The 288,358-nt window shown below is 35.0% G+C and overlaps 4 protein-coding genes and 2 pseudogenes across 9 annotated transcripts; 3 read left to right on the forward strand and 3 right to left on the reverse strand.

The window, feature by feature from the left end:
* Positions 1-64,674: 64,674 nt before the first annotated feature.
* On the reverse strand, positions 64,675-68,878 carry LOC149548105 (cullin-associated NEDD8-dissociated protein 1-like). The gene is made up of 5 exons (XM_089792126.1): positions 68,744-68,878; positions 67,980-68,054; positions 65,571-65,685; positions 65,210-65,361; positions 64,675-65,083 (listed from the first exon to the last, which is right to left on the reverse strand). The coding sequence occupies exons 1-5, from the start codon at positions 68,824-68,826 to the stop codon at positions 64,897-64,899; spliced, it is 612 nt and encodes a 203-aa protein (XP_089648252.1). The 5' UTR covers positions 68,827-68,878; the 3' UTR covers positions 64,675-64,896.
* Positions 68,879-71,825: 2,947 nt separating this feature from the next.
* LOC149548106 (uncharacterized) lies at positions 71,826-174,517 on the reverse strand. 4 transcript variants are annotated; one of them, XM_089792127.1, is made up of 11 exons: positions 174,435-174,517; positions 162,215-162,300; positions 92,013-92,135; positions 90,404-90,482; positions 77,542-77,578; positions 77,201-77,412; positions 77,061-77,097; positions 76,797-76,904; positions 76,474-76,527; positions 76,232-76,301; positions 76,074-76,132 (listed from the first exon to the last, which is right to left on the reverse strand). In XM_089792127.1, exons 6-11 carry the CDS (start codon positions 77,399-77,401, stop codon positions 76,081-76,083), a joined length of 522 nt encoding a protein of 173 aa, XP_089648253.1. In that variant the 5' UTR covers positions 77,402-77,412; positions 77,542-77,578; positions 90,404-90,482; positions 92,013-92,135; positions 162,215-162,300; positions 174,435-174,517; the 3' UTR covers positions 76,074-76,080. The 4 variants fall into 4 exon arrangements, with proteins under 4 accessions (XP_089648255.1, XP_089648256.1, XP_089648253.1 ...); XM_089792129.1 differs by lacking the exons at positions 76,474-76,527; positions 76,797-76,904; positions 77,061-77,097; ... (1 more) ...; positions 77,542-77,578; positions 90,404-90,482 and adding exons at positions 71,826-71,985; positions 75,040-75,144; positions 75,242-75,305; positions 75,420-75,560; positions 75,668-75,764 and having other exon boundaries at positions 75,857-76,132; XM_089792130.1 differs by lacking the exons at positions 76,474-76,527; positions 76,797-76,904; positions 77,061-77,097; ... (1 more) ...; positions 77,542-77,578; positions 90,404-90,482 and adding exons at positions 72,878-73,166; positions 75,040-75,144; positions 75,242-75,305; positions 75,420-75,560; positions 75,668-75,764 and having other exon boundaries at positions 75,857-76,132.
* LOC149548107 (uncharacterized) lies at positions 83,219-86,604 on the forward strand (annotated as a pseudogene).
* Positions 93,908-104,184, forward strand: LOC149548108 (alanine--glyoxylate aminotransferase 2 homolog 1, mitochondrial-like; annotated as a pseudogene).
* On the forward strand, positions 132,967-157,140 carry LOC149548109 (putative inactive ATP-dependent zinc metalloprotease FTSHI 2, chloroplastic). Its single transcript, XM_089794227.1, has 4 exons — positions 132,967-133,023; positions 155,056-155,253; positions 155,377-155,550; positions 157,072-157,140. The coding sequence occupies exons 1-4, from the start codon at positions 132,967-132,969 to the stop codon at positions 157,138-157,140; spliced, it is 498 nt and encodes a 165-aa protein (XP_089650353.1).
* Positions 174,518-174,856: 339 nt separating the features above from the next.
* Positions 174,857-213,817, reverse strand: LOC149548110 (heavy metal-associated isoprenylated plant protein 21-like). Of its 3 annotated transcripts, XM_089792134.1 has the most exons (8): positions 213,496-213,813; positions 212,990-213,318; positions 212,539-212,686; positions 212,389-212,453; positions 211,535-211,610; positions 211,294-211,455; positions 175,094-175,204; positions 174,857-174,880 (listed from the first exon to the last, which is right to left on the reverse strand). In XM_089792134.1, the coding sequence occupies exons 3-6, from the start codon at positions 212,621-212,623 to the stop codon at positions 211,400-211,402; spliced, it is 282 nt and encodes a 93-aa protein (XP_089648260.1). In that variant the 5' UTR covers positions 212,624-212,686; positions 212,990-213,318; positions 213,496-213,813; the 3' UTR covers positions 174,857-174,880; positions 175,094-175,204; positions 211,294-211,399. The 3 variants fall into 3 exon arrangements, with proteins under 3 accessions (XP_089648260.1, XP_089648259.1, XP_089648257.1); XM_089792133.1 differs by lacking the exons at positions 174,857-174,880; positions 175,094-175,204 and having other exon boundaries at positions 207,657-211,455; XM_089792131.1 differs by lacking the exons at positions 174,857-174,880; positions 175,094-175,204 and having other exon boundaries at positions 211,400-211,455; positions 212,539-212,782; positions 213,496-213,817.
* Positions 213,818-288,358: the final 74,541 nt, after the last annotated feature.

Below are 288,358 nucleotides of genomic sequence, written 5' to 3' on the forward strand. Positions count from 1 at the left end.
TCTTAAAGAGAGGATACAAAAATATTTGCATTTTATTTCATTGTAAATAGATTGTTTTACTTTCAAGTTGTATGGTTTCTTTCATCAATATTTTGATGATGCATTCATTAAACCTCATGAGGTGTTTAGTTGTGAAGGGCTGGATGAAATGAATGACATCTTAATTGAATCCATTCCTCTAGCATCTTCATCTACATATATCCAAACAAAACCTTTATGATTAATTTTTATGATGAATTCCTTTGTGTTAGATTGTTTGCAATGTTGAGACCATAAGACCAGTCCTATATTCTAAGCCTCTTATGATCCTCAAATAATATCCTCCTTAATAACCTCTTATTACTTTTAAGGATTTTCCTCAAAATAATAAGCCTCTTATAGTTTTTAAGGGAAAGCATAGTTACACTTTAGTCACTCATACTTATCAAACATGAAATAATCCTCAATCTACTATCTCAGTTGTTCCTACATTGTTACCCTCTTCTCAACTAGTGCTCCCTCAAGCACCCCATTTTCCTAGTTCTTTAGGGAAGGAGTATGATCTAGTTGATCAATTGCACACTACTCTGACCAAGGTCTCCTTGTGGGAAATTCTTCAAACATCTCCCACTTATCATGAAGCTTTACACAAGGCTTTGTCTACTATTCTTATGCCACTAAATAATGAAGACAACACCAGTTCCTTCTTGTGTGCATGTTATATCCAATCCTTCTTAAATCATTTTCACTAAAGATGATCTACCTCTTAAAGAAATTGAAAATTAGTATGATGCTCTCATGGTTGTTATTTTCATTAATGTAATCTTAGTCATAGAACTTTGATCAACAATGGACTAGGGTTGAATATGTGTAGCTTAGACATATTGAAATCTATCAAAGATGAAATGTTCACTATTAAGCCTAATAACATCCCTATTCATACTTTTGATAATATTACTAATAAGAATTTGGGAATCATAACTTTACCTATAAAAGTTGGTCTAGTTATCTTAGGCACTCCAATCATGTGATGTTTGGACCTCTTAATTACAACCTTCTTTAGAAAGAACATGGTTACATAACATGCATGTTATTCCCTCTACTCTTCATCAGAAAGTTAAATTCATTTAAAACAATATGATGTATACTATTCATGCAGATTTAAAGTAGAAAATATTGTTTTGACCCTTCTTTTAGGAGAGTTGAGTAATAAATTTTTCATCACTCATCTAAGAAAATTATGATGTAGTGACCTATGAAGATTCATTAACTCATTCTGATAAGGCTGATTTTTATGGTCCTCGATATCATGTACTCACTAAACATGGATTTTATGGTCAAGGAAATAAAAATTTGAACAAGAAATACAAATTCCCATAACAACTAATCATTGTGAACATAGTTATGGTTTGGGATTCAATACTTATAAGAAACCTTATTTCTTTCTAAATGTGAATCACATCTGTAGTGATTATTTGAAGCTAACAAACTGTAAATTATCACATTTGATAATAAATCATCTTTGGATATCTTTTCCCATGTTGGTGCTTTCATAGAATTATTAGGGCCATATGATGACTTGCCTTATTTTCATCATAATATGAGAGAACCATATTATGCATTTGCATCATTATTATGCTTAATAGTTTGGTCTTTCTTTATCATATGTGCTTGCATTTTTCCTTTTTGGGTATTGTTTATATTTCATCAAATGTGATGTAAAGATGTTAAGCACATATTCATTTTTATCAAACTAATTCATGTTTTTTCCTTTAAATTTCTATGTCATTAATCATGCAATAAAATTGATCATAGAAAGAGAGAGAAAATATGTAAATCCATCATACATATAACATCATAAAACTATTTTGATATACATAGTAGGCACTATATAAAATGCAGTCAACAATAAAATGGTGCATCATGCATCATCTATAGGATGGTGAGACCCATATCTATATTATTTGTAGTGGGATGATGGAGCTTCTCTATGGGTAGTTGCTCCTATAGGTGCTTTTCTATGATCAACTGTGAGACCTATTGCTCGTAGCTCATGCTCTTGCTGCTTTAGCCTCTACATTATCAACTATAGCTCCATTTCTATGTACATGAAGATATCCTGATGTCTACTTAGATATCATGTCCTCTCATAGAAGACTCAAGAATTGGAAGGAATCAGTAATACAACCATGTTTATCAAGACATCCTGCATGAAGAATCTCCACTCCTACATGTTGGTTGCATGTAACATTCGTAACATATGTCATATACAATATTCATAACTTTGGAGCAATATCTTGGAGGTGTACTATGGATGGTGGGTGATTAAACTCTCCTCACTCTATTTGTCTAGTTTGGGGTGGGGGCATCTTAGTCCAGTAATATATCACTCAAGATTGTAGTGGTCAAGTTGCTACAAGAGATCATGGGGCATCATCCACTATTGCACCTATTGCTAGCATGTCCTCTCCAACCTTTCTATACATTATATTCCTTTTCATTTGCATCATCATCCCTTCATTATTCTCTAAAGTATGGAATCAAAACTCCATTTGGATAGGCATCTAGGAACAATGATCTAATGCCATGTACATTGATATATCACAAGTAGTCCCTAGAAACTCCTACATCCTTAACTATAGGAGGGACCTAATTAGTATTATTTGGGATCTTAATGTCTATCAACTCTATCTTATCAATAGTAGGCCAAGGTCTTGTCCCAAGGCTCTCTATGTACCTCTTCATGTGTGTATATTGGGGTACCTATATTGGGGGAGCCTACTAAATACCAAACTATCACATCACTCTGCCATAATAGTAGGGCACCACTATATAGTCGTATCCACCCTCTAGTAGCCTTTGTCTTTGCATCCATTTTAATTATACTATTGAGTCTTTCCATACTATCATGTCACCATAAGGCCTCCATATCACATCTATAACTAGTAGTTAGTCAAACCTAACCCTCTAGTATAACACATCATCAAACTTCCATATATAGCTTGGCATGTCATAATATGCTATACTCACTATGATCTAGTTCTTTGTGCTTCCAACAACATATCTTTAACAATCTTAAGATAATGTACAAATAAAGTATAGAATACTTTCCAAAAAAATTCAAAGCACAAATATTCATGAAATTTACTAATTAATTTAATTTAGGTAATTCTAAGCAACAAATGCAAACATATTCAAAATTTTCCCAACACAAAAAGAAAGTTACAGAGAGGATGTGTATACGTAAGATTATCAGTACAATATTTGATGTAGTGGCTCCTAAAAATATTCTTGTTACACAGACACTGTAAATGCATGTTAATGGGTATCAACAATTGGTCTTGAGAAGATTTACGTTTCACTCAAACTTATTCATCTCCCTAAAGGGTTAAGGAAACTCCTCCTAAACCTCCAAAAATCATTATCACAGTGAACTATATACCCAGACCTAAGTTGAATTTCTTCTAATAGGTGACTTCCTGAGTCTCTTCAAAATTTCTCACAACTTGATCTGAATTAGGAATTTAGATTACAATACCTAGTGTAGAATGATATTGTGACTAAATTGAAAGCAATTAAAATACAACAGTAGATGTTTATGAAAGCCAAAAATTCATCCCTTCATTTTGAAAATAAGAGTTTATACAAGTTTGATGAATCCCAAGGGTCACCATTATCCCTTGGAAATGAAAATGAAAAGTCCACAAGATAATTAATTAAAAAATAAACTCTAACAACTATAAAAAAAACTACAAAAATCTATACTAAAAATTATGTCTACTTGTAGAAGTCATACCTTTCTACTCATAGCTCAAAATCATGAACTGTCAAAATTTATGGAAAGATCTTCCAAATTTCTACATTCAATGTTTGAAATATTAAGCGTAGTTGAAGCCCAAAAATTCCCTGAAGGCCTTCGAAAATGCAAAATACTAGAACGTAGAAAATACCAAAAAAATAAATTTTGGATTTTCCTCATTTTTTTATGAAAATATCCTCAGCATCTTCCTGGACTATTTTTTTACCATTCCTTCCTCCTTGAGAGAAAATGGGCCCCATTTCATCCATATTTTGCGTTAGATATGGAAAATGAAGCTAGATGTGTTCATGTGTAACCCATTTTCCCCGTTGAACAAATTGTCCTACTTTCACCACATGGTACAAATAGATTTTATGATTCCTCAAATTCTTCATGAAAAACTCCACAATTTGATCACTTTGAAGTAGGTTAACCACTTCTAGACGCAACTCTATATGACTGATTTCTTCAGCAACATTTGCAATATCTAGTAAAGGAGGAAATTCTAGCTTCAACAGTTCTACATTGAAGACTGGGTGAACACCAAAAAATGTAGGTAACTTGAGTTCAAATGCATTTTCAACAACTTTCTTTATAATCTTTTAGGGACCATAGCGAAGGGGACAAAACTTCCTATGAGGGCCTTGTAAGCTTTCCTTTTGGAAATGCAACCATACCTTATCCCCAACCTAAAAATTATGAGGAGTTTGATGCTCATCATGCCTCTATTTATACTTCTTAGTGGTCTGCTCCAAAATTTCATGAACTTGCTGCTATAAATAATGAATTTGATCAATGAACTTCATTGCTTTGTCCTTCTCCTTATCCAAGAATGGTACCAAGAAAGGTTGCATAACAAGACTGTAAACATTTATTGGTGCTAAGGGTTGATATCCAAGACAAACTTCAAATGGGCTATGGCCATTTGAACTATGAATTGCCCCATTGTAGCTATGTTGTACATAGGGAAGGCTCTCATCCCATGTATGAGGATGTTTGGAGTGATACATATGCAAAATTTGAATAATTATTTGATTAAAAACCTCTGTTTGACCATTTATTTGAGGATGGAAAGCAGTAGACTTAGTTTTGGGTCTATCATTTCCCATAATGAAGACCAAAATTTACTAAGAAACTAATTATCCCTATATGAAATAATGCTTTTTGTTAGCCCAAAATGAACCCAAACATGCTCAAAAAAGAGTGTTACAGTTTCTTCTGCAGAGATCACCTTTCTACAAGCCAACAAGATTATCATTTTTGAAAATATATCAACTACAAAATATACACAATCATGCCCATGTTTAGTGGTAGGAAGACCATACATAAAATCCACTGAAATTGAATGCCAAGGTTTATTTGGGATAGGAAGTGGTAAATATATACCCAGCTTATGATTTGCAAGCTTTGCAATGGCACATGTTGTACATGCTTGAATATATTCTATCACATCATTTTTCATTTTTGGCTAGTAAAAATATCTTTGTAGTATAGCAATAGTCTTACCTATTCCAAAATGACCAACAACCTTACTATAGTGAGCTTCCCAAATTAACTTCTTACATTCTTCCTCAGGAACACAAATATGGCCAAAATGGCAAAGCATTCCATCTTGTAAGTAATTATAATCACCTAAAAATAGTCACCTAGACTATTAGCCCCTATTCTCAGCATTTTGGCTAAATTAATTAATCATTTGCCTATACCAAATTGCTAAAAATCAATTAATTTAATTATAACCTATAGTTTGACTATATTATCCTACATTCATTATTTGATTAAAATAACATGTGCCCTTTTAATTAAATAAAAGACCCCAAAGATCTAACCCACTCAATGTGCACACATAAAATCCTTTTTCTATTTAAAAATTAAAAGAAAAGGCTTTTTGTCTCACATGAACAGTCAAATCTTCTTTTATTGGTTGACTTCCTCTTGCACATGGACCATACCAAAGTCAACCTACACCCTTGATCATTCATCCCCTGATCTTGATCTCCATTGTTCGTACACTTTTAAAAGAGAGATCTCTCCCTTTCTCAAAGGATCCATCTTCTCGAGTATTGTTATGTTGTAGGTTTCTTGATTGATTTCTTTAGATCTTGTGGAGAACTTCTACTTCTTGTCTAAATTCTCTCATCCATGGCATACTAGTTTAGATTCATTTTGCATGATAGCTTAGTTCATCTTATAGCAGCTCAAATCACATAGTTTAACTAGCTTGGATTTTGTAACTCTCATTTTCTTAATCTAGCTTCATTTGTGCACCTCATGCTAGTTTATGTCATATTTTCATTGCATTACTTGAGAATTTTTTGTGGAAACTTGCATTCTTTCTCTTGTCTTAAGAAACTCCCATTGCATGGTTACCTAGCAATGGTTGTGTCTCAAAGGCTTAGCTAAGAGCTATCTACATTGCTCAAAACATGCCTTTGCACTCCATGGATATGTAGCTCTAAGCTAGCATTCAAGAATTCCAATCCATGGGATCACTTGAATAGAAGGGTTTAGAGTGTGACATATTTATAGTGTACATTTTTGGTGCCCACCATAGGGAAGAATACTCTAGTTTTTCTCCTAATCTACATGCATTTCCTTCATTTTCTATTCTCTCTTCGTTCTTTCATTTTTTTGCAGTCATAGATCTCAAGCAATATTTCTTAGTATCGTACAATATTTTTTATTACTATTGGGTGATACTTTTCTAGTAAAAGTATTGCATGCCCATATTGAACTATATTGCCCCATTATACTGATTTGTATCACATGGCTATAGGGAAAACTATTGTACAGTTAAAAAGTGTCATATGGGTATACTGAAAAGTATCATATGATACTCTTCTAGCATTAAGTGTCTCCTAGCCTAAAACTGCTTGTTGTTTGGGTGCTTTGATCAGGTTTTTAGATGCTATTGTCTACCTATTGAGTTTTATAGGTCCATTATAGTCTGATAGAGGTCTATTTGCATACTTTAATATTATTTTTGACTAACTTGTGCTGGACTAATGATTGTGCTTATAGGTTGTTTCCTTAAAATGCTTGCATACACTAACAATTGTTTGCAAGGTTGCTTAAAGCATAAAAACCAAATACGTGATTGTATTTCTTTTATTCCATTTGTAGCATTTTACTAGTTGTTTTGATTCCTTAGGCACTTAAAACTTGTAATTGGGATCCCTTTGTGATAAGAAAGTATGCTCTTCCCCTTGTGGTGAATTAGAAATCTTGACCCACCTTTGGATTTTGAAAGCAAGGGAATTAATCGAACTTCTTGGCATGTTTCGGGAAAATGATTGATATAGGAGATTATAATCTTCACACTCATGGTGAATCATAAATCTTGACTCTCAAAAGTGGATCCAATCTATTTAGTTTATAAACCTTTAGAGGGTCTACACTTGAGCAATCGAGAGGAATGATCCAAGTGGGGACAAGCAAACTCGACTATTCCAACCCACTATAAACTCAAGGTTATCAAGGACACAAAACCTTAGTAGATGTAATACTTGTCTTCACTTAGTATGATTACTTGTAGGATTGGGACCATGTGGAAAATGCTAAGCAAGAATGCATAAGGTGCTCTTGTAGCCACAAGGTCCATTACTTGTTGCAAGGAAAAGTGTCCCATAATTGGGTACAAGAGTAGTATTACAAACAAAAGCCCTTTTTAAACATTCTAAGTTAGTAACTACCTTATTTTGTTGCTCAATTTGTTGGTGCAAGGATCAATCCTAGTGGATTACCTAGATCACTCCAAGATTTTACACTAACCATTTGTGTTCCCTTGGTTATGACATTTTCATGACAAAGCTAATATCTCTTATGGACAACCACTTGGTGTGAGGTGAAGGAGTACTAAGTGTGGGCCAAGTTGTTGAGTAATGAACCTTGACCCTTAGGTAAATCTTCTTGGCAAGTCTTTTCAAATGTGTTGACCTATGTAAACATTCTCACAAACAAACAACTCATTAGCATTTGTAGAAATTGGTTCTAATATCACAAGTGCATATTGGAAAGGTTTCTTTGACCCTTGTCCAATAATTTGAGACATGAAAAATACCTCTACTATTTTCAAACCATGTTGTTCTTGATATAAATTGAGTCCTATACTACCTACACAACATTCTAATCTGAAAACAAGTCAACTGTTAAACCAAAACACAAATTTGTTGGTTAAAATTGCACTTTTTCACAATTCACTAGCATTATATCATACTACTTCTAGAGAAATATCACACAACCTTATTTGTCCAAAATTGTCTTGCCTAGTTACTTAAAGTTCTATTGTATGGTCATATTCAACTCTGTCGTTTGCCTTAAGATAAAGTATCACCTAAAAAAAAAGTGTCACCTGGTTATTGTGAAGTTTGTCATACGATACAATTTGTTGTCCTAATATTGCCTATCTCTTTGAAAAGTATTGTTGCTTTATCCTTATTGAATCTAGTCACAAATATTAGTGTTAGGTATTTTTCTAAGTCAAAAAGATGGGTTAAATTTGCCAAATGTAAGTTTCAAAACATCACGGATGATGACTTGTCAAAATCTGGTTATCATTCTATGCTAACTATTTGCTATCAAGCTTCTTTCTCACTCTATTAGCTCAAGTCATTAGTTCTATAAATTATTGAGCACCCTTCACAAGCCATCTATCTTACTTTGACAAGTGATTATTCTTGATTATATGAGCTTCAAATCTGAAACACTTTTCTTGTCCTACTAAAAGAAGACATGTCCTTACATGCCAGTCACAATTAGGTTCCAAGTCAATAAAGGTAGTCATCCCTCTTTCACCTTCACACAATTGGAAACTCCACCTAGGCGCCCTCACGGACAACCTTGTGTGGAAGATCTTGAATCTAATCAAACACAAACAACCAACATCCAACATAATCCCCTCTATAGCTTTGAAAACCCATTTGGTACACCCTTTGACACACCTATAAGTGAAGAGAAAACATCTAGATTACAATACATCCTGAGGAGATCAAACACCACTTAGAAGAACAAGCATGAGAAAATGAAAGACTCAAAGAGACCATACACACTAGAGAAAAAACTTATCAACAAGCAGAGTCTAATGCTCATGCACGCAATTAGGAAAATGAGAGAGGCTACAATAGAAACCCATTTGAACACATTCCCCTCAGTGGTAATGATGGACACAACATAGCTCCTAGGACTCCTAGAGTCAACACAGGAGCATGACCATCACCACCTAAACTTTCATAATCACATCATCAAATTGATGAAGAGATCACTAGTGAAGAAATGATGAGATTCCAACAAGATGAGGTTGCCCAAAAGTTAATGCTTAACATTTTGGAACAAAATGGGGACCAATATTTCCAATATATGACAACAAAGGGATGGAAACTCCCTCAAGATTTTGATGTGCAAAGGACAATAAAAAAATGAGAATGCATTGAGGCTGAAATTTTGAGAGAAGAAACACAAGAGCTTAAAAAACAACTTGCACAACTACAAGTCTCCAAAGAGAAACCTAAAAAATCCTTTGTTGAATCAATATGTGCTCTTCCTTTTGATAGTAGTCTTTACATGCTTTCATTTCCTAGGGATATAGAGGTTCCCAAATATGACAAATATGATGGAAATGGTGATCCTTATGATCATGTGAGGCACTTCTACACTATTAGCATAGACTTTATGCATGAAGACACTTACCTCAAGAGGTTATTTCCTAGGAGTTTAAGAGGACAAGCCATGGAATGATTTACAAAACTGACACCTCCTCTCAAAAAATTTGATGAAATTGCACAACATTTCATTCAACAATATTCCTATAACATTCAACATCCTATTACTATGTTTGATTTGTGCAACATCAAACAAAAACTGGGAGAACCCTTTGCAACATGTCTTGATCGATGGAGATCTCTATATTCAAGATACCCTCGATAAGTTCCTAAGATTGAGAAGATTGACATCTTTTTCAATAAACTTATACTAGAACTCTACTATGACCTTAGAAAACAACTTTTCACATCCTTCAATGCCATAGTTGAAAGTGCATACCACATTGAAGATGTTGCTATCTAAAAAGGTGACATTATCTTGAATAAAGACAAAAAATGGCAATGGAAATGGAAAAGCCTTGGAATAAAAACAAATACGTTGTTAATGATGGAGTAGTGGATGATCCTAAGACCAAGGAGTCTACGTTTAACCATTCCAATTCTATTTACACTACAAAACAACAAGAGACTTCAAAGTCTCAAACACTTGACAAAAATAATAACTTTTCCAAGAAAAGACGTATTTGCACACCTATGGTCGAACCTTATGAAGTGGTCTTGAAGAACCTATTGGAAAAAAAATTGGTCACACTTCCAGATAATTCATGACCCTATGACCCACCCATCAAACCCCCTTGGTTAAGAGAGGACCATATCTATATAGTTATCATAGAAGCAAAGGCTACAACACTGTACACTACTTTAAACTCAAAGGTGTCATTCAAGATCTCATAGATGCTGGCAAAATTGTCACAGATGGCCTAGTCAAAAATTTTGATCAAAAAGCTTTCAAACAACCATTATTAGAGTATGAAAAAGGTGAATCTTCCAAGGTTAACAAGAAAAACCATGACGCAAAGATCAACTATACATACACCGACATTGACAATGTTATAAACATGATAGAACCAGTTGAATATCTTTCCATGATGGGTCCTAAATTTGACAAGGAACCCAATTATGTTACAAACAATGAAAAGTCTAAGGTTTTCCTAAAAATATGGAATGTTCAACAACAACATAGGGACACTCAACCTAAGGTAGTTCTTAGAGTGGAAAAATCTTCCTCCTCACATGGGGAACCACTTAATTCTATCACTAGGGGGCAATCAAAAGTCATTCTTAAAGTTACCCATGATCCTAAAAATGCTTCATCATCTAAACATGCACCTACCTTAGCTATCTCTAATTATGACCTTGTCAGTCAATTGCAATGAACCCCATCCCAAATATCTATCTTTGGATTGTTAGAGTTATCTCCTTTACACAAGGATCTTCTCGAAAAAGCTTTACGCTTCACCAATGTCCCCATGGGTATTGATGCAGAATGGTTCCAAGCTATGGTGAATTGCATCTCCTCACCTCATTGCCTCACATTTTCTAAAGAAGATGATAGATCTCTTAGTCATCCTCATAATCTCTCCCTCCACATAGAGGTCCAAATATTTTGTACTCACATTTTTCAAGTCTTGATAGACAATGGTGTAGTGTTAAACATTATCTCTTTCAACATTATCCAACAACTAGGTATGTCAGAATTTTCTATTCACCCTAAGCAAAAGATCACTATCAAAGCTTAAGATGAGGTTGAAAGGCCTTCCAAAGGTCTAATTATGCTTCCAATTTGTGTTGGTCTTATTTTTAAAAATGTGGTATTCCAAGTCCTAGATATTCCACTTGCATAATTTTTTTTGCTAGGAAAACCTTGGATTCATGATATGCAAGCAGTACTGTCTACATACCACCAATGTATAAAGTTCCCTTTCAATGGTATTGATATAGTTGTCCTTAGAGAAAACTCAATTTCAATCAACACACTATTTGCTACTGATACACTGGTCCCTCACAATCACTCTTCTCATGAGCTAAAACCATCTTTTATAGAGTGTGAAAAAAATTTGAAAATGATGAGACTAGGTATGGGTGAATACACTCTAGATTCAATTGCTAGTCTACTATATTCCCCTAGATCTTACAAGAAACCTTCTACCAAATTAAAGTCTTTTTCTTCTACAATGACTATTTTTGGCACTTTTGTTCAATCCTCAAATCCCTTAGAAGTAGAAAAAGAAGACCAATCGATTAGGGATTGGATATATAGGGAAGGGGAAGATATGGAGGAAGTCACTGTCACTACCTCTTTATTTTCTAAGTGCTATGGAAAAGGATTTCTACAAAAAATGGGATATCAGGGCCATGGGTCCTTAACTGGTAATAAGAAAGCTCTCATAGAACCCTTAAGTCAAATTGAGGGTCGCAAACATAGAGATACTACTGGTTTAGAAGATGAAATACCCAAATTTGACAAAAGAGCCCCCATGTTTAGTGAATTAGAGGATGATGATCCATCCTTTGTTGCTACCACTCTACAAGATGAGGATTTCATCCCTCTCACTTCTCTCCTTTAGGGAGAATAATTAATAATTACTCACAATGATTTTAAGGATTCCACATCTCAACAACATAATGAATTTGATCATGAGGATGCAATGAAATGAAGGATAAGAGAAAATATTGCTCGTTTGATCACTAGGAATCATAGTACAGACCTTGGCAAATATGAATGGGAAACTCTTTCTAATGCATCTTGTGAATTATGGGTGGATGTCATTCACACCTATGCTACCCAACCAAATGTAGTTGAAGAGTAGTCTAGGGTCTGACAAGTTTGGTTTGCAAACTACTTTAGTAGACCATGATGATGCCTTTAGGTCTATTGCTGATCTAGATTCCTTTGGAACGTTCATTATATGCTTGACTTCTCATTTCACTAGAGATAACTCTTTCTATATCAACAATCTGGAAGCCTCCACATCTCTTTTATTGATTCACCCTAATCTCATAGATTGGTTGACTCAACATAAAAAACCTAAAATACCATCTTTCTAGAATGACTATGAGATCACTTGCTACCTCAATGCTATCAAACTCATGATCTCTGCCACTAGCGAACCCACAGTCAACATGATAGAAATAGATATCAAGTACCTCAGTCATAAATCAAAAGAAAAAATAAGCATTTAGATGGAGAAAACCACTTTGTGGTGGTGTCTGAACCACAAAAAATTTAAAAATAAAGACATATCTAAGGGTGAAAACCTCTTTGAGGCACCCGAAGATGAGGTACTTGGTAGTGTTCCAAGCTATTTCCAAAATAGATCTTCAGTTCTTGTTGAACTCATGGAACCTATCAACTTGGGTACATAATAATCTACTAAAATTATTCATGTTGCTCAGTCCCTATCAATTGAAGAAATGGAGAACTTTACTAAGTTCTTTCAAGGAAAGAAAATCAATTTTTCTTGGACTTACTCAGATATGCATGGTCTTGACACTGATTTCATTATGCATCATTTATCTATTTCTCCTAGTGTCAAACCTGTTAAATAGAAGTTGAGAACAATGCATCCACATGTGGCTTTGTTAGTCAAGGCAGAACTAGAAAAAATCCTTAGTGCAAACTTCATCAGAGCCATTGATTATGTAGAGTGGATTTGTAATATTGTACCTATGTCTAAATATGACAAGTCTATTTCAGTATGTACTAATTTTAGAGATCTAAACAAAGCATGCCCTAAGGATGATTTTCCACAACCCAACATAGACATGATAGTGGACATGACTGTAGGTTATGAAATGTACTCCTTAATGGATGCCTTCTTTGGGTACAACCAAATCAAGATTGCTCCAACCAATCAAGAAAAAATAGCCTTTACATGTGCATGGGGTACCTTTTTCTAGAATGTCATGCCCTTTGGGCTAAAGAATGCCGACACTACCTATCAATGAGTTATGACCACTATCTTCCATGACATAATGCACAAAAACATGAAAGACTATGTCCATGACACATTGGCCAAATCTAAGAAAAGAAACAAACATCTTGATGACCTTTGTTTGATATTAGACCATATGGAACAATTCTACCTTAGGCTAAATCCAAAAAAATGTACCTTTGGTGTCACATCTGATAAATTTCTCAGCTATATCATTTGAACAAAAGGCATTGAGGTTGACCCTAAAAAAGTGCAAGTCATCATGGAAATGCCTCCTCCCAAAAATATCAGTCAACTTAGAAGTCTTTAGGGATGTCTACAATCAGTTAGGAGGTTCATATATTAGTTGGCTGATAAAGCTCAATCTTTTAATAAAACTTGCATAAAGGCTCTACTTGTATCTAGAATGAGGATTATCAACAAAGCCTAGATTGGCTAAAAGGTTATTTGGCTAAACCTCCAGTATTAATGCCACCCATACTAGGAAAACCTTTGATATTGTATATCTTAGCTACAAATTCCTCTCTAAGACCACTCTTAGCACAAAATGATGAAAATGGAAAAGAGTGTGCTATCTACTACATTAGTCATACTTTGGTGACTTATGAGATGAACTATAGAAACATTGAGAAGGCTTTCCTTGTAGTGGTTTTTTCCTCCCAAAAAATTAGACACTACATGTTGGCTCACACAGTCCACCTCATTGACAAGATTGATCACCTAAAATTCCTACTGAACAAAGTTACACTTATCAACTGTTTGGCTAAATGGATGATGATTCTTTCTGAATTTGATATTTAGTACATTGAACACAAAGATATCAAGGGGCAAGCCATTATTGATCAATTGGCTGGCTTTCCATTAGAAGATACAATCCCTATGCAAATTGAGTTTCTAGATGTTGCTATCATATATATCACTAAAAGAACTTGCAAAATGTTCTTTGATGGTTTTTATACCCAAAATGGGGACAATGTAGGCATTCTATTTGCCACACCTCATGGCTACACAATCCTAAAATCTTATAAACTCCTATTTCCTTGCACTAACAATATTGTAGAGTATGAAGCTTTAACAAATGGGATCAAAATGGCTTTAGAATGGAGACTCACAGAACTGCATATCTATGGAAATTTCTAACTTCTTATAAACCAAGTCAACAATGAGTATTAAACCAAAGATGAAAAGTTGGTCCCCTACAAAAATTTGATTGACGCTCTATGGAACTATTTCACATTTGTGATATTTCAATAGATTCTTAGAGCATAAAAAAAGGCTAAAGATGTTATGGCCACCCTAGCATCTATTCTTCAATTACAAGAACATGTATCACATTTTAAGTTTCAGGTGGAAGAATTATGTCACCCCTCTTATGACTCCTCTAATAACCATATGATCTGCACCATTGTTGGTCACAATTTATCTCCCTATTCTAACATTTTTCCTACCTGTGTGATCAAATTATTCCTAAAAATCTCATGAGCAACAAAAAAATGCCAACTCCTTCTCAATTCCTCACTACATCTTGGGCTCTAGTGACTTGTATAGAAAGGGCCTAGACAAAATGCTTCTTAGGTGTCCAGAGCTAGAAGTGTTCAAAAAGATATTAGCTGAAGTCTACGAAAATATTTGTCGAGCACACTCCAGTGGCCTTGCACTTTCTCAGAAACTGCTTAGGGTGGGATATTATTGGTCAACCATGAAGGTTGACGTTGTCTGATACACTAAATCTTGTAAGAAATGTTAGCTTCATGGAAACTTGATTCATGCTCCTGGATGAGAGCTCATACCTTTTGTTACATATTGGCCATTTTAGCAATAGGCCTTTGACTTGGTAGGAAAGATTCATCCAAGTTTGTCTAGTGGTCACAAGTTTATCATCACAAGAACTAAATACTTTACAAAATGGGTTGAAGCTATACCTTTATCTATTGCTACAGGCAAACATGTTGCCCTGTTTATAGTCAACCACATTATCTGTCGCTATACCATCCCATCCTCCATCATCACTAATAATGGAGGAAAATTTAAAAATATGGATCTAAAACATCTATGTAAGAAATTCAAAATCAAACAACATTGGTCCTTATTCTACTATCCCCAAGGGAATGGCCAAGCCGAGGCCTCTAATAAAACATTTCTCAAAATCTTGCATAGAATGGTTAACAAATTAGGAAGAGATTGGCATATACAAATCAATTTGACACTATGGGCCCACAAAACCAACATAAAAACTCCTATAGGGACACACCCTTTTCTTTAGTCTATGGTTCTGAGGTTGTCTTACCCTTAGAGGTTGAGATTTCCTCATTGTGAGTCTCCCTACATGGGTTGATAACTGATGAAGACCATATGTCCATGAGGATGCAAGAGCCAGAAACCATTGATGAGTGCTACAAGGTTGTTTTTGACCATATGAGGGATTATCAAAAGCGAATGAATGTCTACTACATAAACAAAGAAAGTTCATCCCCATGAGTTCTAAGTGGGTGAGCTTGTGCTTAGAGAAAATCCCAAAAATTAGTAGAATGGAGAGCAGAAAGGGAAATTTGAGCCTAATTGGTTGGGTTCTAACATTATTGCAACAACATTTGGATTTGGTGTGTATCCACTTTCTACTTTGGAAAGGGAAAAACTTGTGGAGCCTATCAATGTGCTAAATCTGAAAAAGTTCTATGCTTAAAGGCTCACAACTCAACTACTTGTATTCCTAAAAAGCAGAAAGTGCCCTAAAAAATGATCATCTTAATGAAAACCTAGCAATAGGCGCTTTGATGTATCACCAAAAAAATAAAAAAATGATTTTTTTTTTTGAAAAAAGTACTATAAAAAATTTGCCAAGTGGTGAAAACTTGGAAAAAGGCGCTACTTGAGACCCTCACACCTATGTCTATCAGTCTCATTTATTCATTCTGCAACAAATTTCATAGCTTCAAACTGTCTCTTGTCCTCATCTTGGGGGCATGATTTCTTAGCCAATTGAGGTCTCCTTATGCATTAGGGTTCTTTGGCATCTCAAAAAATAGTATTTCTCAACACTACCCCACCTTGACATCGAGTATTTCTCAACACTTTTTAGATACTTTACCTATAGTCTAGGATGTTGCGATACTTCTCACTATCAGATTCAAGTCTTGAAGAAATGGCCATGTGACATACACACACGCACTTCAACATTAAACCTTCTGAGCTATGATAAACTTTATCTTTCTTTGTGTGTTGTTTGTGATAATTTCATTATTGAGTGTTCCCTCCCTAATAGTCTTTCAAGGATTTCATGGACTAGTAGAGAGTATTCTTCTTGTGGGTATACCTTTTTAGTCTAAGGTGTTGAGAGCATTCACACTTTTTCTACTTGACACTTTGGGCCTACAATGTATCATCCTTGTTTGTTTTTGCAAGACTGCACACATGACACTTATGCCTTGATATAGGTGTTATCTTGCTATATTAAACCTAGGGAATCTAATTGCATATCCATCTTGACTTACATGTCTTTGATGCTTAGGTTGGATTCTAACATACGCATCTGATATAGATCATATTCACATTCTCATAGTTACACTAGTGTTGATTGTATGATCTTACGATGTCCCTAATAAATGCTCAATGATGAAATTAGAGTCTAAATGTTTTGCGTCCCTTGCAAGTAAACCAATTTTTATATTAGTTTACATCATAGGATCATCTTAGCTTAGTCTTGCATTTTTTGCATATGCTGAGAGCTCTCTCTTAATCTTTTCTTGGACATATCAGCTAACTGCTTTCACATCTATTTTACTTTCTTCTCAATCATGTCTTTTTACTTTTTTGATCTTTCACTTTGCCTCTTTGCTATCCTGTCATCACAAGGGGTTAATCCAAAAATCACATCTGATCTATCCAAGTATTACATTTTCAAAACATGGGTCTACATCATACATATAAGAACTAAAACTACACATGAGAGAAATCTATGAGCATATCAACATAAAATTAAGTATTCATGAGCATAAAACTGAAACATTGCATGGAAACAAACATTCATGAAATGAGGCAAGTACAAAAGACTATCATTCAAATCTAGTATCTCATATATACATAGATATATATACCATAGTACATATACAAATGTGAGATCCAAAATCTAGATGCATGTCCTAAAATACATATGATACAATTGTCGTAAAACATTAGCCTAGACCTAAGACTAGCTTCCCCCCTCATGAGTAGCCTGTGCCTGGAGGGGAGCCACTAGTGCCCTCAATGATGGTTAATCTCATCTACCAACCCTCTTTGAGTACATGGGAACTTGCCAGTCCACTAGAACTACAATAATGTATACTCCATGGTAGTAAGACGCTTTGGCCATTACTCGCTCTACCTCCCGTTGGGCCTCTACTAAATCATCCCTTAGTGATCTCTCTTTCTTGTCAACCTCTATCCATGCATCCACTGGAGTCATCCTCAACCCTTGTAACTCTGCCTCTAGGGCTCAGATCCTGGCATCTCGATGATAATCCCCTCCATCTCCTTTGGCAGGTTGCTCCTACTGTGCCCCCACCTGCTCCACACTCTTGCATCTCAGTGGATTCTCCTCCTTCCCCTCCTCCTCTCTCATGGCCTAGGCCTATATCCATCTCCTCCCCCTAGCTTAGGAACTACTCCCAACCTCCATGCATCTACCACTTTTACCTCTACCCCCATTTGTGTCATCATCTCCTTTGTCTCCCCTTGTCTATGACCATAGGTGGAGCACCCAACTGTGTAAACCTCAGAAAAGGATGCCTCTGCATCTCATATAAGTAAACTAGATCTACTCCTACATCCACCACCTCCAAATGGTAGTCCCAAGTTTTACACATCAAAGATGTTGTCTCTCATAAGGAAACATGATAATCAAGCATGGATAGCCAACCTTGTGCCTCCTCTCCATGGAATCAGGCAAAAGTCACAGTCTCCACTGAGACCCCCTACCACTGAGAAAACTGATTCCATACTCAGCTAATCACAAAATGCTCCACTACATCTGAATATCTCCCAAATAGTGGTCAATTGTAATGCATATACTCCAACTCTTAGGCGTTAGACCATTTATGACATTGGTAGTATGTCGAACCATCTATGACATTGGCAGTAAACTCACCAAACAAAGGAGGTAAGCTCATCCAAGATCCATCGATGATAGGTCACATCTCCACTGTGACTCTATGGTATGAACCATGTATACCTGAATATAAAAGGCTCACTATGCTCTCGTGGCTACACCCATGGTCGAATCACTGCAATGTGCACCCAAGCTCATATCTAGGCCAACACTAATGCACAGGCCCAAGTCTTCCCATCATGATATACTATCTTGTGCAATTGATGGTACATATCTACCAAGATTTCTGGTCCCCTTGCCATCCTCTAGGGTTGTCCAATTAGATCTACCACTAGTCTGCCCCATCATAGAGGGATGCTCTTCTGGGCCTTGTTAGTAACCAAAGCCTGAGCAACCAACGAGCACAAGTGACATGACAATGGGTACTCATCCCTGTACTCATCTATGAGCCTCTCCCATCTCAAATGGCAGTCTAAGATGTTAACATCTTGAAATATCTGCTGAATATCTAGTCTCACCTCTATTGGGGTCTGATCATAATACACTTGTGACATGAAAAAGCCTCACATTAGTATACCTCGCATGGATATCAGATGCTTAAACACAAATGCATAACCAAAATGTAAAACTCCTTGGATCTCCATAGCATGGTACCTAAATGATGTGATATACATCCTCTAGTGTGATGGTGGCCTCTCTAGTAGGCAAGTGAAAAGTGTTGTGCTCGCTATGCCATCGCTTGGCTAGAGCAGTCAACTACCTGTGGTATGCCTGTATATGGGGCATACATGTCATCCACTTCAGCCCCATACTTGATATGGTGGCTCTCTCATCATTAGTCAAATTTTGTAGGACGCACAACCCCACCACTTTGGGGGCTCTAATATGCAGTGCATAATTTTTTTTTGCAACACCAAGCAAAAAAAACATCAAAATCATAAAGACAATACTCAAACATGCAAAAAAAGATCAAACATAGACTGTACGACACTTTTTTCTATAGGTAGACTACACTTTTTGCTGATTAAGTATTTTACAATACTTTTCTAAATACCTAGGCGATACTTTTTTCATAGACAACATTTTACACTAGGTGGGATGACATTTGGGTATGTCTGGGATGATATAGTTTGTAAAGCAAGGCGATACATTTGCTATAACAAAAATATTGTATGATATTTCTTAAAGTACCCATGTGATACTTTTAAAGCATCATATGATATTTCTTGTTTAGAGCCCTAAAATGTACTAAAAATTTAATAAATTCTTTCAAAAATGACAAAATGTTGGTAACTTACTGGGGCTTTATACTCAAGTGGCCAATTGTGCAACCAGTTGCACTTGAAATGATGTTTATGCGTCAGAATGCTTGCTAAAGCCATTTTTCTCTCTCAAAGTCACTCTAAGCTTTCCAAATTCATAAAAGATAAAATGAGTTGAAAATGACACTTGGACCCCTTATATAACCCTTCAACCTCATTTTGATTCATTTTTCAAACTCAGAATCTCACAAAAATTGCACCCCTAGCTAATTTTGACATCTTGGATCCATTTTTGAGATGAAAATTGAAACCTAAATTCATCTTGATAGTCAAAATCACATTTCAAAATTTTGCTTTCTTCTATGCAGTTAGCTGACCTTTTGAGGTCTAATCTTCAAATCTTTGCTGGGGCATCTTCATTTCTCCATGTCTTCACCATTTCCACACTTCATATCTAATTCACTTCACATTTTTCATGTCTAAATCATCTTTCTTCTTGATTTTATCTTTTTAATCCTTTTTGGTCAACTATAGTCAAATTGGGGCATCCTATCATTTGTGATCTTTTAATGTTCGCTCTTGATCTATCTACTTTTCTTGGTGTTAGCACTCTTCTTGAGTTCTGATATTGTCTCTTTCCTAGTGTTTAGTATTATCACTATCAGGCTATACATTCAAGATTTGCTATCTCTTTTTGCATTTTGTCCTTCAGGATCATATCTATCTATCTATTGCTGCCTACTTAGTAGGCTTCTATATTCTTTGATGAGATGTGTTCCCAGATTAATCACACATTTTTCAAAGAGGTGAAAATGTAATTACCTAAAAATAGTCACCTAGACTATTAGCCCCCTTCTTGGCATATTGGCTAAATTAATCAATCATTTTCCTAGACTGAATTGCTAAAAATCAATTAATTTGATTATAACCTATAGTTTGACTATATTATCCTAAATTCATTATTTAATCAAAAGAACATGTACCCTTTTAATTAAATAAATGACCCCAAAGTTTTAACCCACTCGATGTGCACACATAAAGTCATTTTTCTATTTACAAATTAAAAGAAAAGGATTTTTATCTCACATGCAAAGTCAACTCTTCTTTTATTGGTTGACTTTCTCTTGCACATGGATCATACCAAAGTCAACCTATATCCTTGATCATTCATCCCTTGATCTTGATCTCCACCATCCATGCACCTTTAAAAGAAAGAGCTCTTCCTTTCTCAAAGGATCCATCTTCTTGAGTATTGTTATGCTACAGGTTTCTTGATCGATTTCTTTAGAACTTGTGGAGAGCTTCTACTTCTTGTCTAAATTCTCTCATCCATGGCATACTAGTTTAGATTTATTTTGCATGATAGATTAGTTCATCTTATAATAGCTCAAATCACATAGTTTAACGAGCTTGGATTTTATAACTCTCATTTGCTTAATCTAGTTACATTTGTGCACCTCATGCTAGTTTATCCCATATTTGCATTACATTACTTGAGAAGTTCTTGTGGAAACTTGCATTCTTGCTCTTGTCTTAAGAACCTCTCATTGCATGGTTTACTAGAAAGGGTTGTGTCTCAAAGTGATGTAGGAGCATCCTGGGTTTGCTTGCAATCCTACATGTTTGGAGGGATTTTGGCTTAAAGTTGTGGAGCTCGAAAGATAGTGCTGTTCAACATGGTCTAGGAACTCAGCATGGTCTAGAAACTAGGCATGGTTTGTGGAACTTGGCATGGTCTAGGAACTCGGCATGGTTTTTGAAACTCGACATGGTCATTGGTTGCTTGGTATTGTCTTTGGAACTTGACATGATCTTTGGAACTCAACAATGCTTAGGAATTTACTGGTGCTCAGCTTGGTTTTGCTAACACTCGATTTGGTCTTGGTTTTGTTGGTGCCGAGTTGTTTATGAGTTGACTTTTGGCATTTAATTATGGATGGGTATTTAAGTTAGTGCCTTGACCTATATTTAGTGTAAGGGATTTAATTTAGTATGTAATGAGTTGGGTCAACTTGTGGCTTAGTTGGGTATAAGTAAAGAGTTCTGTAGAGTCTTTAAGCAATTTTTATTCATTCTAGCTTAGAGAAGGGGATGAAGTGTAGATGAAAATTTTGAAGAGCTATGGTTGTGGCTTAGGAACCAAGGATTGCTTGGTGGACCTAAGGGTACAAGTGTGAAATTCCTCTTGGTGTTCTTATCTAGTTGTGGATCTGGACTAATTGAAATTGGAACATGGTAATTGGATCTTGTGTGATCTTGTAGAACTGGTATTGTAATTGTTGTTTGTATTTAGCCCTAATCTGAAAGGCCTTACAGCCAAGCATATTGCATGTGATTAGTTATTTTATGAATAAGGAGTTGTGATTTGGTATCAGATCTTGCATTATTGTTTATTATTGTTGTGTTTCCACTGTGTGGTTATATACTGGGGGTTTGGACATCTCCTTTGGAGATTCTCCTACCTTGCACTACATTAGGTGGTATTAGAGTGAAGGTTGTTCCTAAGTGTGTGGATAGATGACCAAAGCTGAGGTAGTTTGCACCAAGTTTTGTAGAGAAGGTTGATCTTGTGGAGCTGATTGATCTTCTAAATTGGTGAATCTATTGCTTAGGGTTTGCAAATATTTTGGAAGATACCTCTGAGAAGATTGGACCCTAGGGCAATTTTTGATCTTAGTGATTTTGTAGAAGAATAGATCTCAAGAATGATTAGAGCAAATTTTAGATTTGAGATTGCATTGATGAAGCATGACACGATTGCTAAAATTGTAAGTGTTTTAGGTGGTGTACCTAGGCATGTGGGTACTAAAGGTAGTTATGAGGAAGCTATTGAAGACTTTGAAGTTATTGGATCTAGTGGTGAGGACATAACTAATCATGTGGAGAACCTATTGGAACTAGGGCTGGTCAGTTTGCTAGACCTGGATCTTAGTTGAAGTTGAAGCATAAGATGGGGGTTTCTAATTTCCCAAGTGCTTTGACTCTTGATGATCTGATTGATTGGATTGGTAAATTGAAAGACTACATTGAGCTTGAGGATATTGAGGATCCACTTAGAGTGAGGTTGGCACAAACTAAGCTAAAAGGACATGCTGCTCTTTGGTGGAAAGAACTACAAAGAGACAGAGAGGAGGAAGGTGAAATGAAGATCTCTAGATGGAGATTGATCGTGACTAATTTGAAGGCTAAGTTCATTCCTATTGATTATGAACTTGAGTTGTTTAAAAGCTTGCAGAATCTGAAATAGAAAGATTTTTCCGTGAAAGGTTATACTGAGGATTTCTACAAGTTGACTATTAGGTCTGGCCATAGAGAATTGTCAAAGAAAAAGGTATCTCGATACATTAATGGTTTCAGATTCAATATTCAGAATGATCTTGGTATGTTGTATATTTATTTAGTGGAGGATGATTATCAATATGCTTTGAAGGAAGAGGATAAGTTAAAGAGGAAAAGTCAAGATAATGCTAGAGGGAAGGAGAAGTAGGATAGCTTGGCACAAGCTAAACTGAGTGCTAAAGGTGAACTAAAACTTGTTGATTAGAAAAGGAGGACAGGTAAAGGTGAGTTTAGAGGTAATTATTTTGGATCTGGAAAAGAAGGGCATATATATTTTGAATGTTCACTTAGTAGGACAACTATTTTTGTGAATGAGGTTGTATTTAAAGATAGTCAACCTAAGAAAGGAGAGAGTTTGTTAGCTTGATGAGTACTAGTTGGTGAGAGAACATTGGATTCTTGTTAGAGGACTAATTTTTTCAAAACTTGTTGTAAGTCTGGTGGTAAAGTCTACAAAGTGATTGTGGATGGTGGTAGTACTGATAACCTTGTTGCTGAGGAGATGGTTTAGAAACTTGATTTGAAGAGAGTGAGACATCCTTATCCTTATAGGATTGGTTAGTTTCAAGGTGAGCATGCTTTGGAAGTGAGGGAGTAATGTCTTGTTGATTTCTAGATTGGGCAATATAAGAATCAAGTGTTGTGTTATATTGTGGACATGAACAGTTGTTATGTGTTTCTTGGTAGACCTTAGTAGTATGATTGCAAAGCTATGCATGATTGTGTCAAGAATGTGTTTACTATAGAGAAAGGTGGTAGGAAGTTTTCCCTAATTCCTTTATAGAATAAAGATCTTAGTAGGAGGAACCTGAGTATTGGCAACCAAGTTGAGTTGGCAGATTCTGAGAAGGTTGGAGATCAATATGGAAGGTAGACATGTAGCACACTAAAGATGGATGTAAAGAAGTAGAAGAAGAATAAAGGAAAGAGTGTACAAGTTGAGGACTTGGAGGATATGTATGTGAAGAACCAATTTGGTATTTATGTGTTGAATCCCAGAAGATGTTCTTCTAGCTACTGAGAACATCTTTTCAAACCTAGGGTGTCTGATGTAGGAGCATCCTAGGCTTGCTTACAATCCTGCATGTTTGGAGGGATTTTGGCTTAAAGTTGTGGAGCTCGATAGATACTGTTCTCAACATGGTCTGGGAACTCGACATAGTCTATGGAACTTGATATGGTCTAGGAACTCGGCATGGTCTTTGAAACTCAACATGGTCTTTGGTTGCTTGGCATGGTCTCTGGAACTCAACATGGTCTCTAGAACTTGGAAATTCTTGGGAATTTACTAGTCCTAGGCGTGGTCTTTTTGACACTTGGTTTGATCTTGGTTTTGTTGGTGCCAAGTTATCTATGAGCCAGCTTTTGGAATTTAATTACATATGGGTATTTAAGTTTGTGTTGTAGCCAACTTGTGGCTCGACATATATTTAATGTAAGAGATTTAATTTAGTTTGTAATGAGCTAGGGTGACTTGTGGCTTAGTTGGGTATAAGGAAAGGGTTTTGTAGAGTCTTTAGGCAGTTGCTATTCATTCCATCTTAGAGAAGGAGATGAAGTGTAGATGCAATTTTTGAAGAGCTAGGGCTGTGGCTTAGGAACTAGAGGATTGCTTGAGTAGACTTGAGGGTGCAAGTGTGAAATTGCTCTTAGTGTTCTTATCTAGTTGTGGATCTGGACTAGTTGGAATTGGTGTGTGGAATCTTGTAAAACTGGTATTGTAATTATTGTTTGTATTTGGCCCTAACCCGGAAGGTCTTACAACTGGGCATATTACATGCGATCAATTATTTTATAAATAAAGAGTTGTTATTTGGTATCTGATCTTGTATTATTGTTGCTTGTTGTTGTATTTCTACTATGTGGTTATTTGTTGGGGGTTTGGAAATCTCCTTTGTGGATTCTTCTACCTTGCATTGTGTCACAAAGGCTCAGCTGAGAGCTATCTACATTTCTCAAAACACACCTTTGCACTCCATGGATAGGGAGCTCTAAGTAGACATTCAAGAATTCCAATCCATGGGATCACTTGAATAAAAGGGTTTGGAGTGTGACACATTTATAGTGTACAATAATAATCATTCCCATGTTTACCTTCCACAAGATGAGTTTTAAACTTTAGAAAATTCATTATCATGTCCATACAAGTGGGCCCAATTTTCTATTTGGTGACCACATGATTCTAATACCGTACTTATTCCTGTAATTGGAGTACTACTCAAACAATTCGCTACCTTATTGGTGCTTCCATTCTTATGATGAATGTTGAGATGAAATTGTTGAAGATAAGCTAACCATCTCTGATGCCTATCATTTTGTAATTTGCCTTGTGTTTGCAAAAATTGAAGGGGTTTGTGATATGTCTGGATGATAGTCTCCTTTCCCAATATATAATATTTCCATTACAAGTGTAATCTTGAACAATATCATATTATACTTTATCATAAGTGGGATATCTATGCAATGTGTCAGAAAAAGTATCAGTGCTATGGTAGGCAATTGGATGTCCGTGTTGCATGAGGATTGCTCCCAAGGCATATTCTGATGCATCAATTTGTATTTTAAAAGACTATTATAAATCAGGAAGAGATAAAATTGGTACATAACAAAACCTTTGTTTTAACTTCTCAAATTCTTGTTGTTGAGCACTTGTCCACTTGAATTTTTCTTTCATACCTCCTCGTGATGACTATTCAAAGGCCAAGAAAAATGTAAAAATCCAAATACAAATCTGTGATAAAAGTTAGCTAACCACAAGAAGCTATGCAACTCTATAAATCCCTTGGAGCAGGCTAATCTTTAATTGCCTAGATCTTTTCAAGATCAACATGAACACCCTTACTGTCAATAACATATCCCAAGTACTTAATACTTTGCATACCAAAATAACATTTTTCTTTATTTGCATAGAGTCCATGGTCTTGTAATGTAGAAAATATCTATTCCACATGTCGCAGATGTTCTTCCCAAGTTTTACTAAAAATTAGAATATCATCCAGATATACAACTACAAATGAGTTAGTGAATGGCCTAAGAACATCATTCATCATCCTCATAAATGTGGCTGAGGCATTTGTGAAATCAAAAGGCATCACCAACCATTCAAATAGTCTTTCTTTTGATTTAAAATCAGTCTTCCATATATCTGTTTGATCAATTGGTACTTGATGGTACCCAGATTTCAAGTCAATTTTAGTGAAGAATTTTGCCCCTCTAAGTTGGTCTAAGAGATCATCTATATGACGATTGGGTATCTATTTTATATAATGATCTTATTCAATGATCTATAATCAATACGAAGCCTCAATTTACCATCCTTTTTCTTTGACAGAACAATTGGGCTACTGCAAGGAGATGCACTTGGGCGGATATGTCCATTCTGAATTAATTCTTGTATCTTCCTTTTTATCTCATCATTTTATAGAACTAACCTCCTATATACTAGCTCATTAGGCAATGGTGTTCCTGGTATCAAATCAATAGAGTGTCTAACTTGGCAATGTGAGGGTAGTACCCCTATTGGTAACTTAAACACATTCTGATATTTTGTTAAAATTTGATCCATTGATCTTTGTTGTTTTGTTGTGATAGAGTACACCATGGAATGGGAATTAAGTACATTTTCTTTTGTTCCTCAGGATGGATCATTACATCGAGAGGCATTCTATATAATGTCAGCACAAGTGCCCAGCACGGGACTATTCCAAGATTCCTTGTCAATAAAAAAGAAAAGGTAGGAGTTACAAACTTCTAAATTAAATATTAAATTATTAAATCATAAAATTAAAAAATACTCCCGAAATAATAGCTGGCCCAAATAATAGGATGCCAAATGGAGGCTGAAATAATAGGCCCAAAAAAATAGGGTCCAAAAAAGTAGGATCCAAAAAAATAGGGCCCGAAAAATATGCCCCTAAATAATAGGGCCCCAAAAAATGGGGGCAGAACAATTTCAATATGTTTTATTTTTTTGTTAAATATAATATTGCATGCAGATTCATGCTTTTTTTTTTGTGGGGAGTGGGGGAATTTGAAATAAATTCATGGAATGTGAAGAGACGTCTATTGGGGGAGATGAGGAGTCTCTCACAAAGTATAAAACAAAGGCTCCTCATTTCATTTTCATTTTATGTTTTTGCATGAAGGAAGAGGTGAAGATTATTGGAGGATTAGATTGAAGTTTTTGAACAAGAATATATTGAAGTTTTGGAGTAATTTTTTTGCTAGTGAGATTTCTATTTTCTATTTAGATTTAGATGTAAACGTAAATTCAGATTCAAAATTAGTTATAATATTCTACTTTGATTCAGATTTCAATTTCAATTAGTTCCATTTAGATTTCTAGAATTATATTCAAAATTGTTTATGCTTACATTTAATAGTTTAGTCTTGCATGCTTGATTTAGATTTAGATTTGTATTGAAAATCTTTTGAGCTATATATTTTATAATACTTTTCATTTGCATATTTTAAAAGTGCATGTTTTAAATTAGTTTTAGATTTGCATGTTTCGTATTAGTTTTAGATTTGCATATTTCAAAATAATTTTAGTTTGCGTGTTTTAGATTTGAATGTTTTATAATAGTTTTACATTTACATGTTTCAAAGTATAATTTTATCATTTATGTGGATGACAATGTCACCATATCAATAAAATTTATATTTTATTGAAGTTAATGATTTATTTAAAGTACATGAATCATATATTCAGTATATATTTTATCATTATTAGATTGTAAAATATAGAAAAATTCTTCAAATAATAGCTGGCCAAAATCATATGAAGCGAAATGGATGCTAAAATAATAGGGCCTGACAAAAGGGGCCAAAAATAGGACCCAAAAAAATAAGACCAAAAAAATAGGGCTGAAATAATTTCATTAAATTTTTAAATATAAAATATTTTCTTTTTATTAAATTTATTTTTGCATGCACATTCATGCTTATTTTTTGTGGGGAGTGGGGGAATTTGAAACAAATTCGTGGAATGTCAAAAGACATCTATTGGGGGATATGAGGAGTCTCTCATAGGTTATAAAACAAATGCTCCACATTTCATATTCATTTTGTGTTTTTACAGGGAGGAAGAGGTGGAGATTATTGGAGTGGATTAGAGTTTTTGAAGAGTAGATTAAAGTTTTGGAGTAATTTTTTGCATGTGAGATTTCTATTTTTAATTTAGTTTTGCATTTAGATTTAGATTTAGTTATGTATTTAGATTTAAATGTAGATTTAATTTCAAAATTAGTTATAGTTTAGCCTTGCATGGTTAATTTCGATTTAGAATTCAAATTGAATCAAAATCTATTTGATTTAGATATTTAATAATACATTTCATTTGCACATTTTTAATGTGCATGTTTCAATTTAGAATAATATTTGCATGTTTCATATTAGTTTTAGATTTTCATATTTCAAAATGCTTTTGGTTTTTATGTTTTAGATTTGTATGTTTCATAATAGTTTTATATTTGCATTTTTCAAAATATTTATGTTTTTCATGTTTCATAATTAATTTTTATCATTAATGTGGATGGCAAGGTCATATTATCAATAAAATTTATATTTTATTAAATTTAATGATTAATTTAAAATAAAAAAATCATATACTTAGTTTATATTTTATCATTATTTAATTAGATTAATTATGTGTCTTATTTAAATATTTTTCACAGTATATAATTTTTTTTATTAATGTTTATGTTTGTAATGTTTGAAGAGTGGAAGACAATGCCACCATATTTCAAGCATTACAATCTAACTATTTCATTTGAAATAGTTTTGATTTTTATTTATGTTATTTTAAAAATTATTCATTTGAAAGAATTTGTGTTAATTATGAATACCTTTTTATTCTAATAATTTCTATATGTTGATGTTTGTTTATAAGTTTGCAGGTTACTATTTCATTTATGGATGCCTCAAACAAAGAATCAAACATTATTTGATACTAGCTCGACTACTTCAATAACCTCAAATGATTTCTTTGAGACCAAGTTTGACAAATGCCTACAAATAATTAAAGAGATGTGCACAGCTATAATTAAAGTTGCGAAGAATGCAATATTTACAATTGACTATGTTGGGGAAATAGAAGTAATGCATATGAAAGATGCATAAAATTTCTTATGTGACACATCTACAAAAGTGGATGGGTTCCCCTCAATGATGAAAGAAGTCTTTCATGATCATTGTTCAAACAAAGGTCACAAAAGAATCCTAATCATTGAAGAATGTGACATGTATTTATGCCATTACAAAGATTTTTATTTTTTGTATATGGTTCATTCTTGTCTCCAATTTTAGAAATTTACTTCTAATTAGTTGTATTGGTAGTTTTGTTTCTCCATCATTCTATGTAACTTTCACAAAGAAGAGAACAAGAAAAAATAAATTTATTATTGTACAAAATATTTCTTTAATGGATGTGGCTACTAAATATGTTAATTAAGAAAGAAAATCATAAGTCTAAATAGACGTCCTTAATGATAAGTATATTTATTGATTACAATTCTTAATCATTGCAATAAAAATTGCATTAGCATTATTAAAAATTCAACAATATATAATGTTCTCACATTATCATGGAGAAATAATTTCCATAAAATTGATTCTTATATATTATTTCACACTTTTTACATCATCTAAATAGTTGTGTTGGGACTTATAATTTCCCTTTCATGAATTTAAAGGTTTGCACTATTTGAGTCATTTGTATAACATACATCCTAAATTTGACCATAGTTGTACTCCAAATACTCCAACACTAGACCTAAATCTCACACTTCCCTTAACCATGTCCCTTATTTTAGTGTAACATTTAACCACTTACTAACCTTAACCATAACATTGAGTTTCATATAAATGAAATTGTAAATCTTGGACCATAACTCTAACTCTTACTCTATATATGACTATACTAAGCATTTAGTAAATTATATACCTTAACCTAACCCTATATGTACTAGAAACTAGAAATAATATTATATTTTTTATAAGTGGAAATATATATATATATATATATATATATATATATATATATATATATATATATATATATATAGATAGATAGATAGATAGATAGATAGATAGATAGATAGATAGATAGAGAGAGAGAGAGAGAGGAGTTATATCTAGACAGTAGGGAGAGAGAGAGGGGGGGAGAGAGATTAGGAGGTGTATCTAGAGAGCAGGGAGAGAGAGTGAGAGTGAGAGAGAGATTAGGAGGTGTATCTGGAGAGCATAGAGGGAGAGAGAGATTAGGAGGTATATCTAGAGAGCAAGATGAGAGAGATAAGAGGGTGTATCTAGATATTACAGAGAGGAATTAGGGGACATATCTAGAGACTAGAGACAAAGAGAGATTAGAGGGTGTATTTAGACAAGGGGAGATATTACTAAGCATAGTTAGAGAGTAGGGAGAGAGAGAGGGAGGGAGGGAGAGAGAGATAGAGAGATAGAGATAGAGAGAGGATGGGAGAGGTAGGGATTACATTATTAAAAAGATTAATAACTTGTATCACAATAGCACTAATCATGGGCACTATAATAGAACTAACCCACATAAAAATTTAACCTAACAACTACCCTAACACTAAGATAAACTGTAATAATAGCACTAACATCAACTATAATATGATTAATAACCTAGAAATAACCTTAACTGCAATAATAACACAAATCCTAACTCTAACTCTAATTCTAACTCTAACTCTAACTCTAACTCTAACTCTAACCCTAACCCTAACCCTAACCCTGACACTAAGTCTAACTCTAATTCTACCCTTGACCCTAACCTTAACTCTTTATAACCCTAACTCTATACCTAATTCTAACCCTAACCCTAAGCCTTACTATAACCCTAATCCTAACTATTATTCTAACTCTAATGCTAATTCTAACCCTAAACCTAACCCTAATTTTAACCCATATTCAAACTCTAACCCTAACTCTAACTCCAACTCTATCTCTAACCCTAACCATACCCCTAATTTTAACCCTAACTATAACTATAACTCTAACTCTAATTGTAGCCCTAACCCTAACACTAACCCTAACCCCAACCCTAACCCTAACCCTAACCCTACCCCTCATCCTAACCCTAACACTATATATAATGCTAATCCTAACCCTAACACTATATGTAACTCTAACCCTAACACTAATTCTAATCCTAACCCCAACCCTAATTCTAACCCTAAATCTAACCCTAACTCTAACCCTAAATCTAACCCTAACTCCAACTCTATCTCCAATTTTAATTGTAACCCTAACTTGATCTCTAACTCTAACTCTAATTCTAACCCTAACCCTAACCTTAGCCTTAATTCTAGCCTTAATTCTAACACTAACACTAATGCTAACACTAGCATTAATTATAACCCTAACCCTAATGCCAACCCTAACTCTAACTGTAACCCTTGTGCTAACCCTAACCCTAATTCTGACCCTAACTCTATCTCTAACCCTTCTTCTAACTCTAATTCTAACTCTAACTCTAGCTCAAACCCTATCTCTAAATCTAACCCTAACCCTAATCCTAATTCTAATCCTAGCTTTATTTGTAACTTTAATTCTAGCCCTTACACTAATTCTTACCCTTACCCTAACCCTAACTCTAACTCAATCTCTAACCCTAATTCTAACCCTAACCCTAATCCTAACTCTAACTCTAACTGTAGCTCTAATTTTACCCCTCACCCTAACCTATATATCCCTAATTGTAATCCTAAATCTAACCCTAATCCCAATTCTAGCCCTAACCCTAACCTAATTTTAACCTTAACTATAACTCTAATCCTAACTCTAATTCTAACAATAACTCTAATTCTCACCCTAACCCTAACCCTAACCCTAACCCTAACCCTAACCCTAACACTAATTCTAACCCTAACTCTAACTCTAACTCTAATGCTCATTCTAATCCTAACCCTAATTCTAACCCTAAATCTATCTCTATCTCTTACCCTAACTCTAACTTTATCTCTAATTCTAATCCTAACTATACCTCTAACTCTAACTCTAATTGTACCCTTAACCCTAACATTAACCCTAACCCTAACTCTAACTCTAAACCTACCCCTAATCCTAACCTTAACAATATATATAACTCTAACTCCAACCCTAACCCTAATTAAATCCTAACCCCAAGCCTAACTATAACCCTAACCCTAAATCTAACTAGGTAACTCTAACTCTAACCCTAACTCCAACTCTATCTCTAACTTTAACTCTAACTTGAACTGGGACTCTAACTCTAATTCTAACCCTAACCCTAATCTTGTCCCCAATTCTAACCCTAAATCTAACTCTAACTGTAACTCTTATACTAACACTAACACTATCACTACCTCTAATTTTAACTCTAACTCTAATTGTAACCCTAACCCTAATGCTAACCATAACCCTAACACTAACCCTAACCCTAACCCTAACTCTAACCCTAATTCTAACCCTAATCTTATTTCTAACCCTAAATATAACCCTAACCCTAACTCTAACTCTAACTCTAACCCTAAATGTTTTTATAACCCTAACCCTAACTATATTTGTAACCCTAATTCTAACCCTCACCCTAATTCTTACCCTTACCCTAACCCTAACTCTAACTCTAATCCTAACTATATCTGTAACCCTAATTCTAACCCTAACCCTAATCCTAATTCTAACTCTAATTCTAAACCTAACCCTAACTCTAACCCTAACCCTAAGTATAGCCCTCACCCTGAATCTAGCTCTAATTGTAACCTTAACCCTAACAATAACCCTAAATCTAATCCTAACTCTAATTCAAACCCTATGCCTCACCCTAATTTTAATCGTAACTCTAACTCTAACTCTAACCCTAACCTTTACACTATCCCTAACCTTAATTCTAACCTTAATCTTGACCTTAACTCTAACTCTAACCCTAACGCTAACACTAACACTAAACTCAACCATAAACATAACTCTACCCCTTACTCTAACCCTAAATCTAACTCTACCATAATTGGACTCTAACCATAACCCTAACTCTAACTTTAATCCTATCTCAAACCTTAACCCTAACCATAACTCTAACCTTAACCTTGACTCAAACCCTAACCTTAACCCTAACCCTAACCCTATCCCCACTATAACCCTAACCATAACCATAATGATAACTCTAACCCTAACCTTAACCATGAGTATTACTCTAAGCCTAACCTTGACCATAAACATAACTCTACTCTTAACTCTAACCCTAATTCTAACTCTACCATAATTGGACTCTAACCCTAACTATAAGCATAACTCTAACCCTAACCTTAACCATGAGCATAACTCTAACTCTAGATCTGACTCTACCATAATTAGACTCTAACCCTAACCCTAACCTTAATTTTAATCCTGACTCAAACCCTAACCCTAACTCTGACCTTAACCTTGATTCAAACCCTAACCCTAACCTTAATCCTAGCCTTACTATAACCCTAACCCCAATCATAACTATAATCATAACTCTAATCCTAATCCTGAACTATTGAAAGCTTGCTATCGATGCAAACTAGGGGATCCACCAGTGAATCTGCATCTCGCCCTGGATCGGGCTCTACATCTGCATCTGTATCTCCCACGGTTCATCAGGAACAACTAGAATTGCACTCGAACAGAATCTCTGCATCATCTCTCCTGTTGCAACTATAGTAGTTCTCTAGACGATGCATTTTTCATGCAGAAGTGCTTCAAAATTCCCAGTAGGGGGATCGGGGATAAGCATGTTTTGTATATGGACAATGCACCATGTTAACCATGACCATAACTCTAACCCTAACCTTAACCATAAACATAACTCTAATATGAACCTTAACCATAACTCTAGAAATAACCAAAACCATAAATCTATCCCTAACCTTAACCATAGCTCAAACCCTAACCCTAATGCTAACCCTAACCCTAATTCTATCCCTAAGGTTAACATTAAATGTAATGGTAACTTTGTCCCTAACCATATATCTACCTATGACTATAACATTTTACATTACAATATCCCAAAAATAAAATATTTTTTAAATCTAAATTAAACTCCTTATATTAAATTAAAAAAATATTTGACTCAAACCCTAACCCTATCCCCACTATAACCCTAATTATAACCATAATGATAACTCTAACCCTAACCTTAACCATGAGCATTACTCTAACCCTAACCTTAACCATAAACATAACTCTACCCCTAACTCTAACCCTAATTCTAACTTTACCATAATAGGACTCTAATCCTATCCTTAACCCTAACTATAAGCATAACTCTAACCCTAGCCTTAACCATGAGCATAACTCTAACTCTAGATTTGACTCTATCATAATTGGACACTAACCCTAACCCTAAGCTTAATTTTGATCCTAACTCAAACCCTAACCCTAACTCTAACCTTAACCTTGATTCAATCCTTAACCCTAACCCTAACCCTAGCCTTACTATAACCCTAACCCTAATCCTAACTATAACCATAACCATAACTCTAACCCTAACCTTAACCATGACCATAACTCTAACCCTAACCTTAACCATAAACATAACTCTAATCCGAACCTTAACCATAACTCTAATGATAACCATAACCATAATTCTATCCTTGACCTTAACCATAGCTCAAACCTTAACCCTAACTCCAACCCTAACCTTAATGCTAACCCTAACCCTAATTCTATCCCTAAGGTTAACATTAACTGTAATGGTAACTTTGTCCCTAACCATATATCTACGTATGACTATAACATTTTACATTACAATATCCCAAAAAAATAATTTTTTTTTATCTAAATTAAATTCGTTATATTAAATTTTAAAAAATATTTGACTCAAACCCTAACCCTAACCCTATCCCCACTATAACCCTAACCTTAACCATAATGATAACTCTAACCCTAACCTTAACCATGAGCATTACTCTAACCCTAACCTTAACCTTAACCATAAACATAACTCTACCCCTAACTCTAACCCTAATTCTAACTCTACCATAATTGGACTCTAACCTTATCACTAACCCTAACTATAAGCATAACTCTAACCCTAGCCTTAACCATGAGCATAACTCTAACTTTGGATCTGACTCTACCATAATTGGACTCTAACCCTAACCCTAACCTTAATTTTGATCCTAACTCAAACCCTAACCCTAACTCTAACCTTAACCTTGACTCAAACCTTAACCCTAACCCTAACCTTAGCCTTACTATAACCCTAACACTAACCCTAATCATAACCATAACCATAACTCTAACCCTAACCTTAACCATGACCATAACTCTAACCCTAACCTTAACCATAAACATAACTCTAATCTGAACCTTAACCATAACTCTAACAATAACCATAACCATAACTCTATCCCTAACCTTAACCATAGCTCAAACCCTAACCCTAATTCCAACCCCAACCCTAATGCTAACCCTAACCCTAATTCTATCCCTAAGGTTAACATCAACTATAATGGTAACTTTGTCCCTAACCATATATCTATGTATGACTATAACATTTTACATTACAATATCCCAAAAATAATTTTAAAAAAAAAATCTATATTAAACTCCTTATATTAAATTTTAAAATTTTTTTTGAAGCATAATTTTAGAGTAAATTCATACAACTCTAATTAAAAATAAATTAACAATTTTATAATAACCTTATCAAAATAAAAAATAAAAAGTAAATATTTTTCCTATTGCGTCGCGACTGCCACTAGCTTATATATACCTCTATATATATTACGCTGAGAGTAATCATTCTCAAGGCGCCTATTTTTATTTTCATAAATCCCAACTTCGATTAAAATAACTTTGGGATTAAATAAAAATAGGCACCTCGAGAACGATTACTCTCGACGTAATATATATAGAGGTATATATAAGCTAGTTACTAACACAAATGTACCATTTTGGGCTATTAACCTTCTACATTATTTTGCACTAATCAAAGATGCATAATGTGCAGGACTAACCTTTGAATCCAATGCTTTTTTCCACCTGATTTGATTGTCACACTTTGTGGCCTTGACTCATACATTTCATGACGTTGATATATGTATGACTATCCCAACAGAATATCACACACATCAATAGGAGCACCATCATAGATCACATCATCTTTGAATGGTTTTATGGAATATGAAAGATGACATTGCTTGTTTACTTGAATATCTTTCCCTTGGCTCACCCACCCGATAGAATATGGTTGTGGGTGTGATGTTTTCTTCAGATTCAATCTCTTTATAGTCTAAGAAGATATCAAATTCTTTTGACTACCACTATCAACAATAAAATGCAAAGCTTTTCCTCCTACCCACATTTGCAAATGGAATAATCTTTCTTCATCATCATGAGAAAATACCTTTGTAGTGGCCATGTTGGCATATGGGTCAGCCTCAATGATTTGTTCATCCTCCTTTTATTTTCCAAAATCTGTCACCTTGGGTTTAATAGCTTCTTTGTGAGTTTCCATCATTAAATTTTTCATAGTTCTACAATCTTTAGTGTTATGAGAGGGACTTCTATGGACTTCACACCACATACCTGATTCTTGCCTTGTTTTCTTTAACCCCCATGTCTTCTTTGTTGGTGAATTTGGAGATGGTTCCTTGGCTATTTGTTTTCCCATTGGCTTATTACCTTCACCTTTCCATTTGTTGTTCATTAGATTTTCCCCCCTCCCTTTTTGTTTGAACTTTTCCTTAATTTTTGATGCATATATGAAAGCACTAGACAATGTTGCTATATTTAAGAAATCCATTTCAGTCTGAATGTATCTATGAAGACCACTCTTATAATTAAAACCTTGATTTTTTTTGAGTCTTTGATGCCAAGCTTTGCAAAGAGAGCATGAAATATGTTGGTGTACTCCTAAATTGATTGGTGTTTCTTTCGTCGAAGTAATTTCCATTGAATATATTTTTGTTTATAGGTATCCTCAGGGTAATATTATTATTGTATATGCTCTACAAATTCTTCCTATGTGGGTTTTCCATCAAATAACATAGAAAATTCATGTCCATCCTGAGCTTCTTGGGTTTCTCCAGTTGTAAGGTGTCCCTCTCATGCCAACTTCACATGATTCTTAGCTTTGACGAGGGCAAAGGTTATCTTTTCAATATTTGAGAAATTATTATCACAAAAGTACAAATTTTCCTTGAAAAGTTGGAATATCAAAATTTACTTGCACCTTGAATGGGGTTCGCCTGCTAAATTTTGAATTGCTTGGACTAGCTAGTAACTCTCATTTTTCAAGCATTCGTAAAAATTGTTGCATCATTTCTTCACATTGTTTATTTAATGCCTCTTCTACCAGTGTTTTGAAGGATTCACCCATCCCCTCTGATGGTTGTTTTTCCATCTACGACCGTGTGCATCTCAAAGGAAGATAATATGAGAGATCTCTCATAGCCAATCCCAACCTTCAATAAGTTGGCCACATATGATGGGAGATACATGAGTGAACAAGCTCTGATACCATTGATCTGAATTAGGAATTTAGATTACAATACTTGGTGTAGAACTTGCGATATTGTGACTATATTGAAAGCAATTAAAATGCAACAGTAGATGTTTGTGCAAGCCAAAAAGTCATACCTTCATTTCAAAAAAAAAGATTTTATACAAGTTTGATGGATCCTAGGGGTCACCATTATCCCTTGGAAATGAAAACGAAAAGTCCACAAGCTAATTAATTACAAAATAAACTCTAACAACTATAAAAATAACTACAAAAATATATATTAAAAATTATATCTACTTGTAGAAGTCATAACTTTCTACTCGTATCTCAAAATCATGAACCGTCAAAATTTATGGAAAGATATTCTAAAGTTCAATGATCAAAGATGTAAATGCAACTATGATTTCTTGGCCTTGTTGAAGCCCAGAAATCCCTCGGAGGCCTCCAAAAATGCAAAATACTAAAACATAAAAATACCAAAAAAATAAATTCTAAAATTTCCCCATTTTTTCTTATGAAAATATCCTCAACATCTTCTTGGACTATAAGAAGGCTTTTTTAGCATTTCTAGAGGAATTTGCCAAGGCGATCCAATCTCCCCTTTTTTAGTCATCATCATGGTGGAAGCCTTTGATAGAGCAATAAAAAAAGCCCAAGATGAAGGTAAGATTAAAGGTATCAATGTAGCAAAAAACACCACAAATGTGAATGTTGAGAAATCAATTTTTTTTTCCTCAACACCAACTGAAATGGAAGATTGCATTTGCAATTGCATGGGATAGAGTAACAAATCCTTTTCATGCAAATATTTAGGAATATACTTGGAAAAAGGGACAAGGAAAACTAAAACTTGGAGCAACATTTTGGACAGAGTCGATAAACAAATAGAAAGTTGAAAGGAAAATGGTTAACTAAGGCTGGAAGAGTGAAAAATGAAAGTTATCCTTTTAGCTATTCCAACGTATCAATTGTCATGTCTCCCATTACCCAAAAACATCAATAAAAAATTTGAAGGGAAACTCCTAATTTGTTTTGGAGTGGAACTAAGGATAAAATGAAATCTGCATTAATTAAATGGCAAAAGATCTGTAGACCAAAAGAATCAGGTGGTTTAGGAATTAAAAATTTTAATTGGCAGAATGAAGCCTTAGGAGAAAAACTAGTTTGGTGAATGTATCAAGAGAGTGACAACAAATGGGCAAAAATATTAAAAAATAAATACTTGAATACTGAAGATCCATCCTCATTATTGAGAACCAGGAATCCACCCAAAGGATCGGGGGCATGGAACTTTATGATCAAGTGTTGATCCTTGATCAGTAAATATGTAACTTGGGATATAGGGAAAGGGAAGAAGCCATATTTTGGGCAGACTCCTGGGATGGGTTTCTAGCTATAGATAGTTTCAACATTTCCCCTAACATCAAAAACACTTTAGTAAATTTATGGTGTAAATAAGTAGCTAATTATAAATAATTGACGAGTGTGAATGGGGAGGATATATGGTCATGGAAATCTCTAGAAGGCACAAGCCTGACTTGTAAAGAAAAAGAGGCCTTAGATCAAATTCTTAAAAAGAGAAAGGTTAATCATAAAGATAGAGAAGATGACTCATATGAGGAGCCTCAAAAGAAGGGCAATACAGGGTAAAGAAAGGATATAACATTATAATCAACTCTCAAAGATGGGAAACGATCAATATACCTATTAAACTATGTTGGGATCAAGCCTGCTTTCTAAAGGCAAGTACCTTTTTATGGGAAGCTTCACAAAAATGTATCCTAACAACTAATAGATTTTGAAAGATGGGTTTTGAAGGCCCTTCAAGATGTAGCTTATGCAAAGAAAATGAGGAAAAAATTGATCACCTTTTTTTCAATGCCCCTATGCGAAATAATGTTGGTATTGGATTCATCCAAAGCTAAGTTGGACCTCTCCTATAGCTGGGGACTTGGGCAATCATCTAAATGGATGGCCAAACAGTAATAACTCCAAGATTTATAATAAATTATGGAACATATCTCCATCTATTCTAATGTGGGAGATTTGGAAAGAATGAAAAAGGTGGATATTAAGTGATACTAAGCTTAGTATTACCTCACTCCTTAATAAAGTAGAAGTAAGCATAACATAAGTCATGAATAGTCATCTAAGAAGATCATCAAAAGAAGAAGAAACCTTTTATGAATGAGATGCCTTAATGAAAAAGAATTGGGTCAACCTTATCAATCCTCCATTAGTCTATCATAAGAAAAACTAGAAAGAAAGAGAAGTATGCAGATGGGAACCACCACCATTTGGGTGGATGAAATTAACTTTGATGGAGCATCTAGAGGTAACCTAGGTATGGCAAACATAAGATTATTATACATTCTTATTCTAGAAATTGGATCATTAAGAGAGCCAAACTATTAGGAATTACAACCAATAATATGGCAGAACTAGAAGCTTTACAGGAAGGACTAAAGTTGAGCTTTCAATTTGGAATAAGGAGAATAATCATAGAAGGGGATTCAAAAATTATTTTAAATGCTCTAAGAAATAGAAAAACTCCTAATTGGATTATGAACTCAAATCTAGAGAATGTTCTTAGCATCATTTTAAATGCTTTAAGAAATAGAAAAACTCTTAGTTGGATTGTGGACTCAAAGCTAGAGAATGTTCTTAGCATCATTGACAAATTTGAAGAAACTAGAATATAACACATCTATCAGGAAGGAGACATAGAAGCAGATCTTCTAGCAAAAAAAGTTGTAGAAGGAGAGGACTTCATCACTCAAGCTTCAGATAATCATATTTGATATTTCCCTGACTCTAGATTTTAATTATATTTAAAACGTTAGAATATGGTCATCAGTTTATAAAACTATTTGGGTTATATATACAATGCATCATCTGGTTTATTCATAGCCTATAAGATTAATGTGGTTTTGTTTTCCCCTTTCATAAGTTATAAGCATTTTCGAGATCATTTAAACTTTAACAAAGCACAATAATATAACATAACAAATCAAATTAATAAGTAAGATCACAATATAGATACAGACTTACAATTATGAACTAGACACTTAACAAAAGTCATGATTTTTAATGATGAGCAGTAGGTGGCATATGGTATTATGTTCTTCCAAATCTTTCTAGGGTCTCTGATTTAAAGATTTTATATACAACTTTGGGTTTATTTCTGTCATTTTCATCAGAGCTTGTTAGGTTTTGTTTGAGGGGGAGAATGGATTCTACCACCTGTCTGTATCATGCAATGGAGGTTCATGTCAGCCATTTTTGTCCCCCATTCAGCCCATTACTAATATCCAATCTAAGAGACCTTCTATAGGCTAGGTTCTTTGCAGAGGGTTAACATCACTAAAGTTGGCGGCTAACATTTCATGTTGGCTCAATTTCTTCATTGACTAAGATGGCTTAGTTTGTTCTTGGCCAGGTTGACTCATGTTGCGGTGATCAACGAATCTCGTGTTTTCGCAAGCTATCTGCCCATTTTCCCAATTGTGCGAGATGCTACCATGCAGTGCCATTCTGGTGTTTCTTCATATGCCAGTGTCTTCACAAGTCTCTAAAGCCCATAATTGTGTGAGATGTTGCCACATGTCTCCATTTTGGTGCCTCCTCACGCTACATTGTTTCTTCAATGCTTTGAAGCTTGGAATTGTGCCATATTGCCATGCATCACCCTTCTGACATTTCCTCACTCCATAGTGCTTCCATGAGGCTTCGAGACCTGGAATCGCACCACATGGTGGGGTCTTCACCTTTCGTGCTATCCACTTCCTTTGTTCGGAGGAGTCTCCTCATGATATCTCAATCATCCACTGGAAATAAAGCTCATCTATGTCGATGACTATATTCTAATCCTTCATTGGGAGATTCTTGATACATATGGGTCGTCTATTTCGAGGGGAGGATCTTTATTAATGAATAACATTTATTTTTGGGGAAATCAAATCCCCCTTTGTGGTCAACCCTACACATAAATAGGTAAGCAATCAATAGGTAAATAGAGTGGGAGAAAAAGAGTAATATTAAAACAGTTGAGAATTGAAAGAATAATGATAAAATCATTATATTTAAAATAGTGAAACTTTAAGTATACTTTCTTCTCGATAAGGTCTTTAGATTATAAGTGGTGAGGATAATATCTGAGATCATATAATATAATTTAGTACGAAGTATAGATCTAATATAAGGATAAAATAATTAATTCAAGTTAATTAGACCCTTTTGATTTTAGAAAATGTAGAACACAGGTCTGAGCTTAGTTTATATAAAATATCAACCTTTAAGTAATCAAATCTTAAATTAATTTAATATGGGCTAGGCTCTTAAACATCAAGTTTAAAACTAATCCTACATTCAAAATGTTAAAAAAGGAGAAGAAAAATCAGAAACAAATTATTTATTGGTAGAAAGTACTAACATGTAAAAAACAAGTGTTGAGTGGTTTTTGGTTGCAAAGAACCAGTAAGAAATACTTCATCAACAAAGCATAAACTATAATAGAGATTTAAGAGGATGATCATGACTTTGATCAAATACATTGGTGGATTTTTAAAAAACAATTCCACAAAAGATGAAAAGGAAGATGCTCTTCCAAAATATAATTGTATCAGAGAATTAGTTATTGAATCAGAAATAAAGGAGTAATTTAGCATAGAAAGGTTACATGATAATCAAACTCTAAAACTGGGGAATGCCTCTTTTATTTATGTACTTTGTAGAGGACTAAGGTCTTGGGCAAGACTGGAGGTTTTCTTCTCCGTTCTTTCCTACTAGTGCCCATTTGAATGGAGACATGTGTAATTTTATCTTTATTGATATAGTATATAAAGCTTCAACTATTTATTGATAGAAAAAAAAAGTTCTAAAGCTATCAATTATTGAATTAAATATCCAAAAATTGAGAAAATCCTATTAAATGAGATAAATATTCAATTATCATCTCCAAAATTTTAATATTGATAAAAATAATTTAAAAATAGATTTTTTGTGAAAAATTGAGTTCAAATCTAAATATGAAATCAAAAAATAAATATATGAGCTAATTTGACTATGCATAAATCAAGTAGGAAAATTAAGTCAACCATTGCATCATTGTTATAAAAAGAGAACCAATTAACTAGTTAAATGGCTTAATTGTCTTATCACTCCAAATGGGGAAAGTGAATTGTGCTTCCACCTCCTAAGATATCTTATCAACAAGAGCTGTATGGATTGAGCTCAACTTGAAATCATCCTTGGGACCTATAAAACAAGGCCTCTTACCTCTTCTTTCTTATGTACAATTGAAGAGTAAGGAGATCATGTTGAATTCGCTCTAATGATGCATCACATTTGAGAAGAATTGAGTATTGCTTATTGTTTATTGTGTCTTTTCTACATTATTTTGTATATTGAATCATGATTCATATAGATTAATTTATCATCTTATTTGTATAAATTTAAAAAAAAAATAGATTAATTGGCATTCATTTAAAATCATTAATTCTATCTAACGTTGTCTGCAGTCACTGATAGCTTTAAAAATCTGAGAGCATTCATACTCGCATTATATAAGAAGCAATAGATCACTTTATTGGGTTTTTCATAGTTATGTATCCAATTATCTTTTCTGTCTAATTTGAAATCTAATGATATATTGAAGTGTTGTGTTGCAGCTACAGATAACCAATTTTTACACACACAGACACCTGATGAGGAAATTAGGCACCTAAAATTTAATATTATAATAAACTATTTTTCAAGAATTTAAACACTGAACAAAATGTCTAGAGAGCTTGTGACATGCAAAATATGCATGCACAAGCTTTTGACATTTAAAACGATCCATTATAAATAAAATCTGTGATCAAAATTTTAAGATAGTGATTGAATTGTGTAGATTGAGGGTAAAGTTGCAATTGTTTTTGATATTTTAGGAGATTGGGAAGGCTTGTGAAGACTCTAGGACCTCTTACTTAAGTTAGCTACATATTTTTATTGAGTTATTTAAGTCATGAAAACATCCATAGTTCAAGCAAGTCTCTTTGAAAAAATAGCAAGTCAATACCCTTAATGGATAAGTTAGTGATTGACTCACTAGTGCCAAACTTCGGATTTATTGAAGCTTAAAGTAATTAATTAAGTGATATAATCAAATCAAACAAAAAATCTAGAGCATTTCAAGTTAAAATATCCATGAAGACCCAAAATCTCATCAAATGAGTGAGTGTCAATATAAATTAATAGTATATGTACTCAAAGTTCAAATTCCAATGCTGTTGAAATTTGAATGTATGCATATGTTTCTTTTATCCCTTTTTAAGCATATAAGAACTTATCATTACTAATTAGAGATTCGATAACTTATAGCTAAATTTTCTTTAAAATGATGACCAAGACATAACTCTAGTACTAGCTAGAAGACCATAGCCTTGAAAAAGATACCATTAATCCATCTCAAGATCTTTTGTAGTTAAGATCCACACATCCATATACCTAAAAGAGATTACCCATATTATCCAAAGAGTTGGGTTTTATTGTGCTTTTTATTCTTTCATAATTTCCTTTCCTTTAGCTTTTTAACTTTCCATCATTCTCCCATGAACATTTGTCAAATTGCAAGGAATGGGACTTGCTAATAGGTTGGGGGTTTAGGATAGCCTATGAAAATAAAACAATTCTAATGTGTTGGTTGGAAAGAAAAATCTTTATAATTTATAACCAACAACTCCATACAACTATTCATTCTAGCAATCTTCAAGAAGCATTAATATGTAAGAATGCATAGCATTTTAGGAAAACATTATCTCAAGTGCAAAAATAACCTTCACTCTAATTAGATTAAAAATACACAACTTGATATGATTGGTAAAAACTAAAAACTCTAAGAAAATAATCAAATTTTCCATCACAAGATAATGAAAAATAATTACATTGTTGATCCATGGAAAATACCATTTCCCATTAATAAATATGCATCGAATTAGCAAAGTGAGACACTATAACCTAGGAAAAGAGGGAAAAACAAAAAAGATCCAAAATTGAAACTGCTATTAAACCAAGATACCTAAAATAAATTTAAAATAGAAAACTAAATCACTTACTGAATATGTAACAAGCAAATAGGGAGAAAGTGGAACTACACCCCTACTAGGAATCTAGCTAGCTAGACATCTACCAAACTATAAACAACTCGAAATATGTTTTAAAAAAAGTTGTCTCTTAGCTAATTTTTCATGTCTAAAGGATTAAAACCTCACTCGATGTGGTTCTATAGAATGAAAACTCGTACTCATCATAAGAAAAAACAAAGTTAGAAATAATAGTTTCACTTCCTAAGCACAAATATTGTAAAATCTATACTTAGGGTCATTGTCCTTGGTCATGTGTAATCTATAAGGATATTTTACTACAAGGACAACCATATTCAAACTAAAAGAACATCAAAATGTAAAGGAGAAAGGAAAGTTACAACCTTGATCCAATCAATTTCTAGCTACAGGTTAATGCTCATGCGATGTTATATGGGGTGAACACTTATTAGGTAATTATTTAGAACACCATATAAGTTATTTCTTATTTGTGAGATTCAACTTTGTAAGAAAATATCTTGGAGCCAAGCAAACCTCCATTACATCTTCAATGTGCAAAAGCTTAAAAAATGACTATTCATTCATTAAATTCAAGATCAATAATTTAGGGTGATTTTTTTAAATTTTTATTTTCCATATTTGTGAAGTTTTAAAAATTGTGTCTATCCAATCATAAATATTCATTCCAAGTCACATGGTATGTACATTGTCATCTACTATATGCATTAGTCTTCAAAAAAATCGGTAGCTAAATTTATTTTTGTCAATAGAGTAATTATTTTATAGCTATCGAGATCTAATGGAGATGAGGGATTGGAGGTCAATGATGATTCATCTTCTCATAGGATTACTTTTGTGTAACACCTACATCCCTTACAACCTCCTCTCTCCTAGATTTCACCTCAGACATCAAAACATTCTAAGGAAATATTATTTTATATGCATTTCCTTGATGATATGTCTCCTAATATAATATTTAGTAAGGATGAAACTCTAGACAATGAGAATCCTTCTTATGAAGCCTCTATTCGTCAAGTCAATATAGGTAACGATGAAGATGCACATCTTCTTACAAGGATCCCCACTAATTTCTCTATCCATCTTCCCTTTGGACCTTTAAGTAATAATAACACAAAAATATCCAAGGAAGTCTACAATCAAATCCCTTCTCTATCACATTTGCAAACTATTGAAGATAATAGCTTCAATCATATTAATGATAATCAATAGCATGATCTATACATGCATGTATACATATTATCAACGTATAGATTTAGACACATGCATACATACATAATGATATGACTTGGAATAATATTGATCTTATTGAAATAGATCATCATTTGTATCATATCATAATACCTATAGAATCTTAGTATATTATCAATCTTCAAGTGCATTTTCTATCTATGAATTTGCTATTTCATATTCTTCGGATTTTGATCAAGCAATTGTCAAATACTTAACTAAATGAATTAGATCAAAGTGTGATTATACTTTATATTAGATTGACAATATGATATGTATTGATTGAGTGCAAACAAATAGTAATTCCGATTAGTATGTGGGCTTGTTTATCTAGTAAACAAATAGTTATAAAGGAAGAGGCATGTTATGAATGAACATTGCTCCACTTTGTGGAGACACGTCCATTCATGGATATGATTCTCCACTTGATTATATGTACTCAAACCTAACAGGCAAAAGAGCATCAAATTCAATATATTATCTTCCCTTTGGAGTTTAATAAATACAAATATTAGATTTACAGTTGCAAAATAATATTCAGTATCTATCAATATTGAATAGTCATCTACATACACATTTTACAAAGACCAAATTCTGATTACATCTTGTAAAATAGAATTCAAAGATTAGTAATAATCTAATTCTAAAAATGACATTCATAGTTCTTAAAGGATATAAACTTAATCATCATTAACATGGTATCAGAGCCAGGTTAAGAAAGATCTGATTTAATTTGAGACTTTTAGATTGTTCAAAACTCTAGAAATATGAATATTTTTTAGATGAATTCTTATCAGAGCAAAGTCTAGGAGAGATTTAAAGTTGTCATGAAGTTATATGTTTGATTATAATTGATACTCCCAATCAAAGGTTGGAAAGAGGATTATAAAAATTCTTGTGATCGATTGAAGAATTATGTTAGCTGTGAATTGCAAGCAACAATTTGAAGAAATACGACACATGTTGGTTATAAATTGAATTCTCTAAATGAGCACATCTTGGAGTATTATAATATTCAGTTTTATACTAGAAGTATTGACAATTGTTATAGGAATGCAACAAAGATTAGCCATAAAAACATATCTCAAGTAAAAACAAAATGATATTTACAATGGAGATAGGTAATCTTTGTTGAATGAATTCTATGATTAACACTGGTCAAATGACTTCTAGGTAATCTATTATAGTGGTTGTGCAATATAAAGTTTATCAATAGAGCTTTTTGTTTGCTAGCCCAATAGGCATCAAGAATACATAGACTCCAAAGAAAATTGAATGAGACAATAAAAGACAAATCAAGAAGAGGTCAGTATTGGACACAATAATAAATAATGAACAAGTAACTATTAGGTTTGTCAGGTGTTTTTATTAAAACAAAACTTGGTGATGTTATCAACATTAATCATCATATGCCACCTCAACATAGTTCAGAAGATTTGAGTTGAAATGATCACATGGAACCACTTATGTGTTTTGCAAATAAAATATAATTTTTTGGGTGATAGTTACTTCAGGTCTTATCGTATTCTTCAAAATAGATTTGCTCTATGAAATTTTGGGAGTCCAAGTGTTGTAATACAAGTCTACTCAAATTGTTATTGAAGATGGGATAGTTATGAGATAGCTAGACATTTTTTAGATGATGATTAAAACAATATTTGTTTGTATGGGAGAATAGTTTGTAATGGAAAGAAAGATGAAAATATGCATGGGTACCAATCATCACAGGATATATACTTAGCAAAGAGACATGTTGATCTCTTTCCTATTGAAAACAATGACAAAAATATATAACTCCTTGCTGGTGCTCAGAAAATTTGACTAGTTGTACATGAATTCATAACCAATCCATTGTAATAGTAATAAATGGAAGAATAGCAATCTTGAACCAACCATGTCATGTTATGTGTCCTTGCACCATAGGAATGGAAATTTTCCTATGGAAGGAACAAGGATACAATGGCCATCATAACATTCACCATGTGAAATAAAGATACACAATATTTATAAGTTTTGAGGTGATGGTATCAACTATCAATAGCTCTTACACTACAACATATAGGGGAGGTTAAAGATACTTATAAAGACAATTGTTGAGTCAATTATCTTAATTTGAGATAGAAAAAAGTTGTTTATTGTCGTAAACAATGTCTTTAATTATAGTCGCTTTAAGATGATATAAAACAAAGGTATTGATTGTCTCTTAAGACGATTTGCCTTTTATTTCTTTAATTGTCATCTTTAATTATTGTCTCTTAGAGACAATTTTACTGTTTTCTTTGTCAACAATAATTTTCTTTAATTGCAGCTATTGTCTTAAGAAAAACTTTATATTTTATAAATATCACCTGTTATCTGTAGAGACATTATGAACAAATATGTAAAAAATAAACAATTTACTTTCAATATAATTTTTAAATATTTGATGTTTCAAAATATCAATAATAGAATATTCACTATAGTTATTCCCTATATTTTATTCTACCAAACCACTTAACAAAATCATCTAAAACTAACTTGAATAAAAAAATTATATATATTGCATTTAATATCAATGTTGTCTTACAAGATAATATGGGAGTTTATCCACAAGAAAGACAATGTACCATGAACATGAATATTATTGAATAAAAGCTCCTAGATTTGATAACGTACTTTTGAGAAGAAAACTATGAGTGCTTCATTTTTTATTTGTTGAAGTTGTAGTGCTTTTATTATGCCATATCCAAAAAGACCACTTGTAGATGTAGTAATCCATAATTTTTTAAAATCGAACAAGATGCATATCACATTCTTCAGAAGCCTGGAAGTTAAAAAATAGTGTAAGAATATAATATAACTTAACCAAATGATGTTGTTCATAAGTGCACTACTCCATCGATATAATTAAGAAATTATAAACAACATTACAACAGATTAATAGATAACAAATTGTAAAGAACATTACAATAGGTAATAGAATTAACAAATTATAAAGAACAATACAACAAATAACTCGACATGAACCAATTAAAATAGTTATTGATAAAGAAGATAAAAATTGAAGCATGTTCATTCATTGTATGTGAATTAATAATAATTGTCTCTAGAAAATGTTAAGTCATGAATAAAATGTGATCTCTACAACTTTACTACAATAGAAAGTACATAATATATCACAAACATTTGCTAAAATTCATGGAGTTCAGGTGAAGTTAGTGACAACAAAAAGAACATTATATGATATTGAGAACAAGAACTTTGTTAGAATTAAAATAACAATTAAACACAAAACAAAAGAGAATGTACTCATCACTTGTAGGCAATAAATATAGAATTTGAACCATGCAAATCGAAAAACACTTGAAATTTGTTTAAATGTGTATTAGATTGAAATTAATTTCTCGTAATTTATTTTTAAATCCTTTAACTTTAACCAATAATATCTAGCAATTGATATTGACGTGAATGTTGCACATATTGAAGCGGTTGAGTTGGGGAGTTTTTTTTTATACAAACACTTTTCGATTCAGAACAATTTCAATTTTTATAACAAATAATGCCCGAGGTCTCAAAAATTGTTACAACTAGCAAGGAAAATGTTAAATCTTGGGAAAATAGCCCTATACAAGATTTTCTTTGTTCATATTTGGGCAATAGATCAAGAAAAAAAACTTCAATGGAGGTTGAACAATATCAGCTGGTTGAATTCCCATGCAGGATCTTCCAAGTATGTACTTCAGTGGACCTCTTCACAGATACTAACCTTGGATTTCCATTCTTTATGTCTGCCACATACCAATTAAGAAAAGACCTCAAGTTTTTACAAGAAGGCTTGTAATTTTAGACATAGAAAGAAATTGATTGTCCTTTCCTTCATAAGTGACAATTAGATTGGTTGGGTCATCCAAGGCTCTTTCTACATGCTTTCTAGTAGGGAATAAGGAGAAGACTTGAGTGGCATCAATGTGATTAGTTCATCTTGAATCATTCAATGTATCAGCACTAGAACCAACATCCTCTTGTGTCATCACTTCAAAAACCATAACCCCTCAGTAGACTTGAAACCATCAATAACAAAGGTAGAGAAGCAAGCATCAAAGCGTGCATTTTCTCGGGATTGAGACCTGGTAAAAAAAGAGCTCAGTGCCTGGCTGGTCTAGTTACTCTTTATGAGTTGATTAATAAAGAGGTCGATAACTATGATAGCCTACCTGAGAGATCATGGTTGGCGTTCAAGATGGCATTAATTAGATTTTGATCCATATTCATCGAAGCCAATCAAGATCTTCCTTTCTCCACGTGTAGGCCACCTCCTCCCTACCTCTATAGTGGCCCCTATTCTAGCTATAATGGGATGGGTGGTAGGCCCCTACCTCTAGACTACCCCCCACCACCCCCCCTTAGAGTAGTTATGTAGAGGTAGGGAGTAAAGTTGCAGAGGCCCCCTACCGAGGCAACCCTACTCAATTTTAGTCTTGGTAGGGTTCATCAGGGGCATGTTACATATCGAATCTGATCTTCCCAATCTCCTCTCACCCCAGCCCAATGCACCCATTCCCCCCCCCAACTCTCCTGTAATTGCAGTCGGGGACTCGATACTATAGCTACCAATCGAGTCCACCCCCAAACATGGTAAAAAATGAGCTTAGTGCCCATTTCTATTTATGCGTCTATGTTCCCTTCTGGATGCATGCCTTTAGAATAGTAGGGGGTAACTGGCTGGTCTAGTTACTCTTTATGAATTGATTAATCAAGAGGTAGATAACTTTGATATCCTAACCAAGAGATCATGGTTGGCATTTAGTTGGTGGAGTTAGTTACGTTTTCCTCCATGTTCATTGAAGCCAATTGAGATGTTTTTTTCTCCATGTATAGGCCGGCCTCACCCTCCCTCTATAGTGGCCCCTACTCTAGATATAATGGGGTGGAGGGTAGGTCCCAATCTCCTTCCACCCCAACCCAACACCACACCTTCCTCCCATGTTTGCAGTTGGGGACCCAACACTATAGATACCAATCAAGTTCTAGAGCGTCCCCCTCACTCTTACCCTTACCCTTAAAATAGTAGGGGTAGGGTCTCCCATTACAATCGTCCTCAAAAAAGTTTGCAAGGTCTTCAAACAAGTTGGTCATGAAGTTGGGTTAGGAGTTACTTACATAGATTGTCCAAAGAAGCCATTTTTTGTGTGTAAGTAGCCTGGACATACCACTATGACATGCCCAAACCAAATAGTAGCAAAATATGAGATTGCACTTTCCCCCCACAAATACATACTGGATTTCTTTAATTTTTTATATAAATGAAAAATCAAATATCATTTAGATAGATCAAGCAAATTTATGTGATTTCTACCCAACTAGACTATGCAATCAAGTTTCATAGCAGACTTGTAACATGTTTCATCCTATGAATAGTAAATCTATATATACATCAGGACCAAAAGGAACTACCAACTGCAATGATAGTGATTTAGGGCTTACAGTACTCTTGATGGTCCTCAATCGAGATGGTTGGAATGGATCAACATTGAGACTGATGTATGAAATGGATATCAATCTTCAAAAAGTTCTTTTGCTAATGCCTTATAACTTTGGTCTCATTTACCAGATAGACATGTGATCAAATTAAAAAATAGGGGAATCTATTCTAATACATTAAAAAGGTTCAAAAGTGTTGGGAATTTATTTCATTCCAATACATCCAGATCTTTTGATCAGCTATGGTAATGATCACTTTTTGATAGCGGGTGCTTGCTTGGCAAAGTTGGCATGCACAAGAAGTGAACTTCGTGTATTTTTCTCCAACATTGGCACTAAATCATGATCTCGAAGGAGGATACACAATATCATCAACAAAGTGTATGGGAATTCATTGGTCATGTGCCTCTAACAAATGATAAAGAAATTAAGTAAATGACTGTAGAGAAGAAGAAACATGAGCTTCTTAATAAATTTGCAAGTGATGTCTTTTGGAAGAACATTTTGAAAATAAGAAAATGCCTAATATTCAGTGATAATATGGCATACCAAAACATCCTAGGCTTGATCGATTTTACCACATTAACATACCTTTTGTCTGGTTTTCCATGCTTGAACATTCTTTCACATTCATATTAGGTGAGAAAGTTCTTAATGGTGGTTTTAGATCAATGTACTAATTTGACACGGTCTTCGGTTCTTATCAAATTTGCATGTATGTGGCCAACAATTCAAATTTCATGGATTAGTTAGTACATTCATACATACATTGGGCAATGAAAGCATTGGGTGGTATTCTTATGGGTAGTTTAATCATTTATGACAGGCTAAAAGAATGTGAGACATGTATAAGTAACAGTTGGAAATTTTATTTTGGAGAGTGAATGTAAATACTCATAGGAAGGAAAAATAGATGTACGAGTAAGAGTTATGATTATGATGAGGTGGATGGTGATTTAAAAACCAATGAACTTACTTCTGGTGGATCTAAAAAACCCAGAAGAGGGTGGTGATATGTTATACCAGCAACCAAATTGTTGAAATATATAATCATCAATATTGATTCCTCAGTCAGTCCATGTTGTTTAAAATTGCTTCCTAGGCTTAGGCTTCTAAGTGAGTAATTTTTTCCCATTATAAAATGATGGAGAAACATTCAGAGATGACTATGTATCACTGGGTAAAAATACCAGGCACTAGGAATTATCTGATGTCCAATAAACTATTACATGATCACTTTCTCTTATACTGAGATCACAAAAATTATCTAATGATGTAATTAAGATAAAAATTAGAAAATTGTCAAGTTGGGTATTATAGTCTTTAGAAAGATAAAACATGTAATTAGATGATATTAAAATGAAGAAGTGTAACCAATGCATTCGAGGTGGAAATCAATTTTTCGACGTGGTTTTGTGTAACCACTCGATAAAGGAAGAGAATAGGTTGGTTACATATAGTTTTATGCAGTCTTTTAAAAGGGAGAGACAAGAAATCGATCTGGTAGTTATGGATGAGAAATCTATCTCTCAACTATACAGATTAATACAGAGTAATAGGACTCGTCGAGTCAACCTCGGACTTTGCGAGTCCGAGGCAAAGTCCACCTTTCCAAGGCAGACTGCCTCTGGACTTGAACTCTGTCGAGTCCTGGCAGAGTCCAGTCGGACTCGGCGAGTCCCGATGCCAGGACTCTCGCCGGCGGGTGAGATGGAAAAGACCAAAAAAACATAAAAATGCTTTGTTTAATAGGACTTTTTTGGTTTGTATAACATTTTATTGACCTAAAAAGGTCATTCCACCATTTTCTTGTGCTCACAAGAGAGAGGAAAGAGTTAGAGAAGAATATTGGAGTTTTGAGAGAGAAATCAACAAACCGGTTTGCTCTCCCGTATTGATTGCTAATGGTTTGTGCATCTTTCTAGCTTGCATTAAAGCATTGAGAGGAGCTTAAGGGAGCATTTGAAGGAGGTTTCTACAAACTTGCATTTCCATTGCTTGTGCAAATTTGAAGAGGTAAGCTACAAGTTGTTGCATTTTTTTGTATTGTTTTATACTATGTTTTAAACTTTTACATTCGTAATTTTTTAGTATTTTTACTTCTCATTTTGTTTAAATTTGTTTGGTCTCTACTCTCTACTACTAGTCTACTATTTTTTTACTTCTCATTTTGTTTACATTCATATTGCAGCAGGCTGGCAACAAACAGTAACTTATTAAAAATTGATATAATGTCTCAACAACAAGGTGAGGGAAGTGGAAATAGGCTTCCATTTAACCCTAATGTAGACCCAAGTGCAATAGCAAGGGATAGGGCTTGGAAAGCACAAAAAGGGAGTTGTTACATGTTGGCATTGTGGTGTGGTATATAATGGAGGAATAAATAGATTGAAGTATCACCTAGCACATATACCAAGACGTGATGCTAAAAAATGCAAAGATGTACCCCAAGATGTTATGTGAGACATGCAAACTCTTCTAGAGGAAAAAATGGAGCAAAAGGAATTGTAAAAGAAGCAACATGAAGAAATGACACAACTAGCCGGAGCCCAACAGAGGTCTTCTAGTTTTCGCTCTCCATTATCCCCTACTCCACCTACGGATACCACTGCTTCTACAAGTGTGAGCATTGGGCCTCGCATTTGTAAAGAAAAATCGACACTTGATTCTACGTTTTCTCCACGCATGGCTCTAGGTTCACAACCATTGCTTGAGGGCATGGGTTGGAACAAGGATAAACATGATAATGCAAAATTGGCACTTGGGGTCTTCTTCATCTACAACAACATTTCATTCAATGCAGCAAGGTAATTATTTATGTAAATTTAAATTTAAGTCTTCTCTTGCTTTCAAAGTTACAAGTTTCAACTTTCACCTTTCAACTTTCAATAATATGTTTATTTTGTTTATTTTTATTTGTATTTTGTTTTCAAATTTATTTATAATATACTAATTTGTTTAACTTTAAATTTTATTTTGTTTGTTTTAGGTCCCCTTATTGGCAAATTGGAATCGGTGTTGTTGCTGTTTGTGGTCTGGGGTTCAAAGTCCCTAGTGCTGAAGAGCTAGGAGGCCCTATTTTGAACCAACGGGTGGCTAATGTACAAGTTGAAATCACGAAGCAACGTGAGGTGTGGAAGAAAAAAGGTTGCACCATCATGACTGATGGTTGGACTGATAGAAGGAGTAGAACACTCCTCAACTTTCTTGTTTCTTCATCAGGTAAACTGTAATTGTACTTAGAGTCTTAGACATTAAAAATTTAGAAGTAGAAATTGTACTTAAGTGATTAAGTTTATAAATTTTGAATTTATAAATTATGATTCATCATTAATCATTATACTAATTTGTTTCTTTTTCTTCAGGTGCCACGATTTTTTTGAAATCCATTGACGCCTCAGGAAAAACAAAGAGTGTTGAATATCTTTGTAGGATAATGGATGAAGTGATAAAGGATGTGGGTGAGGAGAATGTGGTGCAAATAGTTACTGATAATGCAGCAAATTATGTTGCTGCAAGAAAGTTTCTTATGGAGAGACACCCTCACCTATTTTGGACCCCTTGTGCTGCTCATTGCATTGACCTCATGTTAAAGGATCTTGGTAAACTACCTTGGATCAAAACAGTTATAGAGCGAGGAAAGAGTATATGCAAATTCATATATAATCATACATGGGTCCTCAAACTCATGAGGAAACACAATGAGCAAAGGGAGTTGTCTCGTCCAAGGGTCACTAGATTTGCAACCAACTTTCTCACATTGAAATCCTTGCTTGATTCAAAGGGAGGTTTGAGACGCATGTTTGTCAGTGAGGAGTGGCTTGCATCATCATATGCAAAGACCATTGCAGGGATTGCTGCAGTTGACCATATTTTTGACGAGCCTTCTTTTTGGACACCGATTGCTGATATTGTGACGGTAATTTTCCTTTTTGTCCTCATTTTGTCATGTCCCCTATTCAAATAATTAAAAAAAAAAAAAACTTTGCTAAGGCAGGCAGGCTCCAAAAAGGTGAAGTCGGAAAAAAGGGGCTAATCTTTGGAAACCAATGGACTAATAAATAAAAATTATTATTAAATTATATTTTATTAACCCCTCTTGGACGTGAGTTAGGGTTATGCCCTCTTTAAAAGGGGTTTGGAGGCATTTTGGACTCATTCCAGAACTTGATTTTTGCTAATTTTCTTGTTGTTCTTCAGAGGCTGCCAAACCTGTGGAGGAGACCCAAGAACGGGAGTTTGCAAGTTTCTAGGAAGGCTAAGGACGGGAGTTTGAAGCCATTCCATGTGCATGCTCATACAGAGTTTGCCTTTGTGCTGAATAGTGCCAATTTGTGAGTTTTCGAGGTTGTTTTTGGTTTGAGTTTGGTGTTTTCAGTTGAGTGTTTCATATCAGTTTGGGTTGCTGCTGTATTTCAGACTTTAAGATGTTAAAATAGAGCTGGATATATGTATTGGGTCATGATTAAACTTCTGAGATAGTTTATGAGTGTTTTTGTGGTGTTTCCAGGCATTGTGTGTTAATTTCGGGAGCCCGATTGAGCATAGTTTTGTCCTACATTTGTGAGCTGTTGTGTAAAGGCTATACAAATCTGGAAATGTCATTTTGTAAACTGTTATGCTGCTGAAATTTCTGTAAAAATGTCCATTCTCAGATTTATTAGTAATTTGTGAAGTTGTGAAGTTTTTTGGCACTAATTTGGACATACCCGATTTGGGTTTTATTGGAAAATTGGCTGATCTTTGTAATATTGGTTGTTTGATTTTAAAGATCTGATTTGAGGCTGGAAATACCATGTAAAATCAGTAAAGGGACATTTCAGTGGTATCAGAGCCGTGATCTTGCCAGCGTGAGGGTTTGTAGAAGTTGCATGTCAGTTTTAATAACTACCCAGATCTTGCATGTCAGTTTTGACAACTACCCAGATCTTGCATGTCATATTTTATGGTTGCATGTTGCTTCTAATTAGTTGCATGTCAAAATTTATGATCGCATGCAACTAAGTGAAAGAGAAAAAAGATATTTGCAGCGAGAAAAGAATAAAGAAATTTTGATCAAACCCCCAGTTGAAAGCAAAAGTACAAAATCCAAGGAAGGAAAAAGTATGGCTGATCCAGATGAGATGGCAAAGAAATTCTTCCAAGACATCCAAAATACTCAGAAGCAAACAGTGGATGGTTTGGCGGAAACTAGAGAGGCTTTGCGAATATTGACAGAAAAATTACAAGGAGTTGCATCTATTAATGAGAAAGGGAGCACTTCAGAGGAGCCAAGAAATGGGAGATCCACACCATCTAAATCAACCAAAACTATTTTCTTGCCTGCAAATGAGCCACCAGTACCAAATCCAACCATTAATCCAGTGGAAGAGGTTACAGGTAACTTGATTACATTAAGAGCTACTTATAATGGCTTAGATGATGACTTTCGTAGTTCAGTTCCTTTTAGAGAATATGTGGATATAATGAACACTTTGATGCCCAAGAAAGAGAACAGGAGGGAGCATGACACAAGTGGAAGAGAGCTCAAAAATAAAATAAGCAAGTTTACAGCACCTACTTTTGATGGAACAAATAAAATTTCAACTAGAGCATAGCTACAAAAATTACAAACTTTCTTCACACTTAACCCCATGAAAGAGAGTGATGCTGTTCAATTTGCAAGTCTACACTTGGAAGATGCAGCCTATGATTGGTGGTATCATGGAATGACTACTCAAGGTCACGATCAGGTAACTACATTTGAAGATTTCAGTCAAAGAGTGATAGATAGATTTGACCTCAAGGATGATGAAGAGTACTTTAAAGAATTGTCAAAGTTGAAGCAAACCAAATCAGTTAATGAGTATATAGAAGAATTTCAAAAAGTGGCTGTTATGGTACTTGATATGAGTGAAAAGAGGATCGTTTATCTTTTTCTTGATGGTTTAGAAGATTCTGTTAAGGGTTTGGTTAAGGCTTTCTCACCCTCAACCTTACAGGAAGCTATCAAAAGAAGCTTGCAACTTGAAACTTGCGTGCCTATGAAATCAATCACTAATCAAAAACCCCCAAATTTTTGGCAACATAAGGAAAATTTTCAGAAAAAGACTTTCCCAACACTACCACCAAAAGATGTGACAAATGTGGCAAAAAAGAAGGTAGATGAAGAGACTAGGAGTGAATTACGAAGGAAAAAGCTTTGTTTTACTTGTAGAGAACCATGGGTTCTAGGACACAGATGTTTGGGGAAAGGTCAAGTGCACTATATTGAAGTTGCTTCAGAATCTGATTCAGATGAGCATGAGGAATTTCATGATACTAAGGAGGAGGTAGAAGAAGAGAAAGGAAAAGAAATCAGCAAGGATGGCACTTTAGCAGCATTATCAGGAGTCCCAAGATACCATCCCTTCCGAATTCGAGGGGTACTAGCAGGGAAAAGGTTGACTGTTCTTCTTGATAGTGGGGCAACTCACAATTTTATTGGTGAGGGATTTGTCATGAAAAGAGGGCTTAAAGTAGAAGATTTTGAGGGATTCAATGTTACTGTAGCTGATGGATTCACTATGCCTTGCACACGGGTGGTGAAACAACTCAAGATGACCTTAGGAGATTATGAGTTATGTGATGACTTCTATGTGGTTGGTATTGGGGAGACAGATCTTGTATTGGGTGTTCAATGGTTGCACTCTATCGGAGGCTATTACATGAACCATCAAACTATGGAGTTTAAATTTCATTCCAATGGGAAAGAAGTCATAGTGAGAGGGTTATCGAATGGAGCACCTAAGGCGGTCTCTGCAAAGAGGATGGAGAGGACTTTTCGAAGAGGACAAGTAACATGGGCGGCAGGAGTCATAATCCAACCAACAAGCTCTCCAAAGAATCAAGGTAATTTCCATTTTGAAATTCAAAATATTCTTGATAAGCATAGTAGAGTTTTCAATGATTTGCCTCCAAGATTACCACCAGATAGAGGTTTTGAGCATGTTATAGAGTTAGAACAGGGTGCCAAACCAGTTATAACAACCCCATACCGCCATCCAAGAGGTTATAAGGAAGAAATTGAAAAAACTATTAAAGAACTCCTGGACATCGGATTCATAAGGCCTAGCTCTAGTCCATTTGCATCATCTGTGGTACTTGTCAAGAAAAAGGATGGTACAATGAGAATGTGTATAGACTACAGGGATCTAAACAAGAAGACCATAAAAATTAGGTATCCCATACCACGCATAGATGAACTCATTGATGAGTTACATGGTGCTGTATACTTCTCAAAAATTGACTTAAGATCAGGCTACCATCAAATCCAAATGAGGAGTGAAGATGTGGAAAAGACTGCTTTCAGATGTCACTATGGGCACTTTGAATTTCTTGTTATGCCATTCGGACTCACTAATGCACCTGCAACATTTCAATCTTGTATGAATAAGGTATTCAGTCAGCATCTTCGAAAATTTGTTTTGGTATTTTTCGATGATATCTTGATATACAGTAAAACATGGGAAGAGCATCTAAAGCACATAGACACTGTTTTGGGAATCTTGGAGCAGCAATCCTTCTATGCTAAGCCATCTAAATGTGAGTTTGGTTTGACAGAGATCCTATATTTGGGACATATTATAAGCTCTAAAGGAGTATAGGTTGATCAACAAAAAATTCAAGCAATTTTGGATTGGCCTCCACCCACTAATCTTACACAGTTGAGAGGTTTCTTCGGGTTGTGTAGCTACTATAGGAGATTTGCCAAGGGATTTTCTCAGCTTGCTGCCCCCTTGACTGATTTGACAAAGAAAGGAGCTTTTGTTTGGACAGAAGAGGCACAAAAAACATTTGATAAGCTTAAGGAGGTAGTGAGTTCATGCCCTGTGCTTGCAATTCCAGATTTCTCTTTACCTTTTGTTGTTGAATGTGATGCTTCTGGAGAAGGTATAGGGGCTGTCCTAACTCAAAGGGGACATCCAATAGCATTTGAGAGTAGAAAATTAAATCAATCAGAGAAAGGTTACTCCATCTATGATAAGGAAATGTTGGCAATCATGCATGCACTTCATAAGTTTAGACAATATTTGGTATGTGAGAGATTCATTGTAAAGACAGACCATAATAGCCTCAGGTTCTTCTTGAAACAAAGGGATTTGAATGATCGTCAACAAAAATGGGTAAGCAAATTGCAAGCTTATGATTTTGATATTGAATACATGAAAGGAAAGAATAATGTGGTTGTTGATGCTCTCTCAAGAAAGCCCACTTTGTGTTCCTTATCATCTATCTCTGCTGATTGGAAAGACTCCATAATTTTAGAGTATGCTTAAGATTCATTTGCCACCAAGATTTTGGATAATTTAGTGGACGATAACAGGTACAAGGTTGTTGATGAATTGATTTATTACAAGAACAGGATCTTCTTAGTGCCAGGGTCAAAAACTAAGGAGAGGATATTGAGGGCCTTTCATGACACACCTTTGGCTGGTCATCAGGGATACTTCAAGACATACAGGCAAATTCGAGAGCGGTTTTCATGGAAGAGTATGAAGGAGGATGTCCTTAAACACATTAAGGAATGTATGGTATGCCAACAAAGCAAGAGTGAGAAAAATTTTCCTGCAGGGTTGTTGCAGCCACTTCCTATACCCGAACAAAAATGGAAAAGTATTTCCATGGATTTCATCACTGGGTTGCCCAAGGTTCAAGGTAAGGATTGCATATATGTGGTGGTAGATAGACTAACTAAGTATGCACATTTCTTTCCTATCACATCTGATTTCAAGGCATCACAAGTGGCCGAATTGTTCTTCAAGGAAATTTTTAGATTACATGGTTTTCCTAGAAACATTGTTAGTGACCGGGACAGTAGATTCCTCAGCTCTTTTTGGAAGGAGCTCTTTCATTTGGCAGGAACTGAACTCACTCCCAGTACTAGCTATCACCCTCAAACAGATGGCCAAACAGAGATAGTTAATAAATGGATAGAGGGATATTTGAGGAACTATGTTTCCAATCAACAACATGCTTGGGTGAAATGGTTACACCTAGGGGAGTATTGTTACAATACATCTCATCACATGTCTATTGGTATGCCTCCTTTTCGTGCTCTTTATGGTTATGATGCCCTTTCCTTTGTTGATCTAATACTTTCTGATAGCAGAGTAGCCACAGCAAGTGATTTCATCAAGCAAAGCCAAGACATAATAAGGTCCCTCAAGGATAATCTACAACATGCACAGAACCAACAAAAGATATATGCTGACAGGAAAAGGATTGAAATATCTTTTGAGGTGGGAGATTTGGTATTTCTTAGGTTGCAGCCATATAAGCAAAGCACCTTGAAGAGGAGTGGGGCAGAGAAACTCAAGCCAAGGTTCTATGGGCCTTATAAAATCATCAAGAAGGTAGGAGAGGTAGCTTATGAATTGGGGCTCCCACCAAATAGCAAAATACATAATATTTTTCATGTATCTTGCTTAAAGAAGGTTCTAGGCCAGCAAACCATAGTATCTACAGAATTACCACCTCTTGATGATGAAGGGAAATTAGTTTTGATACCAGAAGAGATTTTGGATACAAGAGAGAAAAGGTTGAGAAATAGGAGCGTCATAGAGCATTTGGTCAAATGGAAAGGATTACCACTAGAGGATGCAACTTGGGAAGGAGCACATATTCTTGAGAATTCCAACCTTCATTGCTTGAGGACAAGCAATATTTGGGAGGGGAGGACTTGTCATGTCCCCTATTCAAATAATTAAAAAAAAAAAAAACTTTGCTAAGGCAGGCAGGCTCCAAAAAGGTGAAGTCGGAAAAAAGGGGCTAATCTTTGGAAACCAATGGACTAATAAATAAAAATTATTATTAAATTATATTTTATTAACCCCTCTTGGACGTGAGTTAGGGTTATGCCCTCTTTAAAAGGGGTTTGGAGGCATTTTGGACTCATTCCAGAACTTGATTTTTGCTAATTTTCTTCTTGTTCTTCAGAGGCTGCCAAACTTGTCGAGAAGGAGACCCAAGAACGGGAGTTTGCAAGTTTCCAGGAAGGCTAAGGACGGGAGTTTGAAGCCATTCCATGTGCATGCTCATACAGAGTTTTCCTTTGTGCTGAATAGTGCCGATTTGTGGGTTTTCGGGGTTGTTTTTGGTTTGAGTTTGGTGTTTTCAGTTGAGTGTTTCATATCAGTTTGGGTTGCTGCTGTATTTCAGACTTTAAGATGTTAAAATAGAGCTGAATATATGTATTGGGTCATGATTAAACTTCTGAGATAGTTTATGAGTGTTTTTGTGGTGTTTCCGGGCATTGTGTGTTAATTTCGGGAGCCCGATTGAGCATAGTTTTGTCCTACATTTGTGAGCTGTTGTGTAAAGGCTATACAAATCTGGAAATGTCATTTTGTAGGCTGTTATGTTGCTGAAATTTCTGTAAAAATGTCCATTCTCAGATTTATTAGTAATTTGTGAAGTTGTGAAGTTTTTTGGCACTAATTTGGACATACCCGATTTGGGTTTTATTGGGAAATTGGCTGATCTTTGTAATATTGGTTGTTTGATTTTAAAGATTTGATTTGAGGCTGGAAATACCATGTAAAATCAGTAAAGGGACATTTCACATTTCAACTTTATTTTGTTTATGAAATTATGTTATAAATTATTTTTCATTTTTTAAAGAAAAAACTTAAAGTTGATTATTTCTTTTCCAACTTTCATAATGATTGCAGTTTGTAAAGCCGCTTATTGTTCTCCTACGAACTGCTGATGGAGAGAAGCCCTCAATGGGCTACCATTTATGAGGGCATGGATAGGGTGAAGGAGGCCATTCACTCTTTTTTTGTAGGGAATCGATATAGGTATGGGCTTATATGGGATGTCATTGATATACGATGGCACAATCTACTTCACAGGCCTATACATGCAGCAGCCTACTTCCTTAATCCAGCATACCAATTCAACCCACATTTCAAGGCTGATGATGAGGTGTGGAGTGGCCTCTACGATGTTGTAGAGAGAATGTCACCTGATTCAGTAGTTAGCACAAATATAGTTCGTGACATTGAGCTATTTAAGAAAGCTCAAGGGGACTTATTGAGCTATGTTAAGAAAGCTACATGCCAGAATTAGAAAAAAATAGACTCGTCTTTGGAGTTGAATCTACTTCCAGTTATAACGAGCAAGCTTCTATCAGATAACGGAAGCCAAGAATTGGGGACTTCAAGGCAACCATTCTGGGACTGTTAGGAACATATGGATATGAGCAGACAATTCTGGTATTGAACTGAAATCTTTTCCTCAAAATTTTCTTTATATCATTGTTGCACTATATTGCAATGGTCTAACCAGTAGGCAGCATTAGAGAATGATGATTTGGCTTGTATTGATTAATAATGGTAGTGGTAGAAGTAAAGACATGTCAGTTGCAAGTTATAAGACTTTTTATGAGTTCCATATGATGGATGGTTGGTCAAAATACACATAGTTCTCTTCTTTAAATAGTTAGAATGGGGTTTAAAAAAGAATAAATTTAAGAAAGAATTTATTAACTACAAACTAATGCATGCATCAAAATGACAAACTTTCTGATAATGAAATCTGATTTTGCAGCTTTGACATGTCAGCTCGCCAAGTCGCCTCACCAAGTCAGCTCGCCCACATGTCCCACCAAGTCCCCAAGTCCGCTCGCCAAGCCGACAATTCAAGTGCGCTCACCAAGTCGACTCTTTAAGTTTGCTCACCAAGTCCATCCCCTAGGTGAACTCTTCAGGTCAGCTCACCAAGTCACTCCCACCCAGTCACCTCAATGAGTTGACTCTTTCAGTTAGCTCACCAAGTCATGTCACCAAGTCGACTGTTCGAGTACGCTCACAAAATTGACTCTTTAAGTTAGCTCATCAAGTCACCCCACCAAAGCGCCTCATCAAGGTCAGTCTTTAAGTCAGCTTGCCAAGTCGCCGCACCAAGTGGACTCGCTAAGTTGGCTTGCCAACTTGCCCCACCAAGTCGACTGTTCAAGTATGCTCGCCAAGTTGACTTTTTGAGTTCGGTCATCAAGTCACCCCACCAAAGTGCCTCATCAAGGTCAATCTTTAGGTCTGCTCATCGAGCTTGCTCACCAAGGCAACTCACCATGTCGCGTCTCTAAGTGGCCTTGCTAAGTCAACTTGCCAACTTGCCCCACCAAGTTGCCACTTTAAGTCCACTCACCATGTTAGATCGTCAGGCCGGCTCCCCAAGTCAGCTCTCCAAGCTGACAATTGAAGTATGCTCACCAAGTCGACTCTCTAAGTTTTCTCACCAAGTCCGCCCCCTAGGCCAACTCTCCAGGTCAGCTCACCAAGTCACCCCCACTTGCCCTGCCAACTCATCACTTTAAGTCGACTCGCCATGTTAGCTTGCCAAGCCGACTCCCCTAGTCAGCTCGCCAAGCTGACAATTCAAGTACGCTCACCAAGTTGACTCTTTATGTTCGCTCACCAAGTCCGCCCCCTAAGTCAGCTCACCAAGTCACCCCCACCCAATCACCTCAACGAGTCGACTCTTTAAGTCAGCTCACCAAGTCGGCTCACCCAGTGGTTTTACCACCTTGCCTCGACAAGTTGGCTCATTATGTGTGCTTGCCAAGTTGCCCCACTGAGTTGCTTCTCTAAGCCCACTCACCATGTCAGCTCACCAAGTCGATTGTTCAAGTACGCTCGCTAGGTGGGCTCGCAAAGTCACCCCACCAAGTCATGTCAACAAGTCGATTGTTCAAGTACGCTCGCCAAGTTGACTCTGAGTTCGCTCATCAAGTCACCTCGCTGAGTCGCCTCAACAAGTTGACTCCTTAAGTCTGCTCACCAAGTTAGCTCTCCAAGTCGTCTCACCAAGTCGACTCACCATCTCGTCTCACCAAGTGGGGCTCTCTACGTAGGCTCACTAATCTGCCCCACCAAGTCACCTCTTTAAGGCCATTGACAATGTCGGCTTGCTAGGTCTATTCCCAAAGTCGACTCACCGAGTCAACTGTTCAAGTATGCTCACCAAGTTGACTCTTTAAGTCCGCTCGCCATGTCGGCTCGCCGAGTCAGCTCACCAAATCACCCCTCCAAGTCGCTTGAAGCAAAGAAAAATTTGCTGTATTGTGCAAGTCTAAATAATGCTATCAGGAAAAATAATGAAGTGTTCTCCCCTTAGATTACTTCCCATTTAACAAACCAAGGAAAATGCAATAGATATATTTATCAACAAAGAAATAACATCAACGAGAGTAACCATGCCATCTCTTAGCATTCTTAGTATTGCCATTGGCACATAAAGAACTGGGCTACACTTCACAATGCCAAAACCTTGAGCAGAATTCACTGTGGGAAGAAGCAAGTTATGTTTCCTTAGCAGGTGTTAGCTAGCAATCATTTCATATAACATCTTATAAAAGAATTCCTAAAGCTAAACACATTTGGAAATGAGATAACAACTGATATATATCATTTCAAACTCAATTTATTCCTATTTGTGCATAACATTAGCAGGTTAGTGTTATGCCAAGAGAATGGAATTTATGTATCCTCTTGACTCTAACAAAGACAAAGGGCCATTCTTGTCACTCTTTAGAGGTAAACCATAAACTCTGAAGAGATAGTAAGCCAAAATTATTGGGCACACAAAGGTCAAAAAACATGGCAACTGTATAGGACAAATAGAGTCAACTTTTATGAAAATGATAAATATCTCCCAGCAACAATTGAGAAAGGTTCAAAGCACATGCCTCCTCATACAACTTTAATAGCATTTTTGGACAAGATGTTATCACAGCAGACAAACACTTAGCTGCTGCCCTCTGAACCTTCCAGCTGATATCCTCATCATCGCTATATTCATTAGCACTCTCTCTACATCAACAGAATAGTATTCACATGTTGGTCATAAAATTCATAATTACATGAAAATAAAAAACACCATTGTGCAAAAATTAAATTTTCTCAAGCAAATAATTCTCTTAAGCAATTTTAACATACTCATCCTCCTCTCCATTACTCTCTTCTGTATCTTCTTCCATATTATCAGTGTAGTTTGGATCATAGCTTATGTAGTCCAGAGCAAGTTCCAAAATCGTATCACAATAAACAGCCACATCTCTGGCACAACATAGGACAAAACTCTCCAATGCCTGCAAATTGCATCTTTAAGGTGATTATTTACAGATTTTTGAATAATCAGGGTTTTCTATTTGAAGAATGAAATCTAAAGATGCATTTCACAAAACATACATATACTTTCAATATAGATGATATGAACTTTTAAAACGGAACCACTAATGTTAACAAATAGTGTGAGATGAAAATACATAATTTCTCTACAACCAAACTCTTTTAACACCTGCAAGCTATATTCTCTTAGCTCCTCATCAGCTTCAGATGCACTTTTACAATAGTTAATAAGCAGGGGAACAGTTTCATTTAGATGCGGTCCAAACCTGTACCCAACAGCTCGACTGCAAGGGGAAAGGACATATATTAGAATAAGACTATAGCTTATATAGCTAAAGGCCATTGATGATACATTGATGAACACGTGGACTACAAGATTAAAAAATGGAAACAAAATATAGAATCGCATTTTTAAGTAACATAAAATTTCACAAATATTATATATTGTTTTTATATTTTCTATATCAGTTACAATATTCAATTATTTTTCAAAAGGCCTTCACTTTTTTAGCTTCTAAAACCATTTTTCCCACAAGAACCAACCATTAACTACCCAACACGGCAATATATTATTAGTAAGTAGGAGATATATTCCACAGCAAGTCAAATTATGATATTGCTATGCGGATTCAACTTTGTAGATTTTAAGTCAAACTCATTGACCCATGTTTCATGAGTAATAGTTCACAAGGACTCATCTCTCATGAGAATGAATGGAACACTTAGCACTCATTGCAATTAGATGATGCTCATAGGTGGTGGATAAGCTAAGATTATAATTTATTAATTATAAACTAACACTATGGATCATAAACAAACAAAAGACTAGTAGACTGAAAATGTGTTCTTAGCAACAATAGTTGTCTATTCATTTAATGTGACAAGAATGTATTCAGAGCCATGCATGAGAATCTCAAAAGAAGTTCAGCCTTCACTGTTTGACTGTCATGGCTATACTAGAATAATTGTGGTACAAGGGGTGAATTGATAAATCTGTCCCTACAATTGGGACTGACAATAGCAACAAATAAATAAGCAATATTTGAGAGAGATTTAAACAACATAGATCACTTGGAAGGCTCTTAAGGTTGGTGCTAGATGACAAAATCAGAGGTTTGAAAAGCATAGTTGAATTACTAGTCACAATGGGAAATAGAGGCTTGCTGCCTACCACTTGGAGAGATAATGTGGATCCAGAACTGTAACATTTCTCGTTCCTATACATGTGATTCGAGATATAACAATGCCTTAATATTGACTATGAAACTCAGTCTTTGCTTCTTTATAGTTAGTTCTGCAATTTATATTGCCAAAGCATTGATGAGAAATATCATTCAGTGTGAATCTGTAATCTGCTCAAGTAATCTGGTTCCAGATGTTTGGTGTAACAGGATCACAATGTACTAGTCATTTGAGTTCTTAGTTTTCAATATTGGAATCAAATTAAAAAAACAAATTACAGTGTCATTCAAACTTACCATATCTGAAGGGATATAGTGGCTGAAAGTGCATATTAGATTCGTGGCACTGAATATGATGGCTGGAAATTGCATATCAAACCCATGCAGGATAATATCAGTCTTTCTGTTGCAGATCATACTTCATATCATACCTTAAAGTGGTCATTTACTAGTCCCAAAGTGGTCTACAGAAGCCTACAATAGCTAGCTAACATCTGGATGTGATACATGTTGATTATATGGCATTAAAACCTATGGATTGAATTGCTACAGTTTGATTTGTGACTGATAATAGGTCTGTAATCTCTCTTTTCAGTCTTAGCAGTAAACAATAAACTCATATTTTGCCATATCATTTAGCTGTACATGTTTTGATTCATTGCATAGTCATTTCCTTTAATCATTTGTAATGTGTTACCATAAACAAGCATCAAAGTGAACTCAGCCAAAGTCAGATCAGAATTGCCGAACTCAGAAACATCACCATTCCTGGGAGTCCAAAACATACATCAAACCAAACAAAATGGAAAAATTGGATCGGGTTTGGGTGGGGATCTTTCACAATTACTTATTGATGCTTAATCTATCTTGTGGTCTTGAGGATTTGCAAAACCTCGTGGAAATCAAACTATCATGTTTGAATTAGATAAGAATCGGTGTATAAAATAACAGCAATAAAGAATATAATAGAAAGTAACTCGTATGCAAGTATTCTTCTATTAATCTCCATATAAATTTGTTAAGAAGATGCAGCAGTAATGGTCTTCCCTTGTCAAGTATGCCAATCGCGAGATGGATGGACTACGGGTTCTGCTTAGAGGCTCATTCCATGCCCTTGGCCTTGGTTGAGGAAGAATATCTCTGATCCTCTTAACAAGGAACATAAGATTAATAATTATTTATCTGATTTGCATCAGACATCATATTTGGGATCAATTTGAAAATGTTTCAAATGTATTCAAATTGACAATTCTAATTATATGTATATGTTACAAGAAAACTTGATGAATATTGAATTTGGCTGATAGGGAATCCAATGTTCGTAAAATTTGGCAGATATAACCCATCAAAAAGTACTATAACGTAGAAGCTAAATATGATTGTAGTCTATCCCCTACCATTTTTGAGTTCTTAGAAGAGTACCATTTTCATATTCAAGATGTGTAGAAAGGTAGCTCCAAATGCATTCACACCTGTACAAAAGACCAATAAAATATGCAAAGCCCTTAATATCCATACACAAAAAAACAAAAAAGAACAGTGGCTATGCTTTTAGAGACCCAACATATAAACTAATCACCAAACATCTCTCATCAACAACTATTAGATTATCTTTAACTTGCTTCTAGATTTTGATTGCATGAGGAGATTCTACATTTTGGATCACATTTATGTATCTCCTTCCTCTCTTGAACATATTAATAATATATCAATTGATTCAATGGGAATGTCAAAAAAATAGATATACAAACAAAAGTGAACCCATTTAGTTGTTGGCATTAGCAAATGTTGCATTTGTCTTATACCCAGAATTTGCTAGATGTTGGATATGATAATTCGGAATTAGATTTTGTTGAGCAAGAAAAATGAAAATGAAAATTTGATTCAATTCCGATTCCAATTGACAATTTCAATTCCACCTCTTGAATGGGACTAACATATCCTCATTTTGAACCAAAATGAAAATTCAAAACTTATTCCATTTTCAGAAAATTCAAAACTTATTCCATTTTCAGAAAATTCAAAACTTATTCCATTTTCAGTATGACACATCTAAATTGAGAACTAATTTTTTTTCAAATTTGTTCCTACCAATTAGATTAATTTGATTTAAACCTCATTATCAACAGAATTAGAACCAAGCATATTCTATCATGCTTACCTTGACATTGATGATATCCCCTGCAGCAAAAACATTAGTCTGCCCCTCCACACGCAAAGAGATATCCACCTTGACAAATCCATGTTCGCCTACAGCGCCCGCAAATGTTGAATCCTTGAACCAAGATGTGCCCAGTCTCTTGCCAATGCATACAAAGTGGGAATCTGCATTGATGATCTTCCCGCTGCTTGAGTAAAGCTTGTTGTGGTCTCAAAAATGCTGTTCAAATCAATGCGTCCGTTGAGGTGCACTTCCACTCTCTTAGACTTGAGCCACGAGAGAGCCTTTCTTGATGCCTTTTCCCCCACAAATTCAAGAAGCCTGGAGCCAGCATGGATGAGGACCACTTTCTTCTCTGAAAAATCTACTGCTATCTCTCCTGCCAGTTCCACTCCAGTTGGCCCCCCTCCAATTACCAGGACTGTTTTTGAATCCTTAATCTTCTTATTGTCTGCAAGAAAGATATATTCAAATTAGGCAATTGCTGCTTTTCTTTGTAACAGCAAGATCTTAATGAAAATTTAAATAAACTTAATATAAAAAAACCACATTCAAATCCACAATTCTCATTACCCACGATTTCTCATGAATGAAAACCCCCAATTTATAAATTCTAAACCCCAAATCCAGATCATATTTGTCCATGAGATGTTTTGATTTAGAATGAGTACAAAACAGAATTCAAGAAAAGATACAATGACTATAGGATGAGCCATTCAAGCTCAAGACAGATGGTTTTAGAGTCATAAATAAGGAAGATATTTTATGTAAACATAAGCGGCTGGAAAAGACAAGAAAGAGGCAGGCTGGATGATCAACTGCTAATTATTTTTTCACAGTATAAAAAGAGATCAATAAAACCATCCATTTCATGCCTTCATCTGTACACAATGTCTTTCTCGTTTATTTCTACTCGCACACCCATTTCATTTCATATGATCATCTAAAAATTGTGTCACTCTAAGCTCTCAGCTGTTTCCTCTTGATTGAACATCTCATAATTGCTGAATGAGAGCTTTGGGATAAGCTATAGGCATCCATCAAAGCATAAAGGATTTTGTCAAATGGTGTAGATGAAGTAGTAGCATTTGCCTTGGGAGACATGCTTGCAAAAAGGAAGCATAGATAAGTCATGTGAACTATTTGACAGGATGCCCGAACGTAATGTGGTCATCAAAAGCCGTGGTTGCTGGATATGCACAAAATAGATATATTGAGAGAATATATTTGTTTAAGTTGCAACTGCCCTGGTAGACATGCATGCAAAATGTGGAATCATAGGTAAGGCGTTTGAACTGTTTTATTGATTGCCTCCATGAAATGTCATCTAATGGCAAGCCAATATTGCAGGATATGCATATTGATTTGTTGAATATATCTAGATGATGTAGTGACATTCTTGTTATTGCAACCAATGCCACATATGTATAAAACTGGGGTTCCAACTCTTCTTGAGGTTGTAAATTATGTTGAACATAGTGTCAAGCCATAATAGTTTTCTATCTGCCAAAATTAGAAAGAGAATCATACAAACTTGTGCGAGCTCTTTGTATTTTCTTTGATATGATATTCAGGAAAAGGATGAGAAACAAAACTCTAAATAAGCAGGCAAGCTCTACATGTGAGCGCTCTACAACCCACAGGTAAATCTACTCTAATAAAAGAGGCAAGCTATATTTTGTGTTTTGAGTTATCTGTTCTTTATATTATGCCATTTCTGCTATAAAATCAACATTAGACAGCATGTCTTTTATGAATATGTCTGAATGAAAAGTAAAACTACATGTCTTTTAATCTATTTAGTTTTCAACAACTTAATCTTAATCCCTTAATTATATTAAAAGGGGACATTAGAGAATCTGTTTTTTAGAATATTAAATGGAAACTTATTCTCTCTAAATGTGAACAGGCATTGGAGCATGGGAGAGGGGCGAACCCATCAAGTTATATGGTGGAAGAAATCTGGCAGGAACTTGCAAAAGCAAAATACTTAGAATGGGAGTCTGCTTCATCCATTTGTTTGAAGAAGAAGCAAGAGCTGAGGTAGATGTGAAATAGTTTGATTTGGTTCCCCATAACATGTTTTTAGTTAAGTTCAGGCATTTGAAAAACGTGCAAACACATTCTTCTTAGCTAATGAGATCTCTCCCTCTTACAGGCTATGTACACTAAGGCACCTTGACGATATTTAACTGATATTCTGCATATAGGTGTAATGATTACTGACTTTTAGCTTGTATACAGCTTATCTGTGATATAAATTGACTTTGCAATTGCAGGGTAATTTGTGAAAGAGCATTGCAGCAAGAACATGAGAGCACCATTATATGTAGCAGTCAATCTAATGGGAGCCTGAAAAACAGGAATGATGGTGATTCAGAATCAATTAATTTGGAAGGAGAATTCATAACTCGTCAAGATTCATCAAATTTAGATTTAGCAAAAGTTTACAAGGAACATTGTGAAATCCTTTCTGATGTATTTAACAAAGCAGCAGAGGCAGACATCCCTTTGGGAAAAGGATGAGAAACAAAACTCTAAATAAGCAGGCAAGCTCTCCATGTGCTCTACACCCCATAGGTAAATCTACTCTAACAAATTGAGAAGACTGGGAATTCATTTGGGGATTCACCTTATCATGCATACTAATAAGTGAAAGCATATGATAACGATTCAATTAATGAGTACTGAAGAAAACTGTGTTTCCAATAGACTCCCTAAAAAATGTAGTTAGGCCACCACGAAACAAACCTTGTACCTGGAAAATTATGCACCAATGAAACAATCAAACAATATCTTGTATAATGAAGGATACCACGTGAAGCATTTATATTGCATCTCTACAACTACATACCAAATAGTAACAACAATTTAACACCTTACCCTTTCATTTCTAAGAGTTTGCAGTGCACAGTCCAGAGGCCCAGCATATCTCTGCTGATGCTTTTTCAGTTGCCTGTTGTCATTCTCCTAAACTTGCAATCTACACTGCAAAACAGCAAATAGTCAATGGTATGGAGTCTAGAGTTCAATTTATATACATACAATAGATACAAAGTCTAGTTCTTGTTACCTTTATCAACTCTGCTGGGCACAGTACAAAACTTATTAATGCTCCACCAAAAGCCGTACAAGGAACAACAATCTGAAGTTTGGGCTTGCCACTGCCAGGATCTCCTCCCTTTCCAAAGAACCACCATGCCAAATATGATCACATCAGGACCGCAGACATAAACTACGCACTACAAAGAGGAAAAAGTACATCAAACAGTCGCCAATATGCCTATGAAGATATATCAATATGCCTACTTATCCAGGTATATCATTTTCTTACGGATAAAGGACAATCTACTGAAAAAAGAAAAGACCACTTTTTACAAATTCACACAAGTATAAACCCATTCATTGTGGGAAAGTAGAAAGCAAATCTAAAGTACTAGTGATGCAAACAAAAGTATCTAGCATCCAATCAGGCAATTCACCTTGAACATCTGTCCAAGTTGCTCAACGCACTCCACAACAAGTTCTTGGTGTGCTAAAACTTTTCTACTCTTCATAATTCTTACAATTGACACATCAATTGCATAACGTCTATCTTTATCCACATCCTCAATCACCTTTTTGTCCTCATCCACTCGTGGGAGTGGAATCTGCAATAAGGTAGAAACCAATTCCCATGTGATCTCCACATGCATTAGTTTTTGTTAAAAACAGACACATTGTGATGTGAATATCAGGATTTAACTGTGTGATTTTGAGTCAAACTCGATGACTCATGTTTCATGAGTAGTGATTCAACATGAATCCATCTCTCATGAGAATAAATGGAACACTTAGCACTCATTGGATCTAGGTGATGCTCACAGGGGTGAAGCACCGGGACTTCCCGGGAGGTCACCCATCCCAGTACTACTCCAGCCTTAGCACGCTTAACTATGGAGTTTCCTCCACAGTTAAACCCAAAGCTTGCTAAGTGTTCCATTTATTCTCATGAGAGATGGATTCATGTTGAATCACTACTCATGAAACATGAGTCATCGAGTTTGACTCAAAATCACACAGTTAAATCCTAATATTCACATCACAATTTGACTAGCTGTGGAAATCATCTCCTTATCAACAGACACATTCTTCTTAGCTAAAGAATTTCCACTGGTGTAGTAAGTTATATAGATCTGTTGACATAAAATATGAATAACATGTGCACATTGCATTTGTCTCAAAGATTGTAGATTCAGACCTGGTCCTCTACAAAAAGACGTGGTGGAGTGCACCAGGACCCATGGTGTAATGCACTCATAGAACTTGAATGACTCAATCCTGACACTGAACTTGTCATTGACATTTGTGGACTTTGTGCTCCTCCCATATTTTGCTGCTCTTGCTCCCTCATTGCAACAATGTAATCATATGTGCTGATACCCTATTATTGGCATTTCAACCAAAGGAAATAAGCATAAAATACATTCATCATATAACAGAAGGAATACCAAAAAGTTGAATACAGAAAATATCAATATTTCAAATCAAACTTTTGACAAGATTATCAACCTTTCTTATGAGTAAAACATGGAAGAAGAAAAGTTTTTCAAGAGGAAGTATTGCAATCATAGACAAAATAGTGCATGAACCCTATAAAATGACCCAATTGAAAAGCTGAACACTATGTGATAAAAGGATTGTTTTACATAACTCATTATCACTTCAATGGGAAATATTATAATTCTTATTTGCGCATAAATTTGAAAATGAGAGGAAAAATATGCAAAGATTGTTGCACAACTCACCAAGAGAACAACAAATGGTCCCAATGAGAAACTACTACCCAGCTTAGATACAATCTCCACATCAAAGTGACTCCGATTAAGGAAACATTGCACTATTACAAAGAGTCCAATTGACCACTAAAGTATAAGCTGCAATCCAAGCCCAAGATGTACAACCCATGTACCTGTCAATAATGAGAGCCAAATGGGCTAAATGATTGCTTTCTATAAGCTAGAATAAAATTTTAGACCTTAAGCATCAATTTTTTGTCTAGTGATGGCGCCCAACTCCAACAAAATGTGAACCGTGCACGCGAAAAATAACAAACAAGAAATGTTTTTGGTTTTTACATCTAAGCTTCGTGTTGATCGAAATTTCAACCAACACATTTTGCCCTATATGTGTTGGTCGAAATTTCGACCAACACGGGGCTTCGATGTAAAAAAAATAAAATTTGTCTTCTACATTCCGACCAACTTAAACTTTTTTAGTTGATGGTCGAAAATTTTGGTAGAAAAATGAGGTCAAATGTAGTAATTAGCTCACTCACAAGCAAGCATGTGCCCTCGTCAACAATCCTGTCAGCATTCTTCCCCAAAGATGGAGATGAATCTTTGATCAACCATTTCTATTAGAATGATATTGTAGTATTTACCCATAATGGTCATTTAAGTCACCTAATGCATAGTTCAGAATATCATTATTGACAACTATTGCTAAGGGCAAAAAAAAATGGGTAAATATATAAAGGGAACAAAATGATCAAATATCAAATATTGTAGGTAGCAACACATAAATCCCATATCACATTTGCATTGTATGTTATGGGCAGTAGTAGTTGTGGATCATTTTAGACCTATGACATGCAAAGTGTCCATTTTATGTTAATTTGAGCTTCACTTGGTTTCAAGAATACTATAATATTCTCTACTTAACAAGGCCAACCACGTGAAGGTGGAAATTCATCTGGCCTCACCCCCCTCCCCCTAACATCAATCTAAAGTACCCATTATCATCTAATTACATACTTCATTCATTCATTCATCCATTTATGAACTATAACATTCAATCAATACAATCACATAACATTCATTAATATGATATAAAATTCATTAATACACAATACTAATCAAAACTTCATTAACACATAACAATATTCATTAACATAAAATAAAAATTTGTATTAATACGCATCATTCATACATAAATACTTAAAACAAAGTTCTTTCATTATCCAACAAGGTTTATCAAAGAAGATTTTTAAAACATCATTTCTTTTTTTTGTTTTTCTCAACTCTCTTAAGAAAAGCGCTCATAGGAGCATCCATATCTGCATCATTCTCTTCTTTTGGCACGTGTAATGTCAAATTACAATGGCTCCTTCTCTTTGGAGGAGCAAGGGTTGCTGCACTAAAGGGGGCTTTGTTGCAAGAACAAGTGAATAGGATAAATTGGCACTCTTTTTCTTTTTCTAACTGTTACAAGTTTGTAATTAAGTACAAGTACAACATAAAATGCATTTTTCTTACTTGACAATGCCACATCATGTACATTAACATTTTGATCTGCCACCGCGTCAACATGTTGAACACTTGGAACATGGTTTACTCCTTCAGCATGATGTTCAACATGCTCTGAAATATTCAAAAAAAGGATACACGTCAAATTCCAATTGAAGATGTTAAATTGTATTCATAATTGCATAATTAATTTCCAATAGCAAATTAATACCTCCACCACTATAATGCACATCATGGCCTTCGTCACGAGTAGGTTCTGTGGTAGGATATGAAGGCTACAGTAAAATGTTATGCACATTGTTATGTAGTCAATTTACGTTTAAAACTAATACCAAAAAAGAATCTTCTCAACTATTTAATTTCATTTACTTTTCATCTAACCAATTTACCTGTGAGATATCATTTGGTGCACTGGATTCTTGGGCAAGGCTTACAGATTCTTCACGTAGGCATGCAACCACAACTTTATAGCCTTCCTTCAAGGCAATTTTTCTATCTTCATCTTTGACCTCCACATTGAAATCTGTGCCCTGTGTTTTTTACTTGATAACGTCAGTTTTCCATGTATGGTTTCATTAAACAAAACTGTTTGCAACATTATATTTTAAAAAAATAAAAAATTCATTGCTCTACTTACAAGTCGAGACTGGAGATTCATATAGCCTCCAGAGCCAAGTTTGTGTTGGCCAACCTTTTCAACTCTCGCTTTTGTAGCCACGGATGTGTCTTGCAATCTATGAACAATTTCAAACATCTTAGATTATATATTTACAAATATCAATAATTAGTGCATGATTACAATGTACTTAATACTATAATGACATACCTCTTTTTGCTCGGTGCTACTTCTTATCTCTATCTTCACATAGCCTTTTCTCCTTTGCATCTTCTATTATTTCATTCCACTCCATCGGTGGAATCATAGAAGGACAGTTGTACTTTGGGTTATCCTTAAGAGCCCTTCTATATTGATCCCTCGCAGTCTTTATATGCTTTGTTGCTCTTTTCAGAAGTAGGCCAGTGTCAAAAATGTTTTTCCCAAATTTCTCCTCAATAGATGCAATCAGCTGATTCTTTTAATTCCACAGCTTGCAAATCCCACCTTTTTAAAAACAAATAGATTGTTAGATCAATAACTTTAATATATTACAATAAATAGAAGAAAAGAAAAATTATGTAGCAATGATATGAAACTGCGTACCTTCTACGTATGGTGGGTCCAAATAGTCTCAATGTCATATGAAAAAGATGTTCAAAGAAAGCATTATTACCTACAAAAACATAAAGGATTTATCAGTCCAAAATGAGTAATGTAAAAGTAAACTAAATTTACACTTTAAATAATATCAATTTTAAAGCACCTAGAAGCTTTCGTTCTTTTAATGGAAACATAATTTTCTTATTTAGCAACAATGTCCCTTCATACGAACCAGTACTAATCACCTGCTCTAGGAAATGGATCAGCTTCAATAGTACTGCTCTCTGTTGGTCTATCAACTAAAACATCATAACAATTAAATGACAATTTTAGTACTGCTCTCTGTTGGTCTACCTCCCTGCCTATGTCCATGTCTCTATGTGTGGGTATATATATATATGTATGTATGTATGTATGTATGCGTGGTGTATGTATGCATGTGTTTGTGTGTATGCAGGCTTCTGTAGACATCATTTAAGCACTAATATGCTATTTCGTTGTTCATCAACTTGTAGAAAGACATTACAAAATATAGCACATTACAAAATATAGCAAAACAAGGTTTTACCAGTTCTAGTGGGCATAGACGATGATGTTTGCATGGTCCTTGTTGCCGACAATGCAACAGACAATAGTGGACTGCCAACCAAAAGAGGAGTCCGCACTTCATCATGAGCTAAAGAATAGAATATTGTTAGCAAAGACATTTGCAATGGATAAAGATCAAATAGGATACTAGTGAGAAACGTCCACAAAAAAAAGGTAAGTGTTATAATGTTGATCAAAACAAACAAAGTGTTAATTACACAAGGTACTGCGCAACAACCCTAACCATGTTCACCATGTGATGTCGCAACTGGCACATATGTCTATACAAGAACACATAAAATTAGAGATCATGATCCATAAGATACTATAAAATATTAATATCTATTGAACTTCTATTACTGCTTTAGTCGAATTACTGCTTACCTTCAAAGATTGGATTCTACGGTCCAATTCTATTCTCGGTGCCTCTTTCTCCTCACTTCTGTCACCCTTGATGATAATGTTAACAAGTTCATCAATGTATCTTTGCGTAATTTGTTGGGTGATGAATACAGGGTCAGTACTAAGGCCAATGTCATGTAGATATGATGCTCGTATTTCAGATTGCATTTGATCAACGATCATTGTAGCTTTTTCTTATCATTTGTGACATCAAATATTCATATACTTTCATCAAAATAACTCCAAAGCCATAAAGAAAAGAACATAATAATATGACATTTGTTTCTATATTAACATTAAAATTTACAATAATTAATGTTTACCTCTATTGAAGGTGTCTAAGATGGTGCATCCATATCCCTTGTGAAAAAAATTAGTAAGTCTTACAAATCAGCAGCGAAATTAAAGTAATAGACTTACCAAAAAAATATTAATAATAAAGTAGATTGAATATGTAAATCATTTGTTTTAAGTTAAAAATTTAGTGTAACTAATGTTTATATCTAAAAAAAATTTGACATGTTCTACTTAATGTTTATATGTGCACATATGGTTTGGAAAGAAATATTTGGTCATACAACACCCCATCATAGTTGACATTGATCCTACCTGGACATTTCATTGATCATCATGATCTTCATCCATGTCATCATCATCATCACCATTATCGTGCTTGTCACTTTGATCGTTGTTGTCACCACCACCATCTTCATCACCATCATCATCCTCTTGATCACTATCATCATCATGACCATCATCGCCATGATCATCACCATCTTCATCACCATGATCATGATCGTCATCAGCATCATCATCATCATTATCACCATTATTGTTAGCATGACCAAAATCATCACTATCTTCTTCTTCATTACTGGAAAACTGTCATTCCTGATAATCATTTACTTCCTCTTGTGCTTCTTCAATATCTTCTTCTTCGATCACATTATACTTTACCGGCCTTCCTCTTGGGTCATGTCTAACAACAAATGACCAACTTGGTTTGTGTGGAACATCAAAGTAAAACACTTGCTCGTATTGGCTTGGAAGAACATAGGGCTCATCTCCGACTGGCTTAAATGACCTTGTATTAATCATAGTAAATCTACTATCATGTTCAATAACAACCCTATCGAAATCATTTCGATTCAGTCGTAACCTAAACCATTTGACGACAAATAGAACTATTTTGAATGAATTAAAGTCGCACTCAAGTATATCATCCAAAATGTCATAGTATCGATTTTTAGATTAATGAGGATGTATGTCAGTTCTAGATGAAATATTGGTTACTGTGAAGACAACACTTATCTCAGAATCACACCATTTTTTTATTTCATCTAACTTTTTTGTGCGGAATTTATAGCCATGGTAGTACATAGCTTTGTGGTGTTTGACCTGCAATTATTCAAACATGTCAAGAATCTTCTCATTGATCTGTGAGTTGATATTAAACTTATGTCTCATGATTAGTAATCTTATGCATACCTTTGTATCTCTTAAGTCATATATTAGATCAAGTAACATTGGCGTAACATTGGGATCTCCATTACGATGAGCTTCTTTAACCAACGATGCAACACCATTCCATGTTAATGAGCAACCATTTTCTTGAGACTGTTTAATCCATACTGTCATCCAATCAAGATTGTTTGCAATATACAAGTGTAGTGCATCCCACTCACGACCAACTATAAAGAAAACAATTACACCAGCTAGAAACAACTTATATATATTGATGATGGATAAAAATTGTTAAATTACAAAAAAAAACTTATAATTACCTCTTACCCTCCTCAATCTACCTTTCCCCGTCAAGTACTCCCCTTTGAATTTGTCATTACAGTTGGGATCCCAAATGCGATCTACATGGATACCTGCTGCAAACTTTGGAAGATATTCACTGATATATACCATGGTCTGGTATATCATATATCCCTCTATCATAGAACCCTCATGACGTGCTCTTTGTCGAACCAAGCCCTTCATAAATTTCAAGTGTCTCTCAACCATCCACATTGATCTAGCTTGTACAGGTCCACACAATTCAATCTTCTCAACTTGATGTATGAGGTAGTGTTCTTGAGCATTGAAAAACATTGGAGGTGAACACTTTTACATTTCACACATAAGCTGTGGAATTTTTCTCTTCCAATATTTTATATCTTTTTTATCAATTTCTTTAGATGATAACCACCTAAAAGAGATTCAACACGCAAAAACACATAAAGGAGATTTCAAATAAAATTATACAATAGATTTAAGATAAAAAGCTACAAATCTAAAAAAAAACTCTTCTAACCTCATGTATTTTCCAAGATCATATATAACTTGTTTAATACTGTTGTAAAACTGTTGTGGAAGGGATAGAGGTAGGACGAACTGCAATCATTAAAATATGATCATTTCAATATATTATTAAATAATGCAATTGGTACTACATTAAATCTTACAAATATTCTGTAATAGAAAACATGACTTACCTTGAGGAAGGTATGCCAATCATGTGTTTTCAACCTTGACCCAAAATCACCTTTCTTTAATAGAAGAGTGCGTATATTTGCAGCAAATCTTGTTGGAAATTTCATTTTTTTTGACTTTTTTTAATGCATCACTTTGTTGCTCCGTTAATAACCAAGGAAGGGCACTTATATTTATGCAGTCTCCATTCCTATTTGATTCAATGAAAACTTTTAGTGCATGATTGGATTCATGAATGTTAGTACAAATTTTAGCAATTTGTTCTCTATCACGCCTTCCATCCAACATTTTCCATAGTGTCTCTGTTACATTCTTTCCAATATGCATAGCATCAAACAAATGCGCGATTGGGAGATCCTTGTAGTATGATAACCTACTAAATTGAGTAGGATAACTTTTCATTCCTCTAGGAAGTTGGTCATTGATGACTTGACGACCTTCACGAGCATCAATTACAACATTAGTAAATATAAGACAATATCAAAATACAAATTGTAAGCTTCAGACGACAAATTGGACATTACCTTGACGATTTAGTCGATCATATTCCAACTTCCATAAATGAAGTGTCATTCTTCGTGGCCTTGATGATATCTCTTCTTTCCCATTGAAAAGATGTTTTTCGGCAATTCGATACCTATGATTATTGTGGAGAAAGTGTCTAACCTCATCAAACACCTGCTTTCCTAAACTTCTCGAATGACGACATTTCATCTTCGGACCACAAACTAGACATGCAAATTTTCCCTTTGTTTGAAGACCTAAAAGATCATGTACAATTATTATGCACAACTTAAGCATTCGATAGTAATGTGTAAGCACTATAATAGACCAAAAATATGTGATCTTAACAATATAATATACTGCAAAAATGAGTTAGCCCAGGGGCATCATGTATTGTCCATACAAGCATTGCATGGAATTGAAATTGTCGATGTCCTATCGGTCTAGAGATGTCATACATAGTGATGCCATTCCATAACTTTAACAACTCGTCAATTAGGGGCTCAATATACACGTTCATATCTTTAATTTGGTATTTACCTAGCAATTGAATGAACATAAACATTACGTAATTATTATAACCATTTTCATGCACTATTTATAAATTAATTTAGATAACTATAAAATAAAAAAATACCTGGCACAATCATTGACAACATTATGTGCTCCCTCTTTATGGACATTCAAGGAGGAATGTTATTGTTAATAACAAAAATAGGCCATACTGAGTAAACAGATCTCATATCTCCATATGGATTGACACCGTCCGCCGCCAATGAAAGTTTCAGATTACGAGGTTCTTTAAAGTGTGACCATGTTTCTTCTATCTCTTTAAATGTAGAAACATCGGCAGGCATTCGCATAATGTCATCCTGACTTCTATTGCGTGCATGGTAATCCATAAATTGTGCCAAGCTAGCGCACTTGAATAACTGTTCAAAACGTGGAATAATGGGAATGTACCGAAGAACCTTGTGAGGCACTTTTTCTATTATTTGATCTGACTGATATCTACTAACATGACAATTAGGGCATTCTGTTGCAAATTCATGTTGTTTATAATATAGAATGTGATCATTAGGACATGCATGTATTGTTTGATACTTCATTCCAATCTGATCCATAATGTTAGATAATATTCGGTATGAACGAGGCAAAATGTTTGATGGTGGTAACAAAAACTCACTAATCAACCTACAACAACAAATATGCATTGTTAATATAATGAATAGTAATTGTATGCTAACATTGAAGATGACAAAAATGACATACCTTAGCATACGTGACATTGCTACATTGGATATACTATTCATAACCTTTAAGTTCACCAACAACACTATAGCCGACAGTAGAGTTTTTTGAGAGCCTTCGTATAAGGGCTCATGTGCCTTCTCAAGTAAAGGTATATCAAGACCATCTTCATCATTATTATCAGATTCGCCAGTACCATCATTGTGAGCCTCTTCATCGCCTACCCCAATACCATCTTCTTCAATCATGTCCTCTGGCACATTATCATCTTCTTCCATGGGAGTGTTATCCTCAGCTTGGATATTCACACCTCCATGTTCCTCCAGTAGGAAATCCACAATCAGCAATGGATGAAAATCGTGGCCCCCTTCAACATGACCATAGTGCCTACAATGACTCTGGGCTGTTGTGATTAGAATTCTTCGATTCTTTAAGCCCTTACACTTTTTGGAAGGACAATAACATTTATCAGGTTTTCATCAGAACTGAGCCCACAATGCAGCCATTGTCTCATTATTTTGTTCTAGGTTCATATTGTCAGGCGTGGTCTTTCTTCATAGGAAAATATACCTGCAAATAAATTGGACCGAACATAAATTTTGCCTTATAGTTGCCATTAATGTTGTTCGGTAACATCAAACTCATTCTGCTTCCTTCTAAAGATACATACAGCTATCTGAATTTAAAAATAGCCACAATTAAAAACCTACTGATTAAAACTAACTAGATAAATTTAAGACTCAACTTTTCAACTTATTTACAGTTCATATGAATATCAGGATTTAACTATGTAATTTTAGATGTAGTCAAAAAGTCCCTAGATCTGGAATCTTTAGAGCCAAGGAACAAATTCATTTCTAGAGCACCTCGTTTGAATCAATACAATGTTAATTTTAAAAAGAAGTGTAGAATCTAATGCTATAATAAAAGGGTATGTGAATTTCACTGTTGAATTGAGAAGTAAGTCTATTGTGCTTCGATTTTTAGGAGTTATGGGAACCCAGTTATTAAATCCATATTATATTGAGGCTGCCTATGATGATGAGGCTGAGACAGAAGAGCTAAAGCTCATAAAGAAGAATAGGAACCTGAAATAGTGAGAGGAGGAACCAACTTCAGCATCTTGGCTGTACTTTGAAGACCACACAAGGGACAAGTTCCATACTCTCACAAAGTTCGCAAAGTCTTGCTGGGACAAGGCATCACTGTTCTTAAAGACAATGGGGCCACACATAGCTTTCTTTATTAAGGATTGGTGTCTAAGAGGGGCCTTGCATATTTTGTAAGCCCACAATAATTATGTTTCAATACTAAGCTTTTTTCAGAATATGGTGGTAGCTGTCAGTTTTTACATATATGAAATGTGTAACTTTGATTTTACAGATATTACTATCTGAGGGCATCAGGTTGGGGATGTCCTAATCATTTTACAAGCTAGGCACAATGGGAAGGGGACTTTTCATTCTCATCCCCATTAGTAAAATAATATTGCAATTTTAGTTATAAATTTATAATGGTCAACTAAGTTGTTACGATAGACTTCAGGAATATTCTTTATGCTTTTAATTGTCATCTTTTCTTAGTTTTCAATCTTATCCTTTTGGAGAACACAGAGTTGATAGAAATGCTTTTATTACAATTTCCTTCCACAAGCATTTTCTAGTAATTTTTAAATTTTCAAATCCTCCATACAATATACTACTATAGTTATGCATCTCTTGCTTGTGTGTTGCTCTATGGAGAGAGATTTAATTTTGAGCAACCATGAACAGTAAAGTGATAACACTTTTACAGAAAATAGAAATAATATCCAAGCCACTTACCTTGGGATTGTACTCAGCATTCCTAGCCTGAAGAGCTATAGCCTTGAGATCCAATTTGCAATCCAAATTTACAGTTGACACAATGTTTCTGTGTATTTGTCCATTGAAGGCACGTGCATCCAGCAAGAAAGATACAATTAAATTTTGAAAGAAACACAAGGAAGGGTATCTTTGAAATTAGAGCATTCCATTGAGGAAGAAGCAAGAAGTAATGCAGCATTCACATCTCCTCAGGAAAATTCAAAAGCATTATTTGATTTGCAAGAAGCTAGAAACTAAGTTGAGTCTGAGGCTAAAGTTCTTCAAACTAAACTTGAGATGTTAGAAAGTTAGAATGTTGGCCTCAAATATAAAATTCATGTGCTTAACAAAGAACTGGGTATAATAATTAATGAAAGGGATATTAGTAAGAAATCTGCCCAGGCTGCTAGCAAGCAGCAAATAGAAACAGTTAAGAAAGTTACCAAGTTAGAGGCCGAGTGTCAGAGGCTAAGAGGTCTGCTTAAAAAATGATTACCAGGGCCTACTACACTGGCTCAAATGAAACTTGAAGTAGATACTGCTGGAAGGGAGTCTGGGGATATCAAATTGAGGAAGTCACTTAGTAAGGGTGCTGGTTCACCACGTTCTTCAGTAGAGACATTAAATGATAGACACAAAGAGCATTCTCAAAAAGCAACTAAATACCATACAGGAAAAGTGCCGGCAATAGAAGAAGAGAACAAGATGCTAAAAGATGCTCTCTCAAAGCAAAACGGTGAGCTTAAGGCTTCTAGAGTCATGTGTGCTAGAACAGCTGCCAAACTCTCCACTGTTAAACAACAGTTGGAATCTTTGAGGCGAAGGCAAGGAAAACCTGCACTTGAGTTGCATTTGGAAGGATCAAGAAATGAAAGCACAAGCAATCCACCAAGCTTGTCTTCCATTTCTGAGGACAGGAATGATGGTGACCCTAGTGCAGAGTCATGGGCTTCAACACTGATTGCAGAGTTGGATCATATCAAAGTAGAAAAGGTCATTGGCAAAGCTAAGAAGCTCAGTGATGTGTCCAAGGTAGATTTGATGGATGATTTCCTTGAGATGGAGAGATTGGCTTCCATGGATTCAACTGGATTGGATCAGGCAGAAGTAGGAAATTTAGATGAAATAACTGACAAGAATGTTTCAGGAAGTTTTGATATTTCATCTAATCAAGAAGATAGAGCTTTCTTAGAAGAAGCTCTTGCACAAAAAGAATCAAAGCTTCAAACTGTCAATCAAGAATGCTCTGAGTTGTTAAAAAAAATGAACCATTTACAAGAAAATCTAATTGTTCTGCAAGCTAGAAACACTTGGAATGAATCTGCCCTAGTTAGTCTCAAAGAAAAGCATGATATGATCCTTGCTATTGATGTTGAGGGTGCAGACCTGCACAAAATACTAGATGAGGTCAAATATGTCATGGCAATAGATACTGAAAGTACTAGAGATTCTCAGACACATATCTGGTCTTCTGTGAAAGCTAACTTCACTTCTCATTCTGATACTGGGATTAGATTTAGTTCTATTGATGTAGAGTTTGCAATTGCTATTGTCAGTGTCGTCAATTTCTTACAATCTATAGCCCAAGACCCTGAAAAGACTCAAAAATTTAAATTATTAGATACTGATAAACTAGTTTTTAGAATTCAGGAGTTTTCTCAATTAGTGGATTACTTTTTGTAGTGCAAAGAAAACATTACAGAGTTAATTGTTGAACTGATATCTTTGTTATCTCAATTTAGGAAAATGTTTGCTCTTGGTTTCAGTGAAATCTTCCAAAATGAAGCCACAAATTTTGGCAACCAATTGCCCAACCTGATGCAGTCTAGTTTTCTTCGTAATTCTATTAGTACAGATAAATTCACAAGACAAGAAAGTGCTCAGGATCTTTCAAGAGAAGAAAAGCCTAATAGCCTACGCTTTCAACTAGCTGCTGGCAATTTATACATAATTAGGAAGCTTAACAGCATTCAAGTAGAAAAAACATCTTTGGAATCTGAGTTGAAGGCCCAAGTAAGCAGAATTGGAGAGTTAGAAGAGGAGCTTATGTGCTTCAAGAGTGAGAATGCAAATCTAGAAACAATCTTGGCCGCAACCAAAGAGGATCTTGGACACACACAGTATCAAATTATTGAGTTAAAAGAGGAGCTCATACGTCTCAAGAGTGAGGATACTAATCTGGAAGGAGTCTTCACTATAACAAAAGAGAAGCTTGATCACACCAAGCATCAAGTTACAGAGTTGGAGGAACAACTTATGCATTTGAAGAGTGACAATGCTAATCTAAAAGGTAGTCCTAGCTGCAACTAAAGAGAAACTTGAACACACAGAAAGTCAACTTACTAAATCGGAACAAATGCTGGCAAACTTGCAAATGCAGCTTGAATCTACTAAGGAATCAAAGCAGTTATTAGAGAATGAACTAGCAGCCATGATTTCACATAAATCAGATATTAAATCTCAATTCAAGGCAACAGAAACTGAGATGAAAGGGTTGTCTGAAAAAGTGGATGCTTTGGAGCTAGAGCTTCAGGAGAGGCGCATGCAATGCAAAGATACCATTACCAAGTGCGAGGTTTTAGAGAAGCAATTACAAAGGTTTGTGAAATGCTTCAATCTTGTTTCAAATATATTAGATTGATGTATATTTTAATTTCCTAAGATATGTTGAGTTCTATCTGATTTTTTTTATAACTTCTTCAGCATGCATGTATTCAGTTTCAGACCTAGGGTTTCTGAACTAATGTGAAGATGTTTAATTGGATACCAGCAAGGAACAATTTTTTGAGTATTCCTAAAGTTTTGTATCAGAGGAATAAATTAGAAAGAGACTGGTATTAACCAGCCTGCTTGGAACCCCTCGTATTTAATCAATGTTCTTTTCTTATTTGCTAAATATACAAATCAAAAGTATGCATATATTACTAATTTGTGCTTGCTTTCTATTTATTCTCCACGCTGACCAATGTAAAGTTCATGGTTGAAGTACACTGACGTTTTCTATTTTATCATCACAATGAGATTTAAACTATAAGATTTAGCATGAAGATCTGCTTGGCATGAAGCCATGTTTTCCTATCTTGTTTATGTAGAAGCAGATTCCACGATAATAAATGTCCAAGAATGTATCATGAATAATTGACATGACTTAAATACAGGTAAGTCTACTAGATCTTCACAATCCATGTTAAATGCTGATTTGTTTCTGGGATAAATTGTGTGACAGTTTTTAGCATCAACGTTTTGGATCATACTACATGATCCATCATCTGGATACGGGAGAGTAACGTTGATAGATCGCGTAGGATGATCCAAAACATTGATGCTAAAAACTGTCACAAAATCGATCCAAGAAACAAATTAACATTTGAGTATAGTTGCCTCGAAATGAGGCAGAACTATCCAAAAGGGACTATATACACTGAGAAAAATATGGTAGTTTTGTGATATGGATATCTAATACAAACAACTTTCTCTCCTTTTAATATAGAGAGATAGATCTATAAGAGAAACCACACGCTTCAATTGAGCATGAAGGATTCCACACACTTAAATTAACCTGAAGGATTTGGATGTTGGTGATTTCATTTAGTTCATGGTTATCTTGGAGATTAAAAATTAAAAATCATTTATAGACAAGTGAAGAAATGAGCACGTATATGCATATTGATTTGAATAGAGACCTTTTTGCCTCACGAAGAGGTTCCTGATCCTTCATCCTTTTTTTTTGCTTAAGAATGTTTTTGGTTAGAGTAAATTAGATGTGCAAATGCATTTTTAATCATAGCTTTTTCCTATCACTTATTCTACCAAAATGTTTCCTTGGAGTAGTATTTTTTGATGCGCCGCAAGAAAATTTGAGGCGCCATATAGCCATTACAAATCAAATTCTTAGGATACAATAAATTCATCCCATATTCGTGGCTTAAACAAGCATTTTTGAAATGAGTTGTATTAGAATATATGGTAATTCCTGAAACAACTACATTTGGAGAGTGTCTAAAAATGCAGGCAACTGCACATAAGTTGAAACCCTAGTAAAAGGAGAATGGAGAAATACCAATTTGGCACCAGCCGAGCAATGTCGAAAATTTAGACCTCTTCTCCAATCCGTCGTTGTCTGCTTCTTGTGCCGTTTGTAGCCAACAATGCAAGCATTATCAGAAAGGGCATTGCGGTGCATGACTCGACCAAACAAACTAGAAAGCAATGACTCGTGGCTTGCTGCCTGGCTACGAACCAACTTACACTTCACCTAGGTGCTCACTCATGCGGTAAGCATGTCTGTGGCAAGCCCTTGCCAACGACAAAGCTCAAGGAATCCCAGCAGTCGGCATAAATAGGTGCGTGAGGAAATGCATTACCCGTGAATGAATGAAACTTTGTTTTTTTTTGTTATAACATTGAGTTGGTCGAAATTCAACTTAAAAATACATAGGTTGGTCGAAATTTCGACCAAATCGGCCACATAATTTTTATTTTCGACCAACGTAGGAATGAAAAGAAAAAAGAAGGAATTATAGCTTTGGTCAAAAATTTTGGTAGAAAAACAAGTGCAAACGTACTAGTGAATATATGTGGTAAGGCCCTAGTTTACTCATAGTTTAGTTGGTCAGACGAACTGATCCCTTATAATGCAACTATTATGCCAAGAAAGATTTCCCTTGTAATTATGTAAATATCATCTCAATCTATTTCAGATTGGTAATTAAGCTGGAATTTGAGCATTCAGTAAAACTTATTATAGATATTATTGAAAATCTACTTTGTAGCTTTGTTTCCACCATACCAATTCATGTAAAGCCAGAATACTGATGTTTCAGTAGTTGAAAGTTATGCAGCTGTCTAGAATCCAAATATGTTATGTGCAACATCACTTTGCAGACTTGCAATGAGGATCAAATAAAAGAGAAAAAATGGAACTTGCTCAGCAGATGTATTAAGATATATTTGATCTATAGAATTGAGTTCAGCATCTTATAATTATGACAATATTCATGTTAAGCCATGACATTGTAATTCTGTATGCTACTGAAAGCTCTCTTGATTTAGCCTTCCCTTGGTCAACAGATGAACATATCAATTGGAAAAATAGCTAAAATGTAATAAGTGTTTCATTTTCAATCTTGAAATTCAGATAATTTCTAATTCAAAGTGACCCAAGAAACTTCTTATTGAACCAAACACATTGATACTGTTTTATGTTTAAAATGCTCTTCTATCAATTCAAAAATGAAAAATGGATTTTAGCATTTATTAGATCCCTATGATTGAATCTATAGTTATCTAGAATGTGGCCAATTAGCCATAGCTCATGACAAACATTTATTTAACTGTACTGCTTGGTGTTGCTAGTTTATAATCCTATCCAAGGTGTTGGTTATAACCTGAAGATATTTTGGGCATAAACATAGTAAGCTGCTTAATTTTAAGGATTCAATTTTTTATAAGTTCCATGATGCTGAGAATGGTAGGAGCTTGTTAATAACTTGGTTGATATCTACAATTCAAAAGTAGCTTCTTGTGTGGAAGGAGCAAGTTTTTAAAGAAATGATTCATCTTTTTTCCATAGGATTTTAAATATATCCAAGGATCGCTACAAAGCTTCTATGCTAGAAAGTAGTGATTGTCAAGAGAAGTTTCATGCCTGTCTTACAAAAACAAAGGTCATGATAGATTAACAAAGGAAGGCGACCGTATATAGTGGTAGAACCACTACACTTTAAAACAATATGAGATTTTAATAAGGAATACTCCAGTGCTACACTTAAAACTAGACCTTAGGTTGTCTGAAATGGTAGTTTGAAGGAAAAATAGGTCATAGATTAGGTCTGTACATAAAAAAAAGTAGGTTACTTTTAAAAGGAAAAGATAAAATAGAGGTGAGTTAAATAACACAAATTTACATTGCATCCTGAGTAATCCAGATTCAAAAAGGATGAAGTGGAAATATGTGCCTAAATAAAAAAGAAGTCCTAAAAGATCATCAAGGAGGAGTTGAGGATGCTACTAAGAAAAATAGTGCGAAGACCCACAATTTTGCCAATTTGCACTAGAATTCTTCATCTTAGGTCCACTTGATTCTGGAAAACAACTATTAGCTACTCCCTGCCAAAGATCATGTTCACCAATTACTACCAAATTAAAAAAAAGTTTTGATTTTATTAATGGGGGGCCAAAGCAATGCAGGTTTTTCTTTCTAGACTAGCATTGTTCTATGAAGTTGAATGGCCAGTTACTAATTTACAGAAACAAGATTAGCACCCTAATTAGAATCATTCTAAGGTGCCATCATGCAGAGATCCATGTTGTCTAGAAGGAAAAGGAAAGCATCAATGGTGCATCCAATTTGTGTTGAGCTAGTTTTGTAATTCACCTAAAAATGAAAGAATGGCACAACCTTGATTGTGAGAAATTTTGTTACCTATTAGCTGAAAATAAAATCATTTCAGCAAGCAAGGGTGCAAGGCTTGTTAAATTTTTATGTGTTTCTCAAATAGATTATGTGGATTGTCAAGCAAAAGCATCATAGATGAGGTCTGAACATGATACAAACTATGTCGCTTTTCAAAGAAAATATTTAAATCACACAGATCAATATTATATGCAAAGCAATCCAGATCCAAAAAAGATGAAGACAAAAGATATGTCTAATTAATTAACACAAACCTAAAAGATACTAATAGAGGATTTGAAGATGATTTTCAGAAAAATGGTGCAAATGCACATGGTTTTTCTAGTGCACACAATAAATCTTATAGTAAGGTTTGTTTGAAGTCAGAAAACAACTATCAGCTACTAATTGCTGAAGATAATGTTCACCAATTACTACCACATTGAATCACAGGCTTTTCTTTTATTAATGAAAACAACACAATTTTTCCTTTCTAAATTAGTATCCTTTCCTAAATTTGGATATCCTATAATTTTTTGTGAAGACAGAGTTAGTGCCCTTATAGGAACCAATGTGAGTTTCCATCATGCAACCCACTTTGTCTAGAATAAAAGACAAAGCATTTATGCTGCATCCAATTTGTGCTCGACTAGTGAAATACACCTCTACCATGGATATAAAGCACAATGAGAATGAGAGAAATTTTTTTACCTGTTACTTGAAAATAAAACCAGTTGAGGAGGCAAGGGTGCATGAGTTGTCAAAACTTCATGTGCTTCTCAAACAGTTTCTGTGGATAACAGGCAAAGTCTTCACATACCCTCATACATTTTAATATTGAAACACAATCAATATTTTGTTGATAGGGAATGTTTAATAAAATGAAGCAAAGAAAAGGAAACACAGTTGCAGTAGCACCCTTCTACCAAAAAAACACACCTAGTATACAATAATGGATAAGATCAAGACAACAATAATAATTACTCATTGCTAAAGAATGTGGTATCAAACAGCCGCCAAGACAATTGGGTTCAGGGTGTACTAACATCTCCTAGTAGCTATATATAAGTGTAATTTATTGTTGACATCATTCTTGCCCAAGATATAGAAAAATTAATTAAAAAGACACTAAAGAGTATGATTTGGTTCAGGCCAAGTTTTACATCAAAATGTTGCCTAATTAGGTGCCGCAAATCCTACTGCTGTTTACTTAGAGTTGTGACTTTTAGGTGTCACAAGGATGGATTGATTCCTCTTCCAGTTACGTGTAACCTGGTATTTGGCAAAAAATCCTTGGAGATGCAAAATTCCTCCACAAAAGAATTGCAAATTCAAGCATAAGAATAAAAAGCATGCTCCAAAAGTTATAGCAAATCAAAATATAAAAGTTGAAGAAATCCACAATCAAAGTTTTTGACATAAACATGCTTCATGCTTGACCTTCCCTCATTGCCACTCTCTTAAATTGCAAATTATTTCTAAGACAAACAAAAAGAACCAAAGCTTTGATTACATATCCAATTGTCAAAAGCATTTTCCTCATCTTCAAATATCAAAGGGCTTAGAAATTAATTCCCCTAGAGTTGAAAGTAAAACTTAATGAATTCTTCCCAAACACTTTATTGTATTCGCTTCTGTACCATAAATCAATGCTATTGGTGCTGCCTCATCCCAGTCCAATTTTTTTTTCCAGCAATAGAACCACCGGAATCTACAGAATTTGCTATGTAGCACAACAGTCTGAGTTGCACTCATGCAATGATTCTGATTTCAAAATAAGCTTCAGCAGAGAAATTGGATACATAAGTTTTAAGCAGACTCTACTCTAGCTTCAGCATAAGAATTATTAAGTGGGACGCCTGATAATTTTTCAGAGGGTTCAATAACATTAACTAATCAGAAATTGACTCAATCAATTTGTCAAGAGATATATGCACCATGAAGGCCTTGGATACAAGACTCATCATAGCTGTTAGTATACTTCACACTTTGCTTTTGCTATGTAATTTTGATAAGTAATCAATCTATTGGTATTCTGTTTCTATTTGTTCTCTGTATGTAAGCTTAAGGGCAATAATGACAATTACCATATCTAGATAAATATTCAAATACATAAAGAGCTGTATTATAACAACAAGTTTTTAAAACAATCTAAACAAAAATTTGAGGATAGAAGCCACCTATTACTTCAGAATTTCCAGAGAAATCATATCAGAATGAGTGATATGGATCACAAATTTTGACTCTTGTGCTATTTCTTTTGCAACAACCTGTTTGTTTTACAATATATGTATTGTTGTATTAACAGAATTTTTATTACCTTAAGCTTGGTTGGAGGGCAATTCGTGAATGTTGATCTGCCTTGAATTCTTAACCAATCCGAGCATCCTCAAATAATAGGCATTTATAATTTCCAGTCCTACCAACATAGTGATCAGCAGGCCTGCAATTAAGAAAAATGGATTGGATCACAAAACAATAACAAAGCACCATATACTCACTCTATCTAGGAATTTTTTCACCAAGAAGCAAATCTTACGTGAAAGATAGTCTATAATTGAAAAATTTGTATGTGTACTGAGCTATAACAAGAACCTGGGCTTTCATAATAGTATAAATTTCATTCCTACCTACACAACGAACGACAGGCCTACAATTGTTTAAAAACAAAATTGATCACACACCACAACAGCAAAGCACTATAAGCCGACTTTAACCTCGAAATTTCCAACCGAGAAAAGCAAATCTCACGACAATCTACAATACAAAAATCAAAACTAGTACCCATTTATACAAGAATCTGGGCTCTCACGTCAGGGGCATCCAAATTTCTTATTTCTCATACAAGAATTAGAGATGCCATTCAAATTTCTTATGCAAAGCACGTGATCAAAATATTCAACACAAGTGATACAATTTCAGTGATATGAAATGACAGTCGGTCGTATTTTTACAATATCTCCCAATCCACAATCTGGGTTGGGCTGAAATTTTACCAAGAGCTAGATGACATAAAATCAAAAAAACCCAATAAATTTCAAGCGAATCAGCATAGTATTTCTTGAGATACAAAATTTTGTGTGCAGAATTTATTATTATGTGTGTTTGAATCAATTTTTTTGAGAATCTCACAGCAAAATACAAAGGAAAATTTTAGAATTCATCTTACAATTTTAACAGAGCCTTCAAGCATCCAAAGCGGAATCCATATAACTAGCAGCCTCTATAAAGTATGGATACATACAATGCTCTCGATGTTTAATTCATTTTCTCAAAATAAGGATCCCATGATAAGGAGACTAACCCGAATTCAAAATGTCAATAACAACAGCAAGAATGAAAAGAAAACCGAATTCAAAAATGTCAATAACAACAAGAAGAATGAAAAGAACATAGCATATTTGAAAGAACATGGCATTAGACAAAGCCAGATATATATAGGTTACAGTAGATTAAATGCTTCCATGAGCAATTTCAAACAGTAAAAAACAACGTATATGCTACCAGAGGTAACGACATGGACTTACCTCACCTCAAAGAGCTCCCGCGTGCGGCGCACATGCAAACAAACCCTCCTTCAGCCGGTGGCAAAATGACATCTTCTTTTTTCTTTTTTTGTTATGTGAACCCAAGTTGATCGAAATAAGATTTTTACACTAGTACATTTTAGATCAAATTTTGACCTTTATTTTCAACCTAGCTCTTGAAATGCTTGATGAATATTTTTTTTTTCGTTTTTATGCCCGAGTTGGTCAAAAAAAAATTATTCATCAAGCATTTTAAGAGCTAGGTCGAAAATAAAGGTCGAAATTTGATCTAAAATGTACTAGTGTAAAAATCTTTGATTCTATATCCTAATTTCTAATAGTAATTCTATTACCATCTTAATTTGATAAATTCAAAGTGATTGATATGATTCAAAAATTTCTTGTTTCAGATGCATGTTGGGAGATGTTTGGCACAAAGGTGCCAAATTTACAGAGGATTGCGATTCGCATCTTGAGCCAACCATCTAGTGCATCAGGATGTGAACGTAATTGGAGTCTTTTTGAGCACATACACTCAAAGAAGCGCAATAGGTTGGCAGTGCAAAAATTAAATGATCTTGTCTTTGTTCACTACAACCTTTGCCTTCGCCATAGACAGATCCTTGGCACTGATACAACACCGATTGTATTAGAGAATGTTGATCCTCATGCAAAGTGGAACACAGAGATGGATGATCATGTCTTCAGTGATGAAGATGTAGAGTGGGTAGATCAAGTGGATCGAGAGGCTGAGGCAGTAGCGATGGCAGTTGAGGAGGCTAGAGCACGAGGAGACAGAGTGGAAACCTTAAGGCTAGGAGTGATGGATCCCAGGTTGATAACGAGGATTATGTGCATGAGGAGGATGATGATGATGATGAGGATGAGGAGATCAAGGTCAGCCTCAGACACAGGCAGAGAGGATGGCTCTAGAGTCTTCCATGACTTATCTTAGGCGCACTCATAGGAGGACATAGAGGATGGCTCTAGTTGTTATTTTGATATATGTTTTGAACATTTGAATTTGATACCATGGATTTTGTAATCCATGAATGTTGTAGACATTTGAGTCTTTGATACTAGAGTGACACTATGTTTATTACTTTATAGTTTATAACTTTATATTATGTTATTTAGTTTTTTTTTCTTCAAAAATTCGCTTTTATACTTATGTGATCTATGCAAAATTGTGTGTATTAAGTAGCTTCTATTTATCTCAATTATTGTGTATTTAATGTTAATTGACTAAAAGATACATAGAACAATCTTAAAATCCTTAAAAATCTTTGAATTTCATGAGTTTTTCAATTTTCCGAGTCCTTGCCGAGTCCGAGTCCGAGTCGGATTTTGACTTTCTGAGTCAGAGGCGAGTCCGAGTCCCGTAACACTGGATTAATATGTAAAGAGGGACTGAAAAATATAATAATAATTCTTCTGCACTTCCCTCTTATTTCTTGATTTTGTATCAAGATTGCTATTACATATGTTATAATCCATTGAGTTCTGACAAATTTCAGATTTGTGTTTTAATTAGAGGAATTGGTTTCTTTGTTTATACTCCATGTTGATTTTGAATGGCTTAGATTTCTGGTGCAAGAAACCGTTTTATGCCAATGTATGTGCATTAATTTTTGAAGTAAATCAAAAGCCCAATCTGAAGTACAAACCCAATTGGAAATCCAGTTATTCATCCAAGTTTCTAGATTTAAGCATGGGAAAACTATGAATGGAAGGTTTAAAATCATGGAGCAGATTTTGGTTCATTAAATCTGATTTCATGGAATATATTCTTGATTCCCATTCCTGCTAAATACATATTTGGACTTTACACAACTTGAAATGGGTTCAGGTTTTATGGCCACGGTTTGCACGAGAGCCTTAGAACAGATTTAAAGCAAGCAATTTCTGATTTTAATAATGGCTTTGTTGACCAATTCTGATAAGACGAAATTGTTTGGATTTATGGGTGGCTTTTGAATATAAGTATCAAGTTTATAAAGTAACTAAATGTGCACCATGCAATACTATAGAGTTCATTGTGATGATTTTGGGGAATTGATAATGATCTCAAGAACTTGATAAAGAAGCTCATATGAGTAGTAATCAAAATTTGTTGCATTTCACTTAATGTCCCAAAGTATGAATTTTAAGGGTCTTGGCATATCATTACAGCCTATGTCACCTTTGAGTTTGGATAAATGATAATGTTTAATAGCTATGTTTACATAGTTCATCAGTGAATCAAATTTTGAACATGCAAACCGGTATACATATAAAATATGACATAGTGTGTGTTGTGAAAGCTCAGGCATGAACCGTTGGAGAAAATGCATTCAGCAAAGCTACAGATAAGGATGGAGCTACTACATAAGTAAAGCTTTGAGTCCCAAGTTTGAAGTGAGATGGAGGGTATGTAAGGAAAATGTTTCTTTCTGGTTTACAAGCTTTAGAGAACAGTATAGCTACGAAATATTACAGGGTTCATGTATCTAGATCCATGTGGAAATAGTTTTAATGACAACATTCAAGGTACCATGGGCAGTTGGGAGGTTGCTCCCATGGTGTGGATGAGAAGCTATAACTGTGCATTGGTGCAACTGACCAGTCGATAGGGTGTTGGGAGTCAATGAGACACTTGATCTGGTATGACTGGTGGGGGGTGAAATCCATTAAAAAATCAATTACTATGAAATAAAAGTAAACATATAAATATTTCGATGTCATCAATAAAACAAATTGTATATTTTGTTTTAAACAGAGTATGCTCTGTTTCTGGAGAATGAGAAATAAATCTTTACAACAGATTACTAGAATGAAATCATATAGTAGCTTGGGAACCATCTGAATAGAAATAAACAATCTTAAAGAGGTGTAGAATGCAGATTTACAAATGAAAAAACTTCTATTTACTTTTAATAAGTTAATAACAACAGTTCACATAAATTGGAAATTAGAAACTATGAAGTAGTAGGAGTTTGAACAATACAGCTATGGTAGAAAATAAAGGTACTTGTCCAAAATATCATTTATTGCTAATGCAAATTGAGAGAAGACTAAAGACAACACATGTATTGAGAGACCCTTGAACATGTTACTTGCAATTTCAATCTAGTGAAGCAGGGATCAAACGGGAAACTTAAGATTGAGGTAAAAGGAGTCGTAGAGAAAATAATTTGTTTGTGTAAAACCAATTTGAGTCTGAGGTCAAGCAGATTCAATTCTGTATCTAGCTTACAAATATGCAGCAAATTGATCTCTTCATAGAAGGAAACAACCTTTCATAGAAAGGCACATAATTCAATGATTTGCAAAACCTTTATAGAACACAACAATCTTTCATAGACGAAATAACAGTCATTACAGTAGTGCTTGCAAATGCGAAGCTATTATTACAGTGATGCTCACATATGCGATACTACTGCGCCTCTTCATAGAAGGAAGACATAGCACTCATTATAGAGAGATGATAGAATTTGTAGAAAGAATAAAATTGCCCACAAGTACGCTATTCCTCTTTTCTCCTAAATTGGCAAACTGCTATACATATAAAAGATAAAACAACCTAACTGAAATATGGTCCAAAAATATAGGCATAAAAAGAACTCATGCATGCAAAATGCTAGATCTGTGCACTATTACAAGGATGGCATCTATCAGATAATATCCAATATGTGGAGTGTTTCCTCATGTTTCCAATTATGGCTCTACAAATAAATTTTGAACATCATAAGGAAGAAAGTTTGGCTGCATAACAAAATTGGTCTACAACTGCAACATATAAGTTCAAAACTAGTGGACTTAGAAAACCCAAATTTTTCAGTTGTTCATATGCAAACCAATCACTTTTTTAATGATAATCACTTTATTTCCTGAATCTGAACCTATTATTGATTATTATCCACTATGAATGCCAGGAGGATGACTTCTTGACTTAAATTAAAGATTCTTCTATTGCAACTTTGACAAATGTTTCTCCCTTTTTATTTATGTAAACATTGCTGCATCTATTATTGCTTTGCTTCATTTTCTTTTGTATTGCTGATGCATGAGGTACTTCTAATGTTATAACATTTTTTATTGTTTTTTCGTGAGCTCTAGGGGCCAACATTAATATCTAAATTATTTCAATTAAATTTGGGGTCTCCAACTGGGATATCTGCTAGGAGATCATGTAGGAGTTCTGTGAATCAGCAAGGTCTTGAACTTTTGTGTGTGTTTCCCTTCTTTTGTTCAAAGACTTTCTCAAATATAATTAGAATATGCTTTATATTTTGTTAAAAGGGTATATCTGGGTGTTATAATGTCAGCTTGTATAGCACGCGCAATGGAATCTAGAAGTCTGCACGGTCAGCCAAAGGGCAGCCGCAGGATGTGAAGAAATAGTCCGTACTGCCTAGGTGTCGTACGGTGATGGTGGCCTAGAGGCCGTACGACCTGTATGTCGTACAGTGATGTGTCTAAGCCATACGGTGGGGCACTATTCCGCACAATTTGTTTGTGGGAGCTGTAGAGTGTTGTTGTAGCAGTCCGTACAGTGCAAGTATAGAAGGACTTCAACAGAGAAGGTGTTTCCGTATGGTGCAAATACAATGTTTGATGGAGGCCGTATAGTTAGCGTGTATGAGCGAAGGATAACAGAATGTAATAACTTTCCAATGTATTGCAAGCATCCACACAAGAAAGATAAATCACTACAAATAACAATTATATTGCAAGTGATAGTGCATAGATAAATAAAAATAGCACTTCAAATTTGCCAATTACAGATGATGGATAAAATGCCAGTATAGATAATTACACACAAAATGTATATTCGCAGACGAAGATGGTGCTCCAGATGTGCTAGACCCGAAGCAAATCAGAACACAACGGAATAGGGTGAGGGTTGAATCCTACTGAAACTGGAAGAGCCAAGTAGGGAAGATCTTTCACTTCCGAAATGGCGAACAGAGAATCCCAACGGGAATTTGCAGTACAAGAAGAGTAAACCTAATTGCATACCAACTACTCCCTACGTGTCGTGCTTAAATACCCTTCGGAGAAGTTTTTTGAGGGTTTACAAAAATAGCTGACAGTCACACTTACCTATGGAAACAATTAAATAGAAAAGGGTCTAAGATATACTAGAGCAATCGAAACCATAAATACAAATATTATTAACTTGGGCACCATATTAATTAATTAAAGTAACTAACTAAATTTCCTTTTGTCATATTATTTAAATTCTGGGACCATTTAATTAATTAATTAAATTAAACTGTTACAATAAAATTTGAGGACATGATAGCTTTAGGGGCTTTCTGCAGTTTGATTCAAGTTCTTGTGGGTTTTGTGTGTGTTGTGGAATAATGATAATGGGTTTTTGGGCAAGTGGGCACATCAATCCAGCTGTGACATTCGGGTTGTTCCTGGTAAGAAAGCATTCACTGCCACAAGCATTGTTCTACATGATATGTCAATGCTTGGGCACCATCTGTAGAGCAATAGTGTTGAAGGGTTTTTGAAGATGGCAACTTCCGACTCTCTATTTCGTTTACTAGCTAACTTGCACAAGCTTCAACAAGGGATTCATTCTCTCATCAATCTATTGAGTGACACATAGCTTGTGGGATGATTATTTCACTCAATTCCTTCCAAAGGTATATGATGATCCATGTTATGAAAGAGAAGCAAAGGTACAAATTTGAGAAGTGAAGTAGATGAGCAAAGTATGGCAAATCAAATACCAAGATTTTTCTTGTTGCACGCACATTCTAGGGAGAAAAGATGCACAGTTCCAATATATTTTAGTAGGTGACACCTTATATATTTTAGTAGGTGTTATTTGATAATTTTTAGGAGCAATCACAAGCGGGTGGTCCCATGAATTCTATGGTAGTGGACAAGCTTAAAACTTTGATTTCTAAAATTTTAGGAAGTTGGGGTCTCATGGTTTTTTTAGGAACAACTAATGCTAAAATATTCTTCCAAAAGTGATCCTAAAATTTATTGACAAGAATCTAAAAATCACAGACAAATGAGGTGGTGGCATAATCTTTTAAAATAGGACGGGAAATTCCAAGCCTCGCAATCCCTACTCCAAACCCCCAAAAATTTGGAGCCTAACCAGTAGGGGCTTTTGTTTTCTTCCCTCCTCCATGGAAATGGTTCCTAAAGAAGGTTCCCCGGAATTGTGTGATATTGTTCTTATAACCTCTACCAATTTTGGAGACTTTGATAAACATCAACAATTTCTGGCCACTTGCCTGGTTTGCTTATGTTTGTGTATAGCACACTTATTTTTTGGTCTAAAGGCTCAATTGTATGTTTTACTTTTATTTTATTGTCATGTGTATAGTGTATTTACGATGTACTATTATTTATTTTGAGTTGAAATCTCAAACTTTTTATAGAAAGAATTAAAATTTGGTTGTCAGAGTATACACATTGGCGGACTAGATGGATCTCAATCTCAATTTGTTACCCTTTCGTTATGCTTAATGCACATTATCAAGCTTCATTTGGCTTGAAAATTCTTTGTAAATTTTCAAAACATTTTGTCCATGGTTTTGTTGCACTTTTTGCCTACATTATCAATAGCACTGGTACTTTGGCTTGCCATCCCTAGTATGAAAAGGGGACGTCCAGAAGTCCCCTAACCATATCGGGGATGACCAACTGTTCCCATTTTTTGTGAAGCTTACATTTTGTTTTTAAACAAAAAGCTTGTCCTTACATGGTCATCCAGTGGGCTCTGCCTCTCCAAATGCCCTAAAAAGTCAAAAAAGACCACATTGTGGTTGTTTTGTCATTTGTTTGGTTTTGCCTGTGAAGTTGGAGTGCGTTAGAGCTAGATGGGGTTTTCATTTTGCAAGAATAGGTGATTTTTTTGCTTCCAAGAGCTTGAGCAATAGTCTACTTCATTTTTCTATATTTTGTTTTCTATGTTGAACTTGAACATGATGATGAAATTTTATGACAGCCCTCTAGCCTTTGAGCATATTTAGATTTCCAGATTTTTATGATATTGTTCACTGCTAAACCTATATTTAAGTATTTTTGTTCACATATTGATTAACAATTAAGCACTGAAATCGTTATTATTTCCTAGATGGCATTCAAATGGTGTACGTTAAGGTTTAAATGATATGCTTTGTGCTTAGTTTCATATGAATGACATGTATATTTGCGATTTTCAGTGTATATTATATAAAATTTCCCTATATATATAGCCATCCGTGTTTGCTGTCCTCCCCCTGCCCCCAAAATTGCCAAAAATATTTGTCGTCCCGGAAACCCGTCCCACTGTCCCTTGCCCTCCCTGTCTCGGAAACTCAGGGGAACATAGCTTTAAACTGATATTGAGCTATTTCATTAAATTGTTTAGCAATGTTAAGCTATTTTCACAGTTTTGTGGATGTATTAATAATATTTATAAATACATAAATATATATAACCAAAAATAAATGTCAGATTTCTTTGCCGAATTTTCACCCTTGCCAAATTTCATTCAAATTTTATGATCGATGAACTCAAACGAATTTGAACCTTGTGACTTAGATAAAAAGAATCAAACATTTCAAACTTTGTTTGTGATTTGAAAACTTGATCATTTTTTGCACAAAATTTTGAAAGATAATTGAGTGATTTTGATCTTGTTTGAATTTAGCAATTCCTAATCATTTTTAGTTTAAAATGTTCAGCACAATAGGTATATTTTTTCTTATAAACTATTTTTTACAAAATATATTTGGCAGTTGAATATTGTTGAAGAAAAGATGCAGTATTTGTTCGATGAGAATGGACGCTGATACCTGGATGCTTTCGGAGGCATGGTGATTGTGTCCTATGGACATTGTTACCCTGATATTGTTGATGCTATTGTGAAGCAGACTAGACTCTTGCAGTACACTACTACAATCTACCTTCATTATGTGATTACAAAGTTTGCAGAGGCATTAGCTCAATATTTTCCAAGAAATCTTAAGGTACTCTGATTGTAATTGTTCATATGATCCTAAACACCTTTCAAAAGTTCCTACTGTTCTCGAACAGCATCATATTCATATCAGGGATAATACAGATTTATTACACTGAACTTATCGAAGAAATTAACTAAATATTCAATTTAGTAAATTTTTTTAAGCCTTTTCGTACTTGACTATTTCAAGCCAAGCATACAAAATAAGCTATTTGATTCAAATGAGTTTCTTTATCATGTAAAGAATAGACTTTTGGTGTTTGGCATGACAATGAAAAACATTGCCATGTCTTCACATGTTTTGAAATGTACTGGATATCCTTGTAACATAAGTGGAGTTAGAATATGATACAATTTCGCTAGATGAAATTCATCAGTTGTAATTGCAATGACTATTTTTAAGTACCGTTTAGATTTGTAATTTGCATCAGCCCAAAATTTTCTGGTGTACTGTTAATCCTACCTCTAGACCAGTTTGTCTTGTTGATATTTGTATGCCACATTTTTGTATTTTCTATCATTTAATATTTACTACTTGTTTACAATATAGATTTACCATATCATTGTATTTATTCATGATATGCACAAATGCTGAACTCTAATCTCTTAATTCTATGCTGGTTGTTTTCTTTACAAATTCAGGCACAGAATCCATTGAACTAGCAACAATGATGGATTGTTTGTATAATGGTAATCATGATATGATTTCAGTGAGAAATTCATATCATGGTTCAAGTGCAACCAAGAAGGGGATGACAGCTCAGAGCAAATGGAAATATAATGTTGTTCAGGTTTGTCAACCAAATTCTTACATTTATAAAGCGTGTCAAGCGAGTACAATTCCACTAGATCTCCTCACAAGAAGTTGTACGTTGTTACTTAGGGAGTGAAACCTAAAACCAAAAATGTAATAGAATCAAGATATTTTAACTTGTGAATGTGAAATAGTATGTGCAATTGCTTAAGGTTAGTTTTCATGAGTAGAGCCCACTGAAAGATGAAGCTATATGCATACAATTCAGAATGATAAAGAAATAACTTCTAAGCAATTAACACTTTTGCAGACTGGAGTTCATCATGGCATCAACCCAAACCTATATCGTGGTCTATTTGGTTATGATGCTACAAAATATGTTGAAGATGTCCAAGACATAATTGATTATGGAACCTCTGGCTGTGTCGATGGCTTTATTGCAGAACCTATATAGGCATGTTTTGATATCCTTATTGCATTGGTTTGTTTTCTAAAAGAAAACATGTATCCCAAAGGTAAATGGGCAAGAATGAAGGGTGTTCACAACTACAAAAGATTGTTTTACATTTATTTTTACCCTTTTATGTTATATGAAAAAATATTCTTGTTATGGATTTCTTTATTCAGGGTGTTGGTGGACCAGTAGAAATGACACCTCGCTACTTGAAGCTTGTTTATGAGAGTGTTAGGAAAGATGATGGTGTTTGCATATTCAATGACGTTCATACTAGTTTTGGTCACTTGGGAATTCATTATTGGGGCTTTGAAACACAGGGTCTTGTCCCTGACATTGTTACATTGCTAAGGAGATTAGTTAAAAGTTCCCATTGTAGTACATTGACAGTCTTCAAGAATATTGTGAATGATGTCATAAATTTGTTGGTAACTGGCAGGGAATTGGGAATGGCCTTCCTCTCAGAGCAGTCATAACTACTCTAGAAATCACTCAAGTGCAAACACGACGACAACACTTTAATACCTTTGGAGGAAATCTGGTCTATACTGCTGGTGGCCATGTTATTTTAAACGTCTTGGATAGAGAAAAGAGACAGGGACACTGTGTTTCTATGGGGCCTTACTTAATCAACTGTTTATGATAGATTCAAGAAAAATATGAAGGTGACTTGTTCAATTTACGTTTTCCGTGGATCAATGCATCTCCATCCTTTTTGAATTTTCAAGATCTCTAAGACCAAGACATAATCTTTTTTCCATTGTATACATGGTGTTGTTTTTCATTGACAGAAAACACTATTATCTTATTCTTTCCTTTTGGCTGTACTTTTTATTTTTATTCATTGGCACCTTGTTTCTCTTTCCTATGGCTACTTTCGTGTGTTTCATTGGGAATTCATAGCCTTCCTAAAATCTAGAAAACGTAAATGAACAGTTTGAGTACTAATTCCTTTAGTTCTGTTTCAAAATGAAATGTATGATGTACTTTTACATCTTTAAAGTATACTTATTGTGCATAGTGCCTCCAATTAGAATTTCAATCAGAGCAAGTTTTATTGATTTCCTACTTTTATTGGCCTAGAGCATACTTGGGTGAGTCCTTGCAGCTTTAACTAAAATATAATTTTCTAGTTCAGTTATTGGAGATGTAAGAGGGTGTGCTTTGATGACTGGCGTTGACCTGATAACTGACAGCTACAAAAACACTAGCTCAAATAGAAACTGCAGTTGTATTTGAAAAACTGAAAGGTAATTTGGCTGTTGGCTGTTAATATCAAGTCTCTTGTGCCCATTATTCATACTAATAAGGTTATTGACCAAGATGGTGGCTTTGATTACTTGCTTAACCTTGTCGTTTATAATGTGCATATAGACATGGGAGTGCTGGTTGGAAAAGGAGGGATGTATGGAAATGTCTTTTGAATTACGCCTCCGATGTACTTCACAAAGGAAGATTCAGGTACATCATTTCTTTAAAAGACATTATGCTTCCATAGTCCACTTAAATAAGTATTGAAGGCTTCTGGATTTAACTGTGTTTATCTTTTTGAATCAATATTTTGGATCATACTCCACAAATCATTTTCTTTTATTTCTCTAATATCATTTTACAGTGATATGGCAAATAAACAGTTAAACTTGGAAGATTGTTTTCTTCATTAGGGTGAATGATAAGAGGACCTGTTTTGGCATGCCTTAAACTTCAGGTGGAAACCAAGATATTTAATGATATCTTTTGTTTTGCACTGCAGATTTTCTTGTGAATGTCATGGACCTTACACTGTCACAACTCTAGAAGTCCTTGTCCATATATGGGTAGCTCTATATCAGGTACAATAAATTTTGCAGCCATGCAGTGTTGCAGCATTTCTGAGAGCATGAGACATCACTTCGTTGTCTCCTGAGCTTCGGAAATCAGACAGTAAAGTTGCCTTTGAGAGGTTGAACAAGTTATCAACTAGATTTTGGATCAGTCAGCTAGTAATGCCTATATTATTGTGGCATACAGAGATACCCCAGGGGTGAACCAGCTAAGCCCTTATTCATTGTTCTGGATCAGCCAGCTAGTAATACCTATATTATTGTGACATACAGAGATACTCAAGGGGTGAACCAGCTAAGCCCTTATTTATTGTTTTGGATCAGTCAGCTAGTATTAACTATATTATTGTGGCATACAGAGATACCCCAAGGATAAACCAGCTAAGCCCTTACTCATTGGATGCCCTCCTTGTCTTCTTTATGCCCCATCCTGTGCATTGATATGGCACTAGATAGGGGGATCCCCAACTATAACCAACATTTTTAGGGATAACACTATGAGATTCATTTATTAATCCAGATGACTAGAAGTCATGTATAATAAACTCAACAAACTTTTTATTATGTATCCATATGTGTGTATTGTGACTATAGGCATAGATACAAATAGTTTGATCATATATACATTTAGTTTATCTATATGCCTAGATACCCATAGATTCTTGGTATAGTTAATCCACTTCCAGATTCTGAAAAACCTAGCAATATTATGATTCCCTTCAAAATAGATTATTAACGAGGGAACCAAGAGGATTCCCTTTGCTCAAAATAGATTATTAATCTTCAAGCGTATTATTAATAGAGATATGATTCAAACCAGTGGTGTAGTCTGTGGTAAATAGGTGCCCTAAGATCATTTAACATCTTAGAACCCATAAAGTGGGCAGGTTTGGTTCTTTGTCCTTGGATTCTTGGTAAAGTTGGAGAGTGTGTTTCTTTCATCCATTGGAGGAGAGGAGTGTGCTGAAACCTTGTAATAAGGTTGAATATTTGATAGCCATTTGGTTGATTTCAAAAGTGGGAAGCCCATTTGAAGCTTCTTAGTTGTGCTCTCTGCATCACTTTGTAAATAAGAACTCGATATTTGTAAACTATTAGCGCAATGCATCGATATTGTTTTTCCTTCTTCATTGCACTATGCATAGTTGATAGTAAGTTGTTTGGGCCCATAAGCCGACCTCGTCTTTAAAGATCCCATTAACACAATGCACAGACATTTTTTTTTATCTTTGTTGCACTATGCTTAGTTGATAGTAAATATTTGGGAAGGCACAAGTTGCTAATGTGTATGGAATGATTAACACCCAACTGTTATTGTCTTTGTGATGCATGCATACGCCAGCCAGGTGGGTCCTTACAAAATGTGTAACTAGATATATTCTTGCTATTTAGAGATACTATTGGTATCAACAATTATTGGAGTTTTCTCTCCTGTGAATGCTTCTAGGAGCCAAGATTATTTGTAAGAGGAATGTAGTGATTCAAAACATCAGTAACTTGGTGTAGTGTTGTAGTTTGTTGGTATACATTTTGGAGAGTGTTCCCAAAGCTAGTGGGACCTTGTGGCTTTGTAAACTAAAACTTGATATTTGTAGCTCATTAGCGCAATTCACCGACATTGTTTTCCATCTTCGTTGCCCTATGCATAGTTGGTAATAAGTTGTTGAGTAGGTGTAAGTTGCTATTGTGTATGTCATGCTTACATAACCCAATTGTTATTGTATTTGTGATGCATCCTTATCAGTCCTTCTCTATCATACACCCTCTTGAGCGAATAGAGCAGAATTCCTAAACATCCTTTATAACTATCAACAGTCTTTACCTTAATTAAGGTTATAGTTAGGTAATGTTAAAGGTTTTAACTACATGCATGTGTCCTATCTCTCTTCCAGTTTATGCTATTGTATCAAGTTCTCTTGGGGTTGTGTGTTTACAATCAATGTTTTGATTTCCATTAAATTTCATGAATGGTTTAGCAAAGTCAGCCTATTGGAAACTATCATTTTATAAGAAAAATAATAATAAACAACTGTCATGAATAGCTAATTGGTTAGCAAGGTATCTTTTTCCTAAACAACCTACTTCATCTAAACTTTCTAGTTTTCTAGCAAGATAGAAGAGTGCATGATATCATGAATGCTATCCTATTCCCTAACTAAATAACATAGAAGGTCAATAGGACAATTAATCATCCACTTTGATACTACGATATTACTAGACACGTGTGGCGTAGGTCAGGGCTTGTGTGGATTTGAGGCATATCAAATGGGGCTATGCAATGTGCTAGGCACACATAGTTGTGATGTAGGATCCCTTCGTAGGACCGATAACCTTGGAGGGTAAGTGTGGTGTGCATCAAGGGTGGCTCAGGTAGTTGACTTCCCTCAAGAGGGATGAAGCAACGTAGTCCTCTTTAGTCTCAAGATGAGATAGAGGTGAAACATAGTGTTAGGAGTGAAGAAAAGTAGCTTCGCCTTATCATGTTTAGTTGAGGTTTCCTGGCAATACTTGATATTTGTAACCCATTAGCCGCCCATTTGTCGACCTTGTCTCTGTAGCCCATTAGCCCATTAGCACAATGCACTGACATTGCCTTCCTATCTTCGCTGCCCTATGTATAGTTGATAGTAAGTTGTTGGGTAGGTGCAAGTTACTATTGTGTATGTCAAGCTTACATAACCCAATTGTTATTGTCTTTGTGATGCGTGCATACGTCTGGAAGGTCCTTACAAAAACTTGGTATTTGTAGACCATTAGCCCAATAGCCAACCTTGTCTTGGTAGCCCATTAGCGCAATGCACCAAAATTGTTTTTCTATCTTCGTTGCACTTTGCATAGTTCATAGTAAGTTGTTGCGTACGTGCAATTTAATATTGTGTATGTCATGCTTACATAACCAAACTGCTATTCTCTTTGGCATGCGTGCATACGACAAGTAGGTCCTTACTATAACACAATATTTGTAGCCCATTAGCCCATTAGCCGACCTTCTCTTTTTAGCCCATTATCGCAATGCAATGACATTTCTTTTCAAACTTCGGTGCACTATGCATGGTTGATAGTATGTCTTCGAGTAGGTGTAACTTGCTAATGTGTGTGTCGTACTTACAAAACCCAACTATTATTGTCCTTTTGATGCATGCATATGCCACGTAGGCCTTTACTAAAACTTATTATTCATAGCCCATTACCCGACCACTTCATTTTTACCCATTAGCCCATTAACGGAATGCACCAAAATTACTTTCCTCTCTTCGTTGCATTATGCATAGTTGATATTAAGATGTTGGGTAGGTGCAAGTTACTATTGTGTATGTCATGAACCCAATTGTTATCATCTTTGTGATACGCGCATACGCCAAGTAGATCCTTACTAAAACATGATATTTGTAGCCCATTAGCCCATAAGTCGACCTCGTCTTTGTAGAGCCTATTAACGCAATGCATAGACATTATTTTTCAATTTTGTTGCACTATGCATAGTTGATAGTAAGTATTTGAAATACACAATAGCAGTTTGCACCTACCCAACAACTTACTATCAACTATGCATAGTGCAACAAAGTAAGAAAAGCAATGTCGGTGCACTGTGCTAATGGGCTACAAAGACAAGGTCGACTAATGAACTAATGGGATACTAGTATATAATTTTTGTAAATACTTACCTAGCATATACACGCATCACAAAGATAATGATTGTTGGGTTATGTAAGCATGACATACATAATAGCAACTTGCACCTACCCAACAATTTACTATCAATAATGTATTGTGCAACGAATAAAGAAAAGCAATGTTGGTGCATTGTACTAATGGGTTAATGGGATACAATGACTATGTAGGCTAGTGGGCTAATTCCAGTATTGGGATACAAAGATGACGTCAACTAATGGCCTAATGGAATACAGGCAAGTTATGTAACCATGACATACACAATAACAACTTGCACCTATTGCTTATCAAAATTGTTGATTAGAAACTTACGAGCCTTGCCAACTCGATGTTGGGATATCTAATCAATTTTGGCCAACTTGATAGGATCAATCAAATTGACTTAAACCCTCCGTACTTTTGGCTCCACTAAACCAAGGCCTGTACACCCAAATCTTGGACAGCAAAACTTGGATCCAAGATGATTTACAGCGGATAAATTATAACACAAGGATAATTTCCTCAAGTGGCGAGAATTCAAGGAAACCCTCCGGATTGTGATTAATGAGTATTATTCTTCGAATTTTATTTACTTTAGTAGAATTGTGAATTGTGAATTGCTGAAAAGAAAATTTAAAATGAATTACCAAAACAGATAAGTATCGAATCCTTCGAGAAAATAGATTAAGAAAAATCACCAACACATGAATTGAGAAACATGAACAATTTAAATGATCAGTGCCGAATTTCAAATGAGCAATAGAATCAATAGTATACGTTTTCACATACAATTTTGTGATATACAATATTTGGAAACAATTTAGTTATCACGATGCATCAAATTATTACATTGTTTTGTGTATTTAAACTAGCCTATAATATTCTAACCTATAAAAGGACAAAATAGCTACAAATATGAAAACAATTTTATTTTACTGTATTTGAATTGATCAAGTTCAAAAAACAGCGAACAATTCGATTTTCTTTTTGTGATAATGAATTATTTATAAGAAATAAAACGATTCATAAAGGATGAACTATATAATATTTAACTCAAATGTAAATGAAATTCTTACTGATTTTACTACAAGAAAGTCATGTTCAAGATATCCAATATTTTGACGCTCTATCCAACACAATTTCTCACAATAATTGAAATATATGTCCAACACCCTCAATATGCAGTAGCTTAGTTTGACTTCAATCTTTTTCAGAAGATGAATCTGATAACCCACGTAATGCAGAATGTGCAGAGCTTTTTTTTTATATTTAAAAATATATTTTTGAATCGTGTGTATGGTGGTCTTTTGATTTTGTGCTACACATACTTATATAGGACGAACAGACATCGGTTTCCTTCTGAACGTTGCACCTTTTCATATCAACTAACCAACGTATGTAACAATTTCTTAACCATCGGTTATAATTGCTAAGATGTCTTTCGTATATGTTTTAAACCGATTTCATTCGTCAACATGCCTTCAAGGAGAAAACCACGTAAAGTGTTGGGAACAAATTTCCACCATCAACACGTATCATAGTCTTCTTCAAATTCAATCGGGCTTTCAAACTATTCATCAAGCCTCACGCATATATTCCATTCCGATACTCCTACTGGTGCCAATTTCACTTTTTCGCACAAACATGATATGCATTCAACGCAATCTGAGGACTTTGTCTTTTATTCGTCCCTGCGAGTGCCCATATCCCTCGCATCCACAAGCTTTGATATGGATTTGAGTTTCCTCCTTTTGTATTAAACACTTGTGACAAACACAACAGGATAAACATTAGTAGTTGAACTGAAATAAATAAAATGTCTTGCACGTAAACCTTGGCATCTAATCTCAAAATCAAATCTCATGTTGGCTACTTGATCCCACTATTTCTGCTTTCTCGACCTCTGCTTGTGAACAGAAAGATGCGATGGAACATCATCAACAATAAGCCGCTTGAATAAGGTTTGAACCAAATCGCTCCCATGTCTTTTTTGACTTCATAATTTTGTTTTCCAATTTCCCGTAATCTTTATGGCCGAACGATCTAAGTATACTATGCAAATATCTTATATTTGATTATTTTCAATGTCTCGGAATTTTCTACTAATGTTCGGACTCCCTTCCAAACTTTTGTTAATGACATCGGGTTGCATCAACGCCCATTTCTATGCCAAATTCATTCCATCTGAATTCTAAAAAGACTATTGACACTGCTCTTGTGCTCTATTCTTTCACAAGCATAGCCATGAGTTAAAAAACTCCACAGCCTTGTTTTGAAGATCATTTCACTGTGAGATTTCAATGACAAGTTACTCCCGATGGTATAAACTTCCACCTATGCATTGACCCCAGCAACGTATATATGCTCTGCCAACGATTTCTTATGATTTTGCACCAACCATCAATGCTTATCAAACTTTCTCTAGTCTGCATATTATTAATGTTTTGTCTTTGCAAACTTATCTTTACAATCTACATATAATTATTTGATCGAACTCCGAACGCTATGGAATTACCGTGATTTTGTTCAAACCTTCATACCACAACATATTCTGATCTTTTATGGCTGCTTGGTCTTTGTGGTTGGTCTTCAAAACTCCAAATGTCACCTTGTGGCTTTTAGAATGAAGTTTCCATGGCTTGTTCTGATGTTTATGATTGATATGTTCCGATCTTTAATTTGTATTGTGGAGATAGTCATCGCATGCTTGAAGTCTTTGTTATTTACCAATCATCACAGTCCAAACCTCTCCTCTTTTCAATCTGAACAAACTGTGTGTTTCCTTCTTGCTGTAATGGCAACAATTATTAAGAGTTGATTGTGTTATTTTGATATCACAGCATATCAGTATGTAGCACTATTTTGTTCTGTACACAGTCTACCAAACATATTTTTGATGTTGCCCTATGCTTCACAGGTTTGACTTCTATTTCTTTTGTTCCTGCAATCTATTACAACACTTCATCAAGTCTACATAATTTCACAAATGAAGGTCATAAACTTTGTAAAATTGTGTGCTCCATCAGCACCAACCCAACAACTTACTATCAAAACTATGCATAATGTAACAAAGATAGAAAAAATTTGTACATGCACTATGCTAATGGGCTAATTGGCTTCAAAGACAAGATCAACTAATGGGCTAATGGGCTAAAAATATTAAGTTTTTTAAAGGACTAACATGACGTATACATGCATCACAAACACATTAATATTTGGGTTATGTAAGCATGACATAAAAAATAGCAACTTGCAACTATCCACCAAATTACTATCAATTATGCATACTCCAACAAAGATAGAAAAGCAATGTTGGTGCATTACGCTAATGGGCTAAAGAGATACAAAGATGAGGTCAGCTAATGGCTTAATGGAATACAAATATCATTTTTTTGTAAAGACGTAGATGGCATTTGCATGCATCACAAAGACAATAAGAGTTGGGTTAAGTAAGCATGACATACACAATAGCAACTTCCACCTACCCAACAACTTACTATCAACTATGCATAGTGCAACGAATATAGAAAAGCAATGTTAGTGCATTGCATTAACGGGCTAATGGGCTACAAAGCCGAAGTCGTCCAATAGGTTGATGGGCTACAAATATCAAGTTTTTGGAAAGACCTAACAACAAATTCCCAAAGAATGCATGCATGTAAGCATGATATACATAACAACAAATTCCACCTACCCATCAGCTTACTATCAACAATGCATAGTGCAATGATGATAGAAAAGCAATGTCGGTGTATTTTGCTATTGGGCTACAAAGACAAGGTCGGTTAATGGGCTAATGGGTTACAAGTATCAAAATTTTTTATGGACCTACTTGGCGCATGCACCCATCACAAAGATAATAATAGTTGGGTTATGTAAGCATGACATACACAATATCAATTTGCACCTACCCAACAACTTAATATCAAATATGCATAGTGCATCAAAGATAAAAAAGCAATGTCATTAAATTTCTCTATTGGGCTACAAAGACAAGATCGATTAATGGGCTAATGGGCTACAAATATCAAATTTCTGTATGGACCTACCTAGCGTATGCACGCATCACAAAGACAATAACAGTTAGGTTATGTAAGTATGACATACACAACAACAATATGCACCTACCCAACAACTTACTATCAACTATACATAGTGCAACGAATATAGAAAAACAATGTTAGTGCATTTCACTAATGGGCTACAAAGACGAAGTCCGTTAATGGGTTAATGGGTTACAAGTATCAAATTTTTGTATGGACCTACTTGGCATATGCTCGCATCACAAAGACAATAACAGTTGAGCTATGTAAGCATGACATACACTAGCAATTTGCACCTACCCAATGGCTTACTATCAACTATGCATAGTGCAACGGAGACAAAAAAACAATGTTTGTACACTGCGCTAACGGGCTAATGGGCTACACATACAAGGTTGACTAATGGGTTAATGGGATACAAATATATAACTTTTATAAAGACCTACCTAGCGTATACACGCATCACAAAAAAAAACTGTTAGGTTATGTAAGCATGACATACACAATAACAAATTCTATCTACCCATCAGCTTACTATCAACAATGCATAGTGCAATGAAGATAGAAAAGCTATGTCAGTGCATTTTGTTCTTGGGCTAAAAACATGAGGTCGATTAATGGGCTACAAGTATCGAATTTTTGTATGGACCTACCTAGCGTATGCACGCACCAAAAAAACAATAATAGCTGGTTTAGTTAAGCATGACATACACAATAGCAATTTGCACCTACACAACAACTTACTATCAACTATGCATAGTGCAACAAAGTAAGAAAAACAATGTTGGTGGGCTGCGCTAATGGGCTAGTGGGCTATAAAGACAAGGTCAAGTAATAGTCTAATGGGATAATAATATATAAATTTTGTAAAGACCTACCTAGTGTATGCACACATCACAAAGACAATAATTTTTGAGTTATGTAAGCATGACATACACAATAGCAACTTGCACCTACCCAACAATTTAATATCAATATAGTAAATTAGTATTGTGCAAACAATATAGAAAAACAATTTCAGTGCATTGTGCTAATGGGCTAATGGGATACAACAACGAGGTCGGCTAGTGGGCTACAAATATCAAGCTTTTATAAAGACCTACCTGACGTATGCACCCATCACAAAGACAATAAGAGTTGGGTTATGTAAGCATGACATACATAATAGCAACTTCTACCTACCCAACAACTTACTATCAACTATGCATAGTGCAACGAATATAGAACAGCAACGTAAGTGCATTGTATTAACGAGCTAATGGGCTACAAAGATGAAGTCGGCCAATGAGTTGATGGGCTACAAATATCAAAAATTTTGAAAGACCTACCCAAAGAATGCATGCATCACAAAGACAATAAGAGTTGGCTTATGTATGCCTCTCATACAAAATAAGAACTTTCACCCACCCAAAATCATAGTATCAACTATGCATAATGCAACGAAAATAGAAAGGTCATGTCGGTGTATTCTGGTATTAGGCTACAAAGACAAGGTTGGTTAATGGGCTAATGGGCTACTAGTATCAATTTTTTGTATGGACCTACCAAGCATATGAACGCATCACAAAGACAACAACAATTGGGTTATGTAACCATGACATACACAATAACAATTTGCACCTATCCAACAATTTACTATGAACTATCCATAGTGCAACAAAGATAGAAAAGCAATATCAATGCACTGCGCTAATGGACTACAACGACAAGGTCAAATAATGGGCTAATGGGATACAGATATATAATTTTTTTAAAGACCTACCTAGCGTATGCACGCATCATAAAAATAATTACCGTTAGGTTATGTAAGCATGACATACATAATAACAAATTCCACCTTCCCATCAGCTTACTATCAACAATGCTTAGTACAATGAAGATAGAAAATAAATGTCAGTGCATTTTGTTATTAGGCTACAATGTCAGTGCATTTCGCTATTGGGCTACAAAGACGAGGTCGATTAATGGGCTAATAGACTACAAGTATCAAATTTTTTTATGGACCTACCTAGCATATGCATGTATCACAAAGATAATAATAGTTAGGTTATGTGAGCATGACATACACAGTATCAATTTGCACCTAACCAACAACTTACTATCAAATATGCATAGTGCATCGAAGATAAAAAAGCAATGTCAGTACAGTTCACTATTGGGCTACAAAGACGAAGTCAGTTAATGGGCTAATCGGCTACAAGTATCAAATTTTTGTATGGACCTACCTGGCGTATGCATGCATCACAAAGATAATAACATTTAGGTTATGTAAGAATAACATGCACAATAGCAATTTGCACCTACCCAACAACTTACTATCAACTATGCATAGTGCAATGAATACAAAAAAAAATGTCGGTGCATTTCGCTAATGGGCTACAAAGACGAAGTCCGTTAATGGGTTAATGGGTCACAAGTATCAAATTTTTGTATGGACCTATCTAGCATATTCACACATCACAAAGACAATAACAGTTGGGCTATGTAAGCATGACATACACAATAGCAATTTGCACCTACCCAATAGCTTACGATCAACTATGCATAGTGCAACGAAGATAGAAAAACAATGTCGGTGTACTGCGCTAATGGGATACAAATATATAAATTTTGTAAAGACCTACCTAGCGTATGCACAAATCACAAAAACAATAACTATTAGGTTATGTAAGCATGACATACATAATAAAAAATTCCACCTACCCATCAGCTTACTATCAACAATGCATAGTGCAACGAAGATAGAAAAGAAATGTCAGTGCATTTCGTCATTGCGCTACAATGTCGGTGCATTTCGCCATTGGGCTACAAAGACGAGGTCGGTTAATGGGCTAATAGACTACAAGTATCAAATTTTTTTATGGACCTCCCTGGCATATGCACGCATCACAAAGATAATAATAGTTGGGTTATGTAAGCCTGACATACACAATATCAATTTGCACCTACCCAACAACTTACTATCAAATATGCAGTGCATCGAAGATTAAAAAACAATGTCAGTATATTTCGCTATTGAGCTACAAAGACGAGGTCAGTTAATGGGCTAATGGGCTACAAGTATCAAATTTCTGTTTACCATACTAGTAAGGAAATCAACGCATACAGACAATGGAATAGAATAGCAGAATAATATTCGCAATAGTAGATGATTGATGCTTTACAATGATCCCAGACGAGATATAAATACTACCGCCGAACCTTCCCGAAGGAGTCCGTCGGCCACAACATCACATCCGCTACAAACTATTTACCCGTCGGCTACAAAATACAAAACACCGACGACAGTCAATCCGTCGGCTACAGAAACACCGTCGGACCCATCCAATCGGCTAACACCATCCCCCCCAAAAAAAAGTCGTCTCCTAACGACTAACAAAATTAGGAAACAACTTACAGACAATAGAAGAAATACTAGAGAGGAGGGGGTGTCCCAGAAGTGTGCTGCTGGCGACGTAACTCATACACCTGCTCTGTCCTAATGCGAAGATCTGTCTGAATCTGAGAATTAACCTCGATGGCCTCCTTGAGAAGAAGCGCCGCCTCCATAGCCTGCCTCCAAGCTAACTGCATCTCGTGCTCAGCCGCATCCTTATCTCGAACTGTCGCCTCTGTACCTTGCCTAGCCACATCTCTCTCCTGTACTGCTGCTGCCCTATGTGCTAGTAGTGCTGCCCGCTCTGTGGCCCATGCTGCCTACTGGTCGACCAAGTCGGCGACTATCTTCTGTCTAGCCTCACTCTCAGCTGCCAATGATCTCTTTATTGCAACCCTATCCGCCTCCGCACGCCGACGACCATAGTAAACATCCTTGTATAGTCCCACAATCTCATGTGCCAGCTTCATCATAGGGGTGTCACTGGGTCCCAACTCCGGCTTAGTGGCCCAATCTGCCAACATCTCAGCTGTCTCCACCGCCGGCCAGCCCCTATCTACAAAACAAGTTTGAAATCGTCGAGGACAAATCCCACGAGTATATGCTTTGATCAAATGCCACTCCCTCCGCCGAGTGAGGGCCTGAATTGCCACACCGTGTCCCTTCTTCAATGCAGACTTCATAGTCCTGAGGTAATCCCGGCACCTGTCCTCATTCAACCTGTAATCCTCCTTGGTGAAGTCCTCCAATGACCATTCCACATCACTGTTCTCCTCCTCATCAGTGGGAGCCATGCCCACATTTGGTGTCACCTTCTCTGCTATTGGCGCAACCACGGCATGTGGCATTCCCTCTTCCTGAAGCTGAGGCTCTGGTACTGCTGGTGATGTTCCTGAACACCTAGGAGACTGAATGGACGGACCCCGCTTCACAGGAGTGAGTCGGAACTGCTGCCTCAGAAACTCACTAGCTCTATCCATCACCTTCGGTTGGTCTGACTGCACGAGCTCTATGTTCTCCTTCGGTACTGGCTGAGCTAACTCGGCCTCTGCTAAAACAGATGATAAATAGGTGACAACTGCATCACAATCAATGACCTCCAACCGAACCCGTAGCTCAGGCTCTGGCGGTGGCAACTGTGCTCTCGGTGAGATGGCGACGGTGACATCTGCTGGTACAACTGGAATCACCTCCGCTACAGCCGTTGGCAATATCTCGACGACTGTCCGTGGGACAACATCTGTCGCTGCCTGTCACGTAACGGCGATCGTTGTAGTATAGTGGTGAGTATTCCCACCTGTCACGCGGGTGACCCGAGTTTGTTCCCTGGCAACGGCGCCAAATGTTTACCGTACTGGTAAGAAAATCAACACATATAGACAATGGAATAGAATAGCAGAATAATACTCGCAATAGTAGATGATTGATGCTTTACAATGATCCCAGACGGGATATAAATACTACCGCCGAACCTTCTCGAAGGAGTCCGTCGGCCACAACATTACATCCACTACAAACTATTTACCCGTCGGCTACAAAATACAAAACACCGATGACAGTCAATCCGTCGGCTACAGAAACACCGCCGGACCCATCCAGTCGGCTAACAATTTCTATATGGACCTACTTGGCGTATGCACGCATCACAAAGATAATAACATTTAGGTTATTTAAGAATAACATACACAATAGCAATTTGCACCTACCTAACAACTTACTATTAACTATGCATAGTGCAACGAATATAGAAAAACAATGTCGATGCATTTCGCTAATGGGCTACAAAGACGAAGTTCGTTAATGGGTTACATGTATCAAATTTTTGTGTGCACCTATTTGGCATATGCACACATCACAAAGACAATAACAGTTGGGCTATGTAAGCATGACATACACAACAGCAATTTACACCTACCCAATAAATAGCTTACTATCAACTATGCATAGTGCAACGAAGATAGAAAGCAATGTCGGTGTACTGCGCTAATGGGGTAATGGGCTACATAGACAAGGTTGACTAATGGATTAACATGATACAAATATATAATTTTTGTAAAGACCTACCTAGCATATGCACGTATCACAAAAAAATAACTGTTAGGTTATGTAAGCATGACATACATAATAACAAATTCCACCTACCCATCAGCTTACCATCAACAATGCATAGTGCAACGAAGATAGAAAAGCAATGTCAGTGCATTTCGTTATTGGTCCAAAAACACAAGGTCGGTTAATGGGCTACAAGTATCAAATTTTTATATGGACCTACCTGGCGTATGCACGCATCAAAAAGACAATAATAGTTGGTTTATTTAAGCATAACATACACAATAGCAATTTGCACCTACTGAACAGCTTACTATCAACTATGTATAGTGCAACAAAGTAAGAAAAACAATGTCGATGCACTGCGCTAATGGGCAAAGACCTTGATGTAAGTGGATACACTAAGGAATCCCACAAGATCAGTTTGAGAAGCAAGAAAGTGAGCTGAAGAAGTTGGCAAGGTATTTGAGTGGTTTAAGAACCAACATTCAGGATGAGATAACTATCATGGCTCTTGATACAATGAATAGATGATTTAAGTTAGCTTTGAGAGCAGAGCAAACGCTGAGAAGAAAAGGGGAGCAGCATTCTAGAGATAAAAATCTGAAAAGTTTTAGAGAAAGAGGCTTCTTTGGAAGAAGATAGACTAACAGCAGTAAAAAAGAAAATGTGACACTTGAAGGAAATGGAGAAAGTAGTGTGAGGAGTAATAGAGGAAATTATAGGGTAGAAGCCCTTCAAGAGGCAGATTTGGTGGATATGGAAGAGGAGGAGGTACTGAGTTTACAGGGAAGTGTTACCATTGTGGTCAAGTAGGACACACAATGGGAAAACTCACTGAATGGGGTGACCTAACTGATGAAGAGAAAGAACAAGAACAGGAAAGGAGCACTTCTATAACCTCTACAGTAGCACAATCTGATAAGGAACATAAAATGTTCTTGGATGCTCTGAAATCTCTTAATAGGGATCATTTTGATGGATTACCTACCTACCATGGAAGCTTAAATGGTGAAGACCTATTCGATTGGATTGATGCATTGAATAGCTACATTGACCTCAAAGAGGTGGATGAAGATAAAAGAGTAAGTGTTGCCAAGACAAGATTGAATGGAGCAGCACTAACATGGTGGAATGTAATGTAGGAAGAAAGAATCCAACAAGGCAACAAAAAGATCAATTCTTGGGAAAGAATGGTGATCAGGATTAAGGCACAGCTTCTCCCTAGTGACTATGAAGTACATATGTACAAGAAGTTGCAAGGTTTCAAACAAAAAGACCTTGATGTAAGTGGATACACTAAGGAGTTCCACAAGATCAGTTTCAGATCCAAGAAGCAAGAAAGTGAGTCAGAGAACTTGGCTAGGTATTTGAGTGGTTTAAGAACCAACATTCAGGATGAGATAACTATCATGGCTCCTGATACACTAAATAGATGTTTTCAGTTAGCTTTGAGAGCAGAGGAAAAACTGAGAAGAAAAGGGGAGCAGCATTCTAGAGGTAAAAATCTGAAAAGTTTTAGAGTAAGAGGCTTCTTTGGAAGAGGACAGACTAATAACAGTAATAAGGAAAATGTGACACCTAAAGGAAGTGGAGAAAGTAGTGTGAGGAGTAATAGAGGATATTATAGGGGTAGAAGCCCTTCAAGAGGCAGATTTGGTGGATATGGAAGAGGAGGTACTGTGTTCACAGGGTGTGGTCAAGTAGGACGCACAATGGGAAAATGTCCTGAAAGGAGTTCTTCACAAACCATGGACAGAAGAACAACCTTTTTGCAAGAGGATGAGGCAAGTAGTGCTAGTACACCTATTGGAAAAGCTGGACCAATACAAGAAGGAGAAAGTCTGATGCTGAGGAGGACTTTACTGAAAGTTCCACAACCCCAAGGACCACCACAAAGGAAGACCTTATTTAGGACCACATGCAAATCTCAAGGCAAGGTATGCAAAGTTTTAGTAGATTCTGGCTCTACTGAAAATATTGTGTCACTTGAAATGGTTGAAAAACTTAAGTTGAAAAGATTACCTCATGCACACCCTATAAGTTATCTTGGCTCAATAAGGGTCAGCATGTGCTAGTAGATGGACAAGCCTATGTAAAGTTTGAGATAGGGGACCATAAGGACAAGGTCCTATGTGATGTATTGCCATGGATGCTTGTCATCTTCTCCTAGGACGCCCTTGGCAATATGATGTTAAAGCTTTGCACGATGGGGAGAAGAACACCTATATTATTACTTAACAAGGCAGAAAATTTCAAATGGATCTCTTACCTGACATAGTGGATGTCAGGGGTTATAGGTTCTAGTACCATGTTATTGAGTGGGAAGGATTTTCTTAAAGTCCTAAAGACTGAACCTATTGAAGAAGGGTTTGCTATAGTTTTGAAGCCTAAGGAGGAGCCTAAGAAAGACAAAGACATTGAACTGCCTAGGGAAGTGCAGCAGCTATTGGATCAATATCAAGACATAGTGGTCAGTGAAATCCCAAAAGATTTACCACCTATGAGAGATATCAGTCATCAAATAGACCTCATTCCAGGGTCTACTCTGCCTAATAAAGCAGCATATAAAATGACTCCTTCACAAAATGCAGAAATAGGAAAATAAGTGCAAGAATTGATGGATGAAGGGCTGATTAGGAAAAGTCTAAGCCCTTGTGCTGTACCTACAGTATTAGCCCTTAAAAAGAATGGAAAATGGAGGATGTGCACTAATTCAAGGGCCATCAACAAAATAACCATCCAGAATAGGTTTCCCGTGCCAAGAATAGAGGATCTAAGTGCCCATTTGGTTGCTGGAATAGGAATAGAAAAGTTGGAATACGTTTTCCATTTTCTGTTTAGTTCGTCATTTGGAATAGGGAATAGGAATATGTATTCCCATTTTGCCTCTAAAATGAGCTTATACCACTTCCAAAAAATACCTGTTATTGGAATAGCCATTCCTATTCCCAATATTACATGCTTATTGGACTATTTGGGGGAGCATGTTATTCCTCAAAGATTGACTTGAAATCAAGATATCATCAAATACGGATCAGGCCTAGAGGTGAATGGAAAACAACATTTAAGACCAATGAGGGTTTATATGAGTGTTTGGTAATGCCATTTGGCTTAACCAATGCCCCTAGCACCTTCATGAGGTTAATGAATGAGGTATTGGTAGAGTTTATTGGCAAGTTTGTAATTGTTTATCTTGATGACATTCTGATCTTTAGCAAGTCCGAAGAGGAGCATCTAAAGCACTTGGACATGGTCTTGAACAAGCTACACCAAGAGAAGTTGATGATCAATTTGGAAAAGTGTGAGTTCATGAAAACAGAATTAATTTATCTTGGTTTTGTAGTGTCAGAAGGATGTTTAAAGATGGATATGTCCAAGGTTGAGGCAATCTTGAATTGGCCTACACCTATATCAGTTGGAGATGTCAGAAGTTTTCATGGGTTGGCATCATTCTATAGGAGATTCATTAGAAATGTCAGTGATATCATGGCACCTATACTTAACACCATCAAAGGAGTGAAATGCAAGTTTGCATGGACATCTAAGGCCAATGAAAGCTTTGAATACTTGAAGAAGAAGGTAACTGACTTACCTACTCTTAGATTACCTGATTTCCACAAACCTTTCATAGTGGAATGTGATGCTAGCAACTTGGCCAATGGAGCAATGTTGAGTCAAGAAGACCACCAAGTTGCTTTCTTTTCTAAGAAACTTAATTAAACATTTATTCTCATGAGAGATGGATTCATGTTGAATCACTACTCATGAAACATGGGTCAATGAGTTTGACTCAAAATCACATAGTTAAATCTTGATAGCAATATCACAATTTGACTTGCTGTAGAAATTATCTCCTACTTATCAAACTTAATAAAGCTAACCAAAAGTATTCCAAATATGACCTAGAGTTGTATGCTATGGTACAGTCTTTAAAGAAATGGAGACATAACCTTCTTCCAAAAGAGATTATAGTCTATACAGACAATCATGCCTTAAGCTTCCTTAATTTTAAGACAAGTTAAGTCAAAAGCATCTCAAATGGGTTGAGTATTTGCAGGCCTATACATTCATCATAAAGCATAAGAAAGGTACTTGCAATAAGGTTGCCAATGCCCTCAGTAGAAGAGTGTTAGTAGTCCAAGAAGTTCAACTACAAAGAGTGGGATTAGAAGCAATAAAGGAACAATATGCAACTGATAAAGATTTTGCAGCAGCCTACAAGGTTTGCTCTAATTTTTCTAACACATTCCATGTAGATTTTGCTGATTATTTGTTGCAGGATGGTTTGCTTTTCAAGGGAACACAATTGTATATACCTCAAGGGTCTATGAGGACCAACATCATCAAAGAAAAACACCAAGGTAGTCTTGGAGTGTTGGATCTGATAAAACATTAGAGCAGGTCAGCAGGGCATATTTTTGGCCTAAAATGTATCAAGATGTTAGAACCTTTTGTGGAGCAATGTGGCATCTGCCAAAGAGGTAAAGGGACATCATCCAATGCTGGACTCTGTCAACCTCTTACCATACCAACTAGGCCTTGGGATTGCCTTAGTATGGACTTTGTATTGGGATTACCAAAAATAGTAAGGGGTTATGATAGTGTGTATGATGTAGTGGATAGATTCAGCAAGATGGCTCACTTTATTCCATGTAAAAGCACCAATGATGCCTCATATATTGCAGGTCTTTTCTTTAAAGAGATAGTCCGAATACATAGCTTACCTCTTAGTATTGTTAGTGACAGGGATTCCAAGTTTGTTGGTCACTTTTGGAGGACACTATGGAAGAAGCTTGGAACCAATCTTGCGTTCTCTTCAGCCTACCATCCACAATCACATGGTCAAACTGAAGTAGTGAACTCGTCTTTGGAAATTTTATTAACTCTCACTAAGCAACATGGACAAGTTTGGGATTTTATAATTAAGCAAGCAGAATATGCCTACAATGATCCAATCAACAGGAGCATTGGTAAAAGTCCTTTTGAGATTGTTTATGGTTACCATCTTAGGGGAGTGCTTGAACAAAGAGATGTTAGAGACATGGAGAAGAAGTTCTCTAGGAGAGAACTTTGCAGAACATATCAAAGACATTCATGACTAGGTGAAGCAAGCTCTTCAAAAGAGTGCTGATAAATATAAGGAAAGGGCTGATAGATCAAGAAGGGAAGTCAAATTCAAGGTTGGAGATTTGGTAATGGCTTATCTTAGGAAGGAAAGGTTGCCTAAGGGACAACCAACCAAGTTACTCGTGAAAAAGATAGGACCACTCAAGGTGTTACACAAGTATGGTACAAATGCCTATGAGGTGGAACTACCACCCAATTTAGGCATCTCCCCTATCTTTAATGTATGTGATCTCTATGCCTATAAGGGACCACCTCAAGATACTGATACATCAGTACTACAAGACACTCAAATGGTTGATTAGGTCACTGATTTTCCCACTCCTCAACCTATGCAACTTGAAAGGATCTTGGGTACCAAAGTGCTGAAAAAGGCAAGGAAGGGAGTCTACAAAGAATACCTAATTAAGTGGGAAGGCTTGCCTGACGCTGAAGCCACTTGGATGAGTGAATTGGACATCATTAAGCATGGCAAGACAATAGTTGAACTAACAACTCATGGAACATGAGTTCTTTTGTACCCCAGGAGCATGGTGCAGGAGCACAAGGTAAATAAAGGGTCAAATTAGTTAACTTTAAATTTTGTTGTGTAATAAGCTCTAAGGGAAACACACCTGGATAGGTTGAGCCTAGAGACTTTAATGGTAATGTTTGATAGGTTGGTGAACCCATTTGGAGGCCAAAAGAGCACTTTGTGCTTGCTTGTTCAAGTTACTCTAGGTCGGTCAACCATGGTCAACGATTGGTCAAAGGTTGACTCAAGGACGAATTTGGTCATTTTTGGTCATATTTAGCCTTTAGGAATAATATGTATTCATTTCATGAATAGTTGGAGTCAAATTGCACAATAGTGCAAAAAACTGCTCAAAAGTTGCAAAGTTGCAACTTTGCGATTTTTACAACTTTTTGCATTTTTCTTATAAAATATGCCAAGAATGCATAACTAATTAAAAAGTTGGTTGGTGAAATGTCCAAATGACCTGGGGAGAGGCATAAAGGTTGTAGATCACCAATTTTTGGGGTTAGAGAATCAAAGGAGCAAGTTTTTGGAGCATTTTCTTGTGTTTTACTGTGCTGATCCGTACTTTTACCAAGCAAATTTTGAGTTTTTGTGATGAACTGACTGAAACCAGTCTTGTGCATACTTGTACATGTCTAATACATTGTTTTGAATCAGTACAGCAGATTTGTTTGAACATTTGCATTCATTTTCTTCATTTTGTTAGTTTTAAGCAAGGGTTTTGAAGCATTTTAATGGATTCCTAGCAATCCACGGTCTCTACCTAATCATGGATTTGTGGATAGCTAGGAATAGGTGTAATATGACTGTAAATAAGAGCTCCAACCTTTACTCCATGGCTGTGATGCTAAAATGGTGAATTAAGGGCTGAACAAGTGGTTTGTTGAGCCATTCCAAGAGAGGAAAACGTGCTTGGAGCAACCTTGTGAATGTAAACACAAGGTTTGGCACCTTAAGTGAACACTAGAGAAGAGGAGGGAAGGTTTGAACCTAATTTGAAGTTTTAAGGAGAATATTTTACCATTGGACTAAGTGGACAAAGATTAAAGCCCTAGTTTTAAGCCTATAAAGGAGGGTTTTGTGTTTGGGGCACTTCTGTACGGAACCCAAATGAGATTCTTTGTAATCTGAAAATTCTTCCAAAAGGATATCCGAATATCAATTTTATTTGGGGCCTTGTTCAGGTAAAATTGGAGAAAATTGCAATATACCAGTTTTAGAGGCTTAATTCCACTAGATTGGTTTGAGCAAAACAAGAAGTTGATAAGAAAAAGGTGAAATCTGGTTTGGGGAATGGTCAAACAAGTTGAATGGCATTCCTTGGAAGGAGTTGGACACCTTGACTGGCAAAGATCTTGCAGCAGGGGTGTGGGGGTGTTGGAAAGCCACTAGGGCATCTAGGTAGCTTGTAGAGTGGATTGTGTGGGTTAAGAATTAGAGAGTTCTTGCTTCTGGGAGGAGGAGGACCTAGGTAGGAATCTTTGGAAGATCCTAACCGAAAACAATCTTTGGAAGATTGAGTTAACAAAAGTCAATTTCATTATTGGAGTTTGAAGAACACCCAAAGCCTTACTATATCAAATGTGCAAAAGATCAAATGTTTACCTAAAGGACAAGCTAGATAGCAAGTACAAGCTCAAAAGGTCATAGTTCAACCATCACAACCAATAAAGGTGTTTTTCATTCCAACACAACAGCCTAAGGTTAGTACACAAAATGTTAATATTGTTGAGCATTTAAAAATGACTCATGTTCCTGTTTCTTATATTTTCTTAATAGATCATCTTCCATAAGCCCCATTCCCAATTGGCCTGCATATAAGGGAAAAACGCTCCAAGATTCCTTAACTAAAAGACATAGCTTAAAAATACAAGCAATTACTGGGTGAAATTTTGAGAATGCTTTGACAGAGCTAGATTGCATTAATTCTCAAAAGATGTTAGAGTACAGATGAAAAAATCATCAATTAACGACCATCAAATAGTTTGTCTCCTTCCTACTTGTAGGAAAAATTTACATCCTTTACAGCAACAAAACAACCCACAACCCTAACCAACCCACCTACCACCTTAAGTACAGATATATACAGCTATTTGCATGCAAAAGCACCTGTATAATAAAATACAACTATCTTACAACCATGAAAGGGACAAGAAGAACTAGAGAAAGAAAGTGGGATTTTCGAGAAAAATCTGACCCAATGGTGATCATTGCACACTTCTTCTGTCAAATTTGGCCAGTTATCTCGTTGGGACGTCAAGTAGATGATAAGAGCAATCTAAGCCCTAAACCCTTAGATTCTACACTCCCCTAATAGTAGTAGTGCACAGAGGTTACCGTCATTTTTAGGATATATCAATATATTGCTCAATTCTTGTAATCATATCTGTTATAATCAATAGATCCACACCCTGTAATGGATTTTGGGCTATTAGCCAGGTGTGAGATCCTCGAAAGAATTACTAAGTTTGATACAACCTCTCAGTTATCAACACCCTTCTTTGTATTTCGTGCTATTGACCAGCAGTGATATCTTTGAGAGAATCACTAATTTCACTACCACATTTCAGTTATCATGCATCTGGTTGGGTATTGCTTCATTCTTAAGTCTTGTTTTTGACCTAAAGATTAGCAGTGGTTGTTTACCGTATAGGTAAAGAGATAAACGCATACAGACAATGAACACGAACAGAAGAATTATATTCGCAATAGTAGATGATTGATGATTTACAAAGATCCCAGACAGGCTATAAATACTACCGCCAAACCTTCCCGAAGGAGTCTGTCGACCACAATATTACATTCGCTACGAAGTCTTGACCCGTCGGCTACAAAATAGACAACACCGTCGAAACCATCCAGTCGGCTAACACCATCCCCCCCCAAAAAACAGTAGTCTCCTGACGACTAACAAAATTAGGAGACAACTCACAGACCACAAAAGAAATACTAGAGATAAGGGGGCATCCCAGAAGTGTGCTGCTGGCAACATAACTCGTATACCTGCTCTATCCTGATGCAGAGATCTGTCTGACTTTGAGAATTAACTTTGACGGCCTCCTTTAGAAGAAGCGCCACATCTATGGCCTGCGTCCTAGCTAACTGCATCTCGTGCTCAGCCGCATCCTTATCTCGAACCGCTACCTCCATACCTTGCTTAGCCACGTCCTTCTCTTGCACCACTGCTACCAAATCTGCCAATAGTGCTGCCCGCTCTGCGGCCCATGCTGCCTGCTGGTCGGCCAAGTCGGCGGCTAGCTTCTGTCTAGCCTCAGTCTCAGCTGCCAATGATCTCTCTACTGCAACCCTGTCCGCCTCCGCACACCAACAACCATAGTAAATATTTTGTATAGTCCCACAAACTCATGTGCCAGCTTCATCATGGGGGTGTCACTGGGTCCCAACTTCGGCTCAGTGGCCCAATCTGCCAACATCTCAGCTGTCTCCGTCGCCGGCCAGCCCCTGTCTGCAAAGCAAGTCTGAAATCTCCGAGGACAAATCCCACGGATATATGCTCTAATCAAGTGCCACTCCCTCCGCCGAGTCAGGGCCTGAATTGCCACATCATGTCCTTTCTTCAATGCAGACTTCATAGTCCTGAGGTAATCCCGGCACCTGTCCTCATCCGACCCATAGTCCTCCTCGGCGAAGGCCTCCAATGACCATTCCACATCACTGTTCTCCTCCTCATCAGCGGGAGCCATGCCCATATCCGGTGCCGCCTTCTCTGCTGTTGGCGGAACCACGGCATGTGGCATTCCCTCCTGAACGCCTAGGAGACTGAATGGGCAAACCCCGCTTGGTAGGAGTGAGTCGGAACTGCTGCCTCAAAAACTCACTAACTCTATCCATCACCTCCGATTGGTCAAACTGCGCAAGCTCCATGTTCGCCTCTGGTATTGGCTGGGCTGACTCGGCCTCTGCTAAAAAGGATGATGAAACGGTGACCATTGCATCACAATCAATGACCTCCAACCGAACCTGCGGCTCAGACTCTAGCGGTGGCAACTGTGCTCTCGGTGGGACTGCGACGGTGACATCTGCTGGTACAACTGGAATCACCTCCACTATAGTTGTCGGCAATAACTTCGCAACTGTCCGTGGGACAACATTTGTCACTGCCTGTGGGACCACCTCCGTCACTGTCCGTGGGACATCTGCCTCCACTAGAGGAGTCATAAGGACCGAGGCATGGCGCTGACCAAACGCCGGAATGACTGTCGAAAAGGTAGTCAAGTGCGCTGAAGTTGACAGCTGAGGAGGGGTAAAGAATGTGGGCCCACTACCCGCTGCCTCACCATCAACTTCCGCCGATGTGCTCACCTCTTCTTCCACGGACTCAGCCCCGTCACTCATCGAAGTGCCCTCCCGTCCGCTATCTGTCTCTCCGGAAGCAGCCAACCCGCGGAGTACTTTCTTGTGACCTGCTGCTGATCCTCCTGTATCTAAGTGTCGCTAGTAGAATATGGGAGGCTCCCCGTCTGCCAACTTGCCCCTTGGAGGAGCCTCAAAGCCATCTATTGGAATCTAGCTAGCTGCAGCCTCGAGAAACAGCCCGATGGCATGGTGCGGCATAAAAAAAGTTCGATGCTGAAGCATCATGAATTCCTCCATCCTGTCAGCAAGCACTAAGGCCCAATCATATACCACTCCCTGCATGATACCATTCATAAACACAATCTACGACAATGCTATATCTGAGGCTCGGGTGGCGCCTGTCAACTTGCTCTTGATGACGTCCATGATACACCGCCAATGACCCTCCCGAATAAAGTCTCTGCGAAGCCCTCTACACTTTGTCCCCTGAACCGCTGTCTCCCTCTCCCCGGGTGTAAGGTCCCTGCACACTAGATCTATCCAATGCTCCTTTTATTCCTGTGACAGTTTATGATTCTTGATTTCCACTTTCCTCCCATCAGGGCCAGAAATGCCGAAAACCCTAGTGAAATCCCTAGGTTTAAAAGACACTGACATCTGATGTTGCTTGTACAGAAATGTACTCGTTCTGGTTCGGGCGCTATATGTCTTTATCATAGTGCGCAATACTGATTCAAACAACCGGATGGAAAAGATGGGAAGTTGAATAGCCCAATGTACCTGTGCTCGCATCAAAATTTGTTTAATTTGGTCTGCCTCAGGGGTCTCCTGCCACCACTTCCGGCATTCGCTTCCACTAAGACTCTCAAACTGGACAGTGAGATAGGTGAGTTTCTCCTTGGTCTTCTATTTCTTGCTACTTGAACCGGAGGGGCTTGCAACTCGAATTCCCGATGCCAAAACTCTTGAATTCTTTTCCATATTAGCTACCAACTGACTCTTCCACGGCTTCCGCTTGCCCGCTGACTCCATGCAAAGATGGTTTATTTCTCCTTATATTTGCTGCCTCCGACCGCTACAAAAATGTCACTCTGGATGTGTTCAAGTCACCTTTCCCACGGACCATTATGGTACTGGAGGCAAGGACGAAGTTTGAAGTCTGAGAAAAATTGCTTGTTCTGCTTGTATATCCGCGGGCCTTTCTTTGTTTTACGCCTCCATTGAACTTCTAAAAATATATATCTCGCTTGCTGTTTGCCACCATAATCTTTGATTGCTTTGAATCCTTATGTGCCACCACTGCCTTCAGCATCTCATTCCGAATGAAGGTAACGCCATGTCATGCTCCAGCTACTTGAGAACGCTTTTGTCTCCAGCGTCTATATCTTTAAGTACACAACTTGGGATGTTCCCTGTAATCAGTTAAAATTTCGTCGAACCTTGCACCAATCATCCTATCGAGCAAGGTATTTGGCTCAGGCACAAAATTCTCAAACTCATTGCCGACAGCAAGATTAATAATTGTTTGATGCCCACGAAGGAGATTTTCAACAGTATTCGGAGGAAAAAAAGCGTTTAAGCCCGTGGGGCTTTCCTTGGCAAGAACGTTTTATTTTGTGAGCAAAGGATTTTAAGCCTACGGGGCTTTTTTTTTTGGCGGAGAACTTTAGCAAAGTTTTATGCCCGCGGACATTTGCCTGCGGGGCTTTTAACAACCCGTGAACAGACTGTTTGCCGGGACCTTCCGCTTCACTCCCGTGGACAGGCTGCTGCCCGCGGGGTCTTTGACTCTGCCCGCGGAGAGGTTGTTGCCCGCGGGGCTTTTCAGTCCATGGGCCTTTCTGTCCGCGGGGCCCCCAATTTTTTTTATTTTTTTTGAATTTTTTTTTTTTTGAACTCTTTTCTAACACATCAAATAACAAAGGTACCTCCAGATGACGTCGCCGCAAGAGAGTCCTGTAATGATGACGATGGAGGATTCAATGACGGCGAGAACTTTCTTGCGCGATATAGTTTCAACTTAGATCCGTTAACTGACTGAGCCATCTCCTGTCCGTCCAAGGTCGCCAGTTTGATTGCCCCAGTGTCGCCAATTTCTTAGATCTGATATGGTCCAACCCATCGCACTTTGAATTTTCCCAGATTGATTTCATTACGGCCATCATACTTCAGTACTAATTGTCCCGGCTAGAATCTGCTACGTTTCAGATGCTTATCATGCCAGAGCTTGCGTCTGTTCTGTGCCACTTCCGTCGCCCACTGTGCCAACAACCATTTCTCCTCCAGTTTATTCAAATTATTCAATCGCTCTTGTAAGCTTTCGTCATCATCCAATTTGTTTTCCAACGCTATTTGGAGACTCGGAATCATGAATTCCGCTAGGACCACTGCTTCCTGTCCAAACATTAACTGGAATGGTGTGTGCCCTGTCGTCACCTTGTACGCTGTGCGATACGCCCATGGGGCAGCGGGTAAGTTCTCCTCCCAATCAGCACCTTCCATCGCACAGGATTTGTAGATGATGGATACTAGAATTTTATTGGTGGCCTCTGCCTATCCGTTTGCTCTTGGATAGTACAGACTCGACAGTGAATGATAAATCTTAAACTGAGTGGTGAGCAGTCGAATAACATGATTAACAAAATGACCCCCCTATCATTTGTTAATTGCAACGGAATTCCATACCTGGTGATGATCTGTTCATAAATAAACTTCGCAGTGCTAACGGCCAAGTTATCTGGTAACGCACGTGCCTCCACCCACTTGGTTAAGTACTCAGTTGCAACAATGATGTACCGGCACCGTCGAGTCTTGCTCACCCTCAGTGGTCCAATTAAATCTAGTCCCTATCTCTCAAAAAGTTCCTGCGCATGAGAGGGTTGAAGTGGCATGAAATCTCTCTTCTTCGGCTTCCCGGCCCGTTGGCAAGTGTCACATTCGACGACCCATTCCCGTGCATCATTGTACACCGTCAGCCACCAGAGTCCTGCGAGTAATATCTTTCGTGCAGTGGTGTCGGGTCCCATGTGTCCTCCCGCGGGACCCTCATGTGCTTCTTTTAACACCTACGGTATCTCCTCTTCCAATACAGACCATCGAAGAATATGATCCAGCCCCATTTTGTAGAGCAACCCATTGATCAATTGAAACGTACGACTCCTAATTATCAACTTGTGCCTATCACTCGGTGAAATCCCCGTGGGAAACTATCATGTTGACAAGTACTCGCCAATACTCCTGTACCATTCCGACAGTACCCCAATCTGAAATAGCTGTGCATCAAGGAAGTTGTCATTCACACCATCCGCTAGTTCCCCTGTTTTGATCCGCGACAGGTGGTCGGCACTGACATGTTTCTTTCCTGGCCGGACAATGATGTTGAAAGTGAATTCTTGCAATAGTAGTAGCCATCTGCTGATCCTCCCTTGGATGACGGGTTTATTAATCATGTTCAACAAGGCCTGGTGATCAACATAAAACACAAACGGTGTAGCAAGCAAATAATGACAGAACTTTTGCACAGCATAAACCATTCCCAACGCTTCTCTTTCAGTCGTGTTGTAGTTTTGCTCGGCCTTTGAGAGCAACCAACATGCAAAGTATATTGGATGATCAAGTCCGTGATTACCAGTCTGTGCCAGGGTCGCGCCAATCGCATAGTTGGAGGCATCGACACGAACATGAAATTCTTTATTCCAATCCGGATATGCCAGGATGGGTGTCGTAGCCAGTCGTACCTTCAGCCCTTCAAATGCCTCATTCTGCTCTTTATCCCATCTAAATGATTCTTCCTTGCAGGTTAACTTATCTAACGGTTGGGACACCTTGGCAAAATTTTTAATAAATCTCCGATAATAACCTATACGCCCGAGAAAAGATTTTACCTCCGTCACATTAGTAGATGGCTGCATTTCAAGAATGACTCTCACCTTGTCGGGATCCGTCTTTAATCCTTCCTTACAGACAATGTGTCCGAGCAGTCTGCCATGCGGAACCATGAATCCGCACTTCTTGGGATTCAATGCTAGTCGAGCCTTGCGACATCTATCCATACACTCACAAGTGCTGCCAGGTGTCCGTCCTCCGTGCTAAATATTGACCAATCATCCAAGAAGGCTTTGAAATTTCCCACAGACATCTTGCCGAAGATACGCAGTATAATCCGCTGGAATTTGGTCGGCGCGTTATACAACCCAAAAGGCATCCGATTGTACGCGTAGACCCCATCTTCGACAACAAACGTTGTCTTCAACTTATCCTCCTCCGCTATAGAAATCTGATTGTATCCGGAGACCGTCCATAAAAGAGTAGATTTCATGTCCCGCGACCTCCTCCAGAATGCTATCAGTGAATGAAATCGGAAAAGGATCTTTGATTGTCACTGCATTCAGGCATCTGAAATCAACGCATATCCGGATCTGAATAGTATTCTTCTTCAATGAAATGACTATCGATGACACTCATTCGCTGGTCTGTACCTTGAAGATAATGCCAGCTTCCGGCATCCGGTTGATTTCCTCCGTATCCTGTGCGGCATAGTTCTTGTTCATCCTGTAGGGTCGCTTTCGTACAGGTACAGCTCCTTCCACCAGCAGGATGTGGTGCACAAACAATTCCGATGGTACTCCTTTGAGGTCCTTGTATGTCCATGCAAACACATCCTTGTGGTCCATAAATATCTTGAAGGCCGCGGCCTTGAGTATTGGATCCCAATTATCTCTGACTAGTATGTTCTTCGGCTCTGCCTCGTCCCCCAAATTCATTGTTTGCAGCGTAGCTTCATTATACTTGATTGTCTCTCCTTCAGTGAATGCATGGGCGGGTGTAACATCCAACGGTGCCTCCCCCTCCTTTACTTCACTAAACTCCTTCAGATATTCATTCTCAATTGACAGAACATTGCAGCTATGAAATAATTCATTGTCCTCCATTTGCTAGTGGTAGAGATCGTTGACGGAATCCAAGTCGTCATCCGTTGTTCCCCCGTCCAATCGGAGGACGCCCTCCTGATCCGGTTCCATCCATCGTCTACCTTCATCCTTCTCTCCTTCAGAATCTGACGACAGGGCCTCTTCCCCTACCATTTGGGTATTCAAATCAATGACGAATCGGCGGCCTTTACTTTCGAGGGATAAAGTGTTCTTCTTCCAATCGTGTCAAGCTCAAGCTTCGATAAGCCACCTGCGGCCCAGGATGGCGTCATAGCCTTTCCTTTTCAACGGAATCACCACGAAATCCATCAGGAACGGCTGGGTGCCAATGGTTACCGGCTTTGCCATGAGAATGCCCAATGGTTTAATGCCATGTTGATCGGCAATCAACAGCTGAAATCTTGGAGGCCACAATGTCGGCTGTCCAAGTTTCCTCCAAGTTTCTTCTGGCAATACATTTACGCCGGACCCTCCGTCCACTATGGTGTCTGTGAGAACATGTCCAAGTATCCCCATCTCGACAACTGCAGGGTGTCGTCTGGATGTCAACACCAACAACATCTGATCTTCTCCTCCCGGAACAATTTTCTTTTCTTTTCGTCGACTCGGTTCTCCCGGTGACTTTTCCTTCTTGAGGCTTGATTCTCCTGCCATATTTGAAAGAGCAGATCAAAGTTGGGGCATGGTGAGAAGCAAATCACTTACCTTTACTTGCACCTTCATTTGCAAAATTTGTCGTACTATGTTTTGTTCTGCGGAATTCCTTGCTGAAGTGCCGGCGGTGTCCGGAGGTGTTACTGTTTGAAATACTTTTCCAACCTCCGCCCGTGCTGCCGCAAATTTTTTCTTTTCTTCGGCGGGGTTCGGGTATTCTTTTGCTTGTTGCCGCGTAATTGCCAGAACTTCTTCCTCATCCGCTCCAACAGTCATCAAGTTCACTCCGGATTTTGAACATTTTGAGTCGTCGTGATTGCCGAGTCCGCACCATCGGCACAATAGTTGAGGTGTATTTGCTGTTGGACACTCCCGCACAAAATGCCCCCACAAGTTACATGCTCGGCACTGAATAATCGGCCGTCCGTTTGCATCATACTGGATCCGGCTTCTGCTCGTATTGGTATTGTTATTGTTGTTGTTATTCTATCCACGCCGATTATTTCTATATCCTCCAGATGTAGCGCCGGCGGCATTCGTGTTTCTGTTACTACCTAACAGGGAAGCCTCCTATGTGAGAAGCACCTGTGGAGATCCTCTTGTTTTCATGTTAAAAGGGCAGTCTTTTGTCGAATGGCCCATGATCTGACAAATGTCACAGAATTGGTTCTTCAAACATGATCCTTTAGTATGACCGTCGGTCTTACATTCCATGCACCACAGTTCACTACCATATTTTTAAACTCCTTCATCATTCGAACCATATCCTTCTGTAAGGCACGAACCTTTTTGCTACTACCTTCGTCGTCGCTGCTATCATCTCCAGCAGATTCGTCGTCATCAGAGTCAGAGGAGCTAGTTTTCTTCTTCTTTCTCTTGTGCGGACTTTCAAGGTCCAAGGCTCTGTTATAAGCATCCACATATGACGACGGTGGCACAATTTTCATTTTCCTCGGCAACTGTGAGCGTAGGCCGTCCACAAACCACCTTTTCTACAATCTGTCCGCCGGCTTGCTTTCCATTTTGTTTATTAAGTCTTTTAATCTCCTGGCGTAGACGCGAACAGTTTCGTGCTTCCCCTGTTTCGTATTGAAAATCTCTGCTACAATTTCATTATCGTCCCGCAAGAGTTTAAATTCCGCCAGGAACTCCTTTTTAATCTTATCCCAGGTATCCAGCTTCTGCGGATCCATATCCGAAAACCAATCAATCGCGACACCCTGTAGGGTTGCCGAAAATCGCCTGGCCCATTCGTCGGCATCTGTGATTCCATTTGCCCGCCAGATCGTCTCACATGTCTTACAATGTCGGATGGGGTCGGCTGTACCATCGCCTTCAAATTTCAGTAGCTTCTCTTTGGGTCCCGCCATCACCACACTGGAGGTCTGCACTGTCGCACTGAAGGTCTGTACTATCACACCGGAGGTCTGCACTGCTACACCGACAGCCTGAACTCCCACACCGGCAGTCGGCACTCCCACACCGGCGGTCGGCACTCCCACACCAGCAGTCTGAACTCCCACACCGGCAGTCTGCACTCCCACACCGGAGGTGTCGACAACTGTGAACCTTGGTGAAGAAGAAGGATCCTCTGAAATTGTTTCTCGCAGAAGTCTATCTCGGACGAAGAGGTCACTCCACGCTCGTGCTCCCTCCGCACTGCGAGCCGTGCGAGTTGATGCTCTTCCGTCGGAATTTTCTTCCCTCGGCGAACACAAATTCAAGAACTCCTCCCGTGCTTCTTCCACCAATTCCACCCGCTGCCGAGTCTCCTCCAACAATTCCTCCGCGCTTCGGTTTCTGTCGGCAATCTTCTGAAATCTTCGTCGGCGTTCGGCTTGATGTGCCAGAATTAAATTCTCCTGCGCAGTACGGATTCCATCTTTTCCCTTCTCCTTATTCCAATCCTTGTTAAGCTGATTTGGCATTAATCTTCATTCCTCCCACCTTCCAAATTCATAACGCAACGGCGCCAAATTTTTACCGTACAGGTAAAGAGATCAACGCATCCAAACAATGAACACAAACAACAGAATTATATTCGCAACAGTAGATGATTGATAATTTACAAAGATCCCAGACATCCTATAAATACTACCGCCGAACCTTCCCGAAAGAGTCCGTCGGCCACAATATTACATCCGCTACAAACTCTTTACCAGTTGGCTACAAAATAGACAACACCGCCGGAACCATCCAGTCGGCTAACAATGGTTTCCTAGTGTTTTGATATTTTTATTTAAGGTAAACCTAAAATGCAGGATTCTAGTTTCTCTTAATTTGGTGTTGAATCGTGCCCAGGGCACTGTGCTCTGGAGGTTTCCTTCATGTAATGTCATATCATCCACTATGCCCCAAGTCTTAGCAGGTTGACAAACATATGGTTTGTGTCAACAGAGGCAACTTTATGTTGAGTAATATTATTAGCCTTTAGGTTAATAAAAGAGGCTTTGATACATCCTTGAAGTACATAACTATTCAAAATTTGTCATTTTCAAGCAATGTATCTAGGAAGCCTAGGGAGGAGCTTTTCCCTAAAAAGTTGGAAAGTCGAGGATGGGGTAGTCGACCAGCTAAATAGTTACATACATCGATCACAAATCAAAGTCTCTTTTACTAACTTAAAGGCTAAGCATATTACTCAACATAAAGTTGTCGTTGTTGACACAAACCATATATTTATCAATCTATTAAGACATTGCGGCAAAGTGGATGAGATAACATTGTTATAATCATAAGTACTATGTCAGAAACTTATATTGTAAGGCATAACCCTTTGACTAATGCAAGATACCATCTTTAGTTAAGTTTTTATTTGTTTACATATTTACGTATCCCTCTATCCATACATAACAATCATCAAAACATTCACGTTAGGCATCCATCTATGAATCAAGACGGGCGTGCATCTTTCAAGTAAGATAATTAATATAATGCTCTAGAAAGAGACTTAACTATTTTTCACCCTTAGCCCTTGGAGTATACACTCCCCTAATAGTTGGCATATCGAGTTTGTTGTCCCTTTTAGAATATATAGATACTGTGTTCAATTCTTGTAACCACAATCTTAATAATCAATCGATCCATACCCTTCTCTGTATTTCAAGCTATTGAATAGGTGTGACATAATCAAGAGAATCACTACGTTATATACCACCTCTCAGTTATCAACACCGGCTATAGACAAGCTGTAAGATCTTTGAGAGAATCACTAAGTTCAATACCACCTCTCAGTTATCACGCATCTGGTTGGGTATTGCTTCAGTCTTAAGTCTTGTTTTCAACCTAAAGATTAGCAGTGGTTTGTTAGTGGTTCGATCTTTTTATTTAAGGTAAACCTAAAATGCAGGATCCCAATTTCTCGTAATTTAGTGTTAAACGGTGCACAAGGCACTGCGCTCTAGAGGTTTCCTTCACCTCTAGGCTGCTTACATATCCGTATCCATGGGATCAAGCCCCTAATACTCCACACTGTAACAAATATGTATGTAGTTCTACCTTCCAATTGTTTTCATGTAACTAGTGTGGGAACAAAACCTAATAGGGCTTTTATATGTCACAAATAGTTGTTCATTGTCGAACACCCACTCTTAGTTAACTTTTCTTTTAACTATTCATTTGTTTATATATTTACATATCAATCTATCCATGCATAATGGTCTTCAAACCATTCATAATAGAGATCCATTTATCAATCACGATGGACATACATCCTTCAAATGGGATAGGTAATATAATGCTCTAACTAAGAGACTTATATTAGTTTGTCACCCTAAGCTAATAGAGGCTACACTACCCTAATAGTAGCGCCCTGAGGTTCTCGTCTTTAGAAAAATATATAGATATACTGCTCAAGTCTTGCAATGATTTTTTTCATCATTAATAGATTGATATCATTCCTTCGTTCCTTGGATTTCAGGCTATCAGCAAGGTGTGAGACCATTGTAATAACCCCAATAGGTTATAACTTCTTCAAACACCAAAAATCTTTATACTTCAGTTGTTTGACATTTCGTCAAACACTTTACAAGCAAGCTCTGATACCACTGTAATAACCCACCTCTAATTTGCCCTTAAAAAAATGCTGATGAAAGCTCAAGGAATTTCATCAAACAATTCACATGCAAGGGACGTATGACTGATATAGTATTTCAGCTAGCTTCAAATGACTTTTTCTTCAATTTGCATCAATGAAAATCTTGTGCTAGAAGACTACAATGGACTACACAATGACCTAACATGAGTGTGCTACTAATTTTGACAATATTCAGTGCATATATATGATCTAAGCATGAGGAATGAACACCTACAGCCAACTGGCATTTTTACAAACAGTTGGTATGCAAACTAACTAGCTAATAAATAATGATATTAAATTGCTTAAATGGCACCAGCAACTATTATCTTCTTAATTGCAATGAAAATTACAATGCTCATGAAATATGGCCAAGACGTTGGCATTTACATGGATTGCAAAATGATAATGTTGGTATAATGCACACTTACAACTGAAAGCTTATAACACCCTAAAAAACAATACATAACAAAGAACCTGGTTGTAGATGGCTGTAATAATTTTCTCCTATGCTGCCCCTTCTACTTTGTTTTTTCACACCAGCTTTTTCGGCCTACTTTTTCGGTTCCGCTTTTTTCGGACAACTTTTTCGTACCCTCTTTTTTCAGCCTGCTTTTTCGATTCCGCTTTTTTGGACTGCTACTATGTTGAATCTCAATACCATATCTTTCAATGGCGTCAAGATTTCCAGCTTGAAGGGATTTCGTCCTCCAAACTATTGAGACATAATCTCCAACAAATTTCCCAATTTCTTTGATATTTCCAAACATACTAAAAAGAAGCTCTTCCCTTTCTTTTATAGTGTTCTCACAAGAGCTCAATCCTTCGTTTTCTCAATGTGGGATAAAACATCACTCCCTTTATGTAACTTATGTCTCCAATGTGTTATAAAATAAAGGGGACTCTTTTAATTTAAATATTTCCCACAAACTATAGTCTATGCATTAATAAAGTTAAATATTTAAATTTAACTTTATAAAATAGCTTTATCAGTGCATAACAAATCTTATCAATGATAAACAAGTCTTCTTGCCGATTTTAAACAATTACCATCGACATATCACTGCCACTGGATGTCCGACCATATCCAAGATGACTTACTATAAATAGTAAGTATGCCCAAAGTTGCCTCAAAACCCCTCAAAAAGACCTGGAACTGAAACTATCTAGGCCAAATGGCCTCTAAGCCCCTTTAATGTCCTGGTTAGCCTATGGGACCATGGGGAAATAGGCTAACGACAACATCATGCTATGAATGTTAAAAAGGGGACATTACAATCCGCCCTTCCCAAAATTGCTTGTCCCCAAGCAATGGTCAAACAACAACCCAATCAATCCACCTACATCCCAAATGTAGTCATGAACTATACTACTGTCAGTCAACATAGGCTCCTGCAACAACCTCTGAAAATTAACCAAGAGAAATCCATAATCAAATTGGCGAATACAACTCACCCAAACTCCAAAGTCAGGAACCCATGAGAAACAAGCTCTCGAAATATCAGAACCAAAGTAGAGTAGATAACCCAAACTGCCAACATAGTAAATACCATCAACACATCCCACTACCCAATGTGGAATGTACAATACAATTCTGCAGCAATGATGAATACTCCCGCATGAAACTGCACCAAATACAGAGAATCCACACACTGCACACCTACTGCAATTAACACAACTCTGCAGATCACCGATCACTGTCTCATAACCATAACACCCATGCACTGCTGATGGTGAATAGTCATTACACAGTAGATAGCAAAAACGAGAGCCCAGACCAAACTTGTCTGCCATCAACTCCTCAACACATGGATCAAAAGCAAACCGATGAACATATCCTACAGTATAATGCCAGTAAAAAGAACCAATCCCAGTCAAAGACTCATCCTGCAGACGTGATACAACCAACTGTGACTGATCATCAGCTAAGTCAGAGGACGATATAGCCAAGAGTGCAGAATCAACAACATCACTAATCTCTGTGCCCTCCAAGTCAAACATATCACAATGCTCAGCTGTAGCGCACAATTCGGCTAAACCTGCCTCTAGTGGAAACAGACCAAATATGCCAATACTAGTGTTGTGGATAGATATATCCTCATCTCCACTACCTCTATCAACCTCGACCATGGACATTCGCGGATCAATAGACACCACGGTCCGTGATTCTACAGAATCTGGTAAAGACTGAAGTCGTTCTAACTCCATGGTTACTTTAGCTAAATGAAACTGTGACTTATTGAAAGCCAACTGTGTACTCTCAAGAAACTCAAAAGTCACCTCCAGCTGCTGAGTAAGCTCACTCACCTCATCTTCCTTGACCAATAATGCATCATATGCCATGCTGCCCCACTCCATAAGATAATCTTTGTCGACTACCAACTGCATATAATTCTGTCTCAAAATCTGGATAGCCTCCCATAAAGAGTGGATCTCTGTCAAGGAAAGATAACTGCCTCCCTGCTCATCACTAGCAGAACCCCATCCATAAACTGCTAACAATTGACGAGCAGCATCGAAATGCTCGCAAGCGATAGAAACGTCTCGCTCGCAAACTCTTAGCTGACTAGACACATGATTGTGCTGACTGGTCAAACTCCTATACTCTACCCCTAGCACACTGTCCAAAGGAGTAACCTTAGAATGGCTATCATTTGTAATACTGCCATCCAAATTTTGCAGTCCAACTGCTGAACTTGTATCATCAAATGGAGTGACTGAGGCGTCAACATAAACCTCCGTATCAAAGGAAACTGTTGAGGAGACTAAGTCCTCAAAACTGTCCACAACATCCCCCTGGGTGTCATCTGTAATAATCAAATCCTGGGACTCTTCTATAAACTTTGTCATATCTGAGAGATCATCAACCCATTCCAACAAGAATGGTCGACTAGATACATGAACAATGCCCAACAAAAGTGTGTAAAAACTAATTCCAACATCAAACAAGCTGCTGGCATGGATGAGAACTACACCTGGCAAGCTACTAATCAAGTCCATGATGGTGCAACAAATACTACTACCAAAAAATGATAAATATCTCCGGTCAAAACGATCCCAAGTACTAAGATAGGATCCCAACGTCTAATCAATGAACGGAAACCAACTGGCAATTCAAGTAAACTTCTCACCTGAGTAATGTGAAAAATACCAACTGACTTCACGCACCTGTCTACAGTCTTTGAATCCGGAGTGTGAATGCTAGACGTACTCATATCATCATCAATATGTGACCTGACTGTAAAAGGAAACTGAGTCCTTGCTATATGCAATAACTCCCGTACTAAACTCACCTCAAGACAACGCTCGTCCACATGTCTCTCAGAATCCTGGAGAGCCAACTTCATTGCCTCCATACCTTCCTTGATCTGCTGTAAGTCGTCACAAGAAGAACCTGTTGTGACTCATTTCTGTCTCTCCTGCCGTTGAATCATCCAAATGTGATTCTCAATCAATCCATGTATCCTATCACGATGAGATAAAGCCGTGACAATATTCTTGTCCCTTGTCTTCAACTGGCTTGCCAAACCAAGTAAAGAGCTACTAGCCTCTATCTCATGTGAAGAAGCATCCAATTGTGCTTGATACTCATTTTCTGCAAAGTCTTGAATGCTCACTTGTTGATCAAATGTACTATCCTCAAACATGACAGTATTCAACTGTTGTAACTTCATCTAGCCCAACTGTACTGGAATCACTATCTATGTCAATCACAAAATCCAGTGTGCCTGTAATATCACCTTCTGATGCTACTAGCTCAACCTGCACAACATCTGTAACCCCTTCTGCCTGTGAGGATGATGCCGATAAACCATTACCTAAAGATGTGCTAATGTCTTCCTGTATCGAATCAGGATGTCTGTTAAACTCCTCATACAAGCTTTTGCCTGTCATAGGGAAGGTATGATCCTTAGGCCTATCAAAACGTTCAATCAGTCTCTCCGTAAACTCTACATATGAGGTAATGTGTGCATGACCCATAGTGACCATACCATGATGCCACCACTTGTGTGCTAACCCATCCAGGTGAATTGTTGCATACTTAATAGTTTCTTCCTCAAGCATAAGGTTCTTTTGAAAGTATGTGTCAAGATTTTGAACCCAAGCTCTTGCTGTAGACTTCCCCGAGCCATCATAATATGGTAACTGAAGTTTCCCTACTTTCTTCCGTAGCTCATAGCTCTAGTTCCTGTCATGTCCACATGGCATATGCTTCATCCGCACATCTATATACTCCCTAAAGGTAATTGCAGCAGTAAAATCTGGACATCCGGCTTCCCAGTCTCTCCTTAACTGGTCCTGTATATCAGTGATCTGGGGCTCTGGTACGGGCTGCTCTGGGGCTCTAGGAGGAAATGTGGGAATCATGAGCCTTGAACTCATTGTCCTAGTTTGCTGGGGTGCATGAACGAAATTGTTCCCAACTTGTTCGCCTCCATTATGTGTCCCATCCTGATTATTACCATTTTGATTATTTCCTCCACCCACATTAGCATTCAACCCCATTTGACGTGCCATCATCTGCATCATAAGCTCCAATCTCTGACTTTGTTCCTGTGCTTTCTGCTCTGCTAATCGCTGTCCCTGTGCCAAGGTGTCTAATATCTGTAAGAATCTTTCCTTTCCCTGATCCGAACTGATATACATGTTGTCAAACATTTTTTCCTCTCTATCTGGCTATTCCAAATAAGACCTCCACAAGATGGCAGGACTTATAGCTCTGATACCACTGTAATAACCCCAATAGGTTATAACTTCTTCAAACACCAAAAATCTTTATACTTCAGTTGTTTGACATTTCGTCAAACACTTTGCAAGCAAGCTCTGATACCACTATAATAACCCACCTCTAATCTGTCCTCAAAAAAATGCTGATGAAAGCTCAAAGAATTTCATCAAACAATTCACATGCAAGGGACATATGACTGATATAGTATTTCAGCTAGCTTCAAATGACTTTTTCTTCAATTTGCATCAATGAAAATCTTGTGCTAGAAGACTACAATAGACTACACAATGACCTAACATGAGTGTGCTACTAATTTTGACAATATTCAGTGCATATATATGATCTAAGCATGAGGAATGAACACCTACAGCCAACTGGCATTTTTACAAACAGTTGGTATGCAAACTAATTAGCTGATAAATAATGATATTAAATTGCTTAAATGGCACCAGCAACTATTATCTTCTTAATTGCAATGAAAATTACAATGCTCATGAAATATGGCCAAGACTTTGGCATTTACATGGATTACAAAATGATAATGTTGGTATAATGCACACTTACAACTGAAAGCTTATAACACCCTAAAAAACAATACATAACAAAGAACCTGGTTGTAGATGGCTGTAATAATTTTCTCCTATGCTGCCCCTTCTACTTTGCTTTTTTGCACCCGCTTTTTCGGCTTGCTTTTTCGGTTCCGCTTTTTTCGGACAGCTTTTTCGTACCCGTTTTTGTTAGCCTGCTTTTTCGGTTCCGCTTTTTCGGACTGCTACTATGTTGAATCTCAAGACCATATCTTTCAATGGCGTCAAGATTTCCAGCTTGAAGGGATTTCGTCCTCCAAACTATTGAAACATAATCTCCAACAAATTTTCCAATTTCTTTGATATTTCCAAGCATACTAAAAAGAAGCTCTTCCCTTTCTTTTATAGTGTTCTCACAAGAGTTCAATCCTTCGTTTTCTCAATGTGGGATAAAACATCACTCCCTTTATGTAACTTATGTCTCCAATGTGTTATAAAATAAAGGGGACTCTTTTAATTTAAATATTTCCCACAAACTATAGTCTATGCATTAATAAAGTTAAATATTTAAATTTAACTTTATAAAATAGCTTTATTAATGCATAACAAATCTTATCAATGATAAACAAGTCTTCTTGCTGATTTTAAACAATTACCATCGACATACCGCTGCCACTGGATGTCCAACCATATCCAAGATGACTTACTATAAATAGTAAGTATGCCCAAAGTTGCCTCAAAACCCCTCAAAAAGACCTGCAACTGAAACTATCTAAGCCAAATGGCCTCTAAGCCCCTTTAATGTCCTGGTTAGCCTATGGGACCGTGGGGAAATAGACTAACGACAACATCATGCTATGAATGCTAAAAAGGGGACATTACAACCATCAAGAGAATTACTAAGCTCGATACGACCTCTGACATTTTGGGTATCCACTAAGCTATCGATACCTTCTTCAAACATGTTTCTGATTTAAAATTTACGTGTGCAAGTGTAATATAATGTTCTAGCTAGAGACTTATACTAAACAACGATTTTTTGCCCTAAGCCCTTGGAGTCTACACTCCCCACTTAGTAGTAGTGCACAAAGGTTGCTGTCACTTTGAAGATATATTGATATATTGCTCAATTCTTGTAATCATATTTGTCATAATCAATAGATCCACACCCTTTATTAGATTTTGGGCTATCAGCCAAGTGTGAGATTTTCGAAAGAATTACTAAGTTCAATACAACCTCTCAGTTATCGACACCCTTCTTTGTATTTTGGGCTATCAACCTGCTGTGAGATCTTCGAGAGAATCACTATGTTCAATATCAACTCTCAGTTATCACGCATCCTCTTGGGTATTGCTTCATTCGTAAGTCTTGTTTTTTACCTAAAGATTAGCAGTGCTTTGCTAGTGTTTTGATCTTTTTATTTAAGGTAAACCTAAAATGAGGGATCCCAATTTCTCATAATTTAGTGTTGAATAGTGCACAAGGCGTGCGCTCTAGAGGTTTCCTTCATGTAATGTCATATCATCCACTATGCCCCAAGTCTTAGCAGGTTGATAAATATATGGTTTGTGACAAAAGAGGCAACTCTATGTTGAATAATATGGTTAGCCTTTAGGTTAGTAAAAGAGACTTTGATACATCCTCGAAGTATGTAACTATTCAAAATTAGTCATTTTCAAGTGATGTATAGCCTAGGGAGGAGCTTTTCCCTTTAAATGCTGGAAAATTCGAGGGTGGGGATATCAACCAGCTGAATAGTTGCATACATTGAGGACATACCAACATCTCTTTTACTAACCTAAAGGCTAACATAGTACTCAACATAAAGTTTCCTCTATTAACACAAACCATATATTTATAAATATGCTAAGACATTGGGGCATAGTGAATGATGTAACATTATTATAATCATAAGCTCAGTCACAAGGTACGGCAAATTTCATCCATGAAATTCGAATTTCAGCAAATTTTTACCAATGTTCGAATTTCATACGAATTTTATGATCTTTAATATAATATTGTTAATTACTATAATATTATTTTATTTTAAAATAATTTTTAGTTATTTAGTTTAATTATTTAGCAATGTCAAACTATTTTGACAATATTGTAGATATATCACTTGTATATAAAATTAAATAAATTTTATATAAGGCGAATTTAATGTCGATTTTTTTTTCGAATTTTCACTCTTGCCTAATTTCATTCGAATATTATGATTGACAAACTGAAATTTGAATTCGAACCTTGTGACATAGATCATAAGTACTATGTCCAAAACTGATATTGTAATGCATAAGTATTGGTGCTGAGGTTCACGCGAAGAAGTGCAATAAGCCACGAAAGCAAGTGCAGATAACCACACAAAACTTCCACAATCTCGCACGAGAAACCATAACAGAATACCAGGAAAAAAAGAAAACGAAGGCAAGAAAAGACAGTTCCTCCACAACGGGGAGTACCAAATCCACAAATCGAGGTGTAGATACTCGAACATAATCTCTAAAAGATGGAAACTACATCTAACCATCTAAACATAGCAGCGAAGGAAATGAACTGAAAGCAACATCATGATGTGCTAAAACAACAAACTAAGTGCGCGGTTCCTCCCAACCATAATAGCATCATTAGACCTCGAAGGTCCTAGCCATGCCCCGCGCGTGACATCCCAAATTGCCAACTAGATAGTCAAAGTTGTCTTATGAGGACGTCACTACTTAAGCGTAATAATATCATAAGAACAAAAAATCTAACATGCTAATCCAATAAGCAAAAGATACTCCAACTAAGAAATTAACATCATCTAATCATATGCTAAACATTATACAAATAGGAAATCTAACATGCTAACAAGTAAAGCAATAGATATTCCAACTAATCAAATCACATCATCTAATCATATGCTAAACATCATAACATAAGAATGCGTCAAATAACTAACATCATCTAAACATGATATCTAAGCATTCCAATGAAAGCATAAATCACAAAAAAGCATACTCTGGAACCCAAAGTATCAAGTGAAGACATCCAGCAACAGTCATACTAAGACAATAGACCATCTCTATACACCGATCTCGAACAGTGGTGAAGGTAGCCACACCTCCCAATCATGTGAGATCCATAGGTACACTCCTGCCATGCTGATGGAGATAACGATGCACCCACAAACACACATAAAGGAAATGTTTGTGGCTAACACTCACACCAGACAGTAGTAAGGACCGCAACCAAGATTATGAGAAAATGCAACTACATGTCACCGATTAGACCGTCTATGCATAACTATGCAGGGACTCTAGTGGAGTGTCATTACTTGCCATCAGGTAACGCAAGCACTTCCAGCCTTCGAACAATTCCCTCAAGAGGCTAGACTCAGAAAGTATCTTTGATCAACTCCCATATGAGGCCAGATATTGTGCTTCCGGTCAACTCCCTCAGGAGGCTAGACACACACACCTTCGCTCAACTCCCTCAGGAGGCCGGGTGCCTCAAATCTTATCTTTTCATTAGGTTCTAGTACCCATTTATTAATTTAGTTATCACTTGTTAGAACCTCTTCACCTTACCTTTTTGGCCATTTCTAGGCTAGAGTACACGAAAGAAGCCACTCCACACATCTACCCTACATACCCTTACATACCAAAGGCAATGTAAGTTCCCAACCCAACCCCAATGAACATAACTCCACCGAAATACAATCGGTAGTTTGGGTCCCACAAGCCACCCGACGAATGCATGCTCATGTGCTCGCGTGTGGCGCACCACCATCACGAAGATCGTAAAACAAGGGTTGGATGAGAACACAAGCAAAGTAACAATCAATTGAATACAAGCTCAGGAGTATAGATTGTAATCGAATCCCAATAAACCAATAGAACCATACATCATGAACTCACTCAACCGACCTTAATCTGGGAGTATGGATTCTACACGAATCCCAATGATGCAACAAAACCACAAACATCATGAACTCACTCAAGCAGCCTCAATTTGCGAGTATGGATTCTACACGAGTCTTAGTGTCCATGAAATAACCACAAGAGCTCAAAAGAAACAATAACACTAGGTTTAAAATCACTCAACCGAACACAACGTCACAAGTAAGGATGTGGCACACAACCCAATGCAAACATAAAAGTGCAACAATGTTCTAACTGACATCCTAACAGATGATCCAGGTCCACGACAAACATCATGCCAGGAAAATCCGAGAAAACTGGGCAGTATGCAAATCAATGTAAAACCCCAAAATTGGAAAACTTTGAAATTAAAACCAATTTGGTCTTAGGGCACAAAAGCAAAGAAAATCCAATAAATTTTAGTTTTGGACACTGTATGCAAAAATGGTCACTATAATAGTGCGAAACCCCAAACCCTCATCCACAAAATAGTGAAATCATTAATACTCGTCCAACCGGGCAGAACTAGGAAACAGAAATGGAGGGGAACACTAGTTCTCAGCCTCTTAACAAATAGTTACCAAAAATCGAGGTAGAAACGGAGCAGAAACAATAAAACAGGAGAGCCCTACCTCAAAACCAAAAGGACAAAACGGGAATCTAAACCATAAAATAAAAATCTAGCAGAAGTAGCCGAAAATCACAGCAATTCAACGTCTCCCCAAGCTGTATCCAACGAGACCGATCTCATGACGATCCCCCACTCGTACCTCCAACAACGAACAAAACCGTAACTCTTCATGAAGAGGATTTTGGGTTTTAATTAATTCTAATTCAAAAGTGAGAAGTGAGGAATTAATTTCCTCTTTCAATACTTATTCACTTTTCGAGTGAACAATCGATTAGGGTGAATAACTAGGAAAACTAGTTAAACCCCGAATCAATCCAAACGAAAACAGGTTATTCCAAGTAATTGCTGTTATTTTTAGGATATATTGATATATTGCTCAATTCTAGTAATCATATTCGTCATAATCAATAGATCCACACCCTTTATAGGATTTTGGGCTATCAGCCAAGTGTCAGATCTTTGAAAGAATTACTAAGTTCGATACAACCTATCAGTTATCAACACCCTTCTTTGTATTTTGGGCTATTGACCAGCTATGAGATCTTCGAGAGAATCACTAAGTTCAATATCAAATCTCAGTTATCACGCATCCTCTTGGGTATTGCTTCATTCATAAGTCTTGTTTTTTTACCTAAAGATTAGCTGTGGTTTGCTTGTGTTTTGATCTTTTTATTTAAGGTAAATCTAAAATGAGGGATCCCGATTTCTCGTAATCTAATGTTGAATAGTGCACAAGCCGTGCACTCTCGAGGTTTCTTTCATGTAATGTCATATCATAGACTATGCCCCAAGTGTGAGATTTTCGAAAGAATTACTAAGTTTGATACAACCTATCAGTTATCAACACCCTTATTTGTATTTCGGGCTATCAACCAGCTATGAGATCTGCGAGAGAATCACTAGGTTCAATATTAACTCTTAGTTATCACGCATCCAATTGGGTATTGCTTCATGCGCAAGTCTTGTTTTTGGCTTAAAGATTAGCAGTGGTTTGTTGGTTTTTTGATCTTTTTATTTAAGGTAAACCTAAAATGCAGGATCCCAATTTCTTGTAATTTAGTGTTGAATGGTGAACAAGGTGTGCACTCTGCAGGTTTTCTACATGTAATGTCATATAATCCACTATGCCCCAAGTCTTAGCAAGTTAATAAATATATGATTTACGTCAACAGAGCCGACTTTATGTGTAGTAATATGGTTAGCCTTTAGTTTAGTAAAAGAGACTTTGATACGTCCTAGAAGTATGTAACTTCAAAATTTATCATTTTCAAGTGATGTATAGCCCAAGGAGGAGCTTTTCCCCTAAAATGCTGGAAAAATCGAGGATGGGGCTATCGACCAGTTGAATAGTTGCATACATTGAGGACGTATCAAAGTCTCTTTTACTAAACTAAAGGCTAACCATATTACTGTACATAAAGTTATCACTGTTGACACAAACCATATATTTATCAATCTACTAAGATATTGGGGCATAGTGAATGATATAACATTGTTATAATCATGAGTACTATGTTTGAAACTTATATTGAAAGGCATAAGTATTGGTGCTGAGGTTCGCACGAAGAAGTCCAATAAGCCACACGAGGAATTGCAGAGAACCACGCAAAACTTCAACAATCTCGCACGAGGAAGTAAAATCTTGTGCGAGGAACCATAACAACATACCAAGAACACAAGGAACAAAAAGAAAAAAAAGACAGTTCCTCCACACGGTGGAGTACTGGATCCACAAATCAAGGTGTAGACACTCGAACATAATATCTGAAAGACAAAAACTGCATCTAACCATCTAAACATAACAATGAAGGAAATGAAGTGAAAGAAAAATCACAATGCACTGAAACAACGAAGTAAGTACACGGTTCATCCCAACCATAATAGCATCCTGAGACCTTGAAGGTCCTAGCCATCCCCGGAGCGTAACATCCCAAACTACCAACGAGATAGTTGGAGCGATCTTATGAGGATGTCACTACTAAAGCATAATAAATCATAAGAACAGGAAATCTAACATTCTAATCCAACAAGCAATAGATACTCCAACTAAGAAATCAATATCATCTAATCATACGCTAAACATTATACGAACAGAAAATCTAACATGCTAACGAGTAAATCAATAGATATACCAACTAATCAAATCACATCATCTAATCATATGCTAGAACATCATAATATAGAAATTCGTCAAATAACTAACATAATCTAAACATGATATCCAAGCATTCCAATGAAAACATAAATCACAAGAAAGCATACTCTGGAACCTAAAGCATCAAGTGAAGACATCCAACAACTGTCACACTAGGACAATAGACCGTCTTTGTACATCGGTCCCCAGCAGTGGTGAATGTATATTCCTCAAGTCTTGCAATGATTTTTGTCATCATTAAAAGATCGACATCATTCCTACATCCCTTGGATTTCAGGCTATCGGTCAGGTGTGAGACCACCGAGAGAATTACTAAACTCAATATGACCTCTCACATTTTGGGTATCCACTAAGGTATCGATACCTTCTTCAAACATGTTTCTAATTTAAAGTTTACATGTGCAAAGGTAATATAATGCTCTAGCTAGAGACATTAAACATCACTTTTTTGCCCTAGGCCCTTGGAGTCTACACTCTCCATTTATTGGAAAGCCCTACCATACAACCAAAAGGGCAAAAAGGGAATTTGAACCATAAAATAAAAATACCACAAAAATAGTCGAACTTCGCGACAATCCAAAGTCTCCCTGAGCTGGATCCAACTAGAGTGATCTTGCGACGATCCCACGCCTGTAGCTCCCACAACGAACAAAACAGTAATTCCTCATGAAGAGGATTTTGGGTTTTACTCTCTAACTTTCTAATTCAAAAGTGAGAAATAAGGAATTAATTTCTTCTTTGGATACTTATTCACTTTTCGAGTGAATAATCGATTAGGGTGAATAACTAGGAAAACTAGTTAAACCCCAAATCAACCCAAATGAAAACAGGTTATTCGACTGCCAGGGATATAAATCTTGCAAAGTAAACAATACAATCAAGTGCAGTTACATATAATAATATAGCCGAAGTGATAAATGCATTAAATCACCTAATTGAACCATTTATTAAATTGCACTAAAATAATCGATTTACATCACTCACTTTCGCATAAAGCATCACAAAGCAATATCACCAGGGTTGCATCCACCCGAATGACTTACAAAAATCTATTGGGAGAGGTACTACATCATCCTCCCCAAAGACTAGAATTACTCCCGAAAGTCTGCAATTCAAGAATAGAACCCAAGCAACACAAGTTCCCAAACACAATCCAACCAATCACAAAAAACTTCATCTAGCCACAACTCAACACCATAAGGCAAGATAAACATTCAGAATCCCAGTTGCCAAAGAATGCAACAATAGAATGTCCATAACCACAAGAGAGGAGGAATGCTGACACACACCATACATCTAGATAAGCGAGTAAAAGAATATTCTCAAGCCACATGCTCTCATTTAACCCAACCAACGTTAAATCACCCTTCTTATAAATAGTTAAAAACAATAGAAACCAAGAGTTTAACAACTAGTAGCAAGAATGAATAACCATTTAACATTTATACACCTTTTATCAACTTTCTTTTTCCTTCACAGAAATATTGTGTTTATCCACATTGAACCAAACAACATTTTCAAAAAAACTTACATTTATAACAAACACACGAGTATGTTATCCGCAATGTTATCCCTTGTACATACTATCATTGGTCTGAAATGGACATCATAGTCACAACACACAACTGGGCAGCAGTAGAAGACATTCAAAAAAGTCACCAAAAAACATAATGAAAAATCCCAAGTGGGGGAATTATCAATTCCAACAGTAAGTCTCAAAAATGTGCATAGTTCAACAATAAATTAAGTTTGACAATAGCCACAAAGAGAGCAATAGAGAAATTCTATTAACTAGTTCAAGAGTGCAAAATACTGAAAACCAATGCTAGCCCAACAACATGAGGAAAGTACCTCCAGCCAAATAAAATAAGGTATCAATTAAATTACTTTACAATTGATGACTGAGAACAGTCACACAAGAGGGAGAAATCACCACACAATGTTAAGGAATGCATCTTCCTAGCATTGTTAGAGAACACACTCAGGCACATCAGATAATGCAGCATCAATAAGCTCATGCATATGCATCACTACAATTTTCTTAATTCTTTTCCATGCAATGCAACATTTAGATATAACACAATTTTACTACAACTTTTCACAAGCTTACGAAATAAGCAATTTTGGACGTAACTCATTAACCCAAATGATCTTATTGCAACAACTACTTCTCACCAAGACACTTGCACTCACACTACAGAGCATCAACCATATGGGCAACATATACACAGAGATCCCAATGTTTGAACATGGGCTCTGATACCAAATGTAAAGCCCCATGTAACGTCCCTTCTTTGGGGACATTAGAACCATTAAGAGGAAACGAATTTACAATGTTAAATTTGGTCGTGTGTGGCGCACCACCATCACGAAGATCATAAAACAAAGGTTCGATGAGAACACAAGCAAAATAACACTCAACTGAATACAAGCTCAAGAGTACAAATTCTACACAAATCACAATAAACCAATAAAACCATACATCATGAACTCACTCAACCGGCCTCAATCTGGGAGTATGAACTCTAAACGAATCCCAATGATGCAACAAAACCAAACATCATGAACTCACTCAACCGGCCTCAATTCGAGAGTATGGATTTTACACGAATCCTAGTATCCACGAAATAACCACAAGGGCTCAAAAAAAATAATAACACTAGGTTTAAAATCACTCAACCAAACACAATGTCAAGAGTAAGGATGTGGCACACAGCCCAATGCAAAAATAAAAGTGCAACAATGTTCAAACTGACATCCTAACGGATACGACCAACATCATGCCAAGAAAAGCCGAGAAAACTGGCTGACATGCAAATCAATGTAAAACCCAAAAAATGAAAAACTTTAAAAATAAAACCAATTTGGTCTAAGGGCACCAAAGTCACAAAAATCCAATTAAATTCAGTTTTGGACACCGTATGCAAGAACGGCCAGCATAACAGTGTGAAACCACAAACCCTCATCCCTAAAACAAGGAAAACATTAATACTCATCCAACCGGGCAAAACTAGCAAACAAAAACGGAGGGAAAAACTAGTTCTCAGCATCCTAACAAATGGCAACAAAAAATCTAAGTAAAAATGGAGCTGAAACAATAAAACGGGACAGCCCTACCTCACAGTCAAAAGGGCAAAATGGGAATCTGAACCATAAAATCACAATCCAGCAGAAGTAGCCGAAAATCACGACAATCCAAGGTCTCCCCTAACTGGATCCAAGTAGATCGATCTCACGACGATCCCACGGCCGTAGCACCCACAATGAACAAAACAATAATTCCTCATGAAGAGGATTTTAGGTTTTACTCTCAAACTTTCTAATTCAAAAGTGAGAGGTGAGGAATTAATTTTCTCTTTGGATACTTATTCACGTTTTGAGTGAATAATCGATTAGGGTGAATAACTCGAAAAACTAGTTAAATCCTGAATCAACCCAAACAAAAAGACAGATCCTAAACATTGGGGAGTACCAAATCCACAAATCAAGGTGTAGAAAGTAGAAACTCAAACATAATATCTGAAAGAGAGAAACTGCATCTAACCATCTAAACATAGCAGTGAAGGAACTGTACTGAAAGCAACATCACAATGTACTAAAACAACAAACTAAGTGCACGATTCCTCCCAACCATAATAGCATCATGAGAACTCGAAGGTCCTAGCCATCCCCTACGCGTAACATCCCAAACTAACAACTAGATAATTGGAGTTGTCTTATGAGGACTTCACTACTAAAGCGTAATAACATCATAAGGAAAAAAATTCTAACATGTTAACAAATAAAGCAATAGATATTCTAACCAATCAAATCACATCATCTAATCATATGCTAAACATCATAATATAGGAATGCGTTTAATAAGTAACATCATCTAAACATAATATCCAAGCATTCCAATGAAAGCATAAATCACAAGAAAGCATACTCCGTAACCTAAAATATCAAGTGAAGAAATCCAATAACGGTCACACTGGAACAATTGACTATCTCTGTACACTAGTCCCCAACAGTGGTGAAGGTATATTGCTCAAGTCTTGTAATGATTTTCGTCATCATCAATAGATCAACATCATTTCTCCATTCCTTGGATTTCAGGCAATCGACCAGGAGTGAGACCATCGAGAGAATTACTAAGCTCGAGACAGCCTCTTAATTTTCAAGTATCCACTAAGGTATCGATACCTTCTTCAAAAATGTTTCCGACTTAAAGTTTACATGTGCAAAGATAATATAATGCTTTGACTAGAGACTTATACTAAACAACGGTTTTTTGCCTTAAGCCCTTGGAGTCTATACTCCCCATTTAGTAGTAATGTACAGAGGTTGCTGTCATTTTTTAGATATATTAATATATTGCTCAATTCTTGTAATCATTTTTGTCATAATCAATAGATCCACACCCTTTATTGGATTTTGAGCTATTAACCAGGTGTGAGATCTTTGAAAGAATTAAAAATTCGATACAACCGATCAGTTATCAATACCCTTCTTTGTTTTTTCAGCTATCGGCCAACTGTGAGATGTTCGAGAGAATCAGTAAGTTCAATATCAACTCTCAGTTATCACCCATCTAGTTGTGTATTGCCTTATTCATAAGTCTTGTTTTTGATCTAAAGATTAGTTGCAGTTTGCAAGTATTTTGATATTTTTATTTAAGGTAAACCTAAAATGTGGGATCCCAATTTCTCATAATTTAGTGTTGAATGGTGCACAGGGCGTGCAAACTGGAGGTTTCCTTCATGTAATATCATATCATCCACTATGCCCCAAGTCTTAGCAGGTTGATAAATATATGGTTTGTAACAATAGAGGAAACTTAATGTTCAGTAATATGGTTAGCCTCTAGGTTAGTAAAATAGGCTTTGATACATCTTCGAAGTATGTAACTACTCAAAATTTGTCATTTTCAAGTGATGTATCTAGGAAGGCTAGGGAGGAGCTTTTCCCCTAAAATGGTGGAAAAATTGATGATGGAGCTATCGTCCAACTGAATAGTTGCATAAATCGACAACGTATTAAAGTCTCTTTTACTAACCTAAAGGCTAACTATATTACTCAACATAAGGTTGACACTATTGACACAAACCATATATTTATCAATTTGCTAAGACATTGGGGCATAGTGAATGATATAACATTGTTATAATCATAAGTACTATGTCCAAAACTTGTAAGGCATAAGTACCGGTGCTCAGGTTCACACAAGGAAGTGCAATAAGCCACGCGAGGAACTGTAGAGAACCATGTGAAACTTTAACAATCTCGCACGAGGAACCTGATGGAACCCTATTTTTAGGGACTCCATTTTGAGCATTATCCTAGATCTTCTCATTGTTTGATTAATGTGGTTGTTTTATTTTATTTATAAAGTTTTGCAGGATTTGTGAATCGATCAACTATTTTCACTTCTATCTCAACTCTGTTGTTATTTGCCTATTATAGCTGCATCATGGAATTAGGCAACAGGTAGAGTGCCACTTACAAGCTTGCGAGTTTTGATCTAGATTGCAGATGTAATGATATCATGCACAACGAAACAATGTTGTTACAGTAAATAGCAACAGAAATTTCAAACTTTTCATACGCAAGAGCTCCAACAGCAATACAGAATTTGGATAAGACTTTGTTGGTTCAAGGTTAATATCAGGAAGTAGAGTAAGCGTCAGAACATTGGACATGTTGTAACTTGCTGAAAAAATTGGAGCTACATCAGCGTATGAAGTCTATGAAGATCCTCTTGAGCATCCTCAGATGGGAGAATATTGGGGGAGTGTTAACTCAATCAGAGTCTGAAGTTGCCGTGACCAAGCAAAGTTGAAACTCTAATATTTGATCACTGTATGCAGCATGGCCTAGAAATTAGTATTGCTTGAATACTTAACACTCATGAACAACAGATGAACATTGACGATGGTCATTTTGTAAACGGCTTTACTGTCCAAGAACTCAGAGGAGAAGTTGACAATTCAAGCTTCAAGAGCTCACACCAGAAATCTCATCTATATTTCAGATATTAATATTGGCTTGATTCTTCTTATGTAAGGAGATCTAACTGAACTTATCAACATCCGAAAACTGATAGAGCTTACATGTTGGAACTTGTAGAAGTTGTGGGGAAGGCCTTTTTATATTCAGCACAGCTCAGTGGTAATAGGAAAATGTGCCTTCTGTTGTCTTTATTGATGAGTTGGATGCTGTTGGAAAAACTCGTGGTATTGTTAAAGGATCTGGAGGACAAGAACGTGATGCCACAGTCAATCAGCCTCTTACATGCTTGGATAGATTTGAAGGGAGAGGAGATGTGATTACTATCGCTGATACCAACAGGCCAGGTGTTCTTGATGCAGCAATAGTAAGGCCTGGGTGCTTTGATCGAAAAATTAATATTCCCAAGCTTTTTATTTGAAGGCTGTGTTGAGATTTTAAGGACATCCTAATATTGGTAGAATACTAATAAGATTGGATTACCTATTAGCTTCATGCACAGAAGAAACCTATGATAGATGATGTGGATTATGAAGTTATTTCAAGATTAACAGAGGGTATGGCTGGAGCTGATCTAGCAAACATACTTGATGTTGCGGCTATCAATATAATACGTGATGGAAGAAGTGAGATTACAACTGAAGGATGTTTATCATGGACCATGGTATATGTTCGGATACAAAAGCCAATTCAAAATGGAAGATAGAAATGAACCTTGCCCAATAGAGAACACTCTGTGGAGTTGAAAGGTACCGTCTGGGTCAGAAAACATCAGCATATGTCTCTTTGTTGAGGGAGAGCTCAAGGAAGGATCGTATTAGCAAAGAATATAAGACAGGATCCACGTCTAAAAAGGGACACAAGCAAGGCACCTGATACGGTAGCTTAGGATCTTGAAAACCTGTAGAATATTACAATGAGTCCCCCGAGCGGAAGGTTGACAATGGATACAAAGAACGTTGAATGAGGTAATGGTTATGGGAGAGAGATAAGGATAATAGGTGGCATAGTGCACAATTGTACAAATGCAATATATTAGGGAACCATGTGAAGCCATTCCAAATGAGGGATCATTTACCTGTTTTTCAACCTTAAGAATTTCCTCCAAACAAAATTCCAATGGCCAACGCATCATATATGAATATTCTTGAAATTGCAAAGAAAAACACTCAGCTAGTGGAAATACTACAATTAGCATCGCTTATAATACAGAGTCAACAATACTTACCAAGAAGGTCAACCTAGAGAAAAGAATTGACGGCAAGCATCAAACCATACAATTTACATCCTGACTTAGCGGTAAAACTTGGGAGGCATTCACAATAAAAACGTCGCCAAAGGAGTAACATATGTCCAAAGCATGGAGGATATATGCAGTGAACTTCTTGCATATAGCAATGAATATCTTTGTTGAGAAGCTCTGTATCTCATGCAATTTTGAGTGCCTTTCATCCATAGCTATGGAAATTTTACCGCCTATCTTTCACTAACCCATTAGAGGTTGTTTGATGATGTATGTCTAACTAGTCTTCATGTGTTTTGCAGGAGGATGAAGCCTTTATTAAATACTTTATTATATGCGGCAAGGATATTCACACGAGTGATGCTCAATCTGTAAAAAGCAAAGGCCAGTGGATGCAATGGAAAATCAATAAAGAAACAAATCTCGGATGCCTGTTTGGAAGGAGTATCCTCAATAGTGGAGAGTTTTGATCAAATATCCTCGAGGAGAAGAATAGGAAAAGATGAGATCTAGCGGAAGAGGAGCAAATACGCTGAGTGCAGAAGATATCTTTTAACGCCTTTTTCCAGATTAGAAATTCGAATATCTCACAAGGATCTCTTCTATTTCCTTTCGAACTGAAGGCTATACTCAAAACCCTAGTTCTTTATACAAGCATAAGGATTTAAAGGCGCTTGTAAATATGGAGCAAAAGAGTAAAAGCTTCAAGCATCTTAAAATATAATACACCAAACTATCGATCATATTAGGTCAAGATTACATTAAGTATTTAATACTTAATATTGGTGGTTATTAGTTATGAAGAGGTGTGATGGTTAAATACACCCTTCTAAAACTTATAAATATGAGATGTAAAAGCCAAACCAAAGAGAGACTTACGAGAATATTATTATTTTTTAAATTTTACTTGCTCTATGATGTATTAAATTCTTTTATTGACAGAGAAATGAGCAATTGAACAAAGCTTTTGGATTCTGGATTAGTGAGCAAATTTTTATGCGGTCCGGATAGATTTGTAGTAGATGGATCATCCGTAACAAGTGTCTCTACGTGTAATTTTTTTTTTTCCGACACAATCTATAAGCGTATTTATTTTTATTTGCATTAGAGTTTAAATTATTACTATGGTTTGTCCTTTATAAATGTTTTTTATTATTTTCTAAAAATATTTTAATATTCGGATAAGTGGACCAGGTCATTATTGCATTTTAAATTTGATAAACGTAAATATTGTGAAATATTTTACTGTTTCCGTATTTATGTCTAATTTGTCTCCGCCGAAGTTAAAGTACATTTTAGACTAATTTAAATTGCATTTATGTAATTGATCCGTCGCGTCAGAATTATTAAAATTGTTTATAGTTAAATATATTAAACTTTATAAAGTTGTACGTTTCAACTTATAATATTGACTCTGATTGCCCATTTAATTAAGCACTGGTCTTTTACTCCTGATTCATAATCCATATGCTGGCAACTATTTCATTTCTTTCCATTGAAGAATTAATATATTCATTTGTTGCAATCATCTGTAGTAATCATTTTTTTTTTTTTTAAACATTCATACAACTATTTACTTTTATTTTAATTTGTGATTTGCAATCTTAAAGCCTTTTATAATTCTTGCCATTTTGAAAGCTTTCATCATATTCGCGTTCTAATTACTCTGCTATAAGCGCCTTGGATCTAAGTGTTTTGTACGGGATCAAGTACACCTACCTCGATTTTGCAGAGCCAGAAGCGCATGGGATTTAGATCACATCGATCAATCCCATTAAGTTGGCCTTAACCAATTGGATATCCCAACATCGAGCAGGCAAGGCTTGTAGGATTCTAATCTGCAGTTTTGGGAACCAACAGAACCATAACAACATACCAAGAAAACAAGGAACAAAAAGCATGAAAAGACAATTCCTCCACACCGAGGAGTACCAACAAGGAACAAAAAGCATGAAAAGACAGTTCCTCCACACCGAGGAGTACCGGATCCACAAATCGAGGTGTAGACACTCGAAAATAATATTTTAAAGACAGAAAATGCATCTAACCATCTAAACATAGCAGTGAAGGAAATGAACTAAAAGCAACATCAAATGCACTGAAAAACAAAGTAAGTGCGCGGTTCCACCAAACCATAATAGCATCATGAGACCTCGATGGTCCTAGCCATCCCCGCACATAACATCTTAAACTGCCAACTAGATAGTTGGAGCTGTCTTATGAGAACATCACTACTAAAGCATAATAACATCTTAAGAATAGGAAATCTAACATGCTAATCATATGCTAAACATTATACGAATAGGAAGTCTAACATGCTAAGAAGTAAAGCAATAGATATTCCAATTAATCAAATCACATCATCTAATCATATGCTAAACATCATAATATAGGAATGCGTCAAATAACTAACATCTAAACATAATATCCAAGCAATCCAATGAAAGCATAAATTAAAAGAAAGCATACTTCGGAACCCAAAATATCAAGTGACGACATCCAACAACGGTCACACTGGGACAATAGACCGTCTCTGTAGACCTGTCCCCAGCAGTGGTAAAGGTAGCTACGCCTCTTAACCACATGAGACCCATAGGTCCAAACCCCATCATGTTGATGGAGATAATGATCCAATCACAAACACACATAAAGAAAAAATGTCCATGGCTAACACGCACGCCAAATAGTAGTAAGGACTGCAACCAAGATTATGAGACAATGCAAGTACAACAGGTCGCCGGTCAGACTCTAGTGGAGTGTCATTACTTGCCATCAAGTAGTGCAAGTACTTCAAGCCTTTGATAAACTCCCTCAACAGGCTAGACTCGGAAAGTATCTTCGATCAACTCCCGCAGGAGGCTAGATATTGTGCCTTAGATCAACTCCCCTTGTAGGCCAGACACACACACCTTCAATCAACTCCCTCGGGAGGCTAGGTGTTTCAAATCTTATCTTTTCATTAAGTTTTAGTACCCGTTTATCAATAAAGTTATCACTTGTTAGAACCTCTTCACATTATCTTTTCGCCCATTTCCAGGCCCAAGTACTCGAGAGAAGCCACTCCACACATCTACCCTACATACCCATGCTCATCACACGATAAATGCCTACAGGCAATGCAAGTTCCCAACCCAACCCCAATGAACATAACTCGATCAGAATACAACCGGGAGTTCAGGCCTCGCAAGTCACCCGACAAATGCATGCGCGCGTGATCATGTGTGGTGCACCACCATCACGAAGACATAAAACAAAGGCTCAATAAGAACACAAGACAAACAACACTCAACCAAATACAAGCTCAGGAGTACGGATTCTACACAAATCCGAATAAACCAACAAAACCATACATCATGAACTCACTCAACCAGCCTCAATTCGGGAATAGGAATTCCACACAAATCCCAATGATGCAATAAAACCAAACATCATGAACTCACTTAACCGGCCTCAATCTGGGAGTATGGATTCTACACGAATCCTAGTGTCCAAAAAATAACCACAAGGGCTCAAAAGAAACAATAACACCAAGTATAAAATCACTCCACCGAACACAATGTCGAGAGTAAGGATGCGGCACACATCCCAATGCAAACATAAAAGTTCAACAATGATCTAACTGACATCTTAACGGATGATCCAAGTCCACAACCAATATCATGCCAAGAAAACTCGATAATACTGGACGACACACAAATCGAGGTAAAACCCCAAAACTGAAAAAACTTCAAAAATAAAACCCATTTAGTCAGAGGGCATAAAAGACACAAAAATCCAATCAAATTCAGTTTCGGACACAGTATGCAAAAACGGCAAGCATAATGGTGCGAAACCCCAATTATCCCAAAAAAAGGAAAACATTAATACCCATCCATCCGGGCAGAACTAGCAAACAGAAGCGAAGATGAACACTACTTCTCAACCTCCTAACAAATGGCTACCAAAAACCGAAGTAGAAACGAAGCTGAAAGAATAAAACGGGAGAGCCCTACCTCACAAACAAAACGGCAAAACGGGAATATGAACCATAAAAAAAAAATCCAACACAAATAGCTGAAAATCGCAGCAATCCAAGGTCTCCCCAAGTTGGATTCAACAAGACCAATTTCACGACGATCCCATGTCCGTAGCTCCCACAACTAACAGAATAATAATACCTCATGAAGAAGATTTTGGGTTTTACTCTCAAGCTTTCTAATTCAAAACTAAGAAGTGAGGAATTAATTTCCTCTTTGGATACTTATTCACTTTTCGAGTGAATAATCGATTAGCGTGAATAACTAAGAAAACTAGTTAAACCCCTAATCAACCCAAACGAAAACAGACTATTCCAAATAATTGGAATTCATCTATGGCAAAGCTGAAAAACTAAAATCAAATAAAATAAAGCCCAAAAAACCCTTAAACCAAAATCACAAAAAACCTTAAATACTTTCGCGACAAATGCGAACCTATAAATGCACAGACACACTCATAGGTCTAATCACATAATGCAAATGAGTTTGGATTTAATTAAATCACCGGAGGGTTTAATTTAAACACTTAAATAAGGTGCATCGACCATACAAGGACGACATGGGTAAAATATAAATAGTTGAATCACTAACTACATGTGCCACTGCAAGGGATATAAATCATGCACACTAAACAACACGATCAAGTGCAATTGCATATAATAATATAGCCGAAGTGATAAATGCATTAAATCGCCTAATTTAACTATATAGTTAATTGTACTAAAATAATCCATTTACATCACTTACTTTCACATAAACCATCACAAAACATACAAAAATCTATTGGGAGAGGCACTACATCATCCCAACCCCCGCCCCCCCGCCCTTCCCAAGACTAGGCTTACTCCTGGAAGCTTGCAATCCAAGAATAGAACCCAAGCACCACAAGTGTCCAAACACAATCCAACCAGTCACAAAAAAAATTCATCTAGCCACAACTCAACATCATAAGGCAAGATAAACACTCAGAATCCCAGTTGCCAAAGAATGCAACAATAGAATGTCCATAACCGCAAGAGATGAGGTATGCTGACACACACCATGCATCCAGATAAGCGAGTAAAAGAATATTCTCAAGCTACATACAACCAACGTTAAATCACCCTTCTTACAAGCAATTAAGAACAATAGAAACTAAGAGTTTAACAACTAGCAGCAAGAATTAATAATCATTTAACACTTATACACAATACACATTTTATCAACTTTCTTTCTCTTCATAGAAATATTGCATTTATCCACATTCAACCAAACAATATTTTGATAAAAACTTACATTTATAACAAACACACCAGGATGTTCTCCGCAATGTTATCCCTTGTACATACTATCAGTGGTCCGAAATGGACATGATAGTCACAACACACAACCGGGCAGCAACAAAAGACATTCAGAAAAGTCGTCAACAAACATAATGAAAAATCCCAAGTTGGGGGAATTATCAAGTCCAACAATAAGTCTCAAAAATGCTCATAGTTCAACAATAAATCAAGTGTGACAACAGCCACAAGGAGAAAAATAGAGAAATTATGATGACTAGTCCAAGAGAGGAAAATACTGAAAAACAATGCTAGCCCAACAACATGAGGAAAGTACCTCCAACGAAATAAAATAAGGCCTCAATTGAATTACTTCAACTGATGACTGAGAACAGTCACACAAGAGGGATAAATCACCACACAATACTAAAGAATACATCTTCGTAGCATCGTTAGAGAACACACTCACGCACATCAGACAATGCACCATCAATAACCTCATGCATATGCATCACTAAAGCAGAAATTTCACTCAATTAAACTCATTAAGCAACCAGCCATAGAGAAATTTCGCTAAACAAAACTCATTTAGCTAGTCAAAGATAAAACAAGAAGTAATCAATACAAGCAATCGGCCATTGAGAAATTTGAATAGATTGTGTTGCCAACACTTCTGAGTTGGGAAGAAGCCATTCATATTTCCTATATATTAAGATTGGCTTTCCAAAAGCATAATCCTACAGGTACCTATATAACTGGACTTTCTGATATCTTATCAGGACTATGTTGACAAAGCCATAAAATACTAACCTTATCCATCTCACAAAGCAAGGCCTCCTTAATATATGCTTCCCAATGTCAAATCACCATAGAAAGTGCTCTAGTTTCGAAGGCTTCTGCAAAAGCAAATTAGGAAAAAAAAAGTTCATCAGGCACACACAATCAAAGAGACAAGTATTAAATATGCACTTTAAAGAAAATGAATCATTTAAAGAAAGTTAAGCTTGTCAAGCTTCCCATTCCATTCAAGTCAATAAAATCTAATGTTAGTCATAATCTAAGCCTTCAATTATATAACTTATCAAAACCCATCACAAAGGAATTTTATGACATTGCATGATAATTAAATAGAGGAAGATCTACAAAATTATTTCTTTATTCTGAAATATTAAGTTTCCCCAGTCAAAACTGGAAAACAAATTTAATCTCTAAAATATACATCATCTAAAAATACATTTTAGAATGGCAAGAGGCTGAACAGAAGTTTAACAGTCGATGAAGTTATGCTACATATATTATATTTGCCTATAACATAGTGAAAGATATAATACTTTGCAACCATCATTATAAAACTTTGCTTTAATTACATAAAACTTTTATAGTCAAGATACACAAACATCATTAAACAAAGTTTATATAAGAAAGTATAGAGTTCTATGAGGCTAATTGTTGGATTTATTCATATATTGAATAAACAAATATTTTGACAACTGTTTTTGTGCTGCAACCAAAATAAAAATTAATAGGCTTGGCCACTTCAACATGCATGTTGCATCCAACTCTTATAGTTGATGTTGATTAAAATTGGATATAAAATTGATATGGAAAATTAGATTCCAATTATGCTAATCAGGGACAATTTGAATGAAGAAACTCTAAAATGAACTATTAGATTACATTATCATTCATTAAATCTCAGGGTGAATACCATACAATAATCATAACTCCCTATGAAATTCATTTACTACAGAGAAGCTTCATCCATGAAAAGTACATCACATTCTAAAAGGCACTCAAAATTCAACCAAATCCAATACCAAACTAATGTTACAGAATTATAGTGACATGCTAATATATGTTAATGTCAAGGCACACATTACAAAAACTTTTGGGACCAAATTCACCAGATGCACCTGCATATATTTAAATGCAGCTAATATAAAAATTAAAATTTATCTTATATCACTAGTTCACAATGTATGATAGCCTCAACTCTATAAAAATAACAAGAGCTTGTGAAAAATACCCTCAATATCACTTATTTTGTATTGGATTTTGTCTATGTGCTTAGGACACATCTATTATAGGAGATATTTCAGAGATGTGGTATTTCCCAAAATATTCCCAACCCATACCTAATTTGGGAAATGGAAATTTTGTTAAGGGAAACAGTGCATGTCCCCTATAGCCAAACAGCTGAAAAAGTAACTCGTTTCTAAACACAAAATTGGAAGGAAAAAAGAATAGGGATGAGGGATGAGGGATGAGGGGAGAGCACACAAGGATTAGAAAACAGTGAGAGCAATTTTCTGATTAGGAGATTACGCCCAAAATTGACACATTTTACAAATTAACACTAGAAGCTCACTTTTATTGCAATTTGATATTTTCACACAAAATATATTGCATACACACAACAAACCCTTTAAATATTACACCTGCAATGAATCTAGAATTCATTCTCGTAGCTTTACTTCCCACAATCCCTGCAGACCTCTAACCCCAAACCAACACTACAAAACCCCAAACTGTGATCTAATACTTCCAACTCTTGGATTTAATCACACACAGAAAAGGTATATAAATAGACTACAATTAACTCTACCACAAACACAAACCCTCGAATCTAGGATTAAGATCAAATAGGATGATAAGGATAGAGTGTGCAAGTCACTTAAAACTGCACAAAACTCACTGAAGCTATAGAAAACTTGCAAAGTTTGGTCACTACACTTAAAAAGGATATGAACAGACACATTGCAAAAACCATGTCTCCACACTATACAATAACTTCAACAAATCAAATGGAGATAGAAACTCTACAAACTACTAAAATTACATTGTCAAAATTGTTAATTCCTTAAGCACAACTGCAACCTCTAATGGAGATTACCTATTGCAATCCAAGGCCTCCCAGGACTCAGATCACTTGAAATCCATGAATTTCCCACACACAAGCCTCCCACTTCAATGCACTAGTACATTAGAAGTCAATTTTCAACCTAGATTTTTGACCAACTCCTCAAGAGAGTTGTTCAATATCTTATTTCAACAGCCTAAGAGTGTTTCCATGTTTCAACATGATAGCTAGATATTTTATCTTGCTAAAGGTGCAATCCTGATTGAAAATAATAAGATTACTAAGAGGAAGTCTTTGCAATTGGATTTCAAGAAGTCAATCTCAAATATCATAACATTGGACAAGGGACATTACAAACACACGGTGACCATATCTACTAGTCATTTGCATCTAGAACTAAAGGAACACTTCTCTAGAATAAATGTGTGAAATTGATTGAACATATGCATATGAACAATGAATGCATATCATTCAAGAGGATATTTTTAATGGAGTTAAAGAGTTTTTTGGTTCTAGAAAACTTCTTAAAGATCTAAATGGTACTTTTTTGGCTTTGATACCCAAAAAGTCGGAGGCAAATAGCATGGACTAATTTAGACCAATTAGTCTCTGCAATTCTTTTTATAAGATCATCTCTAAAGTTCTTACTCTCAGGGATTTTGTCTTTATTACCTAATCTGATTTCGAGACAGCGGAATCGGTTTGTTCCAGGTAGGCAGATGTTGCATTCTATTATCTCGGTGCATGAAAATATTCATTCGCTCACCAAATCCAAGAAAGAAGGGTTCTTATTGAAGTTGGATTTATCCAAGCCTTATGATAGGGTGGACTAGGAGTTTTTTAAAGTGTGGTCTAGAAGCTTTTGTGTTCATTATAATATTTTTGGATATGGTGCATATGTTGGTTTTCTCTGCCACCTTTTCCATTCTTGATAATGGATCTTTGACTCCTTTCTTTCGAGCTGCTCGTGGTTTAAGACAAGAGTGTCCATTATTTCCTATTCTATTCATCCCCATGGCTGAGTGTTTAGGTAGATTTATGGGAAAAAATGGTTCAAAGGGGGGAATTTGTGGGTTTAAGACCACCTTCTAAGGATTTAAATTGTTCTCATCAGCAATTTGTGGAAGATTCAATTGTGATTGGAGAAGCCTCAATCAAAAATGCGAGAAATATAAAAAAAGCTCTTGAGGATTGCGAGAAGGCTACATAATAGATTATTAATTTGAACAAAAGCTCGATCTATTTCATTAATGTTAATGTGAATAGACAAAACAAAAGTTAAAGAATTATGGGATGTGAGGTTAGCAACCTTCTAGGGTCATATCTTGGTTTATCTCTTTGTCTTGACCCTCTTGAGTCCTTTTGGAGTTCCTTGACTAACAAAATCCACTCAAAGTTAGCTGGCTAGAAAGGATCCCTCCTTAGCTAGGCTAGTAAGATAATTGTTCTAAAATCCACTTTACAGAATATGCCCTTGTATGCTTTAAGTGTTTTTAAGATACCTAGGAAGTATGCTTTGGCCAGTGAAATAATTCTTATGGACTAGTATGGAAAAGAAGAAAAGAATGGCTTTGATTTCTTGGGATAAGGTTTGTATGCCCATCAAAAAAGGAGAGTTGGTGCTAAGAAAGATTAATAGCATGATTTTTTTTACTTGCTAAGCTTATTTGGAGATTATATAATGAAGATGGAGAATGGAAATACATATGGAATGATAAATATAACAGGGAGAATCAAGGCTTTAATCTTTTCCTTGGCAGTGAGGATACTCAAGGGGGTTTTGTGATTTGGAAGCAGGCTCAGAAAAACAAGCAAAGTATCAATAAAGGGGTAAGATGGAAGGTTGGAAATAGCAAAACTATTCAATTTTGGGATTACATATGGATTCTTGATCATGCTCTGAGTTTAGATCAGAAGTGGAATGGGTATATGGATTAATGCAAGACTATTTTTGGGACTTATGTTGCTAATTATTGGGAAGAAGATAAATTGGTGAACCTTACCAGAGTGCATGAGGCTCTTAATGACCTTAACAAAATGTTGAATGTTGTCTTTTTAGTTCATGAGGAGGATACTTTAATATAGGAATGTAATCCAGATGGATTTTTTGTCTCATCTTTGTATGGTAATACTTTTGAAGTTAACATAATAATTTGGGATCTTATTGTAGGATAAAATACTTACTACTAACAATTTAATGAAGAAAGGTATGTGTCTTGTCAGTAGATGTTATCTTTGTAAGGAAGAGGAAGAGTCAGTTATTCATTTCACCATTCATTCCTCTTACACTAGAAGGTTATGGGAGAGGATTTGTAGACTTTTGGATGTAGAGTGGCTTTTCCCCCTCAGTATTCAAGATTTATTCTTAGCCTGGAAGTCTCCTCGTAATACTTTGCTTATAAATTGATGGGATTTTATACTTCCATATTTGTGTTGGGGTGTTTGGAAGGAAAGAAATGATAGTGTTTTCAGGGCTAAGGAGACTACTTCCTATCAGATATTTCATAAGATTAAGCATTTGGTGATTAAGAATATTAGGATAATCGAGAAAGGTCAAGAGCCTCAAGATGACGGGGAAGCCAAAGTGATTCAAAATTGGAACTTGGAAGGGATCAAATACTCTCAGAATGATAGTAACCTTAGAAATTTGGCTAGGTGGGATTGTCCACCACAGGGATGGTATAAGATTAATTTTGATGGGGCCTCAAAGGACAACCAAGGGATAGCGGGTTGCAGTCTTATTATCATAAATGAAAATGGGGATAGTTTGGGTGTTATGGCTAATCCTATTAGGGATCAAACCAATCATGTTGTGGAAGCTACTGTAGTTCTCTATGGTCTTTTATTTGCCAACAGCATGAATTTGAAGAAAATTTGGGTAGAAGGGTATTCCCTTAATATTATTCATTATCTTAACAAAGTTGATAATCCCTCTTGGACCATCCATAATATTATTTGCAAAGCTAGTAATTTGATTATTTCCTTTGTGGAATGTGTTATCACTCATAACTATAGAGAAACCAACAAAGTGGCCAACTGGGCTACAAATGTGGCATGCAAAAGCCATACAAAGATGATATAGAATTATCGTGACAAAATCCCTACTGGTGGGCTATCTTTGATAGAGTACAACAAGGTTAGAAGTATGCAAAAGAGTTTTAATAATGATGGAAATGACATTTAGGAACAATTATGATCTACACAATAATGGGGAGTTGTGGGTTATGATTATATTTGATGAGACAACTCATTCATTACCACACGGATTGTGGGTATTTCTGCATAAGAGAAAACTTTTCTGTTATTTTGATACAGAGATCTCTATTTCGACTGAGCTTGTTAGGACTGTGAGGAATTATTGCAATTTGAGGAATATGGGTGGTAAAAGAAAGAGGGTTGAGCCCCCAAGTTGCAAGGAATGAAAGCAGAAGACTGAAATTTGGAATATTTTAGAACAAGGTCAATTTATGGGCTTCATGGACAAGTTAAAGGATAGTAACCCATCCATAACCCACCAGTTTATCAAGACATGGAAGAATGGAAACATCTTGGTGGGAAACCAGAGAATGGATGTCTCGGAGGACATTATAGTTGAAGCCACTGGTCTCAATATGGATGGATCAACTTCTACAGGGATAGGAAGTTGTTTGAATGTGTTGTTGATGGGTTTGCGGAGACGACCAAGGAAAGAAACAGGTTGGTCAAAATTGGCAACTCTTATTTTAGCCCTCATTTCATTTCCAGACCATGGAGGTTTATTGTGTTTGTTGTGATTGAATACCTAACCCTTGATGGTCGTTTTACAAAGACTTTTGGGAACCACTTTATGCTGGTTAATCATTTAAGGCATAGGGTTGGAATTAATTTCCCTTTCTGCCTGAACCAGAACCAAGGCAAAAAAGACTGACATAGTTATGAACATTCCCTCAAATGATGAGCATCTGATAAAAAAGGAGTTGAGAGGTAAGAAAATGCTATCTCAAGGGAAGGCTAAGGACAAAGGCATCTAAGAGGTGGATACTGAAAGAGATACTATGGATATGGATGAGGAAAACCTGAATCAGAACAAGGACCATGATGAACAAGGATATATGAAGGGAATCATTAGAAACCAGGGTGTGATAAAAAGGGATATCAGTAATATGAAGGAACAAATGTAGGATATCAGGAGGGATTTTGATCAACTAAGCAAGACTACCAAAGGTGAGAGGACTCTTGGTCAGCATTTGGATAGACTCTCTAATGTTATTGGAAATGCGGAAGAAGTCAAGAATTTAATGAAGAGAGTCCCACCTCTGGAAGCGAAGAACAGAGATATGAAACAAATGATGAAGGCTATGTAGAAAAAGATGGATGTCATGGGAAACAGAGTTGACAACACTTCGAATGCGGTAAAAAAACTTACAACCAGAGTTGCTCCATCTTGAAGACTATAGCAGATAACATTAAAACTATGTTGGACAAACTGGAACAAGGGAGAATTCAAGTTTTTAAGGATAGGAAAGAGGATCAAGGCCAAGAAAGAGGATCAAGGCCCCAGTAAATGCACCAAGGCTAATTCAAAGAAGACAGAGGTTATGGAAGACAAAGAAATTGATGAGCTGAAGGCCTCTGCTGTTTACATGAATATCCTTGCAAATCAGGCTGTTGATTTACTGAAGACCTTGTAGTTGTCCTCGTGTTTTCTTTTTGTTGCCTTGTTGCTGTCTTTTCCTATTTGTTTTATTAAGGCTTCTTGTCTTAGTTTTTTTTTTTTTTTTGGTGCTGATGCATAGTTCCTCATGGGCTTTCTTAGCTTATTTTGTCTGATACTATGTAAAAGGTTTTGGGTACTTCAAAACCTATTTTTACTTAATCAAAACAATGAATGCATGCACCAGAGTAGAGAACATACATATGCTCAAGAATGCCCACAAAGAGGAAAGCTACAAAATTTCTAACATTTACTCTAACTTACTTAATAATGAAAACTTTCAAATTAGGGAATAATGGATACATGAAATTGAGGCCAGAATCACTTGATATGATCACTACAAATAGAAATGAACTAATCTGTTAAGACAAGTATCTTACTCATTTCCTCTGTATAAAATGAGTATATAAGATATTGTTCATTGTGCTCTTGGTGTAGACCAAGATGTCAAGTCTTGATATTCATGTCCTCAATGTTAACCAAGTGGTCTAGTCTTGATTTTTACGTTATTGATGTAGATAAGTTGGACAACCTTTTTGATACTATCTCCTTTAATGCATCATTGTCAAGCACTCATATCTACTCAAAAAGTCCATAATATCAACCATTCTTGACAAGGAAAGTCTATAATTGATGGTAATCTTCTTTATGACTCATGATTTCATGCACATCCTCCAACCTTGTTTGGTGCTAGTAAGACAAATATTGCAGATGGACTTAAACTCTCTCAAATTGATTCCTTATACAATTGTTCTTGTACTTACTTGTTCAACTCTTTATTATTTCTTAAAGTCACTGTATGGGTTGTTTTAGTTAGAAAATTGGCACTAGTAATTAAAGTCATTGGACAACTTATTTTTCTCATTAATGGCAATCCACTAAGTGCATTATTAGATAAAATATCATAAAAAACATCTCACAAACTATTAACCTTCATAGGTAGAATTGTATACTACATATTTTCAGCTTTGGGAATCAAAGGAAAACCCAAATACTTAGACATCATGTCATATGGAATTTTTCTTCCATCTACTAAACATAATCATTGTTGCATATCTTTTTCTCTACCTCCTCCAATGACTTCATCTTGTGTCAAACTTCATCCTTTATCCAAAAATAATCACTTTCGTATCTATTATGTACTAGAAAATGATCAAATTTCCCCAATCTCCCTAATGACATATGACATACATTCATAGGTATAATATCACACAAAGGAAAGATGAGAAAAGGTAGTGGCAAAGGTAGGGTAAAGTATATCTATAGGTTATGTCAATTAAGCAATCAGTGGATCAATTGTTTATCCTGCAGATCCAAATAACCATTTTAGCAGAGGGAGCAACACAATGTAATGTTCCCATTTTGAAGATCGCTAATAATAATAATGCAGATTAAATAAATAAATAAATCAAATCAAATAGATAATTATTAATTAAAATATTTTATATACTTTCGTCATTATCAAATACAAATATTATATTATACATAATTATTAGATATATTATATGAAATATAATATATATTATAATTAATCATAAGACATATATATGTAAAGTTGAGATATACAATAATTATATTAATAATTAAGAGTGGGACACATCAATATTATATAACTTAAGAACAACGATTAAGAATAAAATGAGTTAAGGTGATAAATTAATAAACCAAGTTGGTGATAAATTAATAAACCAAGTTCTTTGGATAGACATGTCTTTTCCAAACAAGTACTTTACCAATCGGCCTTAACATATATATAATGTGAAAATCGGGATAGGAAAAAAAAAGAGAGTTCTGATAACTCACATCCACATACTGCTATACAAGCAAAGAGTATGGACGGAAGAAAAAGGAATCTGAAGTAACATACACACTCTAAAATAAGGAGATAGAATACAGAAAGCAATTTCAGGGGTTTAAATTGAAGATATCAAAAAATATGAAGTCAGCAACTATTTCTATCATCATAAATCATGAAGAACACAACAAAAAGCGATTCAGGGAATGAGATACATGGTCCACAACAAGAAGTATCAGGAAAGAGCAGTGATATTAATTACAGTGCATATGTGATACAAACATATCGGGAGGATTCAAAAACACCACATCAGTAGATACAGCAGGATATCTTATAACAGCAACGTTGGGCATTCCTAATCACATAAAATACAAGAGAAGGATATTAATAATATGAATAATATTAGAAAAGATTACTTAAGCCATGAAAAACTGAGTACTAGCAAGCATCTGGTCAAAGCACATATGCCAACGTAGTTAACCATGGAAAGGATTGCATTGGTCAATATCCACCATCGATGAGACTAGCACATGTCGTTGATGCATGCCCAATATCACTTGTTACATTGAGTAAAAGAAGACGAATGTTTTAAGCCTGTAAATGTAGAACGGTGATCCTAGACCAACAGATATGAGGGGAAAATCGTAGATCATAGGAATGGGATATAATTCAAATACAAAGAAGCAAGAAATCATTAAGGTAACTCTTCATGAGAATTAAATTGGTTTAATATCAAAGAACCGCACAACACTATCATGGGATCCAACAGATAACATTTGGCTGGGAAACAACCCAGTCAACTTCTCCCATAAACTCTGACATTCGACTCAGCCCTTTAAACAATAACAGTAAACTGGCAAATCAACTAAGCGTTCATAAATGATGGCAAAGAAGAAATACGGAAGCACAAATACTTCAGCATAGATTTTTAGTGATCATCCAAAGATAAAAAAATATATAAATAGATAGTAAATATTGAAGGATTATTGGTGTGGCCTTTGTCAACTCTATATAATCTGCAGAGATATATATATATATATATATATATATATAAAGGGATAGAATATTATGATTACACAAAATGAACTGGGAGGATCAGTTGTACCATTGGAAACAAAGACAAATTTCCTTTGAATCAAATAAAAGGTCCTATGCATTGTAGTAAAGAGAAAGCATTGATGGATGTTAGAAAACATTAAGAATAAACTGTATCAGTCAATAATCGATCCAAATTCTTGGTCAGGGAGGAAGCAGTAAGTGAAAGACTCAGAGTAAGAATGAAGATACTTTCTATCAAGGGATGAGGTACGTATAGATATACATGGAGCAGAGATCATCTTTAGTTTCATGAATAGAGATATTATATTTTTAAGAGATGGAGTGTGTACATATATATAAATCTTTTGAGAGAACTGAAATAAGATAGAACTCATCAGAGTAACAATCATAGGGAAGAAAGGAAAACATTAGAAAATTCATAAGGATATTAAAAATAATATCACAAGTGGAAATTTTAGAACAAATAGAAGAAGATCCCCTCTGGGGGGGGCACATTACAGACAATGGGAGGAAAGGAAACTAACTGATCTTTTTACCATATCTTACCCTATTGATTAAGTTTACAAAAGCCTTATTTGTTGACCAAAGCCTTGTGTAATTTCATGATAGTTTCCAATTTCAAATTTGAGAATACAATATTCGTTGACCAAAGCCTTATTGTCCTTAAACCAAGAAATATTATAGGGATTTGTTTCTCTTATTTTGTCTAACTTCAACTTACTAGCCATTTTCTATGAGAAAATATTATAAAGTACTACCACTCTCCATAATAGCATTACACACTTTATCATTACACTTATATCTTGTGTGAAATAAATTATTCCCTTGGTTTGGTTCTTCTTCGCCATTTAGAAAGGCTCTTCAAGTAATAATAACTCTCCACTTCTAGAATGTTTAGAATGTGAAGGCTCAACATCCTCATTTACATGTGAAACTTGTGCATTAGCTAATGGACTTTTATTTTTCGTCCATTAATGTTGGGAATTCTCATAGGCTCTATGTTCTTCTTCTCCAAATCAGAAACATGTTCCATATAAACATCATCTTCCTAATCAACATCTTCATCCTCTTCTTCTTTGATCTTTATTATTTTAATTATAAGGATGGGGTGAATTATTTATCCTTTGATTCTAACTATTACTAGACTCTTCATGCTTCCTTTTGTTCTTCATTTTAGCCTCCATTAGACCATCCACCAGCACTTTCATCACAACCCCTTTCATTTTTCTCACTCTCAAATCCTTTTTTTAGCTTCTCTTTACATTACGAGAAAATTGATATGCATCTTCAATGGTAGACATTATTATCACACTACTCTTCTTCAATGTTAGGATTCAACGCATTTTCATAATGATAAATACTTTCCTTGTTGGCCTCAAATTAGCTTGTTCTAATAAGGACTTGATATAACTTTTCTTTATATTCTCTGACATGTTTTCCTACTTAAGTAGTTAAGTAGTGAATTACAAGTACTTGAAAAGTAGTTAAGCTATGCATTAAATAGTATAAAATATGATTCTGCAAAACTTAACTATAAAGCCTTGATCTATGTACAATTGTCTCTTGAGATATTGAAAAAGGGGATGAAGGTAGATAAGGATTCACTGTTTATGATACAAAATTTCATACAATATAATTTTATATAAATTTTAGCTTCTTTTACTCTTTGTTTTTATGTAAAACAAATTGTTATTACTTTTACAGTTACTTATATTAAGATTTTATACATAATTTTAATAACTCTCCCTTGTGGTCACACAAAATTGGAAATACGTTTTCAGACCCCAAAAGTTATTCTCCATACCAAATTCTACCCATCCTAGAAACTCAGAGGAAAATTCAGAACTATGCTGACAATAGAGATATAATCCTCCTTTGCAAAAATACACAATCTGTCCTGAGAGTGTTCCTTTGTAAAACCTGAAAAGAATATACAAAAGTAATAAGAATAAGATGTTTCAAGCGGCAGAAAATTGTATAGGTAAAGTCTTGGTTTTGACTATTCCCTCCATGACTTAGTAGACTTATAACATTGGTCAGATTTTGGGAATCAGTTTTCAGAAAGAAATGATTTTTCCCTAACTGAAATGTGCATAACCAAGACTCACAGTAACAGTTTAGAAACAAAAACCATCATTTGGTTAAGTAGATACTAACCTAACAATAAAACATATCTGACCAAGGCTAGGAGCCAGGCATTAGCCAAAAATCATGACAAGGGCAACAAACTAGCCTGATTATTTTTTAAAATGAAAATCAAAGGAATAACTATCAATTGTATGAGTTCTCAAGAAAATGTTGAATCAATTAATAAGTTAAAGTATGATAAAGTGCATCCACCTAGGAGGAATCATTTAAAAGCATAATGACATTGCTTTAATACCATATAAAACAGGCTTTACTCTTGATATTTGACATAGAAGAGAACAACCAAAAAAAGGAAATATCCAGATACAGGAAACCTTTATAGACCATTTTAAAGACTCATTCAAGGAAAAAACCCAACCAAGTTTTCACCAAAAGGTATTGGAAAAACATATGAGAATGTAATTGCATATTTCATTTCGTATTCTCCCCATTTTGGAATGCTATTGACAATGAAACCAACATATCTAGAACATACCTTGGAATCTTCTTGCTTTGTTTGGGGCCAGTGTTATCAAGCATGTTTCTGAGTTATACAACATCATTGTGCCACAACTAGCATGACAAAAAGAAAGAATTAGACATTAGAGAACCAAAACCATTCAAAAACATCTTGAAGACCATATTACATTAGTTTGAACTTTTAACAGATACAACATCAGATGCATTACTAATTTATAACATAAATATTAAAAACATTAGAGATACTTCAAATGAAATGCCCATCTGTATTCATGATCGAGAATGAAAACATCTTTAAGGAACCAATAAAGATTGGCATTTTCTTGAATACAAAGATTGAAAAGTATCATAGTTTGAAATCTTACTTCTCACATTTAACCTGATTCATAGGACCACCACCAGGCACAATCAATATGGTGCCATAAAAGGAGACATTTTCTCTGCCACAATTTGGCATGGCCCCTAAAAGTTAACAATCACAAGATGATCGTTAATAACATTTATTGTCCAATCTATTCCTATGCATACAACTAAATTATGTAAAAGAAAATATGCAGCTAATCTCTCAAAATAATATTGAAAAGGACAAAAATCACCAATGACCATTGATAATTTTTAGCTATTGCAAAACAGAATCTGCAACAAATCTATCAAGGATGAATTACACATTCATACCTTTAAAATAAGGAAGTCTTTCAAAATGACATTGGTGATTGTCTGAGCTATTAAATATGTTGCCGATTGAACTAAAAGCCAAGTAAAAATAAAACTGCATGGTTCAGGCAGCTGCAATAAAGGCATCACACTATTAATGTCCAAACATCTTGAAATGCATTTCCAGCTTCCATCAAAGCAATATTTCTTTATTTTTTGCTATGCTTAGATAGAATGGGAACAACGATATTTAAAGAATGAGAAAAAATTTTTAACAAAGATAACTGAAACCAAAGGTAAAGGATTAAAACCAATTTATTCATAACTAATTAATCTTTCAATATGCAAATGTCCTCAATGCAAAATATATTTGAATTTTGAAATCAAAAAATACTTAAAACCGATTTATTAGAATGGTAAACATATGCAGGGACCACATGAGAGAACAGTATGAGCCCAGTTCTTGTAAGCAAATTTAAACTATGCGAGATAGAAGCTACAAAAAATTAAACACAAATGATATCATGCTTCTTCTTGATTTCTCAATAAAATCCCATATATATTTATAGGATTCATTGATTCTATTTTATATAATAAACTTCCAAAATAACCTCCTTAGGTGTACTGAATTGTTTTAACAACTCAATTTCTACCACTTATTATACAACCTATTTAACAAATCTACAAAATAATTATTATATGCATCCAACGATGCAATATTTCTAACACAATTGTGAACACTAATTGCCAACGGGAGGCCTTAGTGTGAACATTGGGTGAAAGTACACCACAATACTTGATAACCACACAAAATAGCTCACTAAATGCTACTCATCTCAAGCAAAAGTGGAACTAGCCTCACTACACTTAGTATACTTTCATCCAAGGATAAGGACAAATACATCTAGCCATGGATCTAAGGATCAGGACTAAAACATCTATTTTGAAAGATACCAACTCAGTGCATGGCTTATAATGACATGATTTGTTTGCAAAACTCAGTTTTTGACCAGTGAGAATTTTTGGGGGTTTGACGTGATTTTCTTTTTCTTTTCTTTTTCTGGATTTTTTCTTGGTTTAGAGGAAATGCAAAAAAACTGAGATATCCAAGCTAGCTAAACTAAAAGAACTCCTAGAAATTATTCTGGAAATGATGCTAAGAATATCTTATGAAACTCCAATTGAAAATATTGCTGGTAACACAAATGCACTTACTTGAACTTTATTTCTCAAAATAATTACACGACATTCGTACTAGGAAGGTCTGTAAATGACTAAAATCTGAAGCTATATAATTTCCTAGAACTTTAACATTTTTTGCATTGCTGGGAGTCAGCAATGGTGACATCAGCCTTCAAGAAGCACAGTACAACTGATGAGTGCTATCTTGGGCCTCTAAAAATCACCGATCTGCTCCACTATAGATTTATTCTTCCCCCGTGCAATGGTACTGGGCTGAGAATGACTAATTTTGAATCCCAAATTGGATCCCCGTATAGAAAGTCAGTCTTGTTGGTGATGTACAACTGAAGTATGGGACTGGGGTTTCATCAACAACTCCAAAATATAATTGAAAATGCACTTAAACTCATCGATCTGCTACAACATGAATATTTACCTTTGATTATGCAAACTTGATGATATGGACTAAGTAATCAGCAATAGTTCTGTCCTCTTAACTTCCTACAGGTTGTACGGCTCCTACGGGCTGTATGACTGATGTAGACTTGTCATGCCTCAAAAAAACCTTTGATCTATGAGGATTTGTTTGAATATCATAACTCAGTTGCTTCCTCAGAAATTATCAAAAACTTTTCAACACCAATAATTCTCAAAACTGCATTCACAATATCCTCAAAGATAGACTTGACTTTGCAATGAAATTTTATTGGTAGGCTGATATATACAAAATAAACCTCTAGGGAAGAAATTGGAACATTCTAAGCTCCATTCAAAGGATATGGAACTATTAGTCAATTTCATTTACTGGTTGAACTGAGTGATTTAAGGGGAAAAGAATAATTTTAAATGCCATAAGAATCCTGAAATTGTCACAAATTAATAAAAAGATAAACTGAATGTGTGAGAGGATCAAACCAAAATATTTTCTGATTGGAAAGGTGAATCTTAGGGCTTCTTGTATAATTATTTTTTTGATGATAAAAGAAATTTTCTCAACCACCGCCTTGTGATTGTTTTTCCTTTCATGATCTATTGAAAAAGTAATAAATATGACACAAGCTAAATGATTAGCATAAATGAAGTAGTGCAAGATTAGTAATTGTCCATGCCAACTTCCACATGTTGCCTTGTAGTAGTGACGGCTAGATTTACAGACACATCCTACAGGGCATTGATTTACAGGTGATGCAACTTTCTTAGTCTTATATCTAGCTAGTTAAAACCATTGTAGAACTTTCTCTTTTTAACAGAAGGGAAATTAAATGTTGGAGAATTTGTGAGGAAATGTTATAATTACAATACACACTCTTTAAAAATTCATCAAGAAAAAAATGATCATTATGCTAACATTATTACAGTATATACATAATATTACACAATATTACAGCCACAGCTGGGATTTGGCAAATAACACCAATGGTGTGGTTGTACTAATAAAGGCTAGGATATATGGCCTCAAATTGGTGATAGAATTAAGTTTTAAAACTAAAATAAGTACAAATGGAAGGAGATCATGATTGTTGTGCCTACCTTGACCTTTGTTTCTCTACTCTAATACCCAAATCTGAAACAAACCTTCTTCTAAATATTATAGAGGAATTTCTAGATCTGTTGGACTCATTTGTGGAATAGCTACTATCCCAGGGACCAGAGAATCTGCCATGTTGTGATATTGCATGGAGACTTCCTACTAGTCAATACTTTGATTCTCCAATGTACAAAATGACAAGAAAGTTATATTGGATTATGAGTTGGGCTCCTCCACAAGCTTAACTGAGATAGATGAGACCTTTAGGGTTAATTGAGTAACTGATTAATAAAGTGCTTGGTCTCGTTGAAAAGGTAACTAAAAAAGATTTAGAGTTCTTAGAAAAAACTTGTGCTGGCATTTTTCAAATAATGTCATTCCATTATTCCTCCTTTCCCAACAACTGTGAGGAAACATTTGGAGAGCGCGTAGATTTTGGACAATCCATGATGATCATCCCTTGAACGTGTGGTTTGGACCTTAACATCTAAAGCAAGTGTTTGACAAGTTGATGTAAAGAACACATCTAGCAAAATAACAACCACCCACTTTAATGCTAAGGGTTTGTTAACAATCCATTTTTAAATCAGCCTTAATATAGACCCTTTTGAGCTCAAGAAAAGTAAAGTTTGTCTTGCTTTAGTAAACTAACAACCAAGGGCCTATAAAAGCCTAACAAAGAATATGAATATATGGAAACTTCATCCATACTAAGACATCTAAACAAGTATGTATAATCAGAAGCTAGAAAAACATAAGTCCAACATGAAAAGTCAAAACTGCAAAGGGCATATTCTCAAGTTAAACAAACCACCGCAGCATAAAACAGCTTGGTCACATTTTAAATTAGCAAAAGAAAACAAATGAAAGCATTTTTTATGTTTATGATGCCAGCAATTTTCATGCCATGAGGCTCTCCATTACACTAAATCCAAACTTTACACATGCACTTAGATGGGCTACGCCTGGCATAAATTATAAGATCCCACCAAAGTAAAATTTTCATGCTACTGCAAGATAGATCAATAGCATTTGAAAGACTGAAACTAAAAGTCTAAAAGCATTGGCATGTGGTTTGGAAGAATTTCCATCCTTGTCTCATGATATCTTAAACACAGATTTCCAGCTACCTTTGGTGTGATTCTTCTCTCTAGCATTTGTAACAAATGTTAGATATTGCTACATTGTAGCCAAGATGAATGACTAGGCCACACAATAGAAAAGAAGTGTAAGAGCACTTAATGTGCTTTTGATCATCTATAATAATGATCCACTTCTCAAGGGAATTCAATTGATATTAATCTACAACGTCAGCTTGGCAATTCAATAGAGATGCATGATATATGACGCCTTCATTTTTATCTTGAAACTGAGATTTGGTTAATGATAAATCTTATGTTTGTCTCAGAGAGAAAGTATGAACATCATATGACAATATATCAATTGCAACCTCCCTGTACAGACCTAATGATAAATCTTATGTTTGTCTCAGAGAAAAAGTATGAGCATTATATGACCATATATATCTATTGCAACCTCCCTATACAGACCTTAAAAATCATGTTATCATTATGTCACTATCAAAAGGTGTTCGTCATAGCACCCTTGTTCCTCATTTTTGCCTCCCTATGTCCAAGCTTTGGGGTGTCAACTGTTAAAACAACCACTTTAAAGCCTACATGCTCTGCACATCATACTATAGCAGTTGGGATATTTCTGTTCTTATATAGTTGTCAAAGAGCATAACATAAGAGGCATATTATGACTTCAAATTCAGGTGTTAATGCTCCTTTATTAAAATTAAATGTAAGTACAAATCTTTTAATATCAAGATCTAGTGAACTCCACAGATTGTTTGAAGTTCTCATACATAGAACAGAAAAAAATGAATAGCATCACCAGTGGCTACAATCTGCTCAACAATGCAACTAGAGGAAAATGAAACAAACTCCAGAGTAATGATGCCAGTGTGTTGAAAAGAAGAAAGACAGGGTATAACAACCATCCTAGATGATTAAGGAAATACTGACACTCTAATCTATATAGTATGTGTGCTATATCATTCAAAAACTGAACCTAGATGACAAGCTTCTCTGCAAGTTACTGGAACGTCACAGATAAGATCAACAAAAGAAATGACTCATAAACTAGTATGTTGATTTCACCATAACTGTAGCAACATCTGTTGCAGCCCTTCTTGTTGCTAGCTTCCCTATTAGAAACCAATTGTGAACATGTTTTTTGGGCCGAGTGTAATGAACCAAAATTGAAAAAAAATCATTAACAAATTGATTCTAGAAAAAGATACCTTGAGGATGGGATTATTTATGCAGAGATGTTGGTGCAATGCTTTTACAACAGTTTCTCTGGTATGTAACAATACTCACTATCCCGAATGATGTGTCTCGTCCATGGCTTCCTATCAGATGGCCAATCTTCACAATCTCGCTAACGTGGTTTTCTCCAAGTGAGCATAAAGCCTGCAGAGGGAAAGGAAGGCTCAGGACTTCAAGCTAAGTCATCAAAAGAATTCCCTAAATCAAAAAGAGCGCATGACATGGAGAGATTGTTTGCAGCTCTTTAGGTATACAACACACTATCTAAGAGTCTACATGAGCAAGGCTTCAATTAGTACAGATTGGCTCATTTGATTTGGCATCGCTCTCACAAACCAACAAACCTTCTTGAACAGATTTGAGTGCCACCAATCTCATCAAAGCTCTCATGTCGTCCAGGGTTGTGAACTTGTCTAAACTTGTTAGCAATTCGCTCTCCATGTACAAGTTTTTTAACTCATATGCCAAGAGCACAAATAGCCGCCACTTGTTGTTCGTAGGTAGTAATGGAGATGGAGATGGAGATTTCTACAGATAGTAATTGAGATGTAGATGAGTACATGAGGCCATCAGATATGAAAATCAAATTGGGCAATCCACAGGTTTATCATTTTTTTTGCACATTGTCTCCGTTTCAAAGAATTTACATAGAAATTAAAATCAATTTCATTTCTGCTCAAACAACCTACATATTAACTATAATTATTTCTCCAAACGCCCAAAATCAATTTCTCCACACATTCACAATTTCTACAATCAAGCCATTAACATACAAACGATTTCCATTTCAAGCCATTAACATACAAACCATTTCAATTTCAAATCATTAACATACAAACCATTGCAGGAGCACAGGTGGGTGTAGCATACAGCCTCGGATGGAAAAGAGTGGAAATTGATAGTCGTGAAATGACTCTACATTTGCTAGGCAACACCCTGTCATCATGCAGCATGCCCTTTAACAATTCCACAGCATAATAGAACCGTTAAAGGAACAAGTTGCTCTTCGGCACAATATTTGAACTATTTGGAACGGTATGTTGATGTTGATGTAGAGCACCAAAATTGGCACGTTGAAAATAAAAAATCGAGTGCGTTGATTATGTTACTTGCGCTTTTCCAACTGAACACAAATTTGAATTAAAAAAATTCTTAGTTAGGCTTTTCTTTGATCAACGAATTGGAACATGAAAGAATTATGTCTATCAATTTTCTTAAACTTATGATATTGGATTTTGAAATCTTAAATATTCTCTTTGCTATGATGAATTTTTTTGAAAAGATTGTATTGCAAATGATAATAGGGTTGTTTAAATTTTGTTAAATAATTTAATATTTTAATAATAAGAATGTATAATTGATGGAGGTTTTGGGTTTGTGGCTATTTCATTTTTTATAATTAGAATTTAAATAATAAATTTAAAATTAGATTTCATATATAAATTAGAAAATTAGAATTAGTATGAGTGACATGTATTTATTTCATAGTTTTATACTAATTAGAAATTAGAATTAGAATAACCAATTTTAATACTTTTACTAAAATATTATATTTGTATAATAACTTGGGAAAAATATACATTCGCATTGTATTTATGAAAGATATAAAAGAATTCTAATACATTAAATTCATTAAAATTAAAATAAAAATCTACAAAATATAATTGAAATAAATTCTATATCATAAAAAGTATCTAGGTGCAAAATAGTTTATATGTTTTATTAGAATATATTAGATTTAAGATTAAAAAGACTTTAGGAAATACATGTTTGTAATTTAGTATTTTTTTTTAATGTTAAGTTAGTGAAGAGGCTTTCTTTCTTCTTCTTGGATTGTTAAAAAATAAAAATATAGTTTTGTCTTATTCAATTGTAAATTGTGATTTTGAAATCTATGTAAAGAAAATATTTTTCAATTATAGCAATAATCATGTTCAAATATATATTAATGATCATGTCAAAAATAATAATTTAAAACTTTTTGAATACTTTATAAAAACTTACCAATATACCCCCTTTTGGGCCATGAATAACCAAATCCATTCAATATTAGTAACAAACATATCTTCCCGAATCCTTTACGTGATTCATAATTTTTAAAAGAGTATTTGTGAATTGTTTATACTAGTTTTGTTAAAATTTAGATATTAGCCAGAGCATTTTAGAATTTGATAATTGCTTTGTGAATTCAATTAAAACGAACCCAAGAATCATATGTCTACTCTATCGAATCAAGGAGACACAATGTGATAAAGCCTTACACTATTATTAATGTCTTTTCTGTATAGGTATCTTACATACTTATGATGGAAATACAAAAATTCTTGAAGTTTAGATAACCCCCTATTTATACCCAATACAGAAGAGGAAAAGTAATACTAGAGTCAAGCCCTGCTTTGACTAGGCCATTCAAAACAAGATTAAATACAAAGGGGATGTTCAAAAAAACAAAACTCCCTTCACAGTGAGATGCAAGGCTAACTCCAGATCGGATTCAAAAAACAAGAGAAATCTCCAACTCAGAATGTAGGAGAAAACAACAGAAAACAATAGCCTAACAAACTATAAGATAAAAGTATATGTACATTTATCTGACACTAAAGATATAGCCAACAAGGGAGAAAGATATAAAATGAGATCCCCAGAAGTCTTCCTTCATGAATATAATAATATCATCTTCAACCTCCTTTTCATCAAATTCCATCATCCCAAGCATTAGCACGAATCACATTTTATGTTTATTAGATTTGTTAAAATTCGGGAGAGAATTCCAATCTACTCAAGTCTGAGGAGTCCACCTCTAGTTCTGCATAGAAACTAAATGCATTGAGATAATTCAATAGCCAAACTTGGTTATGATCTTCCATGATATTTTGCCATCTCAGTAGGAAAGAAATAATGGCTTCCATTTTAGGCCAAGCTTGATTAAACTATTTGAAATCCCTAATTTGAAGAATGGGGCATCTTAGGATCTTAGCTTGAAGGAGGCTCCCTAGTGGCTTAGACATATAATCTTTCACATAGGGGATTTCTAAGTTCCTAGTAATACTTAGAACCCCTTGTTCAAGACCATCTAACCATGTCTCATCAAACAAGTTATTACAGAGGCGAATGATATCCCAAAGACCTACCTACACTCTAGCCATACAAGTTATAAGTGGGCCAATGACAGAACTATTAGTGCGCCAAGTGCACTCATAATTAAAAACTTTTTCACCTAAAGTCCTCACAGCCACCCTAGTCATATCATATGTTGGGTTTAACAGTCTATTCCATCTTTTGGGTTTCACAGAGCCTCTAAAGGCCATGGTTCTGTCCTCAAAGGCATGAAACAACATGGTAGCAAAATCCATTCCTAATTAATGGCTAGACAGTAGACTTAACCTCAAGAAGACAACTAAGCAAGATAGAAAGTGAAGGTGCAACAATTCAAGGAACCATGGATTAAAAAGGGATCACGCCAAGGCCTAGAAGCTTTTGCCCACTTCTGGAGTATCCCAGAAGGATCGAAGAAAAGTTTAGTTCTATTTAAACAAAAGGAGAGAATTATACTTTATGAATTGAGCTTAAATCATAGACAGGTGAAGGTCTAAATCAAGTAGTAAAAGATAATTATTCAAATTGAGATATGTCAGAGAATACTAAAAGGATTTTTCCAAATATTGAGATCATATGATCTTATCATGATTAAACACAAAGTAACCCGCCTTCATAATATGTGCGAGGAGGTAGAATAAAGAGGCTAAATTTAAAAAAATTAAGAAAATTTATAAAAATGATTGACAAGATTGTCTCAAAGAAAGATATATATAAGGAGACATGTATAGATGATTAAAGATTCATAGGAAAAAAAATCTAAGTATCCTTCAAGGCTAAATATGAACTAAGCTTCTTTTAATAAGATATCTTCACCATCCATTCCCCTATTTGCTAATTGATCAGCTTCCTTATTTCCCTCTTGATATGTTGGATTTTAATTTCCTCGAACTTGTTTATGAGAATTAAAGCGGTTTCAAGCTTTGAGTTTATTTTCCAATTAGGGTTGATGCATTTTCTTAATGCATTTAAAATGATCTAAGAATCCCCTTCGATAACTAATTTCTTTATACCTAAATCTAAGCTTAGATTGAGCCCCTCCATTAGAGCTTCTAATGATGTTGTGTTAATCAAGGTAACACCTAATGGTTTGGCTTGCTTAATAATCCAATCTCCAATTTCCAAGCAGATGATACAACCTATTCCTGCATTCCTAAGATTTCCTCAAGATGCTCCATCAAAGCTTAATTTACTCCACCTTGTGATATTGCTATCAGGATTTAACTGTGTGATTTTTGAGTCAAACTCATTGACCCATGTTTCATGAGTAGTGATTCAACATGAATCCATCTCACATGAGAATAAATGGAACACTTAGTGCACCTTATCAGGGGCAATTCCCATCTACATTCCTTTTGTGCTTGCTTGTTTTTCTTTGGGTATACCAATGGTGGATTTACGAGATTGATCCAATTTTTTTGCATGTCTGCATCCAAATTTGAGAATGACCCTTCTTCTTTAACTATATTCCTTATATTGTTATTCATAACTTCTTAAACACAAGCTTCTACTTTGTTGAGGAAGGAGGAAAAGTTCATTTCGGAGTCATTGAATGTTCTTCTATTTCATTCCTTCCATATTTCCCACATGAGAGTAGAGGGAGAGATATTCCATAGTTTACTATATAATTTAGAGTTTCAAAAGTTTGGCCAACTATTTAGATGACTCCCAAGGTTTTTTGGAAAGGATGATGCCCAATTTAATTTCGACAAAGCTAATACCAACTTTTCCCTGTGAGTGGACATTGATATAATAAATGTTCTGTCTCTGAATTTTCTTTACATACCATTTTAATGAATCTACCCACTATCAATATTCGCTTTTGTATTGCAACCCATATAAATATACCATCCTTAGGCATACATGTTAGATCCAAACATAGTTGAAGGGGGATGTTAACCTTTTCTCATCTTTGAGAATTAATTATAAGGTCATAGCCTTTCTTTATGTTGTACTAACCATCCTTTGATGTACCCCATATTAGTTTATCTTTTCTACTTTTATGGTTAGTTTGTCTTTGACTATGAAAATTTGTGAAAACCTCTTTTTCTTCTATTGATAGACTAGTTCCTTCTATTAATTTCCATGTCCAAAGCTCTTTTCAATCTTCCCTTCTAACTTGTTTGTAATCATATACATGCTTACCTCACAATTTTACTAATGTATTTTAAATATTTTTGGGAAGATTCCAACTATCTAGGGATGGGAATTCATCCTAAGAACCTTCCTAGAATAAGGCTTCCTCCCATTTCCCTATGTCCCAAGTAAGATAATCATTAATGATGGAGCAACATTGTAACATGAAGTTCCATGATTTGGAACCTTTTGGAGGGTTCCTTGTTCTGAATAAAGAAGTTGGATATGCACCATTTAAAATACTTTTGATACATATTTTTTGCCCATTTTCTATCTTTCTCCTGGTACATTCGCTAGGCTAGTTTGGCTCCCAAAGCTTCATTTTGCCAATTGGAATTTTTGATTCCTAATCCTCCTAGTTCTTTGGGTTTGCATATATTATCCCATTTGATCAAGGCTAGTTTCTTCTTTTCTTCTATCCCTTTCCATAAAAAGTTTCTAAGTTCGCTTTCTAATTTCTTACTAACTCCTTTAGGCAAGGGGAGACATGACATTCGATATATAGGTATGGATGATAGCACATGTTTAATTTTTGTTGTTCTACCTACCTTAGTAAGTCATTTCCCTTTCCAATTTTTCTATGTGTTTATCAACTCTTTCTAAGATGGGATCCCATGTTTTGGAGCTTCTAGCTCTCTTTTCTAGATGAATTCCAAGATACTTGCAAGGAAATGAGCCTTTCCTAAATCCCATAATAGTGCATTTATCATTTTCAATTTCTGGAGACATATTTAGGAAAAAAAATTCTGATTTTTCAGTGTTAACCTTTTTCTCTGATGCTTCCATATATGCTTGTATAATTTGTTTAAAATTCAGTGTTTCTTCGATTTTTCTTTCCCCAAGAAACATTGTGTCATTTGCAAATTTTTGGTGTGTGAAATTCAAGATATTTTCAGCCACAGTTATCCCTTTGATTTTTCCTTCTTCTTGAGATTTTTTGATTGCTCTCCCAAATGCTCCGGCCATGATGATAAAATAGATAGGCTGAAATTGGATCTTCTTGTCTGATTCCTCTGGATATGCCAAAGAATCCTTCCTGTGATCCATTAACAGGAAGTGATATTTTGGGTGTTGCTATACAAGTAAAGATAAGATTTATCCATTGATGGGAGAAACCAAATGCTTCTAAGGTTTTACACAAGAATCTCCAATCTACCATATCACATGAATTTTGGATATCTAACTTCATAAGCACGCATGTGTCTTTGTTGTTTTGAGATGAATGGATAGTTTCTTGGATGATGATGATTCCATCTAAAATAGATCTAACAGGGCCAAAACCAATCTGCTCTTCTAATATGAGTTTAGGGAGAACATTTTTAAGTCTAAAGGATAATGCTTTTCATAAAATTTTGTATATTGTGTTGCACAGTGCTATTGGTTAAAAATCTCCAAGTTCATCATGATTCATTTTTTTGGGAATAAGTGTTAAAAATATATGATTAACTTAGTTAATAATGATCCTGCATTTCTAGAGGCTTCTATTGCCTTCCATAGATCCATCCCTAGGGTGTCCCAACACTTTTGAAAGAAGAAGGCTTGGAAACCATCTGGACCCAATGATTTGTCTGGATCAAGACTAAATAGAGATTTTTTTATTTCCTCTAAAGAGAAATATTTATTTAATTATTTATAATCCTCAGTTGTAATAAGTTTAGGGATTGCATTTAACATTTTATTTTGTGCGATCCAATTAGAGCTATCAAGTTTGTTTACGATATTCTTGTAATAATCCATGAAGACCTCCTCTACTTTAGTGGCACCTCCTTTAGGATTCCTTCATTGTTTCTCATTTTAGTAATTCTATTAATATTCCTATTGTTGATAGTACTATTATGAAAATACTTTGTATTTTGGTCCCCCTCTATTAGCCATATCTCTCTCAATTTTTGTTTTCAAAAAATTTCCCCTTTTGCTAGTATATTTTCTTGTTTTTCTATTAACTCCCTTTCTTTAGTGTATTTTTCATTATCCATTCCTTTATTTATTATTTCTTCATTAAGTTTCTTTAGTTCTTCATTATCCTTTTTTTTTTTTGAAAATATTATTGAAGTGGGCTTTATTCCACTTTAGAATATTTTCTTTAAGCACTTTTAGTATGGAGACAAAGCAGTAAATGTTGGATCATTGAAAGGTACTCTTGCCACCATAGTCTGATGTTGTTCATAAAATTGTTTTTTCACATTTGAATGGATTTCTTGATTGCTTTTGGGTTTCTTCAAATTATATTATGACTAGATAGTGATCTCAACCAACATTTGGCAAAATAGTTGAATAAAATACTAGATTTATAGTACTTAAACCCCCATTAAATATAAACCTATCTAATCTTTCTACAATATGACAGAAGCCTAGTCTTTTGTTATTCCATGTTAATACTCCATTACTGGTTGGAATGTCCATTAAGTTGTTCTTTCAAACCATTATCTATAATTTGTAACTGCATGTGTTACTATTTGGGAGGGATCCACCATACTATTCTTCCAGGTTAAGGATTGCAAAGTCTCCACCGATGAGGAAATTATCTATGCGATTAACTTTCATAAATGTGCTAATATCATTCCAGATTTCTTTCTTGTCTATGGTTGGGATGCGTCCATGTACATTAATGAGTGTAAATTGGAGGTTATATCTAAAACTTTTAACTCTACCCCCCATTCAGTTATTATTTGAGACTATTTTGACCAAGTCTATTTTTGAGGAATCCAAATGATAGAAATGCCTCCTGATGCTTTGTTAGATTCTACTAATTTTGTCTTCCAGTTGCCCAATTTCTTTTCTAATTTGATTTCTTTTTCTCTATTTAGTTTAGTCTCTTGAATTAATAGTATCTCTGAATAAAAAAGGGTTAAATTATGCTTTAGTAGGCGCTTCTTGCTAACGGCATTTAGTCCCTAGCATTCCACATTATTATCCTAATTTTTTATGTGGGAACGAACTTCTCATTCTTTACATTCAATATTTTGCTAATCTTTTTTTGATTCTTTTCCTACCCTAATAGCAGATCTCAGTTCTATAATTGTTTTTCTTCCTTGCTTCATCTTTTGCTTGCCACATCTTGGGGCCTTTAGTCCATCTTAATTGATTGAAATACCTAAATTGTCAATGTACCTATTGGCATTGTTGATACTAGTTGATGTCATGTCATCCTTTATTGCCAAATCTTCTTCTTCCAATTCTTGTATTGCTTGATCCCCTATATCCATTCCTTTTGTCCCTATTTCACTGCCCTCTTCATTTTGATATTCCATGCTTTTGATCTTTTCATTTTCACTACACTGTTCTGTATCATCTAATTCTCCAAACTCTTCTCATGATTGTTTATTCTCTGACTGATTTCTATTTGTTTTTCCTTTTTCCTTACTAGTTTTTTTCATCATCTAGGCTTATTGCAATAATCCTATTCATAAAGGTTTCCACTTCTGTTGGTTTAAGAAGACCCTCATTCTTACCCCTACACTAGTACATCTGGGGGTCATTTTTTATGTTAATTTTCGACGGCAAGCCAATTTGTCTTGTCAAATTCATTGTTTTTAAAATTTTGATACCTATAACATCAAAATTTCGACAAGAGTTAAGTTTGGTGTCAAAATTTTGACATTATCGGGGACATAAACAAAACAAAAAAGAAAGAAAATTGAAACTTCATTTATTCACGTAGCAAAGTGCGGGCGGGAGGCTTCAGGTGTGACCAATTAAGAGCTTTTAAATGCCATCAAGGTAAGGTTGATGGATTAATTTTCATTCTTCGGGTCCTCTTCTGTGTGGAACTTCCATAATTTCAAGGCCATAAGGGTTCAGGGTAATTTTCATTTTTGTTCTCGTCCTCTTCTATTTGCAATTTCTTTAATTTCAAGGCCGTAAGGGTTCAAGGTAATTTTCATTTTCCTTGTAAGGGTTCAAGATAATTTTTGTTTGCAACTTGCTTAATCATTCAAATCGCCCTCTAAAACATCATTCACACACCAAGCACAAAGCATAGAAAGCAATTTAGGCAACAAATTAGGAAACGGGAAAACATTTTTAAAAACGACATAGAGTACCTCATTTGAATTACATTCACATTCTTACCTTCTTTCGTCAGAGCAATAGAGCTGGTATGATAACCCCCTTAGAAGATCTCACCCAATTTCTCGATTGGATTCTGTAAAGACCTAGTCGTCTAAGATTTTTAAGTTAAGCAGGATTGTGAAATTGTGGAGTGTAGAAACTCAATATGAAAAGCGTGTTTAGTGAACCAAATAAGTGCCCTTGACTGTGATAATAAAAAGGGTCTATGCCTTCATGGTATAAAACAAAGCCATATTCTCTGCACAAGACTCTCTCCACTAAAAAATTCAATTGCTTTATAAAAATGTACCTAAATATTTTACTTCCTAAATTTTCATTTGAAAGTTAGTTAAATGAGGTTATAGAAATGCATACATAGATGTATGTATGTATGTATTTATGTATGTGTATATATATGTATGGTGGGATGAAGACCGGATCAGCAAGAGCAAGTAAAAAGAAAAAATCCACAAGTTTCAATGTAATTAAATGACCTTTAATGCCTCCAACACCTAAATGATGTTATATTTTCAATTTGACTTTCACGTTTTGAAAAATATAACTTATATTCACTTTTTGTTATATTTTTAAGTTACTTTAATTTTAAATTTTTAACTTAAAGTGTCTATAGTGCACTTTATGCTATAATTTTAAGTTGAGCTACTTTTTAATTTTTCACTTAAAGCAACTATATAACTGTATAGTTTCAGTTTAATTTTTGGTTTTAAAAATCAAATGTTTATTTAAATGTTACTTTTAAATGATGTTTATATGTTATATTTCTAAATATGATAAATAAATATTGTTTATGGCCCATTTTGTAACATTTTTATAATTTAATGAGTGAATTAAATAACTTAAAGTCTTCATAAGTGGACATTTTATATGCAATAACATGTAAAATCCATCAAAAGTGGACATTTTACATGTCACTGCATATAAAGTTTGTTTTCGTGGACCTTTTTGATGTCATTACATCAAAAATTCATCATAAGTGGACCTTTTTGATGCTATTGCATCAAAAGTGAAGTTTCCATGCTTAAACATCCAAAAGGTGAGTTGCATTTTAAAATATGCTTCCTCCCCCAAAACGTTCATTTTTGCCTATGAGCACATATTAAAACATGTAATGGCACCCAAAAAGTGCAATTTTGGAGAGATGCATGTTTTAAAATGTGTAAGTGACCCAAAAAGGTTCGTTTTTTATCAAAAAACATGTTTTAATATATGCATTGACCCTCTAAAAGTCCATTTTTGAAGAACATGCTCTTGCCCTCCAAAAACCCGATTTTGATTATAACTTGAGATTTACTTAATGGTTTTGCATGAGATTTTCCCCAATAGGGTCGTTTTTTCTTGGCCATGGATTTTCCAACGTTGAAAATGGATTTATCTTGCTAAAAAACAATTTTTCAAACTCCCTCCAAGGGCACATTTTTGGAAAAATCTTCAAATAAATCCATTTTGAGTGATTTAAATCACATTTTTGCAAGGAAAAGAGGAGTTTTGGCATATCTTCAATCATTTGCAATACATCTTGGCTCACATTTTTGCACTTCGAAGCCAAAAACAAATTCATTTCATGCCTTTTATGAATCACATTTTTGCTAAAAATGCCCAGAAAATTGGGGTTTTTATCCACTTTTTTGCATTTTGGAGTTTTTGCATTTTGATCCATGTATATGCATTTGGGGAAGTTGTTTTTGCATTCACAAGTCAAAAATGAGCATTTTTTGACCACGTTTTTGCAAAAACAGCCCAGATTTTTGCATTAAAAAGTCATGTTTTTGTTCAATAAACTCAAAAAAAATGCATTTCTAGCCCATACCTTTGATCAAGAGGGATTATTTTTGAGTTTTAAATGTATGATATTGTCTTTGGAGACCATGTATTTGGCACTTTCATGTCAAATTCGACCCTTCATTGCTCATTAATTTTTTTTAAATGCAAGTATGGAAAAAGTCAAGAAGTTGTTTGAAAATCCGGATTTGAGGAAGAATGGATCTTCAAGTCTATAACACTTGCTATTTTGGCTCTTTAACCTCCAAGTAAGTGGACATTTTCAATCTTGCTCATCAATTCATGTTTATCTTGCTATTTCCATGCATATTTTAGCTTGAAATTGCACATTTGTCCATATATATGCCATGAAAAGTGCATTTTGCCTTTAAAAATAATGAAAACTCTCATTTTCACACTTTTGGAATTCCCCCAAACTCCAAATTCGAATTGCATCTTGACATGTTTGTTTTGTGCTTGTTTTTGTGCTTTGTGCTTGCTTGTCAATTTTCTCCACTTTGGAGAAGTTACAAATTCTTTCCCAAGAACTTATTTTTGCTTCACTTCATGCGAAAGCATCATCGCGTTTCACTTCTATTTTCCATGTCACAACACATCACATCTCATCTGACAAATGCGATTACATGTTTTCCATCTCATTCACCATTCGCACATGCATGTAATCCCATTTTTCAATTCCATTTTCACTCATCTCACTTTCTGCATCCATTCGCACGACAAGATTATACGAAATGTCTTATGTGTAATTGCATCTCAAAAGTCCGATTCTAATTAAAAGTCACTTTTTCCGCATCCATTCGCACGACATGATTAAACGAAATGTCTTAAATGTAATTACATCTCAAAGGTCCAATTCTGATTAAAAGTCACTTTTTGAAAAGTCAAAAACATGTCATGTGCATGAATTCCCATGTACTTAGACCTTACTTTCGCTCAAACTTCATTCCATTTTTGCCTCTCCATATGTATTTGCGCCTCCATTAGCAAATACATGTTTTTCCACTTCCCATGTCATTACATGCTTTGCATCTCTTCCATTTGCAAGTACATGTAAAAGCTCGTCCATCGTTTGCCTTCGCTTTCCATCTTATCCTTCATCACTTGTTTGTTGCTTTTACATGTAATCCACTTTTCGTGTAATGACGTCTTTGAAGCCTAAATCACGTTTGAAAATCAGCAAGCTTCATTCACACGCATTCCCATGCGTTCCACTTTCATGTTTCAATTCATTTTCATCATTCCAAGCACTTTACTTCAAAAAAAAACAAAGATACGGTGCTAATGGGAAGTTGTGTTGAGTTTACATTCGGACACCATTGAGAAGGTTTTCAAAGTGTCAAAGACTCCAATTTGTGCCGATCTACAAAGGAGAATTCATGAAAACTTGAACATCACATCAAGATTTCAAATGACAATGGACAATTCATCAAAGATAGTTAGAGGTTATCAAAAGACACGACACCATGGTTATCAAGGTGAATGCAGCGGTACAAAGTACATGAACTTCCGATCCTATGATCATCCGAGATTGCATTGCCAAGTACAAGGCTCTTCAGAACAATCCCTACGATTGTTTCCTTCTTTTCCATCTTCTTTCATGTTTGTAATTGAAGAGGATGTATTACATGAAGATATGTACTTACATGTAATGTGAGTTACATGTGTATGTAAAAGATGTAATACGAGTTGCATGTGCAGTTGCATGCAACCCTATATTTTCTCTTTTAGTTAGACTAGGTCAAAGTTGGATGAGTTGCTCCCACTTTTTCCTCCATCTTTTTCTCAACTCCTGTGCCTATATAAAGAAGTGCCCCCTCATTGTAAAAATTATCTTTTGTTGTATGCAAGAAAGTTCTACCACATTTGTGCAAGCATAACTTTGATTGCATAGTACAAATTTGGGAGAAAAGTGAATAAAAGAAGCAATTGGATTTGAAACTTTGACTGGAAGCAATTGTAATAGAGCAAATTAGAAGCTTTGACTGTAATTTGTGTCTATTGTCTTGATTCATGTTATTATTGTGTGTTCAATAAAAGAGCATAGTGATTTAAGAAGCAATCAGAGCCGAAGCTCTAACTGGGAGCGGTTGTGGAAATAAATAGCTAGAAGCTTTGTCTGTAGTTTATACTTCTTTCGTAATTCGCAAAATAGTTAAGTTATTCTTACTTTTAGGAGTCTTTGTGCCCTAATTGTAAAGCTTTTCCATATAGAAGTACGACCGAACTTAGAGCCAAACCGGTACATTTTCAGCTAGCCTTTGAGTTAGTGAAGGTTTATCGATATCACTATTTCCAACTCTTGATAGAAGTGTAGTTAAAAATTCAGTCTGCCCATTACTCGCTCCACGAGTAAGTGGATTCTTTCTTGAAAGATAAGAAGAAAGGATATTGGTAACACCCATTTTATAAAATCTCTCGACTTCTTGCTTACCTTGAGTTGATCCAAAGAACAATGAGAAGGGGGAGTCTTCCCTTTGAAGTAGGAGAGACTCTGTCTCACACGCTGTGGCTGGTCATCCTATTTTGCGACTAGATTTTTACCCAAAACTATCGGTTGCAAAATATCCACCCAACAATTTCAATGGAAAATTCCTTAAATTAGTTATGGTGATCACCAAAATACTTCATTCCCTCTTTCACAAATGCATGTAGAATGGTTAGTTGCTATAGTACATATTGGAAACAAGCCATTCCATGAGAATCAGAAACTTACATACATGGAATGACTATTTCATAATTGAATCATCAAAATTGCCTAGAAACTGGAGAGTATTATGACAATCAACAAAATATGAGTGGAAATACTTCTAGAAACCTTCAATCAAAGCATGAAAGTGGAAGATTAGATCATAGGTTAATGTCCTTGTTGCATTCAAGATCAAATTGCCATAAAAGATAACCACAACAATGAACAAAACTCATAAATCTTGCAAAAACAGAGGTTTTCTTATTAAATTTGTGTGCAGTCCGTATCTAATCTCTGCGATGTAATCACAATCTGTCAACACTTCCAACAATTTGACTGTTGAAACTTGAGACTCAGATGTTAAAGGAAGAGTACATATAGGTGGAAGTTTTTTAAAACACAAACCAAGAATGTCTTCCCCATCCTCATACCCTTCTACTCACCAACCATCAAGAGTTTTCACCGTGGGAATTTGGAGATATTCGTTATTTTCATTCAAACCCTAACTACAAGGTAGGGTAAACAACAGGCTTAATAAAATCCAAAACTAAAACCACTTTCTCCTATTTGACAAAAACAAGTTATTGCATTCATCAATCTTCAAAAACTCAACTTTCTAAAAACATAACTAATTATCACTCTACAAACAGATTTTAGAAAGACTTAATTTGACTGTGCATGATTTTCTCACCAAAAGGATTGCTATTTCATTCCAAATTCATACAATACTATTCCAACCCCAAAATAGGTTGAAGATAATCAATTTATAGGTCACAACTCTTGACCTTACAACTTCATCCTTCCAGGTTTGATCAAAATAATGATTTGACTATTAGACTTCCAATTTACAAGAAATTTTGCAAAAAGTTGTATTACAACTTTTATTGCAATTTTTGCAATTTTTGCAATTTTTACAACTTTTACACAAACTTCGAATAAAAGGCTCCACATGCCTTCAAAACTATACCACACTATGCAAAAAGATTATAAAACATAAAAATGGAGATTTTTGATCAACTCACAATATTTGACCAATCATTGATCAACCTTTGACTTGCCTATAACCTTATTACAACATGTAAACAACTTGCCTAAATGCATGTTTGAGATTGCCTAAACTATCTTGTGTCAACTTGGATGCTTATTGACCTTCTTTACTATCCTACCTGGTGTTTGACCACCTTATTTAGGACCTAGTGCCCGTGCACCAAGATCTAGGATTTCGTTGTTGTGCCCTTTTCATCGGCGTATGTGTGTGTATGTATGTATGTATATACATATGTATATGTATTATATGTGTATATGTATGTATGTATGTATGTATGTATGTATATAAACAATAAAACTCACTCAACAGGTAGCATGGCCACAAGCTTTTAAACATAACTATATAAGGAATGCGTTAGGATGTATATAGGTCAATTGGTCTAGTTGCTGATTAGCTAGGTTGATTACAAATTCCTGTAGAACTGTCATCAGATTAGGTACAATAAAATGAACAATCAACTATTCGCAGCTAGCATTAACGTGACTGGTCTATTTAGACCCATTGATTATTGTCACAAGCTTTTAAAAAATATATATAAGGAGTGAGTTAGGACGTGTATAGGTTAACATTACATTAACTGTAAACTACAACACAAAGGTTGCACTAGGGTATTACAGGATTGTAACTATAGAAAACCGCTTGATTCGCCCGAGTGGGTGTATGATGGCGAAGAGTTGTATTAGGTGAGTAAAGCTCACCAGTGGTTATAGGAATACATATACATCAAAACAATTAGAAACCAGAACTACATATTTGTTAGAGTGAGTAGTTCAAGGGTCTTGATCCCATGTATATGGGTATGTAGGTAGCCTGGTAGACAGAGTATGCGTCCAGTGTGCAGACACCTTGTACAGAGTTAGATAGCATGGATCATCACAATGCAGTATGCACTTTCTCCAAACTTACCTCGTGGATGTAATAGTTCAAATTCTACCAAGTTGAATGAAGTCTAGAATCAATGCTAATGCTATATTCTTCAAAATCAATGCCAATATTTATATTGTATAATTCATTTGATTTGTTTAGATGCCATCTCTATTGAAGAGATAGTAATATTTAATTATTTAATTATTATCGATTATATACAAGATACTACTAATGCTTGTATGTTTATATTTGTTATAATTTTATAGCTCGAATATTTGCTTGTGAAGAAAGTCCACACCTAACAATATGAACCCAGAACAAAATAAGGCAACAATTACTAGATAGGACATCTTAGGATTTTTAGTTGTTCGGTCTATATTTGTGCGCTTGTGGAGAAGAGGAAAAAGTTGGATCCCTCAAGGAAGAAGGGCATTCTTGTGGGATATAGTGACAAATCAAAAGCCTATATACAAACATAGTGGAAGATAGTTGTGAGCAGGGATGTCATGTTTAAAGAAAACTTGGCCTAGAAGAAATCTCATGATCCACCCACACTTGCATAGGATATTTTGCAAGAGGGTTCAAAATGTGAGATGAGTTCACAAACTTCTAGTACATAGGGCCAAACTTCAAGAGTGACAGTTAGCCCCTTCTCAATTAGTCAAGAGGCCTAGATGCTTTGAGAAGACCCTGAAAGATGCTCGGGAACATGTTGAGGCTCCCAGAACCACATTTAGGGAGAGTAGGCCTCCACAAAAGTTTCTGACATATATGGCCTTGATGACTAGCATCATAGACTTAAAGCCTTCCAAATTTGAGAAAGCAACTAGATAACACGTCTGGAGAGATGCCATTGTGGAGGAGCATAACTCCATCATGAAGAATGATTTTTGGTTTAGTTACCAATTCGAGTTCAATTCAAAATATGGGTTTGAATTACTGGTACGCTGGTACGACAAATTTTTGGAAAGGATTTTGGGTTTGATTATACAAAAAACATGTAAAAATTATAAAAATAATATATATACATATTTAGGGTGCCTAGAAGCATAAGTTAAAATTAGAAATGTTGATGTTTTGTAGCATTTTCTCAGATAAACTGTTCCAAAGATATATATATATATATAGTATATATGAGATGTGTGTGTGTGTGTGTGTGTGTGTGTGTGTGTGTGTGTGTGTGTATTAGATATATTATAACTATAAGACTATGATTATATTAATGAACAAACATGGAGTCTGCACCATATCCTCCCAAAGAGTCGTGTCAGAAAAGAGCTTCTTCCCCCTTATTAGTCTATCCTGGATGGAGGATCTACAATCCATCATGAAGTTCCAAATTCTTGATGTTGGAATTCTTTAGAATAACTAAGAGGGAGGGTTAATCAGTTATCCAAGGTCCAGATGTATAAATAAAACTTTTCACAGTTTAGTGAACCCATAAAACATTTATCATCATGCATGCATCCATAAGATTATGCAGTCACTTAAATACTTGTAGGTTACTGTCAAATCAATTTGCAGAAATGTAAACATGAAACATAACAAATTCAACAACACATTTGACACAATGACTTACGTGGAAACCCAATTTGGGAAAAACCACCAGTAACATGCTACTCTCTCACTCTTCTAAAGTGATGCCCTATAAAAGGCCAACCCTGTTAAAGGTTACAATGCACATTGTTAAATGTGACCCGATTAAAGGATTTCAATCACCCTGTTAGGAGTGAGCTTTGTTAGAGGACTTTAAATCATTCACTTAGAATGTCACCCAATTAAAGGATTTACAAATACCGTTAGGTCAACCTTAACCCAAAGGATTTACCCTAGACTGATACAATTATTAGAGAGTAATAGTAAAGCTTGATCCGATAACAACTTACAACTCCATTTGCAAATTACATATCTCTATTCCAGTCCTCCATTCTGCTTACCCTTAAGCCTTCTTGCTTAACTTGCCAATGTAGACTCTTCACTTAGGTCACTGAATGAAGCAATACCCTAGAGTCCTTGTCTTCCTCAGGTTCTCGCACATGACAACTTTGCTTCTGACTAGCCATCCCTATAAATAAAGAATTAAGATATTTTGTCGTTCATTCTCCATTGTCCAATTTAGGGTTAAGACAGATTAGGTAGGATTCAATGAATCTACCTCTCATTCCATTTCATTTCTACAAACTTCTCCTTCAATCCTCTTTGAATTCGCCTCAAAATGGTCTACCATGAATTCTGTGCCACCAGCTCATCAATTTTATCTTCCACCTGGTTCACACAATCCAAGAAAACAAACTTGTTGGCTCAAATTGAATTCACAATCTTTCTAATAATGTTGGCACTCGGCATTAACTTGCTTCTAATGCTCGACACATACTGCGTTGCTCAACATCCTTTGTAAAATCACTCAGCATGAACTAAAGTCAACTAGTGCTCAATATCAACTAAACTTTACTCTGCATCATCTGTTTGGCTCGGCATACACTAAAATAGACTTTTACTCGGCTCCAACTAATTTTCTGCTCAGCTTGTACTAACTTTACTTGGTACCTACTGTCCATTTGGTCAAGCTTGGCAAACAAACTTTGTTTAACTTGTTCTTCTAAACTTGCTTAGTGTAACCAACCTTTGCAACCTTAAGTACATTATCAATGCACTGTAATATAACTGTCTTAGCTAGTTCTTGTGCTCCTTTTCATATCATAACTCAACCTTTGCTCTAGGTGCTATTGTTAAATCATTTGATCAAATCCTCTTCATCAATCAAATAAGTGATAGTACTTAAATCATATAAGCAATTGTCTTACTAGCAAAATAGCAAGTTTGACATCAGTGACAAAACAATGATTGAAACACATCATACTTGTATCAATCTGTTTTCAACACTTGATCCTCTAGGCAATGATTTCTCCTTGAATATGTTGATCAAATCTATATGTCTCAGACATTTCTTTATTAGGATCTTTTCCCACTTCAATCTTCAATTTCTTTATTAGGTTTGACATCAGTGAAAAAACAATGATTGAAACACATCATACTTGTATCAATCTATTTTCAACGCTTGATCCTCTAGGCAGTGATTTCTCCTTGAATATGTTGATCAGATCAATATGTCTCAGACATTTCTTGATCAGATCAATATGTCTCAGACATTTCTTTATTAGGATCAAATCCTCTTCATCAATCAAATAAGTGATAGTACTTAAATCATATAAGCAGTTGTCTTACTAGCAAAATATCAGGTTTGACATCAGTGACAAAACAATGATTGAAACACATCATACTTGTATCAATCTGTTTGCAACACTTGATCCTCTAGGCAGTGATTTCTCCTTGAATATGTTGATCAGATCAATATGTCTCAAATATTTCATTATTAGGATCTTTTCCCACTTGAGGTGTGGATTTTGATGTCCCCGATCCTTACACCTCCCTCGTCTTTTGGTCTACATACCTTGTCCTGAGCTAAAAGGAAATTTTTTATCCTTTTCCCTGTTCCTTGCCAAAAGAAAGTCCTTAGGAGTCTATGGATTTTGTCCCTATTTTTTACATGGAGATTAATACAAGATAATTGATAAATCGGTTGTGTTGAAAAGACATTGTATCATCGTTGCTCTACCTGCAGAAGAGAGCCACATTCATTTCCAAGAATCAATATTTCTTTTAATCTTCTTTGTTATTTGATCCCATAATTTTGTCGAGTGTGCCCTTTTTTTCTAAAAGGAGAACCAGGAATTTACAAGGTAAACTTCCTCTTTTAAAATTCAAAATTTGGCATGGGTATTAAAGAAGAAGATTTCCAAGTTCTCGGGGTTAATCTCTTGACGTGAAGCACTAGTATATTCACTTAATATTATCTTATATGCTTTTGCCTCCTCTATGGTACTTTGTCATCAACAAACTGTTGGTGGGTTGTCAGATATAGGTAATTGGTGATCCTTATTCCTTTAATAGTCTCCTTCATACCTGTGATTTTTTATTGATCTTCTTAACGCTTTTGTCATTAAGATGAAAAGAAAAGGAGATATCAGATCCCTCTGTCTAAGTCCCTTGCTTATTCCAACAAAGCCTTTGAGTGATCCATTTACCAGAATTGATAACTTAGGGGAGGATATGCATTCAAATATCAAATTCACGCATTTTTTTTGCAAACCCAAAGGCTTCAAGGCATTTCCTTAAAAAACCCCAATCCACTTTATCATATGCCTTTTTAATATCTAGCTTAATTAACATACTTGGCTCTTTGTTGTTTTGAACAGTATGTATGGCCTCTTGGGTAATAATTAGTTCATCAAAGATATATTAGCCCTGTACAAACCCTGCTTGTTCCTAACTAATTAGGTTTGGGAGAAGTATTTGGATTTTCATTGCCATAGTCTTAGTAAATAGTTTATAGAGTTTTGCAAAGAGCTATGAGAGGATAATTATTAAAGGCCTCTAGTTTCTCCTTTATCGGGATAGGGCGATAAAGGTATTATTCGCCTACCTGAGGTAATTTCCCAAATTTCATTACCCTAAAGCCTCAATTACCTCCATCCCGATGAAGTCCCAACATTTTTGAAAGAAACATGTCGAAAATCCATTCAACTTATCTAGATTCATTTGCTTGAGGGCCGCACTTACTTCCTCAAAGGTAAGTTTTCCAAACAATGTTTCATTTTGTTCTTTGGATATAAGCTTTGGGATGTTCTTAATCATGCTTCCTTGTGCCCCTAGGTTCTAGTTGCCATAACTATTGAAGATTTCTTCAAAGTACTTTATTGCCTTTTTTGCAATATCACCTAGGTACTCCAGTTTTTCCCCATCCTTATTTTGGATGTAAGTGATTTTATTAGCTAGTCTACGCTATTTTGTATTGTCGTGAAAGAATTTTGTGTTTCTATGCCCTACAACTAGCCATGTTTCTCTTGATTTTTGTCCCCAAAACAGTTCCTCTTTGGTTAAGATGTCTTCATAATCCTTCATTTGACACTTCTCTATCATATAAGGCTAAATTCATACCTTTCTCTATAACCCCTCCTTGTTTAGATTCTCTAATTCTTCTTCCAATTCTTCCTTATTTTCAAAGATATTCCCAAAGTGTTCAGAATTCCATAATTTTTAGTTTGTTAATCACTTGGTAAAGTTTAGATTTAGATAACACAATTTTGTTCCGCATTTTTTCTATCATCTTTTGAAAGTCCTCATCCTCAAACCACATTTACTCAAATTTGAAAGGACAATTGTCTGACTTTTTATCCTTTATGATCTCTGGAATTGGCAATATCTATCACTCCACTTTTGTTAATCCATTTGTTAAAATCTATTGGTACTTTGAGGAGTTTCTAAGTTCCTCCCCATTTTTCTAATGCCTTAGTTATAGTATTGAAATCCCCTCCTATGATTGAAATCCCCTCCTTAAACCACATTTACAACATTTGTTCAAATTTGAAAGGACATTTGTCTGACATTTTATCCTTTATGATCTCTGGAAGTGGCAATATCTATTAGTCTATTTTATTTAATCCATTCAATAAAACCTACAACTGCTTTGGGGAGTTTCTAAGTTCCTCCCCATTTTTTATGATGCCTTTGGTCTAGTATTGAAATCTTTCATTAATAAACAATTAAGATTTCTACAATCTCTTTCCAGACTCTGATTTTCTCCATATATTGAATAGGGCCATACAAATTAAAAATCCTGAAGCTCAATTTTATTTGAGAGCTTCTTAATAAGCCACAACTTAAATTTCCATGATCTTCTAAAGATGTTATAGTCAGAAACCTCGGGTCCCCATATGAAAGTTAAACCTCCTAAGGCTTTCCGTGTTGGAGATTGAAAGATCCCTGATGGATGCCCTTGCTGATCAGGCAGATTTCTGATTTATAAAGCCAAATAATATATCCAATGCAGTTCCAAGGAGCTTAGATCCAACAATGATGCCAAACTGTTGCAAATGACAGCCGTAAGACTGCAAGGAATCACGTCCCAGCTGAAAGAATCAATCTGTAACGCCGAAACCATAAATCTGCAACCTGAATCCACAATAAAGAATGGTGTACTCTATCCCTGATAGCAACGCACATTGTTTGAAGAATCCAATGCCAATAACTGCTGAGGGCTACGTCCCAGCCAATCCAGAACCTAGGGTTTGCGTCCCAGATGAAGAATTGCTCTCTCAGAGCCAATTCACAAAAACAAGTTTTTCAATATGCAAAAGATAATAAGAAATTAGGTCTCCATCTCCTTATATCCCCTTCCAATTGTAAATTGAACCCTAAAGGGAAATTACACTTTGCCCTTTAAATAAAATATAATAAAATAACATTTTCCCAATTAAAGTCGTCCATGCTATAGGAAAAACATTACTTTATTAAAATTCCATAGCTGAAGGTACCAAAAAGTCTACAAATAGTAAAAATCATATATAATAATTCGAGACCTTTCCGACGAGCTATAACACATAGGTGTACCTGATCAACTGAAGCCAAAATCCCCTTATTACTCCAAAATGGTTATATTATTAACCTTATTTTTATTTATTTAATCACCAACTTAGGAAATATTTAAATATATTAAAATATTTCCCAAATGGTCCCAAAAGGCCCAAAATGACCAATCAAACATGAATCTGACTTTGTCACCTATCTGTGACTGATACCGGACAAGATCGCTCAACTAGCAGTCCATCCCTAAAATCTAGGGATGCTCCTAAAAAGTAGGAGACAGCCCCAATCAACCAAAATTGAGTCCCAATGACTCCCCTACTATGTGCATCTCTAAAAGAACTGTCACTGAACTGGGAGTTCCTCCTTAAAAATAGGAGATGCACTCTAAGTCTCCAAAATGTTCGCCGAGGTCTCCAAATGCCTCCTAGACCACTCCTAGTCAATCCCTACAAATTAGGAATCCCTCCTAAATTGTAGGAAACTGTTGTCTACTGCTCCAAACTACTTGGGAAGCTCATGCATGACTCTCAAAGCCTGGGTTGGTTCCCTCTATGCTCTGCTGGCCTATGGGAACCAGATAATAGACCAAACTTGCTAGAAATGTTGTCACTAAGGAAGGGCAAAAACTGGGGACATGACAGAGATGCCCATATCTCCCTAAATCCTAGCTTGTTTTTTAAACCCTCTAGATCATTCCTATCTAGCTTCGTTTCTTGTAATAAAATGAGTTTTTCTTTTGTTTTTGATATGCAACGTTTTAAGATGTGTTGCTTGTTAGGGGCGCTTAAAGGACATTCATGGTGACTTGGGGAGGATCTTCCCCTTCCCTGCATTAAAGATATCAATTAATTTGGATTGACCATGAGCACATTCATCCCTCATTCTTAGTTCTTGTATGGATTTTCTTCCCCTCTTTTTATTTGTTTTTGCACAATCACGGTTATTCTTACTTGGCTAAGTTATGGTCATCCCCATTTGTTCCTAATCGTTTAGTTCCCAATCTTTTGGTTCTGCTAGTAGTTATTCCACTCCTACTTTCTCCATTGGATCATCACCTTTCAGAATTTCCTTGATCAACAATTCCTTTTGTCTCAACAGTTCTTCCTCACCACAAATTCATTCATTAGTTCATTAACTACAAACTCGCATAAATGCTCAGAAATAATCCTAACCACTTCCTACAGACTAGCTTGGCTAATGGGTTCCTCATTTGAAGGCCTTGATGGACATATGTTTCCCCTTGGATATCTATTCATTATCCAAGTGATTCCATCCTCTGTAATCCTTTTCCTCTCTCTTTTGAGTCATTTCAGTGTTAAAGTTTCTTTCTTCCTCATTAAGTATTATTGCTATGTCTTTATGAGTCTTATCCCTTTTGGAGCTCCTACCCCCTACCTTTGTGGTTTCTATTCTCTCATTTTCGTTTAGATCTTGCCTGGAACTTTTCTCAACCCTTGTTTTTCTACAACTATTTGTAACTTTGGCTGGGCTAAAAGGGGGGTATTCATGATGAATCCTGAAGCCTCCTCTCCCTAATCTGTAGAGATAACGATTCCCACTTAATCGAGGGGAGTAAGGGCACAACTTCTCTTATTTCCCCCTCTTCTAAATCATTCCCTATAGAGGATTCCACAATTTCAAAGCCTCTCGTTTCCTTATTAAGGATAATTTGTGTGTCCAAAAGAGGGTAGGTAAGCAAAAGAAGGGCTTCTATTCGAGATCAAAAAAGCTGATGTAGGTCCTTTATGAAAGATCCTTCTGCAAATCTCAATTCTATCCTAAGTGACCTTCCCTTAATGCAAATCTTTAAAAGCTTCGATTTACAGATGTTAGCATCCATACTCACTATGATAATTGGACTAGAGAACCTCAATTCAGTTTCTACAAAACCTACATATTTCCCTAACTTGTTACCTATCAATTTAAGCATCTTTTGTTCGTAGTTCAATAGGGAGATTAGGCAAACTAACAACACGATTTATTATGAAGGAGCTTGGATTGTTTGGGTTGAAGAAATGCTGCCAGTGAAAGACTCTAAAAGATTTGCCTTTAAAAACTTGGGCATTTTAAAAATAAATTATTTTTTCCAAACTGGAGCTACAGCAATCAATATAAAGAAAATCATTTTCCAAGATAGTTATTTCTACTCTTTTATCATAAGATTCTTTCAACCATCTCACTATAGATTCTACCTTTATACGTGTTCTCGTCCATCTATCATAGAGTTCGTACTTCTAGCATTACCACTGGGTATATTCCACTTAATAACCTTGAAGATCTTGAGTGAGGATTTCCTCCTTGTTAGTCATCACTAGACTAGGGATGATTGCTTCCTATTGGCTTTATGGGGCTTCCTTCCTAGCCGGTTCAGCTATAAGGGATCTAATTTGAATTTAGGCACGAATTGGATCTCTTAGAGGAATGAAAGAATTAGAATCCAAATGACATCTGAATAGAGTCGATCCCGATTCTTGTAGAGGGCAGTTTCAAACTATGTGAGTTCTGAGGATAAGGGTGGGAATGGATTCAGGTTTTTGAGGGATTAAACGCTGCATCTAGTTGTCTGAATCGTTTCAATTTACAGTAATCCAACCCTCATCATCATATTCTTTCTTCATTGGTTCAAAAAGATTCTAGGGAACCAAGTCTGGAATTGATTTGCAGTAAAAGGGGAGGGCATATTTTGTGTGTCAAAAGATAAAACATTGTTTGTCAAGTTTTTCCCTCGCCACCTTGTTCACATATACTGAACAAAACGCAAAGTTTACATGATTCATTTTTCGCTATTTCACACATACCTAAATTTAAATTTTAAGTTAATTTTCTATCTAAAGTTTATTTCATCACCCAAGCATTAGAATTTGTTGTCTAATCTATTAGTATCCCCTAAGTTACCATTGTTCGTCCTTAGATCCCCCGGACCTATAGAAGTTCAAACTAGTTTGTAGTTTGGGTCTGATTTGCAATCTAAGTCAGGTCGGGTTCCAATTTTAGCCTGCTGCTTCGATCTGGTTTGAACCAAGTTTGAACCTGGGCAAACCAGGCCAAAAAAAAATTGAACCAAGTTCAAACCCAATTCAAGCCACATGCTTTATGGGCCTCGCAGATGGTAATGAAGTGATTTTTTTGCAAAATTTAATAAAATTTTGGTATCCACAACCCTAAAAGATTGTTATAAAATGCTTTTGGTGGCCTCTCATTGTGAGTTTTTGTGGTCTCTAATTGTCATTGTCATTTTTTGAAGAATTTGATGCTACTACCATTGTTGCTGCTACTGATCCCATTGGCCTTAGCCCTATTGCTGAGTCAACTAATGCCAAAGAAGGAAATGAATATGAAGAAGAAGATGAAGATTGAAGAACTTAGAATATTAATAGATTTTTATTCCAGTAGTTCAACAATGAACGTGAAACAATGATACTTGAACTTGATGCTATGATTTATTTTTATTGTTTTGAATCTTCGATGAACTATATGATGGTATGATTACTATGATTACAAGTTTATGGTGTTTTTGTTGTTTAAATGTGTTCACCCTGCTATGCTACATTCTAATTGTAACTCATGCTTCATATATATGTATAAATAATTTTACAGTTTTTGTACAAATGAAACCCAAACGAACCCAAACCATTTTCCAAAATTTTGACGAACCTGCCAATCGGTTCTCAAACTTCGAACTTGGATCCGAACTCAAACCGGTAACTTAGAGTATCACTGCTAATTAAAATTTGCTTCTAAATTCTGAGGAGAAAATGTCAGCTTAAGAAATTAACACATGATATTACCTAACTTTCTTCAGAAAAATAATAACATAAATAAGTAGCAATCAGAATGGTATTACTATATTATATTCTTAAAAGAACAGGATGTAAAATGTACCTTTTCTATTCTCAGGATGACAATTGAATGTAAATATTTAATAAGCAACAAAGTTTTCACTTGGGATCACTACCTATATGGAGATGTTTGCTACCTGAAATGCAGAGCTAAATCACCTCTGGTTCTGGGTTTAGATGAATGCCAGGTCGCTGCTAATATCGGCACATTGTTGCTGCTTCCTTCAATCAGAATTATTGAAAGCAATCTTCTTGCGAAGCTTCTAATTTCCATCTCAGATTTGAAAACCTGTTATTAATCTTCAACGGTTCCAAATTTTGGGGTCACTGGATTGCTTTACTCCCCTGTCCTTGCACCACTGAGAGAAACTCTGAGTTTTCTTTGTATTCACTAATTATTAAACTATTGGATCTCCATTATTCATATAATCATCTGATCAAATTCCAATCAAATAACTCTTTTGAAGCTCAAAATAATATTCAGTCAAATTGTAGATATTTGCAAGGGCAATGACATCAGCTTCCTTCTCTGCAACTCTTCGATTTATTTCGCATTCAAATTATTATCCAAAACTTTCCTTCTATAGTTCATGTTTTGGTCGCTGCCTTTCCTTAAAAAAATCAAAATTCCCAACTCTATTATTTATTTCAAAGAACGGTAATTTAAATTTATTTATCAAAGAGTTGGATTTACAGTCGTAGCGCGGACAATATATCGCGAAAAACATGAGAAAATAAATCTGTCAAACACTTGACTTTGAATTCATGTTGTGCACAGTGTTCGTGGATCTGGATTTGAAGATCTTTGAGGTACTTTTAGCCTCATTTGGATCAAAAATACATAATATTTATACAGTGTTACTAATTTTACCCTCCATATTGTTTGTAATGATTTTCGTCTACACAATTCACCTTCTTGTTGTTTGGAAATCAAATTCCGAGTAATTAATTTTGCCTTGATCTGCTTTTTGCATTGCTTGGTCCGAATTTTGCATTGTTTGATCCGATTTTTGCATTGCTTGATCTGATTTTCATTATAATATAGAATTTGAATGAATCTGAAAGTTAATTCTGAACTGTTTATTTATTTAATTATTAATCAGAAATACAAATTTATTATTTTAAACATATTTAAAGATTTAAAATGAAATATCTTATGGAAGAGAATTTATTTATAGTTTTCAGCAAGACAATGACTATCATGTATGCCAAAAAAAGTCTCATCAAAGTACAATGTCTCATTGAGAAAGGTGCAGTTGCCCTAACCCCAAACCTGTGATATCCCATTATTTCAAACAACTAAACAACATATAAATAAGGGGCAAGGGGAAGAAGCATACCTTGTCTTGTACATTATCAGCAATTCCCGCACTTTGCATAGCAGTTAGATCTAATTCAATGGCTCAAAGAATGGCCTCAGCCATCATCATAAGATTACTGTAATAGGCTGCCTGGGTGTGCTTGGTACTTGATTTTTTTCTTTCTCTGTGTTTGGCTCTGAAATGCTAAGGGTAACTTCTAGATTTTTCTTACTATGGAAAACAATACATAGCAAAGCTTGCAATATAACAGCTATAGAGGTACAATGCATAAAAATAACTCTTTCAGCCTTTATTGCATTTGATTTTGAAGCAGTACATACTACAAACTGATAATAATAATGTAGCAGACCTGGTTATGTTCTTAATACAAATAAAGGTTATGTAGACCTGGTACAACATTTACAGCCTGATTTGCAAGAGCACAAACATGTATTTAGTGTCACACTACACTCCCAAATCTTTTGATCTGCTCCAACTCTGTCCAGTCTTTACCAGCAAGAATAGAGGACAGGATTGGCATCTCAGAAACACATGAAATGCAGAATTTTAATCTTTCTAGACAGTCAGCTGCCTGTAGCAGCTACAACAATAAACATCCACTGAATGAAAGTGTAGAGGACCACCAAAATGCAAATATAAACTCCTTAAAACTCCATGCACAGTTTCAGTAGTCATATATTTGTTGCCCAATAAATTATGGCCTGCATGTGGGGTTCTCTGCTAGCAAGAAAGGAGCTGTGAACAACACCACCTCCATCGACAATCCTTTAATTTATCTCCAGCACTCTCCTTTGCTCTAAATATGAATCAAGCACTCCAGCAAATAAATCATGAGAATTATTTAGTACCTGAATGCAAACTAAAAACTTCAGATTTTCCTTTGGAACTCAACAGAAATCCTCCTGACTGTATCTTCCAATAGTGAAGAGAATGTCAGCAAAAAGGGTTTTTGTCCTTGAAGCCCAATTATATCAATCCACTGAATATTCATTTAGTTCCTAGTGTAACCAAGCATGTTGAAAGAGAGCTCTTCTATCTCTTTTATAACACCTTCTAAGAGCTCAACCACTCACCTTGACAATGTGGGATCATTTTTTCACATTTCCCTAAAATTTCAAGTTTTTTGCTTTTTTGCCCCTATTTTCTCACTTTGCAACAACCTCTAAGGTCGGACCCAAATGAACTGTGTAGCAAAGCATTAAAGCACAATAATCAGTTGGCCCAAACACAGTCTTCACTGTATATAACACCATGCAGAGCACAACATGTTATGACAAGCTCTATTTCAACCTCTTAACTTTTCCTCCAAAGCATATCCAGACCAATAAATATAAATCAACTCACCATAATCAACTGAATCTGCTAGAGATCAACACAGACAACCATGTCGCAATCAGAACAAGATAACTTCAGTTGTGGAGCAGACCAAAATAAGATATTTGAATTGAAAAAATGGACATATGTTGAGAACATGTCCACCAAACCACACAATCTGAACTACAATGCTAAGCATTCTTTGAACCCATCCAAACTATTTCTAATAGCCAATCTTATTGTCAACAAATAACACAACACAACTTCTACAAACTATACATTAGAGCACCAAAATTGCAAGCCATCAATATCTTATGTGGAGGAATGTAGAGCATTTTCCCATAAGGACTTCAAATACTCTCTCCTGCAGTCCAACTTCCCACACTTCCATCTTCCACACACACCTTGTACTAAATTGCCATCATTACCAGACATTAGAACATCTGAACTTACAATACCAAACTTGTACCATGTAATAATCTCTGCTGGATTTGATTAGATAAATTGAATTTTGACTAGCGGAAATTTTGTCAAACAGTTGTTATGCAACCATAAACCTTAAGCAAAAATACCTCTATAATACCACTGTGCTAAATATCATTATAAATGCCATGAAATAGTCATGCCAAACAGAACTTCAGCAAATACATGGATAGTGGTATAAAAAACAATTATTTGATAATATCAATTTAAGGCCACAATGATGTTATGCAATGAATAAATGACAGAGTTCCACATTTATGAAAAGAACTGGCAAAAGACAATTTAGACCCAATTTTTCGTAGTCTAGATTGCTGTCGATTTGAAGGGTAGAGACCCGTGTGACTGTCCGTGAGCCACTGTTAGTATGCATAAGCGTCTTTGCAATCACCTCCTACTTCCGTAGGCTGTTCCTGTTTATCATTTCCTTCTCGCAATTACTGGAGTGAAAGTATACATGTGCGGCATTCACTATGGAGATCATCTGAACTGCCAACCAGCTATTCCCATCGTACCACGAACTCTGATGCTGTAGGTTCGATGCTAAGAAAATGCTGGCAATGCTACTGAGATCATCTTCCAGCCACATGCTAACTCTATGGCCACCCGAATACCTCTGCTACCTCCAACTCTAATGCACTTACTGAAGGTTGTTGAGTGATGGGCTGTGACTGACGTTACTGTAGATAGTTTTCCCATTGTCCCGCGACTGCTGGCTACTTCCATTAGCGCATAGCCACTATTACTGTATACAGACTACACCTCTCACAACTGCTGAATGCTTAGTTGTACAATATCGTTTATCAATGTAACAATGGAGTCTTACGCATACCTGTATTAATCATACTAACTTTAAACTCCTGTTCTTCCTTCTACCATTGAAACTTAACTTCCTGCAAATCAATGTATCTATTCAACCTCAGTTCTGAAGTACAATCTGAGTACTAGGTTTGCGTCCAGCCTCACTATTTTCCTTAAGGGGTTTTGTCCTTAAGGAATATCCAGTCACATTTAAGCAACTTTTAGGATTTGAGAAAAATAACATATATTCATTTGTGGTGTCAATCCCAATGTAGCTCCACCCTTTTATAACCTCGATATGAGGGAAGACACAAACAACTAGGCAATTTGGAATTAAAAGCCAATTTCATCTTTTAGTCACTTAAGTTACTTTATAACTTTATAACATTAAAATATTTAAATAAATCACTTAAGTCACTTGAACTTTAATATCTCTTGAAATACTTGTCTGATTGCCATGCCGTATGAAATAGGAGTCTCTCCTCATAATTCCCTTTTATTCAGACCTATAATACAGGAATCTCCCCTTTGCTCCTTGTTCCATCAGCATCAATTCAGCTCAGCCACCTCTCTATGGTACACACAACTACAAATAGGCTATGCTTTGTGCCAATCCCGTGGAGACTATAAATTTGTGATTTACTTTACTATCAGTAGATCATACCATTCATGCGATGTCTTTGCATATTCAACTAGAAGACGTTGCACCTAGTGGATACCTTCATGATATCGAGTTTATAATAGACTGTCTTTTATTGTTGTGAGAAAATGTTTCGCTTATTATCGAGACATCCATAAGAACTATCCTACAACTTAGAATTCGTAAGCAATGGAGGCTTCTTAAGCAATGCAATGGATACGTCAATTATGTGATGCCCTCTTGCTGTAGAGAGAGATCAGATCAGATTTGAAAGCCTCGAAAGTTCATACTCAAAACAATCACGCAAGAAGAAGTAAAGACAAAAAAGCGCCAAAAATCAAGTTTATAGAGGGAATATATTGCATTTTTTAACTCATAAGACAAAGCTTCTGCATGTAAGACAAAGGAGAAAGACTTAACCCTCTCTGAGATTGAAATCCTTAGCTCAATCAACCACAAATATTGAATTAAAGTTTATCCACATGAAATCCTCATCTCCAATCCTTCTGGTTCCACAGATATAAAGATGAAAACTGTCTCCCCTCTAAGTCTGAAAATCTGGAGAAATACACTTTTAATGGAATTTCGGAAAACCCGTGAAATCTTTTCCGACATCATTCAACAAAACTGCCCCTAATATGCACTAGAGCGAGATTGTACTTCATTTAACCTTTGCAAAGCAGCCTGGTATGCGGTGTAAGAACCAAACCCGCTGTAGTCTGTGTCCCCAGCTCTCAGCTCCCTCATTTTTGAAACGAACACAACAAGCTTCTGATCTACATAACCACCATTATCTTGTGCATGCTCATCTCTATGTCCACAGTTTGCACACCTACAGAGTTTTATGACAGAATTATCAGCTAAAGTTTGAATCAAAAGAAAAGCATAGAGATTTTGGATGAGAGTTGTGCCTTTCAGTTTACAGAGGGCTTTACGAACAATTCTCTCACAGCCCTTGCAATGCAATCTCACCTGCAATTCAACAACCTGCCCACAAAGTAAAATCAAACAAATATATCATACCAATGTAATTTATTAATGCAATGTATTATAGAGACGGGTTTTTCTCTTTATACTCTTATCTATTAAAGAAAGTATTAAGATGGGGGAAAAGAATGAGAAACTGATTACCATTTTTCCTGTCAAGCTAATATGGAATATAATAACCCTAATGTTTGTCAAATCTTACAAAGCAAATAGTATTCCTTTACATAAGGAATCATGTTGAGGCAATGGAAGCAATGAATCTGTTGAAGAGTAAACATGTGCAACATGTATTGTGAAGCAATATAAATATTACTTGTTACAGCCTTGAAGGCTATGTTGTCGCCTTCCTACTTAGTAATATTTTCAATTCGGTCAATAAATATATTATCACGGCTAACATTTTTCCATATAAAGTAAAATCTATCACATGGGTATGCCGCATGCAATAAAACAGATTTAAGCCTGTTTTGTTTGGCATGTGCTAAGGTCAATCAAGGATTACTATTATTCAATATATATAAATATAAGCCTTTCTGAAGATTCTCTATTGAATTAACCGTTTACATTTATTCTGAGAACCTCAAGTAGCTTGGCCCCAACTTTAATTTTATTTTTAATCATGGTTTCTGTAATCTAATAGTTCAACTATACCAATTGTTGATTATATCCAATTGACCAGAGTCCAGACCCAGCAATTTTCCTGTTTCTGTTTAGATCCGTACAGTGTCTAATGTCATGCTTTGATTAAGTACTAAAGCAGCCTGGTTTGGGAAATTACCTGGTATGCGGTGTAAGAGCCAAACCCGCTGTAGTATGTGTCCCCAGCTCTCAGCTCCCTCATTCCTGAAACGAACACAACAAGCAACGTCAAAATGACCGTGCACCTCAAGTGGCACTCATATAGAATACAAAACGATGATTGGCATACCCGTTCGATCCGTTGCAGTATGAACCACCGTGCATTTGGACTGCGGTAAAGACTTCAACCCTGTGTCGTCCAGCACCCATATCATGACCTTTCCGGGCGAATGAACGCCGGCTACTGCATGTGGCTCCGAAGCAGGAAGACTTCAACCCTGCTGCAACCAGGTCATTGGCGTGAAGGAAGAAAGGGCAGCCGATGGAAGTAAAGACACCAAAATTAGTAGGCATCAATCTGTGTGTGAATCCATCTGTGGAAGCGATTTTATTAATATCATAAATTCAAGTATCATTAAGACAGTAATCTGAGTAGCCAATGTGAATTAATCAATGAATACGAATTAATATCTGGACAAATTAGCGGTGAACCAGCGAAAACGAATGAATTAGAAGCAAGATCGGGGAAGGCAGATTGATCAGAAATGATGCAAGTAAGAATTGGGAGTCTGGTAAAATACCTTTCGAATAAATTCTGCAAGCACCCGCACATCCGCCACATTTGTGCATAAAACTCAATCTGCTTGCATCATAAGCGACCCACATAGACCCCTCATTCGGTGATTTTCAAGCCCCAAATGCACATATCACGAGATCTCTCACATCGCAGTCAAAACAAGATGACCTATATTCCATTGGCATTTGTACATTCTAGTTTCCATTGGTGATATCAATGGTCACATTTGGCATTTTTGACCTCCAAATTGTATGATCTTCTTTGTTCGAAAATCAATCCAGACTTCCTTGTCTGCACATTGCATGCAACCAGGCCCAACCTGATCTTCGCTGACTACAAGAACAGACATACAATCCCATTAGTGTCCCACGGTCAACATTCTAGTACATGTTGAGAAATACCAAGCGATGGCTCTGCTAAATAATTTGGCACATTAGAGATAATCAGGGTATAGAATACAACAATAGAAAAGAAATTTAGTATATGCTAAGAGTTATATGAACAATTTACCAAAAATGGCTTTGCAAGTGAACTTCTCCGCTCAACGATCGAAAAATACGAACCATACTGCTTCTACAAACAGAGTATGATGTTCCCTTTTATTGTACACTGCTTAAGCCGCATAGAGAGATGGAACGAGAAGAGAGTTGGATCCAGGTTAGAAGCCGTCGATCCAGAAGGAATAATGATAGATTGTCTGCAGATAGTAGGCAATTTCTTCCACCAAAGCCACATATTCTCCAAAATAGTAAGCGTTTCACAAGCTCCTCTGGCTCGGAGGAAAGAGGAAAGGCAAAATCTATCGGAATTTAGGCAATCGTTTAAAGGAACTATGTTGATGTAGATGTAGGACACCAAATTTGGAACGTTGCAAAATAATAACCGCCTCCCTCGATTCTGTTGGTTGATTTGAAATTCAAAAGATTCTTCAGTTTTGTTAAATAATTCCAAATTTTAGTAATGACAAGTGTCACGTAGTGGTTTTATTTGTCATAATATTTTAATAAATTAAAATAGTATTAGAAAAATTTTCATTGTATTTTTTTAAAAGTATTTCATATTAAATAATTTTAAATATATATATTTTAATATAAAATATTTATGACTCAAAATAATTTTATTGTATTTTTTTTTAAAGTATTTTATATTTACATATTTTAAAAATAATATATTTTTTAATATAAAAATATACATCATTAGAAATAATTTCTAATTTATGTCATAGTTGTAATGCTAAGAGGTGTACTAATATATTAATATATTGAAGCTTAATCTATTAAATATTTTATTAGTGTATTGGAAAATATGGAATTAGAATAGGGTTAAAAAAGGGTAGTACTTCCTATAATTCCCCTCCTATAACACAAATCCGCTCCTATAACACCCAAACATATTAGTCAACCAATTAGAAGTAAAATACTTTTAGAAATTAAAAAAATTAAAAATCTCACATCTAGAAATAAAAACAATCAATCACTTGTAAAATAAAAGTGCCTACAACAAATACAATAATTAGTTTATACACTCACATTGGAAAACAATACAATAGACAATGATGTATGGGTGAGAGTTAAAGGTAAACAGTGATTTTTCAATGGCAAATCTTTATGAAAACAACCTTTAAAATATTAAATTTAGCATATTGTGTTGTTTTGAAGAAGTGGGAATGCACAATGATAGATCAATGAAAATGATATTTAAACTAATATGAATATTTTGGAGGTGTTAAGACTTACCAAGTGTTAAGAGCTTTTCTAATATAAGAGTAAAGGGCCCTTCTAATCTCAAGTAATTTATGGGAATTAGGAAATCCTATAATTATTAATTTTATAATTAATTTTTGTTCAAATGAGTTGTACAACTATATGCTAGTTGTTCCATGGAAAATTATAATATTGCAAATAGCAGAGAACAACATCCAAAGAGATTCCTCCAATATGGATCTTCTCTCCCGGGTTATGGCTGCCAAAGATGCTCTTAGGAAGCATCAGCAAGTTAGGCTTCGTGGAGCAAGGATCAGATCTAGAGCCCTTGGCTCCAACATGGGGACAGGGGCTCAAAATTTGTCTTCAATCTTCTTAAACATAAACATATTAAAGAGTCCATTGATAGACTCTCGATTGATAATCAAGACATTTCAGACCTTGAGATTATTATTCAAGCTTTTGCTGATTATTACAAGACTCTTTTTACTTCAAAAGACTCCTCTGAGGTTAAGTCTTTAAGAAATAAATGCAAAATGATTATTCCTAAAAAGTTGGACTCGGATGATTTTGTTGTGCTTGCTAAAGATATCTCTATTGAGGAGATTGAGGGAGCTATCAAGGCTCTCAATAATGATAAGGCCCCGGGTCCTGATGGTTTTCCTATTGAGTTCTATAAATCCAACATCAGTTGGATATGTAAGGATCTTCATGACTTATACTCTGAAGCTTTGTCTATTGGCTCCTTGGGACAGGATGTTAATAGAGGGATCATTAAGCTCCTCCCCAAGGACGGAGATAAGACCCTCATTAGGAATTGGAGGCCGATTACCCTTCTTAATGTGTCATATAAGATTTTGGCTAAAATTATGGCTCTTAGGTTAGTTAATATTCTTCCTAAATTTGTTAACTCTACCCAAACTAGTTTTATCAAGGGTAGATATATTCTTGAGAATCTCATAACTAGTTGGGAAGCCATGGAGTGTTCTAAATGCTCACACCAAAACTCAACCATGCTTCTTTTGGATTTTGAGAAGGCTTGTGATAGGGTTGAATGGGGGTTTATTCTTATGATGTTAGAGGCCTTTGGTTTCCCTCCCTACTATGCAAGTGCTTCTTAGCAATGCTTCTACTCAGGTGGAAGTTAACGGTGTTCTCTTTGGTGCTTTTTCTCTAGGGAGATCCATTAGACAAGGGTGCCCTTTGGCACCTTCTCTTTTTATGATTGCTTTGGAGGCTCTTTGCTATATTCTCAAAGATAATTCTTTATCTCTTGATGTCAGAGGTATCTATTTGCCTAATGATGAAGAGCTCATCAATTGCCAGTTTGCGGATGATACCGCATTGTTCTTTGAGCTTTCAGAAAGTAATTTTAAGGCTTTGCAATATAAACTCAATTTTTTTTGTTCTATATATGGGGCTAAAATATCTCAATCCAAATCAATTTGGTTGGGGTGGGATGTGTAGCCCCCGGATTGGTTTGCTCAACACAATTTTCAATGGGGAGGCCCCAATAAGATCACTAGATATCTTGGTATCCCTTTCTTGGTGGAACCTGCCCTTAAAGACATGTGGTCATGGGTTAAAGAGAAGATTGATAAGAAGCTTAACAAATGGCACAATAGGGCGTTATCTCTAGCACGCAGAATTCAAGTTTGCCAGAAGATGTTGTCCTCTTACACCATTTACTATTCCTCTGCCTGGTTTTTTAACAATTATCAAATTGCTAAAATTCAGAAGTCCATCGAACAATTTCTTTGGTTTGATGGCAAGGGTAATAATAAAATTCATTCTGTTAAGTGGGCTTGGTGCCACATTGACAAGGCACTTGGGGGACTTGGGCTAAGGGATTTAAGAATTCAGGGTATTGCTCTGTCTGCCAAATGGATTTTTCAATCCATGGAGGGTGACTGTCCTTGGAAAGTGTTGGTTAGAAACAATATTGAGAGGGTTGTGTAAGAAAGCCAAATCTTGGACTAATCTCCCCTTTTGCAACCTTATTATTGGCAATTTTCCTGTCGTGGTCCAAGGTTTCGTGGTCTTCAGATCTATTTGGAAGGCTTGGGACCATGTTGGGAAATTCATCACTAACAAGGATATTCATTGTGATAATCAACTCCATGGTGAAACATCCATTTGGTGGAATCTTCATCTAAATGGTAAACCTTTGGGCCTTACCCAAGGATGTTCTGCTAGACTGTGGGCTAAGAAAGGTATTAAACAGTTCATAGATCTCTTTGAGAAAAATCAAATCACTCCTTGGGATGTGCTTAAAAATAACTATGATATCCATGATTCCCATAAAAGAACTTATAAGATGATTGTGCAAGTTGTTAATGGTCTTCCCACTATATGCCATGTTGATTCTCAAAGGCACCTTAAGTGTAACTGACCTGGTGGAGTTGTCACGAATCTGCTTAAGGCCAAGAATATATATAGAATCCTTGATTGTAATACAAATATTATTGATCATGTCAATGTTGTTTGGTACTCTTCTTATGATGCTCATGTTTGGAAAAAATACTTTGATATCTTGTGGAAGAATTCTGTTGAGCCTAAAATTAGATGCTTCAGATGGTTAGCCATGTTGGACAAGCTACCTATTAAGAGAGATTCATCTAATTTTGATATTTGTAATTTATGCAAAGTTCCTGAAACTAGTAGACATATTCTTTTAGATTGTATTTTTGCTAAAGAAATATGGAGAATGTTTGGCATTGTTCATCCTATTGATGTTAATATTCTTGATATTATCACTAGTCATATTAATGGTCTTCCTAAAGATAACAACTTATTTTGGAATATTTTGTCGTCTAACATTCTCTGGCAGATCTAGAAGTGCAAGAACGAGGAGAGTACAAGGTAAGCCGAGGGATCTTATTGAGTTTTTTCAAAAACTCACTTATTTTAAAATTTCTTTGCAAGTGCAGGCTACTATGCAAATCGAGCGGGAAAAGATGAGAAGATTCCTTCATGATGGGCATGCTGCTTTTTTGTGCTATGAGTTGAAGCATGAATACCAATGGCGTAGAACCCTGGATGATCTGTAGGCTTTTGAGCAAGCTTGCATTAGGCTGAACAGAGAAATCAGTACGAAAGTGAATGCTAGAAAAGAAGATTTATTCAGGTTGATGCAGATTCAAGAATGTAAAAGCGTCATTTGGATGGAGGGTCCCTTAGGTTGGACTGCTTGGGTGGTCAATTACTATGATGTTCTTAGTTAGATAGTCCTTCTTCTCCTCTTTTTGTTATGTTGTACAGCTGATACTGTTCTTCTTTTGTGAGGCTTGGCCTCCTTGTTGATTTTCGTGGTGTACTTTGGTTACTTTGTATTTTTTGATACTCTTATATCTAATAGAAAAAAAAACTTATAATAATACAAAGATGTAGTAAGTTTTTTAGTTTATAATTATTTTAAAAGTAATAATTTAATCACTATCTTATGTACTGCCTAAATATTTTTTATTTTAAAAAAAAAACTTAACACATTACCAACAGTTTGTATGAACTAATTTATTTGTTTTTTAAATTCTAATTTAAAAAATTAAATATTACATATTTTAGATTTTTTAAATTATGAAAAACTTTTATCTAAAACATATTTTTTTAAAAATTAAGATTTTTTTATGTAGATAATTAAATTCCCAATGGTATATACTTAATATGTATAATGGATATTTGAACATAATATAAAACTTTAAAATATATATATATACAATTAAAGTTAAAAACTGAAAATTAGGTTTCAAAGACTATTGAACTACTATCATATTGAAAATTAGTTCCCTTATATTATTGTAATTGCCCTAGGGTTAATATGTTAAAGTTTAATCTATTAAATATGTGATTTGTGCATCCGAAAATATAGCATTAGAATATGGTAGTGCTTCCTATAAATTCGCTCCTATAACACCCCAAACATAGTAGCCAATCAATGAGAAGTAAAATAATTTTAGAAATTTAAAAACTTAAAAATCTCACATCTATGCTTTAGAATTATCAAAAATCAAACTTCAAGATAGAAATACTTAAATATAATTGGTTGAAATAAAAAGAATTAATCACTAGTAAAGTAGAACTAATTGCAATAGTATATTGCCTATGGCAAATACAATAAGAATGTATAAATGATAAGTTTTGGGTTTGACAAAAAAAAGATTATATAATTATAAAAACTATTTTTGTTAAGATAATTGACTAATAGACATCTAATTTATAAGTGAAATATATTAATTAATATTTTATTTAATTTTTTTTAACTAAACATAAATATTCAATATGTAATCATTTTAAAAATAAATTTTAACTTTGTAGAACTAAAATTTGTGATAAAATTAATGATTATATATATATATATATATATATATATATATATATATATATATATATATATATATATATATATATATATATATATATATATATTTTTATTTATTTATTTATATCTATTAAATTAAAAATTTGTGATTTTTTTTAAATGTTAATTTTGTGTATGATAAACGTATTTGATTCTACCATGGCATAGAACAATTGCATAGGCCTCTATCCTTATATAGTGACTAATCTTGATTTCTAACATCCAATCAAATTTCATATTACACTTGCTTCATTTTTAACACTATACTTTTTGAGAGAAAGATGCAAGTTTTTTAAACTTAAAATTAATTAAAAATAACTTTTTGTGATTTCATTGGATTGGTGGTAATAGAATGTCAGACGAGCTACAAGGCTCAGCGGATGCTATGAGGCAAGATAAGGCACTAATATCAAAGTCTAGAGACATTGGTATATGCATTGTTGCAGAGTGTAAGAGGCTTCTATCAATGTCGGGAGGCAACAAAGGGTGCAAAGTCCTGTACAGTTTTCAATAGGTGATTGTTACTATTTAAAATGTGTTGGCAAAGAATGGATTTTCAACGTTATGCATGTTCACAGATGTCAACCAACTTGCAAAGCTAGGTTTGAATTAAAGGCTCAACTACTATCTATTGTAGAATTTTCTTTTACTTAGGCCAATCCATATGTGTTCATCATTAGAGCCTCTGAATAAATAGAGATAATGATTGTAGGAAAACGTACCAAAGGGTTTCTCAATCAGATATCTTCTTCCCTTGTAATTGTAATTGTAACTACTAGTAAAAAATACTGCTAATAATGACAAGGCTAATAAAAAGAAGCCCATCTCCCACTCATCTAGTGCAAGGCTTTGATTTTGTACTTTGTTTTCAATCCTTATCATGTTGCTAGTGATTTGGTTTAATACATCTACTCTGCATATCCTTTGCTTTGGGTATTTTTGATCCATCCATTTGTAGACTATGGTTTGGGGATGAGAATTTCATCATAGGGCTAATCCATCTTCACTTGGTTGTCAACTTATGACTTGCAACATTTGACATCAGAAGGAGGGATCAAAGCTTCTGGGCTTATAATTGTTCTTTTTGTCACTTCAACTTTTTGTGTCATTTCAACTTCTTTTTTTGTCATGTATGGTATGCCAACACATCAAAGACAGAGAATGTGTCAATATCATTCAAAAAATTTGGTTACAAAGACTACTAGATTCATAATAAAGAATTTCAAGCATAAGTTGTATAGTAGAGCATTTGATTATGTATTCAAAGGAACTTTGTTAGACAACATGGTTATTGCAATTAAGAGATTATAGGGTTTAGGGTGATCTCTCTATGAAAAACTATTTTAGATCGAATATCAATGCAAGTTAGAGCACACAACAAAATTTTGGTTGCCTCCAATGCAAAGTTTGTGTTGGAAGATTGTGTGTGCACATAATAAGTAGATATGGCAATGTATAACTCTACAATGTTAGATCATCAAGCTCAAAATGTGAGTGTTGCTCAAACACCTGGAGTGATGTCGTGTCCAAGTAGGAGCTCAATCAGGTGATAGTGGTCACTGATGGAGGCTACTCACAGATGTTGATTGCTATGATGCCAATGTCGATTCAATGCTCAACAAATGTGTGCATGGGAAGGATCAGATGTAATACAAATCTTATGTGTTCTATGTTGGAGATAATACCATATCAATATTCTGAAAATGTAGCTAAATTTGAAAAAATAACCCCAAAATGTTAATGTGTCAAGCCATATGTCAGATGGATTGTCAATGTAAAATGTTGAATGTCTAATCATTGGCTTGTGAAACCTAAGAAAGTGGTTGGTTAGATCAGAGATATGCATGGAAGCATAGAGATCTTCTAGTACTAATTGGGGGTTTGAGAATGCAAACTACGCAGTATAAATGAGATTTTAAATTGCTTTGAATCTACAATGTGGGAGTTATAAAGATTGGAGTCTGGCAAGTCAAGTTGAGAGCTTACTAGTTAGGCTCGGGTCGACAGATCACTCAATCTTCTACTAGGTTGATTGTAGAGCTTGGGAAATGCAACAAAGACAATTATGGATGTCACTTTTTCAACTAGGGGCAACAAGTGTTCATTGTGCTATTGTCCAAACATTGAAGTCATCAAGGGCTCGAGCTTGATGTTTCAACACTGCTCAAAATGATCAAATTAGATTTGCAACAAGAAGGTTGGACCATAAAACTCAATCATCCGACATGTATAAGAATTCAATGTCAGAAGTTTTTTAAATACAATGTACTCCCTCTTAAAACATATTGATGTGGTATGTTGGATGTTAGGTAGATTGTGATGGTACTTACCAATCCATCTTTCAAAAAATCTTCTAATTTGTAAATTTGTCTTTCAAAAAATATTTTGATACATGGTATTAGAGTCGATGGAGCATTTCATTAGTTAGTCATGGGAGAGCATCATTTGTCTCACATTTTGGGAAATTCATTGGTTGTGAATGACTCCTCTCCAAAAGCTTCTAAAGGCAAAGGAAAGAAGCAACACAAGTATCCTAAGCAACATGACAAAAGTGATGGTTCTCCTTCACAACATAATTATGAATCCAATTCCTCTTCAAGAGAGGAATCATCTAGAAGAAAGAGAGATAAATGTGCTTATTGTAAAAATCTAGGAAATGATGATCATAAATGTTTCCACAAAAAATATTGATGAGTTCACCATCTTCTTCAGAAGAACAATCTCCATTTTCCCTCATCGATGTCTACTACAAATATTGAAACTTCTACATCTACATCATCATCAAAATATAAGGTAAAGGAAAAACATTATAAAGGTAAAGGACAAACAATCATATTTGATTCTTGATAGGAGACTTTGATTCCATGTGAGGATATTCCAAGCTTACTAGGAGGTGTGCCAACTCTGTTAGGAGTTTATAGGAAGTTAGTTGAACCCATTGTCCAAATTGCTTCAAGACTATCTTCACTAAATAATCTTCAAGATAACATAACCAGGTATATGAATTGACTAAACAACAACTTATTTTCCAATACAGCTCCTTTGAAGCTCACAGTACATCAACAACATCAATCTCTTCTTTAACTTTGTGCAATTCACATCCAAATCTCACACAATATCACATACATATGACTCATTGTCACACTACCAACCCAAGAAAATCATCTTTCATTTATATCAAGTCCTAAAACAAATATATGTTGTATGGACTTGATTGAACATCTCATGGATTACAATGGATTGATTAAAATATACATAATAGGCCTCCTTACAAAGGAATAGAAATAAGAGACAATGATAAGGAGAAGATAACCTTGTCACCTACACAAGGTGGAATCACATATCTGCCAAAGATGGATCATCCTTTATTATGCAAGAAGTATGTGCAATGATGAGGGTAATAATGTGATATGTGCACTAAAGGTGGAATGTGATAATGACTATCACCACCTTGAGTGGAATTCTCCTACACTGTGTGCTTAACTGAGGTGCAAACTCCTAGGTGTCCCAATGACAAAGTACTATGCAATGCATTATCCTAAGTAAGCTTTTAGTAAGTTTAATTAGTGCATATTTAATTACACCAATACACCCCCTCAAGTGTAACTTAGGGGATGTACTTAAACTCACAATTCAAGATGGGTCCCAACTACTAGGCCATTTTAGGAACCCATGTACAATATGTAATGCAATACATCAAATAAAATTTCTCATTAACAGACAAAAAGTATAGAAATAGAGAAAAATAAAATGGAAAAGAATAGGCTTGATGAGGAATAGAGAACAAAAGAAAATAGGAAAGAAACATAAATTGAGGTAATCCAAACTCCTACAAAATCAGTTGTTAAAGGCAAGGAAAGTGTTAATACTTCTATATTGATACTAGAAACTTTGTTAGCTAGCTTTGGAGAAGATATTAATAAGTTGATGAAAGAAGACTTGGAGCAAAAGAGTTATATACAACTATTAGCGTTTACATTTACAAAAGAAATGGAAAAGAAAAGAAGGATGACTAAGAACACTCAAAAAGTATTGGATGATGCATTAGAAAGACTTCCAAAATCTTTTCCATTTCCAACTCAATTTGCAGAATAAGAAAATGAGAAGAAATAAGAAAAAGTTATTGAAGAATTTAATATACACTTAACCACACTTGAGGAAATCACTAAGGTAAAGGCATTAATATATAATGATGCAAATTTATTCAATCGAGTATTTCAAAATGTGAAAAATGATTTAACTATAATAGACACTTGCATCAATGATTTAAGGAAATGCATTGCTAAATGCAATCTAGTATACGTTGAATGTGCAAGAGCACATAATTGTTAGAATGAATGTTGATGATATTCCTATGGAGGAATATCCTAGTAGTGTTGGAGACATGATTCAATGATTATATGTTGCATTCATGAAAAAAATTCTCATTGATGTCAACATACATGTTATCCTGTCAGGACTAACAGAGTACTAGACAAAGTTTGGTTCAACATAGTTTGAGGATTGAAGATGAGGCTATGTGCACTTGAAGTAACGATCTATAGATCATCTAGATAATACAATTGAGTGTGTGTACATAAATGTAAAGACTAGATTGAGTTCTGGAAGGTTTTATGAAGGCAACTTTCATATATCATTTTTGGAAAATGATTACTATTGTTTGGATTATATCTCCTAACAAAGATGGAATCTGGTTGAGCACACTGAAAGGGAGGTTGAAGACATGCTGAAGATGGTTTGGTTAAGTGAGAAAATTCAAATGTTGAACAAGTAAAGAGGTATGAAGACTATGAGCCGACAATTTTTTGTAATTGCGAAAATATGTAATATTGTAATGTAACATGTAATGTAATATCTTAAGTTGGTCCTATATTATTATTATAAATTAAGAAAGCCTCAAGACTCACTCAATAACATGTTTTAGGACTTGGTATAAAGGAAAGATGTTTTCCTTGGATGTAAAGTGTGATATGTGGTCATATCTATTTGATGTATTGTGCGAGCCTACATGTGAATATCTTTCATGTCATAGCAGAGTTTGGTGCAGTTGAGGCATGATGAGCTTACAAAGAGATTGTATTTAGAAAGAGAAGTTGTTGTTGTTGGATAGTTGTTTATGTACACTTGTATTATTTAGTGAGGATAATGCTAAATTTGTTTGGGCAGTGGGTCCTTTTGTCTTCTTATCAACTCCTAATAGGGTTGGCACAACTACTAACGAGGTTGGGAATCTCCTAACATGAATTCAAAGTCTCCTAATAGTGACTCATATGTACTAAATGTATATCACTAACTCCTAATAGGTCCATCCTTTCACAAGGAACATTTATATTAGTACATCGTCTTGTGGACATCATTCTCACTAGGGTTTTCCCTCTGATCAAGGGTTTCCCTGGTTAACAAGTTTTGTGTTATTGTGTATGGTTGTCTTTCGTATGGTTGCATTTATTGTTTACATGTTTCAGAATTAATAAAGATATTAAGAGTTTTTTTAATTTAATAACTGATTCCCCTCCTCGTAAGTTATATTGGTGGACTTTACTTTCTAACAATAATTACTCTTCTGATATTATAAAGGGCATCAAGGAAAAGGAGACAAAGATAGAAAAGTTAGCAAAATAAATAAATAACAATGATGTAAATATTGTTGAAATAGTTTAGAAAGTGAGAAAGGCACATGGTGAGTCGAATATTTTAGAGCACAACAAAGATCAACTAATTAGGAGATTCACTCTACTTAGAGACCATTTATCTCCAAAAATTGATTTGTTAAAGAAGTATTTGGAGACACTTCTAAGTGCAAAGAAATCATATGAAAATTTTACATTTTTTGACCTTAATGGAGCAGAAAATGCAGCTTATGGAATTTTTAGAATTACAAATGTTGTAGAGACTGTAAAGTAGTCTTGGGATAAAATATCCATCCTTGAAGGCAAAGTTTGTAGATTGTATGACTATTTTGACAAGTAACCTAGTTTAAGGAGGAGAAAGAAACAATTTTGCTATGTACAAATTACAAGTTTTGGCTCACCTCTTTTATTGATGTCAAAGGGGGAGAACTGGATAGGGAAAAATAAATTGGGGAGAAGATCATTAAAGAAATTATAAGGCATGTACAACTTATGTAAGGAGAAGCACTCATAGTTATTGAACCTAATCTAAGAGTGAGCACAATAAATAGAACATTATGTATAACGATGATCCACAAATTTTGAATTTTGTGCCATTGGTTGTGCAAAGTTTTGTAATTTTGACATTTTGAAGTCATACTTAGCCAATTTTTCCTTATTTTGACAACAATGCCAAAGGGGGAGATTATTGTCAAATTGGATAAGGTAGTGTATTAGGTGTTATCATTAATGGAAACATAATGAAGTGTTAAGACTTCCACTGTTAAGAGTTAAGTTCTATATAGGATCACTTAGAAATTATCAAAGTATGTTCCAGGAAAACATGGTATAGGCATAATGTTTTGATCAACGAGCTTCATAGAAGATAAATATGGTTAAGCTATCTTAAGGGGAGATAGTACAGATACCATAGATGATGATTTTAAGCTCACTAAACATTTGGATATATTTTGATATAATCTTTTGAAGATTGGTTTAACATCATAGAACAAAGCAAACAATAGAGTATTAAAATTTTGGTCAAGGTATTGTTTTGACTTGTTAAAATAAGAACTTGATAAGGTAGAGCCTCCATAGATGTTAACCCTTACATGGAGAAATATAATATTGATTTTTGGTAACGGTTGAAGAAGGTTAAGACCGTTTGACTAAATATTTTGGTATTAAAGAGCTTTTGGTTTAGGGAAGTTGCCAATTGTATCTTTATGGTACAATTATTATATGTGCACTTTGATGACGTTGTTTACGTGTAAATTTGTTGGCTACAATAGAGTAGAGTAGTTGTATGAATTTTTTGGTGTGAAGAACTTCAAAGGACTAGTCAGATATTAGAGATATTAGGAACAATCATAGTTTGGGTATTATTCTATATTAATTATGAAGTTGTATAAGTTTTGTATGAGTAGTGAGCTCACATTTTTTATTAGCTACAAAAATCCTAACAAGGTTAAAGCATTTAACAAGGCCTAGTACTCTAAAAAATATAGATACACTATATACATGTAATTGACTCCTAGCAAGGCCAATATCTTTCACTAGGTACTTTTGATTAGTGGATCATTTTGTGTGTACCATCCCCACCGATGTTTTCCTTTGGCCAAGGTTTCCCTAAGTAATAAATAATGGTTTTGTGAGTTTCATTGTGTTACTCTTGATATTACTTTTCAATTTAGTTATTTATGAAAGTATAAAGGTTGTTGATATACATAGTTGGGAAAGAGTTTTTTGTGCAATCCTCTCAAAATTCGTTATTTCTAACAACTATCAGTAAATGTGCCCTAATAGAAAGCCTATAATTTTTTTATTATTGGGTCTACATTTATTTGGAATATCATATAGCATCACTACAAATATGACATTAGAAGAAAGCTCAATTTCATCTCTCTCTCATGTTTAATATCAAATAGTCTCCTCATTCCCAACCTTGGACTAATTCTTATGCTAATTTATTAATGATTATAACACATGATTCACGCGGATAAATTAAATATGATCACAAAAGTAATAACCAATTCCCCTCATCATCCAGTAGAGTTTGCACAAAAAGATTCATGAAAAAAATCCTCATGAAGTACTTCAAATGCCTCCAACAAATCAACAAAAATATGAACATGTTCATATGGTGAGAACATGTTCATATGGCGAGATTGATTTATCACCATTAAATATTAGGGTACATTTCATGGATTTATTTGAGATCTTGTTAGGGAATGCATGGGTATTATCAAAATAAAATAACCAATAGATTTCAATAGAAAAAGCACTACAAAAATTTCCTATAGGTTGCACAGTTTGTGACAACATACTAATAATTCACAAGAATTAAAAACTATAGATCTGTCAAAATTTTCAACATATATGATATCAACTATAGTAAAACACTCACTTCTCTATCAAGAAACAATAATTAACATAATCATGCCAAAAATTTAGATGTTAGACTTATTATGACATATTGCATCTCACTTGTAATTTTTATGTCTGAGAGATCTGTCTACCTTTGAACCTTTTATCCATCTGTTCTAGTTGGTCTAGATTCTACAAGTCCATGTTTTGGCCAAGATTTTATGTTATAGTGATCAATTATTCTTTCTAGGGTTTTGTTTCCCCATTATAAAGCTAATAAACCCTTATAAAACCCCAAGTACTTGGAAAATACCTTAATTCTTCCTTAAGGTTTCTATTTTTTCATTCACTTAAGGATGGGTCTTTAAGTCGTCGGTGGGGTGCTATTATTTATTGCCTAGAAAATACACCTTGAAATTTTTTGGTCCTCCACATTAATATTTCCTAGTTCTAATGCTTTGTTGATTATACTTATGTTTTAATGCTCTTTATCTATCTGACTGGCCCATGCTACATTTAATTTTATCATATTCTCATAATTTCATCAACCACCATCACTATTTCTTTCTGACAATGTGAGAATGTGCAACCTATCCAGTATGCTAAAGATCTTTGTTTTCTCATTTAACTTCCTACATTGTCCAATGGATCTTACATTCTTAAATTTAAAAGAGTTTGAGAGTTAGTCTATGTAATAATACAAGACATATCTATGTATTCAAAAATATTCTAAATGATGTACATGCCAAGTATAATTATTCCTTATAATCCTATTGGTCGATCTTCTCAACAAATGTATCCAAAGTTTTACATGTGGAGAAGATAAACAAAAATTGTGAATTATGTTAGTGGATCTTAACCTAAGAGGGCTATTATCTTCTAGATGAGATTAATGGTTGTTGCATTCTAGCATTAAAAGTTGGCCAAAGTTTAATGCATGTGAAAATGTGAGATGCAACAATGTAGATTTGTTAGTTCATGGTTTTTCAAAGTCGCCATTTTTATTCTTTATTTTTGGCTCACTCTTGTTTTCAAATGTTTATGTTGAACAATTGGTTCTACCAAGAGTGTAAGAATTTGGTATAGCTCTGATACCATGTAAGACTTTGCCTAAGGCAATAATTCAATGCCAAGATCAAGAAGCTCAGTAGATAGCACAAGAGAGACAAATGATGATCAAATGAGAATGGATATCAGATGATTGGATTAATTATATAATTGGATGAATACAGCATACAAGTGCCTTGTATATAAAGGCAACTAATATGTCTAGGAGTCATACAAGAGATAAGCATAACAACTAAGGACATGTCCACCAAGAGTGGATTATCCTCCATTGTGCATGAATGTACGTGAAATAATGAGAGGATAATAATGAAAAGGTGTATCTCATAAAGAGATGTAGTAGACAACATGTACTCAATTGGAGTGCAAACTACTATGTTGTCTACATAACAACTTATATGAATATGCAAACTCCTAGGTGTCTATAACAACTAATATGCTAATGCATTAACCTAAGTAAACTTAAGTAAAGTGTAATTAGTAAATACTTAATTACACCAACAAAATGTAATTTGAGGTATGATAACATCTCATCCAATCATTCACAAACCTCATCCTTTCAATTTCTTCTTCCTCCAAGCTTATTGTTGACCAAGTCCAACCCTCGAGTTTCCTTTGTAAACAATTTGATTAAGGAAAATTCGCAGTAATCTATTTTTCTTTAATAAGTCTTGAACCTCTTGTACCCTTTGTACCATTTGAACTAAGTTCAAAAGATTCAATTTGTTCATCGCTTCAAACTGTTTTCGATCATAATGCAATATAGTTGGTGGGCCCTATCTTTTCATGCCACAGAGTCCAATTCCTGCTATAGATGGATGCCTTGTTAGGTTTGACATGGATCATGTGTGATGGTTAATAAATCGAAGTAAGGCAATGATTAAATCTCATGTTGAGAGTTATTTTTAAACGGTGAAAGCGAAATTTGGCACGTGCAAGGGAAACATATCATTTAAATTGCTCACTTCACATTTATTATTAGATGCCTCCTTGTCACATGCTCCTTTTCCTATGACATGTCTAATTAATTATGTCCTTCCCATGATTAATGCCCTGATTTTGCTACAAAGTATATATGAGTGAAATATCCCTTCTTTAAAAACATAATTTTCCTCAATTGACTAAGTGTTGACAACAAGAGTCTGAAGAAGGGAAATTATCTTTCGTAATCATAATAATATCTACTATTCAGGTAATTTTTGAACCCTTTAATCCTTTTTCTTTCACCTGTTAGCAGAAAAAATTATGTTTACTTCTTTAAATTTCAAGCAATCAAACAAAATTTTAAACCATGAAGTCCACTCTACACATTTTTGGGAATACTCGCAATTTGTGTACTAAATCTCCTATTGTATCAAACATAGATCTTTTAGGGGTTGATCTAGGCGGGGTAATGAAGAGGTTGTCTAAGAAACTTGCACAACCCTTCTCTACCAAAGTCTTAGACACTAATTCTCTTATGGCCTCCTTTTTCCCACAAGCCTACCCATGTCTAGAGATTATTCAGGAATGCATTCAGAGGTATGATATACCTAGTGGAAATATTTTGAAGTAAGATAAAAGCATATTGTTGAATATCTCTAGGGAAATTGCATCCAAGTTGTTTCATCTTGAAGAGAAAGAATTTGCAGATTTGACTCTTTCTTTATCGTGGGCTAGATTTTCAGAAAAGGTCGATGTTTATAGAAATGCCATTGCGAAGAGTTGCACTATAACTCCTTATAAAGGTGGCTCTAGGTTGTTGAAGATTCTCAAGAAAGGTTAGATGGCTTATTAGGTTCAAAATGTCATGGTCTTGTTGCATCGAATTTGTGGTTCCCTAGATGTGTCTTATTTTGAAGAATGGATGTATTTTTATATTCAAATTGTTTTGAAATGATCTCAATTTTTAGACTGGGCTGAATTGATTGCTAGTTCTCTAAGAAGTCAGCTTAGAGGAGCTTTAACTACGAAGAAAGATTTTTATATGTCTTCCTACTTGACATATATGTTGGCTAGTACACAAGATTTGTGGTATCTACCTCATGAGCCCTAGGTAGAAAATATCACAGTAGATAACTATTACCTTGTAATACATAGAGATAAAGTTTTGGAAAGTTTCAAGAAAGTTCATGACATCTTTTCAGGGAAGTTGTGTTTTGAAATGAAAGGTTCTCCTAACTATAGGTTTTCTTCTAAATCCCTGAAATTTGTCCAAACCTTTGGTAGCATTTATATCCAATTCCCCAAGTTTACCTATGTGAGGATAGATTGTTTTGATGAAGAACCTTTGAGACTCCTTAGGTTTGCCCTTGATTGTTTCATATTGGCTAAAGTATCTTGACAACTTGTCTTAGTCATAAATAAATTTTCAACTAATGAAGCTTTTGATGTCATTTTTCTGCTCAAGCTAGGTAAGATAACTTGTAAGAGTATAGAGGATGTTATGTCCATAAGTTTAGATTTAATCAATTTCTATCTTGGCTCCTATCATGCTAGACAAAACTTTGATAGCAAAGGGATAGCTCATAGCCTATTTGATTCTTGTGTGAAGTTTTTACATTATCCTAATGTTAGTATTGGGAAGATTGTGCAGATGAACTAGAAGTTTGGAGGAGAGAACATACCAGGCTCACCATTGCCCAGATTAGACTTTTCCATTTAAATTTGGATATTGATGTCTCTAGTATAAAAGAAGATAAACACATATTTAACATGCACTCAAATAATAAAATCTTTAATTTCTAGAAAAGCAATTATTAATTGGGAGTCTGAAGGAGAGGATAATACTCTTGAGAGAACAAAGATAGTGTTTGAGAGAACCAATTCTTGGTTCATAATGAAAAAGACACAACGTGCTAAACAATCAACTAATTCTTGTTCTAATGTTCATTTCAAATATGCAAGTAATATGAGATCTACAAGGATTAAAAAGGTGCAAAGCAATAATCCCCCTCTAATGAAAATGATTCATTCTAAAAGAAGAAGCAATATGGCAACACTTGTCGGGTCAAGTGAAGCTATTCAAGTTGATAGTGAGCCTGATAGGGATTATGGTGGTGTCTTGATTGATAACCTTCAATGGGTTCAGATGATAGTAGGAACCTCTCCAGAGAGGATAGAGAACTTAAACACTCCAATTAAAGACAAAAAACCTCAAAAGGCCTCAAATTCCACACCAAATTGGCTAGTGGCCTCAGTTAATAAGAAAAGGAGCTTAGTGCCTATTTACCTCCCTATTGAGGACCATCCTGAGTAAATACATTGCCAAAGCCTCGAAATCTAAAAGGACTAAATGTTTAGCCAAGATAGTGTTTGACCAAGACACAGGTAACATCATTGTTGAGGTGGTAAATTATAACCCGAAAAGATGATACTAGTACATTAGACCTGAGTAACTTTGATATTACTCGTACCAATTTGGGGGTGATTAACTAAGAAACAAGGAGCATTGGATGAAATCATCCACAAACCAAATTATTCTACAATCACAAAAGGATGGTGTTGAGAAGAAGAGGTTGAAGGTAGAAATCCATACAATGGCAGAGTACATAAGATCATCAAAAAGGCAAAGTGTTGTAGCTAATAGTTCATCTTGTCTCACATTTGATCCCAGTGCACTTGAAAATCAACAATTAATGGATGATTTGAGGAAGGGGGTGGAAGGCCATAATATTTGTCATCCATAATTGGATTGATTGTGTGATAAATATGCTTACTAAGTGTGTACGAGACCTGCATAAGATATTTACTCTTGCTAAAGTAGTGATAGGTAAGGCTCATATTCGGATGATAGTATGGAAAGTGGAATCTGAAAGATTGTTTAGTATGGTTACACAACTAGGAGATGTGGAGGAGTATGATCCTAATAAATTCTTAGAGGAAAATCCATTGTAGATGGTCGATGTAGGGCTTATTATATTGCGGCAACACATAGCTTGGCATGTCTCTTATTATGGTTCAACCTTTTCCCACATTCAATCTTTTGAGAAGGAATTCAAAACAATTCAAGATGGTGTGAACAAAGACTTACAAACCATCAATTCAACTCCTTGACACCTTTCAAAGAAGGAGGTTCAGATGTAGAAACATTGGTTAAGCAATCTAAGGAACCACTATTTGTGATTAAAAATAAAGCTAACTTGACTGTGGTAGACCTTACCAAGCTTGCTAAAGTTGAGACTATGATTAGCGTGTCTAGCCAACAGCTTCTGAAATACCTAGACAATGTCAGTAGAATGAAATAGGTTAGGGACACATGTAAGAACTGCCTATAGAGTATAAAGAGCCCTAACCAAAATGCCATGTCAAAATTCATCTGTGCATATAGAGTTTGGAAACTAGTGCAAGGACCTCTTGCCCAAGATGATGATGAGGAAGAAGAATAGCCACTAAGGAAGCATGATGATGATTCTCTCTAGGGAATCTTTAATTTATGCTCTTTCCAATTTCAAGTTTTGAATCAGTTGCTTCAAGGGTCTGTGTACCCATTAAAAACTTGCTTATTTTAACTATTTTTGAACTATCCAAGGATTGGGTTTTGATGGAGATTCTTGAACATTTAGAAACTCAATAGTGTAATAGTTTGGCAGTTTTTGATGAATATCATACTGTGAACTTTTATCTAAGTTTTAATAGCTATGCAAATGTTTTAAGTTTTCTAGCATTGTACCTGAACAAGATTATTTTTTTGGAATGTGAAAGATCTGATTATTCAAAGATTATATGCTTTGGATTATTTGTTGTTTATTTATTTTTGAATCAATACCTAACTATTAAATTTTATTTCTAGTGTTGGATAATTACATTGTGCGAATATTAGATAAGTATCTATTTTATCTTCTGAGAAGTGATTCATAGAGAAACTATGCACTCTCTCTCTTTTATCCTTTCTTGTTTATTTAGTTGTTGTTTATATGATTATACCTCTATCCAAGAATAATTGGGAAGCCTTACTACTTTTTGATTAAAAGTAATTCTCATTTAAAAGAATGTTTTGATTGAATATCTAATAAGGGAGCTAAACCTTACCAAAATTTAGACAGGAATCAAAGAAGTTAAGATTCCTCAACTGTTGGAAAATTGTATTTGTCTTGTAAATTTGGGCATAAAAGTTCTTGATTATTTATTTTATTTATAAAAAAAAATTGTACACCAACAGGTTTTTGGCATCTCTATTAGGGAGTCAAGCGGAGAAGATCTAGTATTTCACTATTTAAAAAGTAGATATCATGCTCCAATATGGTACTCCCACATTATGATATTTTTCCTATTCTTCAACTCAATCTTGGCTTTAATGACACCTAGGAAGATATCATATCTAATTTGAATCTAGTATTGCCTGGAGGGAAAGGACAAGTAACCAACAATACTTACAAGTTGCCAGAACCCTTGAAAGGGAGGAGGAAATTGGTGAATAGTTGAGAGGGGTTCCTATGATTCAAGATGTTGTTGTGGTAAATATATTGGCTCAAGGGTTAGCGAGAAATTGAATAGGAAAAGCTAAGAAATCTAGCTGAAAAGAGATTTACAAGGACTAATAAAGAGAGAGGTTTGATTGATGATGACTTTGAAGCTTTAAGGTTGATTGATTTCAAACCTGATCACACCCTCAGAAGAAAGAAGAAAGTTTGGTAAGTTAGTAGGCCTACAGCACCACCAACATCACAACCTTCCTTGGTCCTACAAGCCCTTGTTATCCTTGGCACTATTACCCCCTCTATTTTAAATATCCAACCTTTGAATATTATCAATCAAAATATGGCTTTCTAGGGCCAATAGAATGGACCTCTCCAACTTGGAGCAAACCTTGGAGCCATGCCCAAGGGTGCTAAAGTCTTCTTCTCCAAATTTAGTGATGGTAAAATTCTAGCTGAAGATCATTTAAGCTCTTTTAAAGTAGCATGAAAAACTATGGAAGTCCCTACTAAAGATGTCGATGTATGACTCTTCATCCAAACCTTTACTGATGCTGTTGCTGATTGGTTTAATCACCTCCCACATGCCTCTATAACTAGTTGGGATACCATGACCCATGCATTTGAAACACGTTTCAAAACCCTAGTGATGGAAACTCTCTCCTTATCCAATTTTTACAACTCAAGAAAGAAATGCCAGAGCCTATGAGGGAATTTGTGGCCAAATACAACAAACTTATAAAAAGAATTCTCGTAGCCTCAAGACCTAAAGCTAAAAATTAGAAAGGATTCTTTGTGAGAGAGATGCCCCCTGATGTTTCCTTCCAAATGAGAAGGAATGTACTAGTTGATTCAGCTATTGCCCAAAGATTAGCTGTTTAATTAGACGATGACTTGATAATTGTAGGAAAATGGAGAAGAGATGTTCAAACTTCAAACCCCTAGGCCTCTACAAGTACATACCCTATGGTCCAAAGGTTAGTTACTAACATTATCACCCTAAAGAGACAATAGGGTAGGCCTAGTATTTATTTAAACCAATATCATAATCAAGTTGGATGGAACAATTTCCTTACGTGACAGGGAAGGGGCACTTATTAGTTACCTAGCCCACAAAATAAGTTACAGATCAAAGCTCCCCCTAGTAAAGAAGTAATGTGTTCATGTCACCTTACTATAGATCACGATGGTGAAACTTGTATAGACTAGCTAAGGCATTTACAAATGAAATAACCAAAGGTGATTATGGGATTGTTACTGAAGTAGAATCATATTCAACTGAAACAAGTACCTCACAAGTATTCTTTCTAGAATATGAGTCTGATTTAGACTAGAGTGGAGTTGTTCTGTTAGCCATACATGATCCCGCATGTTCTATATTTAAAAGAGGTCAAAGGGTGTCCAAATTTACTCCTAGAGCAGGCTTGAGTTCATAAGGTATGAAAGTGAAAGATTCATCTTAGCCTAGCAAAGATCCTCCCAAAGGTATTGAAAATGTTTTTCCTAAAAGGAATATTGTGAATTCAAGTTCTTCTACTTCCTTTGATATAGTTCAGTTTTGTAAGTCTTCAACTGTTACTATATCTACTATTGATTACTTAAAATCCAATCCTAAGGAATTAGATAGACTAGTTGAGTTTTTAAAAGGTGAGCCAATTAATAATTCCCAACTCATTGGAGAAACCTATAATTCTATTGAGGCACTTGTTTAAACTAATGAGCATGCTCCAGAGCAACATGTAGATCTTGAGATTTCGATGATTCTTGAGATAGACAATCAAGACAGAAAACCTAATCCCTTTTATATTTCCTTGTTACTCAATGGAAGGAAACTCAACAATTGCATTATCAACTTCGGTGCTTCAGACAATATACTGCCTTCTTCTATTGCCAAGGCCTTAGGACTAACCCTTACCAAGAATTATGGAAAATGCTATTCTATGGATGGCAAACAAGTACCTCTAATAGGTCAGGTAAAAGATGCACATGTGGTATTGGCAACATATCCTAAAAGAGACTTAAATTAACTATTTTGGTGGTTGAAATACCAACGAGTTACAAAATGTTGCTTAGTGGAACTTTTTGTAGAGACATGGGGGTCAGATAAAAATGGACTAGTCTGAAGTAGTTATCGATGTTGGTAGCAAGAAGCTTTGTTTAACTCTCGAGGAGAAAAATAAATACATAGTGTTTCCTTCCGATGATCCATAATCTCATGTTTTGTATTAGGAATGTCAGTTTGGTAATTACTTTATTCAGGTTGAAGAAGAGCTAGATCACTTGGAGGAAGAAGAAATGTGAATATGGAGTTTAATGGAAGTTGCTCTAGTTCTGGGTTAGGAGCTGATGTTGTCCTAATTTCCCCTAAAGGAGACATATTAACACATTCTTTCAAGTTAGATTTTCCTAACACCAATAATACTTCAGAGTATGAAACCCTTCTTTTGGGATAACATGAAGCAAAGTTGAAAGGAATAAAATCACTCACTATGAAAGGAGATATTGAAATAATTGTAAAAGAAGTTCAAGATCTTTATGATGTGAAGAATGATTGGCTAAAACAATATCAAAACCTAGTGTGGGGCAATATTGAGCTCTTTGATGCATTCAATATCAAAGCAATCCCTAGAAGCGAGAACTCTTGAGCAGATTCTTTATTAATATCGACTTCATTACTTCTTCCACATCTAGAATTTGATCAAAAGTAATATTGAGATGGTTTACTGTCCTAGTGTGCCCGATAATGTAAGTCGTTGGCATTTGACAATGATAAATAGATTGAATAGTTCATGACCTGTGCGGGATGTTTTGATGATTCTTATTTTGAAGGTTCTTCAAAAATACTAAGTGCAGATCACTTAGACCCCTCTAATGAACAAGAGATAGTTCAGTTAAAAGGAAATAGAATCCCTCATGGGTTAGTTTCTCTTGAAAATATGTTTCACAAAAGAGTGAAGGTTTTATACCAAAAAAGGGGCCAGACCTTGTAGTAAATAGAGAATATGATAAGATCAATTTTGAAAGTAGTGGTGATCAAAAATGGATTTCTATTGGAAAAACATGTTCTTTAGAAGAAAAAGATAAAATTAAATCATTATTAACTGATTTTAAGGATGTTTTTGCTTAGAGTTATGATGATTTGAAATTTTTTAGGAACGGGGAGTACAAACATTCTATTCCGTTGAAGCCAGAAGCTATCCCCTTCAGGCAAAAATTGAGAAGTTACAATTCTAAGGTGTCCAAAGCTATTTTTAAGGAGGTAGAAAAGATTCTCAACGCATGAATCATCTATCCCTTCCACCACTCTACCTAGGTAGCCCTTATTGTCCTAGTGTGGAAGAAAAATTGAGAAATAAGGATCTGTGTGGACTTTTGCAACCTAAATTGGGCTAGCCTCAAAGACAACTATGTGCTTCCCATAATGGAGCATATGCTTCAAAAAGTTGTAGGAGCAAAAATGGTGTCAATGCTTGACAATTTTTCAGGTTACAACCAAATCAGTGTAGTAGAGGCAAATAAACACAAAATGACTTTCATAACTCCCCAGGGCACATTTTCTTACAATAGAATGCCTTTCAGCCTCATCAACACTAGTGCCACATTTCAGTGAGCCATGAATTCCTCGTCTAAAGACTTGAGAGACAAAATCACTATGATCTATCTTGATTACATGTTTATGTTCTCCAAGAAGAGAAAAGATCACTTTAAAGATTTACTTATTGTGCTTCAGAGATGTAGGGAACATGGGATATCCCTGAATCCTAAAAAGTCAATTTTCTTTGTTGAAGAAGGGAAATTTATAGGACACATTATTTCAAAGAAGTGAATTCAGATAGACCCTAAGAGGGTAAAGGCTATTCAACAACTTAGTCTTCCGATGAATATAAGTGGAGTCAAATATTTTTTAGGCCCAGTTAACTCTCTTCGAGCTTTCATGTTAGATTTCATTCAACTTACCAAAGACATAATAAAGATGATGAGTGAGAAAGAAGTCTTTAGGTGGAATGGAAAAGGGAAGAAATCATTTGAGGAGATTAAGAGATCTATTACTTTGGCTCCTACCTTGGTGACTCCCGATTTTTAAAAAAGACTTCATCATTTATTGTTATGCATCTGAGCATACATTGCCAAGTATCCTAACACAGAAAAATAGTCAAGGTGTGGAATCCCCTCTTGCATTCATGAGTGTACCTTTTAAAAAGAATTAATTTAAGTATCCACTCATTGAAAAGTAAGCCTTTGTAGTTGTGAAAGCAGTTAAGTAGTTTAGGTATTACATCCTACATTCTCATTCTATTGTTTATGTTCCTGAAACTACTGTGAAAAGTATTTTAACTCAACAAGATGTGGGATTAAATAAAAGGGCTACTTGGGTGGTTAAACTACATGAATATGACATTGATATAAAACTGAAAGACTTGGTAAGAGGAAAAGGCTTATGTAGGTTGATTGCTGAAAACATTGCCATTACAGTCGAGAGAAAGAATTACTGCAAGTTTTGTTGGTGAGTCTCACCAACTCGTGGTTTTCCAAAGTAGCATATTAACTAACATATGGAGATTGTCCTGAAGGAATAACTCCCAAGGAAAGAAGATATTTGAGATTAAAGGCCGCAAAATATGTAATTGCTCAAGGTGTCTTGTACAAAAGAGGGATAGATGAGACTTACTTGAGATACATTGATAAAGCTTAGCAAAAGAAATTGCTCAAGAAATTTTATGAAGAAGTATGTGGAGGTCATTTCTTGTCTTTTTTTATGGCTTATAAAATTCTTAGGAATTGCTTTTATTTTCCCAAGATGTTTCAAGATGCTTATTTGTATGTCAAAAATTGTGAAAAATACAAATTATTTACTTGCAAGCCTCAATTAGCAACATTGTTTCTTAGACCAATGGTTATCGATGAACCTTATAAATAATGAGGCATTGATTTCATTGGACCCATAAATATGATATCTAGTGCAGGGCATATGTATATCCTAACTGCAACCAACTATTTCACTAAGTGGGTTGAGGCTATTCCGACCAAGAAAGCAAATACCCAAGTAACTTGCAAATTTCTTATGAATCACATTCTGGTAAGGTTTGGAGTGCCACAAAGATAGTTGCTGATAATGCCTCTTATTTTTCTTTTGAAGAAATTACTATGTTTTGCTATGAAAATGGAGTCACCCTAGCAACATTTCACATTATTTCCCATGGGGTAATGGTTAGGTCGAGTCAAGAAATAAAAACTTGGTCCCAATCATGAAGAAATTGGTGAGTATTAATGGTCAGGATTGGCATAAGAAACTATATGAAGCACTATGGGTGGACATGACTTCTCCTAAGAGGGCAATAGGTATGTCTCCATTCAAACTAGTGTATGGAATTAATGCACAGGTCTCTTTGCCCAAAAATCTTGTTGCTACAAAATTACAAATGACAATAAAAGATTCCTTCTTCCAATCATCCCTGGAGAAGAGTATTATGTGCCTGAAAAAACTAGAGGAAGAGAGGAATAACATGGTAGATAGAATCATAGAAGATTAGATGATGGTGATTTTTTTTCTGATTGAAATGCAAGGCCAAGGAATTTTATGCCTGGTGATGAAGTCCTTTTATGGGATAAGTGAAATGAGAAGAAAGGGAGGGAGTCATGGAAAATTTGAATCATTATGGAAAGGTCCTTTCAAGGTGCTTGAACTGATTGGACCCAATACTTTGAAGTTGTCATATTGAGATGGTGAGAGCTTGCCATATACCTACAATGGGAAGGATTTGAAATTATTCATGTATTGAAGCTAGTCTTTCTTTTTGTACATATTTAGCCTAGGTTTCTATTTTTCTATTTTTCTCTTTGTTTTCTCACTTTAGGTCTGCCTTCCCAAGTTTCTGAGTTCTCTAGCTTTCAATAAAAAATAAGTCCCTAGGCATAGCCAATGTTAGTTCATTACAAATCTCATCCTTTCAATTCATTCTTCCTCCAAGCTTATTGTTGACCAAGTCCAACCCTTGGGTTTCCTTTGTAAAAAATTTGGTTAAGGACTTTTTTTAGTGATCTATTTTTCTTTAGTAAGTCTTGAACCTCTTGTACCCTTTTTATCATTTGAACTAAGTTCAAAAGGTTCAATTGGTTCATGGCTTCAAACTATTTTCAGTCTTCATGCAATATGGTTGGTGGGCCCTATCTTTTCGCACCATAGAGTTTGATTCTTAGAAGATGCACTACAGATGGATGCCTTATTGCGTTTGACATGGATCGTGTGTGATGGTTAATAAATTGAAGTAAGGTAATGATCAAATATCATGTCGAGAGTTATTTTCAAAGGGTGAAAGAGAAATTTGGCACGTGTGGGGGAAACATATCATTTAAATTGCTCACTTCACATTTATTGTCAGATGTCACCTTGTCACATCCTCCTTTTCCTATGGCATGTGTAATTAATTATTTCCTTCCCATGATTAATGCCCTAATTTTGCTACGAAGTATATATGAGTGAAATTTCCCCTCTTTGAAGACATAATTTTCCTTAGTTGATTGAGTGTCGATGACAAAAATTTGAAGAAGGGAAATTATCTTTCATAGTTGTAATAATTTATGTTATTTAGGTAATTCTTGAACCCTTTAATCCTTTTTCTTTCATCTATTAGCAGAAGATATTGTGTTTGCTTCTTTAAATTTCAAGAAATAGGAGGGGATTTTAAACTGTGAAATCCACTTTGCACATTTTTGGGAATACCCGCAGTTCATGTAGTAAATCTCCTATTGTATTAGACACATATCTTTTAGGGGTTAATCTAGGTAGGGTAACTGGGAGGTTGTGTGAGAAACCTGCACAATTTTCTCAGACACTACCAAAGTCTTAGACACTAATTTTCTTATGGGCTCCACTTTTGCACAAGCCTACCCATGTCTGAAGGTTATTCAAGAATGCATTCACAGGTATGATATACCTAGTGGAAATATTTTGAAAAAAGATAAAAGCATAGTGCTGAATATCTCTAGGGAAACCATATCCAAGTTGTTCCATCTTGAAGAGAAAGAAATTGCATATTTGACTCTTGCTTTATTGCAAGCTAGATTTTCAGAAAAGGTCGATGTTTATAGAAATGTCATTGCAAAGAGCTGGACTATAACTCATTATAAAGGTGTCTCTAGGTTGCCTAACATTCTCAAGAAAGGTTAGATGACTTCTCAGGTTCACGATGTCATGTTCTTGTTGCACTGAATTTGTGGTTCCCCAAATGTGTCTTCTTTTGAAGAATGGATGTATTTTTATATTCAAATTATTTTGAAAGGATCTCAATTTTTAGACTAGGCTGAATTGATTGCTACTTCTCTAAGAAGTAAGCTCAGAGGAGCTTTAAGTATGAAGAAAGATTTTTATCTGTCTTCCTAATTGACATATATGTTGGCTAGTACACAAGATTTGCGCTATCTATCTCACGAGCCTTTGGCATAAAATATCACAATATATAACTATTACCTGATGTTACATAGAGATAAAGTTTTGGAAAGTTTCAGGAAATTTCATGACATTTTTTTAGGGAAGATGTATTTTGAAATAAAAGGTTCTCCTCACAGTAGGTTTCCTTCTGAATGCCTAAATTTTTTCCAAACCTTTGGTATCATTTATATGCAATTCCCCAAGTTTACCTACATGAGGATAGGTTGTTTTGATGAAGAATCTTTGAGACTCCCTAGGTTTTCCCTTGATTGTTTCATTTTGGATGAAGTATTTGGATAACTTGTCTCAGTCATAAATAAATTTTCAACTAATGAAGCTTTTGATGTCATTTTTCCACTCAACCTAGGTAAGCTAACCTGCAAGAGTAGGGAGGATGCTATGTGCATTAGTTTAGATTTAATTAATTTCTATCTTGGCTCCCATCATGCTAGACAAAAATTTGATAGCAAACAGATAGCTCATAGCCTATTTGATTCTTGTGTGAAGTTTTTGCATGATCCTAATGTTAAAGACTATTGGGAAGATCCTGTAGATCAACTAGAAGTTTGGAGGAGAGAATATACCAGGCTCACCATTGCCTAGATTAGACTTTTGCATTTGAATTTGGATATTGATGTCTCTAGTATAAAAGAAGATAAAGTAGATTTAACATGTACTCAAATAAAAAAATCTTTAATTTCTAGCAAAGCACTTATTAATTGAGAGTTTGAAGAAGAGGACAATATTATTGATAGAACAAAGATAGTTTTTGAGAGAACTAATTCTTGGTTAATAATGAAAAAGACACAATGTGCTAAATAATCAATTGATTCTTGTTCTGATGTTCATTTCAAATCTATAGGTAATAGGAGATCCACAAGGATTAAAACGGTGTAAAGCAATAGTCCCCCTCTGGTAAAAAAAGGAATGGTCTAAAAGAAGAAGCAATATGGCAACACATGTTGGGTCAAGTGAAGCTATTTAGTTTGAGAGTGAGCCTAATAGGGATTATCATGGTGTCCTGATTGATAACCTTTAGTGGGTTCAGATGATAGTAGGAACCTCTCCATGGAGGATAGAGAACTTGAACACTCTAGTTAAAGATAAAGAACCTCAAAAGGCCTTAGATTCTACACCAAATTGTCTAGTGGCCTCAGTTAATAAGAAAAGGAGCCTAGTGCATGTTTGCTTCCCCATTGATGACATTGTGAGTAAATTAATTGCTAGAGCCCTAAAATCTAAAAGGATGAAAAGTTCAACCAAATCGTATTTGACCAAGACACAGGCAACAACATTGCTAAGGTGGTGACTTATAACCTAAAAGATGATAATGGTACATTAGACCTAAGTAACTTTGAGATTACTCGTACCAATTTGGGGCTAATTAACTAAGAAACAAAGGAGCACTAGATGGAATTATCAACAAAACAAATTATTCTGCAATAACAAAAGGATGGTGTTGAGAAGAAGAGGATGAAGGAAAAAATCCATACGATGGCAGAGTACATAGGATCATTAAAAGGGCAAAGTGTTGCAACCGATAGTTCCATCTTGGCTCACATTTGATCCCAGTGCACTTGAAAAATTAATGACTAATAGATGATTTGAGGAAGGGGAATGCCATAATCTCTATCATCCATTATTGGATTGATTATGTGATAAATATGCTTACTAAGTGTGTACGAGACCTGCATAAGATATTTACTCTTGCTGAAGTAGTGATAGGTGATACTCGTATTTAGATAATAGTATGGAAAATAGAATTTGAAAGATTGTCTACTATGGTTATGCAGCTAGCAAATGTGGAGGAGTATGGTCTTGATAAATTCTTAGAGGAAAATTTGTCGTAGATGGTCGATACAGGGCTAATCTATATATTGCGAAAGAACATAGCTTAGCGGGTCTTTAATTATGGTTCAACCATTTCCCAAATTCATTCTTTTGAGAGGAATTCAAAAAAATTCAAGATGGTGTAAAAAAAGACTAACAGATCATCAGTTCAACTCCCCTGGTGCCTTTGAAAGAAGGAGGTTTAGATGTAGGAACACTAGTTAAGAAGTATGAGGAACCACTATATGTGATTAAAAATGGAGTTGATTTGACCATGGCAGACCTTACCAAGCTTACTAAAGTTGAAACTATGATTAGCATGTGTATCCAGTAGCTTCTAGAATACCTAGATAGTGTCATTAGAATGAAACAGGATAGGGACACATGGAAGAACTGCCTACAAAGCATAAAGAACCCGAATAAGAATGCCATGTCAGACTTCATCGGTGAATACAGTGTCTGGAAACTAGTGCAAGGACCTCTTGCCCAAGATGACGATGATGAAGAAGAATAGCCACTAAAGAAGCATGATGATGATTCTCTCTAGGGAATATTTACTTTATGCTCTTTTCAATTTCAAGTTTTAAATTAGTTGCTTGAAGGGTCTGCGCACCTGTTAAAAACTTGGTTTTTAACTGTCTGAGAACTAGGTTTCGATGGAGATTCTTGGACATCACTTTATTTAAACTAGAAACTTAGTAATATAATGGGTTGGAAATTTTTGGTGGATATCATACTGTGAACTTTTATCTAAGTTTTAATAGCTATGCAAATGTTTTAAGTATTCCAGCATGGTACCTGAACAAGATTGTTTTTTTTGGAATGGGAAAGATCTAATTATTCGAAGAGTATATGCTTTGGATTGTTTGTTATTGATTTAGTATTGAATCAATACCAAACTATTAAAATTTCTTTCTAGTGTTGGATAATTACATTGTGTGTATGTTAGAAAATTATATGTTTTATATATCTTCTGAGAAATGATTGATAGAGAAATTGTGTGTTCTCTTCGTTTTATCCTTTCTGGTTTATTTAGTTGTTGTTTATCTAATTATCCTTCTATCCAAGAATAGATGGAAAGCCTTACTAAATTTTGGTTAAAAGTAATTCTCATTTAAAAGAATGTTTTGATTGAATATCTAACAAGGGCGCTAAACCTTACCAAAATTCAAAGAGGAATTAAAGAAGTTAAGATTCCTTAACTGTTGGGATATTGTATTTGTCTTGTAAATTTGGGCATTGAAGTTATTTAACCTCTTTGATCTTTGATCTCTGATCTAATTAGGGTTTAGGAACTTTCTAGAATACATCCTTAATCAAAATCAATGATCTAAAATAATCCATCTTTCCATTCCTTTCCTTATTTTTATTGGTCTTTTTAATCTTGTAATCATAAAATAATAAATGCACTATCTTCAAGAAATATTTGCAAATATTTACCACAAGTTGTGTACACCATTTTTCACTCAGTATGATCATGTCACCTCATATTTGGTGTCAATTCAAACTTTTATGTAGCTTATGCTTCACTTGAGAAATTCAATATTCAATGTGTTGTCTCTCGATCACATCTCTACTCAGTGATATATTGTTGAAAATAGATTGAAAAGAGCTTCTTATTGAGCGAGATTGGTTAAGACTAGATTGTTGAAGTAGGAGACTATATGTTCCAATCATTGTTTTGTCAATGATGTCAAACTTGCTATTTGCTGGTAAGACAAATGCTTATATAATTTAAGTACTATTACTTAAGTTGATTGATGAAGAGGATTTGATGAAAAGATGTAACAATAGCACCTAGAGGAAAGGTTGAGTTATGATTATGTAATGAAGTACAAGAATCAATTAAGACAATGATAACATGATGTATTGATAATCTACTTAAGGTTACAAAGGCTGGTTACACTAAGAAAGTTTAGAAGAACAAGTTACAAAAAGTTTGTTTGCCAAGATTGATCAAGTGGATAGTAGGTGTTGACCAAAGCCAGTGCAAGTCGAGCAAAAAATTAGTTGGAGCTAAGTAGAAGTATATTCTAGTGTATGCCAAGTAGAACAGTGGATGTTGAGTAAAGTTTAGTTGATATTGAGCACCAGTAAACTTTAGTTTGTGCCGAGTAATTTCATAAAGGATGCCGAGCATTAGAAGAAATATAATGTCGAGCTATTGCATTATTTAAAAGATTGTGAATTTGATGGGTCTAAGCTAACAATTTTTGTTTTCTTGGATTATGTGAACCATGTGGAAGATAAGGTTGATGAGCTAGTGACACAGACTTTAAGGTAAACCATTTTTAGGCAAATTCAAAAAGGATTCTAGGAGAAGTTTCTAGAAGAGATATGGAATATGGGATAGATTCATTATATCCTACCTAATCCATCTTAAACCCTAAATTGGATAATGGAGAATGAGTGACAAAAGATCTTAATTTCCTATTTATAGGAATGGCTAGCTAAAAGCAAAATTTGTCATGTGCGAGAGCCTAAAGGAGACAAGGAGTCAAGGGTTTTGCTTCATCAAGTGACCTAAGAGAAGAGACTGCATTGGCATGTTAAGCAAGAAGGCTTAATGATATGAATGCTTGAAGGGTGAAAAGGCTATCAAATCTGTAAAGTATGAAAGCCAAGTAGAATTGAGGACTGCACAATGATTTGTAATCCACAAATGAAATCGTAAGTTGTTATGAGATCAAGCCTTACTATTACTCTCTAATAATTGTATCAGTCTAGGGTAAATCCTTTAGATTAAGGTTGACATAACAATCATTTATAAATACTTTAACTGGGTGACATTCCAAGTGAATGGTCTAAAGTCCTCTAATAAGGTTCACTCCTAACAGGGTGATTGAAATTCTTTAACAGGGTCACATTTAACAATGTGTATTGTAACCTTTAACAGGGTTGGCCTTTCACAAGGTATCACTTTAGAAGAGTGAGAAAGAGTAGCATGTTACTAGTGGTTTTTCTCAAATTGGGTATCCACGTAAATCATTGTGTCAAATGCATTGATGAATATGTTATGTTTCATGTTTATAATTTTGCAAGTTGATTTGACAGTAATCGACAAGTTTTAAGTGATTTCATAATCTTAAGGATGCATGCATGATGATAAATGTTTTATGGGTTCACTAAGTTGTGAAAAGTTTTATTTGTACATCTGAACCTTGGATAACTAATTCACCCCCCCTCTCAATTATTCTAAAGTATTCCAACAATTGGTATCAAAGTCATCTACTTAAAAGGACTATTTTGAAGGTACTAGAAGCACAAAGATCAAGATGTCAAAAGGAGATGTACTCAAGCTTAATAGAGATAACTTTCCTACATGACAAAGTTTGATGAAGCTACATCTTGGAGGACTTGAAGAATATGCACAATATTCCATTACCACTAAGCATGTTCATCCTCCTAGAGCCCCAACAACTAAGGATATGAAGAAGAAGAAAGAACACAACCAACCAATGATGGAGATTGCCTTTGCCCTAGCTATACCAAATTTGATGATATCAAAGGTCTTGACAGTGCAAAAAAAATGTGGGATGCCCTAACCACTATCTATGGAGGAGATGCAAATGTTCTAAGAGCCAAAGTTGAAAGTCTCAGAGGTAAGTTTGATGATATGAGAGTGGAAGAAGGTGAGAATATTGCTTAATATTTTGTTAGGATAAAAGAAGTTGTTAATGCAATAAGAGGAACTACTCGTATTATAGATGATAATACTATGTTAAGCAAAGTTTTAAGAATACTACTACCTATATATGCTATTAGAGTTTCTGCAATTCAAGAACTAAGATGTATTCTAGGAAATGACCTATCACTTGAAGTTTTGGTAGGTAGACTCACTGCTTTTGAGCTATCTAACTTTGATAACTACAAACTTGAGAATATTTAATCTACTTTCAAAGCTAAAGTGTCATTAAAGGAACCTAATGAGAAGAAGAAGAAGATAAAATATGTGTCCAATGACAGTGATACAGATGAGAAGGATGTTGAACAACTTGAAGCACTATTGGCAAAATTATTTCACAAAGGTAAAGGTAAGTTCAAAGATAAGTTACCTATCATTTGTTTCAATTGCAATGAGGTTGGTCATATTGTTGCTAGATGTCCAGAGAAAAAGAATTACAGAGGTGGTGACAAATACAAAAATGGAAGAGATGAAGACAACAAAGACTATAAAGACAAGAAAAAATTCATGCTATATTTCTAAAGAGGAAATAAAAGATGAATATGATGAACATGATGATGAAGTGGTGTATGTTGCAGTGAAGGACAAATTTGATGAAGATGAGGCAACTGCACTTGTGACTCATGTGAACAAGAATGATAAATGGATCGTTGACAGTGGATGTTCACATCACATGATTGGAGACAAAAGTAAGTTCATTACCTTGAATTGTTATGATGGAAATAGTGTAAGATTGGTAATGATGCACCATGTTTGATAAAAGGTAAAGGTTCAATCAAGCTCATAGATAAGATTTTATGTGACAATGTTTACTATGTTGAAGGACTTAACTATAACTTGTTGATGTGTCTCAATTGAATAATTTGGGATGTAAGGTTGATTTTGAAAACAAGATTGCTAAGATATATGACTCAAATGAGAAACTAATTGGAAAGGGTGATCAGACTAGGAGTAATCTATTCTATCTTGACATAGAGGATAGTACTTGTCTTGTTGTAAAAATTGATGATGTATGGCTATGACACAAGAGGTTATGTCATGTTAATTTTGATAACTTGGTTAGTATTAGTAACATGAGAAAATTTAGAGGTTTGCCTAAGTTGAAGAAGCCTGATAATGTAATGTGCAAACAATGTTAGTTAGGCAAAATTACAAAGTCAAGTTTTAAGAGTAAAACTTATACCTATAAAGAAATACTAGAGATTTTTCATACTAACTTGTGTGGACCAATTGATGTGAAAAGTTACAAAGGATATAAGTACATAATATTGCTTGTTGATGATTATTCTAGAATGATGACAATTATGTTTCTAAAGCAAAAATCTGATGCTTTCCAAATGTTTAAGTGGTACTTAGCAAGAGTTGAGAAGGAAATAGGTAAAAGTCTGAAGTGTTTAAGATCTTACAGAAGAGGAGAATTCACATCAAAGGAGTTTGAGATGTTTTGTAATGATAGAAGAATCAAAAGAAAAACATCTGCCCCTAAAACCCCTCCACAAAATGGAATTGCTGAAAGGAGGAAGAGGTCTGTAATGGACTATGCTAAAACAATCATGATGGAGAAGAATGTTGCTTTGAAATATTGGAGAGAAGTTGTAAGTACAACTATTAATACCTTGAACCATGCACAAGTCAAGAAAAGTACTCATTCAACACCTTTTGAACTATGGTATGGAAATTCACCCAATGTAAAATACTTTAAGGTATTTGGAAGTAAATGTTACATTCTTAAAGATTTTAGGAATGGTAAACTTGATGCAAAAAGTGAAGAAGGTATATTCCTAGGCTACTCCATAAGAAGTAAAAACTTATAAATGTTTGAATACTAACACTAACAAAATTGTAGAAAGTGCAAATGTGAACTTTGATGAATATATAGAAGTATATGAGGTTGAACCTATGAAAAAAATAGAAGAATACAAATCGTTTGTATACACTTATGAAGGGATACCTACTAAAGAAGATGTTGCAAATTAAGTTGCAAACCAACAACAAGTTTGAGTTATTGCCAAGTCACACACCATGAATGCTGAATTGCATTTAGGAACCAAGCTATATTTAGATGTCGAGTTATAGAATGAAAAAAAAAGCACATTTTGATTCTAAGATTAATGGAAATACCGAGTCACATGATAGAAATGCACATTGTGATGCTAAGATTGAAAGATCAAGTGAAGAAACAAGAGCTGAACCAAGATTGTCCAAATATGTTAAAAGACATCATCATGTTGCACAAATTATTGGAGATAAAGATGCTAGATCAATGACAAGAAATAGATTGAAAAATGATATATGTTTGCTGAGCATGAAGGAACCCAAATCAGTAAGAGATGCATTAGAAGATATAGACTGGAGTAAAGCCATGGAAGAAGAGATTGAACAAATTGAGAAAAACAAAACATGGACCTTAGTTCCTAGACCAGAAGACAAAAATGTGATTGACACTAAGTGGGTATTTAGAACCAAGCTAGATGAAAATGGTAAAGTCATAAGAAACAAAGCAATACTAGTTTACAAAGGATATGCATAAGAAGAAGGAATTGACTATGGAGAGACATTTGCCCCTGTTGCTAGATTGGAAAGAGTAAGAACTCTACTTGCTTAAATTACATACAAAGGTTTCAAAGTCTATCAAATGGATGTTAAATTTGCATTTTTGAATAGCATATTAGAGGAAGATAGAACAACCAAAAAGTTTTGTTGATGTTAACAATAAGAACATGGTAGTAGACTAAACAAAGCTCTATATGGTTTGAAACAAGCACCAAGAGCATGGTATGAGAGACTTCATAATAATCTTGTGAAGATTGGATCTGAAAGGATTGATGATAACAATAATCTATACATGAAGATAGAGAAAGGAAAAGGTATTTTGTTATCCAAAATTTTTGTTGATGATATCATATTTGGAGGTCAAGATGCTTTATGTAGGGATTTTGCAAATCAAATAAAGCAAGAATTTGAGATGTCTATGTTTGGAGAGATCAAGTTCTTTGTGGGTTTGCAAATATATCAGATGACATATGGTATATACATCACTCAATCAAAGTATGTCAAGGAAATATTAAAAACTTTTTGATTGAAGGATTCCAAATTAGTAAGTACACCTATGGTGATAGGACACAAGTTATCAAAAATTGATGATTTAGTTGAGGTGAATCAAACATTGTACAGATCTATGATTGGCAAATTGCAATATGTAGTACATAGTAGACCTGACATTGCATTATCTATAGGGATAGTTGCAAGATTCTCTACTAATCCTAGGGAGAATCATTTAATGGCTATAAAGAGAATAATGAGATATCTAAAAGGAATAGAAGAGTTTGGTCTATACTACAAAAAAAATGAGAAATTTGAATTAAGAGCCGATACTGATATTGATTGGGTTGGAAACATTGATGACAAAAGACCACCAATGGAGGAGCATTTTTCTTAGGCAATAGGCTAGTTATATGGACTAGCAAGAAACAAAACTGTACCTCACAATCTACTTCTAAAGCTGAATATGTTGTTGCTGCTATAAATTGTACAAACATTGTATGGATCAAACAACTACTCAACATTAGTATCCACTTATAGAGTATTTGTAACTCTAGTTGTTTCTTCTCCTTGTCCCCCTTACGTATCTTAAACCTTTTTCTCAATGTCTGCATCTATTTTTTTTCCTTTGATGTCCATGGGGATAATGTTTGCTAAAATATGTACAGAACCAATAGGAATATCACTCATAGTTTTGTTAGATAATTAAGAGAGGGGTGAATCAGATATGTCCAATTATCTCATAGTCCTTTCAAAATTTTCAATACCATCAAAGAATCATACCCAAAAATTTCACTATTTTGAAGTGATCTTTTTTAGTAGACAACCTTGTTATGAGTTACAAACACTTTATTAAAGTGGCCTTGTTAGAGGATTTTAAGAAAATATCATCTAGACCTTATCACTCCCTATCTAGGTCCAAAAAAAGTGGCTTGATTTAAAGGACTTACAAACACCACTAATCAATGTTACCATATAGGGTTTCATAGACTTGTTAGGTCCAACTCGGTGCTTCTAAGATTTTCTTTTATAATGGCTAAAATGTAAATAATGTAAATTGGTTTGTTAAGAATAAAAAATTACCTTTTCTTATTCAAATCTTTGTTCTTGCTCCTTTCAATTTTACTCACTTGGCTAATTCACCTTTCACTTCAACTCATCTTCTTATCTTCCCTCTACACTGCTTGGATCATTCGACTATGTTCAGCTCCTCAACTCACTTCTATATTTTGGATTCAACATAAAATTAACATCAATAGAATTTTGTAACTTAATCAACATGAGTAGCAACATAAATTGTCTTCAACTTCTTCTTAAATAGATTCCTCAAAGCTTCTAGACGCTTCCATCTTTTGTCACTTAATCATAATCCTCTTGTTGATCTTACATTTAGAACTAAATTCCTTCATACAATGAATTTAGATACATAGAAAATATAACTTTACATAGAAATTTGTATCAATCAGCATCCTTCTTCAATTTCCTTCATCATATCCTCCTTGAACTATCTCAACCATAGATATTTCAATGAACATTAAATCTCATATTATACCTTCTTGATCTTTCCATAATTTTTTCAAAAGCCAGCCTCAAATTCCAAATACCCAAACTTGTTCATTTGGTTGTCACTTAGTAAACACAACATTTACTGGGACAACATATAATTCAGTTAATACTAACTTTCTCAAGCATAGTGTTACCAATTTGATCTACTTGGTGAAAACTACAGTCACTCAAGCAATACTATAGCCACTCAGTGAATACATACTCCCTTCATTAACCTTTGAGTAAATCTTGTAACCTTCAACTCATTACATGAATACATGATTGTAAAAAAATCAAACCAAATAGTACATAATCATTGTGTAGCTCATTAAAGTATCCATTTAATACTTTACATAGCAACTATGTCTTCATCATAATTTCTTCAAATCTTCTTAATCAATCAAATGATATGGTACTTTCCTAAATTAACATAATGTCTAGCCAACTAAAACTTTGAAACCAATCGAAACATAGCAATTGATACTACTCTTTTATTTACATTCATAGCATCGACACCTAACAATCTCCCACTATCAATTACAATATCTATTGGGGCTAACAATCCCCGCCCCCCCTAACATTTATGGTAACACATAACATAAGATTTTACATTACAACACATTATATAAGATAATCAAATGTATGTATTGAAAACAATACAACTTTGTAATTGTGTTACTCAGTTCTATATGTTCAGTAGCAATAATAACAGCAACAAACTTTGCAATATCTTCAACACTACTCCCCCTTTGATTATGATTTCTCATTTAGGTTCAATCTTCTATCATCAAATCATCCTTTTTAATGCATGTACTCCCCCTTTCTCATTGTTTTCTTCATGATTTATTTCTACTATACACTCTACATCTTATTTAGTCTTCAGTCATCTACTAGTATCTTTTCCATCTAGTATCTTCTCTCCTTTAATTTAGTATATTCTCCTCCTCTAATCTTCTCCCCCTTTAATAGTAATGCCAAAGGTCAATATAAATTTAAATATGAAACTTATAAAATCTTGTAGTTACTTTTGTACCTTGTATGTACATATTATGTTAGATTCATCACAGTTAACTTTATAACTTCAGAAATATTCCTAAAGTGTGAACACTTTTACATCAACTCCAAAAATATATTTCAATTCATCCATGAATATGATGCAACATGAAAATTCACCTAATTCCAATAGCTAGGGCAATGTATGGTCTAATATGTACAACATATTGTAGTTTCTTAATCATATATATGTACTATGTCTGATCAACTTCACTAGTAATGCCTTCTTTTGACAATTTTACTCCAATCACCTTAGTTGTACTGACTGATTTATATTCATCCATCCCAAATTTTCTCAATATTTTCTTTACATACTTGGCTTGAGTGACATAAATACCTTTTGGTATTTGATAGACTTGCAAACCAATGATTTTTTTTATCTCTCCAAACATAGACATTTCAAATTCAATACTCATTTGATTAGTGAATAACTTACTCAAAATATCACTTCATCCAAATATTATATCATCAAAAAATATTTCAGCAATCAACAAATTGTCTTGTGATTCATTCTTCAAATATAGATTGCTCTTCTCACTAGTTCTAACAATTCCACACAATTCTTTGTTCAATTTTCACACCATATCCTTCTTTGTAGGTTCAACAAATCCCCCAGGCTATTCAATGTAGAATTTTTCAAGTACTTCATGCAAGAATGTAGATTTTAAATCCATTTGATATACTTTAATTTTCTTGTATGTAGCATAAGGCAGTAGTGTTCTTACACCTTCCAATCTTGCTACAGGTGCAAAAGATTCACCATAACTAATTCCTTCTTCTTGTGCATAACCTTTACAAACCAATGTAGCCTTTTTGTTTACCATTTCTCCATTCTTATTTAGTTTTTTAATGCAAATGCACTTTGTTCCAATCACATTCTTATCAATAGGTCGAGGTACAAGTGTCCAAGTATTATTCTTCTCAATTTCATCAATCTCCTAATTCATAACATCAATCCAACATTCATCATCTAATACAACTTTTACTGATCTAGGTTAAAATTCAGCAAGTAAACATATACCTTCTCTTGTTTTGCTTCTTGTTTGTACTCCCACACTTCTATATCCAATGATTTTTTTAGGTGAATGGTTCTTCCTCACATATTTGACCAATATAGGTTCAATTCTCTAATTTGTAGTGTTTCCTTCACTTAGGAGGAATTCATCTTCCTACTTAGGTTGTACTTTTTGGTGCTCAGGTGTAGTATTTTATGACTCAAGTGCTACTATCAACAACTTGGCAGCAATTGTATGATGCTTAATACACCGTGTTGTAACTCAGGTAAATTATCTAGTGCTTCTTCATACATATAAACAATCTTATTATAATCTTCAGGTTTCTTCTTGCTTTCCAAATCATTTCTTTTTGCAAACTGATCAAACCTTACATTTTCAATTTCAATCATCTTGTTAGTAGCCTTGTTCAAACATTTGTAATCATTTCTTTTTGAGGAATATCCTAGGAACATGTCTTCATCTCCTTTACAATTAAGTTTATCATTCCTAGCATCCTTATGAATGTATTATCTAATTTCATTTTTTAAAAATAACTTACATTCAACATATGACCATACCATAACTAATGAGGCATGTCTTGTTTGTTCCTTTCTTCTTGAACATAGTTGAGAGTGTACACATTAGTATTGATTGTTTCTGTCCATAATATTTGAGATATATCCTTCTCAATCATCAATATCCTTGCACAATATATGATAGACCTATTTCTTCTTTCAATAATACCATCTATTGTGTTGTCCTTGGTGCAGATAGTTATCTTTTGATACCATTCTCAACACAGAAGTTAGTGAATTCAGTGGATATAAATTTAGCACCTCTATCAGATCTCAAACATTTCAATGTTTTACTAGTTTCCTTTTCAACACTTACTTTGTACCACTTGAACATATCAAAAGCATGTGTTTTCACTATGATAGACCCATTTCTTCTTTTATTAATACCATTCTATTGTGTTTTCCTTGGTGTAGATAGTTATCTTTTGATACCATTCTCAAAACAAAAGTTAGTCAATTCAATGGACATAATTTCACCAACTCCATTAGATCTCAAACATTTCAATATTTTATCATTTTCCTTTTCAACACTTACTTTGTACCACTTGAACAAATCAAAAGCATGTGATTTCACTTTCATGAACATTACGACCATCATTCTTGAACAATCATCCATAAATAATATAAATTCTATCACAATAATAACTTTCAATTCCAATTGGACCACATAAATTAGGATGCACTAATTTTAGAATATTGTTAGAACTATGTGTCTTGCTAGAAAAACTAGACTTTTTCATCTTACCGTGTTGACATTCCTTACACATAACATTTTCAAGTTTTTGCACATTCGGTAAGCATCTAACTCTTTTCTTTCTACTGATTTTTACCATGTTCTCAAAGTTTTAATGACACAACCTTTTATGTGGTAAACAAACATCTTCAACTCTATAAAATAAACATGTCTCAACTATAAGATCAAGGTAGAATACATTACCTTTTGTTTACATTCCTATTCCAATCAAATTACCTTCATCATCAAAGATTTTGACCTTCCTTTTCTCAAATTTCAGCTTGTGACCTGAGTTATTTAGCTGAGCAACATTCAACAAGTTATTTATAAGTCCTTGTACCCAATAAGAATCATTAAATTTAATCTTATCATTTAGCATTAATGATCCTTTACCTTTCACCAATTATGGAACATCACTACCAAACTTAATAGTTCCTCCATTAATTTATTCAAATATTTCAAATTTACTTAGCTTTCTAGTCATATGATGTGAGTAGCCGCTCTCAATAATCCTTCTTTGTAACATGTGAGATAAGAGCAGTTTAATTCTTATACCTTTCATCATTTGGTTCTTCCTTGATTTCAACATACATCGTCTTTATTGCTTCTTTGTCATCATCAGAACTAGACTCGGTATGTTCTTCCTCTACAATGTAGGATGACTTCTTGTCTTTGTCTTTGTAATCGATTTTATTCCTGTACTTGTAATCTTTCATTTCATTTCTTTTATTTCTATTAGACTTGCTCCTATTAGGGCATTTAATAGCAAAGTGACCAACCTCATTACATTTGAAACAAATCAAGGGTCATTTAGCTTTGTATTTACCTTTACCTCTTGATAATCCCCTTGCAAGAAATGCTTCAATTTTATCAAGATCATCTTCAATTTTAGACTCACTTTCTTCTTTGATTTTCTTCTCTTTCTTTGAATTGTTGATGGTTAGTGAAGACTTAAAAGAATTTCCCAGTATAACCATATTGCTATCATAATTCCTCAACTCAAAAATAGTTAACCGACCAACTAAACCATTAAGTGTCATAACTTTTCTAGGCACAACTCTTACTTTTTGAATATCAAAAACTTTGGTAGCATAAATAAGTAAAAGAGTTATAGTAACCTTACTTATAATTTTAGAATCTTAATTTGTCCTCCAGCAGCTTTGGTTGCACTCACAACATCTTTGATTTAGTTCACATATTATGAAACATTCTCACCTTCTTTCATTCTCATGTCATCATACTTACCTTTGAGACTTTCAGCATTGGCTCTTCTTACATTGTCATCTTCTCCATGGATGAGCGTCAATTTATCCCATATTTTCTTAGCATTAGCACAATTCTTGATAGTATCAAATTGAGCACTAGTGAGAGAAGATTCACTGTCAATCATCATATTGTTGTGATTTCTCTTTTTATTAATCTTTCTACAGTTAGGGGACTAGTAGGTGTGACATATTCATGTTCCAACCAGTGTGTGATATTATCTCGAATACCAGAAAGATGTAATTTCATTCGATCTTTCCATGAAGAAAAGTTCTCTATGTTTAGCTTTGGTGGATCTTCCTTACAAGATCTTTTTCTCAAGTTCCTTTAAACTTCTTTTCTTCAAGTACTTAGCTCTGATACCAAATTTTTAGATAACTTGCGGGGGTGGGGGGGGGGGGGGGTGAATTAGTTGTGTCCAATTATCTCATAGTCTCTTTAACCTTTTCAATGCCATCAAAGCATCATAAACATCAACAAAAAATTTCTTAATACATTGAATCACTTGGTACAATCTGTAAACAACTTTTTAAATTCTTTAAACCAAACTGTTATCAAATTGTTCCTTCCATTATGGACTGTCAGTAAATATCTAGTGATTACCTAGTGATATCTTAGTTATTGCCAAGTTGTAGTAAACTATTAAGACATGTAAAACGACTTGCAACAAAAATAACATTCACACAATTTGACACCAAATTTTTAACATGGAAACCTTGTTAAGGGAAAAAAACATCCAAGATTGGAAACCCAAAAATTCCACTCTTCTAAACTAATCTCTGTTAGGAGACAACCTTGTTGCAGGTTACATACACTTTGATAAAGTGACCTTGTTAAAGGATTTCAACAAAAGATCATCTAGATCTTATCATGCCCTAAAGTGAGTAGTCTGATTTGAAGGACTTACAAACACCACTAATCAATGTTACCACATAGGATTTCATAGACTTTTTAGGTCCACTCGGTGCTTTTGAGATTTTCTATTACAATGGCTAAATTGTAAATGGTGTAAAGTGATCTATTAAAAATAGTATGCTTATTCAGATATATGTTCTTGGTCCTTCTTTTTCTTGTAATCACTTTTCTAATTTTCCTTTCACTTCAACTCTTATTCATATATTCTCTATGCATTGCTCAAACTACTCGGATCTATTCAGCTCCTCAACTCACTTCCATGTTTTGGATTCAACAACAACTTAGCATTAATAGAACTTTAAACTTAATTAACATGAACAACAACATAAAACTATCTCCAACATCTTCTTAAATAGATTTCTCAAAGCTTCTAGATCCTTCCATCTTTTTCTACTTAATCATAATAGTTGATCTTAGGTTTTAAACTAAATTCCTTCATACAATGAATTTAGACACATAGAAAAAATACAACTTTACAAAGAATTGTGTGTCCATCACTATCCTTCTTCAATTTCCTTTGTTAGATCCTCTTTGAATTATCTTAGTTTTAGATCTTGCAACAAACATTGAATCTCACATTATACCTTCTCGATCTTTTCATAATTTCATCAAAAGTCAGCTTTAGATTTTAAATTTCCAAACTTGTTCATCTGGTTGTTACCTGATAAACACAACATTTACTCAGGCAACATATAACTCAGTTAACACTAACTTCCTTGGGAAAGTGTTACCAGATTGATCTACTTGGTAACAACTACAATCGCTTGGGAAATACTATAGTTGCTTTGTGAATACAGTCTCCCTTCACTAACCTTGTGACTTGGTTAAGCTTGTAACCTTCAACTTTTTACATCAATACATGATTGTAAAATAATCAAAACTTGGTTAAGCTTGTAACCTTCAACTTTTTACATCAATACATGATTGCAAAATAATCAAAACCAATATTACATAATAATTTTCTAGCTCATTCAATACCCATTGAATACCTTACATATCAACCACATCTTCATCATACTTTCTTCAAATCTTCTTTATCAATCAAATGATATGACACTTTCTCGAGTTAGAAAATGTCTAGCTAGCTAAGAATTTGATATCAATGATTACATAACAATTGGTATGACTCTTTTATATACATTCATAGAATCAACACCTAACAATCTCCCACTATCAATTAAAATATTAGTTGGGGCTAGCAAGTGTGTGCCTCTAGCTTTGGATTTTTTTTTTAATCTAATCAATAACATATGCAAAGTGAGGTATGTGTGCATGAGTTGTCTCAGTAAGTGTTGATCCCTTAGTCTTCAACTCAATTACAACTATCATAGCTTCATCCTTCTTTAGTTGCTTGATTGGATCACCTCTGTCAGATCTTCAATAGTTATTGCATGTTATTCTCCAATAATATCATTAACTATTTCACAAACAAAATCAGTTATGTCTTGTGGAAAATTATTAATAAAGTCATCTGCTTGGTTGATAAGTTCAATATGTTCCTCGATTAACAATATTATCAACTTGAATCACTACTTTTGACTTTTTAATTTTATAGATTTGTCTCCAGATCATTTTTTAGTCTTCATCAACTAGTTGAAATTTTCTTGTAAAAACATAAATAGCTCTTAGTTTTTTAGCAAATCTATCTTTATAATACTCTAGTGCATTTCTTATATCTTCAGGTCCAAAATCAGGCATAAGAGTAGCTAATGTTCTTCCTCTCATTTTCTTCTCACTTTTTAGAGAATATTTATATTGATTGTCAATTATTTCATATAGTTCACTAGGAATTGTATTTCCAATTTCTAAAGTTGTCTGTTTGATTCTTTTCATCATAACCATAATGCATGTTGTACCTTTTTCTTGTTCTCATCACTCATTTTCTCATACTCTAAATACTTAAATATAGAGAAACCTTTGCTTATGTATAGAAAATCTAAAATGATTCCCTTGATCTTATTAAGTTTTCTCATTGTCCTCAACTTTATCATCGTCATCTTTTAAAATCAATTTCCTCCTTCTCTTGGTTTTCTTGTTGGAAGATTCAATGTCATTCTTTCTCCTCTTAAAAGTCTTGACTTGTGATTGGGTAGGCTTTATGATTATGACTATGCCTTTCTTCAACAATGGAGTAATCTCTTGTCTAACTTGGGTCGTTGACCTTGTGCTCCTAGGACTCATAGGGGTAGTCAAAGGTCTCTTATTACCCTTTTTTTCTTGTGATGCGCCAACCACTATAGCTTTTCTGTTATCTTCTTTATCAACATCATCCTCTAATTTTCCTTCAGTTATCTTCAAGGGATGATTATCTTCCCCTACATCATGTATATTTTCCAATTTGTTGATTATGTTTTTTTTCCTTTCTTTCAACCTTGGTAACAATGTCCATTTTGATATTTTCTTTATCTTTTTCATATGTTCTAGATTTAGGGGAAACCTTGTTAGTTGGCTCATTCAATAAATCTTCCATGGACTTGGTGGCTTGATCTATTTTTATCTCATAATCCATAGGTGCAAGCCATACAACCTTAAGAATAAAATATTTTAGTGATGTTTTATCAGTATCAACCAAATACAAATATCATCATGGTATTTTTCCACTAATTGAGTTGGAATTATGTATCTCTGGTTCATCCTTTCCTTGAAATTTTCAAAATATACAATCTTAACACTATCAAAATTATTACTAAGAGTCCAAATGTACTCACTTATCTAATAGATTGCAGGTGCATATGTCTTCCACTTGACCAATTATAGTAAAATAATTTTGCATGTAAAAGAAAATACAAACCAACAATGATCCAAAATTACAAGTATTTGAATTAGAAACCCAAATTGTCTTCATGTTTTTAGTTAGTTGTCACAATTGTAGCTTGAAAAGGTTCTACTTATGATTCTTCTTTAGAATTTTATACCCTAGGTTAGTTTCCATGCATGATACATTGTTTGGTCTACTTGACTAAAAGATTTTATATGCCACTACATACAATCCAAATTTTGTACCTTGATCATCAATTAGAGTAAACCTTTGACCTTGATTATCCCATTGTGCCTTCATTTATTTCTCAATTTCATTATTTGTGGTAGTATGGATGGTTTTAACCTTGTCAATAATGAGATACCCAATGACCATATGTATTACATCTCTTGTAATTTTAATTGGTTCATCTAGCCACATCTTCATATCATGAACTTGACTCAATACAATACAAATCTAGTTGAATTCCTTTAAAAAATGAAGGGCATGCGTGAAACCTTAGTTTCCAAATGTTTGTATTTGTCTTTTAGTTTCCCATCAACACATAATTTTTCATACACATTTTGCAACTCAAAATCACAAATTTCTCCAATTTTAAGTGATAGAAAGAATGTATTTTATCAACAAGTAAAACCTTAGGTAGAATTGATGATAGGGCACCCACCTTGTCTCTTTGTGTTGCAACCTTGGGATAATCTATAATTGGGTTGTATGCATGCTTAATTTTGAATAAACTTCACATAATTCATCTTTACTTCTCTCTTCATTGATGTAACTTGAAGCCATTGTAGCAACATAGGGTTTCTTGAAACAAAATTTTTCACTTCACTTAATTTGCTTCAAACTCACTTTAGCACCATGATTCTTCCTCAAATTGACACTTATGAACTTCTCAAATTCAATCTTATTCATAGAAAACTCCAATTTTCTCAATGCTCTAGGGTAACAAAATGAATTGATTTTTCCTATTAATACACAAGACAATAGCTTTTAATGTGCTTTAGGGTATAGTAAATTATTTGTACTCCATACTCAATCACCATTCAAAACTTGGTTATGACTTGTTCCATTACCTGCTTGGTTAGTACAATAATGTTATTCCAAAACTTGGCAAATGTACTAACTCAACTTATAACTTCATTGACTCGGTTAATCTTATGTCTCCAATTACTAACCAACTTGACATAACTTGTGAACTTTGCAAAATATCCCAAAACTCCATGAGTTTTTCTTTTGTATCAAATAGTATGCATATATGGAATTCTTCTCATTATATCCTTGGAATTGGTGTAAGATATAACAATAATAATGTAATTCCATACCTTCTTATAAGACTTAGTTAGAGATGGAGTTTTCACCTAATCTCTAGAGTCAATAATCAAATAAAAAACTATTAGATGAGGTGCCACCATTAGCTGCATTTGATATCACATTCTCTTCTATCTTCCTTATCCATTTCTTGTTCATTTCCTCACAAAATTCATCCACTTTCAATTTTCCTTTAGCTTTTAGATCTTCCTCTTTAGGTGTTGACACATAGTACATACAATTCTTTCTTAAATGATCGACCTTGTGGCAGTGATAAGATATCATTCTGGGACTTACCCAATTTCTAGGTCTCCCTCCAAAATGTAATCTCATGAAACTTATAGTAATGTGACCATACTTTCCATATGTAGTACAAGGATATGACATATTAGAGTGCTAATTTATTGTATTATGTTTCTTCCTCCACATCTAATTAGACTTCACCTGTGATCTACAATCTTGCGACTTGTGTCCAAATTTATTGAAACTTTAATAATATCCATTGAATTCATACTTCTTAGGAAATTTATTAAACTTAGATCTACACTTATATGCTTGATCTCCATCTTATTGCAATGATAACAATATCCATCAAACTTGGGTGTAACATTAGACTTACCATATTTTTCTTTTGCAGGCATTTCTTGTTTATCTAGTCTTTCCACAGTGATAGCATGTAAGTTTCTTCAGTTTAGGATCTGTGTAGATATTCTTCTATCCCACTTGCTTGGAAGATTCTCTTGTCTCAGTAGTGGAGTTCTTGGTATTTCCCAAGCCAGATGTGTCTCTCGACCACCTCTCGCCTCCAAGTTGTTCATCTAGTATTTTGATACTTTCCTATGATCTTTTTAGTCACTCATCTGTTTCTTTCTCAAATTTCAGTTTACTCTTCAAATTTTCATTTTCAGATCTTAATTCAACAATGTCTTCCATCTTTCTTATAATTTCATGATCTGTACCAATTAATTGATTCACCATATCACAGTGATTTTTAATCAAACTTGTAGTATTTTTGTCTCAAGTTGCATAAATGAACAAACTTGTGTTAGCTTTTATAAAGAAAAATGATCCCAAAATGTAAATTGTTCAACTATAATGCCATAAAATGGTATTTGTGTTTAGAATTTGAAGGTGATGTATACTGATGAAATGTGTCAAATTAGAAAATAATCATGTCTATAATTTTTTTGAGTTAGAATTAATTCATTTAAAAAAAATTAATAGCAAAAAATAGAGGGTGTAGTTCCTATCAGACAAGTATATGCAATTCATCTTTTTTTGCTCTGATTTGAAAACATGTTATAGATGACATGTATATCTAGGGAAAAAAAAGAAAATATTGGTTTTTGATGTATATTTTTTTTGTTATAAGTACTTGAGGTTGACCTTATTAGAAAACAACAGTTTGTTCCTCTCGTCAAAACTTCCCTATCAAATCTACACCTTTTATAAAAAAAACATATTCTTGAAGAAGACTCTCTCCTCTAGAGAAAAGCATAAATTTTAATTTTTAATATATATGGTTTACTATTTTTTTCCTTTTTTGAGGGAGCATATTCTGAAATGTGGAAATATGTACTTATAATATTTTGAAATTATAACATATTATAACTAATCAAAATACTATGAAATTTATATAATGATGATATTGACTCTAAGATCTATTAAAGGGTATGTTCAGTTTTTGAAAATAGTTGAGGTTTGATAGAGAAATGAGATTTGACCAAAACAGGTTTAGAGGTCCTAATAGGTGACATGGATTTGTTCATTTACCCTCAAATGGTCTTCCATTATTTGTTTCTCATCTTCAATTTTTCTTTTTTGCTCCATTAGTTCACAATACCTCATAGAGTCAACTTCTTGTTCCTTTTTTTTAGTACTTTTACTTGCTTGGTGAGACTGTGATTCTTCTCTAGCAAATCAACTATGGAAGCTTCAGATTCATCAAACATGTTTCCATCAGATAGTTCTTCAATTAATTGCTCTTAATATGTTGTTTCATTTGTTTGTTAAGCAATTTCCTTCGTTTTATTCACTGATTGCTTCAAATTGTTCATCGACTCATTGATTTGATTCATAGTCATCCTCAACTCCAGTATCTAATTCTCGATAGTCATATCTAGTTTATACATCTCCATGACTTAGATCTTTACCCTTAGGTGGTAGAACCTTCAACAAGAGAACTAAACCCTAATACCAATTGTTGGACTATTAGGAAAGGTAGGATATTGAGAGGGGGGTTGAATCAGTATCCTCTAAAATGTTTAACTTGAAACAAATTTGGTATCATCCTCTTTACTTCTATAACTTGGTGATCACATCAGATTTACCATAATACTAGTAAATAAAAGTAACTTTATCTAAACTAGTTTTATTTAATCATGTAATCATAAACATAAAATTGTAACACATACCACAATCATTTGGTCATGTAAAAACCCTTGGTTACATGAAAAACTATGGTGGGGATAGTACCCACAAATCCATCACTACTACAGTAAGAGGGCACATTATTAGGGCTACAATATTTTGGTCACTTCTGGTGACTTACTTTTTTAATAGTATATAATTAGATATATTAGGATCTACCTTTCTCAAGCATTTTATGATACTCAACTAAGTGTGTAATCAATTAAGAGGTTTTACATAAGACTGTTAAGTCTACCTTCTTCAAGGATGTAGAACTACTATAATGAGTAGAAAGTAGTAGCAAATTATCTCTGTAATAGAAACTTACTTTGCCTGATTAGATCCCTCTTCTACTCCTTGATATATCACCTATGTGCTTGATCTATAGCTCTTCTCATTTTTTCATTACCTCTAATCTTGAAAATCTAATAAACCCTTTACTTTACTCTACCATCAATTCTCTTTTATGCTTCAATGCTCCCCTAAAAAATAAATGATAACTTTAAATTGTTCCTTATAGGGCCTTTTATAATGTTATTTTTTCTCTTCAATTTTTTATCTCTAACCTAATTAGGGTTTAGGAACTTTCTATAATACATCCTTAATCAAAATCGACGATCTAAAATAATCCATCTTTCCATTCCTTTCCGTTTCATATTTTTGTTGGTTATTTTAGTCATGTAATCGTAAAACAATCAATTCACAAATATTTACCACAATCTGTGTACACCATTTTTCCTCTCAGTATGATCATATCACCTTAGATTTGGTGCCAATTCAAACTTTTATGTAGTCTATGCTTCACTTAGAGAATGCAATATTCTATGTGTTATCACTCAATAACATCTCTACTTAGTGATCTCTATCAAGCTTGGTAATATCTTAAGCTCAACTATTATAGAATAGCTTGGTGAACACTAAGCTTAGTAGTAACTTCCTTTTACTCCTTCATTGCTCAAGTAATATAGTGACTCGATAACCATGTTCTCCTTCACTTAGATTTTTTACACTAATTAGCAATAAGAGTATATATGGAAGTAATAGCTCCATGTGCCCATCTAAATTCCTTTTAGTCACCTTGCATTATCTCTGTCATAGCATTACATATTGAATTGAAATCCCTAATAAACTTTGTATAGAAATTTTCCAATCCATGAAATTTTCTAACTTCTCAAACATTCTCAGATGTAGGACATTCAAGTATATCTTTTTAACCTTTCTAGGATCCATCTTCATTTCATCAGTAGAGATAAAAAAACCAAGGTATACAATCTCCTTCTTCATGAAAGGACATTTCTTTAGCTTTATCAACAACTCTTCCTCTATCACCCTTTGCAACATGTGCCTCATATGTATGAGGTGTTCTTTTTTGGTCTTATTATACACTAGTACAAAAAAAACAATATGTGACTAAAAAAACCACTAAAACTTGTATATATGTGACCAAAATCAGTCAAGTGACTAAGAGTAGTTAATATCCAGTCATTTATATTATTACTAAATATACTACTAAGCGATTTTAGTCACTCATTTTGATCATTAATTTAGCAGTATATTCAGTATTATATATAGTGGTATATTTAGTAATTGATTTTGTAGTATATTTAATCATGTGGCTAGTCACATATTTAGTAGTATATATAATCACATATTTACTTGTATATTTGATAGTTGATCTAGTCACATATTTAGTACCATATTTAATTGTATATTTGGTCCCATATTTAGTCACATGTTTAGTGGTATATTTAGTAGCATATCTAGCAGTATATTTGATCAAATATTTAGTAGCATATTTAATAGTGTATTTGGTCATACTAGGGCATGATGGAATCAAAACACCATCCATCTGCTTGTAAAGTAGGTGCTTTTCCATTGAGTTAGCACCCTTTAAAGAAAGATCATTGTTATATTCCCATTTCTAAATTTAATTTAAGTAATAATATTAACAATATTATAATAATTTATTGTTAATATCAAATTGATATAATATAGTATTATATCAACTCATATAATGATAATATATAAATAATATAGTATAAAATTGTATAACTCATAAATAAGAGTAAAATATTATGAATGAAAATTAAATAAAAAATAGAATATACTTATTATTATAATAAATATAAAATTATAATTATAATAAAGTGAAATTGAAATATGATAATAAATATCTAATTTTTAATATAGATTATATATCAAGAGAAATATTGGAAATATTATATCTAAAAACATTCATATTAAAATATGTTTATGTGATATTACAATCAAAACATAGCTAATAGAGGTCATATCCAATAATATAAATAATGTTAACAATAAAAATGAAACATTCATGACTCTTCATCGGGTATGGGCTATATAAATCAACGTAGTAATTTAGATTGGAGGTAGGGGTTAATAGGAAGGATACATTGAAGGGGAGATAAGTAATGGATAGCAAGGAAGGAGTTGGTATTCACACATGAAATATTAATCCCAGTTAGGAGCTACGACTAATAGGAGAAGGTTTATCTACGATTTATGGAGATAAAAAAAATTTGTATACAGAATCTTACGGTGAACACTAGACAGAGGAAGCACATAACTCTATTGGTCAAGAAATGGTAACGTTAGATATATTTCTAGAATTAAAGCTTAAAAATTCATGTCTACACATCCAAATGTCCAAATCATTATCAGAGAGTCATTAGAAGGGATTAGGATTGAAGACTTTTAGCAATTGTACCAGAATAGATATAAACATCGAGAGATTAACATAGATGAAGATCTACTAACTAGTGATTGCACCTATGGGTGCAATGGATATGTCAAAGTGTACTAGTTCTTTAGAGAGTAGAAATGGTAGCCATTTGCAATTTTATTTGGGTAAGACACAAACACATAATGGAAGTAGGATGTATTCCTTGAAGCAAGCAAAATATGGATAAATACAATAGATGCTCTATCAAGTCAATAAAAAGAGGAGCAAGAAAGGGATTATGAGTGAATTCAGTATCTAGATATTGACACTTAATTTTTGGTTGTGGGCATTGTTGATGACATATTCAGTTGTTGTAAAAGTTGTTTGTATGTATGTGTGATGTCCCTAGAGTGGGCCCCTAACGGAAGGTGATGTAGGTATATCCGTGTAGTTTGTTGCTACCACGTGTTTGGGGTCCTCACCAGCGAGGCTATCTTGGGGTTGCCCCCTTAACGCGGGGAGGTGCTATTTACTAATAGTCTAGGCTTTTGGTTCAATAGCTACTAACTTGGTATCAGAGTCAAAGGTCTCGAGGTCGAGACCCGCGGAGCGTGGTGGGCTGTGATGTCCCTAGAGTGGGCCCCTAATGGAAGGTGACGTAGGTCGGTCTGTGCGATTTGTTGCTACCACGTGTCTGGGGTCCTTGCCAACGAGGTCGTCCTAGGGTTGCCCCCTTAATGTGGGGAGGTGTCATTTACTAACAGTCTGAGCTTTTGGTGCAACAATTACTAACTGCACCAAAATCTCGGACTATTAGTAAACGGAACCTCCCCGCGTTAAGGGGGCAACCCTAGGATAGCCTCACTGGCGAGGACCCTGGACATGTGGTAGCGACAAACCGCATGGATAGACCTACGTCACCTTCTGTTTGGGGCCCACTCTGGGGACATCACAGTATGATGGTCTCATTTGAGTCAAACCTCATATTATTCCTTCTAAGAGAAAAGTGTGTCAGTAATAAATATTTTTGCAACGCATATTTTGAACATGAAAAATATTCAATGAAACACATATATAAGAAGTTGGGGAAGAAAATTCAAGCGCATAATACATCTTACCATGCAACAAACTCTTTTTTTGTGGTTGTCAAGATATGATTGCTGAAGGAAGCATGCTTGGATCTGTCAAAATATGACTATTTACATAGCCCAGTGCTGTCAAGACCACTTGGAGAGAAAATAAAACATTAAAGCCTATAAAAAGAAAATTGGAGAAATAGGAAACTGCATAGCCTAATTCCAAATTAATTTTCAAAAAAGTAGTGAGACATTATCATGTCTCCTATAGATAGAATAGGTCATAGTACCATGAGAATGAATGTGACCAACATAATAATAAATCACATTACTAGGCTACATTTCAAATTTAATCCATTACGTAGTTTAAGTGCACAAAAAATGACCAATTAATGAACTTGCAATCACTTCCAAACAAGATTACATCTGTATTTAAAGAAATAAAAAGATGCAGTGTATAGTTTTTTACATCACTATTTAAACTATAAAACATTATTAAAATATTAACTATGAATCACTACAACATTATATCAAGATATTGTATCCATTTATATCATTTGTAATAGAAATCAAAGATTATACATCTTGTAAAACTATTTTTAGAAACTGGAGGAAGAAAAGAGAACTCCAAATTATAATTAATTTTGGAAAATTGACATAAATGACAAATGAAATGCCATAAATACTTAAATATTAACATCAAAATAAAAAATGAAAGGAACTTTGGTATAAATGGATGTTTAAGAAATGTGAAAGAAATTGGCCAACTTAAGAGGGCATGAAGAGTACCATAAGCCTACCTTGACTTGCATCTATATCAAGAATAAGAGTGGCAAACTTTTTAGATCTTCAGCATGTTATATCTACCTTGATTGAAGACCCATTTTACCCAATCTAATATATTATACCAACAATTTCCAATAACCTGCTCTATAGATACAAAAACTCCACCAAGAAAACCAAGCATTTAACCAATCTAAGATATTCTGATGATCCTAATTGTAATTGAACTATATATAGCACAATGCATCATTAGTGAGGATACATCATTAGCTAGGGGCCCAATATATGTTATGCATGAAATTGACCTTTCCATTACTATCAAGAAATAGTCTAATTACCCTAAATTGATATATCTGAATTCTATAACACTTATCCATGTTCCCTATTTGTAATATGTTTCACTTTCCAATCAAGACAAGTGCACAGTCAATACAGATTTGCCCAAATTGTAGTGTTCATAGTTTCTATTTATCTATCATTAGATAGATCATTGATTGGATTTTGAAATATTGATTGGAAAATTATAATAAAAATTAAATTAGAAACAAAATTATCAACCTATCCATATATTGGAGATGTTCTTTTTTTTACCATTAAAAATAAAAAACAATAAGTGGTATTGCTTGTTGTAGCCGGATATTGCAACGCTTGGTCTAAAAATTCTAGCAGCTTGCGAAGCAACCTCTTCTACAAAGGTTTTAACAGATGGTTGTCATGTAAAATACAACATAATTTCTAGGACATTTATATCATGCCCACATGTAGTAGGTACAAGTGCTCTATTAAAAATAATCCACCCAGATTGGAGCCCTACTAGAATCAAATCTGCCATCATGACTATAGGTAGCCTAATTTTTAGTATTTGCCAAATTTTGAATAAACTACTATAGTTTGCTATTTCTTAGAACTTTCTTGCATTTTGATAATGGATTACTGAAAATTTATTCAAAATAGGATAAAAAAATAAAGACAACATAATCCCAAAGAAACTAAATCTTTAACTAATAGATTATAAAAGTTATCATAATTACTAATGGGATATCCTATTCTATATCCAACAATTGTTATTACCAAAAACTAGGCTAATCAAATGACAGATGCATCTGGAAGTCAAAAAGCACCATTCAACTATCGATCAGGGCAACTCAATCCAAACAAGGCATCAGAGCCAAGCCTTATTATGATGCTACTATAGAAGACTACATCACCTTTCTCTGCAAAATTGGAACCAATGCCACTCTAAACACCACTAGTGTTCTAATGCCCACAAACTCCTCCAAAATCCAATGATTTGAATTACCAATCCATTGCCATTGGAAACCTCATTGAATGTGACAAGAATTGTGACTAATGTGGAGGTGGTAAATTGTAACATGAGGTTTGACTTAGGAAAACTCCTATATACAATAATCACTCATCCTTATTTGTGTGTGTATAATTGGAGAGCCAGATATACCAATCTAAAATTTCTAGTTTTGTTTTTGCATCCCGCATTCCTTAATGTGTCATCTTTCTAGACCTAACCTTTATACTGGTTTTTTATTTTATGGTTGACTATTAACACTAAAACTCATTTTTTTCCTATCATGCAACCTTTATCTAAATCACTAATTCAAGAATCTTAAATCCATTGTAATGATGAACTGTAAAGGATGGGCACATGGGCTCATGATCAATGTGCAACTAACATTACCAATAAAAAAATTTGTGGTTTGCAGAATGGGTTATGTTTTGTTTCATTGAGTCCTTAGTCCAAGCTAATGATAAGAGTTGAGCCTAGCATAAATTTAAACCCAACTTATTAAGTAGACAATATCAAGTAGCTTAGATGTATTATGTGTATTATGTATTTTTTATAGTGTATTGTGTGGATTGAATCATAAATATAATCTCATACTGATGGAACATGTCTCAAAAGAAGAACCAACACTAGAGAATATGCATACACAAAACATGATGGCCCATATAGCCTCACATTTTTTGTTCTATTAAACAACCAAAATAGTAAGTAAACTGAGTTTATATAAAATAAAAGGGGACTATTATTCATATGTGCAAGGAGCATTTTTCTAGAGCAAATAATCAAATCAATCTTATGAACAACAAATAGAGATCTCGTAGATGATTACATGAAAAGGATTTTGACAGGTTACTATCAAGAGAAAAAAGAAAAGGTGATGATTTCTATGGATGTAGGAGTGCTTTCTTGCTAAAAATGCAGGTATGTAAGCATTCAACAACAAATAACATAGCTAAAAAATGAAACTACAATCAAGGGCAAAATAGTATAGCCAATAAATAAAGAGGGTAATGAGAAATAACAACTAAAAAACAATACCAACATATAAAGAGAGTCATGTCTTATGGACTCACAATAGACAAGCCAATATAATGAATAGATTTGAAGACTCTAATAAATGAAACTGTTTAACTTCAATAAGGTAGAGCATGATTTTGACAAAATGTAAGTACAGGAATAGAGACATTTGTAAACATAGAAGTTCTTATAAAAATAGATTCTCAGACCTTAACATTTTAAAAGGAATTGAACCCTCCTTTACCAGCATAATATGATTAGAGACCATAATTTAATTAGCATTCACAATCTCAGCTACCATAACTAAGAGTAAACAACAATTAGTCAAAATTGTTTACCATCATCAAGCTCTTTATCCAACAACAAATATAACTATACATATGACTTTTTTTTTTGAAATTGATTGTGTCTGAATTTTTAGAATCAACTTTTCAGATCACACATAGTGATCTATCATCACTTAATTTTTCTATTCTCTTGCACTCTCCTTCAACCTAATAATGGATCACTGTGTGTGATCCAAAATGTTGATGCTAAAAATTTAGCAACAATCAAATTCTAGAAAAAATTCATATGTATTGCTAATAGATTATGAAAATCAAATGACATTAAGCAAATATAACTACAATTAGACTGTATTTGTAGATAATTCACAAGGATACACAGTAATTAGAGACATATATAGGGTATTATTGAAGTGGACTTTTCTCTACTTAAAAAGATAACTTTGTCCCCTTTCATATTTCGTGGAGTGAGTGAAGTACAAATGTGGACAAAGGATCTTAGAGCTGAATAAGTGGGCAACAAAAATCTAAAGCATGGCAAAAAAAACCCCAAAAAGTGGAGATTGTCACTTTTCACATGTAAATAATGTGGATTTTAATAGGGGTTTAATTTTTTTGTCTCTACTTTGCATTAGGCAGACATGAGAGGAGTTTGTAATCTAATACCACAACATTGGCAACTCATTAATCATGAATATAAGTAAAGATGATGGAATTCTATTAGGTGGACAAGTGATTGTCATTTCATATTGTTGGCTCTTCTTTTTGCTTTACCATGGACTGTAAAATAATTACAAATTCGTCAAGTACTGATATGCCCTATAGTTAAGTAATTTTTCATCGAAAATCTTCATGGCCTTTTGAGGAGTATTTGATGACTGAACTCAAATTACAGAAGTAAAAAAAAAGATGCACTCCAATTGCATAATTTCTACTAACTTACCAATTAATGATTCCTAAAGACTTAGAGGTAATAGAGAATTGCCAACACTAAGACAACACACCACCTAATGCAATTGTAAACAAACAAAAAACAAAACCTCAATTCAAGTTCTTATGCATTATTTACTGGTCTCAAAAGTTGAAAGGAAAAAACAAACAAAAAGTGGCAATTGTAGAAGTACCCCTTTTGAAAAGCAATAAATTCATCTCAATGGATAAATATGAGAGTTCCTAGGCTTCTTGTGTGCCTAATATAGAGTTTATCACTTAGAAAGATGGAGATGGGAATGGGTGGGATGAGTAGCCTCTCACTTCTAGTACCTAATTGGATCTCCAACCAATCTTATAGTATGTAATATGAGCCAACTAAGATATATAGGGCCATCCCTATCTATATAAGAAGGCACCACCAGTGAGTGTTTTCCAGTTGCTAGTCGATTGTATCAAGGATTCAAAAAGTGAAATATGCAGAGGCCCCTATATTGAATGGGGGCATCTCCAATTGTTGCTCTCCCCTGTGATTCTCATCCATCTCCAGATACTAGTGATGGATTGATACTTTATCTACATTTTTTAAAAGATAAAGAATAACATTGAGTCCCATTTTTTACTTATTTTCTAGAAATAAAATAAAACACACTTCTCTAAATTAAATGAACATATAGAGAATTTTCAAGAAACCCAACACTAAAAGGAAATTTACAGGAGCCGCCTAAATTATGCAAACACCAAGAGGGGTTCACAAATAAAAAAGTAGACATTTTTGACAAATTTGACAACATTGAGAGTAGTTGCTATTAACAAAGGGCACAACAAATATATGCAACCTTAATGTTGATATTACATAAAAAAATGATAAGGTAGGAACCTAGAATATGAGTTTGGCATTTGTCCCTTTTTTGAACCTCTGAGACAAAACTCTCTTATCAATCATAATAGTACAATATTCCATTGTAAATGTGTAGAGATGGTGTTCCTTTAAATTTATTGTCTGTAGTCATGCATCTTGACAATAATCAAGTTGTCCTAAGTATGTTAAAAGTATAAATGAGAAGAATATGAACTAGTGCCATACTTAGATGTTTGGGAAACAAAATTATAATGTTTTGAAGTTTTTAAAAAAATTTCCTACATTATGTTCTTGTAGATCAAATTCTTGAGCAATGAAAAAATATAAATGAAGGATCCAAAAAAAAATGAACCACCAAAGAGATGAACAAAGCAAGACCCAAAAGAACTAAGATATTGACCAACAATCATCATTAAAACCAATAGAAGAACATGGCTGCAAGTAGACACATAGCAATAGGTCAGAAGCCAATATCAGTCAAGGTGACTTGTAACTAAACTTCGTCAAAGGTATCAACAAGGTACATGATGGGAATAGAATTTCCTTCCATTGTTCAAAGAAGTTAACTTACTCAAAAGACTCTCAATCATGTATCAAGTTTTTCCTTAACCTTGCAAGAATCACCACAATTGGCAATATCATTTCTTGGTTCTTCTAGTAGATTCCAACACCTTCCAATTATAATGGGGTAGAGAATGAACTTTGAACACAGTTTGTGCCTTGCATGGTAACCTAAAGCCTTACCCATGAGGCTTCACCCAATATGTTCCATCAAGATCTCAAACATCACAATATCATTGGAGTTCATGTTCTCATGAATATATTGGAACAAGGAGAAATGCCCAACATCATGGAAGTGGTTCACCCTAGAGGCTTCACAATGGAGTTCTTATCCCAAACACCATGCTTGGATTATGGTTAAATACTGTTGGCAATTTCGAGCCATCTTCAAAGCATACATAGTGGGAATTATTTGAAATTGAAGTAAAAAAAGGTGGATCACTATCTTTTTATCTTTAGGATTTCATTTAACTTTCTTAATTCCCTACATTATGTTCTTGTAGATCAAATTCTTGAGCAATGAGAAAATATCAATGAAGGATCCACAAAAAGAAAAACCACTAAAGAGATAAACAAAGAAAGACTCACAAGAACTAAGATATATACCAGCAATCATCATTAAAATGAGTAGAAGAACATGAATGCAAACAAACATAAAGCAGTAGGTCAGAAGCCAATATTAGTCAAGTTTTGAAGTTTTTTTAAAATTCCCTACATTATGTTCTTGTAGATCAAATTATTGAGCAATGAGAAAATATCAATGAAGGATCCACAAAAATAAAAACCACCAAAGAGATGAACAAGGAAAGACTCACTGGAATTGAGATATAGACTACCATCATCATTAAAACTAGCAGAAGAACACAACTGCAAGCAGACACAAAGCAGCAGGTCAAAAGCCAATATCAATCAAGGTGACGTGTAACTAAACTTCATCAAAGGTATCAACAAGGGGAAGGATGGGAATATAATTTCCTTCTATTTTTCAAAGGATTTAACTTACTCGAAAGACTCTTAATCATGTATCAAGTTTTCCCTTATCCTTGCAAGAATCACCATAATTGGCAATATCATTTCTTGGTTCTTCCAGTAGATTCCAACATCTTCCAATTATAATGGGTCAGAGAATAAACTTTGAACATAGTTTGTGCCTTGCATGAGTAACCTCAAGCCTTACCCATGAGGATTTACCCAATATGTTCCATCACCATCTTAGACATCACAATATCATTGGAGTGCACATTCTCATGAATATATTGGAACAAGGAGAAATGCTCAACATTGTGGAAGTGGTTCACCCTAGAAGCCTCGCAGTGGAGTTCTAATCCCAAACACCATGCTTATATTATAGTTAAACACTATTGGCAACTTTGAGCCATCTTCAAAGCATCCACAATGGGAATTATTTGAAATTGAAGTAAAAAAAGGTGGATCATTGTCTTGTTATCTTCAAAATTTCATTTAACTTGCTTAATTATCTACATTATGTTCTTGTAGATCAAATTGAGCAATGAGAAAATATCAATGAAGGATCCACAAAAAGAAAAACCACCAAAGAGATGAACAAAGAAAGACTCACAAGAGCTGATTTATAGACTAACAATCATCATTAAAACTAACAGAAGAACATGGCTGCATGAGGACACAAAGTAGTAGGTTAGAAGCCAATATCAATCAAGTTTTGAAGTTTTTTTGAAAATTACTGACATTAATTTCTTGTAGATCAAATTCTTGAGCAATGAGAAAATATCAATTAAAGATCCGCAAAAAGAAAAACCACCAAAGAGATGAACAAAGAAAGACACACAAGAACTAAGATATAAACCAACAATCGACATTAAAACCAATAGAAGAACATGACTACAAGGAGACACAAAGCAACAGGTTAGAAGCCAATATAAATCTAGGTGACTTGTAACTAAACTTTGTCAAAGGTATCAACAAGGGGTAGGGTGGGAATATAATTTCCTTTCATTTTTCAAAGGAGATAACTTACTCGAAAGACTCTTGATCATGCATCAATTTTTCCCTTAACCTTATAAGAATCACCAAAATTAGCAATATCATTTCTTGGTTCTTCCAATAGATTCCAACACCTTCCAATTATAATGGGCAAGAGAATGAACTATGAACATAGTCTGTGCCTTACACAAGTAACCTAAAGCCTTACATATGAGGCTTCACCCAATATGTTCCATCACCATATCAAACATCACAATATCATTAAAGTGCACATTCTCATGAATATATTAGAACAAGGATAAATGCTCAACATTGTGGAAGTAGTTCACTCTAGAGGCCTCATAGTGGAGTTCTAATCCCAAACACCAAGCTTGGACTATAGTTAAACACTTTTTGGCAACTCTAAGCCATCTTCAAAGCATACATAGTGGGAATTATTTGAAACCAAAGTAAAAAAAGGTGGATCATTATCTTGTTATCTTCAATATTTCTTTTAACTTGCTTAATTAGATGAGTGTGAAAATGCCTAAGATGGAAAATCTAGAATGGAGTAGTTAGAGTCAAGAAGATGAAATAGAAGATTCAACAAAAGCCCAACACACTTCAATCAGATGTTAATAGGGGCAACTGGAATCCTTCAATGACTAGTGACTAGAAAATAAGTTACATTATTATTGTAAAGAGTCAAATATTTGAGAAAACTGAAATTATCAGTACCCTTTGACTACTATAACTTTCACAAACTAAATAGAAAAAATGGTAAGTGTAGCATCCACAATGCAAATAGACAAGTTCCAAGAGGTCCATATTTATACAATTCAAAAAAACTTACATCTTTGAAGAAAGTGTGGCCATCCATGTTTGCCCAAGAGGTTCCATGTTGTTCAAACTAAACTTGAACTTTTGAGCAATATGATCTAAATCTTCCACTGCAATCTTTGAGGCCATTTCATAACTCTTAGTAATTCTTATGGGATGAATTCCTCATTCTAAAAGTTGCTCTGCCTGATCCAATAGTGCACCTACCATGACAACCATGCTGGTTGCTCCATCACCAATTTCATAGTCTTGACTCTAAGGTAATTCTACCATCAGTTTGCCAATTTGATTTTCTACATCCATCTGCTCCAAAATTTTTGCACCATGATTTGTTGTTATGGAGGTATACACATTAGTTATAACATATATAGAGCAGCAAGAGAATAGCCCCCTCTCTCCAAATCAAAAGAGCACCACCTTAAAATACATCTTAATACAGTTTAAATTTAGTTAAATATTCCATAATAACAAATAATTAATAGGAAAACATGTGATGAAACAAGGTTAATCACAGAAGAAAGAAAAAGATGGAGCACCCTGCTATTCATTTTCCCTTTAACTCAATATCAACAAAATTACCAATAATAATAATTGAAAACTTTCTTAACATATCAAAACAAACAAATTCTAAGAATTTCTTCATACATGTGGCAACTCAACACAATTTTGTACATTTACATATTGCCGTGAATAGAATATTTTAATGCAACTGAATAGATGAATCATTGAATTTTTGTGTTTATGTTGGAGTAATATCCTCATTGAATGTAACAAAAAAATCATGATGGTTCCACCAAAATTAAAATGAATGGTATGGCTTATGACTTTGTCAAAAGATGCTTAGCTCTAGTACATGAAAGTGACACAAGAGATATTCAAAGTGTATTATCTAGGACTAGGAAATGGAAGGACCATAGGCAATTGACAAAACCCACCTTGGACCTTCAACCATGTCCACACTACACACTACTATTGTATGCATGTGTGCAAATGAACAATTGGTTAATGCATGCTAAATTTATTATAAAGTTGAAAGAAAGAGCCAAGAAAAAGTGTATAAACAATTAAAACATCCCTCACCACCAAAGGCCTTATGCATCCAAGCTAACTTGCTAGTTGAGATTCCAGCACAGATGCGGGTTTGAGATTCGGGTTTGAAATTCGTCCATATTTTTGGGGGGTTGGGTTTGGATTCATTTTGGGTTCATCCATACAAAGCCATATGTTTTTATAAAATATGTATCTCTATGTATATATATGCAATGATAGTTAAATCTATACATCACTATGCTAGCAATGAAGCAACATAGAAAAATACATCACCATATCTATGTTTTAGTTCAATATAATATTAATTGCATCATTTAGCCATACATACAATATGATACACTTGCTTCGTTACATGCATGGAACATATTTCCATATTATTTGTAGGAGGTCATGGATCAGATGGTAGCATAAGCCATTTGAATCTCATAAGACTCAGAGGATTTTTTTTGCAAATAGAACACAAAGGCTATTGGTCTATGAGCTTTCACAAATCTATCTCTGGGTAAGTGGTTGTTCCCACTAGAACAAGGAGTCCAAAATTTGAAGAAAACTTTTATGTCTTCTTAATATGGGAGCAATAAATAATGTTTCCATAGGAACTTCATCAAGTTTGATCTATCTACATAAACATTGTAGGCAAAAAATCATGCACCTAGATATAAAACCTCAAAACATTCTCCTAGACAAGAAATTAAGCCCAAAGTCTCTAATCAATGCAACAAAGAAAATTAAAAGCCCAATTGTTTAACTTGCATATTTGTATTCCATATTTAATTTTGTTTATGGAAGTTGCAACTGGAAATGGGCAATGAATGGTGAGTAGTTTGGAAAAGAGTGGGAAAGAAAATATTTTAATGTAGTTAGTAGAATCACCTGAGACTAGTTCTTGCAATCATTTTTTATTTGATATACATGCATGGGACTCGAGCAAACAACAATATCATGAAGAAAAAAAGTAAATCCCCACAAAGAGGCATATTTATTTCAAAAGACTAAAAATTGCAGTATAGTGCAAGAAATGAATCATAACACCAAAATCTTACTTGTTCATAATTTTGATAAAAAACAACCTCTCTATAAAAATAAAAATACTGAAGACAATCTTAAAATCTATAGGGGATGTGGGTTGCTTCCCAATCCTATACCCCTAGAGTTACAAAACTATCACCAAAAACTAATAGAATACCTTAGTTGCCATCTGATTTGGTCATGTGATAAAACCTTTGTGCACATGGGAGCATCTCGCTATTTTGCAAATTATGGTAGCAGGCATCTGAACCATTTGAACACACTTTGTACCTATTTCTTAACTTGTGAGAGTGTGGTTAGACATGTGTAATTAAAGCAGGAGTTATCCTTTAGTTAGAGGTGTGTAGTTATCACACCTAGAATGCTCTTTTGTTCTTATTTCTTACTGTTTGCTGATGCTACCTATAGTTAGAGGTGTGCAGTTAGAATAGGTGTTGTCCTTTACCTTCAATGCAGTTAAGTATATTAGGAACAATAAGAATTTTGCTATTGGTAAGTCAGAGGGAAACAAAGCTTGTGTTGGGCAAGATGGGCTTATTTTGTCACTTGTGAGTTTTTGTTTATTTTCATGGTGATAGATTCCGGTGATGACCTAGATATTAAAAGAATTTCTTTTTGCTTGTCATCAGTAGGAGTCAAACAAGGTCAAGTTGGTGAGAGGAACTGTTCAAACTTAAAAGAAAGAATCAAGTAAGAAATTTTATTGTAATATCAAGATGGGCTGCACAATTATCAAGTGCTAATAAGTGGTGACAATGACATGTAGGTAAATTAGAAAATAATCAATTATCTATCTACTTAATTGTTCATAATTGTTAATGAATTTGAAAATAAAACATGTAGACTTGAAGGCTTCCAAAAAGACTAATAATGCTAGATGGATTCTTCTTCAAAACAAGGTATTTTATAGAAAATTTGTATGGTAAAATTGATGAAGGGCACTCTCCTTAATACCTTAAACACATAACAAAATTAAATACACAACAACAATTATGAGAAAAAAATAGGGGCTTCTTATTATCGCTGCAAATGCAAAATTATAGAATTCACAATTAAAATATGCTAACCCACATGGGAGCCTTCATTACAGTAATATGCAAGACAATGCTGCGAACTATCACCCAGAGCTTCCACCAATTGAGATATTTCCCTCCAAGATTGCTTATAAGAGATTACACCACGAGAGCTCCACTACAAGAACTTCTACTTGAAGAGCTTACACCTTGAGAGCTTGATTACAAATGCCCATATACCTTGCTTAAATAGGCACTTACTATCCAAGATACAAACACAAGCAATATGGGATAAATGGTAAATACAAATACCTAACAACAAATATTAATTTTCCACCCAAATACAACTAAGCATCACCATGTGGCCCAATTAGAAAATTACATTTCCTTTGTGGATAACAACAATATTTAATGCATGATTTAAGGGACTTTCCAGAAACTTCTAAGATGCCACCTACACACCTCGATAAATCAAATGATAAATATTTTTCTATTTATGCCACCGGTGCACCTTGAAAATAGAAATTCCTTTTTTTCTCCTTTTTTATTTTTTTATTTTTTCCTATCTTTGTATTTTAAAATTATTTTCTCTCTAATTTTTGTCACTTTCTCTCCTCCAATTTTTTCTTGTCAACATGTTCTTCTATTTTTGATGCAAGATGCTCCTGCACCACACACCCATGGTAGGAAAATTTTTGTGGATACAAACTCAAAAAATAAAGTAGCTGATAATAACATTTTTTTCTTCTCTTCCAACACCTAGCTGGAACAAGTATCTGTTGCCGATATATTTCCTTCTTCCTTTGTTTCCAACACCTAGCTAGAACAAGTGTCTGTTGCTAAAAATACTCCTTTGCAATGAACTTTGTCCAAGTATAACTCTTATCCTCTGCCAATCTTGTAGAATTTAACACACCTATAATAAAATCAACAACACCATACCAATATTCCTTTGCATACCACACATCACTAATAGGATCCTCATGTAAACCATCATCATTATCTTTCAAGTTAATCTTAAATTTAGCATCCCGTAATTCATAGAGATTTACCTCTTCCATGCCATCATCTTTGTTTGTTTCTTCCATGTCTTCAACAAGGCATGCAACTACTTCACTTGTTTGACCTCCAACCAAGGCATTATACTCTTCCTCTATTGCTACAGTCTTCAAATCATCTTCATCTTCTTCTAGCTCACAAATATATGTATCTTCATCCTCTTGCTCTTCTTTTGTATCGCATGTGTGATACTCTAATAGATCTTCATCCTTTTTCGCATCCAAAGAATTGTCAACATCTATTTTATTGTGATGTGCTCTTCTCTTTCGCAACTTTGCTTCTAATTCATTCACTTTTTTTTGTAAATCAAAGAATGCAACTTGCAATGCCTCTTGATTTCTTTCTCTAATTTTATAAAGTCTAGGAATCCTTAGAATCCATCCAATCACAAAAGTCATCTTCCTTTTTCTCTTCTCCATGTTCAAGTCTTCATAAGACAAATATCGTGCAACACAAGCACCTCGTGCAAACTGCCTCACAATCAATGATCTGTCTACACAGTCAAGAAATCCTTCTTGACAAACTTCACCCAACAAAAGGTCCTGGTGCAAACTGCCTCATGTTTGACGATCTGTCCACACGCTCAAGAAGTCTAGCTCTGATACCACTTGATGAAGGGTGCTCCCCTTAATACCTTAAACACATAACAGAAACAAAGAAATAATAGCAATTGCGAAAACAAAATAAGGGCTTCTTATTATTGCCTCAAATGTAAAATTACATAATTCACAATTATAATATGCTAACCCAGCTGGGCACCTTCATTACACCAATCCACAAGACAATGTTGCAAACTATCACTTAGAGCTTCCACCAACTAAGATCTTTCCCTCCAAGCTTGATTACAAAATATTACACCATGAGAGCTCCACTACAAGAAATTCTACTTGAAGAGCTTACACCTTGAGAGCTTGATTACAAATGCTCATATGCCTTGCTTAAATAGGCACTTACTTTCCAAGATATTACAAACACAAGCAATGTGGGATAAAAGGTAAATACAAATACCTTACAACAAATATTAAATTCTCACCCAAATACAACTAACCACCACCATGTGGCCCAATTAAAAAATTACATTTCCTTTGTGGATCACAAAAAATATTAAATGCATGCTTTAAGGGACATTCCACAAACTTCTAAGATGCCACCTACACACCTCGATAAATGGAATGACAACTATTTTTCTTATTTTTCTATTTATGCCACCTATGCACCTTGAAAATAGAAATTCCTCTTTTTCTATTTTTCTATTTTTAAAATTGTTTTCCCTCTAATTTTCATCACTTTCTCTCTCCAATTTTTTAAATATTTTTTTGTCAACATGCCCCTTTATTTTTTGCATCAAAAATAAAATAAAATGAGAACAAATTATTAGCCTTTGCTGCAAGAAAATGGGTTTAAATGTAATAATAGTGCATTCTTATGTACTTTAAATGGCCCCAATTTCACTGTCACACCATAGCTAATAGTCGAGTGGGCATACCCTACAAGGTTTACAATAACCCAAATTAATTTTGAAGATAAAGAATCTAATTATCAAAAAAAAAAAAAAAAGGATTGAAGTTGTTCTGATAAGTGAAAAAAAAAATATTAATAAACTTGAGGTGCCTCCATTCAATCAAAGAATTTAAGAGTGACAATTTGAAGAAAAAGTAAAATACAACCTTTTGCAATTTAGTGGTTGCAAAGGTATCTAATATATTGAGTAGAGAGCTTTCTATAAGTGACCAAAAAAACTCTGCATTTTTTGCCACTAGCAAAAAATAATGTTGTTTTATTACAAGAGTGCCTTGATGGCCAAGGAAGGCAAATAGGAAGGTCCTAGCTACAAATTATAGGGTCCTAGGACTGTGAATTTTGATAATATACTTTCAAAGTACAATGTAAATAACTTAATAAATAATACACCTTAGCTTACTTAGCATAAAACAACAAATTAAGAGCACTCAAATACCTTCTAAGATATCGACATGTGATGTCAACGGACACCACTAAGTATTATATTAAAAATCAATTACTATACCATATTATATTTTTATTGTAATTTCCTTCTTATTTTATTGATAATATTTTTGAAGTACAATATTATATTTGCAGTGAAATCCCCCATCATTGCACCACACCCAATTTTTTATCCATAGTCCCCCACCCTCGCATTCTCTAATTTGAAACACTAAGGAACATAACAAATAACTCATAAAATATTGGTAAGTCAAAATAAAAAACACAAAGTTCCAAGGTCACTTTATGCTAATGTCCAAGGGTCTATTCCCATAAACTTGATGCAGAGATTATTCAGATAACATGTAGGAGTTTGAGAAAAATAGTGGACTTGTTTGTCTTATAGTTGGACTAGTCTGTTACTTAGGTATCTTTGTGTGAAGGTATGGATGCTTCTATGAATTATGACTTCAATAAGCACATGGGAAATCAGGATCTGACTACAAATCAAAAAGTTGTTAATACAACAATATAAACCAATATAATTTATCAGCATCATGCAAATAGGAATGGTAGTATTGCAATTTCTTATTCAAAGGAAGATGAGTGATTATGGAGTTTTGTAAGGGAAAACTTTGTAGATTTCATTGCATGGACCTTATTGATCTAACAAATAGAGGAAATAACAATAGATCACTTGCTAAAATTTGTAATGTTTATGATGATTTCTTAGCAGAATTTCCCTTATCGATACTAGAAGAAACATGTAGATCATGATGCATAATTAAGCAATGCTGAAAAGATTCTAAAGGTGTATGAGAGAGCCATTTAAGCTGTAAGATACTTAGTAGATGAAATTCCAGAGATGTCCATAAATTTTGTGAAAATTGGGAACCACAAGGGACATCCAAGCTATGGGGGCGAGAGAAGGGAGTTGAAAGTGGGGATTTATCCCTATGATGAATAATAATTTTGGAAATGGCTTGAGTTTGTCTTGGATTTTGTGGTCTTGAACACTTGGTTCCATTTGAACTTTAGATGATATCATATCAACACCAATTTAAACAATTCTAAACAAAAGCTATTGACATTAGAAACTAATTTTTATTTTGTAGTAATTTTCATTAAGATCATATTGGTTGATATGATATCTAATAGGTTATCTATATGTATTGGGTGTTTATAGCATAAATATTTTAGAGTATAGTTTGGTAAGGGCAACTAAAGTCCTTATGTATCTTGTGAAACATTATATTAGAGTTGTGCGTCCAACAAGCTATGATACTCCTTGCAAGAATGCTTCCCTTCCCCATGCTCTATAGTCTTTTGTCTTTCCATTTGGGGGAGAATGACATACTATAAAGGAATAAAAAAACTTAAGGAATGATATTTTGTCTCCTCACAGGATTGTAACTAAAATATTTTATTGTCTAACATCAAGAGGAATTTTCCTTTCTTGAAATTATGGCCAAGAGTATCTTGAAGTATTGGAAGTTATTCTCATGCTATCACAGCTTGTTGAGTCATTATATTATAGTCTATAGAAAGTCTCTAAGTCAATAGGATTGGAGTCCATGAAAGTGGTAGTAAAGAACTTTTAGGAGTTCTTGAAAGGATATCTAGAGGATTCCGCTAAGTTTATCAAAATATTAGATTTTGCAAAGGAAGCGATAAGGGATTTTATGTAGAACAAAATGAATAGCTACTTTATCTTATTTCTACTTCCTTAGAACTTCCAAACGCACGTTTATTTATTTATTCTTTTATTATTGTTAGTTAAGTGTGACATATCTTCTTTGGTGATTGGTATTATCTTCTCTATTGACTGTGGCCTCCACCATTTTTCTTTTCTTTGACACTTGGGATTTGACTTAGTCTTTCTCCAAGATGTTGATTATAGAAGAAGTTTTTTCATACTAAATCATGCATTTTCTCAAAGTTGAGTGTGCTCTTTCCTTCAAGTGATTATTCAACATGTTCATTTGTGACAATTATGTAATGATTAAAACCAATAAATCTCAAGATGTCCATTAGACTGGTGATTGGAAATGTTTTTTGCATGTTTTGTGAAAGGGTTGGGAATTATCTCATGTGTCATTGAGCTAATCTTCAATGCTGTCAAAGCACATCATTCTTTTAAGTCACATAGGACTAAAAGTGCCCTTATTCAGTGCTGTAGAGACCTTGGCATCAATTTCTTTAACATTGCAAAAGTTTTTGCCTATGATATAGCTGAAGAAATAATGTTGCAGGTGATTTGTGAGCTAGGTTGGAAGCAATTAGATCATTTCATTGACAACACTATGGCTTCTCTCAAGCACCTAAAAATGAAGTATGTTTCTTAGGCCTGATGTCTTCTCAACCATGGGGCACCCAACAAATTTTTGAAGCCTAGAAGACTTCCAAGTGACTTTTCATGATTGGTCCGTACAATGAGCAACCTGAGAGACCAGTAATAACCAAGCTTCTAAGACTGGCTAGGATGTTTGTCACCAATTGTAGCCTTTCTCATATACTCTAATGGGATATAACTGGTCTGTCATGAGTCAAGATTAAAGTATAATATGGCAAAGATAAAGCAATGAATAATGAATTAAATCAATAATTTCTAGATGATCACACATTTCCATCTACTTTAGAGGTGATCATAGTAGTCATATGTTATGAGTCATTCACGATTTATTATGTTTAAAGTGTGCATGTTGAGAAAGTTCGCAAGGGCCCTATATGGCTTGAGGTAATTTTGTTTAATTTTCTTTGATGACATTGCCCTGCAAATAATTTAATCATTAGATTATGATTTTAGATTGAATCAGTATTGAGGTTTTATGAGTACTCTTCATTTGAAGGTCTCAGCCCCACTTTTCAATATCTATCTTTTCTATATTTGTTCTAACCTTAATATTGAGTAGTGCAGTCGATAATTTTCATGATAATAAGTAAGTTTAGAAAAAGTGTTTGAAACTAAAAGAAGCTCATAAATCAGGGGTGATGGAAGGTGAAAGTAATTTGATCTTGTTTGCCAATAATGGTTTCTCATTAGATCAATTTATTCTTGGAATAGTTTAGTTCTATGAGAGCTATAGTGGCACTTATGATTTGTTTGTTTCTATTTTTTAGTACTATAGTGCGAATGTTATATTGGTATAAGTCTCTTATATCTAGAATATTGATTATGATAGATTGGAGATTATTTTCTTAACCTCTTTCTTGAGAACCCAACTTTGCATCTAGGCCAAGAGAGGTTGTGTATGTCTTTAATAGTGAAGTTGGATCTTCCAAAATATTAACCAGGTCATAGAAATAGGTGTATAGCCCCTTTACATCATTTGAGCTAAGTGAATGTAAGTTGTGATGGAGAAGAAGATAGCCGAGAGTTGATGAGTTTGAAATATAGAAGGGCTTTACAGTTATCTAGGCTTTGCAGATATCTATAATTTGGTATAGATTAAATAAACTATGTAACTATTTTTTTTTGTAGATTGAATCAACCAATCCGAATATTGTATACCAAACAAATATATATATTTGACATCTATAAGATATTACCTTTTGCAATAGTAAAAGAGATATAAGAGTTCAATTTTAAAACTTACGATATAAGGTCGTAGCCATAGAAATCAAAAATCAATGACATGGAAATTAGAGATCGACCATTGGTGAAGTCAAGAGGGCATTTGTGGGGGTGAATGTGCACCATGAGAGCTTAACAAATGAAGAATATAGTAGGGTTCAAAATGGGCTTTCAAGAAACAAAACAAAAAATGTATATGGGCTTAGCTAGCAGGAAAATGATTAAAGTTTCCTATTATTGGGGATTAGTTCATGGGGTTGAGGTGTGGCCCTTCATGTATATCAAAAAAAATAAATAGATAGTTGGTCTTTTATGCACTGGTCAACTAAACTCCCTCTCCTTGATGTGACTAGATCATGACAGATAGATGGAAAGTTGGATCACCGGAGTGGAGTAAAGAACCAAACTATTTTGATACCAATAAAAATCCCTACAAATGGGGCCTATTAATTAGGAATCTAGGTCTTTATATATTTTATTAAATAATTAACACTTAGTATTGTTTAATGACGTTAACTATATTTTTATTATAATAAATTATCAATATTTTTGACTATGTTATTAATTATTAATTCTATTTACATTCTTTAATTTTTAAATTGTCATTTATATTTAATTTTTTAATTTAACTCTATTTAAATTTGTATAATTTATAATAGAAGATATTTTCACATCTAATTAAATCATGATATTACTATCAATTGTGTAGTTCTTGGGTCAAACTCATCAAGCCATGCTTCATGAGTAGTGGTTCAAGAACTCATCTCTCATGAGAATGAATGGGACACATAGTACTCATTGCATATCATTATTACCATTAAAATGGATGTTTGTTCAACTCATAAATGGTTAGAAAGAGTTTGATTATATTTCACATGGATTGAACTACTAAGATAATTGCAATGTCTATGAATGAGTTTTAAAACAACTACATCTAATAGCTTTTGTATCTTACAAGGATTAATTAACTATATGAATCATTTGGAAAACATTTATTTGGATTTTATTTATTTACTTTTATTTTCCTATTTTCTTATTAAACGTCATAGTGTGTCAACAAGGGCATCTATTGTAGTAATTCTTTCTCAACTAAGAAATAAGTTCCTATTGCATTTATGAAGAATGTTGAATTTATTCTCAATACAATTTCAAATATCAACTAAGTATCGTCAATATATCTCATGGTCATGGGCACCCTTTATGATTTCATGATCGCAACTTATTGTGACATCGAGCCCTCCTTGAAACTCTTTCATGATCTTATGACACACTACTACTTTACAAACTTATGACATCACGACCACACAATAAGACCTTTGGCATAGGGTCATAGGACCATCAATTTCTTTTTACGATGCTATGAGCACAATCAATTGACCTTATGAGCTTATGATCATAGTCTATTGTAACATCAGAACATGCACATGTAACCCTCATGATCCTATGATCATGGTTAACTAACCCCTGTCCCATCTTTGACAGGCTCATCATTTGCACCTATGATCTCACAAGCACTAGTTTATTGTGAGATTGAAACCCTGAATTGCTTGCCTCTATCGATGGAAACCTTGATTGAACCTTTGCCTCTTCATTTGATGGATGACTACTCCAAAACTAGCCCTTTACCTTTTCATGCCCCCTATGATCTCATGATCATATGATGACACAACAACCTTGCTCTTTGTAGCTTTGGGAGTCCAAAACATCACCCCTGAGATCTTATGATCGTTGGCCATTCATAGCATCCGAATATATGCTACACCCTTAATATTGTTGTATATAGGGTTATGAATAGTCAACTTGTGGCTATCTTAATCCTTAATTAAGTCATGTTATCATTATTATATTATAATTTAGGTAGGTAGGTCAGCCTAGGTGTTATGAAGGTTGTGTCTATTCAACCTAAGCATAATTAGGTATATATAGGAGGTTGTGAGTCTTATTTCATCATCATGTTGTGAAGTATGTTCTCATTGGAGATATTTGGAGGTTGCCCCCTCGAAGTGGCCTATTACTCTCAGCTATTATAAATCATTTATATAATATTTCATATTATTTCTTCTATTGTGCAAGTTATTTCATTACAAGTGGTATCAGAGCATGATTTTGGCATCATAGAGGCAAGATTTTTTCTCAACATTGGGGCGATTTTGGGAAGAGCATAACTTTCAGATTGTAGTGAATTTTTCAAATATTTTTAAATAGTTTTTGAAGACCATATTAAAGAAGCTATAGTCCAAAATTTAGAGGAATTGGAGCAAATTTGAGGAAATTATTGCATAATTACTATTTCTACACAATTTTTTGAGATCTTCAAATCTTTCACATCCTGCCGAATTGGAGTATAACTTGTATTGGATTTTTCAATACATAGTAGAGGAGCCTAAATTAAAAGCTTGGAAAAATTGAAAAACAAAAATAAGAAAGATATTGTAAAGTTGGGAAAATTCTTTCTCAAGGCAGCAAATTTGCTAATTTTTTTTGGCAATTTTTTCAAAGTAAGGATTTCTTGGCCCAAGTAAGTTACAATAAAAAATAAATAAATCAGAGAATTTAAATTTCATTTGTGTGATTTATTTCAAAAGCATTGGTTTCCATCATGATGAGGCCTCCAACAAGAGGCAAAAAGAATTGTACAACACCGAGGAAATCCTTTGATCAAGATTGGGAAGCAACAAAGGATAGTAATCCTAATGAGGAACTTAGTAAGTTCAAAGAAGAGGTTAAGAAGGTTATGTGTGACCTAGGAGAAGATATATCAGATGTACGAAGCATGTTAAGCACCTATATGAATGAAACAAGGAAGAAGCTCTCAAGCAATCAATATGAAACATTCAAGTTGATTAATAATGACACAAATTTTATTAATCCTAAGGGATCTAGGATTTTTTTCCAAAGGTGGATATGCATAATTTGATGGCAAGGATCCTCTAACATGGATAAATCAAATGAAGAACTTTTTTGAAGTACATCAAATCCCATATGAACAAAAGGTTATGATGGCTTCCTTATATCTAGAACCAAATCAATTCATTTGGTATCGTTGGCTTTGTACTCATAGGAGGAAAAAGGGTCTCACTAGATCATGGTATTTTTTTCAAAAGAATACCAAGCACAATATAGCAATAGTGTGAAAGAAAATTTCTTTAGCCAACTTGCTAAGATTTGACAAATAGGATCAGTTAAGGATTGTATTCAACAATTCCAAAATCTACCCTTAAGAGTGGATACAATTATAAAGGAGAACTTGAATGATTTATTCTTAGGTGGTCTCAAGGATTGTATTCAAAATGAGGTAAACATGTTTTGTCCCAGTTCAGTAAATGAGTCTTTTATATTGGCACACAGGTAGAGGAGAAGTTCTTGATTCCTAGAAAGCAAGGGGCTAAT

The sequence above is a fragment of the Cupressus sempervirens genome, chromosome 7 (assembly GCF_028749045.1).
Source record: "Cupressus sempervirens isolate cs-2001-9-10 chromosome 7, ASM2874904v1, whole genome shotgun sequence".
In the NCBI taxonomy this organism is placed as follows: Eukaryota; Viridiplantae; Streptophyta; class Pinopsida; order Cupressales; family Cupressaceae; genus Cupressus; species Cupressus sempervirens.

Bases quoted from the DNA above. Each gene is read 5' to 3' on its own strand.
- LOC149548109 (XM_089794227.1), top strand. From the start codon at position 132,967: ATGTTTTGTTCTGCGGAATTCCTTGCTGAAGTGCCGGCGGTGTCCGGA. The intron at 133,024-155,055 runs GTTTGAAATACT...CAGTGGTAATAG, and splicing joins CGGTGTCCGGAGGTGTTACT to GAAAATGTGCCTTCTGTTGT. The intron at 155,551-157,071 runs GTATATGTTCGG...TTTTATTGACAG, and splicing joins GATGTTTATCATGGACCATG to AGAAATGAGCAATTGAACAA.
- LOC149548105 (XM_089792126.1), bottom strand. From the start codon at position 68,826: ATGGATTTGTCAAGGTGGATATCTCTTTGCGTGTGGAGGGGCAGACTA. The intron at 68,055-68,743 runs GTAAGCATGATA...TCTTTTGTACAG, and splicing joins GGGATATCATCAATGTCAAG to GTGTGAATGCATTTGGAGCT. The intron at 65,686-67,979 runs GTAGGGGATAGA...TTCCCCTTGCAG, and splicing joins CTTCTAAGAACTCAAAAATG to TCGAGCTGTTGGGTACAGGT.
- LOC149548110 (XM_089792131.1), bottom strand. From the start codon at position 213,074: ATGTGGGTCGCTTATGATGCAAGCAGATTGAGTTTTATGCACAAATGT. The intron at 212,783-212,989 runs GTATTTTACCAG...TCGCTTCCACAG, and splicing joins TTGCAGAATTTATTCGAAAG to ATGGATTCACACACAGATTG. The intron at 212,454-212,538 runs GTATGCCAATCA...TGTTCGTTTCAG, and splicing joins TACTGCAACGGATCGAACGG to GAATGAGGGAGCTGAGAGCT.
- LOC149548106 (XM_089792127.1), bottom strand. From the start codon at position 77,401: ATGATCGTTGATCAAATGCAATCTGAAATACGAGCATCATATCTACAT. The intron at 76,905-77,060 runs GTTAGGGTTGTT...TCTATTCTTTAG, and splicing joins GACATCACATGGTGAACATG to CTCATGATGAAGTGCGGACT. The intron at 76,302-76,473 runs GTGATTAGTACT...ATGTTTTTGTAG, and splicing joins TGATCCATTTCCTAGAGCAG to GTAATAATGCTTTCTTTGAA.